General features: G+C 44.9%; 1 protein-coding gene and 4 long non-coding RNA genes across 8 annotated transcripts in view; 2 read left to right on the top strand and 3 right to left on the bottom strand.

Annotated features, from left to right (window-relative positions):
- LOC132653156 (uncharacterized) overlaps nt 1-378 on the bottom strand; it is a 22,374-nt gene extending 21,996 nt beyond the window's left edge. Inside the window, exon 1 of the long non-coding RNA XR_009590892.1 lies at nt 1-378. This exon is cut by the window's left edge and continues 771 nt beyond it. This is a non-coding gene — a long non-coding RNA (uncharacterized LOC132653156).
- Nucleotides 379-3,290: 2,912 nt separating this feature from the next.
- Nucleotides 3,291-13,270, top strand: LOC132653155 (uncharacterized). Its single transcript, XR_009590891.1, has 2 exons — nt 3,291-3,475; nt 9,374-13,270. It is a non-coding gene; the product is annotated as an uncharacterized LOC132653155 (long non-coding RNA).
- Nucleotides 13,271-59,673: 46,403 nt separating this feature from the next.
- Nucleotides 59,674-185,218, bottom strand: Znf438 (zinc finger protein 438). Of its 4 annotated transcripts, XM_060380642.1 has the most exons (8): nt 184,782-185,218; nt 150,307-150,384; nt 147,246-147,335; nt 118,792-119,017; nt 109,106-109,225; nt 90,738-90,805; nt 61,887-63,663; nt 59,674-60,467 (listed from the first exon to the last, which is right to left on the bottom strand). In XM_060380642.1, exons 6-8 carry the CDS (start codon nt 90,772-90,774, stop codon nt 59,909-59,911), a joined length of 2,373 nt encoding a protein of 790 aa, XP_060236625.1. In that variant the 5' UTR covers nt 90,775-90,805; nt 109,106-109,225; nt 118,792-119,017; nt 147,246-147,335; nt 150,307-150,384; nt 184,782-185,218; the 3' UTR covers nt 59,674-59,908. The 4 variants fall into 4 exon arrangements, with proteins under 4 accessions (XP_060236625.1, XP_060236624.1, XP_060236622.1 ...); XM_060380641.1 differs by lacking the exon at nt 109,106-109,225 and having other exon boundaries at nt 184,782-185,217; XM_060380639.1 differs by lacking the exons at nt 109,106-109,225; nt 118,792-119,017.
- Nucleotides 113,153-117,921, top strand: LOC132653154 (uncharacterized). The gene is made up of 2 exons (XR_009590890.1): nt 113,153-113,288; nt 117,054-117,921. It is a non-coding gene; the product is annotated as an uncharacterized LOC132653154 (long non-coding RNA).
- A 49,785-nt stretch (nt 185,219-235,003) lies between the features above and the next one.
- On the bottom strand, nt 235,004-240,901 carry LOC132653153 (uncharacterized). Its single transcript, XR_009590889.1, has 5 exons — nt 240,370-240,901; nt 239,391-239,487; nt 237,381-237,525; nt 236,495-236,629; nt 235,004-236,354 (listed from the first exon to the last, which is right to left on the bottom strand). It is a non-coding gene; the product is annotated as an uncharacterized LOC132653153 (long non-coding RNA).
- Between the last annotated feature and the right edge of the window lie 47,457 nt (nt 240,902-288,358).

Here is a 288,358-nt window from a genome sequence, read left to right as displayed (position 1 = left end):
GTACCGGGAACTTGGACGCCACAGTGCCCAGGCAAGCAGCTGAGGGCCCAGCAGCTGGGACTGCTTCTTGCTTTCAATGGCGAGGCTGCAGATCCCAGCAGTGAGCCCTGAGCCCCTCCAGCTGCCTGTTACAGCTTGCGTTCCTGAGCAGTTGCATACAGCCTCTTTTCTGTGGGTCTTTTCCCTCCATTCTCAGGAGAGATGCAGCCTGGAGGGAGACTGCTAATGAGCCTCTGCCTAGTGCAAACAGGGCACCAGGGGACCTGCAAGGGCCCTGACTCTCAGGTCCTTTCATTTCCACCCCAAAGAGAAAAAGGAACCCTCCAGGCACCACAGCCCTGGGAAGGGGCGCAAAACAAAACAACAACAACTTTTCTCCCTGAAGGAGAGGCCAGGCGAACTGGGCCCGGAAGCCTCTGGATGCTGGCCTGGAAAAGCTGCAGCATTTTGGCGTCCTCCTCCCCGGAAGAAAGCTCCCTTGTTCCTGGTGCACAAAGGATGGACTCTGGGCAGATGGGTCCTGAATGCTAATGGCCGAGGGTGCTTGAAAGGGGGAGGCCAGCCTGCTGCCTGCCCTATCTGCCCAGGGCTGGCCTTATCACACACCCCGATGTGCTGGGGGGGGGGCTGCATCCCTTTTTAGACACCCGGTCCCCTAGCAGCAACAGCCTGCTGAGACCGACCCGCTGGTACCCATCATTTGGAGGCCCTGGAACTGGGGAGGGCATCTGTTGCAGGCAGCGTAAACTGCTAAATATCCCTGCAAACCTGGACCAACAGGCCCTGCAGGAAGGTACTAACCATCTGCTTTTCCTTAGCTTTTTTTTTTTTTTGAGCAAATTATGTTTATTATGCTAATTTATTTTACTGTCAACAACACCAAAAGACACAGTTGCCGCTACAGTTGCCGCTAAACAACGTCATTATATATCTCGTTCTGGCTCGTTTCCAATAGGCTTTTTTTTTCCTACTGTGAATGCAACAGGAATAAATTCATATGGAAAGGTGGATTTATGCACAGTTGTGCACGGAATATAAAACCCCAGGTTCGGAAGCTCAGGACCGCCTAATCCTCCAGGAAGCACATTCTGGCAGAAGGAGTGGCCATCCGGGTGAGGCCCAGGCAGCTGCCAGCTCAGGCCCTTGAGGGAACTCCTGGCCAGGGACCTTCATGTCAGTGTGGTCCAAGGGAGAGGCCCCCAGGCCTTTGCTTTTCTTCATCAACGTCCTCCTCCCTCAGAACGTCCTCCTCCCTCAGAACGTCCTCCTCCCATCCTCCAAATGGGTCCGGAAGAGGACTGAGGGGGCTCTGCGGTGACTCATTAGGAACTGCCCTAGCACTGTCAAAATCACTGGCCCTGTACCCCACCCTACTCCACGGAGACCCATGCCGTTCGTATTTCCAGAGCGTGGGCAGGAGAGGAGAGCTGCCAGCTAGGGCTCTTCAAGACAAGCCAACCCCACTGCGGTGGGCACACCGGGAGCCGGCAACTCCCCACGAGCTCTCACGCCTGATGCAAATAGTTTATCAGTTAGGTAATAAGACACGTGCAGCTTCCTGGGAGGAAAACTGGGTCTCTGGAGACTGGGAACAGTGAACGGAGTCCACCTGCAGGAAGGAATAGGCCGCCTCACGGTTTCCTGTGGCTACAGGAGCAGCTGCAGGCGCCTTGTGCATGGAGGGGACTGTCGCCTGCTACCCTCGGGAAACCCACAGCAGATGACTGGCCGCCTACACGGAGAGTCCCGGTAGCCAGGGCCTGCTGGGCACCCTTGCTAATATTTCGTTTCCAAGAATGGGTCACGTTACCACAGTTAAGGAGCGCAGGAGTGAGCCTTTGTCCTTCGCTTGTCAGCAGGCCTGAAACAGAGCCCACCACGTCCCCGCAGAGGGCTGTTGGACCCTATGGGCTGGGGGAGAGGGTAAAAGATGGGTTAGAGCGGCCCGTCTGAGGCAGGAAAATGGATCGCGGCTGCTGGGTCCACGGTGACCGTCACTATCCATCCACACGGGTCCTGAGGACCCAGTGAAAACTCGGTGTTTTTCTCCAACCCTGAAGTGTGTGCAGGACCCATCCCCCACCCCACCATCTTTCTTGGTTCCAGGAGCGAGCCTCGCACTGCCCTCCCAAGACGGAAACTCTCGTCTTGTGTCCCCTTCCACCTCTGTTATTTCCCCTCTCTGGAATCCTGCTCACGCTCGGAGACGCTAATTAACCAGTTCACCATAAAAATAGGCGCCTGAATCATTTAATCGGGAGCCAAGCCTTAACTGAAAGGGACGGGTACGTAATTGTGGAGTGTGTTAGGAAAGGAAATGAAGGGAGAGAGAGCCACAGTTCGCGGTATTTCCAGACCGTTCCGGGAAGAAGAAAAGAGCTGGGCCGGGTCCAGCTCCCGGGCAGGGACCGCGAGGGCACGGTGCATTCAGACGCGAACTCGGGGAAGTTGGAAGGCGAATCCTCCAGCGCCCCAGCCAGCGGGCTGAGGAGCGGCCCGGCGCGGGGAGACCGGCCGCGAGGTGGCGCTGCCGCACAGGGAGCGTCGAGCGTCCTCGGACCCGTGGGCGGAGGGGGCGCGGCCGGAACCGCCCGGCCACAGCGGGGAAGGGACAGTGCTGGCTGGGGGCGGGCTGGGGGTGGGCGTGGGGGCGCTTCCAGGCCGTGGCAGCCCCGAGGCAGGTCGGAAACCGTCTCGTAATTCCTTCCACGTCGTCCCCAATCTTTATTAGACCCCGGCGGTTCTCTGATGGCGAAGGCGTGGCGTCCCGGGGCTGGGCTGAGGACCGATCTGGGGGGGGGTGCTGAGCGCCGGGGACTTTTGCCGTTGTCGGGGCCCGGCCCTGGCAGTGCCCGAGGTGGACTCTGAACCCCACGGCTGCCTGCTTCGCGCCGGGGCTGGCAGGACAGCTCTGCCCTGCACGCCCGGGACAACAGTTCCCACCCCAGAGGGACGCCGCAGGCTGCTGCGCGCCCGCGCCCCGCCCGTCGAGGCGGCCGGGTCCCGGAGGAAAGATGAAGTCTCCGTGGGCGCTGGGCTGGCTTCTCCTAGGGAGAGCACCACGTGTCAGAAAGAAACCACGTTCCCCGTGTAATCACAGCCCACTTGAAGAACAGTGACTTGGGACCAAAAAAAAAAAAAAAAAAAGAAAGCCGTTTCCAAAGCAGATGCCGAAAGCTGGTCTTTTCTCTCTTTTTTTCCTCTTTTTTTTTGGGGGGGGGGCGGGGTGGCTGGGAGGAGGGAAGGCTTTTCGAAAAAACAAACAAAAATAAGTGAGTCAGTATCTTCTCACAAGTGCGGCCGGTTTCCTGTGTGAACCACGACCATGTGATGTTCCATAAACGCTCCCAGCTCCAAATTACAGGAAATGAAAGCCATCGTGGACCAGGGAAGGGGCCAGAGCCCATTTCCACTGCACCAGCGTCGCGGCGACGTTAGTGGGAGGCCGGGCGGGCCGCCCCGCCAGTACCTGGAGGTAACTGGGCCCTGCTCCGGTTGGCCCGGCGGTCACCCCCCGGCCACCGTCCCTGGGCGTGCCCACACCCACCGCGGGCACCCCACAGCTCAGCCTTTCAATCAGGAGGCGAGCCGAGAAAAGCCCCCTTTTCTTCCCGCACGCCGCGCCGAGGTCAGGTGACGACCCCTCGACCGTTTTAAATCGGCGGTGGCATCCATATTCATGAGGGCTAATTAACTCTGAAAGGCGCGGCGGGCGGGGACCCCGAGCCCGGGCCCCGCAGGGTCTTCCCGGGCGGCCTCGGCCTCGGCAGCTGCTGCTGCTGGGGCGCGGTCCCGCGGCTGCCCCAGGGCGCAGGGACCAGCGGGGCGAGGAGAATTAGCCGGGTTATTTGTCCCCAGCCTAGCAACACGTGCTCGCTTAGCCGGATCGCCGCGCCCGGCTCCCGAGCTCGGCGGACAGAGCGAAAGGGGCTTGGGGTTTTTTTTTTGCTCAGCCTTGCAGCTGGGAGGCGGAGATCAGGGTTCTAGACCCCAGCCCCGCAGGCGGTGGGAAGCTGTCCCAAGTGTCTGCTCTCACAGCCCTGATGCGACATGAGCTGTTGGGTCCGGAGACCCTTCCACTTTTAGACACTATGGGGTGTGTGCTCTCCAGCCTCCATCTTCTCCCAAGCTTTGAATTGTTTTTAGGCTTCCAATTCCAGACAGGCCACCGCTGCCGAAATCCCCAGGGGTGCCAAAGTATAAATTCGTGTTCCCTACTTCTTCCTGTAGTCAGTTAAGGTCCTAAGACCCTAGACGGATGCCGCTTTCTCTTTCTTCCCCGGCTGGGCTGGCTGGCTTCTCCCTAGGCCCGTTTCCCAACGGGTGTGATCCACTATGACTCTGTGCTACAGGACTGCCCTTCCCACCTCCTATCAGCGACTAAAAACGTCCCTCAGAAACCAGAGGTCTGATCGCAGGGTGCGGACTGGCTGTCCTGAGCCTGCCTTTGTGCTTACTGACAGCCGAAGGACCGCCTTAACTCCTGACCTGGAGCTGGCTTCACATTGTCATGAAGGGCGGGATTGGTCCCCTGACACAGGGTTCAGGTGCCCCGGGGAGGACAGGTCTGTCCTCTGTGGATTCCAGCAGGAACCAACAGGGAAAACAGGGGCCTGCTTGGGTGAACCAAGAACCAAGACGCAGCAGAGCTGACTGTTCCTCAGGCTTCGGTGATGCAGGGCGAGTCTGGCTTGCCTGTGTGGAGGGGAGAGAGGGAACTTGTCACCTATGAGTGACAAGTCATGGAGGACAATAAAGCACCCATTTCGGAGTCCCCAAAGGTACAGTCATCTTTCATCAGAGATCAGAAGGGTCAGCCATCGTGTGCCAGTCAGCACACACCAAGGCTATCACCAAGGCAGTGCTCCTGTTCCTGTCCCCCCACCCCCACCCCCACCCCCACCCCGTGCTTTCCTTACAAGTATCTGGTTGTCTTCCTGCTGCATCTTCTGTGCCCTGCTGGGACTCAGAACCCAGAGGAGGCTCCAGAGTTAAAGAGGGAGCACGGGTGTCGGCCTGTCTGTTTGTCACCTCTCACTACCAATTCTAAGAACACCTAAGAACAAAGTCTGGCACAGGCCTTCTTGCTGTGGGGGTACCCAAGGCGGAAAAGAAAGAGTGGGTCTGGGCCGCGTGTTTTGGGGAGCTCAGAAGGTCACAGCAAGTGGGGCTGACCTTAAGGAGTGTTCCTTAAACCCCGCCAGGGAACCCGGTCCATAGGCTGGACCAGCCTTTGCTACTGTAGGTACTAGGTGCCCCAAACCCATTCTGCATCAGTGCTGGAATCCACGAAACCTCTAGTGCCCGTTCTTAACTTTGCAATGTCTGAGAAGCAGAAACATGACTTCTGAAATCCAGCGTGTCTGAAGTCACCACAAAGAGGGATGTTAACATACAAGAAGGGCTCCCTCCTCAAACACGCCAAAATCTAGATGCGTCCTCAGCCTCCCTACCAGGGAAGCCGGGAGTCTGAGGTCCAGGTTTTACCATGTGAGCGCTCAAACTCTAAGCCTTTCCCACAAGAATGGGCCAGAAGGCAGCTAGAAGCATGGCCGGTGTCTTCTTTTGGGGGTGAGCCACTCTGCCAGGGCCTGTATAAGCTGTCATAAGGAAGAATCACAAATTATGTTCAGATTGACCCAAAGGTGAAAGGTTCTTAGTCCAATCTCCAGTTTAGCCCAAGGACCTTCCGTCCAAGCTGCCCAGTGGGCTGGGGTGTGACTTGTCTGGCGCGCGCAAGTCCCCGGGTTCCAGTCCAGCACCGCAGAAACAACAATGCCCAGCACAGCTGCCAGCTGCCAGCCACCGTGCATTTCTCACGAAGACAAGCCCGTTTAAAAACCAGCTTTCTGTTGGCTGACATTTTTGTCTTTAGCTATGGTATACACACACACACACGCACACACACACACACACATAAGTATATAAGAGTCTGGCTGTCTCCTGCCATCAACTCAAGGTTTGAGTTCCGAGCTAGGACAGACCTGTCCTTCATGCATAAGACAATATAAACATTCACTCTGTCCTTATTGTTGCTTCTCTGCTTCTAACTATGAATGCCCAGCGTGGAGAAGGATACACCCCATATTAGCCAGCTTTCTGTTACTGTAACAAAGTAACCCAAGATAATCACTTTGAAAATGGAAATGGTTTGTTTTAGTTCACTTTTCTGAGGCTCCATCCATGATCTTGTTGCTTTGAGCTGATTGGCAGGCAGTATATAGCAGAAGGGGAAAACGGGTGGCTCATGGAAAAGACAGGAGGAGAACAGGGGTCTCAACATTCTTGTGAAAGGCACATTCTACATGACCTCCCTCCCTTTCTCCCTCCCTCCCTCCCACTGCATCCCTCCTTCCACGCTTCCTCAGAGCCTCAAGTGAGGCACCAAGATGTGAGCGTCATAAGACATCATATCCCTGATGGTAGAGCTGTATGTTTCCCTGCCCTGAAAAATGCCTGGTTGGGCCTGGCAGCATTCCACCAGGACAGATGGTGAAACTCTGGTACTGAGAAACAGGCACTGGAAGGATCCCAGAGCCCAGGTTGACTGACGTCTGTGGGTGCTGTGTCCGTGAGGTCCCCTCCCCAGGCTCATTTGAGGGCCCCTCTCTGAGCGCAAGCTTCAGGCTAACACAGATCTCCAGTGCAGGAAGTCCCGGCTGGGTGACAGTCTCATTGGTCACCCCCAACTGTCACTACAAGTGGTAAAAGATGCTCAGAGAGGACAAAGAAACAAACCTCCTACAAAGAGCTTCCAAGACGGTACCCGGACATGGGGGCGGGGTGGGAAAACATTTGTTCTCAGTTTTTCTGTTAAGGAAAAGATAGATTGGCTCTCCCAGAAGCCACTCTCTGCCATTTCAGCTACACTCTAATGGTCCCTAAAAGGAAGGAAGGAGCGAGTTAGGCCGCCCGTGATTGTACAGAGATGGTCTGGAAGCAATGGTCGTCATAGACAGGCTCCATGGCCAGGTTCAAATGTGGCTGTTTCTCAGGCTGCTTCAATCGGTTGGCCAGACCTTTGCTTCACATTACAGCTCATTCCATAAGGCCCGGATCCCTCGCTGTCTCCATCTATCTTACTCACTTTCCGCAATTACAAAGGAAATGGGTGGTTATTTTTAAATATCTGGAAAATATATTCATACACGGAGAAAAAAAGTAAAAGCGGCCATGACTAAGCCTGCTAGCAATTTAGTGCCTCTCTTCGGGGCTCTTCCACGTGCGCTGATGGAGAAGAAAGCTGCCGTCATGCTGTGCCTATAGCTTTGCAGACTCTTTTCTCATTTGAGACTGTGCTGTGAGCATTCCACCATCTGGGTTCTTGGATAGCTGAAGACTGAATCCTGGGCTGTAGAGATGGCTCGGGGGTGAAGAGCACTCTGTGTTCTTCCAGAGAGCTGGGCTTGGTTCCCAGCACCCACACTGCATAGCTCACAACCCCCTGTAACCCCAGCGATAGCTCCTGGGGCTGTGACACACTCTCACGGGCCCTCGGTCACCTGAGTGTGGTACACAGAAACCTACAGATAAACTCCTTTCCCGTGCTCAGTCCCCTTCAGGGGAACCTCGAGTGTGCCAGGCACTGACGTGGCTGTGACGACATAACAGCAGACAAGGCAGCTGCCTCACTGGAGAGAGCGGCCTGGTCCTGAGCAAGGCGGAACCGCAGGACCTGCCCATTAACTGGGTAGTCAGAGAAGAGCCTCGGAATGCTTCGAGCCTTGAGTGGCCAGGCCGACCGCCTGAAGCCAAGTCTCTGGGGTAGAACATCCGGTGCTCCCCATGTCCCTCTTTGAGCTACTCGGAATGCTGTGCTGAGCATTGACCCAGGACTGCTTCTTCCCTACTCCCCCCCCCCCCCCCCCCGGCAGTGTGCTCAGGGAAGAGGACTCTTGGATCCTGGAAAGACCAAAGGATTTTCAGCATAAATGCCTTGAGTTTCCCCTCCCGAGAAGCGCCCATCTGTAGAGTATGAGCCGGCTCCTGGGACACTTCAATGACAGGAGGGAAGTAACCGTGGTGGGAAGAGAGCCTGGATGAGCTTGAAGCGAGCGTCACTTGAAGCTCACCAGAGTGCCACAGCCACCTCTACCTGGCAGCCAGCCTGTCATCTCACTTCCGTGAGCATGCGTGTGTCCGTGTGAAGGTGTGCAGATGGGTGTGTGTGCTCCTGCGAACGAGGAGGATGGAGCGAATCCCCAGGTGTCCTCGTCATGAATGTCACCGACTAAGAAATGGAGACACGGTCTTTTGTTGGCCCGGAGCTCACCAGTTTGGCTAGCCGGGCTGGTCAGGGTGGCCCAGGGGTCCTCCTGGCTCTGCCTCTCCAGCACTGGGATTACAGATGTGTGCCATTGCCTATGCCCACTGTTTGTATACACACATGCACATGTATGTATGTTACATATGTGTAAGAAGTATATATTTGTACATGTATATAATTCATATGTGTGAGTGAATGTATGTAGGTGTATGATATGAATTGTATGAGTGTGCATGTGTGATGAATTTGTACATGCCTGAAGAAAGACTGTGTGTATATGTAATATAAACATCTATGCTATGGGCTGTGTGTGTGTGTGTGTGTGTGTGTGTGTGTGTCCACGTGAAGGAACTTAGTGGGAGGTGGGAAAGTTGCTCTATGTCTCAGGAAGTTTCCCCCTCCACGAACTGGGGCAACTGGAATCCCTTTGAGCTCTAGAAGCCTGTAGGGGCCAAAAGACATCTTCCCAGCTCCTGCTTCCCGGGGAGCCTGCAGCCTCTGTGTGCTGGGTCCTGGGCGCTCTGGCCGGCTGCAGTTCCATTCCCTGCTGGGGTCTGGCTTCCCTCTGCTTTATGTGGGAAGCTCTTTAGGGGGCAAGGGGACAAATGCATCCCCTCACAGTTAGAGAACTTCCCAGAGACAGACTCCCTCTCTCCTTGCTCCGAGCTGTGATCACAGTGGCCCTGGGTCCTTGCATCTCTCTACCCATGGATGTGTCCAAGGGGCGTGTGCAGCTAGCCTTTCCCATGAGCTCCCTGTCTGCCTGAGCACCAGCCAGGCTGGAGACGGCCAAAGAACCCCCAGCAGGAGCCACACATGTCTTCAGGAAGATGCCCCGGCACCACAGATGCTGCCTGCAACCCTCCTGAGGCTGAAGAGGAGTCCCTGCAGCCTAGGCACCTAAACTGTCCTCTCTCGGATGGGGACCCCTGGAAGGCCTACTGGCCCAGACTCAAGGATGACCTTCTGCACATGATGAGGGATGAGGCACCATCCTGTGTGGGTGTGTCCCTTCCACCTCAGCTGCAGAGGGCAGGGCCGGGAAAGGGGGACGGGGCTGGACAAGAAGTACTGCTATAAACTCACTGCCTCTTTTTGCTTTACCAGAACCAGATGTACACACGTACCAGAGAAGACAGAAGCCAAAGGTTATGAAAACAGACCGCTGCCATCAGGAACAATGACATTTTATTGGCCTGCTTGTCAATACTGTAGAGTTCACAAGTTAAAAAAGCCCAGGAGACATAACGCAGGACATAGGAAAGTGTGCTAGGAACAGCGTGAGCCACTGAGGGGGTGACAGGCTGCGTGTGTGAGCCTAGCACTGAGGGTTTCCGGGCTCTCCCCACAGCCATTCTCTGCAGCGTGGAGACTCACCTGTACCATGAATTCCCCACGGTCACCCCATCTCGCTGTGACCGAAGTTGCCTCACTCTCTCTGCTTCCCCGTCTCCGAGGCTTAGTTGCTGTATTCACTGAACCCAGGAGCATTCACACTGGTGTGGGAGTGTGGACACGGTTCAGACCCAGCCAAGCGTCACCTTCAGCTCTGCTGGCTGCCTACCTCCACCTCCCCAGTGCTGCCATTAAAAGCACAGACACCCAGATTTTCACACAGGGGTTGGGAGGAACTCTGGGCTTCATGCTTGCAGAATGCGGTGGTTTGGATAAAAGGGCTCCCACAGGCCGTAAGGAGGACTATACGTCCCCGCTGGAGGGAGTGGGGCTTTGTTGGAGGATGTGTGACTGCTGCGGGTAGCCTTGGAGGTCATGTGTCTCGTCTCCTGCCTCCTGCCTCCCCACGCCCAGCAGAGATAGTCCTGAGCCTCTTGGGTGATCCATAGTGTGGCCCCTTTCGGCCCTTGGTCCACTGTCCTGCTCCTTACAAGCTGGTGTCCACGCTACCAGGCAGCTGCACTTTCCCTCAGGACTCCACGCTGTCCAGACAATGGATCTAGACATGTGCGTGCCTCTCAGTCTCTCCTTGACACCTCCTTCCCAGGAGGCCCTCCTTGCGGTCAGGCACAAAACACACCCCTTCCCTTTCAGACTTCCACACAGTACCTCTCAGGCTCTTGTTTTCCTCTTAAAGCCATTGTTCCATCATCTTTAAAACCTTCTTCTCCTTCTTCTTCTTCTTCTTCTTCTTCTTCTTCTTCTTCTTCTTCTTCTTCTTCTTCTTCTTCCTCCTCCTCCTCCTCCTCCTCCTCCTCCTCCTCCTCCTCCTCCTCCTCCTCTTCTTCTTCTTCTTCTTCTTCGATCACTGCTTGTCCTGGTTAGTTTTTGCCAACTTGACATAAACCGAGATATACCTGGGAAGAGGGAACTTCAGCTGAGAACATGCCTCCGTCAGATTTGCTTGTAAGCAAGAATGTGAAACATTTTCCTGATGAATGATTGTGTGAGGGGGACCTTGCGCAGGTGACCCTGGGTTGTAGAAAAAGGCACTGAAAAGAAAGCTCATAAACAATGTCTCTTCATGGACAGTGCTCCAGTTCCTGCTTCAACCCCCTCCTCTGATGGACTGTAACCAGCAAATTGCGACAGAAGAAAAAAAGACAATGCTGCAATCTTGCTGTAGACCAGCTCTTACCTGCTTAATGGATGAATTATATATGAACGTTCCATACTTGGCATTGAAGTAGGTTGGTCACAGGTCAGGGGAGGTAGCTCAGAAAGCGTTTACTGTGGGTTTTAGTCAGTGTCCTGTTGCCGTGAAGAGACGCTATGACCATGGCAACCGTTATGAAGAAGAGCATTTAATTTGACCTGGCTTACAGTGTCAGAGGTTTAGCTGGAAAGCAGGGTGCAGGCAGACATGGTGCTGGAGAAGGAGCTGAGAGTTCCACATCTTGATCTGCAGACAGCAGGAAGGACACCAGGACACACTGGCCAGGCCTGAGTTTCCGAGACCTCAGAGCCCATCTGCAGCGGTCACACATCCTCCAACGAAGCCACACTTGCTCCAGCAGCGACACACGTCCCGTGGGCCTCCGGGATTCATTTTATTCAAACCATCAGCACATTATGCAAGCATGAAGATCAGAGTTCAAGTCCCAGCCCCTGTGTAAAACACTAGGTGGCTGTTGTGGAACTCTGTGGGATAAGGCTGAAGTCTGACATTTCCAGATGGACTCTGGGTAGGGTCTGTGATGGTGGACTCTCTTTTCTCGGTGGGATTCTCTCTCTCCGCTGGATCTGGTAACCCCAGATCTTGTAAGGAGCATCACACAGGAGTAATCACACAGATTACAGACACAACCGTTTCCTAATAAGGAAACCTGTTTAGTAAGCACTTGGGGGTTCCTGGAGATACCAACCCTACGGTAATAGGATGTCTTGGTGTCTTGGCTTTCCACCAGTGACCTTCAGTCGTACCTGGAGATTCCCCCCCCCCATAGGATGATTAAGTACTGTGTTCTTGTGATTGGACCGTATGAGGTACTGCTGCCCTGAACGTAAATCAACTATCCCCAGCTCCTCTATCCCCAGAGAATCAAACACATTGATCCTCGAAACCCCTCCCACTGCCCAACGTTGGCATGTCCCTGATTTCACGTGACATAAAGGTGCAATGTGATGCATGCCAGCATCAGCTTTCCATCATGGCTGCCGGAGATTCGTCACTTATTCTGAAGGAAGGAGGGTGCCCCTCCTTCCTGGAGATTCACCGCTGAACTCTTTGGGTTTGGCTGCCAGCCTGGATCCTGCCCAATTGCTTTGAGCCTCTGGGGCTTGACTGTCAGTCAGTTGGCTATGTGCTGCTGGCCACAGGGAGCCCCTACCATTCACCAGCATGCCTAAGAGCCTCAGCAGCCACTGACCTGCCTTATGCCAGGCCTGCATCTTACCAGACCTGCCTTTTGGCCCACTGGGCCTGGGCTTCATCAGGCCTGTGTTTCAGCTGCAAGCCAACCAGGCATGGTTTTTTGCCCACATACTCTGCCATGCTTAGCATGACAGTTTGACAAAGGGCTGTAACACTTTGGCATTGTCATAGACTTTGGAATCACTCAGTTTCCTCTGCCACTTGCAAATTCATTTAAAAGAGCTAAATTGTAACACTCCATGGAAAACTCTTTCTGTACCCAGCCTAGCACACTGGCATTGCCTTAAAGCACTCTATCTGTTCCTGAGAGAAACAGAACCCCATCCCGGGGTTGCTATGTTCTTTGTCCAGAAGCCAACAGCTGCATCCCAGACTCCTGGAAGAAAGACAGGCTATGCTTTTAATCCCTGCACTGGAGAGGTGGAGGTAGTTAGCCAAACCCTATCTCATCACTGAGCCCAAGATCATAGAGACCATGTTTCAAAAGGTGTTTGGTCCCTAAAAAATGTTGCCCAACATGGACCTCTGACCTACACACACACACACACACACACACACACACACACACACACACGTTCAACTTTCCTTACATCCCAGTTTGGTTTGATGGTTGTACTTAGAAACTGACTTTCACTTAACGTAATTCTTTTTAGAATTTTTAATTGTTATTTTATGTGTATATGTGTGCGGAGTTCTTTGCCCACATGCATACATGTATCTACAGAGGTCAGAAGGGAACATCCGGTTCCTTGGACTGGAGGTATAGATGACTGTGAGCCTCCATGTGGGTGCTAGAACCAAACCCAGGGCCTCTGCAAAAGCAATAAGTGTTCTTACCTGTTGAACTATCTTTTTCTCCAGCCTCCATTTAGTGTTATTCTGTACCAAAAAGAATTTTAAAAGGCAGAAGTTATAAAAGAGAAATGCCAAAGTAGCCCCAAGTCCAAACACAATCTGTTGTTTGTAATGTCTGCTTACCTATCTCTACACCAGCATCTTGGCCATTTTTTTTTTTTGTATGTCACTTCTCATTCTCTCAACCACACACACACCTAAACTGCCTTGGGTTTGTTGCAGTGGCCAGTTCATTGTAAGTTTATACGGCTTCTAACTGTCAGAGCTTATTTTCTATGGGTCTAATTGCAATAAATATGGGCAGAAATTAATGAATAAAAGCCTTTCTCTGTTGTCTCTTGACAGACAAATCTGAGACCCATCTCATAAATTCCTGGGGGTGGGGAGAGTGTCAGTTGTTTCTAGTGTCAGGTAGTAAGTGATTAATGATCTGTATGAGGTCAGGATAAGGTGCTGGTGGAAGGCAAAACAGTGGGTCACATGGCAGCTGTGGCGCATGGTGTGTTATTACCAGATAGTCGCTGGACAGCCAGTTATAAACTCAAGACGATGGAAGTCTAAAGGTCTCTGTGGAAAACATCTGAGGAGACCTTTGCATCTGCAGTGCAAAGAGCAGAATGTGTTGAAAGTTAGACCTATGATCTAATTGTGAGATTGGCCAAACCACACAGAACGTTGAATGCACAGGTTATACAGGTATCCCTCACCAAATTCAGAGTACTGATAAGGAAATCCTAGGACCTAAGTCTAAAGCCCCTACTACCGACCCTGACTCTTTTAAGCTCCCATTTACTAGAGTGTAACAGCCTCTTGATGCCTGACCTTGCAAAGACCTTACCTAGGGCAAGTGACTGGCAAAGGGACACTTTCATTTCCTTTTTAAGATTAACCTCAAAACCTTTCTGTTCCCTCTGGATGCTATTTATGGCTAGATCTCAGCCTTACTCAAACATGGAATGCAGTCTATGCAGCATGAGAAAATAGCTTATTCAACCAAATTTTTGAAAAATATGGAAACTGGAGAAACGGGGCTGAGGGCACTTGTGATGAAGTTGGACTTAGTTAGTAGAACCTTAGGAGAGGCAATTTTATTGGAATAAAGGCATTTATGTCTGACATTCAGTTGCTGGTAATACATAGAGCCAGCCCTCACAGTACCAGGACAGGATTTGAAGTTTTCGATGGCAAACTTTAGTAATTGAGGTAGAGATGCCAAAACGGCCTTTCAATGGCACTAAGAAAGAAGCTGGAGATGTGAATCCCTGTGGATCTGGAATTTCTGTTGATAAAGGGCTTGCTAGGATTCTAAGTGTGGAGCCATGTGAATGCAGACACAATGGTGGTCAGTGGGGCCACATCTGCAGGCAGGTAAATCTTGGTGTTCTGGAAGTCAGCTATGTGGATAGCTGAGCAGGGGTGACATGGATTGTGTGATAAGAAACTGCAATGGAATTTCACAGTCTTTCACAATGTCTCTGCTCTGAGTTGGTTCACATACTGTGATGCCTCTTCTTGGCTATCAAGTTGACTACAGCTGAAATTACCTAAACCTAAGCATCTGGGTACACCTGTGAGGGATTTTTTTTCTTAATTGGATCATTTGATCCAATAAGACCCACCTCAAATCTAGAACACACATTCTTGTGTCATCGTATATAAAAGACATGGAAGAAGGAAACTTTCTCTCTTTGCCTGCTTGGCCTCACTCTCACGGGCAAGTCCATTCCTTCACTGGTGCTAAAGCCCACTTCTTCATAATTCTGACATACACTGAAGACCAGCTGAGACATGCAGCCGCATGGTCTGAACAACTACTGGCTTCTCGGAGTTTCTGTCTGGAGACTAGCACTGTTAGAATATTTGGACCACAGCCTACAAGCCACTCTAATAAATCCCATATGTGTTCATTATATGTTATTATATGTTCATGTTATTGAATACATATCTAGTGCATGAGTGCACTGTGCACACACAAACACACTCATATTCATTCTGCCAGTCATGCTTTAGACAATCTTGACTAATATGAGACTCAAGCATCAATAATTGAAGATAGAACAAACATTGTTGTGCTAAGTCATTGCACCATCACCACAAGTGCGTTCTATTGATGGTCCCCTACTCACACCCCAGAGAAATCTTTACCAGTGTAACATGCACTGAGGAGAGGGAATTGCTCAGTCTCTTCAGTGACTGCTGGGTATAAGAACGAGGTTGATACTGACACCAGAGATGTAGAGGGCCCCTCTGTTCTCCAGCTGAGAGGGTGAGTGAGTTCCCGGATCAGGCTGACCTGTCACATGTACAGTACACATGGATCTACTTTCATGAGCCTTCAAGTGTGGTTGGGATGGCTACTCTCGGCAGCTGGCAGACACCTCACATTGGTGGGAGGACAACGTGACATCTCTCACCCTAAAATCATCTCAGGAGGAATTCCAATGGCTGCAGCTACCACTGAAGACTTAAAGAGAACCAATGTGTAGCAAGCCTGAGGGTTCATCCCTAGCACTTCAAAATGATATATACATATATATAATTATATCTATATAATATATATTATATGTATATAATATATACATACATATAATGTATATAATATATGTTATATGTATATATATTATATGTATATAATATACATAAGTACATTGATAAATGTAGTAAAATAAATGCACAGCCACACAAAAAATTGTTACATTTATAGTTAGTGGCCCCCATCATTTTCCATTGCACCCATCTCTTTGAACCATGTAAAAATGGATGGACCATTGTGGATGACAGTTAGCTCTTACAAGCGCTGTCCAAGGACCAGAGCACTACCATAAGCAACTATATGGTGGAGAGATGGGAGAGAAAGAGAAGCAGAGAGGTTTATGCACTATGAAGAGAGGCGGAACTGGTGATGTGACAAGGAGGAAGAGATGTGACTAACCTGTGCTGCCCCCTTAGGTCCTGCTGGTGTTCAGGTTGTGCTGCCAATGAAAGCCATGCCTGAGTCCATGGCCCTGCTGCAGCAGGGGTCTGGCAACGTCGGTGGCCCCTGCTACTCTCAAAAGCCAGGCAGTCAGCTGTGGTCTGGCCTGCCACTTGGGGCCACGTTGATGTCAGAGGGCTGATCTGAGCTGGTCCCACTCCTTACTGGCTGTGGCCAGGGAGCTGTCCCTGTCCCTCTCCTGAGCAGTCAGGAGAGCCAGCCCCAAGGGCAGGAGAGCAGGAGCTGGCTCCACCTCTCACCTGGGCAGTGTGTGAGAGCCGGCCCCAGTGGCTTGATTGCAGGAGAGCTGGCAGGCCGACCAATTCAGCCCGGCCCAGATCCAGGGCTTTGAGTTGGCCCATCCCAACATCACCCCATCGATGAACTGCTGGAGTGTGGGAATGGGCCAGTCCTACAGATCCAAAGCTGCAGGGTCTCCATGACACAGGGCAACAACAGGACGTACAAGGGGAGTCCCGGTGAGGACGCAGTGCTGATGGTGCAGCAGAAGCCAGAGGCCTCGAACCAGGCCAATGACTCATCGCCAGGAACATCTGCAAGGGAAGATGTGGGGACAAAAGCGTGTGCTGTGGGACACACTGTGACACACTATAGCTCCCAGGATGAGATTGCTTCTTGTTTTTGTTTTTTGTTTTTCTTTTGGGGGAAAGTTGTAAGGGTGGAGGGTGGATGTGGAGGAACAGGGAGATGAGAGGGATTGGGGTGTATGGTGTGAAATTCACAAAGAATCAATAAAAATATTTTTTTAAATGCCCAAGTTGAACTTATGTGTTCACTCTAGGTTTAAAACATCCTCAATCCCTTGGTGTATAGGTCTTTCACTGGAAAAGTTGTGACCTTTTTCATCATCTCCAGTAAGGGAGATCAGAACCAAAGAAAGAAACAAGAAAGAAAAAGGAAAAAGGAGAGAGAGAAAGAGAAGAGAGAGAGAAGGAATAGAGAAAGGAGGCTGGCTAGCTAGCTAGACAGTAGATGGACTAGAACCAGAGCCATGTTAACTCGGGCTGTGTGACACAGCTTGACAGCCCATGGCATAGATCCCACAGACGACCCCACAATGGGCTCCTCCTGCCGGACTCAGGGAGCAGTGACACTGTTCTAAATGCTTGCTGTGGTGTTTCGTGTAAGATGATGGGCAGGCTGAAGTGCTTTGGTGTGAGGAAGGGATACTGGTGGACCAGTGAGAAAGCTACTTCCCATGCTCCAGCAGTAGTCTCTGCTCTGGGGTGCCCCATTCCTCCAGTCACTGAAGGTCTTGGAAGGCAGCGAGTCTCAGCAGCAGCTCCACATTGTATTGCAAGTGACCTTCAACCTTTGAGGACTTGGAGCTCGCAAACTGGAGGCTACTGAAGATTCTGGGGTACAGTGGGGAGGAGCTGTTTACAGCATGCCTAGAACACAGCATCTCACCTCACCAGAGCTAATCATCCCACATCCCTGCCTCTCTGCCCCTACCAGGCCCCACCATTGTAGCCCTGCCTCCAAGTATTGATACTGAGATCTTTCTTCTTTCTTTCTTTCTTTCTTTCTTTCTTTCTTTCTTTCTTTCTTTCTTTCTTTCTTTCTTTCTCTTTCTTTCTTTCTCTATTTCTTTTTTTCTTTCTCTATTTCTTTCTTTTCTTGTCTAACTATATGTCTGGCATAGACCTATATCACTCTGTAACCTACAGTGGTCTTATACTCATGATTCCCCTGCCTCAGCTTCCCAGGGGCTGGGATCACCGGCTTGGTCACCATATCCACCATTGGTCTGTCTTCTGAGTAGAGCCATCAATGGACTATGAACTTAGTCCCTGTCTACAGGATAAACCTGGTGGGGACCCAGTTGACCTGGTGCCTCTGATCTGGTTCTGAAGACTGTTTGGTCTCCAACCCCCAAAACTCCAGTGCCACTGACAATGATCTAGATGACAATCTGGAAGCAGGTTTCTGTTTGCCAAAAAACAAAAACAAAAACATTACTTCCCTTATCTGCCTCGGCTCTAACTGCTGGGAAGGACAGACAAACCTCCAGCAGATTGATGTAGTAGGGTCTGCAGCACAAGGCACGGAGGGTTCCAAAGACATCCAAAATGACATTACTTAGAGGGAGTCCTCATGTCCTTGGATGCTTCAGGCAGGAGCATAGCCAAACCTCTCGCACCCAGGAGGTTCAAGAAGAACTTTCTGAACAGATTATGAGCTGCCTCAAACCTGAGCTATCCTGGCACAGCTGCCCCTTGTGGAATTGATGGTCATACAGTAAAAGCAGGTGCCGATCTCACAGAAGGAAGCTGAGCAAAAGCTGCTACCGGGTGAGTTCTGTGCCAAAGATGGGGGAGGGGGTAATCCATCGGACCCAGCGTCCGGGCAGCTCCATCTAACCTTGTTGAGAGTGGGTCTCAAGTCAAAGGATGGTGAGCTTAGAGAGAGCAACCATGACTTCCTGTTCTCCCACGGAGAACCGGCTCTTGACTTAGTGTTCGTTTCTACTTTGGATGATTAGCGTTTTTGTCAGAGTTCTGGGTAAGCACATCAGGCCAGGCAGGCTGAAGGAAGGGAAGGTGGACTGAAGTTTGGAAAGTGCTTTCTCACTCCTTGCTCTCCTGGGCATTAGCCCAACTGGAGAGGCGACACATAGGGCCTCAGTCAAAGCCTGGGACAGGTGGAGGTGCGTGGCATTTCTTTAATGTATTGGTGGGGCAGCTGCCAAATGTCCTGATAGTGCGGACGGGAAAGTCTATACTGCACACCATCTTTCTTACTGTGTCGTTCCAAGAACTATTTATCCCATGAGAACCACAGTGAGCTTGGCATCTTCATCCCCAACACTGTGACAGCATGCAGATGTTCCGGGAATTCCTCCTCCTAGCTAGAAGAGGATGGTAGGGGAGACGGAGACTCTAGGATCTCACTGAAGTCAGTCTGTGCTTATGGGTGCCAGGTCAGGATGCTTTGCACACTCAGCGGTACTGGGAAGTCATGCCCTTCCCTGGAGCAGGAGAGGAAACAGAGCTGTGGCTTGCCTGGCAGTTCTCTGTATAGCTCCAGAGTCTCAAGTTTTTGCTAGTGGCTGAGAGCATGAAGTCAGGATGGGGATGGGTGTCTGCCCTTAGGGTCCACAGCGTTGCTTGTATAAGTGTCCTGTCCCTAGAAACTGGGATCGCAAAGTGGCTAATTATCAGTCCACCAGAAATAAACGTGACTTCCCCACTGGTCAAACATGCTTTAATAAGGACACCTTCTTCTTCTCATCCTCCTCCTTCTTCTCCTCCTTCTTCCTCCTCCTTCTCCTCCTCCTCTTCCTCCTTCTCCTCCTCCTTCGTCCTGTTCCTTCTTCCTCTTCTTCTTCCTCCTGTTCCTTCTTCCTCTTCGTCGTCGTCGTCGTCCTCCTCCTGCCCCTCCTGCCCCTCCTTCCTCTTTCTCTTCTTATTTTGTCCCTGAGGCCTCTAGAAGATCAACAAGAGGCAGCAGTTTGAGCAGGATTTCATGGCTGAAGAACCACTGACTCAAAGGCAGTTCTTGGCTCCTGATTTCCTTCCTGTTCCTGATCCATGCTGCTGCTGCTGCTGCTGCTGCTGTGGACATCGGGGAGGAGATGGGTACTTGTAACAGAGACTGAGCATGCAAAAGATGTAGGGAGAAACATAGGCTCTGGCGGCAAGGGACCTAAGACACCACAGTGAAGGAGTTCCTTTCAGCAAGGCATGAAGACTCCATGAACAAGCCAGCTCAGGGTGGCCACTAATCAAACTCACTCATATGACATCCTGATTATATCCCTCAGCCCCTTTGGGGAAGGGGCCAGCCTGAGGGCCACTGGGGCCTGGAGGGAAAAGTGACTAAAGACCTTTAAATAATTCTATAAACGCACTTTTTTTTTTTTCCTCTGAACCTGAGAATATTTTAGAAGTGTTCAACAGAGGTCAATGTACCCTTGTTTAAAATGTCTAATTCACAACTAACTCACTGTAATCACTTGTCCAAAAAGAGGGTTTTATTTGAAGCCTGAACATAAAAAGCTCTTCATTAAACATTTGATTATGCTCCAAAGCAGTCTGTTTCAGAGTTCTGAGTTCTCAAGAGGAGCATAGCCCATCCTCACGCTACAGCATGCCAAGCCATTCTACAGGCAGTCGGAGAAAGCTGCGACACCCATTCGTCTAATGCAGTGCTTTTTGTGTGCCAGGGGGCAAGCATTTTGGTTTAAATAACTATCTCTTTTTCTGAAATGTGGAGCAATCAAATGGAAACTTTCAACAAGGCTCACTCTAATTTCGTAAGTACAGACATTTAAACAATCTCAAGGGGAAACTTTTTGTTTTGTTTTGCTTTTACATTGCATTTAGAAATGATTACATTTTAACTTTGCTGTATGTGTTGGGGGGCACGTGCACACCATGGCATGAGTGTGGGGGTCAGAGGGTAACTTGCAGGTTGTGTTTCCAGCAAGTGGGTTCTAGGAAAGGAACTCAGGTCATCAAGCACCTTTATCTGTTGGGTCATCTCACTGGCTCCAAATTGCTTTTTAAGTAAGAAGAGTGTGCTGTTTAGACGGGTTGGGCAATGGGCTTGGTGGCAAGTGAACAGCAGGCTTCCTGGCTCTTTTCTTAGGTGTGCAGCTCTAAGGCTGGAGGGAGGGGCTGGGCTCTCATGCCTTGCAAAGCAGGCTGTGAATACAGAGGCTGGAATGTGCTGCCACAATGAAGCTCCTGTAGTCAGAGGCTTTGCTTGGTTGGTTGGTTGGGTCTGGTTTTTTTGAGACAGGGTTTTCCTGTGTATCCTCGGCTATCCTGGACTCACTTTGTAGACCAGGCTGGCCTCGAATTCACAGAGACCTGCCTGCCTCTGCCTCCCCGAATGCTGGGATTACAGGCGTTCGCCACTGAGCCCGGCTACTTCAGAAGCAAGTGAACAATAGCTCTCTTCCTCCTTTGCACAACTTCCTGTGCTGTCCTCCCCAAAGTATGAGCTAAACGAGGGTGCCCTCTGCCTGCCCCCTTGGTCTGTTGGGAGCCCTGCAATCTCTCGGGAACCATGTAGCCTCCAAAGCCCTCTCAGGACAAAGTGGCAATGGCTGTCCCCATTTCTAAGCCAGGTGATGTGCCGATTTTCTGCTTAGGGACCAGAAAGCCTTCTCTGGTTAAAGAACAACCCCATCTGAAGCCTAGTGAAACCGACCCCTCATGACGGTGACTTTAGTGAACCTGTGAGAGCACCTAGTTATACTCTCCTCCTTCATCCACCATTTATTTGGCACCTGTATGATGTATGGTCCTCTTTCTTCCCTCTATCCTTGCCTTTTCTTTCCTCTATACTACAACACTATCCCTGAGGAGATTCAAAGAAACATCTGTTCACCCCAGAAAGAGAACTTACAATAGACCAAGGTAATGATACCACTGAAGTCTAACCTGGTAAACCAATGAGTCTATTTGGCATTACTTACATGAGTAAAGGAGGAAGGTTACTTATAAAAACAGGAATGACCCCAAGGAAGCTGAATCACCAGAAGCCAGCATGGGTGATGGCTCAGCAGAGCTGCAACTCCAGAGCTCTTCACAAGACTTGCAGGTAGCTCAGCTGGTTTTAGTCTCCTCAGTTGTCCTTATTTCTTTTGGGGAAAGGGGCCTTGGGTATCTGGTCACTTTCAGGAATTTCCTGGGTCTTATGAATTGTTTATTTCCCAAGTGTTAACAAACCTCTCGGTTTAACAGTTCCCGAGTCTATGAGCTTCCCTTCAGGATGGAATGCTTCAGCTCAGAGGAAACCTCCACAACACCCATTCTTCGTCCTGCCCTCCCTCCATCCTTTCCTTTCTTCCTCATTCTCTTTTTCCTTTTCTTCTTTCCTTCCTTCCCCTATTTCTTTCTCCCCCTTCCCTCCTTTTCTCCCTCTCCTTCTCCTCCCCCCTCCCTTCCTTTCTTCTTCTTTTATCCTTCCCTTCCTCCTTCCTTTTTGTCCTTTGTTGGTATTTGCTCATATTCTTTTGAATAAATGCGCAGCTCCTAATTGTGGAAGTCGTTCTTCTGCATCCTCTGGATACTGGTTGGATTTTCTTCTCAGAATCCACAGAACTTGCTGTCCTGAGAGACACATTAACCAGGCACTGCTCTTACCTTAGAAAGTTTGAAGTCTCTTTTTTCAAGACCAGAGTTAAAAAGAGATTTATCTCCACAGCCTATCAAGAGCAGTTTCCAGCCTCCCTTAGAGAGCACAAGGAATTCTGATGTGACTGATGAAGGTTCATGCCCAGCTTCTGGGCGAAGACTTAATAGAACACATTACAAGTGTGCTACAGATGATCACTCAACAACTCCACACACGGAAGCATCACATCAGACAGGAACCAGAAACGTGCTCAGAGGTCAAGGGCAATGACATTGGCGGTGGAGTTGGTAATATTAAAATGAACTAACAGACTGGCAGACAGGCAGACAGAAATGGCACATTCTTAGACCAACTTCCTCTGCACAAATAAAATCATGTTTTTACCATGTTCTTCCTGACATAGAAGCCTGGCTAGAAGAATGCAGAGACCCAAGGAACAGGGGCAACCTGCTTCTCTTCCCGCACCCAGAGGTGATTTCGGGCCATTCACACCTTTTCCTTTCATCCTCCAACGATGGTGGCTTGTTTATTTATTTGTGCACTGTTGGAGCTTAAACCTGGAGCCTCAGTACATGCATGGCAACTGCTCTGTGGCTGAGCCACTTTCCCAGGCCTGAGCACATTTTAAAATTTTTAATTACTTTTTTTCAGGGCAACACACGGAGCCATAGATTTCACTGTGGCATTGTGCTTTGCTTTGACTTGTCCTCCTACAGATTTCCTTTAAATACTGAAGAAAAAACAAAACAAAACAAACAACAACAACAAAACCAAAGCTGCTGGGGGCAGTTCTGAGATGAAGCACATGATTTGAGCTCAGTGTGGACAAGGCCCTGAACTTGATCCCCAGCACTATATGGAAATAAATATATCTAGAGAAATCACTTCTTCACAAAGAAAATTTACCTCACTCAGGATGATCTTTTCTAGTTCCACCTATTTGCCTGAAAATTTTGTGATTTCCTTGTTTTTAATTGCTGAGTAGTATTCCATTGTGTAGATGTACCACAATTTCTGTATTCATTCTTCCCTTGAGGGGCATCTGAGTTGTTTCCAGTTTCTGGCTATTACAAATAAAGCTGCTATGAAAATAGTTGAGCAAGTGTCCTTGTTATATACTTGAGCATCTTTTGGGTATATGCCCAGGAGTGGTATAGCTAGGTCTTGAGGTAGCACTATTCCCAGTTTTCTGAAAAAGCATCAGATTGATTTCCAAAGTGGTTGTACAAGTTTGTGCTCTCATCAGCAATGGAGGAGGGTTCCCCTTTCTCCACATCCTCTCCAGCATGTGTTGTCAATTGAGTTTTTGATCTTAGCAATTCTGACAGGTTTAAGATGGAATCTCAGAATTGGTTTGATTTGCATTTCCCTGATGACTAAGGATGTTGAGCATTTCTTTAAGTGTTTCTCTGCCATTCGATATTCCTCTGTTGAGAATGCTCTGTTTAGCTCTACCCCGCTTTTAAAATTGAATTATTTGGTTTGTTGGTGTTTTAGTTCTTGATTTCTTTACATATATTTGAATATTAGCTCTCTATCAGATGTAGTACTGATGAAGATCTTTTCCCAATCTATAGACTGCTGTTTCATTCTGTTGATAGTGACCCTTGCTTTACAGAAACGTCTTCAGTTTCAAGAAGTCCCATTTATCAATTGTAAATCTTAGAGCCTGAGATGTTGGTGTCAGGAAGTTGTCTCCTGTGCCAATGAGTTCATGGTATGTGCTCACTTATAAGATGATTTTAGTCATATAGCACAGGCTAAACATATTACAGTGCACAGACTCCAAGAAGATAAGTAACAAGGAGGACCCAAGGGAGGACACATAAATCTCACTCAGAAGGAGAAATAGAATAGAGGTAGTGGCTGAAGAGGAGAAACAAGGCAGAAGAGGGAGCTCAGAGAGAAGTAAGGGTGGAGACCAGACCTGGGAGAGCAGGGGTGGGAGGGCAGAAGGCCTGCTGAGAAAAGAGAGATGGTGGCTGGGGCATCGCTGCGACAAGCTACAGACCTAAGTCAGAATAGGCCTCTGGGAGGATATGAGGGGGACTCCAGCTAAGACTCTTAGTAGCAGGGTCACAGAGACGGAAGAGGACAGCCTTTATCTACAAAAGACTCCTAGTGGACAGAGGAGGTCACCAACCTACCCACAAACCCCTCAATTCAAACCCCACCTACCAGAGCTGCAGGGACAAAGGCAGAACAGGTAGAGTGGAGACGGAGAGAATGCCCAACCAATGCGGGGCCCGACCTTAAGGCCCACCCGTGAAAGAAAGCCAGCCTCTATCACTATTAATAATGCTCTGCTAAACTTGGAGACAGGCGCCTGCCAGAGCTGTTCTCCTAGAGCCTCCACCCAGCAACGGTTCAAAGCAGACCCTGAGACTCGCAGCCAAACATTGGAAGGAGTCCACTGGAAAAGGCGGTGGAGGATAAATGGACCTAGAGGTGACAAAACTCCACAAGCAGACCATCAGTGCCAACTAACCAGGGCCCAGCGAGGCCTGTGGCGACTGAAGCTCCCACCAAGGACAATGCATGGACTGGACCTAGGTCCTCTACTTATAAGTAGCTGCTGGGCATCTTAGGCTTCACGTGGGTCTCCTAGTTAGTGGAGTGGGGATATCTCTGACATGGACTATGTTGCCTGCTTTTTGATCACTTCTCCCTGATGGGACTGCCCTACCAGGCCACAGGGGAGGAAGGTGAACTCAGTCCTCATGTGAATAGTTGAGCTGGGGTGTCTGGGTGTGGGGCTCCCCTATTCTGAGGAATAGAGGAGGGGGGATGCAGGAGGAGGGTGGGACTGGGGGAAGAGAAGGGAGGGACCCATCACTGAGATCTAAAGTGAATTAATTAATTAAAAAATAAAGAAGAAACTCCAAAAGTAATTAGAAAGAAAGAAAGAAAGAAAGAAAGAAAGAAAGAAGGAAGGAAGGAAGGAAGGAAGGAAGGAAGGAAGGAAGGAAAATTCACTCTTTTAGAGTGAATGTGCCAGGGCAAACACAGAAAGGGACCAGGGTGAGAGTGGGCAGAGCCTTCCTATGCACTCCAGTGCTCCTAGTGTGGACAGCAGAGACATTTTACAAGTCACAGTCTGGATGTACTGACCAGAGAGAATGCAAGTAAGTAACTACCTGTCCCTAGAGGCTGGATGGCATGGGTTTAAGATGGCATCTGTTGAATACTGAGTGTTCCCTGAGATGTTTAGGGGCTGTTCACGAAGGAAATAGACCAGCCTACTTCAAAGACTTCAAACCACGTCCTCCAGACCGGACAGGTGACGATCTGAGATGTCTCGGAGACCCAAGGCTCAGAGGTGCCCTCTCACTTACCCGAGGCCCACAAACGGGCCAGGGTCATAGGTTGGCCATGGCTCACTTGTACTGGAGTCCTAGCCTTCAGGTCCTCAAAACATGACCTTATTTGGAAACTGTCCTTACAGACATATGAGCTAAGTTGAGGTCATCGGGATGGACCTAATCCAAAAGACTGGCTGGATGTAAGTGAGTTGTGTCAGACGCGGGGACTGCAGGGAGGGGCTTGCTTCTCCTGGTTACACAGCGCTGGAGGCGGGTCCTGAGACCCTTCTGACTGAGCATGGGCCTGCTGACTGCAGAACTGCTGGGGGGGCTGCACACCGTGAGATTAAAGGACCTGTGATGGTCAGGAGAGGTGAGACAGCCTGTGATGCCAGCATTCAGGAGAGCGAGACAAGAAGGCTGTGAATTCAAGCCAGCCCTTGCCATATCCTGAGCTTTTATCTCAAAAAGTCAAAATGATCCATCTCACCCCGGTGTCCTACATGGACAGTTTTTATTGACGGGCAGATGGTGAGTTTGGGGCCAGCACCTTTACCCCAAACAGTTGGCCTGTCTTCCTGCATTCCTCCTCCTGGCCCAGAGGTATGAGAAAGGAACTTGGGTCCTGAACTCTTAACTCACTCCAGATGCTGTACGGAGTCCTCTGAGAACTTAGGACAAAACACAGAGCAAGAAGGTACCGTGGGACTTGGGAAAGCTGCCCTTCCCTGTGTGAGTCAGGACGTATCTCCAGGAGAAGATGCAGCAGTCACACAGCAAGAGAGGGGACTTTCCCCTTTCACAGAGAGGAAGAAAAGTCCAAACGAGCAAGAGGTGGGCACCATCAATAAAAGTCTCCCATCCCCGGCCGGCCTGTGATACAGGCTGTTCCGTGTTTACAGCTACCCTCTAAGCAACTGCGGACTTAGAAGGTCCAGATTGTTTGTCCAGATGCTAATTGTTATGGTTTATGTACGCACACCTGCACACCAGAAGAGGGCATCAGGTTCTATTATAAGTACTTGTGAGTCACCACGTGGTTGCTGGGAATTGAACTCAGGTCCTCTGGAAGAGCAGCCAGGGCTCCTAACCGCTGAGCCACCTCTCCAGCCCCGAGTCCAGAGGGGTGTGTATAGGACTAGCAATGCTGTGGGCTGTCCCAATGTGATCTGGCTCCCACCCACCAGCCATCTCTCACAGATGGGACCCCCTACCCTCCACGAGCTTGGGGTAACCTGGAAAACTGCCTCTCGAGGCTCGGTAGGCCTCCCCATGCTTCAGAAGCCCCTGGGCCTTTGAAAGGGAGCATTTCCACAGAACAGCTTTAAACGCAAACAAAAGAGTCTCCTGGAAGTCAGTGCCTGCAGCTGCGTGGGGGGAAAAAAGAAAAACCTTAAAGCCCTAAGTACATTTTGTACATACTTTGTGGTTTTATAGTCACTTTAATCTATTTCTTTCCCCCAAAGATCCAGGCAATGTCTGGGCCAACACACAGTTGTACTTCTAAGCAAGACACTTGTAAACCTGGCTCTGGACCTCATCCATCGCAGCTCTGTGACACGTCCGAGGCCAAAGGGTGACATGACAGATTGAACCGGATCCAAGGAAGCACCGCTGTGCTTTGTGTCAAAGGGCTGCTTTGTTGAAGTCCTGCGACTCTAGAAGTCTGGCCAGCTGGAGTTGGGCACTCCCCAGTCTCCGCATTCCAGCTGACACAGCTCCTTCTGAAGGGCCTGGAGACTGGCGTCCTGCCGTCCAGCTTTTTGCCTGCAGGGGCTGCGTGGTCCCAGGCTCAGGCGGGGCTGCTGAGAGCAGTGTTGATGCGGCTGGGAAAGGACAGGACAATCAGACAATTCCGGGACCCGCGAGCCCATTCCTAAGTGCCCCCTGCTCCTAATGAACTGTTTCTAGTTCCCAGTCAGCCCTCATCCCCCGTCCAGTTCTTCCCTTTAGTACAGAAGAACCTGGGAATCTCAGGAGGCGCCCTCTGGACTCTGACGCACTCCACCGGCCATCAGCACTAGAACGCGACCTTCTTAGGCCTTGGAGCTGCAAGGGGGCAGAAGTACAAACCAGGAAGTACTGGTAGGTGAGGGTGGAAACCACACCACAGCGGCTGGGAAACGAGGGAGGGCCAAGGTGGCAGGACAGCCTGGGTTCCTGAAGTTATACATCCCTCAACGAATCCCGAGTCCCTGGTGAGAAGGCACCTTCTCTCCAGTTCTCTCCCAGCCCCCTGGTGACATCAGGGCTCCATGTCAGGATCGTGTGTCCCTAACACACTTTCCCCGTCTGTGTGACCAGCCGAGCACAGGGCCCCCGGGGCAAATTTCACCAGACAACATGGTGTTGGGACGGTGCAAGGCTGTGCAGGGACACAGGCTTGTGTCACGCTTGTTCGGTTTTTCAGTGCTAACGATGGACCCGAGGGCCTCCCGCATGCAAGGCTCACGCACCAGTGTTGCGGGCCCTTCCCTGCTTTTTATTGAAATCGAATCGACACGCACAAAACCATGTCTGTGCTGCACGTAGCCTTTGACAACCTGGGACCCACTCGAGCCCGGAACCTGCACAGCCAAGGCGACATGCACCCACCGTGCCCTGTAGACTCCCCTGCCTTTCCTTAGTTTTATGAAATTCTGTGAGAATTTCACATATTCTTGAAGCATATGTGAAATGATTTCTATCGCCCATGATTTCTATCTATAAGCCCACGGACAGAGCAGTCACCTCACACAGCTCCTGTGGTATGAGCCTTGGAAATCCACTCTTAAAAGTTTCTAATATGCAATTTGGTAACTGACTGTAAGCCTACGGCCTCCGTGCTTGCCTGGGCTCCTGTTTATTGTTCAGGATTTTAAAGGTTTTGGTAACAAGAGCCTTTAACACGAGAGTTAACGTGATGAGTCACGTACACAGCATACTGAGTGGAGGAATATGGCTGCGCAGCGGCCCACTGGCACTGACCCAACCGGCACCTTCACTGCATGTGTGCGCACTGCGTAGCTATGTCCACATGCGTGTCGAGGCACATGTGTGCATGAACGCAGAGGCCGGAAGCTGCCACCAGGTATCTTCTGGTGTCTTCCTGATTGGCCACCAGGTTCACCTCACTTGAACCCAGGTCACTAATTCAGCTGACCCAGCTCTCCAGCTCACTTCAGGGATCTCCTGTCTCTGCCTCCCGGCGTTCTGGGATTCCTGTGGGCTGCCGCACATACCGAATAATTACACAGGTGCTGGGACCCAAACTCGTGTTCTCAGGCTCACGCAGCAAGCATTTTACCCAGCCCCAATCTTGCACTTTTTGTAGTCTGACAATTGGATGACTTTTCCCATTTCGTGTATTAATAGGACATTTCCTTATAAACCAGCAGACCTAAGTAAAATTCAAGTCAATTTAAAGACAAAAGCTTGCATGTTTAATAAGATGCTGGTGACCACGACTCTGAGCAATCATTACAGTTATGCATGTTGTCAGGAGGAACAGTACAAGGACAGTGGCAGGACGAGGTGTCTGGTCAAAGTCCTCCAGCAGGAGGGGGCTGGGGCTGGGGTGACTGGGCTGAGGCCTCTCTAACTTTCCTGGCCCTCACAGCTTGTCATGAGAACGGCAGACTTCCCAGGCCAAGCGGCCAGCTGTCTTGAACCCTCATTCAAAGCCACTGACGTGACTCATACCAGTTGTTGGGGTGTGGGCAGCTGGTATTGACCGTTGGACAGCATCAGCCAAAATGAGGTAACACAATGCTGGCCCCGGCCCCTTGGTGCCAGTCAGCGTGGCAAGCTTGTGGCTGGGCCCCTGTCGACTGTGGCTTCGCGTGGATGTCCTGTGTTGTGTGCAACAGATGAAGCTGCTGTGTCAGTGCGTACTCAGAAGCCCCCGGCTCTGACTTAGGAGACTTTCACATCACAACAGCAGAAGAATTGAGACAGTGACATGCAGACACGGGGTGAGGTATGGCAGTCTTCTGGGACTTTCTGCTCCTCTGCAGAAAATACAATGAGCCCAGGAGACTTACACTCTTTTGCACTCAGCCTCTGGATCAGAGCAGCTGCAGTGTCTGATGCTCCCAGGACAAGCTGTGAGCCCTTCATTCTTTCCAGGTCTTCAGCCAGAAAACTCAGAGCAATGGTGGCCTCGGCAAAGCTGCTGTGCTCCACCCGAGATCTCTGCAGGACGCATCAGGCTCACGGAGCTCACTTGGGTTAGGCCTTCGACGTGGCAAGAGTTACCTACGGCCACCAAGGCTATGCCCTTGCTGGACTGTGCCCTGTTCCTCTTTCCCACTGTCCTCAGGGTTCTGCTTTCTTCCCTTTCTACTTTTGGCCTGAGGTCTGAGAGCAGGTCTCCCAGGGACCTGTGGAATGTGAACCCTGGCCAGCATTCACTGCCTGTGGAGTGTTTTCCAAGCATGCTCCCAGGGAGTCCTGACCGGGGCCCAATCCCCTGCGGTCCCCTTCAGCACTGCCAGCTCTGAGAGGGCCAGGGCCCCACAACACCCACACTGACCGCCTCAGAGGACACGTGGATGCTATGCAGTCAGAACTTCTGAGAACTTTCCTTGTGTGCAGATAATTGTGTGTGACCTACACTGCATGGAGTAAAGCCAAGGAGTGGGGAAGAAGGCCCGGGCAGGACATGAGGCACCTCAGGGCCCCTGGCTTGACCTGCCTTGGTCCCCACAACACTTGTTAAACAGACAGATTACACTGCCCCAAGGAGCCCATGTCACAGAAAGGCTTGGGCTTCTAGCGTAGGCTTGCCCTGATTTCTATCTAATTTATGCATCAGGGAAGCAATCCCCCTTCCTCAATAAATCCAAAGTCACCTTGCACTGCGCCCATCTCTGGAACACCAGTAGCCCATTGCCAACAAAGATCAAGTGAAGGACAAACGGTTGACATGGAAAGATGTCATGTGGACACAGTGCGGTCGTGCCGGGGAAGCAAAGAGGTATGTTCTGAGAAATGCGTTGTCGGTGGATTTCATCACACAAACACCCTGGAGCTGCTCCACTGACCCGGATGCTCTGGCTCCCTCACTTCACCTAGTCTCCCCATTCAAGAAAGAAATGAGGCAGTCCTGCCGTGTGTGTTTCCTGGGGAGGTGTGAACAAACACCAGTTCACCCCAGACTGGTCATTGATGAGACTGAAACAACAACTTGTTTTACTGATCTAACACCAGCTCATTTTACTGGAGTTACTTACGGTAGCAGGGGAAACCTTTACTTACAGAAGCATGGGCGACATCATAGAAAATCTGACCCTAGTATGAGTGACAAATCAAAATGTGTCACTGGCATTCCCTGCTCATGCTGCCAGAAGCTCCACCGAAGAACACCCCCTGTCCCCCAGTGATCGCTTACTGTCTATGTAACTTTGGGGAGGGGCCTGGTGAATCCTGTAATTTCCTGTAAGTTTCATGGGCTTCCTCAACCTTGGAAGTTTCCTTAGCGTCTTGAGCTGTCTCCTCTCCTTTCTCCAGGAGGGAGTGCTTTGATTTGGAAACAGCGACAGGACAGTAGGTGTAAGAGGTCACTGATGGTGCGTCCTGGCCTACCAACAAATGTGTAAGAACTGAGCACTCTCAAACGATGGTAAACCAGGCCTGGTGGAGCATAGTCACCATGCTAGCACCTGGAGGACTGGGACAAAAGGATTACAAGTTTATGGCTAGCCTGGCCTATATAGTAAAACCCTGTTCCAAACCACCACACACTAAGATAATAAAAGCTATTGCATATACACTTCTATTCACTGCCATTAAATACCATAGACTTCACACAACTAGTATACTAGTATAATAGGACAGGCAAGGGTCAGATCTGTCTGCACCAGTGCCTCTAGGCTATATCCCTGGGCAGAGGGAATGCCTCTGCTCCTCATTGTCCTACTGGGCCTCTGGCATACGGCCTAAAGTGCTACATGGTACGACTGTGGTGCTTGTATCTAAAACATACTCACCTTATTATCATCGTGCTTGCAGATGAATGTCCTCACACCCATTTTACAGGTGAGGAAGTAGGTTACATGGATAGCCTCAAGCTAATCTCAGAACAATGCTGATTTCACAGCCTCAGGTTTTCTTCCCTTTGTTTCTCTTTCAGTTACATCCAGTCTCACCCGGAAGGCCCGGCACTCCCAGGTGCTTGGAATCTTCTGCTGCCTCCGGGATGCTTCCTTCACCTGCCACCCTCTGGCCTCATGGCCCACGGGACAAGTAGCCAAGGACAGTACGGAGCAGGCCTTTTCCCCTTCTTCTTTTCCCGACTCTCACTGAGGCTGTAAAATGTCTCATTGCCCCAAGGTGCTCAAAGAACCAGAAACAGTGATGCTCACGGAGGTGAGCTGGCGTGTTGCCGTGCAAACACCTAGTGTCCACAGTCCTGTAGAGAATTGTGAATGGACCAGTTAACAACAAGAACCTTTCTGACCCCCAAAAGAACATTTAGCACACCCCCAGCTGCACTGTGGTGAAAGGCATGTGAGGGACAGAGCAGTAAGGATGGGAACACTGAAGAGGTGACCACGAGGCCCGTCAGCTGCATGTGAGAGAGACAAGTGAGAGCAAGTCAGGCCTCTCTGGGCAAACACAGAGCCAGGCTCCACAGGCTTCGCTGGCTCCAGCACCACCGCAGCCCGCAGCCCCCTGAGGTATAAGCAGGAAACAGCACCCTTTCATTTATTCTCCATCTATTGCAGCAGAGGAATAGAACCTGGAGTGCGACAGTTCCGGAAGGACTCCACCTACTTCCGCACGACAGCTGATGGGCCCCCTAGACAAGGAGCTAGATTTGGGGTGACTGGGAAAGCAGCGGCAACCTCTTGGATATCTGGGTGGGAGTTCCCTGGCAGCAGTAAGAGGGATCTGCGGTGAACTGGCTAGCCACGTAAAAGTGAAAACAAGTAAGAGTGTGGCTGAGTTGATGGTTATCATATCCAGCCAAGGTGTGGAGCTGGTGGTCAAGGTCAAGTGCTAACAGATAGAGCCAAGGAGGCCAGGAGTGGATATTCCAAGACAAGCTCAAGAAGGAGTGGATGGGGGTAGCTGGAACAGGGGAGCAGCATGTGGGCACATGCCATCATCTCTCTGACTGGGCCCAAGGAGCACGCACTGAGTGTGAGGCATCCCATCAGCTAGGTCTACAGTGCACGAGGGGACAAGCCAATTCTAACGACATTGACCTCAGGCTTTGACCAGTTTCTGCCATAAGCAGTAAAAAACAAAAAAACTACAAAACACCCGGACAAGCTGCTGGATAGCACCCCTTCAGATTTGCTCTCACAGGGACCTCTCAGTGGTTACTCCTTCCTCACAGGACTGTGAACCTGAGAGTCAGTGTCTCAGGCTGACTTTTGAGGATCAGTACCTTAGCCTTTAGGTCAAGCCATCTGGGCTGAGAGAGGCCTTGTCATTCTCAAAGATCCGAATCACCATTCCCCTAGGCGTGCCCATGTTTCAGAGGACAGCCAGTAGGCGAAGCTTCTTGGCTTTGCACCCCTTGATATTCGTATCGCCCAGCTACACCCCTGGGATCACCTTGCTCTTTTTCGCCTGCCCCGTCCAGTCTTGGTTTGCACTCTGCCTCCAACTCAAGTCTGGGTTGTGGTCAGAGGTCACCGAATTAATCACGAGCTCTGAGATTCGCTGAGGGACTGGAGTGTCTGCTGACCTAACTCCCACTATCTGTTTTTTAAACTTTTCTATCTTCCCCCCTCTTTCTAAGAGTAAACTGATGGTCTGAGATCAAGCAATTCATAGTGCCAAGAGTGCAGGGAGGCTGTGGAAGGTCAGAGCACTGCAGAGAAAAGCTTGCCTGAGGCCAGGATCATTCATAGCCTCCGGGTCTATGCTGTGCCCTTGTTGGACAGGACACTGCCCCAGGAAGGGGAACCCTGTGTGTTCTCACTGTCTGGTTCTTGAGCCAGAGCTTAGTTGCCCAGGCACAAGCCCTGTGGTGTGACTGCATTGTGCCTGCTTCAACCACATGGCACCCCTGCGTCCTTCCTCCTTCCCAGCATCCCTTGCTCCTCCGCTGTAGGATCTGTTAGAGGCCAGACAGGAGAGCCCAAGCCAACAGCACCTCTGGCCGAATTACTCTGTTTAGAGCCACAGCTGGGCCGGAGCCTGAAACGTCCAGAATGATTTTCAAGATGTGGCCTCCAGGGATTTAGGATGAGCCAAGAGAGAAAAACAGACCCAGGAGCAAGCTCGGCTCCTAACCCTGCCTCCTTGAAGTTAACGTGCTTACAAATCCCTGGGGGTGGGCTGCAAGTGCTGCCTGGGCTCGGGGAGGCCACCCTTGACAGCGGCTGCAGTGGCCCACTCAGCAGTAGGCCCCGTGCCACAGGCTTAGAAAGACCGTTAGGGTTTTCCAAAGATGCCGTGGGGCAGGCCTGGGAACTGTGAGAAAGGGTTTGACCAGGATTTCCCTTGGAGAAAAGGAGTTTTTTTCCCCCGTCTGTTTCGAGAAAACCAAGCCCTAAATAAAATGGAGAGATTTACTTGTGTGGCAAAAGGTTTCTGTCCCCAAAGAGAAATTCCTTCATGTACTCTGCTGACTCTACAGAACTGACAGCCATATCTGTCAGCTGGCCTCGGGCTGACCTCCCTGCTACCTAGTGGAAAAACTTGAAGGAACTCAGAGTAATTATATTTACACAGCCTCTGTTCCGTCCTGGTCTCTCTCTCTCTCTCTCTCTCTCTCTCTCTCTCTCTCTCTCTCTCTCTCTCTCCCTCTCCCTCTCTCCCTCTCTCCCTTCCTTTCCCTTCCTCTCCTTCTCTCTCTCTTTCCTCCCTCTCTCTCCCTTCCTCTCTTTCCTTCCCTGGCCCTCCCCTCCATCCTCTCCTCCCTCCGAGGACACAGGATGCTTGCTTCTGGAATTCATCATTACCAGCTGTTTACTTGAAGCCAGAAACACATTTTTCCTCACTGTGTTTTAGTTTGGGTGGTGAGAGGCTTACAAGATGGCAATCACAACATTGTTGCCATTACAGAAAAATCAGCCCATTTGTCTCAGTATTGAATGAGAGCTCACCGCAAACCAGAGAAAGAAAGTAGTGAGGCATTGGATGGGAAGGATAGGAATCTAGTGATTTTCTTTTTAAGTTTTAATTTTTATTTATTTATTGGCTTTACTTCCTGGTCATAGACCCCTCCCTCCTTTCCTCTTGGTTCCACCTTCCCTCCCTGTTCCCCTAGCCTCCCTCCCTTACTCTTCAATGAAGGGGAGCCCCTACCCCAGCATATCAAGTTCCTCTGTGGCCAGGTGAGGCAGTCCCTCCAGGGGAAAGTGATCGAAAAGCAGGCAACAGAGTCAAGACCCATTTGAGGACCAAGGTGCCCATCGGCTACATCTGTGTAGGGGGCCTAGGTCCAGTCCATGGACTGTCCTTGACTGGTGCTTCAGTCTCCACAGCCCACCCTCCCGGGCCAGTTAGTTGGCTCTGTTGGTCTTCTTGTGGAGCTCCTGTCCCCTCTGGGTCCTTCTATCCTTCTCCCACTCTTCCATAAAACTCCCTGCAGTCCACCCAATGTTTGGCTGTGGGTCCCTGCATCTGTTCCCATCAGTTGAGCCTCTCAGAGGACAGCTATGCTAGGCTCCTGTCTGCAAACATAGCAGAGTATCTTTAATAGTGTCAGGGGTTGGCTGTTTCCCATGGGTTGGGTCTCAAGCATCGGTTAGACAAATAATTCCATTTAAAAATGGGGTACAGAGCTAAATGGAGAAATATTGAATGGCCAAGAAGAACTTGAAGAAATGCTCAACATCCTTAGTTATCAGGGAAATGGAAATCAAAACAATTTCGAGATTCCATCTTACACCTGTCAGAATGGCTAAGATCAAAAACTCAAGTGACAACACATGCTGGCAAGGATGTGGGGAAAGGGGAACCCTCCTCCATTGCTGATGGGAAGGGAAACTTTACAACCACTTTGGAATTCAATCTGGTGCTTTCTCAGAAAATTGGGAATAGTGCTACCTTAAGACGCAGCGATACCACTCCTGGGCATGTACCCAAAATATGCTCCACCATATAAGGACACTTGCTCAAACATGTTCATAGCAACTTTATTCATAATAGCCAGAAACTGGAAACAACCCAGATGTCCCTCACTGAAGAATGGATACAGAAAGTGTGGTACATTTACACAATGGAATACTACTCAGCTATTAAAAACAAGGAAATCATGAAATTTGCAGGCAAATGGAAGGAACTAGAAAAGATCATCGTGAGTGAGGTAACCCAGACCCAGAAAGACACACTGGTATAGACTCACTTATAAGTGGATATTAGTCTTTTAATAAAGGAAAACCATCCATACTACAATTCACAGACTCAAAGAAGGTAAGTAGCAAGGAGGACCCAAAGAAGGATGCTTTATTTTCACTCAGAAGGGGAAATAGAATAGGCAGCAGGAGTGGTTGAAGAGAGGGAACAGGGTAAGAGGAAGCATGGAGTGAAATGAGGGTTGATATCAGTCCTGAGGAGAGGGGGGACAGGACAGAGGGCTTGGACATGGGGGATCTCTGTGACAAGCTGGAGGCCCAAGACTGAGCAGGCTCCTGGGAGGATAGGGAGGTGACTCAGCTGAGACTCCTGGGAGCAGAGGAGACTGAAGATGACACCCTCTAACTAGACAGGCCTCCTAGTGGAGGGAGGAAAACACCAACCCACACCTACCCACCCACAAAAACTTCAACCCAAAATTTACCCGGCCTACAAGATGTGTAGAAATAAACAAACATACAAAAACCAACAAAACAAAACAAAAAAACCAACCAACAAAAATCTGGTGATCTTGAAGAAGGAATTCTTGGCCAAATGTATTAGGGGATTGCTGAGCTCAAAATCAGCTTGTTCTGCAGGATCCCCTCCTCCTGCTCCTGTTCCTCCTCCTCCTCCCTTTCTTCTTCTTCCTCCTCCTCTGCATCCTCCTCCTTCTAGATACTTTATATAGGTTACTTTATTGATTGACTGATTGGTTATTTATTCATTTATTTATTTGTCCTTCAATCTTTTTATTAATTAATTAATTAATTAATTTTACATCCTGATGGACGTTTCTCCTCCCTCCTCTCCTCCCTGACCTCCTCCAGTCTTCCCTTTCTCCCCAGAAGAGGCTCAGAAAAAGGCCTTCCATGGATATCAACCCGCCTTGGCATATCAAGTTGTAAAGGACTAGATACATCTTCGCCTATTGTGGCTAGACAAGGCAACCCGGGTAATGGAAGAGGATACCAGGGCAGACAACAGAGTCAGAGACAGCTCCTGTCTGGCTTTTAAAAGCCCCACATGAGGATCAAGCTGCACCACTGCTACACATGGGCCAAGGGCCCAGGGCTGCCCCAGGCACGCTCTCTGGTTGGTGGTTCAGTCTCTGTAGGCCCCTATAGGCCAAGGTTAGTTAGTTCTGTATATTTTCTTGTGGCGTCCTTGACATCTGTGGATTATAGCATGGTTATCCTGTACTTTTTTGCTACTATCTACTTGTAAGTAAATCCATACTATGCTATCTTTCTGAGTCTGGGTTACTTAACTCAGGATGATCTTTTCTAGTTCCACCCATTTGTCTGAAAATTTCAAGATTTCCTTGTTTTTAATAGCTCAGTAATATGTGGTACATTGGTACATTATGGAAATGTACCACATTTTCTTTATCCATTTTTCAGTTGAGGGACATCTAGGTCGTTTCCAGTTTCTGACTATTATGAGAAAAGCTGCTATGAGCGTAGTTGATCAAGTCCTTGTGGTATGGTGGAGCATATTTTGGGTATATGCCCAGGAGTGGTATAGCTTAGTCTTGAGGTAGAACTAATCTTAAGTTTCTGAAAAAGTGTCAGAATGTTTTCCAGAGTGGTTGTTCAAGTTTGCACTATCACCAGCAATGGAGGAGGGTTCCCCTTTCTCCACAGCCTCCCCAGTATGCGCTATCACTTGAGTTTTTTATCTTAGCTATTCTGACTGTGTAAGATGGAATCTCAGGGTTGTTCTGATTTGCATTTCTCTGATGAATAAGGATGTTGAACATTTCTTTAAGTACTCAGCCAATAGAGAGTCCTCTGCTGAGAAGTTTCTGTTTAGCTCTGTACCCCAGTTGTTAATTAGGTTATTTGGTTTGTTGTTTAGTTTCTTGAGTTCTTTATTTAATTCAGATAGTAGCCCTATGTCAGATATAGTTGGTGACAATCTTTTCCCATCCTGTAGGCTGCTATTTTGCTCTTTTGGCGGTGTCCTTTGCCTTATAGAAGCTTTTCAGTTTTATGAGGTTCCATTTATTAATTGTTGATCATGGAGCCTGTGTTCTGTTCAAGAAGTTGTCTCCTGTATCAATGCTTTCAAGGCTCTTCTCCACTTTCTCTTCTATCAGATTTAGTGTATCTGGATTTCTGTTGAGTTCTTTGATCCACTTCGACTTGAGCTTTGAGCAAGATGATAAATATCAATCTATTTGCATTCTTCTATATTCAGATACCCAGTTAGACCAGCACCATTTGCTGAAGATGCTTTCTTTTTTCCATTATATAGTTTTGGCTTCTTTGTCAAAACTCAGGTGTCTGTAGGTGTGTGGGTTTATTTCTGGGTCTTCAATTCAATTCCACTGATCAACCTGTCTATTTTTATGCCACTATCATGCAGTTTTTATTACTATTGCTCTATACAGCTTAAAGTCAGAGATGGAGATACCTCCAGAAGTTCTTTTATTGTACAGGATTGTTTCAACTATCCTGCTGTTTTTTTTTTTTTTTTTCATATGAAGTTGAGTTTTGTTCTTTCAAGATCCGGTAAATAATTGTGTTGGAATTTTGATGGGAATTGCTTTGAATCTGTAGATTGCTTTTGGTAAGATGACCATTGTTACTATTTTAATTCTACCGAGCCATGAACATGGGAGATCTTTCCAGCTTCTGATATCTTCTTCAGTTTCTTTCTTCAGAGACCTGAAGTTCTTGTCATATAGGTCTTTCACTTGTTTGGTTAGAGTTACACCAAAATATTTTATATTATTTGTGGCTATTGTAAAGAGTGTTGTTTCTCTAATTTCTTTCTCAGCCTATTTGTCATTTGTATACAGGAGGTACTGATTTTTTTTTTCTTAGTTAATTTTGTATCCAGATGCTTTGCTGTAGGAGTTCCTTGGTAGAATCTTGGGGGTCACTTGTGTACACTATCATATCTGCAAATAGCGATACTTTGACTTCTTTCTTTCCAATTTGTAGCTCATTGATCTCCTTGCCTTATTGCTTTAACTAGAACTTCAAGTACTATATTGAACAGATACAGAGAGAGTGGGCAACCTTGTCTTTTTCCTGGTTTTAGTGGGAAGGCTTTAAGTTTCTCTTCATTTAACTTGATATTGGAAAGTGGATTGCTGTGTATTGCCATTATCTTTCTTTGTGAGTTTGGGTATGGGCCTTGTATCTCTGATCTTCTCCAAGACTTTTATCATGAAGGGGTGTTATATTTTGTCAAAGGCGTTTTGAGCATTTAATGAGATGATCATGTGTTTTTCTTTCTGTTTATTTATATGGTGGATTACGTTGATTTTTTTTTTTATGTTAAACCACCCCTACACCCCTGAAATTATCATGGTGGATGATATTTTTGGCATGTTCCTGGATTCGGTTTGTATTTTACTGAGTATTTTTGCATCAATATTCATAAGGTAGATTGATCTGAAATTCTCTTTCTTTGTTGGGTCTTTGTGAGGTTTAGGTGTCAGGGTGTCTGTGGCCTCATAAAATGAGCTTGGCAATGTTCCTGCTGTTTCTGTTTTGTGGAGTAGTTTGGGAAGTGTTGGTGTTAGTTCTTTTTTTTTTTTTTTTTTTTAAAATTCTGGTAGAATTCTGCACTAAAACCAGATCTGGCCCTGGGCTTTTTTTGGTTGGGAGACTTTTAATGATGGCTTCTCTTTCTCTTTCTTTCTTTCTTTCTTTCTTTCTTTCTTTCTTTCTTTCTTTCTTTCTTTCTCTTTCTCTCTCTTTCCTTTCCTTTTCTTTCTCTCTTTCTCTTTCTTTCTTTCTTTCTTTCTTTCTTTCTTTCTTTCTTTCTTTCTTTCTCTTTCTCTCTCTTTCCTTTCCTTTTCTTTCTCTCTTTCTCTCTCTTTCTTTCTTTCTTTCTTTCTTTCTTTCCTTCTTTCTTTTCAAGACAGGGTTCCTCTGTGTATCCTTGGCTGTCCTAAACTTGTTTTGTAGCCCAGGCTGGCCTCAAACTCACATAGATCCGCCTGCCTCTGTCTCCCTAAGTGCTGGGATCACAGGCATGTGCCACTGCATCCTGCTGACAGCTTCTATTTCCTTAGGGCTTAAAAGTCTATTTAAATTGTTTACCTGATATTGATTTAGCTTTGGTATCTGTGGTATCTGTCAAGAAAATAATCCATTTCATTTAGATTTTCCAATTTCGTGAAGTACGGATTTTTGAAGTAGGACCTAAAGATTCTCTGGATTTCCTCAGTATCTATTGTTATGTCTCCCTTTTTGTTTCTGATTTTGTTAATTTGGATACTGTCTCACTGCCTTTTTGTTAGTTTGAAGGGTTTTCTACCTTGTTGATTTTTCTTAAAGAACCAACTCTTGGTTTCAATTGAGTTTTTGTATTGTTTCTAATTTATTAATTTCAGCCCTAACTTATTATTTCCTGCTCTCTATTCCTCCTGGGTGTGCTTGCTTTTTACTTATTTATTTATTTTTGGTTCTAGAGCTTTCAGGTGTGCTGTTAAGTCACTAGCACAAGAGCTCCCCAATTTCTTTCTGAAGGCACTTAGTGCTGTGAACTTTTCTCTAAGCACTGCTTTCATTGTGTTCCATAAGTTTGGCTAAGTTGTGCCTTCATTTTCATTGAATTCTAGGGAGTCTTCAATTTTTTTATTTCCTCCCGGACCCAGTGGTCATTGAGTAGACAGTTGTTCACTTTCCATGAGTTTGTAGGTTTTCTGTTGTTTCTGTTGTTGTTGAAGTCCAGCTTTAATCCACGGTGATAAGATGCAGGGGTTATTTCAATCTTCTTGTATCTGTTGAGGCTTGCTTTGTGACCGAGAATAGAGAAAGTTTTGGAGAAGGTTCTGTGAGGTGCTGAGAAGAACGTATATTCTTTTGTGTTTGGGTGAAATGTTCTGTAGGTATCTATTAGGTCCATTTGATTCATAATGTCCGTTATTTTCATTATTTCTCTGTTTAGTTTCTGTCTGGATAAGCTGTTCATTGGTGAGAGTGGGGTGTTGAAGTTTCCCACTATTAATGTGTGGGGATCGATATGATTTAAACTTTAGTAATGTTTCCTTTACCAATGTGGGTACCCTTGCATTTGGGGCATAGATGTTCAGGACTGGTATGTCATCTTGGCAGATTTTTCCTTCGATGAAAATGAAATAGTCTTCCTCATCTCTTTTGACTGATTTTCGTTGAAATTCTATTCTTCTTCCTCTTACTCCTCTTCTTCATTTTTATCATCATTATTATTACAGTTAGTATTACTAATATCCTTGGTGCTGAAGAGGGGACTGGAGCCTTGCACATGGCAGACAAATGCTCGACCCCTGAGCCATATCCCCAGCCTCCTTGAATACATCCTCGAGTTTGTTATTTTTTGGGGGTTACCTCCAACAAGGCAATGAGAGTTGACAATGTTTTCCAGACTTCTCAAGGTCACACAGAACCTGATGGGCAGGTACTGAGGATCTTCCCTATATTTCCGTGTGTGTGTGTGTCAGGGGTGGGAGGCGAGGCTGTGTCTTTCTGGTTCACAGAGCGCCATCTGCAAGCGTGAAGAGCTGAGCAGGAGGAAGTGAAAAATTGTCAGGCCAGGGAGGGGCAGAGCAAGTCTTGTGTTTCTGGGAGAGACAGTGGAAGGAAGTTTGCAGGAGAGGCCCAGGGAAGCTGTTCCCTGCTGCAAGGCCTAGCTGGCCTTTCTCTTCCAGCTTCTTGAGGGTCAGTCTACTGAGTTCCCAGACACAGGCGCTTTTTTCTTCCTTTGCATCTGGCAGTCAAAGACTACAGCGGCTAGTCCTAAATGTTACTTTAGGGGAAGCTGCGGCTTGAGGTGCTTGGAGAAACACTTTTGTTTGTTTATTATTTTTAACTGCACCTCCCCCCATCCTGTTTTCCAGGAAGCCTGGGGTCTGATGGAGGGTGATCCAGGGAAAGGCAGCTGTTTCCTCACACACCGGCTCCCAACCATCCATAGGTTAGGGCCAAATTGGTAAGCGTGGTTGTAGACACAGGAGGGCAGTGGGCCTCTTGCTGGACACAGAAAGGGAACAGGGCACGTGTGGCTGACCATCCTCATGCAGTGACAGACACAAGGACACAGGAGAAAGCCCGGTGTGAGGAGTTAACAGCAGAACACGCGGACGCTGCTCACCCGTATTTTTCCTGTCCGTTTGGATTTCAAGCATTGGACTTAATTCGATAGACGGGATTATCTGAATTCTTCCAGCTCTCAAGGACACTTTTAAACTAAAATGCAGGTGACAGCCACTTTCTTAGCTCAAAATAGGACCCTGTTCCACTGTGCAGGTGACTGACAGGGAATCTGCATAGCAAAGTAGCCAGGCTTAAATAATATATCACTTTCTATTTCCTGACCACCGTTCCCAGCCTGCTTCCAGCGAGAGGTCTGTCCGTTCATCACTCTTCTCTAAGGAACGTAACGGTCCCTGGAAGCTAGTGAGGGCTTGTGATATGTCAAGCACTGTTCTAAGGACTTAGAGCTTGTTAACTCACTGAACCCCGGGAGTCAAGTCTGCTATTCATGCCCATTTTATAGGTGAAGAAGGTGAGGCACATAGCCGTTGAGTTATACCCACGGTCTTAGAGTCACTGATTCACAGAGATGGTCCTTGCATGCTTAGCCATTGTGCCCCTCCCCAGTGTTAAGGTTCAGGGCCTCCATTCGTGCTGACCCTATGTTCAAAAAGAAAACACTAGGTAAGATCTGGGGGTCTCTGCTGGGATGGTTGGGATGGTTCTGGGTAACAACCACAAAGACTAGAAACCTGGGGTGGAGGGCAGACGCTGGGGTGGAGGAGGGTAAGAAGTTCTCCCAGAACTTTGCTCCTGGGGTTAGAGGCAAGAAGGAGGGTCAGCTCAGGGTGCTTCAGGGACCCTGAGGATGGGTGTTGCAGATGGCGGGAAGCTGCTGACTTGCTGCTGTCTGGCCTCCCTCCCTGTCGCTGGCTAGCCCTGACCACTCTCATGGGCTCTGTCTCTTGCTGTGAGGCTCAGTCTAAAAGGCTTTGCCTGCCCCGCTACTCAATTCAGCTTTATAGGGACTCCACACAGACTGGGCCCTGCAAGCTCCTACTGCAGAGACCCTGTGCCTTCGCCTCCCAAGGTCATCTGCTCCCTCTCCTCCAAATTCTGCTCTAATTACCTTCAGCTCTAGTCAAGGCCTTCTATGTCCACTGTGCAAATGACATCCCTACACTGTGCACCACCCCTCCCTTTCCGAGAATATTTTTTTCCAAAAATCTTCACTCGGGACCTTCACAGACCTGCCACCCAACCCCATGTTCTACCCTCTTCAGCAGGTGACCCTGTGTGAGGTCATCACTGAGCACTGCTGCATGGCATCATCACTGAGCATTGCTGAGTGACATCATCACTGAGCATTGCTGACATCATTGTCAGAACCCCAGACTGCAGCTGGCTTGGGAAGAAGTGGTGAGTCTCCTGAATCTTGGCTCCTTGGCGTCTGCCAGCTCCATCAGAGGGAAGGCAGTTGCCACAGGGCTACTCTGCCTGGTTGCTGTTGCCCTGGGTGGCCCATGGGGCTCACAGATATAAGAAAAGCTGTGGGGTCTTGCCTGTTCCTGGAAGAAAAGCTGGGATTGGGTGGGGAGGTGGCTCAGAGGGTACAGGTAGCCTCTCTGGGACTCACATGGCTGAAGGAGTGAATGGACTGGATGCTGGGATCCTCCAACAAGCCAGCTCTCCTCGTCAGCCTGCTGCAGGGTGGCTTAGCATGCAGCTCCATGCTTTCTCCATGCTCGCCCTTGCATGGGAACCCGACACCTCTCCCTTACAGGGGAACTCATACTTTGGGTCTTGTCTCCTTTTCCCAGCTAGCCTGAGGCTCTCTCTCTCTCTCTCTTCCTCTCTCCTCTCTCCTCTCTTCTCTCTCCTCTCTCCTCTCTCTCTCTCTCCGTGTGTGTGTGTGTGTGTGTGTATGTGTGTGTGTGTTGGGGGCTTTAATGCTGAGGCCTGAAGCCAATGCTTGGCTTGAGCCTTTGCTGGTAACTAAAATGGTGTCACCCAAGGCTCTGCTCAGCCCTAAACATGCTTCCTGGCTCATCAGATCTCCTCTCCTCCAGTTCACAGCCCTGGCACACAGAGGATGGTGGCCAGCTTGGCATCTCAGAGACTCCCAGTGGATCCCAGATCTGCTTGGCCTGACAGCTAGCCTATAGATCTCTAGAAAATTGCCTTGCTGTGAAGAGGCTGGCAGGATTTGGTTTCCATTGCTATTTAAAATGACAGGCTCTGGCTCTGTGAACTTTGGTAAAATTAACTCCTCATTCTTGAGGAAAGGAGGAAAAAAAAAACAAAACCCCAGCTCTCTGAAATAACAGGTTAGTGGGCAAGTGACACTTTCAAAGCAGAGCCTGCTCCAGTTTGCACATTCCCTCTTCCGGGGCTGTGTCTGTTCTGCATTTGATAATATGCTTGTTACAAACACAGTACATTGCCATTTCAGACCATGTAATCTCACAGCCACAGCGCTGTAACATCTGCTGGCCAGTTGTGGCCTGGCTAGATCATTCATGCAGCTTCTAATTTTCCTCTTTGAGTTTAACATGAAGAGTTCTACTGAGCATGTGAAATTCATACTCTCCAGCATCAGAGGGTCTAAGGAGCCGCCTAGCCTTTATAACCTGCCAACCAAGTGGTTCTATTTTTGCACGCCATGCCCTCCCCACACCCCTCCACGACAAACTGAAATAAGGCCACTGCACACTTCCCTTCCCCTGGTGTTGGGGTACACCCCATAAGCTTCATGCTCACCCCTCATTCTGAGATTAGCCTGGTGGTATGAGCCCACCCTCCCATCTATAAAAACAAACTGGAGACTGGCAGGAGAAAGTCAGGAGCCACGTTGGGAGAATTCCATTTTAAAGCCTGCTTGCACTCCCTCTCCTTCCTGCTTTTCCTGAAATGAGATGGGGTTAGTGATGGCCTATTCTTGCCAATGTAGTCTGTAGATGCCCCTGTCTCCGACAGGCCTTCGCCTCCTGATCAGGAGATAACAGCATCTGGCTAAAAGGAATTTTTGGGGTCAACCCTTTGATTCGGGGACTTGCCTCTGAATATACCGAAGGGTAATTTTGCAAAGCAAGCTCCCATGGGCCGCAGAAGAAATGCCCAACCGAATAAACATGTGAGTGATGCAGCACCCCAGTCCCCGAACCCTGCAGGTGTCTTAGCGTCTCTAGGTCCTGGGACCTCTCAGAGAGAATGTTCATACTGCTTTGGTCTCTTTTTGGAAGCTTCCACAGTTTGGAAGCTAAAAGCCTAGATGTAATTTGGTTTGGTTCCCTGACTCCTGTGGAAAGTTCTGCCCGTGTTTTGTTGGCACCTGTCTCTCTGAAGGTGCCTCTCACCAATTTCTCCCCGAGAACTGGACCAGCGATGTCCACAGTGATAGGTGACCAGCCAAGAAGACAGCGACCATTTGAGTCTCTCTAGTTCAAGTAAACACAGAAGCAGGATTACAGTCCAGCATTCTCTGTGAAAAGCCATGCTTCAGGAGATAAGGTGAGGCAGATGAACCAGGCCCCTGCTAAAGTCCTTCCACAGTATGGACCAGCTTTCTGAGACTCTAACAAAGTTGATGAGGAAAATCAATTTATAAAGATTTGTTTGGGCTCACAGCTTTGGAGGTACCCGAAGTCCACACATGGGAACTTTGGGGCCACTGAGCATCACATCCTGTTGGCAAGTGGGAACCACAGCAAAAGCCATTCGCTTCATGACTAGAATGGGAGGAAGACAGAGAAAGCTGAAGTTCCATAATCCCCTTTGAAAGCATACCAGTGACCTAGGACTCCCCCACTGCCAAGAGCCTCACCTGCTATGCAAGTCCTCTGCTTCTGAGCTGCACACACCAGCAGCCCTGAGTTTTGACACTGCTGTGCTTGGCTTGCTCTCATCTGTTGGCCACTTCTCAAGGGGGCAACCGACTCTACCCGAGCTCATTTGGGTGCTAGGCGGGAGGCCCCTGCCACTCACTGGCATTCTTGGAATCGGTGCAGGGTGGAGAGTGGGGTCTCGGAGCAAGGGAGCCATTCAGTGCTCCACCTGGTCAGGCGGGAGCTGCTGCTGCAGGATAGCTCTGCAAGGCTTGTGGCTCTGCAAGGCTACCCTCTTCCACTCTGACGGAGTGAAGTGACCATCCACCAAGAGTGCAGAGGCCGTCTGCTGGCTGTGACAGCCACTGGCCGAAGTGGGTGATTCCCTTCGCTGTCACAGGAAAGCATGGATGTGCTGCTTTCAAGTGGCTAGCCAGACCCAGGGGTTTGGGTGGAGAAATGGCTTGTTCCCTCCCATGTACCCCAGCTTCACGCCAGCATTACTTACTTAGGTAAGAGCTGCCCTTCCACGCTGACCCAGTGAGAAGGACCAGGCTGAGACTAGGGACAGCAGGGACCCACGTCCAAAGGCCTCGGTGCTGTTCTGCATGGTCCTCGGCCCATGCCTCATGAAGGCAGGGTGAGCCTGCCTAAACTCCCACGTCACTTGGATGCCAACGCAGAGCTGCCAGGATCCTGGCCAATGACATCACTAGTTGGAGTTTGAAAACGATAAGTGCTTTAAACATGCTGTTGGGGTTAGGGGCCTCAGGTGGCACGCTTGCTGTGAAAGATGAGGACCTACACTTGCATCCCACATAAAGCTGGGCATGATGATGGGTGCCTAGAACCCCAGGTGTGAGCTGGTGGACACAGGTGAATCTCGTGGGCTTCTATCCAATTAACCTGTCCTCACCAGCAAGGTCCAGATTGAGAGACCCTGTCTCAAAAACTAACATGGAGAGCAATACAGAAAGATATTCCATGTTGACCTTTGGTCCCCAGCAGCGTATGTATAGATGAGCACACCTGGACACACACACACACACACACACACACACACACACACTGGCTGCTCTTCCAGAGGACTGAGCTCAGTTCTCCATACCTAGGAGCAAGGATGAACATACAGTCTTCACCAAGAACCTTCAGGCACCCATGGGAGAACGCAGGATTAAGGCCGAGAGCATCCTACACAAGAGACCACCAAATGCCACCCAGGGGCGTAAGCGGCGGCTCCATCTGGGCAGCTCATGGGGGTGAGGGTGGTGACAGCACTGGTCCAACACGGAGAACAGGCCTCGGGCAGCGGCTCCATCTCTCTCCAATGGTGAGGGAGAACGACAGTACTAAAAATAATAAAATAAAAATAAGCCCTTGAGCATCTACCAGCACAGAGTGCTGCTAGGTATGACTCATCCCCAGAATGTAAGCACCAACGTCCTGGAGCTTGTCTCATTTAAAGACTCCAGAGAAATCCAGAGAGCCCATGAGCCTTCTGATCAGATGGTCCGGGAGGAGGAGAGAAGGTCACCCCGGAACCCACACTCAGAACTTTAGGAGGGAGGGTCCTCGCCAAGGGTCCTCCGTGTGGCCAGTGCTCTACTCCCATCAGCTTTTGCCGTCAGTATTAATAACAGCACCACTCCTTCCTATCTGAAACGTCTTTTATAATTGTGTAATTACACACCTCATTTATCCAATTGTTAAGGCAAGAGACTGATTAACTATTAACCACTGCTTGGTTCTTGTGGTATCATTAGTCGGAACACAACCCTGTAATCTCAGGTAACACATGATGGTAATTATCCCTTGCATTCACACTCAGCTGAAAAAATGGAGCAGTCAATCTAGATAAGGGCCGGCTGGGAACCGCACTGCCTCTAAATCCCGTTTATCTCCTACTCTGGAGCAAGGTATATTTCGGGCTAGCTCAGGGGTTTTTAGAGTAAACCTGCCATTGGTTGCTGGGTGATGGGTGGGGGAGCGAGGCAGGGCTGGCAGACCAAAGAGCTCAGCTTCCAAGTACACAGTCCTCCCTGGCCATAAATCCTACTGGGCTTCACAGGCTGTAATGGGAAATTTCTCTGAAGCCCCAACAAGGAGGATCTGGGCCAGGTCAAGCATCATTCATTGTGGACGCCTGTGTGCTCAGGCAGGAGAATTGCTGTTGTGATTCTTCCTGGACAGAGGAGGAGTGGGACCCAGGTTCTGGGGCCTGGTGGACCACCCCCCAAGGGAGGGGAGAGCATACACCCTCTCCTGACCTATGCACTTTTTATACTTTCCTTCCTTCCTTTCATGAACTTGGTCCTCTTCACTTCTGTCGACTTCTGCAGGGCACATACTACCAGTGTCTGGCTTAGAGCAAGCTTTGGGTGATAGGTCAGCCTGGACTCTCTAGCAGCAGTGGGGTAGAGATAGCCCATGTTTCAAGATGCTGCAGTTGGAAGCCAGAGCAAGGCCAAGAGGCCCAGTTGCCCTGTATCACCTGGCAGTCATGGTCTTTAAGGACCTTCTTGCCCTGAACACCTGTCTTCTTGCTAGAATGGGAACTAGCCATGCCTCCTGCCTCAGGACTTAGGTGCTCCAGCAGGATCTGTTCAGCTATCTCTCTATGTGGGGACCACATTGCTGGGCTCACTAGATCTCTAAAAAGTTGTTGCATCCCAGCAATAACTTGACCCAAGGCTGGCCAGTAGCTGGAGGAGCTCTGCATCTCACAGAAGGGCTCTCTCCGTGGTGCAAACACACTGCTGGCAAACATCTGGAAGACCGTCGTCACCCTGAGATGGAGGGCAGCATCCTTTGTAGGAACAGAGGATGTGCTATGCACTCTTCCTGGCTACCGATGAGATGGATTCCTGGGGTGGGGGTGGGGGTGGGTCTAACTAATCATTACTCAGAGAACATTTTAAAAATTCTGTTGGTTGGGCTTCAAGGGAACATTTAGAAAGGTTTAGGCTCAAAGATTTATTCATTTGTGGCTGAACCATGTGAGGAAGAAAGAGGAGCAGAAGCTGTGGAATAAACTCCCAGCAGGGTGGGGCCTGGATGTCTGAGAACCGTGGGCTGGACAGCATGCTCCTTAGGACCACGACGGCTTCAGTCACCACAGGCCCTTGTTTGATTGCTGCGTAGATTGGAAATGATGAAAGACCCTGGCTCCTGGATTACATGGCAACGATCTATTTTAGGTTGAGGAAGAAAATGAAACAAAAAGTCTCCTCAGTAAAGACCACATCTGTGTAGCAAATTTGGGGTTTGCATTTATTGTTCAGCAGGGGAGAGCCATTTAAATTCTCTAAAACAAACAGACTGGCACCAAGCCTCCTGGGAGACACAGGCAATGCTCTTTGACAACTCATTTGCTAGATCCTAATTATACTGTAGGCTTGGGCTGTCGTGGTGGTTGTTTGTTTATTTAATAGCAAAGATGGGGGAAAGTAGAGCACGTTACCCATCATCCCCCTCTCTGGAGGCTGCAAACTCGGGGCCCTCCAGCAGTTTGTGTGAAGTGTCTGGGGAACTGTTAAAACTGCTTTCAAAATAAGAAGCCTCCATCACTGGCCCCTGTTTGCTAATTTCTGGCTTGACAGCTTACGTTAAGGACTTGCTTCTGGACTTATTCAGCTCAAAGGCAGATTCTATTGAGCGGTTTCCTTGACCTTCCAATGTTGAACACATTTTATTTCTCTCGGTATCCATGCTTAGCCAGTTATCATCCTGGTCATCCCAGAGGGAAAGCCATGTAGCAGGCAGGGTTTTCCTCAGTGCTGCATCCTGGAAGCATGCGCCCTGGTGTGTGCCCAGGCTGATGCATTAGCTAGCTGCTTCCCTTTCCTCTCCAGAACACCCTCCACAGCTCAGAGGCGCTGGGTCTCCGCAAGCCTGCTGGAGCCTCCCCTGAAAAATGGGCCTGGTCCTTCTGCAGCGGTACAGCAGTTTAATTGGCTCTGACTTCAGTGTTCCGTGGTCGTCTACCCTGGAGGTGAGTGTCGCAGGAAACAAACAGCAGAAATTAATCAAGTTCCCCGATTATTTGTAATGGGGAAGGGAAGGGAGCGTTCAGACATTTAATTACAATATTTTGTAATTGTTAAGCCACCAGTGACATACAAAATGCTCTTGGTGAGCAGACACAGATGTGTTTTGTGAAGAGGCTGACGAGCTCAGCTAAAAGGCAGTGACTGTAGCCGACTCTTCTTTATCTTCCTGGAAAGGGACCAATTCAAACAGATAATGCGACTAGATTGTTTTAATTACATTGTACATTTCATCAAAAAAAAAATTTTTTTTTTCTGGGATAAGGGTGAGCCCAAGTCAGCTGTTAATAAAAAGGCCACTTCCAATTCTTGGATGACAGATGAAATGAGTTCAATGTATTCTCGCTCTGTGGACAGAAGGATGCTCAAGATGACAACCCAATTCAATTAGCTGGCTTGGAGAAGAGCAGGACTCGGGAAGCCGGGTCACCTACCGGCAGAGCTCAGGAGCGCATGTGCCGTGGAGGAGCCTGAGGCTGGCAAGCCGTTCCTCCGAGAGAGAGTCGGCTGCTAACGTTCTCACTGCTTCACATTCCATAAGCACTTAATTCATCAGGAAGGTATGCGAGTGGGGAAATTCAGTCAGGTGGTGAAAGATGGCCCGCTAACTGCATTGCCTTCAGGTGCAAGGGGACGCGAATGCAGTTCAGTTCCAAGCGTTGGGGGAGGGGCGGGGTTTTGTATGTGGCTCCCCATCTGGACAGTGACCCGTGGAGCACAGACGGCCCATTGAGGGCCTGTGCTGACGTGTTTGGGTGGAGCTTCTCTACCCTCAGCTGTGACTTTCACAGCCCTGGAGATGCGTCCATAGTGAGGTTCACACATCTAATTGCTTTGACGTTTGGAGACAACTGACCTGAGCCAGGCTCACAGCAGCCCTCCCTTTGTTCCAGGAGTGAGCAGCTTGGGTGTCAGTGCCATGGTGGCCATCCTTGGCCCTGGAGGGTGCATTCCTCCATCACTGGGCCCTCCTCAGGCCTTACTCTGTAGCAGGATCAGGTTCGGACCCGAGGCCCAGGCACTTGGATTCCAGGGCAAAGAACTGGAGCAGGGATAGAGTCTGATCCTACGTGTGTGCAGAAGGAGGGTAAAGAGTGAGGAACAGGTCATTGCAAGAGCTTGGGGCCACCTGCAAGCTTGGGGAGAGCTACGCCACTGGGGGGAGGGAGGGCTTGCCATATGGCTGAGGCGAGCAGCAGGGCTTCGGCAGGCCTGGCATCCTAGAGAACCCTTTACCTTTCACGAGGGTAGGAGAGTGGGGTTTCTTTCCAGAGGAGGAAATAGAGGGATCATCGAAGGCCAGGAAGGAAAGGGGGTTGCTGAAGTGTGCCCTCGGCATGGGCGATGACTACCATTTTCACTCAAGCTTCCTGAGGACCTGCTGCCTGGATAGGGTGGTGTGGCCTGGAAAACTGTCCCCCGGGAATGCCTGGCCTGGACTGAGATGGGCTGTGCCGCACGAGGGCTGAACAGAGTGCTCCGGACTCCGCGTTCTTCAGTTCCTGTCCTTTCTGTCTCATTCTGTCTCCTTAAGCCATTCTCCCAAGGGTGTCAGTGAATTCGAGCAGGCAAGGGGAGGACTTACGAGATTGCCGTGGGCTGTGCTGGCACCAACTGGGGAAGGGCCTTAGGAAATTGGCAAGTGCCAGACAATGTCATCCAGACTGCAGAGTTCTGAGTGAAAAGGGCTGGGGTGAAATCTTGCAGGGTGCTGCCTGAGCATTGCGTGGGGTTGAGAGGGGCTGGCAAGCCAGCCCTCCTCAGCCCTCTGTGCCCATAGCAAGCTGGCCTGTTCAGATGAGCGAGGAAGCATCCTCACCTCAGCCGTGGCTCTTCCACTGCCCCTCTGTCAGCTCCGCCACCAGCTGTGGTCCACGGTTGAGGTTGGTAAGAGGTATTAATGGTGGACTGTGTGGAGGGTCTTTCTGGATACTCTGGAAGTTCCTTAGAAGACCTCTGCAAATGTAGAAGACCTCCGCTCTTTCTGAGAGTTTCCTGTGATCCCAAAGGTCACAGCACAGTATGCCCTCCCCCTCTCCTAAGATAGAGGAATGGCTCTGGCCATGCAGCGTCACCATTTCCTACCTTCTGTCTCAGTGCTGGCAAACAGCTCCATCCGGCCCCGAATTCCTCTTCTGGAACTGTCAATAGTCGGCTATCAGTGTCTCTTAGAGCAGTGGACTTTACGGAGTGGAAATTTCCCCAATTGTCCCTGGAAAAAGTCTCCAGTGAATCTACAGGGCCCAGAAAACCATCTGAATGCTCACTGATACTTACGTAAGCACCAACCTCCCTGTAGTTAGAGCAATCACTGTGCGCGCATACAGAGGCCAGAGGCTGTTACCTAATTTCTTCCTCAATCATGCTCCACCTTATTTTTTTTTGAGCCAGGCTCTCTCCCTGGACCTGGGGTTTGCTGATTTGCTTGGGTGGGCTGGCCAACAGGCCCCAGAGCCTCCTGTCCTTGCCTCGGCAGTGCTAGGGTTTACAGATGCATTCTGCTGCACTCAGCCTTTATGTGGGTGCTGGGGACCGAACTCATGCTCGTGCAGCCAGCACTCACTAACGGAGCCGTCTCCCGGGCCACACCCTGCTTATGACTGCAAGTCTCTTCTCATTCGAGATGACATGTTTGAGGTGGTATTTTAGCACAGAGAGGGAAAGTAAGGTAAAACCATGCAACTGGGTTCACTCCTTCTCCCTCATGCCTTTTATCCTTATTGCAGGAGTCAAACTCTCTGCCCAGGTCTGTGTACCGATGACAGCTGCCATCCCTAGGTGACTGCTTGGCACTCACTGAAGGCCTCTTCTGGCCAGGCTACTTGATCCTTGCCAGCCCGGCTCTTTGAGCCAGTGTCCCGACAGAGGCACACTGGGGCTGGGGTTCCCCACAGAACAGTGCGCTGATGGCAGGAGAGGGTCTTAGGGGACCAGTGGGGTTGGTCACTCCATAGGTTTTTGGCATCTGGGCATAGCCTTAAGCTCCTATGAAAAGAGAAACCACAGCTGTTTTCTTTAAGCCAACACGCCAACCCTGAAAGAGGGAACACGTGGACTAACAGGGCGGCACCCTGGAGTGCCAGGGCCGAGCAACAGTGCAGCACAAAGGGGGCTTCCCGCCACAGGGACCCCCAGCGCCTCACAGGCGGAGACAGCGGCACCGCCGTGTCTGAGTCCGGAATCTCCTCTTAGGGAGAAAACAGGAAGACGGAGATCACTTTGCAATGCAAGAGACCTCTTCTTCAGACACGTCCTCTTCTGTCTCTGTGACCCGCAGGCCTGGCGGCAGGACACTCAGCCAGACCGAAAGCATGGAGGGAGTGGGGTGGCCCCATCTGCTCAGAACTCGGGGGTGTGGTGGGGGTGAAGGCTTCTTTGTGGAGGAGAGGAGAGAGGCTGTGAACCCAGCTGCCAGAATCTCTGTATTCTTTGGACTCGGTTTTGGCCATGTCATTTTGAGTTAGGATAAGAGACAATTTCAAACCCCACCCAGCAACTGTTATCAGGTAGACCAGTGAAGGGCTCAGCACTCTCTCTTGGTCCCCAAGTGATGCATCACAGATGCACAACTGGGCAAAACAGGGCTGCCCAGGGCATCATGAAACGGGGGTGCCAAAGGCTTGCTTGCGAGCCCCAGGCACCCGCAATCCTGTTGAGCCTAACATGCGAGTCTGTAGGGAGACAAAACAGCAGGCCTAACAGCAGGAGCACGGGGACTGGGACCAGAAAGGGTGCCCAGGAAGAGGTCGGAAAACCACACGTCTCCAGCTGTCTGTTCAGAGTGTGGATGCTCACTAACGGAGCGTAACATCTGTCTGGAGCAATTCAGCCATCCCGACCGGGGACACAGAGTAGAAAGCGTCAGCAGTGTGCGCTACTTCTATGAAGTAAAAAGTGTGTGCGCGTGGGCTGGGTTGAAGACGTGTGTCCCTGTGGGTTGTCCTCTGCGGGGTAGGTGAGCGGTGACCTCAGGCGGGAAGCTGTGTGGCAGGTGCACCCCGGTGTCCTCCTCAATTGAAACCCACCTTAGCATTTGAGAAAGGGCGTCTCGCTTAACCTGGAGCTCACTGATAAGGCTGGAGGAGTCAGCCAGTGAGCCCCAAGGATCTGTCTGTCTGTCTGTCTGCTTCTTTTCTTCAGGGGTACGGGAACATGTCACTCGGCCTCACTTTTTGCGGGTGTTGGGGATGCAAACTCAGCCCTCATGCTTCCATAGCAAGCACCTGCCCGCCCACTCAGCTATCTCCCTGGCACCCAAAGCTATTTTTTCAATTGAAAAAAAAAAGTAGCAAAAACATTCCAAAGGAGTAAAAGAACACATGGGCCCCTCCACCTCCCAGAAGCCCCTTCCTGAAGTCACCCTCCATAAATTTTCTGTGAAAATTAAACACATATGTATTTCTTCCTCTTAAAAATACAAACACGTCCTGGCACAGGACATGAAAAACCCAAGCTGGCATTGCCAAGGAAGCTTCCCGCTAGCAAGCTTTCGGAGGGCTGAAGCTGCCATCCACCTGCCCCAGCAGGCTGCTGGGGAAGAAAAGCTCATGTTCCTACCCAGCTGTGGACATTCCGAGTGAGCAATGACTTCCACAGGCAGGCGTGCCCGTGGGTGCAATGGCCACGTGAACGCCACGGGAGAACCATATGCCTTCTGGCAGAGAACCATATGCCTTCTGGCTGGACTCAAGCTCTGCTCTACAGCAGGAGGCACACACCTGGTACTGTGAATGTGGTCAAGAACTCACGTTTTGGGGAGCTCACTGGCCTGGGCGGTGAACCGACTATTGTTTTATTAAGTGAACTCACTGGGTATCTACTGCAAACCCCTCTCCACAAAGTTCTGGGGTCATCTTGGTGGATGAGGCAGACAAGACTGGAAAAGGCAGAAGCTGGGGAGGGACAAACCGAAACAGTGTCACCGGGACACAGCAGAACCACTGCGCTCAAACTCCAGCAGCTGTGGACAGGCCAGCACGGACGCGTCCACGCCAGCTGCAGAGCTATGGGCTGCTGATGGCTTGTATGGAGAGAGGTCATTTTCTTTCAGGGTGTGGCCCCTGGTAGACCGACCACGCCCCAGTGAGGACCACACAGGTATACACATGCAGCACAAATGGGACTTGGCGGGCTATCAGAGAGAGGGGTCAGGAGGCGGGGAGTGGTGCGGAGGAGAGGAGGGAGGCGACTGATACATGCTTTTATGCATGTATACTATTTTCGGAAATTAAAATATTACATTAAAAAACACAGGCACACCTTGGGCATTGCTTCTTTCCCACGCTCCATGTTTTAACACACGATATGCTACTTCAAACTTTTGCACCAAAGCATAGTGTGATGGCTATTCTTGGTTGTCAACTTGACCAAATCTGAAGTTTAACCAAAACCCAAATGGCTGGGCACACCTGTGAGGGATTTTTTTCTTAAGTTATTTAAGTGGATCTTGGAGGTGGGAGGATCCATCTTTAAGGTGGGCTACACCTTCCACCGGCCCTCTATCGAGGAAATGAAGGAAGCCTGCTCTCTTTGCCTGCTTGCTCTTGCTGGCAAGTCCATTCCTTCACTGGTGTTGGAGGCCACTTCTTCGGGATTCCTGAGTACACTGGAGGCCAGCTGAGCCATCCAGGCTTGTGGGCTGAACACCTACAGGATTCTTGGACTCTTCTATTGGTAGACAGCCATTGCTGGACTAGTGGGACCAGGCCCTGTAAGCCAGTGGATCTCCACCATCTTAACGCCGCAACCCTTCAGTCCAGATCCTCATGTTGTGGTGACCCAACCCTAAAATTATTTCATTGCTACTTCATGGCTGTAATGTTGCTACTGTTATGAATCCTAGTGTAAATAACTGATAAGCAGGAGATCTGATCTGTGGCCCTGTGAAAGGGCCGTTCAAGTGGTTGTGACTCACAGGTTGAAAAGCCATTCCAATAAGTCCCTTCTGTCTGTCTGTCTATATATATTCACTCATTCTCTAAGTTCTGTTCCTCTAGAGAGCCCTGACTGAAGCACAAAGTGTTCCGTTATATAGAATACTGTAATAATTTTTAGCTCATTCTGATGAGTTGTATTTAGTCTTCTATTTACAAACAAAAAATCAGGGACACATTGCTCACCTATCTGTGTCCTCATGCACCTACTCTCACAAATAGAATCTATGGGCCAAAGGTCTTTTAAATTTTGATGCTGTTCAATTTCTTTCTATCCATTGGAGATCAAAACATTCATGCTATGTTGCTGTTTTGCTGACACTGGCCTGGGTTCACCGCAATCTCTCTCTCTCGGTGACAGACTGGACCCACTATTATCTACAAGACTCTTGGTCACAGTGTCACATTACAGTGTTGCCTGTTCTTTCTTCAAACACTGTTTGGATTGGGCTGCTTGTGTGTCAGGGTGGAACACTTGCCTTGCGCGTGCTGGGCCTTGGCTTGATCCCTGGCACTGCAACTAACAAGCCAAACAGCTAGGAAAGACACATTTTGTGACACGATAGAGTGACTTCCTGGGTACAGTCACTGTCACAGCAGAAGCATGGCTCCATGAACGCCATGGTGGATGTCACCAAGGGGCTTCACCGGGGACAGGTGGGAGGGGATGCATGCACCATAACATCTACCCACAGGAGCCTCAGGGTGGTTGGCAACACCTGTGCTCCGGTCCTCTTTCTGCAAAACCGACCCCGACACTTGGATGGCAAGGGGTTAGGCTGCCCTCGTTGCCTGCCTCTGCTGAGGCTCGCAGAACACTGAGTTGTTCTGCCAGCCTTTCAGTGTGGAGTCAATTCTTGTTTAATGAAAAAAAAAGCATCTGAATTTTTTTTTTTTTTTGAGTACTGAGTAAGTATTTGGTTTCTCAAAATTAATATTATTATTGGTGTTTGGAGCATACTGAGAAGGACAACTATTATCATCTCCATTTTAAACGAGTTCTTGACTGCTATGCAACAGCAAGGCGGGCATCCTGAGGACGGAACCTGCTTCGTTTCACATGACACCTGGAACAAAGGTTGTGACATGGCTTTTAGCTGCCACCTTTGGTTCTGCTCAAAGCACTTCCTAAGCTTAAACAACATACTGAGGCATTTCCACAAGTCAGTGTGGCCACTGTGACGCTCTCCCAAAACAGCGCCTGCACCCTGGCCCCAAGTCCACAATACACCCGAGGAAGAGGGCTTGTGGTTTTATGATGGAACCCCCAGGTCTAGGGCAGGCAGGAGACACAACAGTCTGCCCCGGAGTCACACTCCTTGAGACGGTTCAGGCACTCGGGGCCGCCCGAAGCCTGGATCAGCGGGACTTGAAGCTGAAACTCTACGCTGCTAAACCTGGCAAATCCTGACCACGGCTTGTTCTCAGGAGCCCAGTAAAAAGACAAAGACTATAAAACACGCACGTAACAAAGTATGTCAGCAGCCTGAATGGACCAGGCCCGTCTAGATTGGAGAACCCTAGTAAGTAAGCGAAGCGCAACATTTATTGCCAACAATCATGCCACCACAGAAAGCTGGAGCCGGGTAGCCGGAGAGGAGGGGTCTGCAGCCAGGGAGGCTGTGGAACGCGCCTGGGCTCAATTATTCACGGTGTGCAGATGAAGAGACATACTTCCATGTGAGGGACAGTTCAGCAGGGGGTGGGCTACACCAGGAGAAGAGCCAGAGAGCCAGCAAGCGCAATGAGAGGCACATGAATAAAAACGACAAGTAATAAAAAAGTACAAATCAAAAGTGCTCTCTCAGAGAAAATTTAGAGCCAAAAGAACAGGGGGGAAATCTGGCTGTGGGACAATTTTCAAAGAAGCAAAGACATTAAGGAAAATTAAAGAGATGAAGACCCAATTTGCCTCAATGCTGTCCTAGTCATGGGCTTGGCGCTTTATTAAAAACAAAAAAAAGTGAAGCAGCACATTTGCATTCAGCTGATGCACACATTCCTCCCATCCCCCCAGCAATGATCTGTGTGCTTGCTAGTCCCTGTAGAGTATGGCATTTGTAGGACTCCAGGCTGACAACGGGCTATGCCCGCGCTCAAGAGGCTAGTGGTCTCAAGCCAGCTTTAGCAGGGGAGGGCAGCAGACAGAGGAGAAAGGTGCAGCTCTGAAGAGCACCAACCTCCACAAATGCACTTGTTATACAGAGCTGCGGCTCCCTCTGCCTCTCTGCAGCTCTGACCCTGTAACCTGTATTTCAGGGCTATCTGGGCTATTTCCAATGATTTTTATATGCTATAATGTACCGTCCTCAGATCTGATCCAAAGCATAAAAAAATACCAACCACCTGTTGCTATGTTGTCAAGAAGTCTTCCTAGCTACTTCTTGAGGGGGGACTGTCACTGTTATTTTACAGAGTGGCCCTGCAAAAAGACTTCTCTCTAGGTTACAAGCTGAAAGGTAGAGTACTTTATCCCACCGCACACGGGCTCTGAGGGCGTTCAGGCTAGACTGTGCCAGTGTCCACTAGCTCAGGGACACCGTCCCAACACAGGCCCCTTTCTTCCCGCTCTCAGACAAAGCGCTGAGAGCCAGGACAGTGTGCCCTGCGGCACAGCTGCACTGGTGAAGGGGTCCTCACGCACAGTTGCTTCAAGCTTGCTCTCTTCCAAGGCAATGGGACTTGAGGCCTGGAGACTGCACTCTACGGGTGAGCTGTGTCTCCAGGACAAAGACTCTCCTTACGATGCTTGCTGAGTGGCCCAGGCCCTCTATGCCACGAATCAGTACCCCGAGGACTTGCTTTTAAATTTAGTCAGCAACTTCAGCCACCACCCTGAGATACATTGGTAAGGAAAGCTGGAGGTAAGCATACTTCTGCTCACCTCTGTTCTCTTCTCTACCCCAGAGACTGTCTATCTCGTTACCCTAAACACTTGTGGCTGTGTTGGGGTCTCAACAAAGTGTCATCCCCCTTTGCTCTGCCTACAAGGTGTGCATCCACCACAATGGCCACTTTGCCCTTGGCCAACTGGCCAGCTTTTCTGAAATCCTGCTTGTACCTGAGGACTGGTTGGTCTATGAATCATTTCAGAGTTTGGGTTCAAATAGTATTCTTGATAGATTACAGGTTTTAAAATGAATCTTTTTAAAAACTAGCAGAGTCATTGAGTGGTCTAGGCACACTGTTTTATCACTAATGGAGGGGGTCTGAAATCATCAAATGCTGTGGGCTGTTGTGAGCTCCTTGAAGCCAAGTGGAGGGTGATCATGGGTAGACCATGGCAAAAGCTCATGGGAATCCAAACCAAATCTTTCTCAGAATTGTAAAACTATTAGCAAAGAAAGTCTCCTTCCTGGACTTCTCCTTCCTGCACCACAGAAAGCTGGAGCCCGGGAGCTGGAGGGGAGGGGTCTGCAGCAGGGCACCTATAAACAGCTAGACATTTAAAAAGATGACGCGAGACCCAGCAGCGTAGCATCAGAATTTCCTTCTTCCTTCTGGGGAACCTTCTCAAGCCTGTCCCTGGCAAACAGAAAGGACGGGCCTCACGCACAGAGCTTTCTTTTGAAGGCAGTGAGTTTAGGGCGATGAGTGCTGAGACCTCACTTCTCAGAACATGACTCACAGGCAGGATGGCCAGAAACTTCAATTGTGGCTTCTGTGAGTCAAGATAATTTCCAGGACTTTAGGAGCCTATCACTTACTCTTGACTTTCAAAGAGACCCTGGGCTTTAAGGCACAGTTGTATCTAAAATTGATCAGCTAGCGACAGCCCTTGGAAGCTCCTGGGAGGGAGAGTGAGCAGGCAGCACGGCCGCATCTGGACTGCACCTTCTAGTTCACTTTCCAGGCTGTAAATTTTCTGGTCACAAAGACTTCCTGAAAATAACTTTCTACCAAGCAAGTGGATTTTTTTTTTTTTAATCAGCTGAAGTATGCAATTTTTTCAATTATTTTGAGAAGGGACACCAGAAGACTTGCTGGCTACTCTTCAAAGCACTGCACATTTAAGAAGACAGCAAAACATTTAAAAATGTATCTTAAAAACACAGATTTCAAGTTATGGTAGATAAAGCACTATTAAAAAGACTATTCTAGAGTGTATGCAAATAAGCCAGAGACTAACAAATATATATATTGATCATATAACTATATACTATGGTTGGGACTACATTCCACAGCTGTAGAATTATATATATAATCAAAAAGGACACACACACACACACACCTCTCTCTCTCTCAAAGACCTGCAATTGAGAATAACAATCTTCTCTACGTTTCAATTTCCCAATTTTGATATTTTTGTTTATTATAAATAAGTCTATGATGTTAGAGAATGCACAGCATTTTAAAGTGAGACTATATACGTTAGAAAACTGCATCAGGGCACATACTTTATTTCTTAAGAAAATAAAACTATGCACAAAAATTCCCTCTGTCCACTAGCGTTGGCCCTGGAGCGCTGGATCCTTACGGTTAAACACCAACAGAAAGAGAGGGATGGAGAGGTGGTCACTGCCTTGCCTCACTGGGGAGCTCGGGAGCGCCCTGGTTGGAGAATGTCCCCAGGAGAGCCCAGAGTCTGGTGGGGTCCTCGCAGTTGTGCTGGTGTACCCAGTGAAGAAGCAGGTCCTCCTTCCGCCCCAGCATCTGGGCACAGAGCAGGCAGTTGAAGCCGGAGTGGGACCAGAAGAGCGTGGTGGAGTGCTGCGGGCCACCCCTTCCCCACCAGGCACCCTCGCTCTCTGCCAGGACCTCCTCTCTGTGCTGATGAGGGGCTGGCAGTCTTCGCACTTTGGGAAATGCTGGGAAGTCCTCCACAGAGGCGCAGGGCATCACCTGCTTCCTTCTGTCCGGGTGCAGCTTCTGGTGGGCAGTGCTAGGCCTGCTGCCCGGTAAGATCACCTCTTGAAGCCGGCCTTGAATCTCCTCCCCATGAACATGAAGTAAATGAAACTTGATTTCAGCAAAGGACTGAGCAGTGATCTGACAACGGCCACATCTAATTTGCAATTTGACTTCATCTGCCTGGTTTAGAAGGAAATCTTCTTCCAAACTTGACTTGGTTTCCCTGGAAAGGGGAAAACAGTCTAGGTAAGATTTCCCAGGAAAATGCAACTGGATCTCTTTGCCATCAGGGATATGAGCGCCCTGCTAGGAAAGCAGGGGACTGGACAGAGAGCTCAGCAGAGAACACGCTGCCACCCCCAGAGCCACCGGGACCACTTCAGAAGAGTCCTGTGTCTCCCCCGAGGGAAGCGCCTCCTTGGGTACCACAGGTGTTCACAACAGGAAGATGAGGTAATATGACTATGATGGGTGCCTGCCCCACAGCATCCACACCGTTATGACATCCCATTTTAAGACGACCTAGGTACAGGAAAGCAAGTGCAAAGGGAGGTTCCACAGCACGTTAGCAAAAGACATGTTAGTGGAAGGGGGAAGAGCGAGTGGAGAAGAGGAAATGTAAAAAGACAGGAAAAGCTATGGCAGGCATCTTGTTTTTATCCATTATGATACTAAACAGAAAACACTTAGAGCAACCAGGACAACAGAAGAACAAGGGGCAGAGAACTTAAGGTGTTGGCGGCGGGGTTTCCTTCTCATGCCTCAGTCGCCTGAGCTGTGGGCCTGTGGACACACTGCAGGCACTCCCCCGGTCATTACTGCTCAAGTGCCTGCCTTGTCAGCTTCCTGGCTGCAGCTGGAGGAGGGCTCTGTGCTCATCACAGCTCTAGGCACCTGCTTCAGACTGCGGGAATAGACTGGGACATGACCAAATACTTCTGCACAAAACTCACATGACTACATCTCTCTCTCTCCATCCATCCATAGTCAAGGAGCAGTGCTTACAAAATAGAAGGACACAGAAAAAGTTAATGTGGCCTGTCGGTAACAAGGGCACATGTAGAGATGCCGAGGGTGAGGTGGAATAGCTCAGGGTCTGGAAAAGGGGCGGCCTACTGCATCACTGTGGGCTAGATAACGCTGTTTAGATAAGAATTCCAGGAACAATAATTCAGGGAAAACTACTTTATAAACACTACTAAAAACTATATATAATAATCTACTATTTTAAATTTTAGATGCAAAAAAAAAAAAAAATCTGTTACTAACTGTCCTCAACATATCCCAAGCTGGCACTCAATCTTTGACTTACGCAAGTCTGAGTAACTAAACACTGTGACTGACCAGAAATAAACAGGGGATGGATTACTCTTCACAGAGCTGAGGGGTAGGAGAGGTGGCTCATCTCACCCTCCGGCATCTTTGGTTGTTGCTGTTGAGAAGGGTTCTCACACAGCCTAGGCTGATATCAAATTCCGGGTTTTCCTGTCAAGTGCCGGAATTCCAGGTGGGCACCGCCACTCCTCACCACTTCCTGAAAGAATTCCAGGTGGGCACCGCCACTCCTCACCACTTCCTGAAATCTCACCTTCTCAATCCACAGCAGGCTTTCCCGCCAGGCTTCCCTTCTGTGGGCACTCACCTCTCCAGTGCGCCGTCTGGTCCTTGCACACCGGCATCTCGGTCCTTGTTCTTTGGTGTGTCTCCTGGCTGCAGTTCACTGGAGGAGGGCTCTGTGCTGATCACAACCCTGTGCACCTCCTTCAGATGGCCGAAATAGACTGGGACATGACCAAATACTTTGGCACAAAACTCACAGCACACTAGCTTCTTGGGGCGGTTCTCGGCATGGTGGAGTTTCATGTGTGCGCTTAGGCTGCCGGGACGGACATAGGTCTTGCGACAGATCCCACAACTATAAGGCCGTCTGTTGGTGTGTATGTTCATGTGGTCCAGAAGGTGATGCTTGAACTGGAAGTGGTGGTTGCAGACAGGACACATGTGCCAGGGCTTCTTAATGGCAGAGAAGCCGCTTCTAAGCGCAGAGCTAGGCTTAGGTGCAGGGCTCTGCCTGGGGTCGAGGCCATTCAGAGGCAGGGCGTTGGCCAGCACATCCTGACCTAGGCTGCTGGGAGCCTGGGCCTGCAGCACAGCTGAGGGAGATGCCAGGGGCGCCAGGGTGGACAGGACGAGGACAGGCTTGGGCATGATGTGACGATACTTTCTTGAAGCGGCCTTGGGCTTCTGGTCTCTGGGTTCCTGGGGACTGGTTCTCGCCCTTTCTACACTGTCTTCACACATACTAATCATGCATTTCCTCCTCTTACCCTGCAGTGCTAAAATCTCATCTGGCACTTTCCATTTCCTTCCTCTTCTCTTTGCTAACCCACTGCTGGCTTTTGCTTTGCGGCCCAGATCTACTTTGGTGACAGGGCAGAAGGCACTCTCACTCTCACTCGGCTGTGACCCGTGCAGTGTAGGTATCATGCTGGCTACCTTGGTGGCTGCATCGAACCTCTCTGTGACAGACAGTCTCTCCTCACAGTGTGCCCCACACCCGGAGGTAGAGACGTCTGTAGTGTCCGCATCTGACTCCACTTTGCCTACCTCCACGGTTCTTACCCTTGAGAAGGGCAGGATGGGCAGTTTGCCCTTGGGGGTCAGCGGCACTGTACTGCTGCAGCCAGTGTGTGCCGAGGCCGTCTGCTCTCTGCGTTCTTCGCCAGCGGTGGCAGGCTTGGCGGGCACCGCCTTCCTGGCCTTCTGCATAACCGCTGGCAGGCTCTGCCGGTCAGAGGACTCCTCTGGAGTCGATGATGGGGTGGCAGGAAGCTCCTGATCTCCACAGCTATCCGTCACTAGAGGATTGGAATCTCCTCGGCCAAAACCCCTTGTCAGTGTAGCTGTGTTGATATGGGTGGGGGAAGGGTCAAAAGTGAGCAATTGCTTCAACAGGCTGGGTTTGTGAGGCAGTGCAGGATGGGCGTGTGGGGACATCTGGAACATCTGGGCTGGGCCAGGAGGTCTGCTGCAGCCACTCTGGGGGGAGCCCAGATCCTGTTTCTTCCTGAATTCTTTGCTACTTAGTGGCTGGTAACGAGGAATCGGCAGTTTAAGGTTTTCATGTAGGGACATCCTGGGCTTCTGAACTGGCTGAGCTGAGGCAACATTTGGCAAAGCAACAAGAGAAAATGTGCCCTCCTGGCCGGCCACCTGCATCAGAGCATAGTTCTGAGTGGGCACACCCAGAGGCTTGGTGGTTAGAGCCAGACTCTCTTGGTCAGGAAGTGAGGAAGGACAGGCTAGCACGCTGGACGTTAGGACGTTAGGCACAATTTTGGGTGCGATGGTCCTAAACTGACTCTTGTTCTGTAAACTTTTCCCACTCTGTGTTGTTCCAGAAGGGATGCTTGATTCACCTGCAATGACAAAGCACGGATAACTGCAGCAGAGCCGTCCCGGATCACACCCAACCTGGCTGGAGGCCTGGCTCCGCAGTTAAGAAGACACACTGCTCTCCCAAAGGACCCGAGCTCATTTCCCCACACCCACACTGGGCGGCTCATGCCTGAACTTCAGCTGCAGGAGATCTGGTGTCCTCTTCTGACCTGAACAGACACCAGCACTCATATGCACAGCCCCTCCACACACAGACACAGACATACATACACACAGACACAGACAAACACAGACACACACAGACACACATATAGACCCATACACTTAGACACACAGATACACATACACACACACACACACACACACATAGACCCATACACTTAGACACACAGATACACACACACACACACACACACACACACACACACACACACACACAAATAAAAAAAAATCTAATTATCTGTCCAGAACAGATTCCTTGGCCTGTCTCTGTCTTCCTACATGTCTGTCAGGATGAGGTATGATGGCTCCCCCCTGCCCTGCCTTCCCGAGCGCTATGATTCTCATGTACTACTCCAACACAGTTCTCATGTTAGAATGACAGCCATTAAACAGAGCTTCCAGAGAGTTGGACTGCCCTCCTGGTGCTTGTGCCCTGGCAGCCTTTCATATAGCCTCTGCCTTGGTCTAATCTGACCCATCGTCACAAGGCAAAGCAAGCCCGCTTTTCTGTCTGCCCTTCAGAGCCGCAGTGCACCTCCTGGAACACTGCCCCGTGACGTGAGTGGCTTACACATGTTGCTCCCCCAGCACACCCCCGCTCCTGGAGGCCGAGGCACATCTCCGCCACCACTGCACCTTTGCCCCGAGACAAATGCGTTCTTCATCAACTGGCTCTTCACGCTGGCTGAGGCCGCACCATTTGGTGCTGGCACTGCAGTTTGCTTTGCAAAGTGATGAATTCCAGACTGAAGGTGGCTTTGGTGCTGTTCCCTGTGTGACTTGTGAAATTTCTTTTCACACCTTTCAGACTGTTTATATATGCTTTTGCAATTAAATCATCAGTATTAAAAAAGCTGACGCGACACTTTTTAAAAAATGTTAAACACAACCAAAGAGACACAGGATGATAAAAGGAAAACAAAACATGAATCGCACAGAAAGCACTTCTAGGGCACTGACAGGAGCAGTTTCACCTGACAGAATAATGCTCCATTCATCCCGATTTATTGGCTGAGCACAGAACACTTACTATGACCATAAGAGAACAATGAAGGAAACATTTTGGCTCCCCCTTTCTAAGGACTGAATCATCATTTTTACTCTCCAAGGCCCAAGGCCACAAGGCCTGGCTGGGGAGAAGTTTCTTATTTTGAAGTGCCTCGTATTAATCAAACTTCACTAAGGCTCACAGGTACTAGCTGCACACTGGTGCACTAGGGTACACACACTGGTCTGGGAACTGGATCCTGCAAGGCCATAAGCCCCTCTCTGAAAATTGTGGGGCTCCCTGAGTGTTGGAATTTACACTTTCAAATTTTAGAAAAGTTGTAAGACAGAAACACTGCGACACAGCAAACGTTACAGAGGAGCCAGCGGGGGCTGCAGGGCACCACAATGAACCCACTGACTTGCCTGAAGCACTGTGCATTAGCGTTCACAGCACAGCAGGCGAACGAAGGTTCGCAACGGTTTTATTTCAGCCTGGAGTTTTGCCTCTTAATGACTCAGGGACTCAATTTTTGGTCTTGGATATTGAAGCTTTGTGTAAAGGATTTTAGAAACATTTGTTTGAGGGAGACTGGGGACAGGAATGTGGGGAGCTAACAACCCACTGAAATAGCTAAAGTTTTAAAACCAGCCCCTATTGACTGCCCACGGCCAGTGAACCAACAATTCGCCCAGGAAGCTGCCTGTGAAGACTATGGTAATGAGCAATGCAGGAGGAATAATTTGAAAAGCAGGGCAACTACTTTAGAAAGTTCTTTAATGTCTGGTTAGGAAATGCTTCTGTGCTACCTGCATTAGAGAGAGGAGGTCAGTGCTGTGGCAGAGGATGCTGGGAAATATTTCCCACCCTTTAAGACAGGAGGAGACCAGGGAATGGCTGACTGGCTGTTAGAGGGAATGACAAGGAGAGGAGTAAATTATGCTGCTGGGGTTAAACTGATGTAGTCACAGCAGCACAGAAGGCACTGTGAGAAACAGACACACACAGAGGAAGGCACATGGGAGTGGGAGGGGGCGGACAGAGGGATGGGAAGAGACAGACTCAGAAGAGCTGACTTAGAGGCAGGACCCAAAGAACAGCAACCAAAAGCCAGTGTTAAGGCTTCCCGAAGGCTTCCAGAGGCTGAAGGAGTCTTACTTTTATGACTAGGTATTAGAAAGCAAGCTTGAGTGAGGCTGGGTTTTCAGAGACGAAACTCAACACACTTTACAAAGCAGGAGTGAGCTGATGTGGACACACTTAAGGTGCTCCACTGTGCTGCACGCACTATGAAGAGGGTGAACTGAGGAGGTAGGACCATGCTGAATGGTGCTGGCTAGCTGAAGAGTGAAGGAGTGAGCAGGCTGGGCATCAGCGTGCCTGGTGCTCTGCTTCCCACTGTGGCTGCGATGTGAGCTGATGCCATCTCCCTCCCTCCCCACCGTTCCTCCCTGACACTAGTATCCTTAAGCCTCGAAGCAGAGTAAACCCCGGCCCCCCAGCCCTGCCCTGCCTTGGAGCTGCCTTTGCTAGGTATTCTGTTGCAGCAGTAACAAGGGCAACTAACCAGAAGCCAACTGTAGGTGAGAAAAAAGGCCCCTCCTGGAGATGCCCAGCCCTGCCCCAGTAAGGGTGAGCAGCATGGGCAGCCTGCAGGGACAGGCCAGCGCAACCAGTGGAGTCAGGCGCTGGGGCTGGAGAGTGTCAGCTGGCTCATGATCCCTAACCACAGCTCCTCACAGCTGTGGGTGAAGAACAAGCCTTGCCGGGAACAGCAAAGTGAAGCATGAGTCTAACATGGAGTGCACAGACGAGGTTTCCCATTGGCTCTATTGCTCAGAATCAGTAAAGATAGGATACAAAACTGGTGCATTAGTGGGAAAGTGAGGCAAAGAGTACACAACCCCAAAAATGCAACCAAACCCCAGGAACTACTCAAATCCCCCACAGGAAGCTAATGACACATAACACAGTACTTGGTAGTTGTAAAGGAAATGACAAACGAATACTCTTCAAAACATGAGTTTTTATGGACACTACATCCCTTAGATCATGAGGCCTTGGAGTGCATACGCAAACACATCCCCGCTTCACTCAGGAGAGTTCCTGGAGGGGCCTCTGTGGATGGGGACAGCTGTGGGAACCGAGAAACAGAGAACCAGACAGCAGCTTGGTGCTCACTTGCCTCCCTCTGCCTCGCTCCAGTGAGGTGCCTGGTGAGCAAAGCACTCTGCCTGCACTTATTTATTCTGTGTGTGTGGGCATGTGCATGCCCAGGTTGGGTGTTGGTCCTAGGGCAGCCTGCAGCGGTGCTTCCCTCCATCCCTGACATGGCCTGAGGGCTGACCAGGCTGTCAGGCGAGGCAACAGCTGCCTTTCCCCACCCGCCCACCTGGCTGCTCCCGCTGCCCTGAGCTGGTTTCTGAAAAGGAGGTCTTCCGGGTTGCTGTGACTGTGCGCTTCTGCATAGATGGCTGCATCTGGGCACAGAGTGGCTCAGGCCCTTTGCTTTCTTTGACAAGAACCAGTGACCAGAGACATAATTTAGTAGCCCGGAAGGCAGCACACCACTGCCTCTTGAAGCGAGACATGGAGCACAGCTCATCTCTCCTAAAAGCACAACCAGGAACCCGGGGCTTGTTTCTCCACACATGGGCAGCAGAAGTTCTGTTAGGATAACTCCAATTTTAAGGTTATTTTTGGGCAGCAGGCGTCCTCAGAGGAGACGAAGTGCCACTGCACGTTTAAAACTCTCCAGCACTGAGAAAGCAGGACTGTGGCGAGTTTCTCTTGGCAGCTCAGGGCACTACCCTTACAGGCTCTCAGACGGCACCGTCTACAGCCCTCACTGCACCGCTAAACTTCAGATCGTTGAGAGCTGTGCGCTCAACAACAAAGGAACTTCCACTGGCATTTGTAATTTCTGGAAATTCTGCAAAATTAGCCATAACGGAGTTAAAGAGTCTCACAGGACCCCCAGGTATTAAACAAGGGCTTTTATTAACTAACAGCATAAAAGGCTCACTCAGTAAAAATTAACTTGCACCATTATTCAACGAGAATACTTAATGTTAGAACTTGAAGTGTAAGCCGTTGTTAGTATTTTAAGTATATTAAAGTAACCATTTTGAAAAGTGACATGCACAGCTGGTGAGGGTCAAGCGGGCTGTGGAATAAAGGGAAACAAGGAGGTGCCAAGTACTTCTCATGGCCTGAAATCTAAGCAGGTATTTGGATTGAACTTTCATACAACTCCAAGAAAATGTCATTGCTCCCCTTTTATAGACAAGGAAAAGTGAGGCCAACGAGAAAGCAAACAGAATCCATACAGCCAATAGGTTATGTGGTGTGGCCTGACCTATTTCTTTTGGAAGAACAACTTTCCTTCCTTTCTCTTTCCTATATCCTAATCAATTCTAAACTAGATTGCCAATCCAGAATTTTGAGGAAAAAAAAAAAAAAAAAAGGAAGGAAACTGAAACTGGAATAGCGTGTCAAATCTGTGCCCCAGTAAATGGTACTTTTAGGAAATTCATTTTTAGATAGAGCTAATTTTTATAAAATTAAGGTGTGTGGAAGAAGAGAAAGCTGACTTTTGGCGCTGAGTTTGCCACTTGCTACCAGGGATTCTGACAAGTCCAGAAAGGCTAGAGACATCTGTCTGGAGAATGAGCAGCATGTCCTATAGAAATGGCCAAAGGCTGAAGGTGCCGGGCACTGTTCCAAGGCAGTGGTGAGAGCGAGCCATTGCCTGGGGCTCAGGAGCTCTGGGTGCCTGTGCCTGTCATGATCATCAAAGCCCTGCTTCAAATACTGACTGTTGCCGACCAGACAAGCCTGTGGGGTGGTTCTCCAGGTTTCCATGAGGGGCCTGCTTTGTTGATGCCAAACAAGACGCTCCCCTCACTAAACTCTCGTTTGGAGTAAGTTCCATCATTCCTCCTGTAGAGGTGAGGGTACAGGCAGAAAGAGACAAATGGCCCTGCCCTGGATTCAGGCTCCTTGGACATAGGCTAAGAATGAACGTGCTATAAAATCAACTGGCAGAGACAAAATTTTAGAAACTGTTCAAGGTTTAATGTTACTACAGTGAAACAACAAACAACAACAAAAAACAAACAAGCATCAGTTTCAATTCGTTGGGATCTAGATTCTCCTCCCTCTTTTATTTGGTTTCGTCTTTTATTTCAGTTGGGGTTTAAGTTATCTTTCAAGATGGTCTCTGCTTAAAAACAAATAATGTTAAAACTGGGAGGAAATATAGGATAAATGAAATGACTCTAAATACAAATGATCACAACTTCACTTTATTGAAAAAAAATATAATAAACACACCAGTGCTGAACGACTCAGGATGGCAAATATATTTTGAGTCCCTACACTTTCACACCATGACTACTGGAATCATCACTACTTGAACCAAATTTCAGGAAATTGCAAGTAAGACAAGAAAGCACATTTCCAGGTGGAAACCTGAGTCTGCTTTTGCCTAGTCTCTCTAGCACACCTGCCCTGCCCTCTGGAGCTGAGTTTTCAGGTAACAAGCCTTCTTTTCCTGTCAACACCCATACCCAGCATGCTTTCCCACTTGGCATGGGTCAAACAGGTTGACTCACTGCCTCTTTTAGCAAGAGAGAGAATTCTCATTTTTTGAGCAGCTGCATTTCTTTATCAAACTGCTTTTTAAGCATTATCCCAACACTAAATAGTATTTTATGTGCAGGTACCATGTAAAACACATGCTTTATCTTATTTGATCCCCAAAGTAGGTGGGTGAGAAACTGTTATGAGCTTTCACAGTTGAGGACGTCCGAGCTAGTAAATAACAATGCTGGCATTCAAGTTCTGGCTTCACTGTCCATTCCCCAGCGGTGGCTATGGCGTCCTTCACAATCTCTGGGAGAAGAGTGGAGAGGCTCAGGTTCTGTTAGACTTGGTGCCACCTCTCTCTGCAATGATCTCGAGGTTTGGCATAAATGCCATTACCTGTAAAATGGGCACAACAACGCACAGCTACAAGGGGGTGTCCTGGTTAAATAAGGGACACATCTCCTGTAGGGGCCAGGGTGATTCTCTCCAGTCACTGGCTCAGCAGACCTTTCTCCGGCCAGTAAGTAGCCATGAAGTGCTGATACTTATTTTCAGCAGAAGAAAAAGACACAGACCTTAAACTCTGATGATATGGAATGATTCTGACATTTTAAAGCAGTGTTTCTTTTATGAGAAGCAACGGAGGACAGAGAGGAAACATGACGCTTCTTAGTAAGAATCTACTCAATCCTTGCCTCTTCTTGTGTCTGTGGCAGCTCAGCCTTGCCCAACATCTGATCCATCCTGTCAGACTTTATTCCCAGTGGTCCCCATCTCAGTTGTCAATTGACTAAGTGTTAATTGGATTTACAATTCAGTGTGAACAGGAGTTAGCACATGCATTTTAAGGAGCTCTATTGTGGGGACACCTCTCCCAGCTTCTGTTTATAGACAGCAGGGAAGAAAGCTTCTGGTGTTCACAGTGAAGTTAAGGCCAGATTCCAGTCCGCCAGGGAGGAAGGTCACAGAGGGTTGAGGATGCTCCCTGGCCCCATTTCTATTGGACAGTAGAAGTGAACACTGGCCAGGGGCAGGGGAACAGTTTTGATAGTGCTTCTTTGTAAATTTAGTATTTTCCTAATTAAATAATTAAGAACTTAGTTCAAAGGGACAGAAGAGATGGCCCACTGGGTAGGTAGAGGCACTTGCTACATGAGCCTGACCTGAGTTCAATTCTTGGAACCTATATAATGATGAAAAGAGAAAACTAACTCCACAAAACTTCCTCTGACTGCATGCACTGGCATGAGTGCCAACACACGTTTGATGTGTGCTTGTGAAAACACACGTAAGAAACAGCTTTAAGAAAGCTTGACTATACAAAGAAAAGTTGGCATCAAAAGGCCATCTACAAAACTGAGTAGACTACAAAACTGAGTAGGGTAGATAAGCACTAAGGCCCTGAAGGGAAAACAAATGTTCTTTGTGGAAGAATTTAAAAGTTAATTACTTCAAATATTAATGGTAATAAAAGAAAATATTTATACAATGTGGCGTCTGAGACTCAAATTACTTTACTTTGGTGGAGCTACAGCTCATGTTCCAAATAAAATGTAAATTTAAAAGGCTTTTTTTTGTTGTTGTTGTTAAAATACCTCTTAGAAATTTTCAATTTCAACAAGTTTCAAGTTTCTCCATGTTAGTTAAAACTCTTTTATAGTTCTTATTTCTGGGAGGATTTTTTTTTATTTAAGAACTTCAGAGAAGAAAACATTGAAAACCATAAAAGAACACATTTTTTTTTTTAAACTTATCTTGGCAGAAATAATCGCGGCACACACAGAAGCTTACTACTGCCACACAACAGTCAAGCCAAGTGTTTTCCCAACCTTCAAAGGGCTGGACAGGGCAGGGATTTAATGAAGTGCTGGTAATTTGCCACAGACTCTATGCAAGACAATAGGAGAGTTCTCATCCTTTCCAGAACTGCTAACATTGAGGCACGTATGAAATTCAGACCCTCATAACTAACTGAGCTTCCACAATGGAGGAGCAGCAGGCCTGTTCCTGGCATCCGGTTACCGGTAACAAGTTCCTGCGCAGTGTCTTCCCAGGGCATGCTGACATGTGCTAAAGAAACAAGAAGCACCCCTGAAAGGGTTTAGTGCCCAGCACAAATGTCTGCGCATGAAACCTTCCATCAGACAATGAAAACAGCCATTTATTTTAAAATCATATATATATATGATTTTATTTTATTTTCTCTGTTTAGCCTTGGCTGTCCTGGAACTCTCTTTGTAGATCAGGCTGGCCTTGAACTCACAGAGATCTACTACCTCTGCCTCCCCAAATGCTGGGATTATAGGTGTGCGTCATCATGGCTGGCTGGCTTGCTTGCTTTAAAGGCAGGCTTTTATGCAGCCTGAGCTGTCCTCAAACTCACCATGTAGTGAAAGATGATTGTAAATTCTATTTGTTTATTTTTTAAATTTACTACAATTTATTCACTTTGTATCACAGCTGTAGTCCTCTCCCTCATCCCCTCCCAATTCCAACCTCCGTCCCTATTCCCCTTCCCCAGTCCACTGATAGGGGAGGTCCTCCTCCTCTTCCATCTGACTCTAGTCTACCAGGTCTCATCAGGATTGGCTGCATTGTCCTCCTCTGTGGTCTGGTAAGGCTGCTCCCGCTTCAGGGAGAGGTGATCAAAGAGCCAGTCACTGAGTTCATGTCAGAGACAGTCTCTGGTTCCCTTACTAGGAAACCCTCTTGGGCACCACACTCCCATGGGCTACATCTGTACAGGGTTTCTAGGTTATCTCCATGTATCATCTAAGAAAAAAGAGTCCTGGGTGCAGACTTTTTGGTTCTGTTGCTTTCCTTGTGGAACTCCTGTCTTCTCCAGGTCTTTCATCTCCTACTTTCATTAAGATCCCTGCACTCAAGTTTGGTTGAGCTCAGCATCTGCTGAGTAGTCTTTCAGAGGCTTCTGTGGTAGACTCCTGTCCTGTTCCCTGTTTTCTCTCTCTTCCGATGTCCTCCCCATTTGCCTTTCTTAATGAGGATTGATCATCTTAACCAGGGTCAGCTTTAGGTGTACAGATTTTAGTATGTTTATCCTATTTACATGTCTAATATCCGGTTATAAGTGAGTATATACCATGTGTGTCTTTCTGCTTCTGGGATACTTCACTCAGGATGATCTTTTCTATTTCCATCCATTTACCTGCAAATTTCATGATTTCCTTGTTTTTAATTGCTGAGTAGTATTCCATTGTGTAAATGTATCACAATTTCTGTATCCATTCCTTAACTGAGGGACATCTGGGTTGTGTCCAGGTTCTGGCTATTACGAATAAACCTGCTACGAACATGGTTGAGCAAATGTCCTTATTGTGTACTTGAGCATCTTTTGGATATATACCTAGGAGTGGTATAGCTGGATCTTGAGGTAGCACTATTCCTAAAGTGTCTGAGAAAGCACCAGATTGATTTCCAAAGTGGTTGTACAAGTTTACATTGCCACCAGCAGTGGAGGAGGGTTCCCCTTTCTCCACAATCTCTCCAGCATGTGTTGTCACTTGAGTGTTTGATCTTAGCTAGTCTGATGGGTGTAAGGTGAAATCTCAGAGTCCTTTTGATTTGAATTTCCCTGATGACTGAGGACATTGAACATGTCTTTAAGTGTTTCTCTGCCATTTGATGTTCCTCTACAGAGAATTCTGTTTATCTCTATACCCCATTTTTTAACTGGATTACTTGATTTGTTGCTTTTTAACTTCTTTAGTTCTTTATATATTCTAGATATTAGCCCTCTGTCAGATATAGGGTTGGTGAAGATCCTTTCCCAGTCTGTAGGCTGTTGTTTTGTTTTGATGACAGTGATCTTTGCTTTACAGAAGCTTTTCAGTTTCATGAGGTCCCATTTCTTAACTGTTGATCTTAGAGGCTGTGCTGTTGGTGTTCTGTTCAGGACGTTGTCTCCTGTGCCAATGAGTTCAAGGCTCTTCCCCACTTTTTCTTCTAACAGGTTTAGTGTGTCTGGTTTTATGTTGAGGTATTTGATCCACATGGACTTTAGTTTGGTGCAGGGTGATAAGTATGGATCTATTTATATTGTTCTACATGTAGACATCTAGTTAGACCAACTGTAAACTGTTGATCCCAAAAGCCCTACAGCTGTCTTCTTTGGGCTCCCAACCCAACTGGGCCCCAACTGTACTCCTTTCAAGGGCTAGGATTACATCATCTTAGTACATTTTGTATTTCAGTAGTAGTTACAGTAGTTAAGTATCTGTAACGATGAATAAGATTACATTTGATGAGGAAAACTTTTTTTTTTTAGTGGATTAAACCTAAAGTTAAGGTTTCACCATCAGAAAGCACACTTAGCTGGGACCCATACAGAAGGCCAATAAGCGTTTCTTATTGTTGATCAAAACAACATCATATAACTTAAATGGTTAAGATCACAACTTTTTAACAATGATACTGTTAAAATTAAGACACTGGTACCACAAAGATACTATTTTTATTCTGTAATTTCAAAAGTAAGTTTATACAGACTGGATGTTTTGGGGGGCACACAAGCTGCATTTGAGAAGTAAGGGCTGGAGTTATGTGGCTTAGTGGTGTTATTACCTACTTGTTCAATAGGCCTCAGAGCCTGGACCCAACCCACAGCAGCCCAGTACCAAAGAGAGAGGGAGGAGGGAGGGAAGAAAGAAGGAAGGAAAGAGGGAGGGAGAGGAGTTATGCTTTATAGTGTAGTCTTACAGGCCTTTATCTTTGCTTCTGATTCATCTTCAACTCACAGTGGTTTATAACATTTTTTGTTGCACCTTTCCCCACACCTCAGCTTTTATGCCAACAGTTTATGATTTATATGTAGATACACATGGCTGGGCATCTGTGGATCTGTCACAGGAAAAACAATCCCTTGAGACTACTTCACTGTTTTCCAACACTGGTTGTCAAGTCTTGCCTGTAGCTCTTTAGTCAGGGCACATGTTTCTTTAGCATGGGTACTTACACAGGCAATGAAGACGACAATGAAGTGCCAGCCAGTGACTAACAGAACTGGATGTCCTTTGGTGGCTGGCTGCGAACAGACATCTATCTAGAGGCTCTGAGCTACCACTGATCACGTCCTGCCTGCATCTGTGGCCACACTAACCTGAACACGCCTAAGATCCGGTTCTGCAAGAGCTGTTACAGGAACAAAGTCACCCCGATTTGAAACCTCGGGCCACTTTGGATTCCTTTTCCTTTCAATCCTTTCTGGCCTTTCCGCCATCAATATCTTTATTCTTCTTTGATGGCAACTTTTAAGCATGGCTGGAGTGAGTGTGCGTCATCTACTGGTTGGGAATCCGTGAGAGCCTCTTTCTATAAGTCAGAATGATTGCGAGGTCTCTCTGCATTCTTGCCTGTGGGCTTGTCTGTGTGTGTGTGTGCACAGGCAGGCACTCTGGTTCTACATCTGGCTTCAAGGCTGGATATCCACGGGCACTACCAGCATGTCACAGATTAGCCCAGTCTCTGTCTTCTTATGACACCTGCTGCAAGTAGCCTGCCCTGTGCTCTCAGTCATACTGCCAACTGGAACTGCAGAAATGAAAAGCTGACCACAATCCACGCCACTGTCTGTTCACCACAGCTGCTCCATCACGATCCTGTGGTCCTCCAAGGCATTTCCCCACGCTTCCCTTACACGCAGGGACACTGTCTCTCCTGCCAATGATCACATAAGACACTGCTGTCAGATGGGAGATCATTCACTCCCCTCCTCCTTTTTTTTTGTTTCTGTAGACAGGGTTTCTCTGTGTAGCTTTGGCTGTCCTGGACTTGCTTTGTACACCGGTTGGTCTTGAACTCAAAAATCCGCCTGCTTCTGCCTCCCTGAGTGCTGGGATCACAAGCATGCACCACCACAACCCAGCAATTTCATGATATTTTAAAGTACTGTGCTAGCTAGCTCTTTGTTGCCATTCTAAAAATACCCAACAGAAAAACATGAGAGGAGGAAGATTATTTGGCTCATAATTCCAGGGGGTTCATGTGCTTGGGATGAGCCTCATGGCGATGTCAGCATGTGGCGGCTCTATACCTCAGTGCAGTCGGGATGCAGGGGGAAGGAGGAATACGAGACATTTCAGGGCAAGGCACAGCCACAAGCACCTACCACACACTTACTCCTCCAGTTAGGACCTACTTCCTACCTCTCCATCACTGTTCAATAGTGCCAAAAGATGAAGCCATCAAGGGATTAATCCATGCATTAACTCAGAGCCCTCACTAGCAGTCTCTGGAAATATCTGCACAGACACACCCAAACTTAATAACCCCCAATTTTAAACTTTTTAAAAATTGATATTAGTCTCTTATAACTTAAAGGAAGAATATAAATTACCCAGACATTTTCTAATTCCGCAACACTTGTGAACACCGAGGCCAGTGAAGAAGTCTAGTGCAGGACGGGAGGTCAAGGAAGGCTGCTCCTGCATCCTGTGGTGCAGCGCCTGCATGGTAACCCACGCGAGCTTGTCAGGGGAGAAGGAGCTCCTCAGAGACACGGAAACAAAGTGTATGTGATACAGAGGGCTTACTCTGGTTCTGTTTACTTCCACCATGAATCTGGGCGGTACAACAATCCTCAATCTTTATTTTAGCCTCCCTGTAGCCAGAGGGGATTAGATCAGTAGACACTGGGGCGGGTCTAACACAGACCCACAGGCAAAGGGCCAAACATCTGAATCCATCTCCACATCTCCACCGGAAGGCAGGCAGTGCCAGCACGCTGACCAGGCAGAGCTGTCCTTATGGCTGTGCTCTCAAGCACTGGATTCGCCTCGGCTAACCAGCAAACCTTCATCCTGAGTACACGCCCCTGCTCCTCTGTGTGACAGAAAGCTGCGCTCTAAGGACACACTTTGCCCCAGGGGTTCATGTGAGCAAAAGCAAAGCTGAGCTGGCTGCTTTCAGCTCTATGTGGTACACATAGAGCTTAATTTACAAAAAGAAAACAATGAAACTAGTGAGAGACCTTGTCTCAAAAAATGCAAGTTGGAAAGCCACAGAGGAGCAAGCCCAACACTGATCCCTGGACACACACACACCCATACACACACATATGCACACATACTCCCTACATATTCACATATACCCACACACATACATACACATCCACACATGCTATATACACTCATACACATACACACACATGTACACACCTGTATACCACACACCTATACCCACATATGCACTCATACACACTCACAATACAAACAGATATAGACATACATACCCAGACACATACACACAAATACACCACAAACACACTGACACATACAAACACAGAAACACACACATATACTCACACAATATGCACATACACACATACACCACACACTCAAACACACATACATACATGTACACATATACACACAATACACGCAGGCAGAATTTTCAGTAAACACAGATTTCAAAGATATTGCAAAGTAAAACACCGATTCCTGAAGGGCTTTCTTTTGGGAAATAAAATAAAAAATTTCATTAAACTCGCTCATTTGCGTTAAGATGTAATGAAGCATTTTAAACATGGAAGTACGTATTTTCCGACTTCTAACCCTGAGTGTGCAATGCACAAAGAAACATGCCTGTATAAGCAGATGCTCTGCGAGGCCTTCACTAACTTGTCGGAGTGCAAAGAGGCCTGAAGCCTGAGAAGGGCTGAAGGAGGGATGCCCACTTCTGAGGCCCTGCAAACGTGCAGAGGGCTGGCTACAGCTTTTTTAAGCATTCACCTCTTCAGCCAAGTTTTCATCCCCGCCATTCTTTTCTCCTTAAGAATACAATATACAGAATAACAGAAAAAGTCCTGACACTAACAAATTCATCTGGATGAAATATTACTAAAATATCAGTAACTGGCAATGTTAGAACAGATTACACAAAATGTTAGGCAAAAATCATAATTAAAATGTGATTCTTCAGAAACTTATTACCTAATTTGAATGGATATTCAAGGATTACCTCATAACTTGTTTTCAGTTTCATGACATTTAAATTTTTCCTAATTAAAAAAAAATCACAAGATTCTTTGACAGTATATAATATTTTTTAAAAGAGCATTGCTTTTAAAGCATTAAAAATGGAAACGTATTAAAATTATTTTAAATTTGTTTGTCAAAACCTAATCCCTCAGCTGCTCCTGTCTGTGTAGCAACCCGACAAAGCTCAGGCCTTTGAGCACAGCAGTGAGTACAGAATCTTGCCAGGGAGAGGGACCTCAGCCTGATCAGTGCTCTCTGACACAAGCTGGACACTGGGATGGCTGTAGATGGCTTTCGATCTGATGTCCGCTAATCTGAAGACAAGAAACAGCGCCAGACTTCTGAGTCTCTAGCACTATCAGCATCACGCTTTTCAAACACGGGCGCCGAGCTTCCATTCCTGGCTTGCGTAAGAGCCTACACCCCTGTCAGATTACTTGGCTTTTATCCCTGCTCAACTCACACACCAGCCATCTGCATAAATAAAGATGCAAGCATCTGCTGTGTGGCAAGCGGTCTCAAGGGCAGATGTTTGCACCCTCGTGTTCATGTCACCAGGGCTGGATACATTATCTGAACAGATGTACACAATCTCAAAGTGTTGTGTCCCACAGTGTAATGTCTCCAACTGCTTCCTATCAGAATACATAACTGCTATTTACACCTGCACTTATGATAATGATAGAAAGCAGCAGGGGTTCTGCAAAGTGAGGTGTGCTGCTATGAAATATATTTACATGGTTAATTGGAATTCCTGGAGACTACACTGCCACGTGGCCACACTGACGCTAACACACACCCGAGTAAACTGTCTGCTTACCACCCTGACTTTTAATATGAGTACATGAATGGAAGTTCAATCTGAGTTTACTCGTAAGAATGCTTTATTCCAAAATAAAATAAGTTTTCAGCTATGGGCTACTCCAAGTTTTGGCCACCCAGGTCATTTCCATTTGGCTGTATAAGGACATTAAACTAGGTGTGTGTGTTTCCCATTTGTCCTTCTGTCAACAGAATAACGTACTGATAATGTAAAACAGTGTTTTTCAGAAGCTAGCGCACTGAAAGTCTTGATTTCCAGCATTAAACAGTTAACTAAAACCAGCTTGAGAATGTCATTTATATTTGGTTGGCAGCATCAAGTGGCAGAAAGGTCCACGAGCAACTCGTAGACCATTCATTACGATCAAATGTTTCCATATGAATGTCACATCTTTAGAAGCAAAATATTGGTAATGCATAAGGATCCCCTCCCCCACCACTGAGGAGGTCAGGTCATAGAGCAGTGCTAGCTTGCCACACTGGAGGCACACAATATGTGGTTCTCCTCGCTAGCACTGATGGACGGAAGACTGGCAAGCCGAAGCACACACAACGTGCCTTAAAGTGCTCCCTAAGCTACCGAGCTCTGGTTCCTGTTACAGATGCATGAGCTACTTCACTAACTTGAAATTTACATGTCGCAATCTTCAGTCATTATACTCGACTTGTTATCCAAAATAGCCTGTGCTTGGACAACGTGTACACGTGTGTAGGCAGGGACATCATCCACCTTTTTTTTAGTACAATTTTCTTCCCATCCATCTTTTTTGAAATAGGGTCTCTCTGGCCGGAAGCTGGCGAGGTAGGAAACATTGGCTGCTGGTGAGCCTGAGCCCCGGGGACCTGCCACCCTCCAGTGCTAGGCTCTCGAGTGCACACCACCACTGCCCTGCCCCCTTTCATAAACAGGTTCTAAGGATTCAACTCAGGCTCTCAAGCCATCACCGAGCCATCTCCCCTTGACTAAATAAGCTTTATTCTGTAAATTATCCTAAGACTTCCGTTGTGTTTTAAAGGAATTCACAAGGACCAATTATAAACAGTTGACTTTACAAAAGATTCTGTATTCACAAGTTTGCACACATGGTAAATTTTATTTGTAACCCCAAGTCCAATGCTCACGGCATTTTCCTGCTTATTCACACACACATGCAGAGAAAGCATGGAAAACCTAAGCTACCTGACTAGCTGAGGTCAGGCAAGGTTACGCGCTCTGCCTTGTGTTTCAGCTTTCATGCTATAAATAAGAGTTCTTTTCATGGTCTGTTAGGCACCAGGGCTTTTGTATTTTGTGTTTTTCTTGATGAGTCACTGTTCAGAGTGGCTGAGCACAGTGCTGGGGTTCGGTCTCGTGTTCCTAATACAAGAAAGCTGTAGTGTGTTTTAAAAAGAGACTATGAATGACGCACACCATGCTGCTGGGCTTGTGAGTTTGCTGTTAATGAACCAACTACACTGAACTAGGTATCTTTAATCGGACACATGAAACAAGATGCTGCTTGAGCGCTGTGACCGAGGTCCACACACACTCAGCTCTGGGTATGTCCAAAGGCCGCTGGTTCCATGCTGGCTGGTGTAGTGTTCCAGACACTCCAGAGTGCTTGACTGCAAACGCCAGCCGGTTGCTCGCATCTCCCCTCACATACACAGCCCCAGTCATGCAGAGAGGACAGAGCACAGAAAAGTGAGCTTTGTTTTTCTTTCACTAAAATGAAGATAAATCTTATTTACCAAGAAAGTATGCAAGAAAGAGAGGAGAGGGAGAGAAGAGGGAGGAGGAGAAAATTCTAAAGAGGAGGCACGAAAACATGTGCTGTAGACGTTAAAAGCTATATGGTGCTGACAGGATGATCGCTGGCCTGCAGGTAAAGCCTCCCGGGTGAACCGTCCTGCTCCGGCAGCTTGAGAACACACGGGGAGCCAGACCCACACTGGTGCTGCTCCTTACTCCTGGCTTGTCTCCCTGCCCCTCTGAAGCAGCAATCATCTGTTAGCAGTATTTGTTCCCATCGACCTTTGAATTCTATCCAGTTTGGTATTTCATTAAGAAGCAAAGACAGACATTTTCACAGAATCTGCTATGATTTCTATGTTGGGACTTGAGCACCACAACACAGTTCAGAATTCATCTGAGAGCCTACTTCCTGCCAGTGGACTTGTAACTTCGCTGAGGACAGAGAACTCACCATGAATTTTATAAACAGTTCAAGATGAGTAAGAGCTTCAAATTTTAAAAGCAAATATTGATGAATTACCCCAAGTATTTCTTGAGTTCTCAAATGCCATATTCACCAGTACAAATTGTTTGTCTGTAAGACGTGCACAACCATTTCTATTTATGAGACATGAGGACATTTTTATGATGTAGCACAGTACTTACTAACTTATCTCTTTATTAATGTAGCACCACTTACTTTGAAGCTTACTTTGTAGCCCAGGCAGCCCTGGAGTTCACATCTAGCTAACTGACCTTAAACTCATGCAATCCTCCTTTCTCATCTTCCCAAGGGCTAAGATTCCAAGCGTGAGTCACCATACCTGCCTAGTAGTTTCAAATACTTTATTATTATTATTAGTGTGTGCACACTTGTGTGTGTGTGTATGTTTGTATGTGTGTGTCAGAGGCTGATATTAGGTTTCTTTCTCAATCATGTTCCACTTTATTTTCTTTTAAAGCATGTTTTATGTGTATGGGTGTTTTGCACACATATATGTCTCTGTACCACATGCAGGACTGCGTTCAGGTGGTGGAAGAGGTGTCATGGCTCCCGGAATTAGAGCTACATATGGCAGTGAGTCTGCATGTGGGTGATGGGAACAGAACTAGTGCCCTGGAAGAGCAGCAAGTGATTGTAAGCACTAAGCATCTCACCAGCCTTTCAGCCAGCTTCTTTCACGTGGGTCCTGGGGCTGGAGCTCAGGTCAACATGCATGTGCAGTGAAAGTCTGCCACGGAACCAGAAAATCCGGCCTCTAAGAAAGAATTCACTACTGAGTCACAAGAGGGACAGTAACAGCAGTGGCACTGCAGCCCACAGCACAGAAATGGTAGCTTGGCTACCCCAGTGGACCTGAAGGACCATTCAGACACACAGCTCCCTGCCTCAGGGCGCCTGTACTTTCTCCACATCCACGTCCTGTTCTCATTACTTAGAAACAGCACTCTTAATGTGAACACAGTTCTTAGGTCAATCAAGTGTTAGAGCAGAGCTCAGAGGCGGCTTTAGCTCTTTCTACTTGCAGCCAGCTTGCCGAGAACAGCACAGGAGTCGTGAACGTGGCAAACAGGTGAATTCTTAGAGGTTCCCATAAACCAGAGTCCCCACGGATGTCAAGGAAGGCAGAACTTCAAATCTCTCCTGCCCTATCTGAAGTGTAGACTTCAATCCTTAGTAGGCATGACCTCAGTGAACTTTTCCAGTTCACAGAGACTAGCAGAGAGCTATTAGTCAGTGTGTGTATGTGTGTGTTGGTTAAATAAAACTAAATAAATGCACTTGTATTTTCTCTTTTCTCTCCTCCTTTCCCTCATGCTCCCTTCTTCCTGTACTGCCCACGCCACGTCTAACTCACTCTGTAATCATCAGAGCATGTGACAGAGTTCCTGGTCATCACTGAACCAGTTTTCAGCAGCACAGAAACTCCTCAGATGACAGTATGCTAATAGGATACTGTTCTTAAGTGCTACAACTCTACTAATGACATCCCATATGAATTATGTATTGAAATGTGTGTATGTTTATAAACATAAAATCCAAAAATCCCCTATTTATAATCAACGATCACTGGTTTGTTAACTCCAGCAATTAGTATTTACTTAATAAATGGCGCATGTGCCCAAAAACTCACATCACACAAACTGTTTCCAGAGTCAGGAATAAAAACAGGATCATAACAAATGAATCTAGTATTTTCTTTGCTAAAACAGTATTGATCAGGAAACATCTGAACGAGTGAATAAGTTAATGAGAAACTGGGCAAGTTTAGGCTCTGGTTACTCATGCAAAATCATTTTTCTTTACTTGAGTAATTTCCATAATATATTTATATTGATTTAAAATTACTTTAGGAATTCAAATACATAATTTTTCATTGAAAAGAAAAAGGGGATGATCAAACAATTACCAGCAGTATCCTTTTTAAGTTTACATGATGACAACGGAGACAAATAGAGACCTTAGAGTTGTGACTGATCTGTATTCAAACCAATGTCTTACCAACTGGCCCCAAATTTTCCATTTCCTTGAGCCTTTAAAATAAAGATGACATTCCAACGACTGTGAGGTCTACATAAACAAACAATGGAAAGCTATAGTAGAGTGACCATCCTACCACACACATGACTAATTTTTTTTTTAGAAGTTATCTCTCCTTCTTTATCAAATTCCAGGTTTGGATCTTCAGCAAAGACTAAGGAGGAAGTTACTAGGGATACTAAGTCTCGAAGAGACTCAAGGGGCTACACCCAGAGGCCAAGTCAAAGCTGGCAACCAAACTTATACAGAGGCTGCTCTGAAATGAAACCTCAAGGCCAGGCCAGGTGGGCAAGCAGTGAGAGGACTGGCATGCTATAATTCTCACACACTCATCGACTAGAGACACCTCACAAAGGCTTAACATCTTAAAGAATGTTTGAGAATTCTCGACCAAAGTTTAGGGATAAAAATAGTTGTCTGAGGTATCACAGCTCGAGCGTGGTGAAAGAAGTCCACTTTCTTGAGAGCTGACCCATTAGTTTCTCTTCTCTGCAGCTCTGCCTCTTGGTGCAGATGAGAAGTGGCAGAGTTAGAATGCTGACTGTCTACCCCATACAACTGCTACTGGCCACTTTAAAGGATATGCACCAGAGAAATAAGAAAACTCATGCTCTTCATTTCTACTTATGACTTGCTCCCCTCTCTCAGTCTTGCTTCCTTTCCTTCCTTTCCTAACTTAGTGTTTAGAGCTTAAACTCTGTGTGAGTCTCAAGAGAAGTGATTTCCTGTTGGCCTACTGTGTGGATGACATCTACAGCAATGAAGTCTGTCTCGCTTACATGACAATGGGCCCCTACCATTGTGCTTGGCTTTCTAAGGGGACTAGACATCCCACGCAAAAGGCAGCTTCTTGCATATCTCCCTGAGAAAGCAGACTCTACCCTAGTCAGAGTGATGCTTCTAAGTGCCCATTCTGTGTTCAGTAATATGCTGGGTGACGTACCTAAATTGGCTTTCACTAATCTCCATTATTCTACACTGCAGAATCTACTATCTTATTTTACAGGGTTCTAGAAAAGGATGCTGTTGTCACTTGATGTACTTAAGACTATAACATTAAGAGGAAGCACTGAGTTAAAAACCCAGCTTCCATGCTTTGTAAGATTTAAGACACTACCTTCTTATAGGGAGAGATCAGCGTGCTTGTCCCATTTATCTTAAGGATCTTTATAGCAACTTCTTTTTGTTTATGCCTTATACTAAGACTATTCAGCTTTTCAGTATGAATGATAACATCTTTTCTTATGCTCAGAATTTTTCTTATGTCAGAATTTCTTTTCTGTATAGAAGGTACTAATCAAGGGAAAGGGAAGATATGTATTCCTCCTATATGTCAGTTTATTCTTATAAAAGGACAATGTAATTATTCTTTATTAAGGAGTCCCTTTCTACCTATAATCTTTTTCTCTGAACACTCTGTTAAAGAATTAATCATGGTATAATCTGTGTATGGTATTGACACTTGCAATCATATCTAGTAAAGACACTGAGGTGGGTCAATCTTGAGTTTAAGAACAGGGTAGGCAACATGATCTCAAAAAAAAAATATATATATATGTATATATATGGACCCTTTCTAAGTGGCACCATCATCAGGTTCTTCTTTTACAACACCCAGACTTTCCACCACCCAGATTTCTCACCTCCTTCTCCACCCCGACCTGCCACATCTAGCGTGTATCCCACTTTGTCTGGCTATCATAGCCTGTCACGTGACCAGCCCACGGCCCCTCCCATACCATGTCCAGCCTTCTTCCCAGCCATTTAGAGCACAATCTCCTCCAAGCTAGCCTGGTGGGTCTGTGTGACCTTTCCTTCTACAACCTATCAGTTCTAGCACATCCAGTGCTCAGGCCTAATCTGGCCACAGCTGCCTGTGCCACAGTCAATCTCCCTGCCTCCCCTTCAGCCCACAGCTACCTTGCATGACAAATACATTTCCACCCAGCAAGATCTACCCCCCAAACTACAGGCTTGAACTAGCAAGCATGTCCTGCATAACACCCCAGTCCCCTCTGTCCACCTGACTTCATTCCTCCCAGGGCATTTCCAACCTCTAGCCTGACTTGCTTGTACATCCCCTCTTTGCTCTGTTCATATCAGACTTAGACCAAAGAAATCTACATGCCTGAATCTTACTGCAAAAATACCAACAATATAAAAGATCAAGCTAGTATCTTTTCTCTAGAATGTACCAGTCCTATAGAAACGTTTGCTAAATAGAATTACCTAGATGAACACGAGGGCACCAAATTTAAAATTATGATAAAAACTTCATTAAAGAATTCAAAGAAATTATGACACAAACAGCTCAATGAAATTAGAGATCTAGACCTTGGGGAAAATAAATGTCTGAGTGATGGCCAAAAAACCACAAATATAAGGCTGATGGAAATAACAAAGGTAATGCAAGGCTTGTAAACAGAATTCAATAAAGAAATAAAAACACTGAAGGAGAACCAAGCTGAAATGAAGATGGAATTGAAAAGCCCAATTACTCAACTAGAAGACTCAAATAGAATAAATCAAGCAGAAGATAGATAAGACTCAATAATGAAGTAGAGGGTCTAGACCAAATAAGAAAGGAATATGTAATACACACATACAAACAAACAAACAAACACACAAACACACACACACACACACAAAGACGAACATACAGAAGATGTGGGAAAGCAGGGGGAAAAAACTTTCAAATTATACGCACAGATGAGGTAAAAGAATCTCAAGTCAATGGTATGGACCAGATCATCAACAAGATCACAAAAGAAAACGTCCCCAAACTAAGGAAAACATAACTAAACACATAGAGGAAGCACAGAACACCAAAATAAACAAGAGAAGAAAATCCCATGGTGTATCATAGCTAAAACACTAAGTATATATGAAAGTGTATTGAAAGCTCCAACAAACAAACAAACAAACAAACAAACAATCAACAACAAAAGTATGTCACCTATAAAGGAAAGCCCACCAGACAAACAGCAGATTCTTAATGGAAACTTGGGAAGCCAGAAGACCCTGAGGCAATGCATTACAAGTCCTAAAAGACCAGGACTACCAGCCTAACTAATACACCCACCAAAACTATCTGCGATAATTGAAGGAGAAAGAAAAACTTTGGACAACATAAAATTTTGGATAATATAAATAAATTTATAAATAATAAATAATAAAATAAATAAATGAAATTTTTTTTATTCAATAAACTGAACCTAAAGAAAATACAAAAGAAATATTTTGAACTAAGGAGAATGTCAAGGGACAGTGGAAAGAAATATAAAGCCATAACTAGTAAAACACAAAATACCAATGAGAATACAAACAAGACTACCAAAAATCAACAACATGAAGAAGGCAATTAACACACATCTTTCAACAACTTCAATATCAATGACATGAATTTTCCACTCAAAAGTCACAGGCTGATTGAAGGGATCAAGAAAATCCATCTATCTGTTATCTACAAGAAACATAGCTTTAAAGATAGTTACAGCTTTACAGTAAAAAAATGGACACAAGTACTCCAATCTCACATGGACAGGATGGAAGCAGGCACCACTATCCCAATATCTGAAAAATAGTCTTCAAACTAAAACTTTTCAGAGAAGATAAAGCAGGTCAATTCATTCTAATCAATGGAGGAGTTAACCAATGAGATGTTATTATCTTAAATATATATACACCAAACTGTGGTACTAATTTCATTTAAAATGTACTACTAGCCAGTTGTGGTGGCACATCCCAGCACTCAAGGAATCAGAGGCAGCTGGAGCTCTGTGAGTTCAAGGCCAGCCTGTTCTATAAGTGAGTCTAAGACAGCCAGGGCAACATGGACAAACTGTCTCAAAAAAACTAAAAAAAAAAAAAAAAAAAATACTACTGAATTTAAAGACACAGAATAACATCAGCTCATTAACACTAGGTGATTTCAATTTTCTAACAGTTAGGTTATCTGGACCAAAAATAGAGAAACTGAGAATTACTAGACATCATGTATGAAATGGACCTAACAGATATCTATGAAATATTCCACCCAAAATCCAAAGAATCCACATTTTGCTCAGTAGTACACAAAATCTTTTCTAAAACAGACTACATCCTAGAGCACAAAATACAGTTTTACAAACTCGAAAAGACTGAAACAACTGGGCTCTACCCACCTGAAGACACTGTAAGAACACTTGAACTGTTGGCGCTACAGCTCTGGGGGGGGGGGGGGGCGGTCTCCTAGGAGTCCCAAGTCAAGCAACACCACAGAGCCACACTGCACAGCAAGCCTCACACAAGGTTTATCAGGGAAGACACCAGAGCCTCTGGTTGGTAGGAAAGCAGCAAAGAACTGAGCTAGAGGTAGGCTCGTATAGGGTTTCCTGGGTGGCCTGGAATTGGTGAGATTTTGTGGCCTTCTCTTGGGGCAAGCACAGGGATTGGTGGAATTTTGTGACTCAATTTTGGACTTTTTACTTTGTAGGACAGAGCTTGGCCACCTGCATTTCAAGGGGCTGGGTCTGGCCCTTAAGGCCACTAGTGTTCAGAATCATGTGCCTTGGGAAGAGCGAACTGGAGAGCAAAAACATCTCTAGTAAATACACAAACTCTTAGAGATTAAACAGTTCATTACTGAATGATGAATGGGTCAAGGAAATCAAGAAAGAAATAAAAATTTTCCTGGAACTAAGCGAAAATGAAAACACAACACAACAAAACCATTGAAAACAGTCCGATAAGGGAATTTATAGCTCTAAGTGCCTACATTAAAACAAAACAAAACAACAAACAAAATGAAAAAGCACAAAAAAATGGCTTGATGATACAAGTCAAAATTTTGAAAAAATCCAAACCCAGTGGATAGCATGAAACAATAAGAAGCAGAGCAGAAATTAATAAAATGGAAACAAGAAAACAATACAAAGAATCAATAAATGAATTTCAGATCTGGTTCTTTGCAAAGATAAACAAGATTAGCAGACATCTGGCCCAACTAACCAAAATAAAGACATAGAACCAGAAGGGAACAGAAAAGCCTTACAGCAGACACCAAGGAAATTCAGAATATTATAAGAGAATACTTTAAAAACCTGTACTCCAGTAAGATGAAAAATCTAAAAGAAATACATTTCTATATCCAGCCAAACCAAGAAGTCACAGTCTAAGCAGACACATGAGGAGATTAAAATAATATTTAAAAGCCTCCAGCTACGTAAGTCAAGGCTAGACAGATTCCCAGCAGAATTGACCAGATCAGATTTTCAAGGAGGACCTACAGCCAGTCCCTCCATCACACCCCCCTCCCTTCTTCCTTTTTTTTTTTTTTTTTTTTTTTACTTTTTGAGACAGGGTTTCTCTGTGTAGCCCTGGCTGTCCTGGAACTCACTCTGTAGACCAGGCTGGCATCAAACTCACAGACATCTACCTGCTTTTGCCTCCTTACTGGCATGGTGGCATTAAAGGTGTGTGCTGCCACTACCCACCCAGTACTTCTTAAAATATTAAAAAAAAAGAAGCAAATCAACAAGCAAAACAAAACAAACATACAAAAATACAGAATCAAGAGTAGTCCCAATCTCTTTCTACAGAGCCAGTATCATGCTAATTCTTAAACCAGGTAAAGATACAACAAGAAATGAAAATGACAATGGCAATGGTAAACAGTCTCAAAAATGTTCGATAAATACAAACAAAATACAAGCATATATTAAAAAAAATCATATACCATGACTAAGGTGGCTTTATCCATAAAATGCAGATATGCTAGTTCATAAATGAAATAAACTAAATAAGGAAATGTACTTAAAGACAAAAATCACATGTTCATCTTAATACTCAGAAAAACACTAAGTATGTTTGAGGAGGTCACAAGGAATCGTACTATTAACTATTTCTTTAAAAACCCTGTAAAACATGCAATTCTTTGTATAAATATGCATACGAAGTTTCAATGAACCTTACTCGTCAGGCTGATAATGTTTCCTCCAAGAACCAAACGCCACTCAACAAAAACCCTAATACCATATATGAGATGCACTTCTTTTGAGTTAGCTAGGGCTGTCCAAGAGACTTCTCAAACATACAGCCATTTCTATTGCTCTTGGTTTGCTACCCCCAGAGGTGGAAGAAAATTCCACCATGCAGTTCAGATGCCCAGAGACATCTGAGCTGGAACTGGCCTGAATGCCTCTTCCTGAAGATGAGCTTTCAAGCTACCAGAAAGCCCCATGCAAGTGTCCAAAGGAGGGAGGCCACCAACAGTCCTACATGGCCATGACACTTATGAACACAGCAATGTCCAGCATCACGACAACTTCATGGTTATCGTGGCACACATAGGCTGGCAGTAACCAGCAGCTCTCAAATTAGACAAGAGCTGCTCAGCAAGAGGGAAACTAGTGAACTACTCAGTACTAGTGAAGTCAGAGATATTAGAAGAGAACCTACACTATTACTTTATAAGCCGGTATAATCCCTAGCAACAATCTAACCAGTTGTCTTAATACCCACAGATGAGTGTAGTCTTCATTCCTCACCAAAAAAACTTCAGACAGACAAAACCCACTCCAGAAAACTACAACCAATCAAAATGCAAGAATTGTGGAGACCGGTTTCAATGGATACATCTACAAAACATTCCTGCACCTAAGGGTAAGAGAACATTATAAAAGAATTGTAGCCTAGCATAGCTGTCCTGTGAGAGGCTACGACCAACAGTGAACCCAAATAGATGCAGAGACTCACAGCCAAGCATTGGGTGAAGTGTAGGGAGTCTTATGGAAAAGGGGACAGAGATTGGAAGGACCAGGAGGTGACAGGTGCTCCACAAGAAGAGCAACAGAGCCAGCCAAACAGAGTCCAGAGAGGCTTGCTGAGGCGGAAGCACCAACCAAGGACCATGCATGGACCGGATCAAGGTCCCCTACACAGATGTAGCAGATGGGCAGCTCAGGCTTCATGTGGGTTCCCTAGTAAGGGGAGGCAGGGCTGACTCTGACATGAACTCTGTTGTCTATTTTCTAATCATTCCCCCCTGGTGGAGCTGCCTTGCCAGGCCATAGGGGAGGAGGATGTGCTCACTCCGGATGAGACTTGATGAGCTGGACTCCCCTTTTCTGAGGAACAGGGGAGGGAGGATGAGGGAAGATGGGTCTGGGAGGATAGAAGGGAAGGGGGTAAGATGAGGGTATAAAGTCAATGAATGAATGAATGAACAAATAAACTGTATTAGAATTGTAAAGCATTGTACAAGAGGAGTAGAAAGATCACAACTACCGGAGGAGGAGGAAGTCTGCTATGAGATTGTATCCTAGTGACTGGCAGAAGTTACACCATAACATCTCACCACCATGACTGCCTAAACATGAGATAAAAAGGGACAAAAGACATGGCAAAGTGGGTGAGGGAAAAACCACAGGTGTCAACTGTAGATAAAGAACTGCAGTCAACTAAGGAATGCTGGAAGTGGGAGAAAGTCTTCCCCAAGGAAGAGCAGACCAATCATCCAATACTAAATGGTCAGCCCTCAGCTCATACATACAAACAAAATACAGACTGAGAAGGTTATATTTAGGAATGTCATGACAATTAACGAAAAGAGGCCATGAACTTCAAAGAGATCAAGAAGGAGTATATTGGAGAGTTTGGCGGGAAGGAAAAATGATGTAATTATTTTATAATATCAAAGATAAAAAATAAATTTAAAAATTATGGTATATTTTTATAGGTTTCATGAAAGAAAATTAAATTTTTTTATAGATTTCATTTTAAATGTCGTAAGAAAAAACAGGTAAAATATACACGCAAACATTATTGCTCTCCTTATGTGTGTATGATTATAAACACGAATGAGGCATGAATGTAAACTTATTAAGATACTTGGGTCACTATGCCCGTGAAGGCACGTCCATAATCCCACTGACACCTCTCACCTCCAGCTAACTGGCAGTGCCAACCTGGCCTCGCAGTTCTGCATGGAATGAGCTGGCCTGCTCTTGGAGCCTTCCAGCCTAGGAGACAGATCCTTACAATGTCCTGACAACCTGGGAATCCATAACCACTACATTCATTTATCAAAGGCAATAAACTTTTAGATGTAACTGGAGGTTTAGCTTTTAATTCTAGGAAACAGGTCACATTATGACTGGCGGGTGGAGGCATTCCATTTATTAAGGAAAACTGCTTTATTTCAATGTGTACAGTACCATCTTCTGCAGCATGGGTAGTCTTACCTTGATCTTTTGCTGGTACCAATGAAGAATTCTGCATTATGATGTAGATGACTTCAACAGTAACTTTCCTAAAATATTCAAGCACAAAGAACAATTATAAAGTAGTTGAGATATTTTGTTAATACACAGTAAAATACGGATTATAAGGGCTTCTTAAAAATGTTTCCCTGTTTGTAACTAAATGAATGGTAAAAAGTAGTTAAGCTATTAATAATTGTTGCATTACTTTCTGTTTATATTTCTATGGATAAGATTTTGCCAAATGGCTGGGTGTGGTGGTGCATGCTTAATCCCAAGCACTCACGGAGGCAGAGGCAGTCAGATCTCTTTGAGTTCAAGGCCAGACTGGTCTACAAAGCAAGTCCAGGACAGCCAAGGCTACACAGAGAAAGTGTCTCAACCCCCCTCCACATCCTCCCCCCCCAAAAAAAAGATTTTGCCAAATGTACTGGACTGGACACTGTTAGGGCCTACTTAGAGCTTTGCCTTCCCAGTCATACAGAAGTAAGCAAAGCGAAGAGTCTCTAAAAATGTCCTGCCTGATAACTGTATTTAATGTATCTTGTTTAAAAATAATTACCAAAATAAATTATAAATACTGAAATTACAATACTAGAATAAACATTAAAATATAAATCATAAGCTCGAAGGGTAACACAACTCTAAAACAGTCACTTGGTAGAATACAGTCTTAATAGTTACATCTTGTAACCTGAGTAGGAAGCCTGTGAAGGAGCTTAAGAAATGCAGGCACAATCACACTAAAAGGCAGATGCCAATATGCTCATCATAGAGAAAAGCTCAAGGTGGAAATACCCACATGTGTGTGCACTGTGCTTGGTCATGGAATTACAAGAGTGTCCTTTTAGGTTAGCAAGTTTCCAACTTCTCCATTAACCAGTAACAGCTGGTCCTCAGTATTCGTGGGACTTGGTACTGGGAACCCTGAGATCAGAAATGAAGGCCCTCTAGTGTGCTAGCTGCATATAAGCCATACACATTCTCCTGTATATTTTAAATCACTTCTAGATTACTCCAATACTTCAGTTCAATATAAATGCTATACAAATAAAATGTGTATGTATAACTACACCCTGGATGTGGGAGTATCCAACTCGAGGCCCAGGGGCTACATGTCTCCCAAAGAGTCATAAATGTAGTCAGGCACATTTGTAGATGAAAGAGTCCTGTCACATATCAAAAGGTTGGTCACTCTGCCTGCTTAGGAAATAATTAAAAATTTAAAAAGTCACTACATGTTCTGTATAGATACAGCTTTAATTCATTACAGTAAATTAATTAATTTATTTGAGTCAGTTTCTTACTCTGTAGCCCAGCCTGGCCTGGAACTCACAGTAATACTCCTTCCTCAGTCTCCAAAGTATGAGCAACAAGTTCAGCTATACATGCATCTTAAACATTACTTTCAAAGCAAGGCATGATAGTTCATGCCTTCAAATCCTGAGGACTGAGGACTGGAAGCAGGGGATAAAGAACTCAAAGCCAGCCTGGCCTACATGACAGCTTGTATGGAAAAACAGTTGAAATGTAAAAAATTATGTTACTTTGAGACAGGGTCTTACTATGTAGCGATGGCTGGTCTGGAACTTACCATGTAGACAGAGTAGCCTTGAACTCACAGAGAAATGTGTTTCTGTCTTCTGAGTGCTTGAATTAAAGGCATGTACTACCACATGGGCCAAAAACTTATTTTGATGATGTGGAATACAGACATGGAATATGTGTTTAAACAACAACAACAACAAAAGACAATTAAGATCCTTGAAAAAGAAAAAACAATATTTTTACAAGCTTTTAAGCGTAGGTATTTTTCTAAGTAATATCAACAACAAAAACAATTAAGGTCAAGACTGATGAAACTTTCCACATTTAAAAAAAAAAAGAAAATTGGGTACAATTTAAATGAACAATTTTCACTTTTTATTAAGACAGAGTAGCAGAGACCAAATTTACCCTTTTATATAAACAACAAAAAATAAGGACAAAATAGATAATGGAATCTTTCTAAGTCAATAGAAATCAGTTCATAAAAATTATCCCAACAGGGCTGGGGAGATGGCTCAGAGGGTTAGAGCACTGTCTAGCCTCCCAGAAGATTTGGCTGGATTCCCATTCCCCATGTAGCTGCTCAGCTGATGGTCATTCCAGTTCCAGAGGATCAATTTCCTCATTTGCTTGTACCAATGGACCTGGCAAAACTGTATGAGCCTGAATATGAGTAATATATAATGGATAGTTTCGACTTCTGATGGCCTATTGCAATCACATAAATAACAAAGTCATTTGTGAGTTATCAGAAATAAACAGCAGTTTATTAAATGCAAAACAACTCTTTCTGCATATTGACAGTTGGTAATTATATTAGGAGATTCAGGAAATCCAAAAATAACATAAGGATAGCATACAATTCTGATTTTTGAACTGAAGAATATAGGCTTTTGATCACCTTGCTTATTTTGTTTGGTTTATAACCTGCCATTTCCATCTTCCTTGCATGGGTACAGAATGCAGGCTCCTCAGTATTGGTATTCCCTTTACAATACGTGGAAGAATCCAATTAGTTCTTTTTACAAACTGTGTATGTTTGCTTTTAGGATATTTGTTATTAATGTCTTCCAAGTAGTTAATACAAGCTCTGTGGCAATCTTCATTTTACCCACAATGACACAATCTCAGCATTAGTAAGAGGCACTACAATTTCAGCCGGGTCCATTCCTGACAACTGACATAGTCTTATTCTACCTTTTATAACTGATTCAGAAATCTTTTCTATGTATGTCTTTAATTTTTTAGTTTGTTATGTGCAAAGAAAATCTGCTGCATAGTACTATCTTTCCTTTGCATAATGAGCCCAGGAGGAGAGTAAGTTGAAGGTAAAATGACCAAACTACAAACAAGTTTAGGATCAATTTGATTCACATATACATCTTGAAATCTTTTTTCTACCAGAGTTAACTCTTTTTCTGCTTCAGCTGTTAGACTTCCTGGCCTTTTTAAATCGAAATCTCCTTGTAAGGTTTGAAATAAATTACTTAACTCATAAGTACTTAATCCAATCATAGCCCTAAGTCAGTTAATATCTCCCATTAATTTTTGAAAAGAATTTGCAATTGGTCTCTATGGATCTGTACCTTTTGTGGTCGAATTTTTTGTTCACTAATTTTACAACCCAAATAGCTAATTGAGTCTTCCTCTTTGCATTTTTTTCTGGAACAATCTGTAACTCCGAGCCTGGCATAATTCTTTGTGTCTCCTTAAACATTTTTTCTAAAGTATCTGCATTAGAATGAGCCAACAAATTATCATCCATGTAATGATAAATGATAGATTGAAGAAATTGCTTGTGAATTGTTTCTAATGGTTATAAAACAAAATACTGAAAGTTGGACTATTTAACACGCCCTGCGGCAACCCCCTCCAGTGTTATCTCTTTATTGGAACACTGCTGATCAGAGCAGGTACTGAGAAAGCAAACCTTTCACTATCCTGCTCATGCAAGGGTGCTGGGAAAAAGCAACCCTTTAAATTAATTATTATTCTAGGCCAAGATCTAGGTGACAAAGGAGGAAAAGGAATTACAGGCTGTAAAGGAACCATTGGTTCAATGACTCTATTCACTGCTCTTAAATTCATTACCATCCTCCAATTTCCTGATTTCTTTTTTACAACAAACACAGGGAAATTCCATCTATCTGTACAGAATCTATACAGATCTATACACATCTATCAGATAGAATTCCATTCTATCTGTTGAGCCTCCAGCTGCTCTTGTACCAGTTGTTCAGGGGCCTGAAATTTTTCTTCTGTTATGGGCCACTGCTCTTGCCACCCAGGTCTATTTGACAGCCACTTTATGAGCAAGGCTGTTGGTATTTCAGAAGAAGACCCTCTTATAAATTTGGAAACTCAATATCATTGATGTTCTGTGCATGGACAGTGATTTTAGTTTCTTCCTTGAAACCCCTATCTACAATATCTGGATGTACAATAAATCCTTGAGAAGTTAATCCACTTCTTCTCAAGATCATCCCTACTGTCCCTAAAGCAAAGTACCATAAACACTAGTGGTTTGTAACATTCAACTCTTGGAAATAGGGTAAAAGACCTGGAGGGGACAGGAACTCCACAAAAGGAGCAACAGAACCAAAAATTCTGGGCCCAGGAGTCTTTTCTGAGACCGATACTCCAACCAAGGGCCGTGCATGGAGATACCCTAGAAACCTGTACAGATGTAGCCCATGGCAGCTCAGTCTCCTAGTGGTTTCCCTAGTAAGGGGAACAGGGACTGTCTCTAATATGAACTCAGTGGCTGGCTCTTTGATCACTAACCCCCTGAGTGGGTAGCAGCCTTACCAGGCCACAGAGAAAGACAGTGCAGCCAGTCCTGATGAGACCTGATAGACTAGAATCAGATGGAAGAGGAGGAGGACCTATCAGTGGATTGGGGGAGGGCTTGGGAAGAGAAAAGGGAGGGAGGATGGGATTGGGAGGAGAGTGGGGAGAGGGCTACAGCTGTGATACAAAGTGAACAAATTGTAATAAATTAAAAAAAAAAAGAGGTTCATCTGTAGCCAGATTCAAAGCTGCATTTCCTTCAGTAGTGTGTATCAACTCTGAAATCCTTAGTTTTGGTTTTCCTGCCTGCCTGTTACCCCCTGGCTGTACAAAGGAAGACTGCTTGCTGCTCATATTGTTTACTGAGGGACCTTGAGCTGACAGGCCCCTCTGTTTATTTCCTGATGGCAATAGGTTACCGTGTATGTCCCTCTTGGACCTGCAATCCCTAGACCAATGCTTTCCCTTGCCACAGTGGCTACAAAACCCTGGGAGCCTTTGCATTCTGTTGTAGCCAGAATCTGTTTATTCCCCTCTATGAGTAAATGTACCGTATTCCTCATAGTTAATGCACTTCCTACTTTGTGCTCTAAGGGATTTAACCTTACAGTTTCTTTGTAAATGGCCAAATTCACCACAATTAAAGCACCGGGTATTTGGATAACTAAGACCTCTGGCTGTAGCTTGTCCTATGATATTGGCATGATGCTCCTGAGAGTCAATATCAGTTGTCTCTCATATCCATTCATCTATTGGTGCTCCTCCTGCTTTTAATGGCCAAAGGGCTCTCTTAACATTCAGTATTTGCATTCTCATACACAAGATCAATATCAATGCTTGTCTGGTATCATTCTGGTACAGCACTATTTACTGCTGAACTCAATCTCTGTAATGAATTGGTAAAGGCTTCTCCAGGGCCTTGAATTACCTTAGTGAATGAGGTGGTTGTTTTACCTGGCTCCTAAACCATATCACACGCTCTTAAGGCTGGAACACGACATTGTCCAATTACTATATTCTCAGATTGGATTTGTTCTCGTAAGCCAGCGTAATGCCTTCCCCAAGCAGTTGATCTTTAACAATATTTATACCCCGTGTTATATTTTGTTGTTCTATTTTTGTGGCTTCCTTTCTCTACCCCAATAACCATTATAACTGCTAACCAGCTTCTACCACTGCTGTCACCAAACCTTCCAATCCTGGAGGATAAATCTATTTTGGGAGGCCCAGTTGCTTAACATTTGCTTAATGAAACATGAATGGATTCTAGACTTTACAATGGACTCTTTAAAATGCTTTAGATCTAGCATTTCTACTGGACACTATGTCTTCTCTTCGTAAGTCTCACCATCATCAGTAGCAGGCATATGTTGCACAGACTGGGAAAGCTGATGGTGCTTGCATACCCCACAAAGGACTCCTCTGGGAATGTACTTGGTTCAGAGTATCCCATTTTCCTGTGCTGCCTCATGTTCTTCCAGGCCTCCTGCCTCATGCAGGTGCTCTGGGGACCTGGCAGCAAAAGTGCGTGGAGCGGGGCGGGGCAGCAATCTGCCTTCCAGCCTCATTTGCTTTCCTCTTTTCATCCTTCAGGAAATTTCTGCTCTCAGACCCCAGGCCTGAACCCTTCTATTCTCCTTCCACTGGGACTTTTTGCTTCCCAAGCACTTCAACCTCTAGTCACAACTCTCTAGGTGAATAGCCAGCTTTGCAATCCTTTCTAACACAGGAGTATTGAGTGAACCTTCCAAGTTTTCCACTTTCTTCCCAACCTTTTCCACATGGAATATATAAAAACTCCGAAGAAAACCCCCTCCGGGAGCAAGACAGGAGACCACCAGCGGCTCTAGCCTCTATTTTGCCAAGCTCCTTAAACAACATTGCCAATCCATCAAAATCTGACAATTCTTTCACTACATTAGGAGCAAAGTTACCCATTGTGCCTAAGCCACGTTGGGTGCCACCTGTTGACCTTAATTTTTTTTTTTAACAAACCTACTTTATTTAGTGTTCTTCTACCTTACCTAAATGGTTCTCCCTCCCTTCCAAACCCTCAACACCGGGTAGGAGGGAAGGGTTAGTGGGGACAGGGGATGAAGTTTTCTACTACTTCCTGCTGGGTAAGGTCACAGGATTCTTTTGGGAGCAATATCAGTATCAGTTGTCCAGAAATACAGAAGTCCAGGCATCCAGCAAATCAGCAAACAGCAAATGCAGCAGCAAGCAGTCCTCCTCCAAGTAGCCACTTCTTCTTCCTCTGAGCTATCATTTTTATACCCCTCAAAGTCCTCAGAATCAATTGGAAAAGACCACGCTCTGCATGAGACACTTAACAGGTGTGGACAAACTAAAATCCCCTACTTGGACTTTTAACAAAAACATGTTTACGTATCATAAACCAATACGTTCACAACATTATTACATAAAGAGGAACAGTGTGTTAAGGATGGCAGGAGATGCCTTGCCAGAAACAATACAAGTAAGAAAACAGCAAGCATGAAGGAGGGAGAAAAAAAAAATCAACCCTGCAATCTTATGTCCCTCAAAGAAATGCTAGGCCCAGAGAGCTTCTCTAGAGAGTTTGGGTCCTAAGGAAGACACGACTCCAACCATATACAAAAGTCTTGGAAAATGAAAAGGTGAGTTTGAGCTCAATTGGTAGAGTGCTTATTGTGCAAGCCTGAAGACTTGGGCTAGGATCCTAGCGCCCATGTAAAAACTTGGCATGACTGTGCATGCCTGCAATCATAGCAGTCGTGACAGACAGGAGCTTGCTGGCCAGCTCTCATACCAGAATCCATGGAGCTCCAATTCAAATGAGAGACTGTCTCAAAAACTATGGTAGAGAAGCAATGAGAAGGCCATCTGATGTCAACTCTGGCCTCCACATGTACACACACATGCATGCGTACCTGCACACACAAACAACACACATACATATACACAAAGGAAACTGAAAAGAAGGACTTTCTGTTTAAGAAGTAAGCCATAGCTAAACACCAAAGCTAGACAAAGCCTTTATGAGAGAAGAAACTAAATTATCATCCTGCATAAGCACACATGCAGAAGTTACGAACAAGATTTCAGTTAATTAAATCCAACAATATGATACCATACTGTAACCAGGCAGAGTAGTCTCACCAATACACACTTGGTTTACATTCAAAATCCATGTCATTCGCATATTAAAAATCAACTAACAAAGAAAACGTTGCAATCATCTCAATAGGTGTAGAACATACATTTGATATGAGCTCAATCCATGCCTAGTAAGAACTTTCAGGAAAATAAAGAACAGAAAGGACAGTCACCTTGGTAAAGAACACCTATGAGAATTTTTTAATTAAATTTTTATGTTTTTAATATTAGTTACAGTTTATTTACTTTGTATCTCAGCTGTATCCCGCTCCCTATTCCCTCCCAATCCCAACCTCCCTCCCTCATCTTCTCCCTATGCCTTTCCAAGTCCACTGATAATCATCTGACCCTGTTTGATCAGGTATCTTCAGGCCTGGCTGTAAAGTCCTCCTCTGTGGCCCAGGAGGGCTGCTCCTCCCTCAGGTGGCAGGGGGAGGTCAAAGAGCCAGCCATTGAGTTCATGTCAGAATTAGTCCCTGTTCCCCTTACTAGGGAACCCACTTGGATATTGAGCTACCATGGGCTATATCTGAGCAGGGGTTCTAGGTTATATCCAAACATGGTCCTTGGTTGGAGATACAGTCTCATATAAGACCCCTGTGCCCAGATATATTTGGTCCTTGTGGAGCTCCTGTCCTCTCCAGGTCATACTAATTCCCCCTTCTTTCATATGATTCTCTGTACTCTATGGAAGGTTTGGTTATGAGTCTCAGTATCTGCTTCGATACACTGCTAGGTAGAGACTTTCAGAGGCCCTCTGTGGTAGGCTCCTGTCCTGTTACTTGTTTTCTCCTACATGCAATGTCCATCCCATTTGTCTTTCTAAGTGAGGGTTTGATAGTCTTATGCTAATGTTATTCTAAATCCTGAAGAGCTGACTGCTTTCACTTTAAGTTCACAACTGAGAAAAGGATACCCCTCCTTACCACCATGACCCAGAACTGCTGGGGACAGTTACTTCAGCAATGATGGACCAGGGCACACCCATTTGCAAAAGTACAAAGAAAGATTCAATTATCTAACAAGATTAAGTATGCACCATATACTCAAGTCTAAAACTTAAAAACTACAAATTCCTAAATGAAACGGTTATTTTATTTATTTACTTATTTATGTATTTGATCATTATTTTCCTAACTCCAACTCCAAAGCTCTGACTTTAGAAAACTCTGTTAACTTTGGTTAGGCAAATTTATAAGAATAAGTATGTCAACTGAAGCATATTCCATTGAATAGCAAACTAAAAGAATAGAGTTCCTGCACACGGTATATACTCACTCATATAATATAATATAGGATAAACCTACTAAAATCTGTACATCTAAAGAAACTAATCAAGAGGGAGGACTCTTGCTAAAATGCTCAATCCCTATCCAGAAAGGCAAAGAGGCTGTACATCAGAAGAAGGAGAAAAGAGGGAACAAGTCAGGAGCCTGACACAGAAGACTTCTGAAAGGCTCTGCCCTGCAGACTATCAATGCAGATGCTGAGACTTATGGGCAACCTTTGGGCAGAGTGCAGGGAATCTTATGAAAGAAGTGGGAAACAGTAAGGTCTGGAGAGGACAGGAACTCCACAAAGAGAGCAACAGAACCAAAAAATCTGAGCACAGGGGTCTTTCCTGAGACTCATACTCCAACCAAGGACTATGCATGGAGATGACCTAAGACCCCTGCACAGATATAGCCCATGGCAGTTTAGTATCCAAGTGGGATCCATTGTAATAGGAACAGGGACTGTCTCTGACATGAGCTGATTGGCCTGCTCTTTAATTACCTCCCCCTGAGGGGGAAGCAGCATTTCCAGGCCACAGAAGAAGACAATGCAGCCACTCCTGATGAGACCTAATTGACTAGGATCAGAAGGAAGGAAAAGAAGACCTCCCCTATCAGTGGACTTGGGGAGGGGCATGCATGTAGAGGGTGGAGGAAGGGAGGGATTGGGACGGAAGGGGGGAGGGAACCACAGGGGGGATACAAAGTGAATAAAGTGTAATTAATAAAGAATTTTAAAAAAAGGCAGAAAAAAGAATAGAGTTCTTTCAAATTGAAAAGACACAAAGAATATAAAAAGATAAGCCACACAACACAGGCATTATTTATAAATAATACAAATGTATCCAAAAATAAAAATGGCTCTTAACTCAGCAATGAGCAACCATCAACCCAATATATAAAATCTGAATACATACTTGACTAGAGAAGATACACAGCTTATAAATAAGGACAGGAAAGCTGCTGCTGCTGCACATCATTAGCCACAAGCCAAAACCATAATGCAAGGACACCATACATCTATCAGAAAGGGTGCAAGTTAAAATGAAACACTCATTTTCGATAAGCATGGACAAGGATGTGGAAAAAAGGGAGAGAAAGAGCAAGAGCAGGCACGATCCAACAGACAAAAAATCAGAATACATACCATATGATTCTACTTATGCAATATTTTAGAAAATGCAAACTGATGGCTGCCTGAACCTGGGAAGACAAGGAGCTTGGGGTGTGGGAGGGAGCAAAGTCTAAGCGCGCATGAGGAAAATACATGGATCTAGGGATGAGAGAGGCGTTCAGTATCTTAAAGCACGCAAAGCTTCAGGGCTGTACCTACTTCAGAGCTGACCATACTGCACTCTGCGCATGTGCACCTTACTGTGAGTCCACTGCAGCTTCTAAGTATGTTTAAAGTCCTTAAAAATGATGCCCACACATGGACATCACTCACTTATCTCACATCTCACACCCTGCATAAAGAAAGCTGATGAGAGCATAACTCATGTATAAAATATACATTTCTTATTAATAAATAAAAGAAATGAAACATGAACACAATCCTTGTCTGCAGAGGAGTTGTGAAAAAAGCAGAAACAGCTGGAGCGTGATGGGGAGGTACGAGGGAAGGCAGGTGTGGGGCGCTTGCTAGGTGCTGTGACAGTACTTCTGGAGGCCTAGAGGCTCACTCCTCAGGGTGACACTTGCCTTCTGCTTCAGGAATTCATCTCAGAATCATCACGCCTTCCACATCACTGCTGCACAAACATCACTCTCTCCAAACCCACACAATCCTGTACGATGAGACTGGACATTAAAAGCAATCATGCTCTTTTAAAGCCCATTTCTTACAAATTTTAAACATAAAAAGTGATTAAGATATTTTTGTTTAAAAGTGTTGGGTATGGAGCACTGTGGTTCCATTTTTTATATGTATATACAAGAAAAACACTCAACTGATAATTTATTTTATGTGTATACATACTTGTTGCACTAATGAACAGCTGCTACCTTTGCAATCAGAAGAAAGCATAAGTTACTGTGTGTTTTAGAACAATCGAATTAGAAAAGAAGGGCCATTTTCAGCAGTGCTCAGCTGCTCATGCTTTTATTCTGTATGTAAAACACTGGCATAGTAGTGGGGTAGCATGTGGCATTCCCATACACACACATGTTGCAAAATCTCTCAGTTAAGCACGCCTCCTCAGCACTGCCTTGTTGGTGTGGAAATGAGTCGCCATCCTTCCATTAGGCACCGTGGGGTGGACGGTACACATGTACTTGCAGCCGCCCACTCAGTGATCTCACTCTAACCAGTACTCACACTCTTCTCCCCTCCTCTCCCTGAGGCCTAGTAACCACCATTCTTCTTTCAACTTCTGAGACCAACAAGTTATGCTCCACACGAGTGAGAGTGTTAGTATTACTCTTCCCTTCGTGTAGTATCAGGATCCATCCATATAGCTACAACTGTCAGGATGGCATTGTCTTTGATGGCTCAGTAATTTCACAGGTGCATGTACACTTTATGAACTGAGCACTGATGGGCACTGAGGCTGCTTTCTTAGTCCTGCCTGTTATGACGTGGCTCAATAAACGCAGCAATATAGATGTTTCTTCAACATACTGGCATTATTTTTTTTTTTTTTTTTTTTACTAAATGCCCAGGAATGGGCTACTGGATTCCTTAACAGTTCTCTTTTTAAGTTTCTAGGTCCTTCACAGTGTTTTCCACAATGGTCATATTAATTTACATACCCACTAACGGCAAAATTTCCTTGTCTTTCATGCTTTTGTCTCTTATAGACAGAAGCCATTTGTACTGGGATATGGTGATATCTGACCATGGTTTCCTTTACATTCCCTGGGTGGTTTGATTATGCTAAACATATTTTCTTAATCTGTTCACCATTTTATTATTATTTTCTTTTTAAGAAAATGTCTCCATAGGTATAATGGCTTGAATGAGAAACGTTCCCCATAGGCTCACATACTTCAACACTTGGTCCCTGGTTGGCGGCACAGTTTAGAAGGTTTTGGAACTTCTGAAACATGGAGATTTGCTGGAGGAAGTAGACTCTTGGGATGGGCTTTGAAGGTTTACAGCCCCACACCAACTCCATTTTACTTTCTCTGCTTTGTGTTTATGGTTGGAGATGTAATCTCTCAGCTTCCTGCTCTAGATGGCTGCTGCCATGCTCTCTTCCTCCTATTATGGACTATCCCTTTGGAATTGTAAGCCAAGAGAATCTTCTTCCATAAGCTGATTCTGGTCAGGGTGTTTTCTTGGAGTAACATGGAGGAACAAACGCAGTAGGTATACTGCATTTTAAATCAGGTTGTCTACTTGCTAGCTCTCATAGTTCATTTTGGATATGAACTAACTGCTGGATGCACAGTTTGAAGATATTAATCCATTTTACAGATTGTCTTTTCACTCTGACATTTTCTTTGCTGGCAGAAGCTTTTTTTTTATTTGATGCAATTCAATTAATTGATTTTGATTGTTTCCTATACTTTGGGGTCTGATTCAAAAAGCTACTATTCACTCCAAAGTCCTGAAACATTTACCCTGTGTTTTCTTCTAGTATTTCTGTATTTTAAATTTTCAATCAGTTTTGAGAGTTTTTGTTTTTTTTTTTTTTTAAACTGGTGAGAACAAGGAGTCTCTTTTCATTCTTCTGCTTATGGATGCCCAATGGTTCCAACACTGTTTATTGCATGAACTCTCCTTTCTCCACTGTGTGTAGTTAGCACTCTGTGGATGGGCAAGGTTGCTTCTTGGCAGTCCTCAGGCCTGTACAAATCTTTATTTGTAGAGAGAATATCTCATATATGTAACACCTGTCCAAAACAACAACAAAAAAACCCATTGCCTATAGGAAAGGGTAGAAGGTGGGACATCTGGGATTCAGGCAAAAGGGGTTCTGGGATAGGGCCAGGTGTGGGAGATTCGCCCATGAAAATGGGACAACAGACGTGTGGTACTTCAGCAGAGGTAACCATCCACATGGCAGAATGTAGATTAGTATTAATGTGTTATTTTAAGTTACGAGCTAGTCAGAGAAGAGCCTAGCTATATGGCCTAGGTACTGGTAAATACATTTTAAGCCTCATGAGTCAATTATTCTGGAAGTTTGGAGCTGGGAGGAAAAACACGTACCTATACTGCATTTGTTCTTTTCACTCAAGACTGTTTGGCTTTTCAGGATCTTCAGAATAATTTAACGATCCTCCCAATGTGTTGGTATCTACAGTGGAAAACTGGAGAGGCATAAACTGTGGCTAGATTTCATTCAATTTGATTAAAAAATAAATATATTGTGCAATTAGCATACTAACACTAAAGAAAACACTGGATAATCATAATGTATTATCTTATGATTTATGTAGGATGAGAGTCCATTACATAAAAGTATCAGAGGCAAAGAGGAATTAAACAATAACATAAAACCTGACTGTAACTTTCAAATCTCACAGAAGGGAGGTCCTATGCATTTGGGGTACCATGGCAAGGCACTAGCCTCCATGGCTTCCTTTAAGGCATAAAAGGATCTGTGAAAATCAGAATCTGGCTTTTTAAAAAAACTTGAAAAACTGAAAAGTACATTTACATAGAAAAATCTATCAAAAGAAACAAATCCAACAGTGAAACTATCAGTTAACAGCAAAAATTAACATAATAAACTTAATAAATCATATGTAAAACTGCTTTTAATGTTAGTTACTGTATAGCATTTAATGAGAGTTCAGAAATAAGATGATGAATCTACTTGGCACAAAATCAGCAAGCTGGTGACTTGAAGAAGTCACCAACCTGATGATGACAACCTGATGATGCTGGAAACAAAAAGTTTCCATTTCCTTCCTATTGACGGAGTCTACGGCAGGCGCTGCTTGTCTTCGTTACAATGCCATGCCAAGTGTCCTACAAGTAAGTTTAAAGGGCCTCAGAGGAGAAGACGCAATCTCCTGTGCATGCCTCAGAGTCTGCTGACATTAGCCCATGTTGAGAATTTGTGTAGCATGCTCCCCTCTGTTTGTATAGGCACTGACCAAGAGATTCAGTGTAACTGTCCATCTAGATTAGAATTTCCAGAAAACTATTTCCTAGGGAATAAACATGTCATACATCACGAGACAGACATGCTGTCATCAGGATAAATGTCATAATAAATTTGGCCAGTAGATCTTGAAATGTGAAAATATTAAACTGAAAATATAAAAACAGGCAATGAGACTTTTGGTGTCTTACAACTAGCAACTTGTGAGAGAGCTGTGTATCCTCATGCTGGAAATGGAACATGGGCCTTATGTACATTAGGTACATAGTCTACCTCTGAGCCTCCAGCTTGTTGATTGAGAAGGAGCTTGCTATGTAGTCTAGGCTGGTCTCAAACCTGGAATCCTTCTCCTCATGTATCAGAGATGGGGTCACAAGCATGTACCACTGTGCCCAGCTTTTCTTTACACGTTACAGACAGCCTGACTGTCTGAGAGACCTTGTTTCATGTTTGGTTCTGCTGTCATCCTGTGACTTGTGACTGTAAAATACAACAGCTTGACAGTCCTTCAAGACTTTGGAGTTGATGCTAGAACAACTGCTGAATCCACAGGTGACAGCCACAGCTGGACTGCACTCTTCACTAGAGATCTTTTGAGTTTGGTGACAGGATTCCATTTACTGGGCATTCACTCACTGGTGGGATTTGTCAGCTTTGGCTTATCAAAAATACATGTACTAAAATGTGGGTGTCCAATTTCTATGCAGATAAATGTTTTTTTTTCTGTTGAGTAAAACCTCTGAGTAGCATGCTATCTAACTTTATAAGCAACTGCCTATCTGAAATGAGTGTGCTCTATTTCACTGTTGAAAAGCACAAACTTCTAAGCAGTGATGGAATTCAGGCTTTCTCAAAATTAAGAGAATCTAAGTACCCTGAGGTTCAATTCTGTCACAATAATAATAAAATAATAGTATAGCAATCCCGACTAAGAAAGTACTTCCCATATACTCAACTGTAACAAATGTTTGCTCCTATCTCAAGCTGTCCTAGTTAAAGAGCAAACAGCTGGGGATGTTGCGCAGTGCTATAGTACTCATCTAACATGCCCCTGCTTCAAAGTCTGTTCCAGAAAAAAAGGAAAAAAAAAAAAAAAAAAAAGAAAAGAAAAGAAAAGAAAATTCAATTTGTAAATTATCTTCTTTGGGTCTGTGAATTGTAGTATGTTTATCATGTTCTATATGGCTAAAATCTGCATATAAGTGAGTACATACCATGTGTGTCTTTCTGCTTCTGGGTAACCTCACACAGGATGATCTTTTCTAGTTTTATCCCTTTGCCTGCAAATTTCATGATTTCCTTGTTTTAAATGGCCGAGTAGCATTCCATTGTGTGAATGTACCACAGTTTCTTTATTCATTTATTGGTTGAGGGACATCTTGGTTGTTTCCAGATTCTGGCTATTACAAATAAAGCTGCTACAAACATAGCTGAGCAAATTTCCTTGTATGGTGGAGCATCTTTTGGGTCTTGAGGTAGAGCTGTGCCCAATTTTCTGAGATAGCACCAGATTGATTTCCAGAGTGCTTGTATAAGTTTGCACTCTCACCAACAATGGAGGAGGGTTCCCTTTTCTCCACATCCTCACCAGGATGTGTTGTCACTTTGTTTTTGTTCTTAGACATTCTGACAGGTGTAAGATGGAATCTCAGGATCGTTTTGATTTGCATTTCCTTGATGACTAAGGATGTTGAGCATTTCTTTAAGTGGCTTTCAGCAATTCGAGATTCCTCTGTTGAGAATTCTCAGTTTAGCCCAATCTGAGACCCACTGCATGGGAGACAGCCAACCCTTGACATTATTAGAGATAGTTATGTTTGTAGACAGGAGCCAAACATAGCTGTCCTCTGAGAGACTCCACCTAGAAGCTGATGGAAACAGATGCAGAGATTCACAACCAAACACTGGGTGGAGTGCAGGGAGTCTTGTGGAAGAATGGGGGGAAGAATAGAAGGAACTAGAGGGGACAGGAGCTCCACAAGAACACTAAGAGAGCCAACAAACCAGAGAGCGGGAGGGTGGACTATGGAGAATGAAGCATCAATCAAGGATAATGCATAGCCTGAACCTAGGTATACAGATGTAGCGGATGGGCAGCTTGGTCCTCATATGGGTTACCTAGTAAGGGGGAACAGGGGCTGACTCTGACATCAACTCTGTTGGCTGCTTTTTGATCACTTTCTGCTGGTGCGGCTGTTTAGCCAGGTCACAGGGCTGGATGAGCTCAGTCCTGATGCAACTTGATAAGCTGGGGTGCATGAAGGGGGAGGGGCTCCTCTTATCTGATGGAATAGGGGAGGAGGATGGGGGAAGAGAGAGGGAAGGAACAGGAGGAGAAGAGGAAGGGGGTTGAAACTGGGATGTAAAGTGAATAAATAAATAAAATAAAAGAGCTGCCTATAAACATACAAGCTTTTAGAACATCAAATAAATTGGACCCGAAAAAGAAAATCTTCCCACCACATGATAATTAAAACACTAACTGTACAGAACAAAGAAAGAATATCAAAAGCTGCAAGGAAAAAAGATCAAGTCACATATAAAAGCAGGCCTATCAGAATTAAATGTAACTTCTCACCAGAAATGCTAAAAGCCAGAAGGGCCTAGGCAGATACGGACACTAAGAGATCACAGATGCCAGCCCCAACTACTATACCCAGCAAAACTTGTAATCACCATAGAGGGAGAAAACAATATATTCCATGACAAAAACAAATTTAAACATTCCCTAACCATAAATCTAGTCCTGCAGAATATACTAGAAGGAAAACTCCAACCCAAAAAGGATAATTATACCCAGGAAAACTGGGTAATAAATAACTCCACATCTACAAAAACATAAGAAAGGAAGCATACATACATTCTCCCTCTCCCCCTGCCTTTCTACCCTACCACCAAAATAAAAATAACAGGAATTAACATCCACTGGTCATTAATATCTCTCAACATCAATGGCCTCAACTCCTCAATAAAAAGACACAGGCTAACAGAATCAATATGAAAACAGGACCCATTGTTCAGCTGTATACAAGAGACACACCTCAGCAACAAAGATAGATATTAACTCAGAATAAAGGGCTGGAAAAAGGTTTTCCAAGCAAACATACCCAAGAAGCAAGCTGGAGTAGCCATTCTAGTGTCTAATAAAATAGGCTTTCAGTCACAATTAAAAGAGATGGGGAAGAACACTTTATACTCATTGAAGGAAAAATACACCAAGATGCCATCTCAATTCTGAACAACTATGCCCCAAAGGCAAGGGCACCCACATTTGTAAAAGAAATAACATTACTAAAACTTAAATCTCACATCAAAGGTCACATATTCATAGTAGGAGACTTCCACACTCTCACCAATAGACAGATCATCGAGACAGAAACTAAACTGAGAAATAATGAAACTAACAAACGTCATGAATCAAATGAACATAACAGATATCTACAGAACATTTCTTGCAAACACAAAAGAATATACCTTCTTCTCAGCACTTCACAGAACTTTCTCCAAAACTGACCATATACTCGGTAACCAAGTAAGTCTCAACCTATACCAAAAGATTGAAATAATCCTTTGTATCTTATCAAGACTACCATAGATTAAAGCTGCAACTCAGGATTGACAGAAACAAAAGAAAGCCTATTAACACATGGAAACTAAACAACTTCCTACTCAATGACTACAGAGTCAGGGAAGAAATAAAGAAATTAAAGACTTTTTAGAATTCAATGAAAATGAAGGTGCAACATACCCAAACTTGTGGGACACAATGAAAGCAGTAGTAAGAGAAAAGTTCACAGCACTAAGTGCCTTCATAAAGAAATCAAAGAGTTTACATTGTAGCAATTTAAAAGCACACCTAAAAGCTCTACAACAAAAAGAAGCAAATACACCCAAGAGTAGTAGATGGCAGGAAATAATCCAATCAAGGCTGAAATCAATATCCTAAAAACAAAGATAATAATATAAAGAATTAATAAAACCAGGAACTGGTTCTTTGACAAAATCAATTAAGACAGACAAACCCCTAGCCAAACTAACTAAAATGCAGAGAGGCAATATCCAAATTAACAAAATCAGAAATGAAAAGGGGGACATAACAATAGACCCTGAGGAATTCCAAAGAATCATTAGGTCTAACTTCAAAAGTCTGTACTCCACACAACTGGAAAACCTAAAGAAAATGGAAAATTTTCTTGATAGATTCACTTAACAGAGCTACATCAGGGTCAGGTAAACTGTTTAAACAGTCTTATAACCTCTTAGGGAATAGAAGCAATCATCAAAAGTCTCCTAACTGAAAAAAAAAAAAAGCAAGCCCAGGGCCAGATGGTTTTAGCTCAGAATTCTACCAGACTTTCAAAGAAGAGCCAATGCCAATACTCCTCAAACTGTTCCCCAAATTAGAAGGAATGAATTTCCAAACTTATTCCATGAATCCATAGTTACTCTGATACCTAAACCACACAGACTCAACAAAGAAAGAGAATTTCAGACCAATCTCCCTCATGAATAGTGATGCAAAAATACTCAATAAAATACTCACAAAACGAATCCAAGGACACATCAAACACATCATCCACCAAGGTCAAGTAGGCTTCATCCCAGGGATGCAAGGATGGTTCAATATACAAAATCCATCAATGCAATCCGCCATATAAACAAACTGAAAAAAAGTGTGGATATTAGCCGTATAATGCAGGACAACCATACTACAATCCACATACCTGAAGAAGCACCCTAGGGAGGATGTTTAATTCTCATTCAGAAGGGCAAACAGAATAGCCACTGGAAGTGTTTGAAGACAGGGAACAGGAGAGCCTACCATACATGTACTGTGAAAAATCCCACCCACCAGAGGATAGTAGCAGATGCTGAGACTTACAGCCAAACTTTGGGCAGAGCACAGGGAATCTTATGGAAGAGTAGGGAGATAAAAGGACCCAAAGAGGAAAGGAGCCCCACAAGAAGACCAACAGAGCCAACAAATCTGAGCCCAGGGTCCTGTAGACTTGATACGCTAGGGTCAGTTGGTAGGGGAGGAAGGTTCCCCCTTTCTGAGGATTAGGGAAGAGAGATGGGGAGGATGAGGGAGGGAGAGTGGAACCAGGATGAGATGAGAGGGAGCTATGATGGAAATATAAAGTGAATAAATTTAAAAAAATATTAATTTAAATTTAAAACAAGAAAATGGCTTACAAACCACTATTTGGGGAAATTGCTGGCATCATTTTTGGTCAGCTACAAAAACTTTACAGACTTTAACATTTGTATTTTCATGTTTCTCTGGATTTTTAGCTGGATGTGTGAATAGTTCATTTTGTTGATACACAAACCCTGAAGAAAAAATGAAAAGCAGGGCTCAGAGCCTGGGGGCTTAGGATTGTGAACACAGAACACAGTTGAAGGGCAGTGTGTTGTCCACTTCTCTGAAAGAAAGTGGTATTAGTTCTTAAGAATCCTGCCCTGATATCACAACAGTCCTGCTATGAATAGAAGAAGATCACCATCTCCTAAAAACAAATTAGAGTAAAACAATAAATGAAAAAAAAAATCATAAGTATTTTATTTGAAGAAAGCATTCTTTGAGTCTTTTTTGTGTAGTTCTGAGATAACTTTCTAATTATAAAAATCACACTTCCTTGACTAATAAGCAATGCTATGTTGACTGAGGAGGCCTAGCAGAGGATCAGGTGAACCCAATTAACCCAGTTTTATCTTTTACACCCTAAGTGGTTTATTTTAGATGTACAATGCTCCCTAAGCCCGTAGGGCCCAACAAGGAAAACCCATAAACAGGATCTAAAGGCCATGACATTATTTTTGCCCTCTTTCTTGTGCCTTAAGTGTGCATCCAACACTACAAACATTCTTGTCCTTTGGGAAAGAAGGCAAATCTGAAATTAATTATGGCAGCTATTATCATAATACTATTAAATTAAACACCATGACTTTAGTGAATTTTATTTTGGTACAATTTTGCTAATGAATACATCTCCAACGATTAACTCATGCATGCCTAGAGAAACAGTTTGACAGAGGCCTAGTAGAACAAAACCGGCACACAAAACTTGGAACTTCCATTTTCCTAAGGCTCAACTGGTAAGTCTGATGTATTGAACTTCACTACCCTGGATTTGTTTTGTAGAAAATGTATCTGTTTCAAACTTAAGTGCCATTAGGTGAAATACTGAACCAAGAGTCTCATCTGTCTTAGTTACAGCTTCTAATGGACACTTGCTACTACTTCCTTCTGTCATCTGCTTGCTGAGGATTTGCTTGCAGTCATTATTAAAGTTTATTTAAATACAATAGGAAGTTAAGAGAGAAAAGAAACACTAGTATTCTAAAAGCTTCTTTCTGTGATTGAGTTTTTAAAAATCCTTTTTGTGGTGTATATGTCTGTGTGTGTTTGTGTGTGTGTGTGTGTGTGTGTATGTACACATGATACAGTGGGTGTGTGGATCAATGAGCAACTCTGCATGCCAAGCCTCACCCTCATTTTGCTGGCGGAGATAAGGTCCTTTCTCTGTCACTGTCTATGGCAGACTAGTCAGCTCACAATCTTCTGGGCATTCTCCTGTTTCTACCCCTCATCCTGCCACCAGAGTGCAGGATGACTTATATCACTGAGCCTGGCTTTCTATGGGCTGTAGGGAGCCAAACATAATCCTCAAGTGCTCTGTCCCACTGAGCCATCTCCCCAGCTCCTATACCTGAGCTTTTAAGAAGCAAGCTGTTTCAGGTATTGGAAAGACAAGATGGACCGGTGGCTATACCAAAGCTCAATGATGTCCTGATAGATGAGGTTCCTAGCATCTCATAAACAATGGGACTGAGCTCCAGGTAGGAAGAGAAGCCACCTGGCCCAGTATGAGGACACATTTACTATAAGAGTTCTCCAGTACTGTAGATAATCCGACCACAGTGGGCTTGCTTTATTTCTTATTAGTGCTCAAAGACAGAGAGTAGAGCTGAGGCCAGTAAAAGATGGCTCTGATGGGCAGTGAAAGAAAACTAGTCACATAATACTATCAACTTCTGGCTAAAATTAAGGAGCAGGGAAAATGATGAAGCGCCAATCACAGAAGAAAAGATGCCAGCCGAAAAAAGAACACTGACAACATTATTTGAAAAGGAGAAATGGCATGTGCAGATATAAATTCCTTAAATTCTATTGAAACACTAAGACACAGGAAACTTTTCAAAAGCTGGTTCTCAAGTGTACCTTCCTGAACTCGGCAGAAATGCTTCTAGCCAGCTTACTCACTGCCTACAGTCTTGAAAACCACTAAGACGATTTTGAAAAACACTAATTGGCAACCAGTGTAAACGATCCTGTGGCTGATCACATGCAATCATAAGTTGAGACATAACACCATGTACTTTAAAAACACTTTTTACTTGTCTATATTTAAAAGTTAACTTCAGAATAAGATTTCAAATGTCTTTGTTGGAAATTTTAACTGAATATGAGACACAAGGTCACAGAAAGGTGAGAAGAGTGTGGGAGCAGCAAGGGACCACTTCCTTGTAAGGATTTCCATAACAGTTTACTGTGAACACTCAAAAGATACTAATTCAAAGAACACTGTGAGGAGAGCTTTCCTTAGCTTCCATTTTCATTTCTTCATTTCTTTACTATATTTCCGCCATCTATTCCATCAATTTCTCTTTCAAAATATAGTTTGTACTTCAAACTGTAATATTTTACAAACTTTCAATCTAATGAATAAAATTTTTTAAAATTATTTTTTAAATGTTCCATTATATTTTGTTTTCAGTATCTTAGAAAAATAGTGAAGATAAAATGATTAAAACCAAATGTAGCAGTTATGACAACAAACACTCAGGTAATGAAAATAAAAATACATAATGTATAAAATTAAGTACCTCTGTGTATCAAAGGCAATTATAAAAGGCAGCTGATTGAAACAGTTATTTTCAAATCATAAATAACTTTACAAGATACTTATATACAGAATTTATAAAGATATGATTTAAACCAAGAAAAAACAACCAGGTTTAAAAATGAGAAAAAGCCACTATGACCACTGTTAAAGACATCACACATCTCAGTTGTTAGAAATATAGACACCACATTGCACCTAACCTGAAACTGCATCCTTCCTAGATGTCCTTACTAGCAGGTATGATGCAGGCTGCTAGCAGATCAAGGTCAGCAGCAGTCTTAACCACAGCAGACCTATGTGTTACAAGGACGACATGAGAGACAAGATGTAACCACGTGTGCAATACTGGTATGACAGTCACATGGGGACCAACTGCCCTCTGTCCAGATTGACGGCCTGCTTCACAGGAGGAAATTCACACCTGGAACTGTCTGCTGGTCAACGGCCCAAGACTAGCCATAGGCCCTAGTGAGGAGCCTACTGCTATTGCATGATAAAAGTTCGTGCTGTTACCCTGTCTTCTAAATATTTATACTTATACCCAAAGATCAGCATTCCTCCAAATCTTGACCAGAGGTTAATACAAACACTCTGAGCTGGTCAAATTGCTGAGATTAAGCAATCAGGAAATGTGAAGCCCTAAATGGGACAACCACACTTCCCCTCCTCAGTCTCAGGGAACATTGCAGAAGATAGGGTACAAAGAATATAAAAGCTGCCTAGAACATGGCCTTTGGACATGACTCGGACACCGTACTCCTGAGCTCACAGTGGCTGTACCTGCACAAGATCAAGGCAGTTGACACTCCAGTACAGGTAGGATGAGGTCCTCCCTCTGTCTGAAGAGTTACTGGCATCAGAGGCTACTTGGGAAAGGAAAGCAATTTTTCTTTGGGGCTGGTATATTGCTCATGCTCAGGTGGACAGCCCACAAATGTGCATGCAGGCAGTGCTAACTTGACTCCATGGGTTACAAATTAGAAAGGTTCTGAAGGTGGGACGGGGACATGTTGAGAAGGTTGCTGAGGGAGTAGTAGGGAAATTCTGAAGTGAGTATGACCAAGACATATTGCATATACACATGAAATTATTAAAAAACAAAACCTCAAAAATTTAAAATTTATAACCAAAGAATTTAAAATAAACATTTCTCCAAAAAAATATTTAAATGGCCAGCAAACATATTAGAAAAGATCTTCATCATCACTGATCATTAGGAAAATAGAAATCAAAGGTACAATTAATCCACACCCATTAAAATAGTTATTACTTACTTAGAACAAGAACCACAAAATAAGTCCTGGCAAGAATATGGAGAAATTAAAAGTCCTGGTGGAAGACAGGAATGATACATGTTCATTCACTACTCACAACAGCCAAGAAGTGAAATAACCTTGTTTCTGACAATAGAAAAAAAATGGATAAACAAAGTGTGGGAATATTATTCAGCCCTATAAAGGAAGCAAAGTCTAATATAGACTAAAGTACTACAACATGTGTAAACACTGAGGCCAGACACAAAAAAGACAAATGTTGCAAGAATGGATTTACATAGTAGGATAGTTAATAGAAACAGAAGATGATGGTGGTTTCTGGAGAAAACTGTTTGATGGGTTAGAAGTTCAGACAAAGAAGACAAAGAAGTTGTAGAGCTGGTTGTATATGCTTGGCAATGTTCAACTATACAGTTAAAATGGTTAAGATAGTAAGTTCCATTAAACGTTTTTTTAAATTGGGAAAATCAAAGGTACTAGTAGTTAAGATTCACAGGTCTTAAATGAAGCACACAACTAAGCAAAATGGAAACCATTTAGCATGCTAATTTCTGGAAGCACACTAGACAAGTCAGACATGAGATTAAAAACAGATTAAAGAATATTTATAAAACATGCAATAATTATACTAAACATGTATATTTCATTTTCATCTATATGAAAATGAATATAAATAAATAAATAAATATAATAAAGTTTATTTGGAAATAGGACATATTTTTATGAGCATGAATTAATGGAAGAAAATAATAGGGTTTTTTGTTTTGTTATTTTTCTTTGTGTGTGTGTGGGGGGATGTTGGAGAAACAGGGTCTCTTATAGCCCAGGGTGACCTTAAACTCACTATGTAGCACAAAATACCCTTGAACTTTCTGAATGCTGATAATTCAGGCACTGTCACACTGGTTTTATGTGGGTTGGGGATTCAAACCCAAGGCTTCATGTATGCCATGCAAGCATTCTACCGAAGCTCTATCGCTAGTCCCCAGTTTCACTATGACATTTTCATATACATATACAATGTACTTGACCTTACTCATCAACGACACTGGGCTGTCTCTTGATACAGCATGTGCTAATTTTTTGTTTATTGCTGTGTTTGTACATTATTTGAGGAAAATACTTGATATGGGAGCAGTAACTATAAACAGGAAGTACTAACCAGGAGCTCCTTAGGTCCCGCTTACCAACAGTGACTCTCCACTCACTGTGCTGGATCTGGTTTCTTTATTTCTGAGACACACATCACTGCACTTCTCTGGAGAGTGTACCAGAAAAGCTGGCATCATCAAGGTAGTAACAGCAGTGGACAGAGGAGTTGAGTCACAGAAAAAGTACTTTAGTGACTAAGATCAGCTACAGGCTGTAGAAGAAATCACTCAGTACTACCGTCACCTTGAAAAACACTCACACTAGCTTCTGGCCAATATCAGAACCAGGCTGAAGGAATCAAGTTAACCAAAGTAGCTTCAGATTCAACCAATCAATTAAAACACACCATGACAAAAATTAGACAGAAATATTTAAATTCTCTTTGAGATTAAGGCAACAAGGCCACTGATTCCTGTCCTCCTGGAAGCCAGGTATGTATGCATGAACGCCATCACAGGGAGAGAGCAAAAAGGAGGGAAAAGTGGAGAAAGTGCTCTGGGAAGCCCATGAAATATTCGGGTTCTTGTGAAACACTTGAGTTAAGTTACAGCTTAAGGATCTAAAATATGGAAAGAGATGGTTCACCTATAGATGGTGCTTTCTAAAGCTGAAACTAAAATACATTTGAAATTTTTTATTTCAGTATTCAATCTTAAATGGCAATATTACAAAAATCAACCATCTGCCACATGCACTGAGTAAACATTGGTTTTCTATAAATTGGTAGGATGCGGAAGTTAATTTTAGTTTGACAAAAGGCTTATTAAAATAGGAAGCTAACTTCAAAGGTAAAAACAGCAAAGTGGGAGCCTGGGAACTAGGAGGTACGCTGGTGCGGTTTCCACCCAGTACTCGTGCTAGAAACTGGCCAAACGCCAATCTTACAGACATACAACCCACCACTACCAAGAATAAAAACAACAGGAATGATGAGGACCTACAGAAACAGTGTTCAGTAAGGACCGGTAGGGAAAGACATCATGAAATAACCTTAATTAAGTTTGTGGGGCACAGGGAAAATTCTAATCCAACTAGGTTTTAGGGAGAAAAAAAAAGTCACATTCCTAGAAATGTCAAATCAGCAAGACATGATTCGTAGGGCTTGGCTCACTGTACTTCCTCTTCTTCTGTGTCCAACATACAGAAATATGTGTGTGCACTCTCTGTGTGTTCATTACTAGCTCACAAAATCCTGTGCTGGATAGTAGCATTTGGTTAACAACAGACCGTACACAATAGTGGTTCTTTGTCAGTAAGCTTCTGTGATGTTGTTACAGACAGAAACAAGGTAAAGGTGGAAGACTCTGATTGGCTCTGCTTTCAAAGGTTTCACTACTTCATTGTGGGGAGGACATGGAGAGCAGAATTCACAATATCGTGCCCAGGAAAAGAGGAAAATATAACAGGAAGGTCCAGGGTAAGACACTTGTACTCAGGAACAAGTCCCAGTGATCTACTTCCACGTGGCCCTCCTATCAGAAGTGTCGCAGCATGATGAATAAGGGAATTATCATGACACAGTGGTCTCTGGAAACAACCCCACAGACACCCAGAAGTGTTGTGTCTTACTAATATCTAAGGTACCCTTGATCCAATCAGGTTGATACTCAAGAGGAACCACCACAGGCTCCATGCCTATCAGGAGCTCCAACTTCCTCTACCTAGAAAAATCACAGCATAAAGTCTGCAGTGTGCTGCTGTTAGGAAAACGCTCAGGTCATGTACACACACATACAGTCAGGCAATGTCTAGGACTGGGTCACTGGTTCAGGCAGTTACTGCATTACATTTATCATGACTACTTCAGAATGCATTCTTACTACTTATTAAAAAAAGTTCCTGTCACAGAATCCTTGGGCAATTCTTCGTGGAAGGATTCCAAAAGATATTGTTATCACAGGAGTGACAGCTATGTGCGTTACCATTGTCCCTGAAGCCCTTCCAGTGGAAGACAGCTTACAAGTAGAAGACTACTGTGGAAGAGATTGACCCTACATAGGTCTAGGCTAAGGCGCGTGTGTGTTTGTCTTAGCTTTTTCAACAAAAATATTAGTAAAAAAAAAGATTTTTAAAAATTAAAGGGAAGGGCTTATGGAATACTATTAAGATACTTTTGTATAGATGCATTATTAATGAATATCCTTCTATTTCACAGTTATTATGAATGACTGACTGTTTAAAAGCTCAGTGAGATGGCTCAGCAAGTCAAAATGCCTGTGTCTAAGCCTCATGACTAGAGTCCACTTCAGGGGATCCACATGGTGTATGAAGAACCAACTCTTGAGGTAGCACTGTTCCCAGTTGTCTGAGAAAACGCCAGGTTGAGTTCGAGGCTCTTCACCTTTTTCTTCCAACAGATTTAGTGTGTCTGGTTTTATGCTGGGCTCTTTGAATGGCAAACAGGATAGACGCCAGAAGTGGTAAAAAAGAGGAAACCAGATGGGAGCCTACTATAGAGAGTCCTCTGAAATGATTCACCCAACAGCGGATCAAAGAAGATGCTGAGACTCACGGCCACTCTTTTGGGCAGAGCATAGGGAGTCTTATGGAGGAAGAGAGGGGTGGGAATGGCGGGAATGGAGGGGACAGGAGCCTCACAAGGAGACTAACAAAACTAAAAGATCTGTGCCCAGGGGGTCCTATAGAGACTGACTCACCAACAGAGAACCATGCATGGAGAAGACCTAGACCCCCTGCTCAGATATGGCTGCTTGGCAGCTCAGCCTCCATGTGGATCTCTGAGGGAAGGGAGCAGAGGCTGCTTCTATCATGAACTCAGTTGACTGCTCTCTGATGATGCAGCCTTGCCAGGCCACCGAGGAAAAGGATCCAAGCAGTCCTGATGAGACTTAACAGGCTATGGGTAGATGACAATAGTGGAAAACTCCCCCTTTCACTGGACTAAGAAGAGGATGGGGGGAAAAGGGAGGGAGGGTGGTCCTGGGGGAGTTGAGGGAGAGACCTTCAATTGGGATATATAACGAAAACTTTGTGAAAAAAAAAATAAAAATAAGAAGAACCAACTCCTATTAGTGATTCTTTGACTTTCATATCTATGCCATGACATGTGAGTGCCATCTCTGTCCACAGAAAATAACGTAAACATTCTGAAAATTTTACCAAGTAAAAAAAAAAATCATAGTAAATAATAAATTACTTAGAATAAAGAAATAAAGTAAATACAAATTTAGCAGTAAATCGGGTTTCCCTTGGACAGGCGAGGTCTTCGTATGCTCCGCTCCCTTGCTGACTAGGAACACCTTCAGGAGATGCTGGGAGTTCCACTCAGGTGGCCGCTGTACACAAGCTCACTTCTGTGTTGTTTCCAAATGGAGATGTGCACATAGCCCTGTGTTCAAGGCCTACCATATCCAGTTAGGCAACGTGCTGCCTGGGATTGTAGCTTAGGGCCAGCAGACTACGCCATATGCCGCATTGTGCAGTGGGCTACACTGTCCAGGTTCACGCAAGAACACTCTCCCTACACTCAACAACCATCTGCTTTACACTAAAGGCAGTCAGTAACTACTTTAAGAGCAAGGATGGCTGTTAGCTAGAATCTACTTTAAGATAGTTTTCTGTTCCTAGGCAAATACTTATTTTGATTTTCAAGTAAGACAAACTGAAAGTATTTAAAAAATTCTTTGTGCTTTCCTCATTCTAATTTTACAGTGACATTATACTCAATACTCTTCTAGAAAAATCAACTATGTAAAATCTATCCATTAGCCATCTAACACAAAATTTAGTAGATTGTTTTATTAAAACAACATTACATGTAAGTTCATCAACTTTTGTCTTTCTTTTTCCACACTGAAAATAATTTCAGTTTACTAACAGATTAATAAAAATGTCAGTATTAAACGTCAAAAGAGACAAGCATTCTGACTTACCCAGATGAGCTGAAGTCCTGAGATGCTATGTTGCCCTCGTACAATTTGGTTCTCTTTTCCTGATGCAGATCATCCTTACATTGATGTAACTGAATATCTGTCTTCTCCAACAGACTCAAAACTCTATAAAGGCAGGGCTCGCTTCTATCTTGATTGCATTACTCCAAGGGCCTTGGTGAATCATCTTTCAAATACATTTGATAAACTGACTCTAAAGAATATAAACCTAAACAAAAGGAGATTCAAGATTTTACAGATATTCTAGGACAAAATATTTCCATTTATAAAGGTTACATAATCAACGAAAGAAATAAAAGTCCACATAGTTAAACAAAGGATAAGGACAGAAACAACGATTATTTGCCCAAATGACTGACTGCTGTGACAAAAATTAAAGTGTATGTTCTTTAAGCATAATGCCCAAAGCCTCCAGCACTGGCTTCCTAAAACTAAACTGTGACTCATAAAGGCAAAGCCTTTAACAAAATAACAACTCTTGAAATAGGATTATACTACTACTATAATAGTATGTTACTATACTACTGTGGTCTAAAAGCAAATTATTCTGGAAAAAAATAATAGATTGCTTCAAAACCCATCTTCAGTATAAAAAAACTTAGCTTCTTTAACAGACACAGGTACAGATATACACACCCATATACTCCAACATCAGCTTTCGCTCTTGATAACTAATGAGAAGAAGCCACATTTTAACATTCACTGATGAAAATGTAAGGTTTGGGGCACTGTCAGTATTTGCACAACTGAATTAAGCTATTCATGAACTTGTATTGTAGCTTTAAGATAATCTTCAGCAAGGAAAAAGTTATACTTTTTCTAAATCACATCAAAAGACAAAGGTTTCTGGGACTAGAGAGCTGGCTCAGTGTTTAAGAGCACTGTCTGCTCTTACAGAGGACCCAAGTTCAATTTCTAGCATTTTCATTTGGCAGCTCACAACTGCCTATGTAACTCTAACTCTAGCTCTCGGGGATCTAATGTCTTTGGTTTCCCATGGTACATACATTCATGCACATATACTCATACACAGAAATATACTTGAAAAGATACTTTTAATTTTTAAATTTCTATTTATTATTATTATTATTTTAAAGGCATGTTTTTCTGTGTAGCTCCATAGACCAGGCACCACTGCCCTGGCTAGAATAGACTGTTTTAAATTTAAATTTTATTTATATATTTATTTATTACAATTTATTCACTTTGTATCTCTACTGTAGCCCCCTTCTTCATCTCTTCCCAGTCCCACCCTCCTCCTTTTCCCCCTATGCCCTTTCCCTAGTCCCCTGATGGGGAGGACCTCCTTCCCTTCTATCTGACCCTAGCCTATCAGGTCTCAACAAAGTTGGCTGCATCATCTTCCTCTGTGGCCTGGCAAGGCTGTACCCACCCAGGGGGAGGTGATCAAAGAGCCAGACACTGAGTTCATGTCGGAGACAGTCCCTGTTCCCCTTACTAGGGAACTCACTTGGAAACTGAGCAGCCAAGGGTTCAGATAGAGTGGACTTCAGTATTCTCATCCAAAGACTGGGCACCAAGCTCCTATTCCTTCCTGTGTGTTATGCACTGCAGAAAACGTTGGTGACAGTGTCTCAGGAAAAGGGTGGCAGAATGAAGTCACTGCTGCTGTCTCTAAGTGGTCTCTGAGCTTTCTTACTTAAATTTCTCTCTGGCTGTGCTGTGTGCTCTCCCTTGCTGGAAGGCTGGCAGTGGCGCTGTCCAACAGCCACAGTGCAGTGACCCTGGCCTGTGCACACCTGCTCAATGTTCTCCTTCCTACTGCTCTTGGCTCTGAGGACTGCTGTTCCACATCCAACAATGTGCGAAATGATGGACTCTTTAGTGGGCATTTGAAAAAAAAAATGGGGTTGTTAAAATTATTTTACTACATACTTAAAATTTATTTCGGCATAGTGTTAAATTGCTAAGGTGGCTTTTAGAAGTTATAATGAAAGACTGTAACTTCCAAATAACTTCAGAATAAAAACACTGAAGAATTTGATATTTGAGGACTGTGGTTGGCCACGGAAATAAGAATTGGCTAAAGTGAACTTATTCCAAAAAGCTGTCTCTGGAAAGTAGCTAGTACTGACAACCAGCTCGGAGTCTGTTTCCATTACCTACAGAAACATGAGGAAACTGACATGACAGATGATCCCCACAGCACTGGGCCAAGACACAAGGCACTAAGGTTCTTACCAGGACACGACTCAGAGAAAAATTAATCTGGCCAAATAATCTTAAATTTGTACTATCCCAAAAATACTTGATATCAGTAAAGTACACAATTCTATAATATGTGCAAGTAGCATACTAAGAAAATGGTATTTGCAGCATAAAGCAAGCAGCCATGTTTCCTGAGGTAGCTCGAAACAGTAAGTGTTCCAAGGGAAATTTTATGACTTTCACTTTCAAAACCCCACATCTCAGAGCTGTGGCTTACACTCTCCTTCTCAGCTTCCCTGCCCCGAAGCTCATCAGACTGTTGGTTCTAACTCCTACGAGCCTTTTTGATTCCCAAGATTCCTCTTCTCCGTTGCCGACGATGGCACGGGCTGCACCATCCCCTGCCTAGAAACCTGGCTGCTCTTACCAGCCTCTTGTGCAGTTTCATCGTCTACTCTTGACTCACATCACCCTACACTACTTGCCTCAGTGCTGCATCCCCGGAGTATGAGCACAGCTTCCTCTCAATACAGTTTAGATATCCATAACTTATTTATGTAAAACACACACACACACACACACACACACACTCCCTATAAAGACAACATGCCCAAGACAATCATCTTAACAGAGGACTTCTTTACTCAGTCTCTAAGGTTTCAGATGACGTTTAGGTCATTTTGGGGGCTGTGGGAGGGAGTACATTTGTGACAAGAGGAATGGCAGAGAAGGCTGCTCTCCTAATGGTGGCTAGGGAGTGACAGGAGAGACAGACAAGAAGGGTTGGGGGCACAATATTCCATTCAAGAGAATGTCCGCACAGTGACAACTTCTGTCCACTAGGCTCTACCTCTAAACGGTTCTTCCAACACTCAAGAGTGCTACAGACTGGCCAGCAAAGCTCAATACAAGAGCCCTTAGGCAGCACTAAGACTCAAACCATAAACCGGTCTCAAGGTAAAATCATCCCCTCACAGCTGCCCAGACCCAGACTGGTTCAGACATCCCTTTTCAAACAGCCAGGGAACTCTATCTTTCTCTCACATTACTGTGATTTTACTTCAATACTGCCTCGGGCCACCAACAGGAAAGCTTTAGGAGAATGGCTCACATGCCTTTGTGGTCCATGTCTAACATAACAGAAAGCCCAAGAGGAGCTTGGTCAGTAACTGGACCAAGAGTCTTTTTAAAGTGTTCCATCTACATCCAGCATGGCTGTACTCCATGAAGCTACAGGCTGGGTTTTAGGGTACCCCTCTACACATCACAAATCCTCCTTGAAACTGTTTGACAATCAGAATGGGTGTATTCCACACGGCACCTGGCTAGGCACAGGGTGCTTCATGCTCATCCTTCTGAGGAACTGCCCAGATTTTCTGTTGACGCCTCTCATAGAATCCTTACTAGCAGTGAAGGTTGTAGGCGCTGCACATTCCCACAAACACCTGTCTCTGTCCAGCCCTTTCTCACACAGTACCTCACGGTGGCTATTGTTAACTGACTAGTGACACTGAGTGTCTTTTCATGTGCTCACTGGCAAATTGTGAATCTAAATCAAAACAAAACATAACATATGTACATATATTTAATTAGGTTATTTTCTTTTTATTGTTGAGTTGTAAAAGCCCTTCAGCAATTCTGGATATAGGCCTCTTAGAGACATAAGATTTGTAAGATTTCCATATTCGTTTTTATTATTCTAGCTCTAAAACTTTTTAATCTTGGTGAAACCCAACCTAATACTTTTAGTTTGTTGCTTGTGCTTTCAGTGTCAATCTGATAAATTATTTTGCATAACTCAAAATTATAAAGATGTCAATCCCCAGTTTTCTCTGAGAGTTTTTCATATTGTTTACCTCTTATTTTCGTGTTTTTTGGCAATTTCTATATACATTACAGGAGTGGCTTTTGTTTTGCTTTTTTGTTCTAGGACCACTGGCTGAAAAGCTACCTATCTCTATTGATTTGTCTGGGCATCCTTAATGAAGAACAGTACAGCAGAAATGTCAGGGCTCATTTGTACTCTTCCCTCTGCTCTATGTATCTGCTTATCCTTGTTGCAGGACCACGCTGCCTTCTTTATTATAGCCTGTAATTTAAGTCACCACACTAAGAAGGATGACCTAATATTTTTCCCCTAAGACAATTTTGGTGATGATAAGTTCCTTGGATTTCCATTCCAATTGAAAAGCTCAGCTTGCCAGCACATGTAGTATGAGGAAGCTCTGGCTGCACAGAGCTTGCGCTAGATATGTAGTTAATATGTGCAGGACTGTCAGGCTAACAGTGCTAAGTTTCCTGCCTTAAGAACCTGCAATTCTTTCCTAATTTAAGTCGTTAACTCTCAAATTCCTTTAGCATCTGGTGTTACAATTCTTGAGCTGCTTTTGTTAATTCTGTTTTTGACGCTACTGTGAATGTTGCTTTGCTAATGTTATTTTGAGATTACTCAAGGCTAGTGCATGACAATGCAACTGGTATTTATACTGATTTTATACCCTTCAGCTTTGATAATTTTACTTTTTAGTATAACCTTTTTTTTTTTTTCTTAATGAGTTTCTTCTGAGATTTTATAAACAAAATCTTGGGACAACACAAATTGAGACTTCTTTCCTTGTCTACTTGTCCTGGTTAGAACCTTCAGAACAACACTGAATAGAGGTAGATGCAGAACAAAAACTTGTCCTTTTCCTAATTTTGATGGGATAGTCTCCCAGTACAGATATAATTTTGATAGTCTCCCAGTACAGATTATACTAGCTGACAGGTTTTCAGCAACACTCTTCATCAGAGTAAGACATTTTCTTCTACTCTTTCTTCTTCTTTTCACAGGAGGAACTTAATTGTTATTAAATGCATTCGCTGTGTCTATTAAGATGATATATAGCTTAAAAACATATTAATATATTATGTTCCCTGGGTTCTTTAAGTCAACTTCTGAGTCAATTTTGCATTCCTGAGTTTAACCCACTTGGTACTGATTTACAATTCTTCTAGGTACTTCATCTAGTATCCTAGTATTTTGTTGAATATTTTTGCTTCTACATCCATAAGGATATTTGTCTAGTTTTCCTGTATGGTTTTATTGTTAAAGTGATACTGAGCCACACAGAATAATCTGGGAAACATGTCCTTTTCTTCCATGAATTTGAGAAATCATTAATTACAGTCCATTATTCTTTAAATTTTTGATAAAACACATCAGTGCAGCCATCTGAGCCTGAGAGAGAAAAAGGGGAGGAAAGAGGAGAGTGAGCATTCTATAGGGAGAATCAACTGTTTTATGTATTAAAGGTTCATTTTCTATTTCTTCTTGAGTCAGTTTTGGCATATATTGTCTTTTAGGAATTATTTTATCTAAGTAACCATCAGAATATATTTGTTCTTACTATTCCTTTATAAGCCTTTTCAACTCTATAACAAAAGCAGTGATATTCTGCTTTCACTATTGACTTTAGTATTTGGATTGTTCATTTTCATCTCTGTTGGTTTATTAATTTTTGTTTATTAATAAACCTTAGACAAAGGTTTATTAATAAACAAAGGTTTAAAGGTTTATAAGGTTAATTAATTTTTGTGAATTGTTTTTTAAAGAATCAACTTTTCCATTCATTGATTTTGCTCAGTAATTTTCATTATCTACTTTATTTATGTTGTTATTTAAGATGTCTCATTATGTAGCATTATTATTATTATTATTATTAAAGACAAAGTCTCCTTATGTAGCTTTGGTCGAGTTGGAATTTGTTCTGTAGATCAGGTTGGCCATGAACAGAGATCTGCCTGCCTCTGGCTTTTTAGTGCTGGGATTAAAAGTATACACCAGCATACACCTCATTTGTATTTTAATTATATCATTATTATTTTCTTCTCATTGTTGTATAGGTGGTATTCTTTCTTAAGTTGTTACAGTGGAGGGTAATTTTAATTTCCTGTCATTATTTTAAAAACATACATTTAGGGACCTTAAGGAGACAGCTTACACTTGCTTCCCCAGAACTCAAGTAAAAGTCAGATGAAGTAGTGTGTGTGTCTGTAATGCTAGTGGTGAACAGTGACATAGAAGGAGAAATAATCAAAGGCCCAGAAGCTTGTGAGCCAGTGAAGCTGAAACATCCAGAGGTGAACAGACACACCCTATTTCAAACAAGAGAGAAGGTGAAAATCAACACCCGAAGTTGTCTTCTGACATCCACACACGCTCAGTGGCATGTCTATATGCACATACATGTACATGTATGTACATAAACACGCATACAGCACTTGTAGCTAGCTATACATTTTGAAGAATAGAGAAACAGGAAAAATGATGGATATAAGAAAGAGAAGAAGCCTCTTACTTGGGAGTCTGATTAAAGCTTCTCACCAGCTAAAAAGAAAGCGTAATTAGGATTTTCAATTAAAGCTGACAACATAGACATACTATTCCTTTCATATACAGATACTTTATTTTAAAATAACAGTAAACAAGTCTTCAGTCCTAAATACACACTCCCTTGGGTAGGTCTCTCTCCTTTCCCTAGACATTTTCTGAGAACCTCAGGGAGACTTACTCAGTATGTTTGCAATGAAGATCCCCTACCCTCCTGTACACCTGTGATCATACTGATTGCGCCTGTCAGGTTCTCCTTAGCAACCACCCCATGATCTCATTTATATTCCTTAGCAACCTCTGAAGATAGTACCTCAAAACCCATTAGGTTGGCAGGTATGAGCTGCCAGGATGGTGACAGGCAGGTCTTTGAGAAGCCCACAACCATGCTCTGGAGCATCTTCCTTCCCAAGCCTCATTGCTCCTAACACTTGTTCTTTGATCTATATTGAAGCATCATTATTAACTCCCAGCTCTGCTTTCTACAGGCTAGTCTTCAAATGTTTATCTGGTTGAAGCCACAAATCCCACTTTGGTCTGAGTCAGGCCCCTAAAGTTTAGGGAACTCCTCAGGTGTGTGGCAACAAGAGTGAAGCTATGCGTCTCATCTCTGCCCATCATTGCTAACAGCCTTCTCTATGAAAATTGCCTTTTCCTAATTGTATCCTGTAAGCTCTGTTATATCATGTCTAAGTTAATTAACCTTATGATAGTTTCTAATTTATCTTGTCATTTCTCTTTTGACCCACCAATTGTTTGGGAGTTATTTTTTACATATTTGTTTGATTTCCAGATTTCTTTCTGTTACTTACTGCTAGTTATATTGCACAGGGGTCAGATTGTGTACTGTGACACTGAGCTCCCTTTTTACACTTGTTGTATGAACTAATAGTTTGTCCTGAAGATGATCCACACATGCTTCAAAAGAATGTTCTTTTTAAGTGTTCTACAGGTGACTGTTAGCTCTTACTAGTTTAGTGTTGGGTCTGGGAAGGGAGCCCAACTTATTCTGGTGTATTAAGAATAAATACTTATACCATCCCCAATGGTAAGATGTACATATAACAAAATCTGGTTTGGAGTTACTTTTTTAACACATTTATTTTTAATAAGTCTAAGGGGTACAAACTAGGAAATAAATTAACTTGTCTTATCTGCTATGATTAATTTCAAACCCTATAATAGAAAAGATTATCACTATTTTTAAAAAGTATATGGTTTCTCTAACAACATGTACATAGCTGTAACTTGAAGACTAACCACTAAACTACATGAAGTTAGAGTTCAAAGAAATGTCCATGTTTTGTTTCTAGACTATCTTGCAGTCAATACATGATCGCCAGCTGCTGCTTACCAAAGCATGGCTCTCTTAGTTAGTAACAGGGAGATCCTATCATTTTGCAAATATAACATTTTCTTATTTCACACACACACACACACACACACACACACACACACACACACACACACACAGAGACAGGCATGCACACATGCACCCCTGAAGCTGGAAAGAAGGCTCAGTGGTTAACAGTGCTTGCTCTTCTTCAGAGGACCCAAGTTTAGTTATCAGGACATGCAAGATAGTTTACAAGCACCTGCCACTGCAGTTTTGGGAAATATATCGGCATCTTCTGGTCTTCATGGGCACACACATGTGGCATACATTCACACATACATACATGTATATAAACAAGACAAAAATAAATGTTGGTATTGAACTGCTGTTTTGCCATGTGTCCCGTGTTGAAAGCAGTGAAGATATTTTGCTTTTAAATACCTCATGGTGAACTGCTGTCAAATCTGTCACAGATTTAATGAAAGGAAGTTAACAGCGCCAACTGCACGGTCTAAGTCATAAGGAGGTAAGTGTGGCAAAGGGGTTTTAGAAGCAGCTGTGGCTTATGCACACATGCCGCCACCAAGAAGAATGGCCCTGAGTCTAAAACACGCTTTTACACTCAAATGCTACACTTTCTTCCAATTTTGAGGAGCATATTGCAATCTCCAAACCAGAAGGGTGTGTACAGAGATTCAATGAAATGTTTAACTCTCGTCATCACCAACATACAGGTCTTTGGTAAATTATCAGTTAGTTCCTGAGGCCTGCAGTGCACTCCCTTCCACCATACAGTCCTCAGGAAAGAAGGTCAAGGTTTGCGCTGCTCCATCCATGTTTGTGACACTGCGTGAAGAACAACAGCATGTCTTCCCACAGTGACCATTGCAGAAGTGAGGATAGAAGACAGACCCAAGAACAGTGGAAGAGTATATCTAAACAGGTCAAGGATTGGAGGAAGCAAGATCTGCTGAAAGAAAAATGGAACCTGTGAGGAGTAATGGAGGAAGCAGAGCTGGCTGGTACTTAGGAGACAGGGTACCACACTCTGACAAATGCTGAAGGGCTGGTAGTCCTTGAGTGAACAGCCAATGATATGTTCCTGAAGCCACAGCTGGACGAAGACAGAGTAGAAGGATAACACTGTCAAATCTCAGGCAGAGCAAGAAACGGGGCTGCATGGTGGATGAAGACAACATCTTACAAAGAGCAGAAAGGGGCTTGATCTTAAGAACTGAAACCCCACTCCCCTTTGAGAACTACAGGTTTACACAATCTTTCTTTTTATGTTGGCAAAGGATACATCTTCCAGAAATATATCATCCTTTCCCCTACAGTGTTATTCATTAAACTAGCAAAAACAAAATGTTTTCATCTTTTTGTCTTTTATGTAGTAATTCTGTTGTTTCTAAGGCATTTTCTTTACTCTAAGTCAATTTTGAGTTAATAATTAAATTTTAAGCTATTATAATAAACATGTTTTCTTTCAAAAATCAAAACTAAAATGATATATTTTAGATCAGAAAATATTCAAGAGAATCACTACAAAAAGTGATTTGGGATATCATAGTATAATATAATTTAATAAAAGTTTCATAAATTAAAACAAACATGAGCTGGCAGTCAAAGAGGAGCCTGCTACACACTCACAGGAACCTGAGTCCAATCCCCAACATGACATAAAAAGCTGGCTGTGGTGGCAGAGGCTTTTAGTAGCAGGGCTTGAGGGATGTGGACATGGCAGATTCATGGGGCTTGCCCCAGGTCCCAATGAGAAAGACTCAAAAATCAAGCTAACCTGGATATGGTGGCACACAGCTTTAGTTCCAGCACTTGGGAGGCAGAGGCAAGTGGATCTCTCCAAGTTCAGGGCTAGCCTGGTTTATACAGCAAGTTTCAGGGCAGTCATGGATACTGTCTCCCCGACGACCCCTCAAAAAGAGAGGGGCCAAGGAGAGAGGAGAAAGGGAGAGGGAAGAAAAGGGAAAAGGAAAACAGAAAAAAAGAAATTCTATTTGGGTTTACAAGAGGGCTTAGTGGGCAAAGATACCAGTTGCCCAATCCAATAACTCAAATTTAGCCCTTAGAACACACATGGTAGAAGGAGAAAGCCAATTCTTGAACGGTTTCTCTTATCTCCACATTTACACTGTAGAACACGCATGTGCTTGCATGCGATAATTTGCACCTACATTAATCAGTCAATAAATGTGATAAAAAATTAGAAAACAAGATAGATGGTTGACTTCCATCCTCCACTGACACAGCACATGGAGAACTACACCACACACATGCACATACACAATTAGCCAGGTGTAATCACCTTGTCATCACCTGCCTGTATCCCAGCACTCCCCAAGTAGAGGCGGGGAGATCTGCTGCAGGCTCCAGGCTAGTCTTGGCTATACATCAAGACTGTGTCAAGAAAGCAACACAAATACACATGTATACTCACAACATTTCAATTATGACAGGTACTCTCCGTTATCTTAAATAAAACATTTAATTGGCCAACATAAAGTAATTCTCTTGGCAAGTTAAAGAAAAGTTCATCATTAAATTATGTTTTAGTAAAAAAATAAAACTGTGACGAAATGGAATGGGCCAGAAGTATCTTGCACTTTCCACACCATTTATCTAGTGAGTAGCATGCACACAGAAGCATGTTTAGCAATGGAAAGCTCTGGTCTTGTAAAAGTTGTTGAAGGAGCTCTGCTGTTTAAAACAAAGCTTCTAAAACAAACACACTTGAGGGACACACAAAAGTTTTTTAAAAAATCCAAACGTTGTGTATACGTGTGTGTGCGTACCTAGGAGTGTGTACATGCTAGAAGCTAGAAGATCTCCTAGAGAGGCAGGCCACCGAGAGTTACCCAGTGCAGACACCGGGCCCCGAACCAGAGACTATGCAAGTGCAGCAAACACTCTAACACACTGCACCTTCTCTCTAGGTACCAAGAAGACTCTAAGACCAAAGGAACGTTAAAACAAAGCATTGCAAGTATCTGTTTCAGAATATGATAACAGGGCAGTGAGAAGGCTCAGTAGGTGAAAGTATTTGCAACCCTACGCCTTGCCTTAATTTCTTTATCTCCTCTGGCACAAGCCTTGGCTCCAAGCGTGAATTTCCTAGTGTTTCTTTTCTCTTCATACTGTACATTTTGTGTTTTGTTTTGCCCCACTTGCTCTTTTATACTGTAGACCTGTATAACAGTAATCATTAATAACCATGAAAGAGAACAATATAAGACTGCCTTGAAATTTCCTCCAAAGAAATTAGTCCATTAGCTTTAAATTCAGCCTCAGACAAGTTCTTAGTATGAGAACAGAAGCAGCCACATTCTTTCCAGACTCCTATAAGAATGATCTCTACTCAGTTGTTGAAATTGTTCCTTTCTGAAATCTCTTGACCTGGGCCTTCCTGGTCTTGTTCTCAGCTATCTTCCAAGCTTGCTAGGATGGTGCATTAAGTTCTGCTCACAGTGTTCAATTACTTTTCAAGTCCAAAGCCTTTTACATTCTTAAAAAAATAGCCCCACAAACAAACAATTGCACATGGTTAAGAACGTCACAGCAATACCTCATTCCTGTGCCAGCTTCTCTCTTAGCTACTTTTCTATTGTTCTGATAAGACACCATGGCCGAGGCAATGTACTGAAGAAAGGACTCGTATGTGGCTTAAGGTTCCTGAGGGATAAGAGTCCATTGTCGGACAGTGTGGCAGCAGCCTCATAAGCTGAAACAGAAGCTACGAACTCACATCTCAAAACACACAGAGAAAGCAGAAAGGGAGGAAGGGAGAGAAGAAGGAAAGGAAGGAGAGATAGAGACAGTGACAGCGGATATCTCAAAGTGGCATGAATATTTTGAAACCTCAAAGCCAGCCTCCAGTGCCATACCTCTTCCAACCAGACTACAACTCAGCATCCTTCCCAAACAGCTATAGTAATTCCGGGCCCATGACTTAAACAAATGAGCCCATGGAGACCACTGTCATTTAAACTGCCACACACGGCATTGCCATGCCCACTGTCACATGCACATACAGCTTTTAAAAATGTATTTCCAGTTTTCCACAGAACACTGTTTTACTCCTTTCTGTGTGCATGCCCTGAAATGGTAATATGTGTACACTGCGAGGGTGCCACTTGTGCCTCTGGAACATGCGCACCACCATGAGCAACATGTCTGGCCTCAACGTCTCTGTTCCCTAAGCTTGAGATGCTTACCTGGCAAAACGGAGGCCTATGGCACAGTGTGAAGTCCACTGCTCTGCTTGTTCTGGACATCAATCAGGCTTCTAAGCGACGAGCCTGGACATTCTCCTCCTCACTCCTCAGATCTCCCGTACTACACACTTCCCCATCTGAGCCATTTCTCCTTTTCTTTCCAGAGAAACACGAATTGCTCAAAGGGAGTAAGTGCCTTCCCAGCATTACCCACAGCCAATGAAGGCCCTTAGCCCAGACACAACAGGGACTGCCCTTCCTCCTTCTTGAGACCGGGCCTTGAGCTCAGGCAGAAGCAGCATTCCTCTTGCTAAGTCTCTGCCTTAAGCAGACCCTCTTGTACTTGCTTTAAATGAGCCCAAGTCTCTTCTGTAGCAACAGCAGCAATATCACTGGCCTTACACCTCCCTGCAGCTAGAGCCCACAGGCCTGTTTAAATGCTCCCTATAAACTTTTGTGCAACACTGCCTAAGTGCTCTTATTCATTCTTTCTCCTGTTCAGTCCCTGTCTTGACCGACATCCTGCCCCCATTCTCCAAGATGGCTTCTGCCAACACCATCTGCAGGGCCTGCTCGGTCTTGATCTTACTGACCTCTTAGCACCAAATGCCTACTGCTCTCAGCCTTTCCAGTACCACTTGTTTCTCAGTATATACGGGGAAGAATGTTGAGGTTCCTCCAAGTAATCATCAGACCTCGTTGTATACCTCTTCCTAGGGAATCCTACCCAGATACCTATTTAGTTACCACACTGACAGCTTAAAAGCCAGGCACTTGGTATTATTAAGCTCCAGTTCAGACACCTCCTTCCTCTAAGCCTGTAGGCTCCTGTCTGTCTGTGGCCCAGTCTGGGCCTTGTAGGCAGGATCCTTGGATTCAAAAGCTATCTCTCGGTTTACTGTCTGCCATCAGGGAGCTTTTTAAACACTGCAGTTTCTCTCTCACTCTAAACAGTAAAGTAACAAACTGGACTCATCCAGTTCTGTGGCTTACCTTACCCTCCTTATCACTGCATCTTCCCTCACCCCTTCCTGTGTTCACACTGGTCACTTACTAGTCAATTCTTACACAGCTTCAGGCTCCTGATTAAATCCCCCTCCCTAGGGAGGCAGAGAAAAGGAAAGGGAATTTAGGAGGAGAGAGGGGAGAATATTTCCCTTAGAAAGAACTTAAAGCAAATACTTAATAATCCAGGTGAGGCGGCAAGCACAGGCCTATGGGTATAATAGTCACACAGGGAACGCTGAGTTGTATGAAGCTAGCTGAGTGACCAGAGGCCACACACATGGGAAATGCAAATAACAAATTTCTGGAAATCAGAGGGAAGCTACCTGGTGCTCCCATCCTACAGGTTGCTTTTTTAAAATAAATTTTTATATTTTAATATTAATTACAGTTTATTTACTTTGTATCCCAGTTATAGCCCCCTCCTTCATTTCCTCCCAATTCCTCCCTCCCTCATCTCCTCCCTGCCTCTAACTTTCTTTTAATTAAAAAAATTACAGTTTATTCACTTTGTATCCCCCCTGTACTTCTCTCCCTTCTCCCCTCCCAATCCCACCCTCCTTCTTCCTTACCCATGTCCATCCCCCAGTCCACTGATAAGGGAGTTCCTCCTCCCCTTCCCTCTGATCCTAGGCTATCAGGTCTCACCAGGAGTGGCTGCATTGTCTTCTTCTGTGGCCTGGTAAGGCTGCTCCCCCCTCAGGGGGAGGTGATCAAAGAGCAGGCCAATCAGTTCATGTCAGCGATAGTGTCTGTCCCCATTACTATGGAGGCCACTTGGATACTGAACTGCCATAGGCTACGTCTGTGCAGAGGTTCCAGGCCATCTCCATGAATGGTCCTTGGCTGGAGTATCAGTTTCAGAAAAGACCCCTGTGTCCAGACTTTTTGGATCTGTTGCTCTCCTTGTGGAGCTCCTGTCCTCTGCAGGTCTTACTATCTCCTACTTCTTTCATAAGATCCCCTGTACTCTGCCCAAAGTTTGGCTATGAATCTCAGCATCTGCCTTGATAACCTGCAGGGAAGAGCCTTTCAAAGGCCCTCTATGGTAGGCTCCTGTCCTGTCCCCTGTTTTCTCCTTCCTCCAATGTCCATCCTTTTTGCCTTTCTGAATGGGGATTGAGCATCTTAGCCAGAGTCCTACTCTGTACTCGTAATTAACAAGTCAGATTCAACAAGGTAATGCCTTTGGTACTTAAAAGTGACATTTTACAAATACTGGCAAACAGAATCCAAGAACACATAAAAGATATCATCCACCATGACCAAGTAGACTTCATCCCAGGAATGCAAGGGTGGTTCAATATACGGAAATCCATCAATGTAATCTACCACATAAACAAACTGAAGGAGAAAAACCACATGATCATCTCCTTAGATGCTGAAAAAGCATTTGACAAAATCTAACACCCATTCATATTTAAAGTCGTGGAGAGATCAGGGATATAAGGCACATACCTAAACATAGTAAAGGCAATATACAGCAAACCTGTAACGAATATCAAACTCAATGGAGAGAAACTAAAATCAATCCCACTGAAATCAGGGACAAGGCAAGCCTTTCCACTCTCTCCATATTCTTCAGTTTAGTACTTAAAGTCCTTGCTAGAGCAATAAGACAACTAAAGGAGACCAAGGGGATACAAATCGGAATGGAAGAAGTCAAAGTATCACTATTCGCAGATGATATGATAGTATACATGAGCGACCCCAAAAATTCAACCAGAGAACTTCTTCAGCTAATAAACACCTTCAGCAAAGTGGCTGGATACAAAATTAACTCAAAAAAATCAGAAGCCCTCCTGTATACCAAAGACAAAAGGGCTGAGAAAGAAATTAGGGAAACAACACCCTTCACAATAGCCACTAATAAAGGTAAGTACCTTGGTGTTGACTCTAACCAAGCAAGTGAAAGACCTGTTTGAAAAAACTTCAAGTCTCTGAAGAAAGAAATTGCGAAGATATCAGAAGATGGAAAGATCTCCCATGCTCATAGATCTGTAGGCTTAACATAATGAAAATGGCCATTCTACCAAAAGCAATCTACAGACTCAATGCAATTCCCATAAAACACACACACACACACACACACACACACACACACACACACAATTCTTTACTGACCTTCAAAGAAAAATTCTCAACTTCATATGGAGAGACAAAAAACCCAGAATTTCCAAAACGATACAGTACAAAAACAGATCTTCTGGAGGTATCTCCATCCCTGATCTCAAGCTGTTCTAAAAAGCAATAGTAATAAAATCTGCATGGTATTGGGATAGAAACAGAATGGTGGTTCAACAGACTGAAGAGAAGACCCAGAAATAAACCCACACACTTATGAATAACTTGATTTTTTACAAAAAAGCCAAAACCATTCAGTGGAAAAAGGAAAGCATCTTCAACAAATTGTGCTGGTCCAACTCAATGTCTACATGCAAAAAAAAAAAAAAAAAAAAAAAGAAAATAGATCCATATTTATCACCCTACACAAAACTAAAGTCCAAATGGATCAAAGACCTCAACATAAAACCAGACACACTAAATTAGAAGAAAAAGTTGGGAAGAGCCTAGAACTCATTGGCACAGGAGACAACGTCCTGAACAGAACACTGTTTTAGAGATTACCACTGAGGGCAAACTAAGGAGGGTTTATGTCATGTATATTACTTACTGGAAGTTCATGTACACTTACAATAACCTCAAATCTAAATCTATGAGTGAAAAACAGCTTTAGGGGTGAGGCTAAAAACTTATTTAGCATTATGAGGCCCTGGGTTTCACAGTACCACTTCAAAATTAAAAAATAAATAAATGGCAGACAAACTGACAGATAAATCCTTTAAACTTTGAAGCTTAATGCATTTCAGCACTATGACAGCATTTTAACTGTCATTCTGACACAGTTTAGAATAGCTTGGGGTGAGAGTCTCAAGGCGGCTTGTCTAGATCAGGTTGGCTTATAGCCATGCCTGTGGAGGACTATCTTGCTACGTTAACTGAGCTGAGGTGGGTAGGAAGATGCACTAGGAATACAGATGGTACCATTTCACAGGGTGGGTTCTGGGCTAAAGAAGAAGAGAATAAGCTGCTCACTTGTAAACACACACACACTCCTCTCTCTGCTCTTGACTGCAGATGAGACCAGCTAACTTCCTTACAATAATAGATTGGAAGCTGGAATTGTGAGCTAAAATAAACCCTTCTCCTTTACGTTGTTCATTTAATCACAAAACCAGAAACAAAAATAACAGAAGCACATTCTCAGAAGTATTTTAGTCCTCAGGCCTGGCTATAGACTTGAACCTCTTGAGAGGTCGTCTCCAGTTTCCCCACCTTCCACCCATACTGGTATCAGCTCATGAGGAGAGGACACAGGGTAGACACAATATGTTGAGGTTGTACTCAATACAATAAAGAAGTATTAGTGTTCTAGAGAGGAGGTCTTGACATGAGCTTCAAGTCTGAGATCATAATGATTCAGACAACTACTTATGACCTAAGAAAAACTGCCTTCTTTGGCACTTGGAGGTGTTAAAAAAAATGGAGAATTAAATTACAAAGTTTGCACACTTGTTTATGCAGCTGGTCTTTTTAAAAATTATGGTGCCTTAAGCCTACAATTCTAATGGGCTCACTGGTGACATTCCAATCCTTTGAAAAATAAATGAAATATCATAAATCATGTGACAGTTCTTAAGCTTAGATTTTTATCATCACTCTGACTCTAAAAATAAAAAGCAGTATGTAAGGATAGGATCTTGTTTTGTGCCCTATAAAGCTCAAGACAGATAATAAATCATACTATTACATGTCATTTAGAATCCCCACTTTAATACTTGGGATTAAATTGGCATAATGCCTGTGGCCAGTCTCATGAGGGTACATGGAAGTACAACAGCTTTTCTTCAAGTATTGCAGAGGTCGGCTACTTCCTGTGATAAATGGAACAATGAGGCTTGGTGACTACACTTGTTTCTACTCCCATATGGCCATCCTGCTAGACATCTGCAAGGGTGGACTTACTCCTCAGCACACAGACGGATGCTGGATTATGGATAAAAAGTAAATACTGGTGTACTTCTTTGAATTAAAAAAAGTTTTGCATATGTTTATCTACACGTACGTATGTGTTCTCAAGAATTTAGGGTACTCTTGTTCTTTCACACTTCCACATAACTTTTAGAATTGATTTGGTACTTTACAAAACACAAAACAAAAAAACAACTGTGAAGATAATAGAAATTAGGAAGAATTAATGGATTCATTTTGGAAGAAAATGTCATGAAACTGAGTCTTCCGTTCCTTTAGGAAAAGGTCTCTTCACTTAGTTCAAAAGTATGTCTCTCAGGACTGCTGTATCATCATCTCTCTGGAAATGTCTAATGCATCAAACTCATAAGCACTTTAATAGCACATTTCAAAATTGGGACGCAGACTCTAAACTTGGCAGTAAAAAGAAATGAACAGATAATACCTAACAAGCCCATGCTGTTAATGTAATCAGCTGGCTTGGGTAAGCTGCTCTCACTTTCATTGTACACTATAGAACAGACACTGGTCAGACAGGGTCATTGAGAAGCTGCAGTGTCACCCATCCCTGAGGCAAGGGACTCAACTGCCTGCTGCTCTGAAGCCAAGTCTTGCAGTTAAATTTCTGCTCAGTAATGATCAGGGTATTTCAAAGAGAAAATCAAAGTGGGAAGCAGTCAGTGTTGACCAAAAGGCAATCACAAAGCTCTGCTTTTGGCCAGTATCCAGAGTCAGCGCTTTCTGATTTGGCTTTCCTGATTTCCCATCTTCTACTCAAAGCTGCTAGTCCCTTCTTTCCCCTTCCCTTTGCTCATCCCTTTTCTCCTTACCCCTTTTCTCCCTCTCCTCTGCCCTATTTTCCCTCTGTTTAACTTGTCAAGACAGGTCCTACTGTGTGCAGCCTACTGTGGCCTCAAACGATCTTGCTTAGCTCCCCTTGTCTCCTAGCCTTTGTTTGCCTTTTGCTGGCTTCACTTCCGGCTTCTGTGCTGCAATGTCTTCTCTGCAGGCTTTATTTTGACCTTGATCAGATCTGTTCTCTTCCTGAAGCCCTTCTGTTTCATCAAGAATGTTTCTGCTACTGTCCTTTTCCTTTGTCTACTGTCCTCTTCCTTCATCTCCTTTACAAGGAACTTCTACAATGGAAGCCATTACTATACCTGCTTCCCTCCATCATTAAGCATCATTTTCCTGTTCATGTCAATATCCCTTTTCAAAAGATCTTTTTAAAGATGAGTGTGTGTATGTGTGTGTACATATGCAAAGGTACCCATAGAGGTCAGAAAAGTGGACAGGAGTTACAGATGCCTCTGAGTTGCCTGATATGGGGAAGAGCAACCAAATCTAGGTCTTTTGCAGGAGCAGCAAGCACTCAAGTGCTGAGCCATCTTTTCTATGCTTTGTGATTTTGATCACCTTTTTCCTGTCAAGAGATTAAGGCAATTCTTTATAATGTACTCAGTCTAAGGTCCAACTTATACATATTATGCCACTTCTTAAAGAAATGAGCATTAGAGCCAGAGAGACGGCTCAGCACTTAGGAGGACCAGTTGTTCTTCTATAGGACCTGGGTTTAAGTCCCTGCACCCACGTGACAACTGTAACTGTCTGTAACTCCAGTCCCAGTCCCAGGTATATAATGACCTCTTCTGGCCTCCATGGATGTCAGTCAAACATGGGCTACACAGACATACGTGCAAGCAAAACATCCATGCACATAAAATAAACAAAAACTCTATGTAATTAAAAAAGGCGCATAACAACCAGCTCTTCTGTCCTCACATATGTCATAAGAAACACATTGATTTTCTGTGCCTCAGCCGAGTCAGGTGCTGACTGAGCTCAGACTATTTCTGCCACTGGCTAAGTTGGGTTATTTCTCTCCTGCTTCCACATTTCCACCTTAAAGAACAAATAATTCAAAAATTTCAAGTTCCTATTTCTCCCACACCGATAAGAGATGGGCTTGCTCACGTATAATTCTTTGGTCAGTTGTTTCTACGTTTTATGAAGACATTTCATCTAAGGCATTAGAGCGAAACACAGACACACAGCAAACAGGTAGAGGGTGTGCTATACTCTACTCTTCTTACAAACCCAAAGGTGTTCAGGATTTTTCAATCTCAAGTACATAATAAGATCTTTAACAAAGTTATTTTGTTCTATACAGAAAAATACAAAGTTAGTGTTTCTTGAGCAAAATGATGACAACAACCTTTATGGTCTCAAGCAAAGCCTTTACTCAAGCCCCTGTCAATTTCCTCAGAATTGGTATGGAAACCATCATGCTGAGATACAGCCTGTGTACGAACTACTGCACCTACAGGTTTGTTCCTCAAGCTACTTGCTTAGGCCCTCACCATCAATAGTGTGACTGCTAAGCAGCAGTGACCTTCCTTCTTTGTGAGAATGACCAAGGCCCCAAAAACAGAACAGTTCTATCCTGAGAAGCATTCATCAAAGAAGCCACTGTCATCCACCAGTGCTCCATGCAAATGATAAAAAGCTGTCATCACTGAGACCAGGGCTCCTGGCTACATCAAATCTTTATGCTGAAATCTGTTTAGAAAAGTGTTTTATAGTATTGGCTCAATAAGGGCTTATGAATTTCTTTAAATTCAAGACAACTAGCTGATTTACACTTGAGAAACTGCTTGGATGGGCATAGTGAACTTTTCTTTAAAATCTTATAATTATGCATCATTTCTGTGCATTAAATGAAATCTGTGGCCAACACACTGGTCTCATTTTCTGATGTCTCAGAGTACCTGCCTATTTCCACTGAGTAATTTCCTTTCCTGCCGAGGTACAGCAACGTCACCAGGTTCTTTCAATATTTAGATTCACTCTATCTTTTTATCTGAAAAAAGTTGATATCTAAAGGTTGGCTTAACTCATCAGTTTGGGGGTTTCGTTGTGTCATTAGTTTCATATGCAACGGATCTATTCTATTTACTTCTTGAGATGCAGAAACTTCTAAGGTGATATAAAAAGGAATTGTACAAATCTACCTTTCATGGGGCACTGCAGCAGGCCCTGGGCGTCACCAGCCTCATACATATTCTGTTGAGAAATAGAGTATTTGGGCACGCAGAATTTTATTCTATCATGAAACAAAGCAGCAAGTGAGGACGCTTTACTTACATAGCTTATCCCTCTCACAGTTGTACTAGTTAGTGTTACACAGCATCTACACAGGAGACTTTCCTGAGCACAGAGGAAGAAAGCCTGCCGTGACCTTGCTGTATCTAGGCAACGCATGGTGTGGCTCTGTGCCCTGTTTATTTCTATTAGAATTAGAATTCAGCCACGTGATGGTTGTCATGGTGGCATACATTAACACATGTGAGTTATAAAGTCAAGTTAACTTTTACTGAAAGATGTCTGATTTGTAAGAGAAATTTTAAAATGAAGGCTAACCTTGTTAGTTAGAATAAGCAGTAGACATTTTCCATGAACCTAGTAATCTACATTTAGGTACAAGTGTTTGATTATATATATATCTTATGTATATATATATATATATACATAAGATATATATATTTATGTAATACATACTTTAAAACTCCTCTAAAAACGATTAGAAAATGTATATTAAAATCAATAATATTCCTCACCAGCCTTCTTATGCTTATACTGGGTTTTAAATATAGGATGCCTCTTATACAGAACATAGTACGTTGACCTGTCATTTGATCAGTCTAGCTAAGCCTTTCTGACTCTTGGGGTGACGAACACCTTGGTGAGGTGAGTGACTTCTAGCCCAGGGCCTTCTGCAGGCAATCGAGCTGTCAGTAAGGGATATGGACAGCTTTACCTCTCTCCACACAGGGCAGCAACAAGAGCAGTGCTTAAAGCACAGCGCACCTCCCACCATGCTCGGGCCACAGGCCATGAGTCACTCTGCAGTCTGTGCTCAGCTCACTCCTCTCAGCTTGCCTCTGCTCCGTGCCCCTTCCGTTCTTTTTTCATTTCCTTTGGCAGCTGTGTTTCTGATTCTCTGTCATTCCTGAGTTGTGCTTCTAGATTTATAATTCCTTGTTTTCTAGTTAAATTTAATTGTGTCTAAATTAAATTATAATTTTAACAGTTTCACTAGCTGTGTATTGAAAATCCCCCCTCACCCTCTCTCATATGGACAATGTAGTGCCCCCAGCACTGAAAACTAACCATCTATCCTCACACTGGTTTACAATATACTGCTCTGTTAGAAATAAAGTTTCCACATAGAAATGGGTCTATTTATCAATTCTCTATCTCTTCCGCTGGTAATTTTGTATATTCTTACACCATAAATGGTTTCAATTACTATGGTTTTATATTACGTCATGACACAAACGAAAAACAGGTCCTTGACATAGGATACAAAGCCCTATGGGTGTACATTTGTAATTTTTGGAGGATTTCTCTTTCCTAAGTTCAAAATTATGTCAAAATTAAATTAAGTCATCAAAATAAAAATATAATAGTTTTTTATTCAACTAAGATGTTAATAAAAAGAACAAAATTGCCCCAAATCTGGAGATTTAATTTTAAGAGCACCAAAACACTTTTTCCAATGGTAAGTCTTTCTTTTCTAAATTTTATTTTTTGAGGTCACACGTAAGCCAGGCTGATTTTGAATTTGCTGTGTAACTGAGAATGACCCTGAACTCCCGATTCTTCTGCCTACACCTCCCAGCTACTGGGATCACAGGCCTGGGCAACCTAGCTTGCTTTACATAGTATGGAGATTGATGCCAGGGCTTTGGGCATGCAAAGCAAGCACTCTGTCCACTGAGCTATGTTCATCCCCCTTCTAATCCATTTACGCAAGGGTTTCCCTACATTTAATTTATATTTAAAGCCATTCAATGAAAGTAGTAACTTCTCCAATTGTTTCTTATTCAAGTCAATTATACTGTATTGCTATGTAAATTGTATCCTTTAAAATTACACCTTTTAGCATCTTCCTTGCACCCAATCTGTGGTTTTAGCTTCTATAGTTTTAATTACCCAAAGTTGACTATGAAATAAAAATATTAAATGGTATTTCCCAAAAATTCCACAGCCCTTAAGTTTTCGATTGTATTCTCTGGTGCTATGCTTCATGACGAATTCTTTCTCCACAAAGTGTATGCCGCAAATCCTGCCTGCGTGCTAGCTGGACACACCCCTCTCATCAGATCCACTGCTTAGGATCACCAAATGCAAGTAGCCCTGTTTTCCACAACCCTGGCCCCCAAAACTTAGGAATACAGTGATGTTAGGATTTGAATATCTCAAAGTTATAGAATGCTTTTGAGTGAAAAAGTAAAAGTTCCTCACTTAGAAAAAAACAACAACTGTATGCTAAGAACAATGACAAATAAGGCAAAGACAGATGCTCAAAAGAAAATCATGCCAGCTTTGCAGCTGCACCTAAGAACTGCAAGCTGTAGAAGGTAAGATACAGTACATGAGTGCTCAGCAAGGAAAAGACACCAACTGTGTGGGAAGAAGACAAACAAAATGTATTCTGGTGAGATGTCCTGAAAGCACTGAGCCTAATGAAGATGCAAGCAAGGACCCCATCAAAGGAATGACAGCACAACACTTACTGAAAGTCAAGGGTGGTTTCTAGACTCCAGGCCAGGTCTGCATTAAAACTGTGTAAAGTACTGAGGGAGGCCACAGAAGTTGTGACACATTCGAGGCAGTTAAGAGGCTGATTGTACATGAACAGAGCAGGAGCCAAAGCAAGCACTCAACTGGGACCCATGCAGGCTCCTCAGGAAAGACGGTGGTTGTGAGATGGAGTCACAGGGAATAGGCCAGAAGCACAGGGGCACAGGGCACAAGGCACGGAGGGACAGATGAACCCTGGAGCCACCCCAGTGCTTGGCACAGAGCAAGGCCAGGTACCTGTGCAGAGCAAGGAATCCATAATGCAAAGGCAAAATCACATGATAGTTTGAGACAAGGAGGAACCATTCACATCACTTTTGTTATTTTAAATTTTTACCATTAATTTAAAAATATTTTACTGTACCTCATTTATAATTAAACTCTTTCATAGGTACATAAAAATAAAAAACATGGTTATCAAGGGTTCAGTACTATCTGTAGCTTCAGACTGACATCTACTGGGAGATGACACATACTCCCCAACAAAGGCATCTATTGCCATTCCTTCACTGTGGAGAAACCTGGCAGAGGTTAACCAAGAGACCATATTTAACTCCACGAATAATAAGTAATGTTGATATAATTTACCTCTGCTCTACTGTGATAATCCAGAGAGGACATCAGACAAATCCCAATTGTTGCCCACAATCTACAGAACACATGATCACCACTCTTCAAAAATCTCAAGTTGCCAAAGACAAGGGAAAAACAAGCAAAAACAAATGAAAGAAAAGGAATTGCACAGAACAGACTTAAGTGATGAACACTGGACCAAATGTTAGACTATGAAGCAGATCCTGACTGGAAGGGCGCTGTAGAAAAACTGAAGCTATCAGAGTGAAGTCTCAGGAACACAATTTGATTCATAGTTTTGGCAAAGGGCGTGGCTTTGTGGGTGCCGAGCACCACCAGTCCTACTGGTCTGTAGAAGATCAGCTGGTGCTCTTCCACTGGCTTTCTATCAAAAGCCCTGCCAACTTCACCAATTCATGCTACGAATGTACTTGAGAAATTCTGAAAGGTTTTTAAAAATTGTTTATTTTATCATAGACAATTTTTATCATATGCTCATAATACATTTTATTTTCTTCTCATTTCTACATCTTTTCTCTTAGTCTCTTCCCTTCACCATGACTTGCTTTTCTGGGTAGACCCTTTGTTACAAATAAATAAAAATGTTAACTTCAGACATACTTTGTCTTTATCTATTTATGCCCACAATTTATCAAGATTATGGACAAATAAGGGCCCTTTGGTTTGACTACTTCTACCATACAGATAGTAATATAATTTTGTTTTAGTTTTAAATTCTGAATATTAATTTACAAAGCACAGAAGAATATATAGCACAACAGGAAGCAAATACTTAAGAAGTACAACATGGTACTACTGATATGCCATTCTCCCCTGGCATGGTGAAAAGCTGTCACTGCAAGTGGCTGTCCAACCAGACTTCACATTACAAGCCCTCCCCTCAGCACAAGATGTAGCCTTACGAATGGTTCTCTCAAAAAGTATTTCAGTGAAGTGACTGGGTGTCAGTGCCCAAGCAGGGGCTTTTCAGAAGCAGGGGAGGTATTTCTAGGTTTTCCCTTGCGTTCTGGAAAGCTCAAAGTACCATTGCTGAAAGTCACCCATTAACCAGGAATGCTTCTAATATAGTTTTACTAGCAGTAAATGAATGCAGTAAATCTGAATTGGATTTAAGCTCTTGTGCATTTTGGAGGCTATTTATCACAGCAGTTAATGATATCAAAACCCCAAAATGAAACCACAATATCTCTTGAGTTGCTGATATAAATAAAGGAATGGCAAATGCTCACATAGCCAGAGATGAAGTGAAGGCAGAAAGAAAGGCAGCTGTACTGTATAGTCACAGAACATGCTATAAAATACTGCTTGCCAAGTTAATTCATGGTGACGTTGTGAAAAAGTGCTGTCAAGCTTCTCTGAAAGCAAACCTCAAGCCCAACAAAGTACACATCCCCTAATGTCCACATAAGCATGGACTTAGAAAACGATGGGCAGGAAGAACCGTCTAGAAGGCAGAACTGAGTCCCAAAGAAGAGCAAACAAAAGAGTTCCTTAGAGGATAGAAGTGGAGTCTGATAAAGAATATTTCATCATGCTTCCTGCCATCTATGCACTGTGTCTTGGCTGGTTCTAATTCCACAAGCCCCTCAGCTTCAAGAAATTAAACACAAACTTGCAATTTGACAACTGGCTCTAATGCACTGAATTAGGGCCCTGCATACAAGACAATGCTGGAGAAAAGAACCCTGGAGAGTTTCCTGTAGAGATCATCAACCACAGCCAGGAGGCCTGCTTCTCTCCTGACCCTCAGCACTGGCTGTGAAACACAGGTAAGGAAGGCTTCTTCAGACTTCAGCGCCTTCATTTGTAAGATGAGCAAGGAAGACACTTAGTGCTAGAATTCTAACTTAAAACATTGATACTTCTAAAACAAGAGCAGTGACAGCCTCTGACTACATTGCCTGCCTTTGAATCTCTTTCCTCTAACTCGGCAGCCTTGTCTAGCCTCAACAGAAGATGTGATGTGCTTAATCTTACTGCAATTTGATGTGCCAAAGCTGTTTGATATAGATGGAAGGCCTCTCCTTTTCTGAAGAAAAGGAAAGAAGGGGAGAATGGAGAACAAGGGGAGGTGAGAGGGAGGGCCAGGGAGGAGAGAAAGGAGGGGAATTGCAATTAGGATGAAAAGTAAATAAATAATTTAATCAATAAAAATCAACACAATGAAAAAAAATCATTGATATGACAGAGCCAAAAGAAAATTACAAAAATAACCTGTACAACGTCTGAACCTGGGAACCCACATTACAGCAACTGGTTGGTTTGGACTCTCAGAAAATCCAATTCAGCACAATTTTTAAAAAAACGTTGAGAAAATAATTGCCAAGAAAACATCCTGGCAGTCTGTCGTTACTCTTCTCTATTGTTTCTGCTTACCGTATTACAGTAAGAAATGCGCCTCTTTTCCATGGGTGAGAGCTGTCTCGCCTTATATCTCATAAAGCTGGGACAGGGCTCCTAAAAGGGACCTGCTGAATACTCCTGCAGCAGTTACAGAACTTACAGCATTTATAACATCCTAAAGCCACATATTCTATTCGAATTTTTAAACCTGAAAGGATCACATGAATGTACTTTATTAGTTACATGGTCAAAAATTATATTACTTGAACCCTAATAGTAAAAAATGTCTCTTAATTTCAACCTTCTTTAAGCTTTGGAAGAAAGTAACTTTGGGAACTCATAGCGTCACCAGTAAAATTTAATACAAAAGCCAGTATTTGATGAAGACACGGTGTTAGAATAATTATGCAGCTTTTACACATATTATGAATCAAAACCTATTTTCAGTTTTGTTTTGTTTTGTGTTGTGCCGTGGGTGGACTCAGGGCCTTACAGACCTCACTTATGAGGTAAGAACCCAGGCTTTCATACTTCAAAGAAAGGTAAACCCTTTGCCAAGCTTGTCGTCTCATTTGGATGTTTCCATCTGGACAGTGATGTTGAGGACCTCTTACTTGTTTTTACTCAGAATCGTGAAGAGTTTGTGTGTGTGTGTGTGTGTGTGTGTGTGTGGAGTCCTTACATTTCCAACAGAGAGCATCACTCGGGCCGACTGTCTCCACACCCCTCTAGTTTTCCGTGGTTCAGACTTCTCCAGGAAAGAAACTCTCTTCCGTGCTGTGAGACCCAGCATGGTTCGCAGTCACTGGAAAGCCCGCAATAGCACTGAGCAAACCCAAGACACACTGTCCTGCAGTATATGTCCTTCTCAGTCACGCTGAGTGTTCACAGAGGCACACAGAGGGCACAGACAGAAGGCGCAATACATGGCCTGGCATGCTATCTTTCAGTTTGTTACTAAATTCAAAGAATGACAGACGAGCAGTTAGTGGCAACCTAACATATACATATGCCTGTCTGAAAAATGATAAAGGAACCAACAGAGCTAAAAGAGTCCAGATGAGATCATTTGAGTTCCTAGCTCCAACCACATCTAAAGCCAGATGTGGAAGCCAAAGTTATATGAACAACTGAGTTCCCCTACTTTCACAGCAGCTTAAACAAGCCAGTATCCAATGGAGCCTGGATCTTAGTCATGTGAAAGGTTTTGTGTAAGTCTCTGGCATGACCTCGGCATGTCTTGGCATTACCGCTACTTCCTTCCTAACACTGTTCTTATACTTTACTAGGCGCCCAGATTTCTCACCTCTTCCATGTGTACCTGAAGGGAGTAGAAATAGATTAGAACAGCTGTAACTACCCTCAGTGTCTTTTATCCTGTAAACCATTAAAGTTTCCCGGAAATCTGAAATCATTTTTGAGAGCAATTTTGTAAAAACATTTACAAAAGGTGACTTTGTTCTAAACCTTCAAATTACGGCAACAATAGTTGAGCTACGGATGACGTCACCTCTAGTCCAGTACAACATACTGCTACTTGGTACCTCATCTCCCCACTGCAGTGAGCACAAACCAGAGGTCAGATCTATTAAATGTGGCCTGGGTGCTAATGGCCACTTCTGACAAATGGCAGGAAATACTCAGTGAAAGGCCAGGATACACTCTGACCAGGGAGGTGGTAAGAGCATACCAATGCACTCTGGTTCACTAGCGTTTGGTCCGAGCAATATTAACAAACACCAATTTTGAAAAGTTTGTAGCACTAATAAAAATAAAATCCTATAAAAGCTACACAAATTACCTATAATATTGCAGTGACTCTCATTAGTTCATTATTCTCACAGCCATCGGAGGTATGAGGATAATGAACTAAGAAGATTTCATGAGAATGATAGGAGATGAAGAAATCTGATACATGTGTTCCAGCTTGTCAGTGATGGAGGTAAAGCCTGTACTCAACTCCCTGGATCTAAGTTCACTGATAGCCTAACAAATAAAATCATAAAGATCTAAGAATAGGCTTTTCCGATGGACCAAGCTGCAACCAAAACTAGTTTCCATTATTGCACTGACTTCGTGCTTCAGAGAGAAACAATCCCATTTCCTTGTTTGTGAAACTGAGTTCTAAGACAAAACCCACATGAAGACTGCTCAGAGTGGGCTGGGTAAACACTAGGTACCTTCTCCTCCCTCTCTTCTATCAGATCCCTCACAGTCAGCCAACCTTAATGGTAAATGAAAACTTAAATATCTATTTCAGAAGTAACTTAAAAGTATGGTAATACTGATGGAACGATAAACTCATTGTCACCAGTCAAAAAGCTCATATTCTAAGTCTTGCACAGGACTGGTGACATAGCAGGTGATGAGCTAATGGGAAGCATGGGGCTGCACCAAACACCTGTGGGGAGGGGGAAGCATATGCACAGGGAAGAGAGGGGCTAGGGTTGTAATCTGTCACCAGGAAAGTGATTCCCCCACTTAGCTAACTGAAAAGCGTCGACATGCATGGCATGACTTAGAACACTGCTTCAAGTTTCCGCTTAATCCTGGAGAAAAGCCTGCTGATGACTAACCACCTTACACACATGACTCTGAGTCCTGGAGTGATCATGCAGGACTAAGGCTGTGCTACTGCACATGTGCAAGGTCATTAAATGCTTTACAATGACTACGTTAAAGGGCGTATTCCTCATACACATAACCTCACCTACTATTGTGAGTTAGACATGTAATGAGCAGGTGACGGTCTTCTTCCATTAAATGCAGAGTGGCTGAAATTACTGCTGAAGACGCCAGGCTGTAAGAGAAAAGAGAGCAAATTAATGAGAGGAGGATGTATAATTAGTTTATGGAGTCGACTGTGATAGGCAAGGCTGGTATCACCAACTCCCACATACCAAGTACACTTTAAAACATGATGCCTCTCCTCTTCTCATACTATCACAAACTCTAAGTCAAGCTGTTTCCCACTTCTCTTCCATTCAGATGTCCTTGAAGAACATATTTATTTTGGCAAACTCCAACTTGACCGTGCTATCTACTGCAGAAACCTCTGAGAGCAACTACCCATTGGCAGAGGGTCAGAAACCCAGCTCCTTGGCAGAGCATTCTTGGCTATCCTAGGTTTGGCCAGTACTTGAAATCTAGACATTTTCAACATCAGCTGAATATCAAAACCAGCAGGGAGCTTTAAAGGATAAATACGTTGCTAGCCCATGTCCCAGAAACTATTTAACATTTAGAGCTAAGATTCTGAGACCTGGAGCTTTAAGAAAGGTGGTGACACTTCTGAACTGCCAAGACTGAAACACTTATTTTCCCAGCCGACGTGACCTAACTCCTCTGCTCCAGATAGCAGTGGCAGCTTGCTTATCTCGAGCCCTCGGCTGTGGCAGACTACCCCTGAGACTATCAAGTCTTCCAAACTTGAGTCACAGCTCGTCTATTCTTCTGAGACCAGTGAGCCTCCACTGCCTTCAGAAATATGGAATCACAATGGGATTGTCATCTGAGCATCCTAAACTCACTGGTTTCCTCTGGAGAGTATTTTATGGGAACAACACTTTTTCACTGAGGGTGCTTCTTTAAGCCCTTGAGCCCTGTATTTCAGGCCCTAGAGGAAGGTACACTTTCTCCAGCATCTTTTGTTCACACCCCCTAGACTCTAGCTTTGACAACAGTATTAAGCGTAAATCAGGAACTCGTGTGCAACACTTAATGATCACTGAATAAATTAAATTCTCTTAAATTTATGAAGTCATTTTTCTTACAGTCTGACAACCTAACCTGTCAACCTCAAGGGTTGTTTATGCACATAGTGACATGTTTTTCACTAGAAGCATCATTATACCCATGTAGAAATGATAATCACTTGTTCACAAAAACTGACGTGATGTCAAATATAGGGGTGATAGCTATTAATGTGTTTTCCCTATAGACAGAATGATTTCCATGTTTATGTATTTTTCATGCATATGTATTATGCTGCAGATGGACAGAAAGGGAAAGTGAAACAGTTCTTCATCTCTCTACACCTGTTTAAAAAGGCCCTCCCAAGCAAAGGGACTGCCAAACCCACCCTAATCCACCATGGGGAGGACTAGAGAGCCAGAGTGCTTCTCCCTAGATTGGAGCAGTGGTTCTCAACCTTCCTAATGCTGCGAGCCTTTAACACAGGTTATGGTGACCCCCAAAAATAAAGTTATGTCATTGCTACTTCCTAACTGTGATTTTGCTACTGTTATGAATCGTAATGTAAATACCTGATATGCAGGATAGATGTTATGTAACCTCTGGAAAAGGGTTGCTCAACACCCCCAAAAGAATCTCAGCCCACAGGTTGAGAACACCAGTTTAGAGTATCAGGAGCCTGCAGGTCAGTGTCTGTGACACAGTCCCCAAGCTGCGCTAGAGGAAGAGTGGCTGGCACGACTCCCAGAGCTCCAGCTCAGCCCATCAAGTTCCTGACCCAGCTCTACAGCCTTCGAGACACAGAGGTATAGCTTCTCCACAAGACAGCACAATAAATGGCAGTTGCCTAGCATTGAAGTAGCACTGGTACATCTGAGCTAAACAGTCCTGGGAGTGCTGGCTAAGAAACTAACCACTAGTTTTAACATTGTTTTGTGGGAAAAATGCCTTCTGCTTTCCAAACAACAGGTTAGACATGAACTTCTGTGATAAAGATTATTTCTGAGGCTGGGACTAACCATTTTTTGTTAATTGTACTATGTTCAGTATTTTCCTAGGCTAAGCTAGCAGCCAGGAGGGAATAACAAGAATAACTAGCTGCCATGAACATGGATCAGAAGTATCCATGAGAATGAACACCAGAGGGAAAGATGGGGGAAAAGCCAAGTGCATCCTTAGTTTGCTAAGCGAGTATTCCTGAACACTATTAAATGTGGCCATGCTAAATGTTGTGGGAGACAAAAATTAGGCAAGATCTTTGATTTATAACCAGATAACCTAAAACAGCAGATATAAACCACAAAAAAAGCTACATGGCAAAACACGGGGGAAACATAGGAATAAAAACAAACACTAGATACAGGCAGCAGAGAGAGAAAGAAGAACGCCTCAGTGCTTCCAGCTGGAAGCTGAAACTTCATGGTTTCATATGGAATGGTAGTTGGAATAAGGATGGCCCGTCCCCAAGGCTCAAGTGTTTGAGCACCCAGTCCCTAGTTAGCAACACTGTTTGGGGAGGTCTAGATGTGGTCTTGTAGAGAAAGTGGGGGGAGGGCTCTGCTTCAAACCATTTCAGTGTATTCTCACTCTCCCTCCCTTGCTCTCTCGTCCTCTCTCCCTCATCTTCTCCCTCTCTTTCACACTCTGCTTCATGCTTATGGTTCAAGGTGTGAACTCTCAGCTTCCTCATGCTTGCCTGCTGCTTCTGCTTTTCTGTTATGGACTCTAACCCTCTGGAACCATAAGCCAAAACAAACTGTTTCTTGCATAAGTAGTCTTCACTATGATTTTTACCACCACAACAGAGAACTAAGCCACATGGGATTTAAGACAGAGGAAAGAGCAAGCTTGGTTTAGCAGAATCCACCACGGATGTCAGAAGAGCATAGGCATCATGTATTAAAAACAGCACAATGGATTTAAGAACTTACTGACCTACCACTTCCCAACATGGACTTCATATACAACAGAACTACAAGGTACTCTGGCAGTTTGAGAAATTTGACAGTAACAAAGTGGCAAAGGTGTCACTTTATTGTTTGCTCTAAAGTCAGATTTGAGCTGGGGCTCAGACTTACTTTAAGTAACTTCACTTAGCAAATGTCTTCGAACTTCTGAAACTTCCATACTGGATGATGTATGACACTCATCTTTATCTGAAAGCAAATGTAATGGAACTGTTAAAATGGAAAGGATTGATAGGTAGCTTACAGAAACTAATTAGATGATTGCACCTGAAAAGCAATAAAAATTATATGAAGTACTATAAAATTGACATCCTTTATACTATGTGCCAAAAGAATCTAAAATAAAACCCTAAACCATGCTCAGAGACTTTTAAAGGTGAGATATATAATATTCTTCTTCATTTATTTCCCTTCAGGATAATAAAACTTTGAGAAAATGTCATTTAACATTTAAGCCTGGTTTTTAAAAGTATTTTAGGTGTACATGACTTGTGAACTCTAGTCACTATCCTGGTGAACATGGAAATACCAAGCTGACTAAGATGCAGTTCCTGTTTTTAAGAAATTCACAAACCTCCAGATGAAACAAGCACGGGAAAATCACACTGTGGTAGTTCCACCACGTGCTACAAGGCTCTCTGGGACATTAGAGTTAATTACCTCGAGACAATGTGGGAAGGCTTTGCATTCTGGGAAGATGATAGAGATGGACAATGGGAGGCTGACAGGCAGCTAAGGGGAAGAATTTGGGGTTGAGTTCACAGTTTAAGGAGTTAAATACTAGATTTAGCGCATGAGGCTTCAATTTATACCTATAATAAGCCACAAAAGTTTTCTGTAAAAATCATATGCAACTTCGTATTTTGGGCGACTGAGCTGGAGAATAGCTCAGAGGGTAAGAAAATGCATGTCTGGATCCCAGCAGTCATGTAAAAAGAGAGAGACACGCACACCTGACCAGAGCTGCTGCATGATGGAGTACACAGACAGCTCTGCGGCTTGAGTCAGGAGCCTCACCTGGGCTTGCTGGCTGCCACATAGCTCCAGATTCAGTAAGAGACCCTGTCCCAAAAAAACAAGGTGGAGAGTGAGAGAGCAGAATGCTGGCTGTCTTCCCCTGGCCTCCATACAGGCACTCACATACACACCCTACATTAGGTATATACATAAGCACACACTCTCTAAGTGCATTTGATTATTTATATACTGGAGTACAGATAAGAGACTGTGAGAGACTCCATAGGCAGGGACTCTCTTTTGTTACTGCAGTAGCCAAGAAGAGAAGAAATTGGCACAACTGCAATAGAAGTAAAATGTTAAAAACAAAACAAAACCTTACTTGAAGCTGTTCTTCAGTGTGGGGACTAGACTAGTGACCCACCAATCAGCCCAGACTAACAACTAGAACCACCACCAACCTTTTCACACAAGTAATCTGGGCTGTAACAGACTGACTTTCTAATCTGAGGTATTAACTGTAACTTCTAGAACACCAGAGCCCGCGCTAACCAACAAATACACTGCAACCACCTATCTGAAAGGTCACCTTCAGAATGGGCTTTGTGACTGCTCTCACTGCTCTGAGCTAGTGTCTGTTTGTCTTAGAAATACTTTGAAGATGGGAGCCCACAAAATATTGCTATCCATAATGAAAGAAAAGTAAAAGAAAGGGGTGAACTGCCCTGTTCTGTCTCCTCTGGGATGAACTCAATGGTTACTTGTGATCTTAGAAAAAAAAATTTTTTTGGAAGGCATGAAAGAAAATAAGAACTTCTATAAATTGGGAAATTTAGAAGAAAGAAGTAGAATTAGTAAACTATATCATTTGTACTTATAATTATCACTTAAAACATTTTCTTAGGACAGATATAAATTTAAAATTATAAGCTATATTTTAAAGTTATTTTTGGTTTTCTATACCAAATGGTCAACCCTGAAAACATACATAGGAGTAACAGGTTACTGAGCAGTTTTAGAAATATACATGCATGCATGTATGTCTGTATACATATAAGTATGTATATGTTATTTATATATGTGTATTTATAGGTAATAACAATTAATTTAAAGGAGGCTGTGACTTTGAAAAAGAGCAAGAAGCAAATGTTGAAAACGAGCTGAGACAGCTATGCTTGTGGACTGAACAACTACTGGATTCTTGGACCTTCCATTGGTAGAGAGCCACTGTTGGACTGATAACCTGAAAACATACACAGGAGTAAAGGTTACTGAGCAGGCTTAGAAATTACATATGTATGCATGTATATATACTATGTATACGTTACATATTGCATATATTTGCAGCTAGTAACAATTAATTTAAAAGAGGTTATGACTTTGAAAAAATAACAAGGAGGGGTAGGTGTAAGGGTTTGGAGAAAGGAAAGGTAAGGAAGAAATGATGTAATTATATTATAATCTCAAAGAATAAAATAATTTAAAAAGAAAGGAACATAGTTCTCTTAAGAGTTAATACTAGCTCTGGCAGCTGCTCATGGCCCAGCAAATGCTCCTCTTAGCCTGACACAGCAAAGCTTCTCTTTGCAATGAATGGCAGTGAATAAAGACATGTATGGCTGATCAATGTGTTGAGGAACATGATTGTTGATATTCAGCCCCTAACAGGATGCCAACATTCAGGGACTACCTAGGAAGAAGTGGCAGAAGGAATGTGAGAGCTGAATGTTGGTGAGAAGGACTGTGGGGTGCTTCTTGTGGACACAGCACAGTTGATGTAATCATGACGTCACAGCAGCATCAGCTGACTGCAACGGGCCTGCACAAGACTGGGCTGTCATAGTGAATAGGACAGAGGTTCATGAAGTCCCAACAGCCAGGTTGAATTAGTGGTTACTGATGGATTTTGGAAGAAGGGTAGCAGTTGTCTTCAGCTGTCTACACACTGGGGGGCCTACCAAGTTCCAACGGATAGCTCAGTTCCATAACCATTGTGATGGCTGTCCTTGGTTGTCAGCTCAACTACATCTGAAATTAACTAAGACCCAAATGGCTGAGCACACTTGTGAGAGATTTTTCTTTTATTAATATCATTTTAAGTGGGAAGACCCATTTCGCATCTGGATCTCTGAGGTAGGAAGATCACCTTTAATCGGGCCACACCTTCAGCTGGCAGTCTACACAAAGAACACAGAATAAAGAAGCCTGCGCTCTTTGCCTGCTAGCTCTTGCTGCCAAGTGCACTCCTTCACTGGTGTTAGAGCCTACTTCTTTGGGATTCTGACAAACACTGAAGACCAACTGAGACATCCAGGCTAGTAGACTAAACTACTGGATTCTTGGACCTTCCATTGGTAGAGAGCCATTGTTGGACTAGCTGGACCACGCCCTATAAACAATTCTAATAAATCCCATCTCTGTCTCTGTCTCTTGTCTGTTTGCCTGTCTGCCTGTCTCTCTCTTTTTTTTTTCTCTCTCTCTCTCTGTATACATTCTAAGTTCTGTTCCTCTAAAGAACCCTAACTAACACTAACCCATGATAACATAACTGACCCCAGTTAAACTGGGTGAGTCACAAAACAAAACAAAAGGCATTAATGGCAGAAAGGAACTTGAAGAGAGGGGCAAAGGACTTAAGGGGATTCAGAGAGGCTGAAGAATGACAGTAATCATAATATACTATATATAATGTATGTATGAACTTTGTTCAAGAACAAATTTAGTAAGTTATCTAAGAACAAACGAGCAAAAATCCCCAAATGATCTGACAGTGACCAGTGTTAACATATGCCCTTAGGAATGGCTGTGAATGTGTCTCTCCTTTGTGTCTACACTGAAGGAGTGCCTGCTGGAAGGTGGAAAGACACAGATGGAGTAAGACACAATCCCCCCCCCATACCCCTTGAGGAACATTCAGGTAGGGAAGAGCACAAGGGCTAACAGAAGCCACAAAGGACAACAGGGTAGCATAATGTGACACTGTAATTTTCTCTACTACATTTCCTCTACTGCATATGGCAAACTGACTTCTGTAACAGTCCTTTGCAATCTTGGCGTTTCTAAACAAAGTTAGTTCACAGATGACAGAAAGGAGGCTAGCACTCACAAAAGTTTTAAATAATATTTTACAAGTAAGTAAGGCTTTACTTTTGCCTTTTATTCTTAATGTTACAAAAAAAGGTTCAGGCTAATATCTTTATATATATCTATCTATCTTCTGTGAGAGAGACTAATTAATAGTAAAAAGAACGAAACAAACTAAAACCTATCTTCTACCACTTCAACCTGCCCCTCGGTTGCCCATGAGACAACTTTTAACATGTTTTGCTTCCTATGGATCATTGGGAACAACATGGCAACATGCTTTAGTGACATTGTGTGTGTGCACACACATGCGCAGTGTGTGTGAGACACATCAAAACCTGCCCTGCAGGAGATTTTAATAAGCATTTTTAAAGAAGAAAGGAAAGGAATTAGGAGACAGTGGGTGTGTCCAAACTCAACTGCAGGAAATACTGAGCTATAAAAAATAAAAATATGCACTGTGATTACTCAAATTCCCTAAAATTAGCTAACAAACTCCTTAGGTGTAGAATACCAACTAATATCTTAAGAGATTCCAGATCACTACAAAACAGTGTGGGAAGTTAGATATTTCACATCTCCCTGGTAGCAAGACATGGAGTTGGACAATGGCATATCCAGAAACAGGCACAGGCCATGTGACCTGGCCCCTGGCAGCAGACCTAGTAACCAAAGCTGCAGATGGCTGAGTGAATCTTCAATGCTGAGAGCCCAGTGTGGGTTTTGTGCTGTTTTTCCTGTGACCATGTAACAAAAACATCCATCTGCAGACTTAAACATTTAAGTCTGACACTAAACTTAAATGTATGTTTGGTTTTTTCAAGTAAATAAAATCAATTGTCTCAAGAGAAAAATTAAATTTGTTTAAAAAAAACAAAACATAGGGTTAAATATTTTGTGAGGCTAATACAATAATTGCTTTATTATAAAAGAAGCTTTTAGAAGTGAATAAAATTCCTAGGGAATGTATAATTTTTTTCTCTCTAAATTCAAATCAATATTTCAGTCGGCTGTGTGCAGTTGATCTTGCCAGTGAGGTTAGGTGCACTTTTCTATAGTCATAAATGGTAACTTTACATTATTTCCTCCTAGCCTCCTGTTGTAAGGCTTAAGTGGGAAGGAGAATGTGAAACGGATTTTCTCCTGAGCTGATTCTAGCTAAAGGAGCTGCTGTAGGTCTCCACTGCAGGAGAACAAAAGGCAAGCAAGTCGAGATGGAGAATAGTCTCCACTGGACAGCTGAGCAGGGAGCAGGGCATGTGTGACTTTAAAAGCAGGGGTGCTTTTAAAGGCCTCCCCACATCTTGACATCCAGACCACAACTGTTTGTGTAATGTTGTATCCACACTGCCTCTACAAATCTTTCACCACTCTACTCTCAGCCCAAACGACTTCCCCTCTCCTCAACCTCTCACTTTGCACATAATCATGCCTAATTTACTTTAGGTTAGTTACCTTTGGGCTGGATCGGTTACCGAAAGGTCTCAGGCACCTTAGATGGAGGAGTAAGAGGTCTCACATCCTTGGGGAGGCCACCCTGGGGAGGTGCAATGCTCACATGAGCATTCAGCCAATTCCTGCTGATTTGTTGGTAGTGTTAGTCAATGTTGTTCCTAGAAACAGTTCATCCTTGGGAGAAATTTATGCTTTCTGTTATGAAAACGCTGAATTTGCTCAAAGCTTGGGCAACGTTCCTATGTTGTATCTGAAGTAACTGTTCACTACATTCTTGCTTCTTTTCTGTGACACACAGTACCTTGACTAAGCCAGTGAGGAACAGACTGCCTAACGATTTGGGGTGGAGAATGTCGGGACAGAATAGGAAGGATGGAAAAGCCTATTTCTTGGCGAAAAGATTCTAAGCAGTGTCTACCATGTGAGGCGAAGAGAAAGGCTGAACTTATATAAACATGCGCTACGGATCAAGAATCTACAAAAAGCTATTTACAGACCATTCAAAAAAGTTTGTTACCGACACCTATTACGTAACAGGCTTCATGTTACACCAAAGAACTACAGACAAATGAGAACCATCAAGCATTCTGTTGACTCCCCAAGGATGCAAACATAACAAATCTAAGGACCCCTCCACCCCGTCATGTAAAGCTGCGTCACTTGGGAGTAAAGTGCACTACATTACACTGTTTACAACATTGGAAAGTTAATGCTGCCAGAGTGGCAAAATATCATCCTAGAAACTCCTTTAACTTCTGTCCCCAAGTCTCTGAAAGAGAACAGGACCTGCTATGAGCTGTGGGAGCCAATATGACAAGAGAGCTGTGTCCTAGTGGAAGCTGAGAAGGGGCAGAATGGTTGCAGGTACTTGCTGTCCTGTGGGCACATTTAGACTTCCTGGTGTTATATTTCTTTTAAAGCAAAAAGTAGAAAGGCAAAAAGATAGAAAACATTTTGTCACCCATAAAAATACATGTATTTAAAATATGGAATCAAAATGGCCTCCTGAATACTTTTAAACTAGAGAAAAGGTAGGGAGTACACACTCTTTTGAACTGTCAAAAACACAGGAGTGTTGCCACTTTGCATCTGCCGTACCTTCAAGTGACTGTCTGGATAACTGGTTAAAAGTGTGATGGGAAGGTGGAAAAGCATGCCTTCAGGGTGGAAGCTCAATTCTCCAGAGTGGCTTTAAGAGGAAGAATTTCAAATCTAGGAGATGTGTTTGTTTTCAGACATAAAGTCACTGAGTCAGAATCAGCAGAAAGAACTGCCTACAGAATTAGACAACAAACATAGCTGTTAGATACCCGTTTTAAAACTAGTATGTTACTGTTCTGTTGTTTAACTCACAGGTCCTTCTGGGACCGCAAAGCAAAGATCATGGCCCATCTCACAGAGAAACGAGTGCTCCTCTAGAAACAGTAGGTTGTTCGCCTACACAATCACCTGGGACAAACTTGGCCAGCGCGTGCAGGCCAGAAGGTTAAGGGAGCCTGGGAACGTTTAGCATCTAGCATCGTGAAGGAATTACAGCTCAGGAAGATCAGAGGGAGCTGCACAGGAAATATGAACAGTAACCCTTTCCTATCTGTGAGCCCTTCCTGCTGCCTGTGATAAATGGAGCCCTACTGCCTGCCCACACACAAGCCAGGAGACTGCCTACCCACACACAAGCCAGGAGACTGCCTACCCACACACAAGCCAGAAGCAGAGCGGACAGGAAAGAGGCAGCATTTTACCCACACACATCAGAGCAGAGTATAAGTCCACAGTGACATGGCGACACAGTGCTGCTCTAGAAGACACCACACTAGAAGACCGCCACTCGTGTGCTGTGTGTGCTGTATCACTGCCTCCCCCAAGGAAAACAGGGGGTGGGCAGGGAGCAAGGGAGGGGGAGCTGGCAGGCTCATCACAAATGCGGAAACCTGGAATCTGAAAGCTGACCGACAAATAGGTTCCCCCCTGGCTGACAGTTAAACACCTTGTTCCCACTTAGTCTTCTGAGAAAGCATTCTTTCCACCATAAACAATATGGGACTCAATCAGAATCTACTTATGTAAAAGTTTCTTCAATACTCTAAGCCAGCTTGACAATTGAACTGATTATGAAGTTTTAAAAAGTAGCTTAGCCAAGAAAGTTGAAACACTGTAGCTCATTTGGTAAAGCAGATGTGACCATGCAGGCCTCTTAGATGGCTATACAAGGCCCTGGTTGAGATCTCTTTTTGATATATCTGTTCTTGGCCAAAATGAAGTGCTCAGTTTACATGAATAGGTACAACAAAAAGATGCTAATTAAACATAACATGCACACACACACATTCTTCAGACAGCAGGGCAACAAAGAGAAAAGAGAGGCTAGTTCCAAGTGGATCTGCTTAAATGTCCAATGTAATTGCACAGATCCCCTCAAAGGGGCTTCATGGCAAGCTTCTCAGTTGCTTTAAACAGTTGTCAATATTTTCAATGTTGGTTCTCAGACATGTGATGTCAAGAACACAGCCAAGCCAATGGGGCTGGTCCTTTTCCAGGTTGCTGAACTGCTCCAACATTAGGGAAGGTCAGAAGAGCATGTGGAAGGACAGCAAACAGCAAATCAAACAGGTAGAGGAGATGTCAGACCCTGAGCTACACACATGCAAACCAAAAGAGCTCCATAATCACTGGGAACAGGCCTGTTCCTCAGATGCTGGCTCTCTACACTATTTTAGCCCAGATGCTGATCCACTATCGCAAAAACCTCCCGCCATCCTTAAATATTACTAGAGATTTCAAAACAAGACACTGGAGTCACAGTGTTCCATCACAACACATTTACCAACATGGACTTCAACAGATCGTACTTTTTCAATTTTGAAGACCAAGCGTCAAGAGGCTGTTAAATGGAACTTACAGCACACACTCTCTCCTCCCACTGAGTATTGCTGTGAATCCTCCTGTCTAACATTCAGCCATTAGGAACTCTGACTGATGCATAATTGATGTTGAGAATTAGTGAAAATTTTTTAAAAGACACAGCAATTGGGCTTCTTTTTCTATTGTGACAATAATAGAGTCATACAGTAATTTCTTTTGAGTAGTAAAGCATAACAGCCAGCAGGTTTCGTCCTCTGTGGAGAGGTACCAGAAGAGGCACTTGAGACAGCCCTAACTGGCTAGGGCCAGAGACAAGCAAGAATGCCACCAGCCACTGACACTTTTGGATAGCACTGAGCAATGCATCCATGTAATCTCAACGCAGTCACTCATGGAGTGATTACTATGATCACTGGTTAAAGCAGTTTAACGAGGCTTTTTTAAAGTCTGTTGTTGGTCAAACAGCAGTGGGGAGTTAGACATTTCTGACAACTAGCCCACTCACTAAAAATCCTTATAATGGGCTTACACAGTGATGGGAAGAGGGACTGCCTCTGACATAAACTGATTGGCCTGCTTTTTGATTACCTCCCCCTGAGGGGGGAGCAGCCTTACCAGGCCACAGAAGAAGACAATGCAGCCATTCAGATGTGATCTGATAGACTAAGATCAGAAGGAAGGAGAGGAGGACCTCCCCTATCAGTGGACTTGGGGAGGAGCATGAATGCAGAAAAGGGAGGTAGGGTGAGATTGGGAGGGGAGGAGGGAGGGGCTTATGGGGGGATACAAAATGAATAAAGTGTAATTAATAATAATAATAATAATAATAATAATAAAATGAAAAAAATCCTTATAATGGAATGATCAAATATCCTCAACCTCAACCAAGCTCCCCTAAACCAGTTACATATAAGTACCTTTCCTTCTCAGCCTCCCTAATATCACTCCCTCCCAACAGTTTCTGCAACTATGAGTTCCCACCTCAGCACTTCTCTGCTCACACCCGAGAGCTAAGCCCCACAATAAAAGTACCTTTCAGAAGCAAAGCTCCTGCAAATGGCCTTATATTTCCTACAACTTCTTCCAAATAAAGACATAATCCCAGGTACAGGTTTCTAAGCTATTACCAGCTGAGAAAATGTTCAGGCTGCACCCTACCTACAACAAGGCACGCTGCCACCTCATTCCTGAGTCCCAGCTTCCTATCTCCAACCTCTGGCCCAGCACACACTGGACTACATGGACCTAACAAAAGCCCACAGTACAGAAGTAACTAAATGCTGTTCTTACTAACTTCTAAAAGGTGTTCTTTTCTAAAGAAAACTTTAATTAACATATACAATGTTAGATTTCATTATAGCATTTCCAAACAAAATTCATTCCTCTCCCCTATCCCAGATCCCCACCCAACCTCTGCAGCTTCCCTTCTGCTTTCAAGTCACTTTACTAAAAAAAAATTCTAAATGTTTTAGTGTTAAGATGCAAGGCTTCTCGCATTAGTATCATAATGCAAAGGAAGATGATGATAGAATTTTATCACATCTAGAGGTTTTTATACAGATTATGAGGCTAAACTCTATGAAGAATGCTAAATGCCCTGCCCTAGCACAGAGGGCCCACACAATAGATGCCAGATGCTACTAGTACTATCAAGAATAGGAAAATCAAAACAAAGTACAAATGGTCACATTAAAATGAAGCATAACAGTCTGGTCTCCTATAACCATTTATGTAAAACCAAAGTTGTAACTCCATAGATGTATATGTGTGTGCATACAAATACTTATATGATTTAGAAGAATAAATGGCAAAATGGTCCCTGGGAAGATGGAAGGATCATAGTCAAATGGAATTTTGGTCTGATCTATAACACTTTAAGAAAAAGAAAACACTGTATCTTTCTAAAGGAAGTATTTTTTTAATCAACTTTTGATTTCATTATTAGTCTCAGTTTTATATTTTTAACAAAAGTACACTTGTGGTTGATTGAGCTCAGTTTCTAAAACCTCACTCTTTTTAGTCTGCCATTCACACCTGTACAGAATGCTTCAGTAATCTTTTTAGTGGCCTCCCGAATGATGTATTAACAATATACACTTGTAGGAAAAGGCCCATCCCCACAATTCTATAAAGTTTTAAAACCACTGAACACATTTAATCAAGGAGGAAGGAGAATTTCAAAGTCCAGGAAACCATGAATTCTACATTGAAAAGATTGCCCTTTCCCTTTAAATTGTGTACATGTTTACATTTAATAAGCCACATACAGAAAGTCAAATCCCTTGTTATCTTTTTAAAAAGGCCAAAGGGTGTCTACTTAAAACCACTGAAACAACTTCGCTGTCTTGAAAGTTGCTGCGGTGAAACCCTTTTTTCCTAGGCTCTTCCTAACTTTTCAACTTAGCTGTATCATATTGATATTGGTGTGATTTTTTTAGAATTCTAACTTTGGACATTGCATGGAGAGGACCTAAAACCCCTGCTCTGATGTAGCCCATAGACTCAGTCTCCACATGAATTCTCTAATAAGGGGAGCAGGGGCTGTCTCTGCCATGAACTCAGTGGCAGGCTCTCTGGTCACCTTCCCCTAGGGGAAGAGGGGTGCAGCCTTGCCAGGCCACAGAGGAAGATAGTGCAGCCAGTCCTGATGAGACCTGATAGGACAGGGTCAGATAGAAGGGGAGGAGGGTCCCCCTATCAGGTGACTAGGGAAGTGGCATGGGAGGAGATGAGGGACAGGGACACAGGATACAAATTGGATAAATTGTAATAAATAATAATTAAAATAAATAATTAAAATAATTTTTAAAAGCTCAAGTGACAACACATGCTAGCTAGGATGTAGAGAAAGGAGAATATTCCATTTTCTTATTTAACTAATGTCATCTGCTTTTCAAAATTTATCCATGTAAAGATTTAACAATGTAAGCATCCTATAGAAGACTACTGATAATGCTTTATATGTGTTTCATGTATGACAGTGATTGAATGATAAATGTTAAATGATTTGATTATAATAATAGATAAAATTCATCTATTTGATCATTGTAATATAATATAGCCACATAATAGGTTGAATTTGTTTAAATTTAATAAAAAATTCTACCTTTCTTCCTAGTTCCTGGCCACAACTGGCTTTTTCATCCCATTCCTTTTTTCCTTCAGGTCACTAGATTTGGGCTCATAACGGGGAACAAGGCAAACGCAAGCACTGCTAGAGAAAGTGATCCGCAAGGCAGAGTAATACTAGATGGACAGTGAGGGTCGTGGCTGTGAAATAGGTGTGGGAGTGGCTATGGGCACAGTTACTTTGGATAAGCCCAGTCAAGGCTGGAACAAGACACAGGAGGCAGACTGTCCTCAGGCTGGGCACCCAAGCCAGTCTGCTCTGGCTCGCTCACTGTGAGCCGCCACTTGCTTATGAGAGGATAAGTTGCTTGAAGTCTGCCATGTGTCAGCAGAGCCAGAACCTTCACCAAGCACGAATCAAACTGTGCTAATACACAGGCCCTTGCTCATACTACCTGAAGTCTCAAGGAGTGTTGAGGGTAGCCTGACACTTGTCACTCTTCCAGACTTACCTGTGAAGGGAGCTTCAATTTATCTCAGAGCTGTGGTGAGCTAAAATAAAATAATAAACATAAGCAGCCTGGTAACAGGAAACATGAAGCAGCCACTCTCCTTTACACTTGGATGGTCACAGCGGGCCCAGCCAGCTGAGCGGTGAGCAAGCACCAAAGCAACACTTTCATTCTCTTTAGACAACCCACTTGCATCACTCATAGACTCAGCAGGGGTTTTAGGTCCTCTCCATGCTCTTTGGTTAGTTGGGTTTTGTGAACTATGACATCACTGATGGAATTTAGGGTTGACCTGGAAAGAAAAAAAAACAAACAACTTTTCCCCCCCTGAACTTTCTTGCCAAAATTAAATCATGTTTTATAACTAGGAAATAAAGTTCTAAATTCTATTAACATTAGATTAGTAACACTAGTTATGAATACAGGTTATCAAGCAAAAATAGAAAACTCCAAAACCTGAAAATTACTCTGGGACTATTGTTTTAAATAACTATATCCTTTAAGCATAATGTATTTCCATTCCACTTTACCCAATTTCACTAAATTGTTACAACTGGCAGCAAAAGCAGAAGCCGCCTCCATGACCAGCATGGCTACTGTGCCTGACTGATGGTAACAGCTTTGGCAAACTGCACAGTGCTCCCCTTACAGACTTGGAAAAGTCACATGATACAGACAGTTTTGGAAATTGAGAATTTCTAATACCTGGCAGCAATCAATTCTGGATTGATTTTAGTTCAGCTTCAGAAATGGTCATGTAAGAGTTATTTTTCATCTGCAGTCATACTCATTAACAACAGATAAAGGTGTTTCTAGGTTTTGGACGGAGACGCTCAAGTGGGCATTATCGTAAAGAGATGCCACTGAGGACTCAATGGCAAATCACAAGTCCTAACATTGGCCTTTCTGTTTCCAGAGCAAACGCAAACAATGAAAAACAAACAAACAGTACTGCTAAGAGCCCCTTTCAAGGCCTGCTTGTAGTAAAAGGAAGTATAACAGAAAGCCCAAAACAACACAAAACCCATACAAGTGTCTCCCCTTTAAGGAATCAAACTGACTTCTAAATTGTTATTCTCAAAGAAATAAACTTTTGACATTGTTGCTTTAAATCAAATTACTTTTTAATAACTTTAGATTTAAAATACTTACAACGATAGTACAGTTAGTTTCTGTACATGTTTTATCCATTTCTCCTTAAAGGTAATCATGATACACTTCTCAAAACTCCAAAATTAAAAGCTAATGTATCACTACGAACTAAACTCTAAATTTTAGCTTTTACCTGTATTTCCCACTGGCATCTTTTTCTTGGTTTCTATTCACAGCCTAGAGTACCATGTCACATTTAATGATTTTTTTTTTCAAATGCTTTAAGTCTTGGCATATGGCTGGCTTTTGTCTATTAACAATATTATTATAGTTAGATAAAATTAAACCTAAATTTTCCTGGAGAATACAATTACTGAGTATTAGAGGAAAGTGCAAGAAAAGTCATGTAAACATGGCGTTTCTACTAATGCTTTCTTAGAGAGGAAAGCAGACAAGTCACTGGAGAAAGCTGTACCATACTGCCTATTTTGCCAGGGAGCTATAATACCTAATTAATGTCTCAAGAACATCTCTCCCAAATCATGCTGTCACTTACCTATTTTCTGAGGCTCTTATAAAATATATAATAAATCTTTAAATTAATTCTGTACTAGAATATGAAGTTAAATTATACTCATTCAAATAATCTACTTTTATCAAGTAAATATAAAACTTTTCATTTTCAATGCTCACTTTTAATTACTTATGATATTTATAGTAAGAAAACAAAAGAACTAATTTAAGAGAAAATGACTGTTTATTACTAATTCAATCTTTACTTAGAAAGGAATAGCATATAACGTTTAACGAACAAAAATGTCCCAGGAAAAAAAGAAATGTCACAATGAATGAAACTGGCAGAGGAAGGTGCTGCACATTCTTTCTCATGTAACACTGAGAGAATTACTAACAGTCACGAACAAGCACTTCACACTCAGAGCAGAGACTTTTCAGCAGGAACAGTAATCATAAGCTTGGTGTTGGTACTATTTGGTTTTACAGCGACAGGGTTCTGCTAAGTGTCCCAGTCTGGTCTCAAACTCTCAGTCCTCCTGCTTTAGCATCCCAGTGCTGGTACTGCATGTGTGCAACACACCACAACCAGACTCAGAAGGGTCCGAGGATACACATGCCCGACAATGGCTGGACTGAGACGGCCTAGCTTACACCCCACGGTTGCGGAGTTCCACCTAGTGTAGCACTTTCACTAAACTTTTTACTTCCCAACAACTTTTTTATATACGCACATTAAAATTAGCTGGGGCTGTTTAGATACACTCTGCGGGTCTGCCTTGCCTCCCTAGGGCCACTGAGACTCGGTTCTCAACACATTAGCAGTAGCCCATAATGACTGCACTCTCAGTGCGCGGTGCCCCTGCAGAAGCGGCTGACGGAATGCCCGGTGCTGCTGTCCTGCTGTATGACGAGGGTGAAGAAAATGTGCGTGTAATAAAAGCCGAAGTGTTTACACAATATCCCGATCGAGTAAGTTCTAAACCAACTATTCAGCTTTTATTCAAACTGTCTAACTCACACACACTGGAGTGATGCTACTTCGCTGGCTCCATACGTAGAAGAAATTCACAGTTCAGTGATGGGGGCTTTCTATCAGTGCCAGCAGATGTGTCAAACAGACAAATCAGTCAATTCCTACGATGGTCTGTCTGTTTCATTTAATTCATGAAATCAAAGTAAAGCTTCTAGAAGTTCACCCTGTAACCAGGAAATACCCCACTTCCTGTGCTTGCCTACTAACGTTCAGTTCAAAAGAGTTCCAACAACAAAGATAAACCACAGTCAGTTTGCACAGTCACAGGCGTCAAGCTTCAGAAGCTATCATGAACCCCAAAGCAGCGATCTGACTTTAGAGCAGCAGTTCTCAGTGTGGGCCCTGGCATCTTTGGGGTCACCTATCAGGTATTCTGCATACAGATATCGACATTACAGTTCAGAACAGTTATGAAGTGGCAATGAAATGATGCTGTGGTTGGGTCACTATGACATGAGGCACTGTAGTTAAGGGTTACAGCATGGGGGGGGCGACCACTGAGTACAGGATAGAGGGTTCGGTTCCTGGGAGGCTGCGTCACATTTTCAGCAGCTGATCAAACTGACCACCGCTGCCCATGAATTTTATTTCTATGCACTTTATTTAACACAATCAACAAAACTATAATTTAAGACTGAATGAAGCCTTCCTAGCACTTGTGCTTCCTCTGTTAAGGCACATCAGAGCCTTCTTCCACTAAGGAACACTATCCAACATTCTACTTCTAAGTCTGAGTCATTGTAACAGCAACACCACTAACATTCCTCAAACAGAAACACAGCACTGAGTAAAACACGAAACGGCACTAGTTTACAGGACAAGCAGAGGGGAGGCAGGTGTGTGCTCCAGAGGGAATGCACATAGCAAGCAATCTAAAATCCAAACTGCGCTTTCAAAAGGATCTCAAATAATTTTTAATATACAAAGGTTCATAAAGTGAAATCTGTGGCTAATAAAACCAGCTGCCTTCATTTTCATGGTAATAGCAAAATAAACACTGGTGGAGCACAGCATCATAATAAAATACTGTTCTGACTAAATTAAAACAATCACAGAGCAGAAACAAGCATGGACTTGGTTGCGGTTCACAAACAGCCCGAATTCTGTCCATATAAACTGCAATATCCCAGCACCAGTCAAAATGGAAGCAAATGTATGCTACAACTGCTTCCACAGAAGTGTGTGAACCCAATCGAAACTTACAGACTGATGCTGAAAAAATATTTTTGATGTTGAGTTAAACAAAAATACTCAGTTCATCAAAGCAGTACTTGTTTCATTTCACTACAACTGAGTGCAGGGAGTGTGTGTGTGAGTATGTATGTGAGCTTGTGAGCATTTTGAGACGGGGTTTTTTTTCACTGACCCTGAATCTCTGTTTTGGTTAGGCTGGCTGTTCAGTGGGCTCTCAACACCCCTGCAACAGTGGGACCACAGGCACGCGAGGCCATGTCCAGATTTTTATGGGAGTACTGGTGATTTGAACTCCGGTCCTCATTTTACAGCAAATGCTCTTATATACTGGGCCATTTCCCAAGCACTCTCTGAGTCTTTAAGAGCCGTTTTGTAAAATCAAGAACAAAAACAATTTCCAATAAGCACCCAATCTAAATCTGTTTCATTTTGGACATAAGTCAGCTGCAAACATGGGCTAATGTCTGTCTCCCTCCAGGCCTCCCCCGAAGCGCTAGCCCTGCGGTGATGGCCTGTGAAGACAGGTCTTTTGGGCGGGAAGTGGAATTAGATTAGGCCTCTTATATATGTGAGTCCATATTCAGATTTGCTTTCTCTCCCCCGCCCCCGTTCTTTTCCCCACTCCACAAGATCAAGCATCTGCACCCAGGGAAAGCCTTCCTCAGACCAACCATCTGTCCTCAGCACCTTGACCCCACACCCCACAGTAGGGTGGCACATGCTGCCGTGTGTTTGCTAGTCAATTCGGGTTTTTAGAGAGAATACCTTTTTTATTTAGATAACATTTTATTATGTAGCAGGATAAACAAACCTAAGAATATCCACAAAATAACAGCATGGAAATTTAGTAAGATTTTCAAGACTTCTAAAAGAGCTACAACTTATGTGACAAGCTTTTTTTTGTTTAAAAAAAAATTGTTGAATAAAAATATTCCACAAAATATAAAAAAAAAAACCTATTGAAGAAATATAGCCTGGAATATTTACATATCAAGTGTTTTTAAAAAATCTAAAATTATTATAATACCAGTTAATTAGAATCAGCCTTTAATCTGTTACCTTAGTACATAAAAATATGAAAAAAATTTAAATTTAAATATTTAAAATTCTAACTTACAGAAAAAAATAACTTGAAAAGCAGCAATTTCAAATTTAGTAATCATAAAATACAATTTGAAAACAAGTTTTATAAAATAATAAAAATACAACCATATTTTAATGCATTATTTTAATAGAAAAATATTCATATTTAAGGTTAAGAAATTGGCGTCCTGGGCATGGTGACACACACCTCTAATCCAGGTTGTAAGGCAGGAAGGTGGTAAATTTAAAGACGGCTTGAGATGCATATTGAGACTGTTTCAAAGAGAAACAGAATCTGAATTAGCCATGCCAACTTTTACTAAGAAATGCACTATTTTTTTTGACCATTAGGAAATTCAATGAAATAGTTTTTATTTGCTTTGATGAACATATTTATTAGTACCTAGAGAATAAATTTGTTAAGATAAGATCTTTTAAAACTTTAATATAAAAGAAAATCTTGCAAATAAGCAAAAAACATCACACACTAAAATTAACCAGATCCAAAGACCATATAACTTAATAAACTAATATATATAATGCTTGGAATTGGCACTCAAAAATGGAGATATTAAACAAGTTAATCATTTTTTTTGACTAAAAATTTTAGTGATGTAATAAAATATTATAATTTTATAATATAATTTATAACACTAAAACTAAAAATTAATTGCTCTTTATTCTCTATACAATCTCAATTTCAACAATAAATTAAGTGGGTAACCTTCCATTTAATTCATCTGAGATCTAATGCCCAGATGCTAGAGAAAGGTTTCCTGGGGACACGACGCATACTCACTGGCTAACTTTACGTCACAGGGTCACCCTCCACAGCACGCGGGCCTTCCCTAGCCAGGTGAGGGCCTTACTAGAAAGGACTGGTGTTTCTTGCTCTTCCTCGGCACTGAAGCACATAAACCCTGCCTGGGTTTCTAGGCCGCCAGCTCATTTTACAATCATAGGAGACTCCAGCTCCTGCACCCTGCCTTCCCATCTACCTGCCCACCTCTTTGCTACTTGCCCCAGCTCACACACTAGGGAACCGGTTAATTATCATCACATCAGTACAACAAATGGAGGAAAAGGTCAAGAATGTATCCTACTTCTGTGAGCTGTAGCACTGGATAACTGGACAGCAGACAAGGCAAAGTGCCTAGAAAAATATTCCAACTGCAAAATAAGAAAGTGAATAAACGAGTCAGAGCAGGTCTCTTTTTTGAATGAATGAATGTATATGGCAAGCATAAAACCAGCTGAGATCACAGAGTGCCAGACCACAAGCCTCCAGGCCATCTCGTTTCTTGTCGTGAGTTCTCGGGCCTTCCCTGCCTCAGACTTCATCTATCTATGTGGTCTGTGGTGTAACTGACTCAGATCTGCCATGCTTTGCTGACTTATTCAGTGCTGATAACAGCCAGGGCTTCGGTGTGCGCCCTTGTTGGACAGCTGCCAATCTGACCTACATAGGGCAAGGAAACATGTTCTACACCACAAACGTGGAAACACTCAAGCTCAGAATGGATCAAGGGTCAAGGTCAAACTTTCCAGGTTCTGCAAACTGTACGGACACTACAGACATAGGGCAGTAATATAACACTAGGAATCTGTGAGGTAACAGGCTGACTACACGAGACATAAAAATGTATCAATTCCTTTTAAATGAGCACAACTAAACTAAGAGTCTGGGGTTCTATAATGAGAAGCGTCATAGAATTTCCCAATAAACAGTTTAAGTGGAAAACTTTATTCAAAGCAATCATTCAAAGTCTCTGAACATTTTTCTTTATTTTTGGCGTTTTTTTTTTTCTGGTTTTTTCAAGACAGGGTATCTCTGTGTAGACTCACTTTTGAAGACCTGGCTGCCTCGAACTCACAGGAATCCAAATTGCCTCTTCCTCCCTGAGTTCTGGGATTACAGGCATGTGTCACCACGAATGCCCGGCTTCCAAACATTTTTCTAAGGACATACAACAAATATATAAACATTCACTAAAGAAAAACCACAAAGTCTCAGCAAGAGTTGGCTGGTGACCCCTGAAGCACAAGCGCCCATCCTCACTTTGCCCATTCTTCCGTCTGTGACCTATAAAGGAACTCCAGAAACTCCAGGCAGGCTTAGCCCTGTTCCTCCAGCACTGTGACTGCAGCTGCATCCAGGGAAGGCCAGACTGCTGGTGCTCTCTCCCAGCCTTTATTGCACACTCACCCTGCACAGGCACAGGAGACCGGCGCTCCTTCTCTCTGGTAGCGAAGCTATGCCCTAGGTGCAGCGGACAGAGAACCCAGGGCTTCAGCACTCCTGCCCCACCCCGATGCCACAGCAAAAGGGACAAGCCAAGAATTCTGCTGCTCTCAACAGCCCTGAAAACGCAGAACTGCCGCTCTGGGGAGAAGTGAGGCAGCACCTCTGCCCCAGTTCTTACACAACCACAACGGTACAAGCATGGCCTTCCCAGAAAGAGAGGCAACCGGAGCGGCAGTCCTCAAGGACGAAGAGCTCAAACACACTGATGCAAGGAGCAGCAAGCAGTAACACCACCACACAGAAGCCCAAACAAGACTACACAGTAGAATAGCTATTTATGCAGCACTTACATGGTATGAAGCCTGGAAATGGTGAAGCTGTGCAATATTTTCTACAACAAACTAGAGCACCCATAGGTTTTGGTATCTCCAAAGGGTCCCAGAACACATCCCCAATAGAAACTAAGCAACAATGGAACACACACACAAAATAAATAAATAATTTTTTGAGATAGTATCAATTACATAAACTATCACAGGAATCAAAATGCCATACTAAAGATATTAATTTCAAAAGAAAATGATGAAGTACAAAAAAAGGCATGAACCTTCAAGAAAACAAATGGTAAGACTATGGCCAACAGCACCCGTGAAACTTCAGTGCACATAAACACTACAGCAGACCCTATGCAGGGTCCAAAACAATCCTCACTAACTTAAACAGGTTACAATCATGCAAGGGTATGGCCCCAGTAGATTGACAATAAAAATTACTATGAGAAAGAATTTTCAGGAATATACAAATATTTTACAAATAGGCAAAAATAAAGCAGCAGATTTCCAAATAACCAATGGGTTAAAAAGAAATCATTACAGGTGGTACAAATCTGTAATCCCAGCACAAGGGGAGGCAAAGGCAGACTGATATCTGTTAGTTCAAAGCCAGCCTGGTCTATAAAAGGAGTCCAGGACAGCCAAGACTACACAGAGAAACCTTGTCTCCAAAAACCAAAAAATAATAAAAGAATAAAAAACAACATAAAATACCCTGAGAATAGTGAAAACTAAAGTGCAACATTTCAAAACAGACACAGGAGATACTACTAGAGAAAGTGGTGCAAAACGTTAATTTTAGCTATAATAAAAATCTGTCTTTTAAAAGAAGCGCCCAAGTCAATAACCTCATTTTGCACTACAAAATAATCTAGCGTGAATTAGTGCTAAACAGACAGAAGAGGGAAATAACAAAGTAAAGTATAAGCAAATTAAACAGAGACTACAACGAGGAAAACAAGTAGAGAGCTGTGCAGTTTGCATGAGTTGGTAGGCTCTCTGTTGTTGCCGAAGTCCAGCTTTAACCCACGGTGGTCTGATAAGGTACAAGGGTTTAGTTCAGTTTTCTTGTATCCGTTGAGACTTGCTTTGTGACTGACTATGTGGTGAATTTTGAAGACAATTCCCTGAGGTGCTAAGAGGAAGGTACATTATTTTGTGTTTGGGTGAAATGTTTGGTAGATATCTGTTAGGTCCCATTTGATTTATAACGTCCGTTAGTTTCATTATTTCTGTTTAGTTTGTCTGGATGATCTGTCCATTGGTGAGAGTGGAGCACTGAAGTCTCCTACTGTTAATGTATAGGGTTCGGTGTATGATTTAAGCTTTAGTAACGTTTCTTTTACGAATGTGTGTGCCCTTGCAGAACTCAGGGAGTCTTGTGGAATAGTAGGGAGAGCTAGAGAGGTCAAGGACATCATAAGAAGGCCTAAAGTCGACTAATCTGAACTCATGGGGGCTCACAGAAACTGAACCACAAACCAAAAAGCATGCCAGGGCTGGACCTAGACTCCCTACACACAAGTAGCAGATGTGCAGCCTGGCCATCATGTAAGTCCCCTAACAACTGGAGCAGGGGTGGGGGATGGGAGGGCTGTCCCTGACTCTGCTGTCGGCCTCTGGATGCCTTTCCCTAGCTGGGCTAGCCTCAAAGGGAGAGGATGAGCTTAGTCCTGCTGAGACTTGATGTGTCAGGGTGGGTCAGTACCCATGGGGAGCCTCCCCTTCTCTCAGGAGAAGTAGATAGGAGGATGGGGGAGGGATATAAGGATGGAACTGGGGGGGGGGGGGAAGGGGAGAAGAGGTCTGCTTCTCCCCTTTAGGATGTAAAGTGGATAAATTAATTAATGGGGGGAAAAGGAAAATCAAAAAGAAGAAAACACTGTCAAAGGATTAGCATTCTGGTGATTAGTAATCACAAAGAATATGACAGACAGGAAGATCAATGAAAAACAAATGTCAAGAGGGGCTGCACAGACAGCCCACTGTAAATAACATGGACTGCTACCATAGAGCCTCAGTTTGGTTTCCAGCATCCATATGAGGCAGCTCACAACCGCCTCCAGTTCCAGCTCCATGAAAATTTACATGTCTAGGCACCTACACTCACATGCATATAATTAAAACTAAAATATTTTTTTTAAAGAAAGAACAAAAGAATGAACAGAAAGACAAAGAAAACGGGGTCCTCAAGAGGCCAAAAGTAATTAAGAACTCATGGGAAAAATTTGTCCTTGCAAAAAGCATCAGAACAATAGACTCCTAAATCCTGATTAACCTGGGACAGGTGAGGAACCATGAATCTTTACTAGTCTAAGGCCAACACAGGACTTTATACTCCTTGCCATTCAAAGGGAAAATGAGATACAAATCTGGCCAGTGAAGCCAAGCCCTCCGGCCTTTCAAATTCCCCTCCTCCCTTAAGAGAAAGCAAGAGAAAGACATTCTCTTTTACTATACCCTTGAGAGCTTAAATACAAAGATAAAATACTTATAGCTGAAACTGTAGATCAGAAGGGGTTTAAGGTCACTCATCCAAGGTTGTGGAAAAGAGAACCAGTCATACCATAGCTACATAAGCCAGACACTTCAGTTAGATAATCAAATACACTTGCTCTAATTTCATTTCTGTTGCTGTGACAAAGACTCTGATAAAAGTATCTTAGAGAAAGAAAGGGTTTATCTGACTTAAAATTCCAGGGTATGGTCCATTATTTAGGGGAAATCAAGGCAGGAATTCAAGCAAGTAACCATATCACATCCACAGTCAAGAGCAAAGAAAGAATAAACATATTCTTGCTTCCTTTTCATGCTCAGTTGGCTTCTTACTCTTAGCAGTCAGGGCCCAGCCTATGGGATGGTGTTGCTGGGACTCAGCTGAGTACACTAACAATCAATAAACCCCAACTGCACACATACCCATGCCTATGGGCAAATCTATCTAAACAATTCCTCCTAGGTCGTGGGCAGTGGACATTTAAAATTAACCATTACAACACATCAACTGTCAACCTAACACACAAACATGTCACTTTTAAACCATAACCATGCATTCCTGGTCTCCAAAGTCTTATATTTATCTCATAATGGAAAAGATAGTATGATGTTAAAAGTCCACAGTCTTAAAAATTACTAACACTTTAAAAGTCCAAAGCCTCTCAACCATGAGTTCCTGTAAAATAAGATCATATATGTAAGCATTCTTATACCAAAAGTGAGGAAAAAAATCATTGGAAGAGGGTTTCATGAAGACCAGACTGGCCTGAAACTTTTTTGTAGCTGAGGACAATCTTGGACTTCTGACTCTCTTGCCTCCCCTTCTGAACGCTAAATGCCACCATGCCCCACTTAGGCTATGCTGGAGATCATTTGACCATGCTAGACAAACCCTCTATCAACTGAGCTATATCCCAGCCCCCAAATCAAGAATTTCTGATGCTGCCAGTACCTGCTGCTACAGCAGCCACTGAACTCAGTTACTCTTTCTAAAAACTCACGTTTTAAACTTTTATTGTTTACTTCCTACATTCCAATGACTTTAGCAGTGAGAGCACACCACTATTTTACTACTGAAAACAATTTCCATGCTGCTTTCATTTCTCAGGCGCACGACACACACTGCAATCTGCTGACAGGGTCTTTGACCCTGAAGAACATCTTGAAAGCCGTGTTTTTATTAAAACACTTCGCTGTTTTCTGAATCTGCTCAAGGAAAATAAATTTCAGTGACACCTGTGAAACAACATCCCTGATTCATATCAAATCAGAAATGTCAATACTACAGCCACATAAGCACCAGAAAAAGTTTAACACACAAAATCCCTAAAATGTGTGTTTATCCAAGCAGCCTCGGCAGTTTAAAGCTCATTAACCTGTAAGACAGCTTTTCAGATCTAAGGCATGCATCCTATAGAAATGTTAACCATGAGTCTCCCAACAGCAGCCAGCCATCAACTCCTTCTACACTGTAAGCCTAAGACTGCCTTTTGAGCTAGCCTCTGAGTTGCTTCAAGGCTCAGAAGGCAACTCCAAACAATGAGCTACAAAGAAAGTGCTGAAAACTGCAAAACATAAAAGGTAAGAAAACAGATCTGGAGGAAGATGTAGCAAGGAAAACCATATATATCGATCTAAATGACAAGCTGAAGAAAAAAAAAAAAAACGGGAGAACAAATAATGAAGCTGAGTGGAAACAGGAAAGGGGGAAGGATAAGCCAACAGTCTGGGTCAGGCCTCCATCCACAAAGAATGTCCACTATGGAAGGGCTGCCTCTACTTAAAGGAGCACCTCGCAGCAGGCATCTTCACCCCCAGGCACTCAATTGCATGAGTCAGAACTCCCAAGACCACCCATCTCCTGTCTTTCTAGCTCTCTTGGTTCCTTAATTCGCACTGCCAATCAATTTTCCAAATATCAGCAAGTGTAAGCCTTCAGAAAAGTATGACAGATCTTGTCACGCTTCTGATTCAAACCTTCCAATGGTTTCCCCAAGGCACAGTAAAATCTTAAACCTTTCAGTAGCTCTAATTGATTACCGTTCTCCTTTTTGCTCACACTTCCCAATGTCAGGGCAGCTCCAAGTCTTCCCAGGAGTCACACTGTCTCCTGACCTTGTGACGTTCATGTGGATGCCGGAGTACGATTATGTGCCTGGATACTGCCCAGGGTCTGTTCAGAGGTCATTTCTTACACCAGCCTTTTCTTTTCTGGTTACATTATTTAAAACAGCATTTGTATCACTCTATCCCTTCATTCTTCTTTGTAACATTTACCATTTGGAATTATATATACACGCATGCATACGTGTGTGTGTGTGTGTGTGTGTGTGTGTGTGGTGAGTATTTACATATATATATATAAATATATACTTGAAAGATGTCTCAACACACACTCACTACTCACTTTACCATGGAACTAATGTCTATCAAGACAGAGACTGCTTCCATCTCTTCTTTGACTTAGGTAGCAACAGTATCTACAACAGTGTCTGGAGAGATAAATGCTTAATGGATGAATGAATGAACGAACCTATTTAACCTTCCATTTTTTTCCTCCACTTCCCTGTCTGTTTCCTCCTGGGGATTAACCATGCCCCAAGCTTCATTCCTTGCCCAAAACAATCTAGGAACTGACCATGCAGCTTTGCCCACTTCCTGGCCTTAAACTCTCAACTTTGTATTGGCTTGTATCTCTACTACACACCTGTGCATCTACCTAGGGATCTCCAACACTCTCACATTCAATCTGGAAACCAATGTTATAAAAAGCCCCAAAGAGAAAGAATTTGGACCTAGCAAATGCACAGTTCCCCATCTGGGTAAGTCCTCTTCATTGCTGCCCATCAAGTCTTTCTTGGGTTCCAACGAGCTCCTCTCTTATTTCCACAGAATGAATTCCAAACTTCTACCACTTTTTTCACGCTTGCTACTCACCTCTCACTTAGAAAATTATATCCCCTCTACAGAAACAAAGGAAAGGTAATCAGGTTGGACTCCCTCAGTTTCCTTCTTCCCCAAACAACAATCATTTAAGAAGAAAGAAATAGAAGAAGATATCAGAAGATGGAAAGATCTCCCATGCTCATGGCTTGGCAGGATTAACATAGTAAAAATGACCATCTTACCAAAAGCAATCTACAGATTCAATGCAATTCCCATCAAATTACCAACACAATTCTTTACAGACCTTGAAAGAAAACTTCTCAACTTCATATGGAATAACAAGAAACCCAGAATTGCTAAAACCATCCTCTACAATAAAAAATCTTCTGGAGGTATCTCTATCCCTGCTCTCAAGCTGTACTGTAGAGCAACAGTAATAAAAACTTCATGGTATTGGCATAGAAACCAAATGGTGGATCAATGGAATCGAATAGAAGACCCTGAAATATACCCACACCCTTATGGACACCTGATTTTTGACAAAGATGCCAAAACCATATAATGGAAAAAATATAGCATCTTCAACAAATGGTGCTAGACTAACTGGATGTCTACATGTAGAAAAATGCAAATAGATTCATACTTATCACCCTGTACAAAACTAAAGTCAAGTGGATCAAAGACCTCAATATAAAACCAGACACACTAAACTGTTAGAAGAAAAAGTGGGGAAGAGCCTTGAATTCATTGGCACAGGAGACAACTTCCTGAACAGGATACGAACAGCACAGGCTCTAAGATCAACAATCAGTAAATGGGACCTCATGAAACTGAAAAGCTTCTGTAAGGCAAAGGACACTGTTGTCAGAACAAAATGACTGCCTACAGATTGGAAAAGGATCTTCACCAACCCTATATCTGACAGAGGGCTAATATCCAGAATATATAAAGAGCTAAAGAAGTTAAAAGGCAGCAAATCAAGCAATCTGATTAAAATATTGTGTACAGAGCTAAACAGAGAATTCTCAGTAGAGGAATACAGAATGGCAGAGAAACACTTAAAAGAAATGCTCAACATCTTTAGCCATCAGAGAGAGGCAAATCAAAACAACTCTGAGATTTCACCTTAAACCCATCAGAATGACTAAGATCAAAAACTCAAGTGACAACACATGCTGGAGAGATTATGGAGAAAGGGGAACTCTCTTACATTGCTGGTGGGAATGCAAACTTGTATAACCACTTTGGAAATCAATCTGGTGCTTTCTCAGTCAATTAGGAATAGTGCTACCTCAAGAGCTAGCTATACCATTACTAGGCATAATTCCAAAATATGCTCAAGTATACAACAAGGACATTTGCTCAACCATGTTTGTAGCAGCTTTATTCATAACAGCCAGAAGCTGGAAAAAACAAAAAACAAAACAGATGTCCCTCAGTTGAGGAATGGATACAGAAATTGTGGTACATTTACACAATGGAATACTACTCAGCAATTAAAAACAAGGAAATCATGAAATTTGCAGGTGGGAACTGGAAAAGATCATCCTGAATGAGGTATCCCAGAAACAGAAAGACACACATGGTATATATTCACTTATAAGTGGATATTAAGACATATAATATAGGATAAATATACTAAAATCTGTACACCTACAAAAACTAATCAAGAAGGACGACTCTGGGTAATATGTTCAATCCTCATTCAGAAAGGCAAAGAGGATGGACATCAGAAGAGGGAGAAAACAGGGAACAGGACAGGAGTCTACCACAGAGGGCCTCTGAAAAGTCTCTACACAATAGAGTATCAAAGAAGATGCTGAGACCTATAGCCAAACTTTGGGCAGAGTGAAAGGAATCTTATGAAGGAAGTGGGAAATAGTAAGACCTGGAAAGGACAGGAGCTCCACAAGGAGAGCAAGAGAACCAAAATATCTGGGCACAGGGGTCTTTTCTGTGACTGATACCCCAACCAAGGACCATTCATGGAGATAACCTAGAACCCCTGCACAGATGTAGCTCATGGCAGTTCAGTGTCCAAGTGGGTTCCATAGTAATAGGAACAGGGATTGCCTCTGACAAAAACTGATTGGCTGTTCTTTGATCACCTCCCCCTGAGGGTGGAACAGCCTTACCAGGACACAGAGGAAGACAATGCAGCCAGTCCTGATGAGACCTGATAGACTGGTATCAGAAGAAAGGAGAGGAAGACCTCCCCTATCAGTAGACTGGGGCAGGGGTATGGGTGGGGCAGAGAAAGAGAGGGTAAGTTTGGGAGGGGAAGTGGGAGGGAGTCACAGGTGGAATACAAAGTGAATAAACTGTAATTAATAACAGAAAAGAAAATTAAAAAAGCATTTAATTTGGGGAAAAAATTAAATGAATTTAATTAAATTAAAAGAATTCCCACCTCCTTCCTAGCAGCACTGAGGAAGCAATGGCAGCGCCTGTCAGCCAATGGAACTCAAGCCATCTACCCTTTTAGAAATCTGATGTCACATCTGATGTCACTGATGTCCACCCACCCTTCTACATCTTCTTTACAATGACCCTACCTCCCTAAGTGTTTGATGTACAAACACAGGACCTAAGTTAGATCAACAGAACCCCCATCCCGCCCTGCAAAGAAGCCAGACATGGTGGAGCTTGCCTATATTCCCAGAGGTGCAGAAACAGAGACAGGTGGATCCTTGGAACTCCTTAGCTGGCCAGCCTAGCAGATCAGCAAGCTCCAGACAATTACAGATTAAAACCCTATCTGGAAAAAAAAAACGCACACACAAACAAACAAAAACCCAAACAAACAACAAAAAACAAAGTGGGAGCCAGCAAGATGACTCCTTGGGCAAAGGCATTTGCCACCAGGCTTAAAAAACTTTGGTTTGATGGCCTAGGATTCATATGGTGGAAGGAGAGAATAAACTGCAAGCTGTCCTATTTCTGTGTGTGCAAGCAGGAAGAAAGAAAAGGAGTCAAGGAAAAGAAGAAAGGATGAAGAAAGGACGAAGAAAGGAAGTAAGGGCAAAGGAAGGAAGGAAGGACAAAGGAAGGAAGAAAGGAAAGAAAGAAAGAAGAAAGGAAAGCAGGAAGAAAGGAAGGAAGGAAGGAAGACAGGCAGGTAGGCAGGAGACAGTGCCTAAGGAACAATTAGGCACTGGGAGGTTGTTCTCTGACCTGTACACAGACATAAATATATATACATCAACACCTTATTTTTTCTTCTCTAATTTCTAAATAAATGTTCTGTAAGTTTATTTTAACATCTACACAGGGAAAAAAGTTCTATCTAAAATATGTTACTATGAGGAATCAATTTTTTAAAAACTTTAGTAGTAGCTCCATACTACAGTTTTATAGTGGCTCATTCTGAAGAAGAAACATTCTAAACACAGCTGAAATAATGTAAATAGTGTCACAACACAGTATTCATGGTAACATGATTCACAGAAATTAAAAATGAGCCAGTCTATCTTGTCATGAAAAAAAGCATACAAAGAAAAGTCTTTAAATTTCTAAACTGTTGATAACAATGAGAAGCTAAATTTCTGAAAGTACTCAGTTCTAGCTGTACCTCTAACAACAGCAAAACCAAGAAGCGCTTAGATCTGTATGTAACTGAGCAGCTATAGAGAGTGACTTTGAAGGGCACATGACTCAACACACTACCTCAAGAAAGAAAGGAGGTAAAAAGGAATGCAGTCTGCCCAGGATTTTTAAAGAATTAAAACATTTCTAAAAATAATACGTCGTCTTTAAATATTTCAACAGCCTCTCAAATATAAAACTAATCATGAGAATGGCAAAGAAAATATCTTAACATTTTTAAGTTTCAAGAGAAAAGCAAAATCACAAATATGTTGTATTAGCCCAATAGCTATCAGTAATATGCTAACATGTCAATAAAGAGTAAATATTCTTCAAGAAAGGAAGATTGTTCTTTGGCTGATAACAGGTAGTCACAAATCTGGTTTTTAATCCACCATAATCAATCAGCCTTTAAAGTCTATTCAACATTTCTGTGTAAGTACTCAGTTGAGAATTTCAGCCAGTCAGCAACTGCCTTGCTTTGGAAACCTCCTCAAAGCTAACCAGTCTCCAAATTCCAAGTTGAAAGTCAGCCAATCCTTCAATTGTGACACCTTCAAAAATTAGCCAATTTGAAAATGCCATGCTACCTTCAAAAGCCTGAAGGACTGTGTTCTCTCTTGCTTAAATAACAAGCAATCCCAGCTTTACTCTAGTTCTATTTGCATAGTGATCTCTTCATGCCATAACATAAAGTATTACAGCTATATGAATACTAATCTTTTTCTTCTTGGAGGTAAGAAAATGTTATAATAATCCAGTTTCATAAAATGGACAATTCCTTAAGACCTTTTAAATATCTAGTCAGCCTTGTCTACCACTCTCTCCACGTTAGGACTTACAATCTCCTACTATCAATGGTTCCAACTCCAGTCAACGGATGTATTATATGAAATATTAAAACATCTGACTAAAACTTACACCAAAGACTAAGTGATATCAAATAATCTTTAAATAAAATAACTGTTTACATATTTAAGTAGCTATCTTTTTCATCTAATGAAAATGATGGTCCAGCTTGGTATTTATAAAACATAAAAATCAAAAATCTTACACTGTATTTATTTAGGCAAGCTGATAAACTCTTGTTTACAATTTAGGATTTAAGTAACTCCACCAACTCCTATCACCTCACAAAAGTGAAATACCCATTTGAATAGAACAAGTCTGCTTCAGAAGGAAAATGCAATCACCTCCCTTCCATCATTGTCTGCCCTCAAATGTGGATTAGGTCAGCATAGGAAAAAAAAAAAAAGCAAAAAGCTAAAAATACCCTCATACTTGACATAAAAGTTGGCTAACTTTTCTATCTCTTTTACAAATTTGAATCCACACTGTTAAGGACACTAGAGACTGTGACTCAAAAGGGGCATAAATGGGAGTCCTCTCTCAAACATGAATCAGACTAGCAAAGGGACTGCTCTTACACACAAGACTTCTTCACACAGCTACAGGCAAACAGATCAGAACTTATTTGTGGACTGCTTCTGGATTTATGTCTTCTCAAAAACAAAATTCTTAATACCAAATCTTGTTCCTATATACTTCACCAAAATCGGGAAATCCCCACTCAGGTCAAATCGGGGCAGGGTCACAAACACTGACTTTACCAAGCGACTCAAGTGGTAACATCAATAGAAGTCCTATGTGCCAAGAGACCAGGGCAGACAAAGCATAGATTTGGTGGATTTAAGCAAAAGTCAAGTGCAGGTATCAGAAAGATGTGAAAAGGCAGTATAACTCAGTGGACACAATCCAAAGGTATGTGTACATTACAAGCTGGGGGACCTTGCTAGATACTTAATATTTTAAATCAGTTCTTTCTCTATATGACAAGAATAATAGCAACACAACACAGGACTCTTAGAAAGATAAACTGGGTAACAGTAATAGTAACTTTAAAGTAGTCCGAGGTATTAAGAGTTCAAGCTCACTTTGCTTTTGTCACTAACTTGTTCTAGCACATAGGACAAATCATTTGACCCGCACCACTTTCTTATATGTCAAATTATGAAAAAAAATATATATATATATTTTTTTTCATGTTACAGATGCACACATGCTGCCAAAAAATCATGTATGAAACCGATACAGAAAAGATTCTTGGAACATTAACAAACATGGTAGTTAATTTAGCATGTACAAATCATGAAGGAAATCTGGGGCTGAAGAGAGAGTTCAGAGGTTAATAGCGCTTGCTGCTCTTGCAGAGGACCTGGCTTTTTCCCCCTGCACCCACATGATGCTCTTAAGCATCTGCAACTCAGTTTTCCAGAATCCAACACCCTTGTCTAGCTTCCATGGACATGATATGCACATACATAACATACAGAGAAAATAACTTATTTTTTTTAATGTTTGCACTGTTAAAGCATTCATGGAAAAGACGGAAGAGAGAGAAATGAACAAATGAAAAGCAAGCATTAGAGTTTGGAGCTTAAATGTCTTCTAAAGGCTCAATGCAAAGGTTCTGGTGACCAGCCTCTGATGCTGGAACTTTTAGGAGGCGGGGCTTCCTCAGACCTCCTCCACTACAAGTTTCTCCCCCTGTGGGTTCAAGGCAGCTCTCACAGGCCTAAAGCAATGAGACCAAAAGTGTGTGTATTTCAATCGTAAGGAGCTGATTAACAGAGAATTCAAATACTATGTGTGGAACTTTGGCACACTTATAGACAGTATAAACAGGAAACCTGCCTATTTCATGGTCCCTCCATTACAGTCTGCTATGGAAGCAGCGACGCTTCAAGCCTGTTCCTTATTTTACTAGTAAGCCCTGTCAACACTGAGGTAACAGAACTGAAGAAAGTCATCACTCCACAGAGACAGTTAAATACCAGAATTTATTTCATTTGGTAAAAATTTTATCAAATAAAACTAATGCAAATTTAGTAAAATATGCAAGACTTTGAGTCGTAGACTCTGAGTAGTTCTTTTGTTCAAAAGGACTCTTGGGGAGCTTCCAATCCATCATGCAATTGCGTAGGCCTTCTTTTGCTCCTTTGCCCTTTTCACACCCCATCTCGCAAGTGTGGGACAGGGGAAAGGGGTGTGGGAAGCCAGAATGAAGTAATCAGCATGTATTATGCATTTATTCTACTCTAATTCTATTCCCACAGGTTTTCCTCATGCTATGCTCCTCCAGAAAGAGAAGTATGTTTATTCATCTCCCAATTCCCCAAACCTAACCAATACCCTTCCTATTAAGTTACTCTTGCCAGCCATGAATGACAGGCAATGGAAGGAGGTTAGAGACAGATGTGAACAAGACAGAAACCTCAGCTGCACTGAACCCACACTGTGGAGTCCAGACACAGAAGAGTGATGTCAGCTGTAGACATTCAATCTGATAAGGAAGAACCAGTTAGCATAGTCTTGCCATGTAAATTTCCTTCTCTTGCTTCTTATTATCAACCAAGGTTTATAAAGGAATAAAAGTAGTCTGTCTCTTCAAAAATATGTGTTTCCACCTGTGACCACAGTCACTTCATATATACTCAACATGTCCACATAACGTAGGTAGAGACTAATCTGCATGGACTCCAAAGCCAGAGCACTTAGATGTGAATCCCACTCTAACACTCACAGACCATGCCAATGGGTAGGGACCTGAGAGAAGTAGTCAGGGGCCCTGCCCTTCTACTTGACTTAAGCCAGCTCCCTTTGCTTCCATTTTCTCATCTGCAAAGTGGGAATAGTAAATTTCTAGGACATAACGTGTTTTAAGGATTAAATTGATACATGTAAAAAATTCTTAAAACATTGCCTGGAATAGAGTCATATATGTGTTATGCTAACTAACATTATTGTTACTAGCACTTGTTATTACTATATCTAACAAGCAACTAAAACTTGAAAATAAAATCTTTTTCTTTCCACACTTCTCACCTCAGAAAACAGGGCCACGATCCGCCTAGTTCTTCCATGCTAACCCTAAAAAGTGGTTTCTCCTCCTTGCCCTTAGCATCCCATCACTATGTCCTGTCCAGAGTCTAGGAGTTTCACCTCTTAACGTCATCTCCACCAGCCTAAGCACCATCTTCCCTCTCAAGGCCACAGCACTGCACAACCTCCTACCTCCTCATTGTCAGGGTCCCTCCACCTCTCTATGACTCTACAGTCAATTCTCCTGGAGTGAAGAAGAAAACAGATGCCATCCCATGGCGCAGACTGTCTATTACACTTAGGAGTGATGCGTCTACCTGACTCCAGGATCCCACCACAGCCTGCCAGATGGTTCAAGGTTACATACCAACACTTTTCCTTCTCTTTCCTTACTATGTTCTGAGACAGAAGAACAGTAATTTGGAAAGTGGCCTCTCAAAGCAGATGACCAAAATTCAAATGGTAAAAAAATACAGCAGTGCCAAAGAAACCTAATGCAAATTTAGTAAAATATGCAAGACTTTGAGTCTCTCGGGCTTTTTAGCTTGAGTACACGTCTAACATGCGCCAGTGTCCTAATCTACAAAACTGGAAGTATTTTTCTAAACTTCAAAGGTGGTGGTAAACATTAGTGTTTAGAACTGTACCATGCATATGGTAAGCTTAACAGGCCAGATACTATCTCTATCGACCACTCCCAACTAGAGACAGAACCCAGGGCCAGAGCTCTGCCACTGGCCTCTATATTCCTCAGCCCTGTTTCTTCCCCGTGGGCGTCCAGTCGATCCGCACCCAAAGCAGTCCTGGAACTTGTGCTTCTCCTGCCTCAGCCTCCCAAGGAGCTTGAATGCCACCCCCACCTCAGAACAACTCACTTGCCCCTCCTGTGAACAGCCTTCCCTCACAGACTATTTAAAACCACCTTCACTGTCCTTCACCATCCTTTTCCTTTACTCCACTGAACTCACCCTGTGTGAAATAACCTTATGGGACCATTCCTGTGTCTACTTCTCCACAGTACTGTGAACCCCACTAGGGTGCAGGCTTAGCTGTCTTCTTTGCCTTTGCCCCTCTATTTCTAGCTCTGACTCAGAACCTGATAGCTAATCTTGGGTGGGGTCTGATGCAGATGGCAATGCCATACTTAGAAAGTTGACTGTGGTCTCATTTAATCCTTGTAAAAGTAACAAGCTACACTATCATCTCCCATTTTAGAGACAGATTTTTTTAAAGTTCTAAGAGTTAGGTGACTTGTTTTTGGAAAGCTACTAACAGGAGAGCAACACTCAGAAGCCTTGATTCAAAGGGCCCTCTGTCAGGATATTACATCCTCCACTAAATTCACAGAAATGTGGCCTTCTAATCTACTGTATAAATCCATCCTAGGGTGTGTAAATTCCTTTCACAGTTCCTGACAAGTCCTTGACCCAGAGTTTGAGAAGGGTTACAATGCTGTGACCAACTCACTCATTCCTAATACAAGTTAGCTAAACCATGTAAGCAGATGGGCTGATCCTATGTACTTGTGTTGAATATAACGTACTAGTTCTGGGCTGCTAAAAACATTTTTCTATAAAAGCCAGACAGGGAGAACATGCATTGCGAAGATCTCTGTGATAGTGATACCGGTTATTTCTTGATCCCTGACCAGTCAATACAAAACAGCTAAGATAGCTTCAGGTTCCAAAGCCATGATCACATGGGTTGCGGTAGGAGGTGTGGAGACCAGCCAAAGCCCTTAGATCCTTACAAATGGATCACCACACTCCTCAGAATAATCAATGTTGTCCTACGTGTTGTGTAACATAGCTTGGCTTAGCTCACAGGGTCTCAAGGCATTGTGGCCCTATGGAGAGGAAAATAAAGAAGCTTGGGGCAACACAGCATGTCATGTCATCAGCGATCTGGGCATGTGTGTCCAAAGGGAAGGCGGGCACAGGGCAGCTAGTCTTTGAAGAGGCTCTCCACCCCAGACTGACCGAGCATGTCCTACTGCAGGGTGAGATTGGAGTCTCGGGACCTAATCTATCAACGAATTTTACGAAGGGCCTCGGCACTTCCCGGTTCCCAGGCCTTAACCGCCCGCTCTCAGCTGTCACAGACCAGCGGGAAAGGAGCCGGCCGGGCTCAGAAGGGGCCTCGCCTCCAGGAGCCGGCGCTGCCGGGAGGACGCGCTGCCACTTGGGGCGTCGCGCTCGGCGGCTCCCGGCGGCCGCGGCCCACACCGCAACCGCGGCAGAGAGCGGCCGGCAGGCCCCGCGAGCCCCGCAAGCCAGGCAGCCGCAGGATCCTCGCAAACTTACAGTTTTCCCACTGCGTACGCGTCACGGCGGGGTGACGTCACGGGCCGGCGTTCGACGACGTCAGGCCGCGAGCGCGGCGCTCCGGCCAGGCCCCGCCTCCAGCTTGTGGCGGGACACGCCCCCGCCCCGGTCGGCGCGCATGCGCACGGGGCCGGCCGCCTCGTGCCCGCGAGCTTCGCGGGCTGGCGCGCCGGGGCGGACGCTCTTCACCATCTTCACACAGGCCCTGAGGCGGGAATGTCGGGGGTCGGTGGAAGGGGTGGACCCACGGGAGCGGGTCAAACAAGTCCTCTCACGGGCGAGGGGCGGGACGAAAGGGTTCTCACACAGCTCTTCCGCAGACACTGCCTTCCTCCCCTCACCTGTTCACTACAACTTGGACACGTTTGTTAACAGACACTGTCCTCCGCCCGGGTCACAGGGCACTTCTCCCATGGGCCCTTGCGCTGTGCCACTTCCCGACCCAGCCAATCCTGCGCTCCCGCGCCCAGCTGACACGCCCACTAGGACCACGCCCACTCCGGCCCATCCAGAGCGAGACCCGCCCACGTCCGGTTCGGCCACGCCCCCGAGGCCTCCTTTCCGGCTCCGCGGTTTGCTTTCGTGGTCTGCTGTGGCGGAGTGGCCCCGCCCTCCCTGTTTGCTGTCTGCTGCGTTCCCCTGATGGGAGCGTCCTCTACTCTTCTGCAGTTCCCTTTCTGGCCCAAGGAAACCTTTTACAAGTCACCTGTTATGTTTGATAAGTAGCGGCCCGTGAAACTCTCCAGCCTCCCCACTGTGTGGCTGCCCAAGTCCAGCTCTGGCTAAGAAGAAAGGGAAGGTGGAGAGTGGACCACAGAACCTGAAAACGAATTTTGCTTCATGGAAGCCCCACGTTACTCTTTTAGACAGAATATAGTAAACCGTATTAAAAAAAAAAAAAAAAAGTTCAAATAGAGCAAACATAAAGTGCCTTGGGAAAAAGCTAGTACTTAGAAGAGGGTGTACAGGGAATAGTGAGGATCACTTTTATAATTTATAGACTAACAGCCAGGTCAAACAATGGTTTGTTTACACTTTTCTTTGGGAGTGATGATGGGAAAATGGTAGCTTTTAACCTGAGATGGGAGCTGAAGCAAGAGGAGAAAACTGAGTTCCATGCCAGCCTAGACAACAAAATTAGTTCCAGGACAGTCTGGACCAAAGAAATCATGCTTCACAAGTAAAATAAAACAGTACTGTATCCCAGGAAAATCTACGTAGATAGTTTTGATAGAACTTAGTCTGTTCATTTAAATACCATGCAATGTTTTGGTCCTTATCAAATGACATTAAGATAAATTTCTAGTCTAACCATAATCTTAACAAGACTTTTATGCAACACTATAGAACTATTATCATTTTAGACTTCCACATATTTTTAAATTGTGGTACTTATTTTTCATTAAAAACAATTTCAATGTACCATTATTTTGCTATTCACATACTTACAAGTCTTCTATATCATTTCTCCAAACAGGAATTTTTTTAAAGTGATCTTCTAACTAATACCTGGAATTCTCGCACAGGCAAATGTCATCTGTTGTTGTACCCAGTCCACGAGACCCCCAAAAGACCACCAACAACACCAGGAGTTAGAAAACGTATGCAAAAGCAAAGAGCCTTTATTCGGGCTTAAGCTCTGACTCCCAGCATGAACTGTAACAGCAGCCAGAGGCTAGGAGCCCCAAGCTTAGAAAGAAGCTAGGTTTTATAGGGTTTTTAGCAAGGGGAAGGGGCTTCCAGACTTGGCATTTACACGATTGGGTGACATTTAGCAAGAACAAGCTTGTTACGTAGTGATTGGCTAGAGGCAAGCTGGGAGCATCTGGAGTATAACTATTTTGGTAACCATGATGATAACATGTAATTGTTTTAGTAACCACAAGGACAACGGTCATTTTGACCTGTTTTCTGATTGGCTGGTTTCAGGACTGGCACATTGTTTGGTCATTCTCAGAAATGTTGTAGTTTTCTAAAAGTATAAACATGTTTTTCTGAAGCTGGGGGAAGTTTTAGGTCGCATATAAGATGAAGGCCAGGGACAAAATGGAGTCTGTTATGTTCAGGCTCTCCATTCCCTCTCTTCAATCATGGGGTCAAGTAGAGCTCTATTTCTTCCTGATTTAGATTTAGAGGTTGATACTGAAATCTAAGCACCAACATGTGTATGACACAAATTCGTTCTCTAATAAAAGTTATTAACCTATTGATCATACAAGGACCAAGTGTGAATAAAAGTAGTAATATAAGCAGAGGCCCTACTAATGCCGAAATTAGGATGGATAGTCAACCAGGGGGACCCACTGAACATTTACTCAAACCAAGACTGATTTTGTTCTCTCTGAAGCTTTCGTTTTCATGAGCCTTCCCTTACCAGGGCCATAGATTCTTTGACTACCCCTGAGTGGTCAACATAAAAGCAACATCCTTCTTCTAATACTGCCATAAACCCCCTTGTTTCATGAAAAGCAGATCTAGTCCTCTCCTGTTTTGCAATAGTACTTCAGGTAGGGAATCCTGCAAATGAGAAATGGATGTTTCTATTCATTCTATGTCCACATCTATAGCAGTCCTAGAAGCTTGATAGTTTTTATCTTGTAATATCAGTGCTGATATTCCTATTCTGTCTCCTGCCAGGCCTCCTAATCCTAGCACTACTGACAGCGTTATGGCCACCAAAGATTCTCTTTTAGCTCTGGAATGGATGGTTTCTAACTTTTGACAAATTTCATTTCCAGGATGATAAATTAATTTGGGAATTAATTGGACTAAGATAGAGAAGTCTTTAGCCTAAGTGACGACCTGGGTGTGTACACAAGGGGACAACCCAGTGTCACCGGCCCACCAGCCATTCTCAGGGAGTACAGGATAACTTTGTTCTTTAGGGGTCTGAGCAGCATTGCACAAGGGCTGGAGAAACATGTCCTGTACGTAGACCTGTGCCCAACATTGGCTGAAGGGTCTCACAGGGACCTCCTGATTGTTGCCATTAGCAAGCAGTTACTTCCATAGGTAGGGAATTGTTTCCTTCCGTAGCAATTCCCTCTAATAAGGGGGTTGAACATCTAGACGTAACCAAAGGAATTGTAAGATCTGGTCTAGAGGCATTTAAAACTTGATAAGTTCTGGCAAGTAGATTCCAGGTAGGGTTACTCTCTCCCTGGACAAAGCAGTGACTGTCTGCAGGAGCGCAGCCTGACTTAATCCTGGAGTTTCAACCATGTGAGTTGGCATGGGAAGGGGTTAATACTTTGTTGGGCCCAACTACCTTAGGTCCAAAATTTTTATTGTTAGGGAGTAATGATTTTAACTGGATGGTGAACAATCCTCCAGGGTCCTGTCATGGTCATGGTTTTTCTTATATGCGAATTCCCCAAGTTTTTCCTAATTCCCATCCTGTGGCTTTATTTTTCCCCCCCTTAGGAGTGAAGCTTATCTATACGGGATCACATTTTGTTCCCAATCTCAATCGACCACAATCACTGTAGCCGTTTCTAGCTACAGTGATTAGACCATCTATCTTTGGGGGCAACCCAACCGATATTTTCTGTAGACCACAGGACCAGGCGGCACAAAAATAAGACTCCCTTCCCCCCACAAGTTTTATCCAAGTATTTTGTATGGCCAGAGCAAACATAAAAGTGGTTTTGCACATGCCAAACATTCCCATTCCATGTGGTTGGAATAAGGTCTTTTAGATCTATTATCAGGTCAGGATACCAAGTATTTTGAGGGTGGACATGGGAGATCTGATCTAGAGCTGGAATATTAGATCTGTATTTCTAGCTGTGTGCGTGTGTGTATGTGTGTGTGTGTGTGTGTGTGTGTATCTATAATCTCCAGGTAAGGTTATAGGGAGTTTGTGGAGTGAGTAGTATCTCCCTCTTCTTGGACAAGTAAAAGAATTATTATGACCCCAAGCATTTAAACCTGAGTTTTAGTAGATTGTCGTTGTTGGGTGTTGCCTGCCATTCTGACAGAAATGGCAGTCTTCTCCAAAAGGGTCAGCTGGTCCCACTGGGGTGTTGTGGACCCAGGGGCAGTTCCATCAACCTTGAGTGCGGTGGGTGTTGTTAGAATCACAACGTAAGGTCCCTTCCAGCTAGGTTCAAAGTTCTCTTGTTGATGTCTTTGGACATAGACCCAATAGCCAGGCTGGCATTCGTGTGGGTCAGGTGATGGGCCAGGCTCATAGTGGGCCCTCAGTTTCAGCCACATGTGCTGTGGGCCCTTTTCAGGGCTTGGAGGGAATAAATGAGATTATGATCTTCAAACTCAGTTAACGTCTCAGACTGTAGGATAGATAGGAATAATGGGGGCAGCACCCCAAACATAATTTCAAAAGGAGTTATTCCAATTTTATAAGGGGTAGGTATTACGTGCCCTGTGCAGGGCATAGGGGAGAAGAGACACCCCCAGTCTCTAAGGTTAGTTTAGTTAAGGTCCCTTTTAATCTTCTATTCATTCTCCCCACTTGTCCTGAACTTTGGGAGCTATTAGCACAGTGCAACTTCCAATCTGCCCCGAGAACTTTTGCCAAGCCCTGACTTACCTTAGGTTCGAAAGCTGGTCCATTGTCTGATCCTATTAAAGCCACACCTGGGCAGGATATCCTCAAGTATTTTCTTTGCCATGATCTGTGCAGTCTCATGCTTGGTGGGGTAAGCTTCTGCCCAGCCTGAAAAAGTATCTATAAAAACTAACAAATATTTATATCCACACCTGCCAGGTTTTACCTCAGTGAAGTCAGTTTCCCAATAGGCTCCTGGCCTATGTCTGCATAGCCTGGAGTCAGGGTAAGCAGGATTCTGCTTTGCCCCAGTCAACCGACGTGCTTTACCGCCGGCAACAATGTTTGTGATCTTAGATGCGACGTCCTTGATTGTGATGGTTGCATGCCGTGTTCAATCCTGCATCTTTCTAGTTCCCATGTGAGTAGCTTGATGCATTTTGAACAGAAGTTTTTCTGGGAGGATGACACCACAATCTGTTGTGTGCCACCATCCATGTAAGTGTTAGGTCATGGGTAGACCTCCCTCCTATCCAGTTGAAGTCTTCTTTCCTATGCTTTGCATCTTCTCACAAGCTGGGACTCCCCGGATCAGGTAAAGAACTAGTCAACACCAGTTTGGTTGTTAGAGTGCTCTCCCTAGCAGTTTTACCTGCTAGGCTATTTCCCCGGGCCATTGGAGTGTTAGCTTTTAGGTGGCATGGGCAATGAATAATTGCCAGTTTTTGTGGTAGCCAGAGGGCTTTTAACAATGCTCATATTCTTCTTTGTTTTTAAAAGTCTTTCCCTCCACTATCAGCAAGCCCCACTCCTGGTATATTGTTCCATGGACACGGGCAGTGGCAAAAGCAAACTGGCTGTCCATATACACAATGAGCTTTTTGTCTTTTCCCAATATTAATGCTTTAGTCAAAGCAATGAGTTCGGCTCTCTGGGCCGAGGTGCCAGTAGGCAATGGTTCTGCACAAATGATCTCAATCAATGACACCACAGCTGCCCCTGCGTATCTCTGTCCATCCTGGATGAAACTGCTCCCATCAGTGAACCATGTCCCTGCCACACCCAGCAGTGGGGTCTCCAGCCAAGACGCAATAGTCCAGTCTGGGGTCAGGGCAGGTTCATATAGATGATCTTTGTCCACCAGGGCAGTAGTCAGAACCTGAATAGGCTTCCCTTCCTTATCCAATACTTCGGTGCCCTCTAATGCTAAGCAATGCTAAGCAATGCTAAGCTCCTAATTTGGTAAGCAAGTCCCACCCCAACAAAGGGTAGAGACTTTGAAAGAATAACCATGAAAGAATTGGATACCTGGCCCATTCCCAAGTCCACCATTCTTCCAGTAGTCCATAGATATTGTTTAATTCCAGTAGCCTCTTGAACCCATGTTATTTTGTCTGAAAAAGGGCCTTCCAGTTGGAGGAGCACTGAGTGTTGGGCTCCTGTGTCCACCAAGAAGCTGGTGGGTTTTCCCTCCACTTTTAGGGTTACCCTAGGTTCTGGGAGGGGGGTCCAAACCCCGTCTCCTCTAATCACTCAATTCATCAGCTGCCAGGATAGGCACCACAGGGTGGTGAGGCTCCCTCCTAGGGCATTCTTTAGCCCAGTGCCCCTCTTTCTTACAGTGGGCACATTGCTTCTTTCCCAATTTGGGTCAGTCTTTCAAGGTAAGCTCCTTACCTTGACCTTTGATGATCCTTCTCAGTTTCTTTCTTTTCCTCTGGCACCTCTCTTCATACTGGCAAGTTGAATCTTGGCTGGATTGAGGGTGTGTCTATCATTAGCCTTAGCCAACTTTTCTTCTGTTTATAATAACTTTTTATGAGTTTATAATACTTTTCCCCGTTATCACAAACCTTCTCCACTGCAGTTACCAGGTCCTGTATACTCGTGTTCACCTAGCCTCTCTACCCTCTGCAACTTACTGTTGCAACTTACTGGTGCTGCCTGGTTAAGAAAAGACATGGTGCCTGCTGCCCTCTTTTCTGGTGCCTCCGGATCCGTAGGAATATACTGCCGGGAAGCAGCCATAATTCTCTCCAAGAAGGCAGCCAGACCTTCATCCATACCTTCTTAAACATCTTCCATCTTAGCCACATTGGTCAGCTTCGGAGCAATCGGCCTTGAGACCTCCCAAAAGAGTCTGGCGGTAGATGGGGGGGCCTGTTCTTACCCTCTGCCCTGCTAAAAATCCCATTCAGGGTACGGGAGAGGGAAGACAGTACTGATGGTGTCCACGTTGTTTGTAGGCTGACCGGTTTCACCTGGAACCAGTTTCTGAGCCTCAGTTTGGATGCATTCTCTTTCTTCTGTGGTTAAACATATCTGAAGGAGCTGTCAGGAATCATGGGTGAATAAGACAGACTGTAAAAGAACCATTAAGTCCCTAGGATTATTGGAAAACTTTGCATTCTGTGATCTCCAATTGTATAAGTTGCTAGTAGTGAAAGGCCAGGAATGGTGGAAGTGGTCCCCTCTGTCATTAGAGGGCCCCATAGCTCAGGGTGGTAGAACAGTGGAATCAGCAGGCCCACTGAGGGTGCCTGGTGGTGTCAGCTTCCAATGAACAAGGAGGGCCCCCCTGCCCTGAAAGCTCGCTTGGTCTGGAGTCTGCTCCTCTCCTTGCCTCCCATTCTCCATTGGATCTGACCCACCCTGAGCTGGGGGTTGGTGGTCACAGTCTGCCGGGGCTTGGGGCTATGGTTTAGGAGTTGGGAAGGGTTGATAGGGAGAGGGAAAGGTAAGGTCTTCCATGCCCTCTGCAGGATTGGGTAAAGCGGTGCCAAAGGTTCAGTTTCATTTTGTCCTCTCCTGGTAGGAGGCTCCTTCTCTCATACTGCAAGAACAGTTTCTGTTTCTGAGGGTGTAAAAAGGTTTTGTCCAGGGTGAAAGGCGTTCTATCAAGTCCTCCCAAAGTACCACATACATAACCCAATCCAGGTGGCCAGTGTGAGGGGGCAAGATATCTGTTTAACTCTTCGGACAGTGTCAAAGCTAAAAGTCCCCTTGGCTGGCCAGCCATGTTAAATGTGGGCCAGTCAGAGCTGCTGTGAAGCTATGAGTTCTCCTTCCTTTACCTCCATGCTCAGACTATGAGTGCGTTCCCTGACTTCTTTGACATGGCCCATCATGAGAGAGAGAGAGGTGCAGTCATAGTCTGTACCATCTCATAACACACGAGTGTAACAAAAAAAAAACAAAACAAAAAAAAAACAACCAGACACAACATGCAATCACTTGTCCTCCCGGCGCTTGGAAGCAAAGCGCCAAAAGCAAGATGCCAGCCCCTCACGGAATGATGAGCACCAACCGCACAGTCTTCTCACAGGCTACAGGGTTATCCCGTCCCCTACAATCAGATCAAGGTCTGGAACCTATGACCTATCAGTGCCGGTCACCCCAGAAACAGGCCCTTCCCTTAAGAGCAATCGCCAAAGACAAGACAAACACTCATACAGGCACTTACTGGCCTAGAAACAGGCTTAACAATTCGGGAGCCTGGTTGGGGGGAGAGTCTTGCAGATCCCAGATGAGCCCCCAAGATGTTGTGCCTAGTCCACAAGACACCGAAAGACCACCGACCACACCCAAGAGCTTTTATTGGGGCTTAAGCTCAGACTCCCACCATGAACTGTCACAGCAGTCAGAGGCTGGGAGCCCCAAGCCTGGAAAGAAGCTAGGTTTTATAGGGTTTTTAGCAAGGGGAAGGGTTTCCAGACTTGACAGTTACACAATTGGGAAACATTTAGCAGAGCAAGCTTGTTACATAGTGATTGGTTAAAGGCAAGCTGCAACCATGTAGAGTAACTATTTTGGTAACCATAATGATAACGTGTAATTGTTTTAGTAAACACAAGGACAAAGGTCATTTTGACCTGTTTTCTGATTGGCAGGTTTCAGGGTTGGCGCATTTTGGGGTCATTGTCAGAAATGTTTTGGTTTTCTGCAAGTATAAGCATGTTTTTCTGAAGCTGGGGTAAGTTTTAGGTCGAATATAAAATGGAGGCCAGTGACAAAATGGAGTCTGTTAAGTTCAGGCTCTTCAGGAGCTTCTATAAAGAAATGGGATTGATCTAAATGAGTAATGAGAAGCTGGTACTGGAAGTATTTATTACAGAGAGAGGGGCTGCAAGCAGAGTTGCCTTTGAGAACATGGGTGCCTGTACCTTCCATGTTCAACCCTGGGAGCCTGATGCATGCTACCCTCTAGTCTTAGGGGTGTTTATCCTGAAAATCCTTCATTTTGATATCTGCTTCATGTCATGCTCTACTTTCCAGCCTTTTCTACTTCAACACACAGAATATTTCCCTTGGTTCCAATTGGCAAGCTGAGCAAAGTCCCACCCCATCTTTGCAAAAAAGGACCTGATACTAGAAATAAATAATTAAAAAAAAGCAAAGAAATATAATGGCAAATATTCCCTGGGTGTTATATGCCAAGTACCCTCTTACCTCCTTTAACCCTTGAAACTGGGTGTATACTGTAATTATTCTCAACTTACCTACTGGTTGAGCAGGACTGGAGAAGACAAAGTCTGGTGCCCATTACAGAGGCTGAGTAGCAGAAGACTTGAAACTTTACTCCCTAACTTAAACTCATATTAATCACTGATCTGAAGAATACTGTGTAAAAAAAATAAGAACAACAACAAAAAAAACCCTCAAATAACCTAAGAAAGAATAACACAGAAAGTCTAAAACACCTTATGTAAAATTTAACGCTAAAACACTAACCAATCCCCACCCCCACCCCCACCTCAGCCCTGGGATCCATAGCCCAGACCACAACTCCAGCAGGAGACTCCTGCTCTACTGGAGGCCAAGCCAATACTAGGAACCTCAGAGACCAGCCAGTACCTGGAACACCATAGGCCAATCAGGCCACCAAAACCCCAGTAGACACACCCTATGAAACCTGAAGACTCACTAGTCACCAGAATAACAGGCCACTCAGGCCAGAAGACCAGAGAGAAAACAGAAACCAAGGGGTAAAAAGACATCCATCCAACAAAGATGAACTCAGAAATTGGCACCTAAAACTATAATAACCTCAGACCTAGATGATGAAAGACCAGGGCAAAAACACAGTGACCAGCAGCCAGAGCAACAACAACACATCACCAGAGCTCAGGTAGCCTACAACAGCCCTGGATATTCCAACAAAGCTGGAGCACAAGAGAATAACCTTAAATCTAATCTTATGAAGAGGACAGAGGATCTTAATAGAAAATGAATAAATCCCTTAAATAAATACAGGAAAACACAAATAAACAGATGAAGGAAATTAACAACAACAAATACTACTCGAGGCCTGAAGATGGAAATAGAAGCAATAAAGAAAACACAAACTGAGAGAATCTGGGTATGGAAAGTCTAGGTAATGAACAGGAACTGTGGAGTCAAGCATCATCAACAGAATGCAGGAGATGGGAGAAAGAATCTCAGGTGTAGGAGATACAATAAAAGAAACTGATACATCAGCCAAAGAAATGTTAAATCTAAAAAGTTCCTGACACACAACATTGAGGAAATCTGGGGCACTATGGAAACGAATAATAGGAATAAAAGACTGAGAAGAATCCTAGCTCAAAAACCCAGAAAATATATTTAATAAAATCAAGGAAGAAAATTTTCCTAAACTAAAGAAATGGATGCCTATAAATGTATGAGAAGCTTGCAAAACAATAAATAGATTGGACCAGAAAAGAAAATCTTCCCTGCCACACAACAATCAAACTACTAAATGTACAGAACAACAAAAGAATATTAAAAGCTTCAAGGGTAAAGAGCCAAGTAAAATATAAAGGAAGCCCTATTAGAATTACATCTGACTTCTCAATGGAGACTCTAAAAGCCAGAATTGCCAGGACAAATATCTTAAGGGCTGTAAGAGACCACAAATGCCAGCCCATTCTATTATACCCAGCAAAACATTCAATCACCATAGATGGCAAAAACAAGATTTATCATAACAAAGTCAAATTTAAACAATATCTATCTGCAAACCCAGCCCTACAGAAGATAATATGAAAATGCCAATCCAAGGATGTTAACTACATGAAAAAAAAACCACAGAAAACAAATAATTTCACACCAGCAAACCAAAAGAAGAGAAGCACACACACACCACCACCACCACCACCACCACCACTACCACAAACAAAATATCAGAAATTAACAATCAATATCTCTCTATATCAATGGACTTAATTCACCAAAGTAAAGACACAGGCTAACAAAATGGATGTGAAAGCAGGATCTATCCTTGTGCTGCATACAAGAAACACACCTTAGCAACAAAAATAGAAACTACCTCAGAGTAAAAGGCTGGAAGATTTTCCAAGTAAATGTATCCAAGAAGCAAGATGGTGTAGCCACTCTAGTAACTAACAAAATACACTTCCAACCAAAATTAATCAAAAGAGATGGATAAGGACAACTCATACTCATCAAAGGAAAAATCCACCAAGATAACATCCCAATTCCGAATATCTATGTCCCAAATGCAAGGGCAACCTCATTTGTAAAAGAAACATTACTAAAGCTTAAATCACAAATCAACCTCCTCCCCCCCACCATATTAATAGTGGAAGACTTCAACATCCCACTCTCACCAATGGACAGGTCATGCAGACAGAAACTAAACAGAGAAACAATGAAATAACCAATATTATGAATCAAAAGGACCTAACAGATATTTACAGAACACTCCATCCAAACACAAAAGAATATACCTCCTTCTTAGCACCTCACAGAACTTTCTCCAAAATTGAACACATACTCAGTCACAAAGCAAGTTTCAATAGTTACTAGAAAAATGACATAACCCCTGTGTCTTATGAGAGCACCTTCGATTGAATTCCTAGAATTCAATGTAAATGAGTATACAACATGCCCAAACTTATGGGACACAATGAAATCTGTACTAAAAAAAAACTTCAGAGCACTAAGGGTCTTCATAAAGAAATTAGCAAAAGGGGAGGAGGACATGTTCAGTCCTGATGCAACTTGATGAGCTGAGGTGAATGGGAAAGAGAGCTCCCTTTTTCTGAGGAAAAGGGGAGGGTGAGAGGAAGGGGAAGAGAGAGAGGGTGGGATTGAGTGAGGTAGGGGCTACAAGGACATAAAGTGAATAAAATAAATAAATGAGGAAAAGAAACAGAGAAAATCTTTAAAAAAAGAAAAAGGAATTAGAGAGATCTCCTACTAGCAATTTAACAGCACACCTGAAAGCACTAGAACAAGTAGAAGCAGACATACCCAAGAGGAACAGATTGCAGATACAAAACCAAACTGGGGGATTAAATCAATAAAATAGAAACAAGAACAATATCAAGAATCAATGAAACAAATAGTTGATTCTTTAAGAAAATCAACCAGATAGCCAAACTAAAAGGCAAAGAGAGAGTATCTATATTAACAAAATCAGAAAAATTTAAATAGACCTATAACCTCCAAGGAAACAAAAGCATTCATTACAAGTCTCCCAGCTCCCCACCCCCCCAAAAAAAAGGCCCAGGGCCAGATGGTTGAGCAGATTTCTACTAGACTTTAAAAAAAAGAGGCAATAGCAACACTCTTCAAATTATTTCACAAAATAGAAACAGAAGGAACATTACCAAAGTCATTCTGTGAGGCCACAGTCACCCTGATACCTAAACCACATATAAGAGTCAACAAAGAAAGAGAATTACAGACCAAATTTATCTCATGAGCATTGGTGCATTGACACTCAAACCAAATCCAAGAAGACAATGAAAGATCATCTACCATAACCAAGTAGGCTTCATCCCTGAGATGCAGGGATGGTTCAGCATACAAAAATCCATCAATGTAATCCACCATATAAACAAGCTGAAAGAAAGAAAACACATGATCATCTCATTAGATGCTGAGTAAACCAATAGCCAACATCCAATTAAATGGAGAGAAGCTCAAAGCAATTCTACTAAGATCAAGGCTGTCTACTCTTTCTATATCTATTCAATATAGTACTTGAAGTTCTACCTAGAGCAATAAGACAACTAAAGGAGATCAAGGGGATCTTGAAAAGGAAGAAGTCAAAATATTGTTATTTGCAGATGATGTGGTAGTATACATAAGCAACACCCAAAATTCTACCAAGGAACTCCTACAACTGATAAACACCTTCAGTGAAGCAACTGGATACAAGATTAACTGAAAAAAAAATTAGTATTCCTCCTTTGTACAAACAATAAATGGACTGAGAAAGAAACCAGAGAAATAACATATTTTACAATAGCCACAAATAATATAAAATATCTTGGAGTAATTCTAGACAAACAAGTGAAAACCCTGTATGACAAGAACTTCAATCTTTAAAGAAAGAAATTGGAGATGCCAGAAGATGGAATGATGTCCCATGCCCATGGATCAATAGAATTAACACAGTAAAAAATAGCCACCTTACGAAAACCAATCTATAGATTCAATGCAACCCCCATCATAATTCCAAAGCAATTCTTTATAGACCTTGAAAGAATAATACTCGAATTCATATGGGAAAAAAAAAAGCAACAAAAACAAAATACCCAGGATAACTAAAACAGTCCTCTACAATAAAATAACTTCCAGGGGTATCACCATCCCTGATTTCAAGCTGTACTACAAAGCTATAGTAATAAATACCACATGTCATTGGCATAAAAACAAACAGGTAGATCAATGGAATTGAATCAAAGACTTAAACATAAATCCACACACTTATCAACACCTGATTTTTGAGAAAGAAGACAAAATTATACAATGTAAAAGAGAAAGTATCTTTAACAAATGGTGCTGGTCTAACTGGATGTCAGCATGCAGAAGAATGCAAATAGATCCATATTTATCACCCTGAACAAAACTCAAGTCTAAGTGGATCAAAGACCTCAACATAAAATCAAATACACTGAATCTTTTAGAGACAGTGGGGAATAGCCTTAAACACAGTGGCACAGGAGACAACTTCCTGAACAACACCAACAGCTCAGGTGCTCAGACTGACAATTAATAAATGGGACATCATGAAACTGAAAAGCTTCTGTAAGGCAAAGGAAAGTGTCAAAAGACAAATGGCAGCCTACAGAATGGAAAGAGATCTTCAACAACCAACCCCACATCTGTCAGAGAAATAACTTCCAAAATATATAAAGAACTCAAGAAACTAGACATCAACAAACCAAATAATTCAATTAAAAAATGGGGCACAGATATAAACATAGAGTTCTCAACAGAAGATTCTCAAATGGCCAAGAAGCACTTAAAGAAATGTTCAACATCCTTAACCATCAGGAAAACACAAATCAAAACTACTCTGAGGTTCCATCTTATACCTGTCAGAATGGCTCATCCATTGCTGATGGGAATGTAAACTTGTACAGTCACTTTTTAATCAATATGGCAGTTTCTCAGAAAATTGAGAATGGATCTGTCTCAAGATCCAGGAGTGGTATAACACCACTCCTTTGCATATAACCAAAGGATGCTCCATCACACCACAAAGACACTTACTATGCTCATAGCAGCTTTATTCGTAATAGCCAGAAACTGGAAACAACCTAGATGTTCCGCAACCAAAGAATGGGCAAAGAAAATGTGGTATATTTACACAATGGAATATTACTCAGCTGTTAAAAAAAACATCATGAAATGTGCAGGCAAATGGGTGCAACTAGACAAACAAATCATCCTGAGTGAGACCCAGGAAGACAAACATTCTATGTACTCACTTATAAATGGCTTTTAGCTGTAAAAGTGAAGGATAGCCTTGCTACAGTCCACAGAGCCAGAGCGGTTAAATAACAAGGAGGACTTAAGGGCAGATGCATGAATCTCCTTGAGGAGAAATAGAATACACACTGTGGGTTGACAGGAGAATGGAGGAGTGGGGAGGGGGTGCTGAGTGGGTAGAGAGTGAGAGGGACAGGAAAAGGGGGTTGAAGTTGGAGGAGAGACAACTTGAATTGGGGGGTACCTCAGGGACAAGCTAGAAACGTAGTGTAATGGAAACACCGAGGAATCCTCCCCTAGCTGAGGCTCCTAGCAATTGGGGACGAGGAGCCTGAACAGGCCATCTCCTGTAATCAGACAAGACTTCCTGTAGAGAGATACCAACACAACCCTAAATCCTTCGACCTACAGGTTGTTTGTTTGTTTGTTTGTTTGTTTCTGCCTACAAGATGCGCTATGATAAAAGTGGCGTAGAAATTATAGGAGTGGCCAACCAATGACTGGCCCAGCTTGACACCCATGCCATGAGAGAGCCCACCCGGCCAGGACCCAGAGGCTGGATGACCTAGAGACCTAGGGTGGAACCAAACACAGCTGGCTGGCAACAACAACAAAAGTCAGTGAAATGATCCGTAATGATATTCTGCCCTACTCAGAGATTGGTGCCTAGTCCAGTTGTCAGCAGAGAGTTTTCACCCAGCAGCTGATGGAACGGATGAAGAGACACACAGCCAAACATTAGGCAGAGCTTGGGGAATCCTTCAGAAGAGGGATTCCTGTAGGAATCAGAGGGGTCAGGGACACCACAAGAAAACCCACAGAATCGATTAACCTGGGCTCACAGGGGCTCACGGAGAATGAGCCAACAACCAGGGAGCCTGCGTGGGACTGACTGAGGCTTTCTGCATATATGTCATAGTTGTGTAGCTTGGTCTTTGTGTGGGACTCCTAGCAGGGGGTGCAGGGGCTAGTGCTGTTTTTGGACCCTTTTCCTCCTGCTGGGTTGCCTCATCCAGTCTTAATAAGAGAGGAGGTACCTCCTAATTCTATTGTGACCCATTAATTCATTTCCACCTTAAGAAATATAAAATATAAGTGCTCACCTTATCACATGTAATAAAAATAATCTTGTCCAGGTGTGGTGGCATATGTCTTTAATCCTTGTACTCAAGAGGCAATGGCAGGCATATCTCTGTGACTTCAAGGCCCACCTGGTTTGTATAGTAAATTGTAGGTCAGCCAGAGGCCCCGTGTCAGAACAAGAAAAATAAGCAGGAGAAGGAGGAGAATCTTTCTAAAAACACAACTTTGTGGTCACTATTTGATATCCCCTCCCAATAGGCTAAGCAAGCACTTGAGGAAGGTGGGGGAGACACAGACAAAAATTTTAAAAAGTCCTCCATTTGACAGAGATCTCACCAAGTTGCCTGGGCTGGTATTGAACTTGCTGTAATCTGTAGGCAGTCCCCACACTTGAACTTGCTATCCCCCTACCTTGGTATCCTGTGTATCAAGGATTTTAGATCTGGAACCAGACCATTTAACATTTGAATAATAGGTGTGTATTCTGGGGTGTGATGGTGTATTCTGGAGTGTGATGGTGTATTCTGGGGTGTGAGCACAGCCAGTAGGGGAGAATCAGATGCTGGCACAAACCAGCGCTTTCCCTTCCCACAGAGCTCACAGTTGATGAGGTAATTGTCTACATGGACTCAAACAGTGGGTGTGTGTTGCACATGGTCTATAAGTCTAATACTTAGGTGGCTGAGGCAGGAAGGTCACAAGTTTAAGGCTAATCTCAATATATATATATATATATATATATATATATATATATAAATCCAAAGACTGAGCAGGTGTTTACTCTGTGTGTGTGGCGGGAGGGGGGGGTTGGAGTCTCCTCACAAACTTCTCCAAACTTCAGAGGTAAGTAGACTCTTGTGTTGGTTAGCTTGACACAGCTGTATTCATCTGGGAGAAGGCAGCCTTAATTAAGAGTGCCTCTGTGAGGGAGAGCTGGCCCCAACACTCATCTGACATGAAGGGGTCGGGGGAGAGGATGATGCAACCCCTTGCCCCCTGCCCTTTACCACCTGCTGTATTCAGGAGAGATGGTCCAGGTCACAAGAGAGGGAGAGCTAGCCCTGCTCCTCACTGGCTGGTGCAGATCCAATAATGATGGTGTCACAGAGGCAAGAGTCCTCAGACCAACGATCCATTGCACTGAACAGCTGCAAGTGAAGATGTTGGACAGAGGGATGTGCTGCTTCCCTCTGTCTGCACAGCTTCTACGATGAGATGTTCAATTTTGCTTAGATTTTTTGTTTGTTTATTTGTTTGTTTTTATTGGGGGGGGGTTGCAAGGGCGGAGGGTGGATAAGAGGGGACAGGGAGATGAGCGGGACTGGGGTGCACGATGTGAAATTCACAAAGAATCAATAAAAAGTTGGAGAAAAAAAAAAGAGAAAGAAAAAATGCCTCTGTCAGATTGGCCTGACGGCAAGCCTGTGGTGCACTGACTGTCTTGATTAATAACTGGCGTGAGAGGGTTAAGTGCAGTGGGAGCCTGGCCCACCCCTGGGCTGGGGGTCCTGGGTGCTGGAAGACAGCAGGCTGAGCAAGTCATGGGAGCAAGGCAGCAAGCAGCGCCCCTCTGTGGCCTTTCTGCCCTGACTGCCTTTCATGTGGACTTTAACCTGGAAGGTGAAATAAACCACTTTCCTCCGCCCCCCCAAGTGTAATAAATATTACTTGGTTGTGATATTTATTACAGTAACAGAAAAACTCTCACACTCACTAAACATTATTCTTGATGGCTGTCTTAGTTGGGTGCTACTCCTCTAGGAATGCTGGGGAACCAAGGCAGCTCACCTGGAGCCCTGACAGCTCCTGACAGAGCTAAACTGACAGGGAGGGCTCCTAATGGTAACTCGTTCTAGTAAACAAAGGAATTAGGACAAAACGTGCCCAGGTATCAAAGAGAGCAGAAAGGAACGGAGAAAGAAGACTCTGCTCTTGTTCCCAGCAGCTCCCAGTGGCGTCCAGAGCCAGCTGCGTGGATTTGAGTTGCTAACTGAAAGAACCAAGCTGCTTCTATGAGGTGTGCTGTATTCACAGCCCAAGGACATACAAGAGGAGTTGCCAGAAATAGGTGAAATTCTGCAAGGAAGACGAACTTTGCCTAATACAGTCTATTCTGCACAGCCACTGTATCAGGTGGAACGTTTTGGCTTTACGGCCTTCATATAGTCATTTTCAGGACTGTGTCTTCCCTCTCCAACTGCAGAACTACTTACCTGCAAGTCCTGCTGGTGCCATTCATTATCTCTGCTGATTATAGCCACATTTCACTAAACACTTCCTAGGCAGAAGGCACTGTCTGCTTTCTGTGGACAGCTCAGGGGGATAGCGCACAATGTTGTCCCATTTTACAGCTGAAGAATAAAGTAAATGAGGGACTTTTCCTAGGTCACGGGTCCTGCCAACCCCACATTCTTGTGCTGAGGCCTTAGTCCTCACTTGGAATGTATTTGGAGTTAGGGTCCAGAAGGTAAGGTTAAACAAACGAGGGCATGAGATAGGATTTTGATCTAGCAAGGGTGGTGGTCATACAAACAGAGGGAGACTGTCCTTTCTATGAGGACCCTGGAAGAAGATGACCACACCTGCTTCTCTGGCCAGAGTGCCCTGTGGGTTCCCAGGGCGTGTCTCCTGGAGTTGGGGGCTGGAATATAACAACTAGTGTGAGTCAGTTAGGAGGGGAAGATCCACTGGGGATGGGGGTGAGGGAAGAAGGGAGGCTACAGAACTGGGGATGAGGCAGGGATATTGGATTTGAGGAGAAGAGTGAGAGATGAAGACCTTCTGTCAGCTTACCTGCTTTCGTGGCCACAGTGGCCCTTGGCGTCCCAGAAAGTGAGGGTGGGAGTCTTCAATAGTCACAAGGCGGTGCTGCCATTTACAAAATTAGTGCTTTTACTCAAGAGGCTCAGAGAGCTGCCTTATCTTTCATGGGAACACACAAAGAAGGCACCATGCACAAACCAGCCAGCAGGCCCTCCTCAGTCACCTAATGCACTTAAAACTTAATCTTGGGCTTCCCGGCCCCTCAAACCATGAGGAATAAATTCCCATTGTTTATACACCCTCTAGTTTATCGTGCTTTGTTAGAGCAGCCCAAATGGGATTAAGACATATGTTCTACCTACTCTGTGGTGAAGGAACCCGTTAAGTAGACACAAAGCAGAAAATAATGTCAGTAGAAATTTATGAGGGTCCCTAGAGGCTCCCAGACAAAGATGGTGAAATTCTTTCCACAGAAGCAAGCTTTATCAACAGAACACAAGGAGATAGAAAAGAGAATCTCAGACATTGGAGACATGACAGAAGAAATGTATATACTGGTCAACGAAGACATTAAATAAAAACAAAACAAAACAAAAAACCTCCCAGCACAAAACATCCAGAAAATCTGGGACACTAAGAAAATACCAAATCTAAAAATAATAAAAACGTAAGAATGACAAGAATCCTAGCTCAAAGGCACAGAAAATATTTTCAACAATGTCTGACTCTAAGGGCCAGGGAAGGGATAAAGAGGAAAAAAAATAGCATTCAATTTACAGGTAAGAAGATATGTGTGTGTGTGTGTGTGTGTGTGTGTGTGTGTGTGTGTGTGTGTGACTAAAAAGCTGTTTCCTACCTAGATATTTTCTTGGCCATGTTTTCTTGTTCTTCCTATTCTATCTAATCAATTGAGAAGGTATTTGCTATATTTTTATTACATGTACACACAAGGAATCCAGCTGAAAACATGCCTGCTGTATCCAAATAGCTTTTAAATTTTTGTTTAAAAGCGTGTAATCTTGTATTTTATTCTTTTCTAATTTAATTAATGAATTTATTTATTTATTACAATTTATTCACTTTGCAGCCCCCTCCCTCATTGCCTCGAAGTCCCTCCCACCTTCCCTTTTCTCCCCCTATGCGCTTTCCCTAGTCCCCTGATAGGGGAGGCCTTCCTCCCCTTCTATCTGATCCTAGCCTATTAGGTCTTATCAGGACTATCTGCATAGTCTTCCTCTGTAGCCTGCCAAGGCTACACACTGCCCCCCCAAGGGGGAGGTGATCAAAGAGTCAGCTACTGAGTTCATGTCAGAGACAGTCCCTGTTCCCTGTACTAGGGAACCCGTTGGAGACTGAGCTGCTATGGGCTACATCTGTGCAAAGGGTCCTCTCCATGCATGGCCCTTGGTTGGTGTATCAGTATCAGTCTCTGCAGGACCCCCTGGGCCCAGGTGTTTTGGCTCTGTTGCTCTCCTTGTGGAGCTCCTGTCTCCTCCAGGTCTTTCTATCTCCCTCTTCTTCCATAACGTTTCTGGCACTCTGCCCAAAGTTTGGCAATGAGTCTCAATATCTCCTTCGATACCCTGCTGGGTAGAGTCAGAGGGCCTCTGTGGAAGGCTCCTGTCTTGCTCCTTGTCTTCTCCTACTTCCGATGTCTATTCTGTTTGTCCTTCTGAATGAGGATTAATCAGCTTCCCTAGGGTCCTCCTTGTAGTTTAGCTTCTTTAGAACTAGAGTTTGTAGTATGTTTATCCTATATTATATTGTTAATGAAGCTGAAAAGCTTCTGTAAAGCAAAGGACACTGTCATCAGAACAAAGCAACAGCCTAAAGACTGGGAAAGGTTCTTCAACCCTACATCTAACAAAGGGCTAATATCCAGAATATATAAAGAACTCAAGAAGTTAAACACCAACAAACCAAGTAATCCAATTTAAAAATGGGGTACAGAACTAAACAGAGAATTCTCAATAGAAGAATACCGAATGGCAGAGAAACACTTAAAGAAATGCTCAACATCCTTAGTCATTTGGGAAATGAAAATCAAAACAACCCTGAGAGTTCACCTCACACCAATCAGAATGGCTAAAATAAAAAATTCAAGGGATGATGCATGCTGGAGAGGATGTGGAGAAAGGGGAACCCTCCCCCTTTGCTGGTGGGAATGTAAACTTGTACAACCACTTTGGAAATCAATCTGGAGCTTTCTCAGACAATTAGAAATAGTGCTACCTCAAGACCCAGCTATACCACTCCTGAGAATATACCCAAAATATGCCCCACCATTCAATGAGGACATTTGCTCAATTATGTTCATGGAAGTTTTACTGTAATAGCCAGAATCTGGAAACAACCTAGATGTCCCTCAACAGAGGAATGGATACAGAAAGTGTGATACTTTTACACAATGGAATACTATACTTAGCAATTAAAAACAAGGAAATCAAGAAACTTGCCAACAAATGGTAGGAACTCGAAAAGATCGCCCTGAGTGAGGTAACCCAGAAGCAGAAAGACAGATGGGGTGTATACTCAGTTGTGTTTTATTCTTATTGTTGAACTCACATCACATCAAGTAAACTGGCTTCTTAGAACGAACTTAGTTCTCAGTTCACTATAAGCTAAAGTGTTGAAATACAGCTAATTCCTTGACCACCCTTCTTAAATAAGACTATTTCTCCGAAGCACAGACGAATGCCCTGGTGGTGCTCAGTCACTGAAGGAACACTGAAGGCTGTACAGAGACCTTTAGCTGAAACTCACACCCGAAGGAGGTAAAGCCTGAGCTTGCTCATTGGTGAGCCACTCATTTCTTGTGTTTCATTTTGTACTTATCAACAATTTTTTGATATTGTTTGCTTGCTTGCTTGCTTGCTTGCCTTTATTTCTGAGACTGTGTAACCGGGCTGGCCTGGAAATGGCTCTGTAGATCAGGCTGGCCTCAAACTCAGAAAGATCCTCCTGCCTCTGCCTCCTGAGCTGAAGTTAAAGGTGTGTGCCACCATGCCTGGTATCCCAGGCCATTTTAAAATTCTGATTTTGAGACAGAGTTTGGCTGTGTGGAGCCTCACTGTGGAGCCCGCCTCTCCCCGCCGAGCTCATAATTCTCAGACCCTCAAATACCACTATGCCTGCCTAGCACACTTCAAAATGTTTCTATACATATACAGGTCCAGGAGTCAGCTCGGGCGCTAAAGTACTTGCCACACAATCACGAGGATCTGAATGTGATCCGCAAACAAAACCTGGGTACGTGACACCCACATACAACCTCGGGTGCAAGGCAGCACACCCCCATAATACCATCTCTAGGGAAGAACAGACGTGAGGATGTCAGTGGTTTTTTCCGTGGTTGAATGTCTCTCAGCAGCTGTTGTCTTTTGTTCATTAGCATTTAAAAAACTGAAGTTAATAAAGCATTATGAAATCGATCTCTGGGGCCTCTGTTGACCCTTTCTGTTTATTAAGCATCTCTTTTAAAGTGCAGTCGGATCTTTCTATAACTGCTTGTCCTGTAGGATTGTGTGGTATGCCTGGACTATGTAATATCTGTGCTGTATGTTATGTTGTAATATGCAAAATAAAACAGTTTCATTTTACTAGCGATATGTGCTGGAGCATTGTCACTCTTAACTTGTACAGGCATCCCCAAAATAGCCATAATTTCTAATAAAAGTGTCCTTAGAGAATCAGCCCTTTTGGGAACTAAAAGCAGTTGCCCACTGAAATCCTGAATATGTGTCTATAGTGTGGTGCACATATTTTATTTTTCCAAACTCTGCAAAATGAAACACATCCATTTGCCAATTTTCATTTCTTTGGGTTACTTCCTGTGAGTGATGGAATTTGGTTATACAAAGAACAAGTAGGACATTTCCTTATAATCTCCTTAGCTTGTTACCAAGTGATAGAAAACTCTTTCTTCAAGCCTTTGCTGTTAATATGGTGTTTCTCATGAAATGCTGAGGTTTCTAGCACATTTCTTGCTAATGGGCGATCAGTTTCAGCATTACCTTGTGCCAGGTGACCTGAGAGGCCCATATGAGATCTTCTATGTATGATATACAATGGATTTCCATTTCTGATTACTTGTTGTAGTTGAATAAATAGCAAAATTAATTCTGAATAATGTGGAATAGATTCAATAATTTTAATATGTAAAACAACTCACTCTGCATATTGTGAATCAGTAAGTAGATTAAGAGAGTCAGGAAAATCTAATAATACTATAAGAATGGCATACAGCTCTAATTATTGAACTCAACTATAAGGGCTCTGAGCCATTTTACTTATTTTTTCATGACTTACAACCATCCTTTCCTGATTTATTTGTATTAGTATAAAATGTAGGGGATCCAGAAATTTGTGTCCCTTTTACTAAAGCGGAGAAAATCCAATTAGTTCTTTTTATAAACTCAAGTCTCTTGCTTTTGGGATATTTGTTGTTAATCTCTCCCAAAATATTACTGCAAGCTCTTTGCCAATGTCCATCTACTGCCCACAATGAGGCAACCTCAGCCTCAGTGAAAGGCATTGCAATTTCTGCTGGGACTATTCCTGCCAACCGACAAAGTCTCATTTCTTCCCTCAGAATCTATTTTGAAACCTTTTCTACATAGGTCTTTAACTTTTTACTCTGTTTATGTGCTAAAAAAAAAATACATTCTAAGATATTATCTTCTCTCTGCATGAGAATTTCTATGGGTAAATAAGCAGAAGGCAAAATAACAATCTAACTTTGAATGCAAATGGTCCACATGTGTGTCCTGTACACACCAGATACAACTCTTTTTCAGCTTCAGCTGGTGATTTTATTGGATTATTTAAGTCCAAATCACCTTATAACATTTGAAATAAATTACTTAGCTCCTGAGTAATTAATCCAATTGTAGACCTTAGCCAATTAATATCTCCCAACAATTACTGAAAATCATGAAGAGTTTGTAATTGATCTTTCTTGATTTGTACCTTTTGTGGTAGAATTCTTTGTAGACCTATATTTTATACTAAATAATTAACAGAATTTCCTCTTTGTATTTTTTTTAGGAGCAATTTATAATTTCCATCAAGGCAGAATTCTCTTTACTTCATCAAACTTTTTTTCCTAAGGTATCTGCATCTGAATCAGTCAATAAAATATTATCCATATAATGATAAATTATAGATTGTGGAAACTATTTACAGATTATTTTTAATGGTTGTTATACAAAATATTAGCATAATATAAGACTGTTTAACATTCCTTATGACAAGACCCTCCAATGTCCTTATTGGACAACTGTTATTGTAAGTAGATATTTGGAAAGCAAACCTTTTCCTATCATGCTCATGCAAAAGGGATGGTGAAATAGTAATCTTTTAAATCAATCACTACAATAGCCCATGCTATTGTAACAAAGAAGCCAAAACTCCAAAAATATCTCAGATTGTAAGGAACCCATAGGCTGAATGACTGTATTGGTTGCTAGCAGATCTGTCAAGATCCTCCATTTTCTAGATTTCTTTTCAGTGAGAAGTACAGGAGAATTTTAAGGGTTGATGGACCCTTCCATATTTTGAGCCTCCAGTTGCTCTTCCTGTGCCTGTGATTTCTCTTTGTCATAAGCCATTGTTCTGGGTTGTTTCCAGTTTCTGGCTATTATGAATAAAGCTGCTATGAGCATAATTGATCGAATGTCCTTATGCTATGGTGGAGCATCTTTTAGGCAGTAAGCACTCTTACCCACTGAGTCATCTCTTCACAGTTTCATAGAAGTCTCATAGTTTTGCTGTAGGCCTGTTTTTGCTACCATACATTATGCCAATCCTGAAACAATACGTTTTTGAAACAATAAAGTTTTGAAGAACCAATGAGCTCACTTGAAAGATGTTGGGAGTGTGGAGGTAGGAAACTTAAATTTCAAGTCACTTCCCCAAGGAGTTTGATGCTGTAAATGAGGACAAGGCATCATGGGTTAAGGTGTGGTGGAGACCACTGGAGGAGAAGTAATGACATGCACAATCAAGTTCTATTGCTTCTCATGGGAGGCATGTTCAGAAAATGGCAGCACTCACATAGCCTGAAGGCGGAGATGTGGTGCTAACATCGAAAGGTACCCATACATTGCACTTCTGCATGGGCCCAAAAGTGGTCTTTAAGATGCTGAAAAGTGACCTAGGCAACTGTTATCATAACCCACATGTCAAAGGTGTTATTCACAGCAAAGCTAGTGAGAGTCTAATGTATTGCTTGGGTGCATGACTTTTTGAAACGTTAACTAACGGGTTCAAGTGTGACTAGAATGTCTGTTACAGTTGTCTCCTGATTTCAGTTTTAGCTTTTATGATGTATTAGATACTTTTCTGTTGCTATGATAAGATACCTTGTGAGAAGCAACTGAGCGGAAGAAGTCTTTATTTTGGTTACAGTTCCAGAGGAATACATTTCAGTAGGGTGGGGAGAGTGGGACACACACACACACACACACACACACAGCACAGGACTATAGAGGGAGAGAGGCAGAATGCAAAAGCCTATAGGGAGAGAAAATGGAGGGGGCAGAGGCAAGCTCTAACTCCTCAGAGCCCACCCCAAGGTCATATTTCCTCTAGCTAAGCTCCACCTCCTAAAGGTTCCCAACAGCACCACCAACTGGGGACCAAGTATTCAAATACATGAGCCTGGGGGGGGGAGGGCATTTCTCACCAAAACAACTGCATATACTACAATCCATTTCAAGTTTTCTCCCCATACCTGATGGCCACTTGTCAAGCTTTCTTTACCCTTTCCCTGTGGCTTAAGACTACCTTTCCTCCAGTGAATGACCATGAGTTATGCTGTCAGCTTCAGCGTCATCCATTTTCACAAAATCCCATTTGATCTTTTCTTACTCCAAACCATCCTCACAATGCTCAAATTTAAACAACAACAACAAGTTAAATTAGAAAGGCACAGTTTCCTGAAGTGAACTCTTCGGTGGCTGATGAGTTGCTGTTTAAGATGGAAATGGTCGTTTGGCTGCTAGAACTGTTGTGTGGTGATAGTTCATGGCTGGGTCCCTCTGCACACATCACCCACAATGTAAGACCCACCTTACATAGGATAACCCCTCCTTAGTAATTGTAGACATCCAGAAACCTCTCAGGGTCACAGGAAGCCTTGGCAGCTGACCTCAGCTGGTCACAAGTCTGGACGGTGAAGCCAGGTCCAGGACAGCCCATGGGAGTCAGTTGTGCTTCTGATGGGAACGCGTGGCATTTGGCTGATCTTCCTGCCCTCCCTGCCAAGTGAGGATAATTCCCCCTAAGGTCCGATGCAGGCAAATCTCTGAGTTCTAATGACTTTTTCTTAGGGGACCTTACCTGCCACCATCGCAAAGCTGATTATGTCATTTCTCTGCTCAAAATCCCTTGCCTGCAGACAGTATTAACTCCTATGCTTGGCACAGAAAGGTTGGCTCTGTTCCACATCTTTCTGCCTTTTCACCAGAGGCTGCCCTTCAGCAATGCCACAGGGCTGTAATGACACATCTCCCACAAGGCTCCTTTGCACATGACCGTCCTCTACACTCCCTCTTCTGCTCCATAACCATGAGGGGTTATTTCCTCTGAGGGGGTTTCTATTGCTCGCTCTTCCCCCCCCTTTTATTTCTTACTTTTATTTCTGGTGTGGTAGTGCCGTAGGTTGGCCTCAGGCCTCCTACATGCTAGGCGAGCATGCTACACAGTTACAAACCCAGGTTTCTTTTTGTCCAGTCATGGTTTTCCTATTGTGATGCCAGCAAGGCTTGAACTTGGCAATCCTCCAGTCTCTGTGACCTGAGTATTAGAATTATAGGTGCAGGCTGTCACACTCAGCTAGGACTGTGTAGGGATTTGCATAAGAATTTAACACTCAGCTGGGCATTTAATCCCAACACTCAGGGAGGCAGAGACAGGCAGATTATTGTGAATTTGAGGCTAGCCTGGTCTACAAAGCAAGTTCAGGACAGCGAAGGCTACACAGAGAAACCCTGTCTTGAAAAAAACAAAACAAAAAATTAACATCCAACATGGAAACTTCTAAGTATTTATCTGTCCTCCTGGTAGTTTGAGTGTCCAGACAGAGATGACCAATACCTAGTAGAGCCCCAATACAGTTTTAAAAAATGAATTAAGGAAAGAATGAATGAATAAACTCGAGATGAGCTGGCCATACTACAGGGGATAAGCATCTATAAATTTATGCTAGATGTGGTTCATGGGGTCATCTCTGAAATACTGTGTATTGATAGAGTCTACATTTTCATTTTGAATTATGAACTTCTAGGTTGACCAGTAACAAATCCAAGCACATACTTTGAGGCAAAATGAAATCCAAGTCTTAGATCTTTAAAACTGGTTCTGCTAAGAAAAAAAAAAAAAAAAGAGGAAAGGAGAAGATTGGAGTGCAGGAAACAGTAATAACTCCAGGGGAAAAGTGGAAAGTGATGAAGAGGGACCTGATTAAACAGGATTGCCTAGAATGTTCTTCTTTTTCCCAAGAGGCTTAGGTTTTATCTCACTTTTTCACACTGTAAAATGTCAAATTAAACTGCAAAGTTAATTCTCATCACTGAGGATGGGATTCTAAAGGTATTAATTAAGGATTACTGGGCATTTAATTTTATTCCTTACAGATAAAACTTTTTAATATTTAAATAATTATTTTTACTTCTGCTTATTTATATAATTATAGAATGTTACAATTCAACATCAGTACTTTAAACCCTGTCTTCAGATCTTTGGGAGACTATTTTAATATGAGACCTGTACTTACTGTTATATTCTATTTTGTAATTTATAATACTAGGATTATTTTAAATACTTCTCTTTTCAAAAACTAAATATATAGCAGGATGAGGGCCTATCTTGCGGGAGTTCACTGTAGAAATGGTGAAGGGCTTACTCTCAAAAACTGTGAAATATCCATTGCTTTCTCTTTCAGTGACTTACCTTAGCATGGCAATCACCTTTAGCTTTGTTAAAAAAAAAAAATGACTTTATCTTTACAGGAATTGGACAGGTTTTCTACAAGAAAAGTTTAAAAGAAAGAAGAATAAAGCTATCTTTTTCTTTAACAGTGATGTGGATACAAGAGAAAATTTAAAAAAAAATATTGCCTGTTTAGAAAAAAAACCTCAAAGGTCATAGAAAAAATATATATCTTCATATGTCTTAGACATTGAAATATTCATGAATAAAGTTGAAATCCTTGTCTTCCTGACAAATAAAGGATGAGGACATTATAAATTCTAAATTGCAAAAATATAAACTGATAAAATATAATACTATTTAAAATTAGGCAATTCTTTTTCTGAATTTGCTGCTTTTGGTATTTCCTTTGGACCACTCAGCTATTCTATCAGTAAACAAATTACTCTAATTCAGAAATAATATTTAAAATTACACATACACACACACACCCTTTCTTAGAAAGGAAACAGCAATGGAAAGTCATGGTGATAGAAATGGCACAAAAAAAATCATTAAATTTTTAAATTTAATGACGAGTTATTGTCAAAATAAAGTTTTAACTTTTCGTATAGAGACAGGGAAAGTCTTGCCCCGGAACACGTGTCCTCCTTGTCACTCTGATGGGCAGATTATTATTAACAGTAGTGTCATCTGGGAGCCCAGACAGCCTAGGATTCTGCTGGTGAGGATTCGGAGTCTACCACGGTAGCAGCTGCTTTACATTTAAGAGGGCAGGAGTTAGTTAGCAACATTCTGTAAGAAATTAATGAGCCCTCGGTACTCTGCAATTTCTGGTAACCTCTGAACACAACAAACATTTTTCAGTAAGAAATCAAGATAAGAAGACTACCTGCAATGACTTATTTTCAAGACAGGAAAGATGTCGCTGTAGAAGGCGGGAAGCAGCTGACATTCCTCCACTAGTCTGCTTGGGTTGTCTTCTCCCTCCATGGTTTTCTAATCTTGACTATCTCTAACACTCGGTAATCCTTACAAAGTCTGAGATGGTGATCAGATGAAACAAATCAAGATCTGCCCGAATCACAACTTCACTTTGACCCTGGAAAGCGTTTTAAGTGCTTGTCCCACTATTTGCTTGCTAGAATTTCTTTCTCCGATCTACGTGTGTTGTTTGATTTTTGTTTCTAAGAAACACTGTGCAGAAAGCAGCACAGTTCTACAGCCACAGGTGAAGGGGCCACTGCCACCACATTGGTGCAGTTTCCATCTCTTGATTGGCATCCCAGAAAACTGGTGAAACCCTTCATCAAGTCAACTGTGTAGGATTTTAAGCGCATAACTTTCCAGCATCTTTGTCTATCGTGTTCTGAATATGAATGAGCCATCTTATAAGTCTTCGACTTAGGGTCTTGCCGTATAGCCCAAGCTGGCCTCACATTTGTGTGCATTTTATCTTAGCTCCTCAAGTGTTGGGATTAAGGGAGCAGACCACCACATTTGGCTATTTATATGACTTAATAAGCCCAGTTCAAAGAGGTAACCTCTGCAAGTTGCCATTTCAGTTCTGTGAAACAGATTGTCTATCACCCACAGACTATTATAAACATACATCATACATACATAAACCTTACATACATTCTCTTTGTGTGTCTCCCTCTGTCTCTTTTTAGAATCACCAGGCAGTCTGTGATCTCGCTGTAACACCAGCACCCACAGATAAACTGGAAAACTAAATGCCAGAGCAAAAGTATGACTCCCAGAGCTTGAGTTAGGTATCATAGCACAGTGTCAAACACACTTGGAATGAAGATATAGCAACTTCAGTAATGGCATATTTACTCTCAGTCAAAATTAGTGTTAGATATTTTAGCCAATTAAAGAAGGCCAAAACTCAACAACAATATAAATACTGGAAAAAACAATAGGCAGTTCAGATTTTTTTTCAGATGATAACCCCCCCCCCAATATTAAAATACTTTTCATATAATACGATTGTGTGAAGTGTCCAAATGTAAGCTAAATGTACAAATGTCAGCGGATTTTTTTCTTTGTGACTGCAACTCTTGTGTATAACCAAATAAGTCTAATTTCACAGTGGCTCAGAAAAACAAGCATCCATTTCTTCCTAACAGCACATGAGAGCTGAGGCTGTTCAGGCCTCCGTCTGTCTGGGTGGGCTAAACACACGAGAGCCTAATCTTTTCTACCTGAAATGTACTGAGGTTACCAATTTTGAGAGAAGAGGTTATCTCTACCTCCGGATCAAAGAACAGTCTTGGTTGCAATTTGCTGTGAAACGATGGGATTTCAAGTCTGTTTGTCAAGATCTTTGTATGGGTCCATTCACATCACCACTGCGGAATTGGAGACCCAGGAAACTAACTCAAACCTGCCGACAATCTCGCTGTGGCTTTTGCTGTACTATAGCAGTTTGTCTCCAAAAGGACACCATAGTGTCTTCAGTTGGTATCTATAAATCTAGCAACTTTACATACCAGTTTGAATGTAAACTAAAATATGAGACCCTTCGTGGAACCTCATGGTTGTTCCAAGTCTGCTTCACAGTTACTGTCATTCTGGAAACTAGGCTGAGGGAGGGATCCTACTTGAACACTTAGATGCCAGAGAGCAGAAGCCTGGAGACTAAGTCTACCCATACTTTTGCTTTGCATTATTTTATGTCCACTTACAGTCATTGGCCCAAACAAGTCATGTGACCAGCCTAAAAGGAGAAAGGAAACACCCTTTCTTTCAAGAAAAACTGCAAAAGTCCCCCTCCCCCCGGCAGCAGTGGGCAAAGAGACACCTTGTTAGGGTGGTGTTCTTGTGGATCATCAACACCCAGAGCCCCGCCTACCTCCATGCAGCAACAGCGAGGGCAGAGGAAGACAGACAGAGACCTGTCGACTGCCATGCCATCCCCACACCTGCCCTCTGCGCATGACACAGGTGGGCTGTAAACACTCACTCACTGCCATGCAGCACAGATGAGGATGTCACCCAGGGTCCCACCAGCCTCGTGGCTAGCCTGCAGTGGGAGCCACCACACTGGACAGATAGGAGAGAAAGAGAAGTGGAGCAGCTTGAGCATTATGAACAGAGGTGGAACTAGAGACTCAAGGGTGGAGAAGAGTAGTCTGTTGTGAGTGGCCAGCCCCACCAACTGGGGCCATGGTGAGGTTCTAGCCCGAGCTACCTCTGAGAGCCATGTCTGGGCCCTTGGATACACAGTGGCAGGGGTTGGTGTCGATGTCCCTGGCTCATAGTGCCCCTAGATAACATGGAGACATCCCTGGGCAAGGAAGCCACTGAAGACTATGGGGATGTCCAGGGGCTGTGCAAAACTGGCCCCAACCCTCACTGGCTATGGCAGTCTGGAGAGCTGGCCCCATCTCTCACCAGCAAGCAGTTCTTGGAAAAACTGGCTCTGTGCTTCACCTAGGCATCACAGTGGAGCTGGCCCTGGCGACTTGAGTGTGGGAGAGCTGACTCCAGCAGTTGAGAAAGCTGCCCACAGGGTCGTAAGTGTGGTAGACCTAGCCCTGCCCCTCACCAGCTGCAGAACTCAGGAGAGCAGGCCCTGTGTCTCACCTGGGCAGCAGGGGAGTGTTGGCCCTGGTCGAAGGGGTGGAGGTGGGAGTGGGGGTGGGGGTGGAGGGTGAGGGTGAGCCAACCCCAAGGGTGAGAACATGAGAGAGCTGGCCTGAGGTGTCATGGGAACAGAGGTAATGTGCTCCCGTCCTAGCCCCTCAACACATTCAACAGTTGGGGATGCTGGCCTTGGGGTCTTGAGAGAAGGAGAGCAGGCCCTGTCCCTCACCAGTTGCAGCACTCGGGAGAGTGTGCCCTGTACCTTGTGTGGGCAGCACAGTAAAGCTGTGGAGTGGAGTAGAGTGAAGAGAATGCAGCTGAGCTGGCCCTGAGGGTAAGTGTGTGGGAGAGCTGGCCCACCATTCGTCTTCCATGCCAGGAGATGTCATTGCTGTGGGATGATGCCCTCCCTATTCCCACATTGCTACCTGCAGTAGTCAGGAGAGTCGTCTCCAGGGCATGAGAGCAGGAGAGCTGACCCTGCCTACTGCCAGTGGCAGCATTGGGTGGCCTGGCCGGAGCAGTGCTGGTGAACTCACCCTGTTGGAGCAGATAAGGAAGAGCCAGCGGGCTGACCAGCTCAGCTACCACCCAGGCCCAGATCCAGAGTTCTGAGTTGGCCCATCCCCAAAATCTACATAATCTGTGAACAGTTGGGATGAATGAAAGGGCTAATTTTGCTGATGGAAAGCTGCAGGATATCCAGGACACAGCAACGGCAGGACAGCTAGAGGAGTTCTCATGAGGATCCAATATTGATGGTGTCACAGAAGTCAGAGACCTCGATCCAGATCAATGACTCCTTGCAATGAGCACTTGCAAGTGAAGATGTGTGCACAGAGGGGCAGATGTACTGGGAGACACACTGTGACATACTACTGACGTGGAAGTTTCTGGTTTCTCTAAACACTCAGTTGAGTCATGTGATGTTTTGTTAGAAGTTGTCTTGTAAGAGGACACATGATGTTTTGCTGTGAGCACTTTCGAGCAAGGGGCATGACTTTGGCCAGCTGATAACATCCTGGCCAAAGGGTGGATTCTGAGGAGAGGAGATATATAGAAGCCCACAGACAGTGAGACATCGCTTTTTGAATCGGCATCGTTGCAATTATTTCATGCTTCGACACTTGACTTCGCAGAAAGAAACATTCCAGAGAACTTCTTTCGCTGACTTGTCCCAACCTTCTGAATCATGCTGATTTGGGTTTGTGCTTGGTGTTAGCCTTTGGACTGAACTGCTGGTATCCAGACAATATAGAGTGGACTCATCCCAAGGAACTACTGCTTTCTCCCCTACCTCTGGTCAGTGGGTGGAAGGGAGGTATAAGCATTTAAGAACCCTAGCTAAAGTAGGATAGGTAAAAAAAAAAAAATCTAAGCCTATGTACTATAGCTTCCACAAGGAGATATTTTTCTATATTTTGTTTGTGTGTATGTATATGTGTATGTTTTATTTTGAAAGGGAGGTTTGTAAGAGCAGAAGGGCAGATATGAGGAGGGGGGAGATAAGTGGAACTGGGGTGCATGATGTGAAACTCACAAAGAATCAATAAAAAAATTAAAAGAAAAAACCCTGCAAAATGTCATAGCTATTGTGAGTTGACCTCCAAGGTTTCTTGTGTTGGAAACTTATTCCCAGGGAGATGGTAGGGCCAATAAGAGGCAGGGTCTGGTGAGAGATTAGTAGATTGGTAAATTGGTAGGACATGGCACTGGCAGGGAGTAAGATAATTTTGTGTGGTCGCTAGGTTGTTCTTGAGATAGAGTTGCTGAAAAAGCTGAAGTCTGACCCCACCAAACCCCTCTGGTTTTCTCTTGGAGATATAACATTTCTCCAATTTCAAACCCCCTTCATTGTAATTCACCATGATGTGTAAGCCAAGGGACTTCACAAGAACTGGCTAATAGCAGCATCAGGACCTTGCAACTCTAAAACGAGAGCTGCAGAAACATCTTTTCTTCATATGTAGGCTGTCTCAAGTGTTTCATTACAATAATGAAAACCTAACACACAAATCATATTTAATAAGAACAAATTTATAATATTGACAAGTAAAAAATAGATAATAGCCAATAATAATCTACCATAGCAACAATTACTACTTAAATATAAAAGGAAAAGAAATTCCTATTCACGAATGCAAAATTATCAAGTGATACACTTGGAAAGATGTATTATCTATATGAAAATCTCTCTTTTGAAGTACACATACTTCAGTGTATTAAAACTTAATGCCATATTGATGGATGAAAAGATAGTATCACAAAGGTTCTTTCTCAGCTGGGTGTGGCGATGCTTACCCATAGTTCCATTCTTTGGTAGGCTGAGTGAAAAGGAATGTAACTTTGAGGGCAGCCTGGACTACACTACAAAACTGAGGTCATCCTAGGCTACACAGTGAGACCCTATCTCAATGACAAGAAATCCTAACCTATTTTAATATGTCCTAACGCAAGTTGAGTCATCATCTGTTTATGTTGCTATTTCAGATGAACATGAATGATACATCTGTATGTGGATCAGGAAATGAAGCAAACTGCAGGAAAATATACAACACTATTTTACAAAACACTACACCGTGTATATGACAATATAAATGCATCTGTGCATTGGCACACGAAGAATAGCTTGACTCGCATCCGAAAGGATAAGTTTATATACAGACTAGAAGAATCATTTATCTTGCTGGTGTTTAACAGTGGAGTTCAGTCAAACAGTGACTTAACAATAAAAGGGTCATAGCAGCATTTTAAATCTTGTGTAAGTTTTTATTCAAAGCCGGCATGCTTTAAACCTATCCATACAAACTGAACAAACAACTTTCACTGGGCTCTCCAGAATGAGGAAATAGGAATCATGAACCAGCTGCCATCGTCAGCATTGTGTATTACTCTTCGAAACCAGCAAGGCATGCTTTGAAAGACTGCATTGCATTGATTTCCATAAAGTCATTGTTATAATTGAAATGTCCCTCTATGAAATTGGTTCCTAGCTGTAGTCCTGTTGGGAGATAGGAGGTAGCAGAACTTTCAAGAGACAGGGCCCGACTGGAAGAAGTTGGACCACTGTGAGCATGCTCCGAAGGGGCTGCTGGACTCCAGCCCTCCCTTCTCTCGGTTGGCCTCGTGAACTCCACCAGATCCCCCGCCACATGCTTCCATCATGATGTAGTGCCCAGGAGCTCAGAGGCAGTGGAACCAAGTGATCACAGACAGAAATAGTGACCCTCAATAAACCTTCCCCGCTCTTCAGTTATTTCAGCGGTAGAACACTGACTGACAGACATGACAGCTGAGAGGAGGTGGCTGAAGCCAAATTTGCTGATAACTATGTCTTAAGTCCAGATATAAGCAAACAACATGGGTTCACCTTCTTCAGTGTAGGCTATGTGATAGATAGATAGATAGATAGATAGATAGATAGATAGATAGGGAGAGAGATAGAAAGACAGATAGAGATAGATAGATTAGATACATAGAGATACAGAAAGATAGAGAGGTAGAGATAGCTAGATGATAGATAAACCAAACACACACTTATAAAATGTTTTATGTAGGTAGACATCATCATCATCATCATCATCATCATCATCATGAAATAATTCTCTACAAAACATACAAAATAATAATATAGAAACAACTTAAGAAGAAACTTTAGGGCCAACAAGATGGCTCAGTGGTTGGTTTAGATCCCTGGCAGTTATTCCAGAGGAACTGGGTCCAATTCCCAGAACTCACTTGGTAGTTCACATCATCAGTAGTTCTAGTTCTGGAGAAGAACTCTAGAGAAGGCTCTTTTTCTCGCCTCCACGGGCACCAGGTATGTGTGTGAATGCATAGATATACATGCAAGCAAAATGGTCACACACATAAAATAAAATTAAAAAATTAAAGAAGCCATTTTAATGGCTGAAAAGATTTTGTATAGAGTAGCTCTTGTGTTTTCTTCATTTTGGTGGTACAGAGATTGAACATGCTAGGTGAGTACCCTACCCTGAGCTGCACTCTTTGGTCCATGCCCTTTTAATTACTGAAGAGCAACTCCTTACAACCCTAGGGAACTTCTGAGGAAGCTGTGCCCTCGGCGTGCTACCAAAGATTTATCTGAGAGGCCACTCAGAAGCTAATCCAGACTTGTTCTCTATGGCCATCCATGAGAATGTCTGACCCGATGTTATCATAGTAGGCTTTCCCAGAGATCAAAGCATTCTGCTCTTGTACCAGTAGTTCAGTGAGGTACGGTTGCCCCTGCCTTTGTGCATGCCTTGTGTCTAAAGGTGAAGCGAAAGAAACAGCTGTTTTCTCAAGTCTTCAGGGCTACAACCGAAACCAATATCTTTGAAGCTCTTTCAAAATTCTTCTGAACAAATCAGGAGGAAAAATCAAGAAGAATGTGCAGTTAATCGTGTTCCAGCAATGTGGAAATCACAGCAAGGAATTTGGCAGGACAAACGAGATCAGTTATTTTTCTGCTAAGCATCCAGAACCCTGCCCAGCTATCTGTGAGAACTGCTCAGCCTCCTGAAAATGCTGTCGAGGGGAGTCCTAGAAGCCATGCTTCACCCTGAGAGGAGGTGAGTGCTTCGACTCACATCAAAAGGAGAGCTGCTGGGGACTGTGTGGATAGTTCATTGGTTGAACACTTACCTAGCCCACACAGCCCTGGGTTCAAATGCCAGGACAGAAAACAAAACAAACAAAGCCAAACAAGCAAAAGGAAAGATATTTGACTGTAGAATTTGGGGACTTCAGTTTCAGAATGTCAAGGAAACCACCAATTATCTCGGATTTTTAAAATGCATATTTTTATCAGTGCCTTTATGCTTGGTTGATAATAGCTGGCATTTTAAAGATGAACAGTAGTGTCAGTGTGCATTACGTATATCTCAGCGGTTGAAACTGAAATCCAGTGACCAGCAAGACATGCTTGTGCTGAAATGGATCCCATCTCTTTCTGATTTAGTTTTTGAAAGTGTTTTCAGGGAGAAATGTAAAGTTATCATAGAGTCTGCTTGCAAAATTGATTCCAATAGTATTTCCCTAACATCATTGAAGAACATTTCGTTAGGGAGTTTGAAAAGAGATCTTTGTTCACATTTTGTACTTGTGGAACAGTTGCCAAAAAGAGATCTGGGGGAAATCAGATTTGACTGAGTTGCAACTTCCAGAAAACAACTCGCAAAAGTTTTGGATAACATAGTTCTTATTTTGTCAAAGGTGAGTGAACAAGCCTTGTCCTATCTTCCCTGATTGCTATGGGCTCTATTCGTAAACTCTTCCTCTTACTTTTACATTTCTGCCTAGAAAAGTAAAGAAGCAAGATGGAATGGTTGTTTGAGAAAAAACAAGCAAACATCTTATATTATTGATCCACAACCTCTTCTTGTTTCTGACTCCCAAAAGAAGTTCCATGACAGGCTGAGTACATGCACAATACCATACAAAACATCCAGATGACGTGTGGATTCAGGATTTTCATCACTGTGATAGATGTTGATGGTTTAAAAAGAGAAAAGATTTATTCTGGCTCATTGTTTTGAAGGCCTCAGTCCAGGGCCACTTGGTTCATTGATGTTGGCCCATAGGGGAGGCGGAACATTATGGTGGAGTATGTTTGGTGGTGCAAAGTACCTCATGGGGGACAGGAAGCAGAAAGACAGACAAGAGGGAATTGAGACAGATACATGCCGCCAGGGACTAACTTCCTCGAACCTCCTAAAGACCGTTCAACTTGAACTCATCAGTGGACTAGCCAACTGATGAAATTGGTACCCTCATTATTTAGTCATTTCTCAGTGATTGAATTCAGCAAATGTAGAGCAAACCTTTAATGCATAGGTGCTATGGGATGGAGGCAGCTCACATGCAACCAGAGCACACAGCTCAGGCTAATCGTCAGGCTGTACTTCTAAAATTGAATCGTTTGTGCTGACGTTAGCCACGATATTTAACTGGAAGCCAAGGAACAGTCTTAAGGGCGGGCTGTTCTTAGATTGTTTCTTTGCTTACTTATTGCTTTTCAGGACACACCGTTTTCTGTGCCAGCGCTGCCCTGCTTGCCACTTGCCCAGTGCTGCTGTGGCTCTCAGATAATACTTCCTCCCCGAAATAGTCTCCTCAGTTTATTAGCTGAGCTCATTTCCCCTTGTCTTTCCTATCTCAAACCAAGCAAGCCATTTCTTCCAGAGAAACTACTTATAATGGGATAAACTTTCTATGGACCCATGGCTCCTAAACTCAACCTCTTACTCCAACATTTCCCACAAACTATGCTATCCATGGTCATTTTTTATGGAAACCCACTCACAGAACACCCCAGCATTCTCTCAGAATGTGCCAGGCCTTTAACATTCAGATGTAAATACATGCAGCTATGCAAGTCAGAGGGGTGACAGTTTCACCTTCTTAGTGGTTGCTCTGCAGCCAAGAAGAAAAAAGACGTGACAGCGGAACAATGCTAAGCTGAAGAGGCCATTCTGTGTAGACGGATGAAGATGAAGGAAGCATGGAAGAAGAGAATCCCAGCCAAGGGAAGAGAACACCTAGGAAGGAAGAAAGGAAGGAAGGAAAGAAGGAAGGAAGGAAGGAAGGAAGGAAGGAAGGAAGGAAGGAAGGAAGGAAGGAAGGAAAGGGCATCAAGAAACCAAAAAGGTAAAGAAGTCGGCGTAGGGTGTTGAAGGCAACAGAACCTCAAGGACTGCAGCAAATTAAAGTGCCCATGAGCTCCTTTCTCTGTATCTTCAGCATCTTTTTAACAGTAGCCATCCATACGTGGATCAGACAATGCCTGCCTATAGTTTTGATTTGCGTTTTCCTAATGGCCAATGCTACTAAGATTTTTTTTTCTATGTACTTTTGGTTCTTTATAATTCTATTTTGACAAGTGTCTGCTCAAGTCCTTTGCCAATTTTTAAATTGTTGTTTGGTTTGGGTTGCTTGGTTTTTTATTTGAAAGTGTTTTTATATAGTCTGTGGAAGTGTCACATTGAATCCTGCATATTCTGGATATTAACTGTCAAGTGCATAGTTGACAATTCTCTTATTTCATTCTGTAGATTTTATCACAGTATACAATCAAAGAAAATGAAATCAGAGCAGCAAAGAGACATCTGAGGTCCTTGTTTATTATTGTACTATTCACAACAGCTGAGATATGGCATTACCCCAGGTGATCCCAAGAGATGAACATAAGCGAAAATATTGCCTCTATAGTACTTTTTGACCATAAAGAGATTGAAATCCCTAGAGCCAGAGAGATGGATCAGCAGTTAAGAGCATTGGCTGCTCTTCCGGAGGAACAAAGTTCAGTTTCCAGTGCCCACATGGCGGCTCACATGTCTGTAACTCAAGCTTCAGGGGATCCCATGTCTTCTGTTCTCCAAGGGAACCCATTGCATTTACACACATGTGCATACACAGGCACACACATACAGACACACCCGTGCACATCTTTTAAAAAGACGGACAGAAAAAAAAAAAAAGGAATTTGAACTCCTGTCATTTTCAGCAGAATGGATGATGGACCTGGAAGATGTGCTCTAAGTAGACTCAGCCATACCAAAGACCAAAACGAAATCACAGCGCACCCTTTCACACGGAGAAGCAAACTAGGCAAATAAATAGAAAAGTGATTAGGAAGTAGGCATGTGTGCAAATATAACATTGAATCCTATTCATATGCCCATTTAACATGCAGTAAAATTAAATAAAATGAATAATTTAGAGGTTTGGTATGAAATATTTCAGTTATAGATACTGGCAAGTAATTTAACATCTCCACAGAGGTTGGAGACACACACCTGGAGTCTGTCCAGCAGTCTTTCTAAACTTTTGAAGTCAAGATCTCTCACAAACAAGCTCTGATTCCAGGTTGTGGGAGAATCGGATGGTGACGCCTATTTGCACCCTTCTGAATGTTCTTCCTCAACACATCAGGGCCACCAGATTTGTGGGGAACCCTGAACGGTCTCCCTCCCAAATGAAATAAAAGAGCTAGAAAAACTAGCCCAAATCATAGGCTTTTGCTTACTGTTAATTCTAGACATTTCTCAGTCTGTATTTGCATCAAACCCTCCTGCCTCAGCTTTGCCAGCTACCCTGGATAGTCACCTTTTTTTTTTTTTTTTATTAAATGCACCGAGGGAAGAATAACCAAAGACACAAGCATAGCCCTCAAAGCACTGAGTGGGTAAGAAAGAGAACAAAGTTCCAAAAAGACAGCAAGGGAACTTTGCCATGAAGCAGGGGATTGTGGCCAAGGAGGTCATTTGTCACTCTTATTCTTAGTCCGTTCACCCAGGACATTTGTTTTTATTACTAAGAGCACATGAAAAGTAGGTTTACTGCTGTCCTGTGTGTGTGTGTGTGTGTGTGTGTGTGTGTGTGTGTGTGTGTTGCAGAGTTAACATTCCATGACAAATAATCCAGTCTGAAGAAAGAGACCCACATCTGCTTTACGTTAACCTTTCTGCACAGGAATACAGTCCCGACTCTGCCCAGTTTTCAAACTTGGAATTGTCTCGCGTGGAAACTAAAAAGCTCTCACACACACTGATATTAATCTTGCGGTGCTGAAACTCCTGGAAACCTGGCATGGAATGTCCTTCTCTGATCGGAAACCCACTGGAAATAAGAGAGTTGTGTACCTGGGAGGCAAGTAAGAAGACATACTCAACCAGTGTAGGAACTTGAGGCCCCCGGAAGGAGCAGCAGGGACAACACTTCCGAGGCTGGAGCAGGGATGGCCCCAGAGGCTGCTTGCTCTGTGTGCTGGGTCCTTCTCGTCATTGCTGGAAGCCGTGCAAGTGGAATGATCCCTAAAGAAAATCTGGCAGTGCATACCAACAGCCCTGAACGATGTGGCCCAGTACTTTTTGGAATCTAACTTGAAAACTTTAAAATAACAAGAAAGGCTATGTGCAGTAAGGCTTTGTGTTAACTTTTGCTTTGAGATATGCTTAGACTAGGCTTTAGTTCAGTATACTCTCTTAGGCTGGACTCCTGTAAAGCAACCAGAATTAGTTGGGGGTCTTTATTGAGACTCAGGGGACCTGGTGCTTATACCTCAAAGGATTAGGGATGTTGCACGCGATTGAGGAAGAAGCTAAATTCTCAGCTTGAGTTATGAAGTTGTCCAGTCCAGTCCCACACAGTGAGCTCTATCTACAGCGGTGTCCCAGCTTGAAGAAGAGACTTCCTGTGAGTGCTGGTGCTCACTGACTGAAGGTCACCCCTGCAGCGAGGGACACTTGCCCCTGATTTTTCATGCAGAGCGGTTTGTGTCCACTCCAGAGCTCATTCCATAGTGCTTGGGAGACGGAGGCCCTGGCCTGGGAAGGGGGCCGGGGTGGTGTCCTTCTATCCAGGAGGATAACTAAAACACTGGAGGGTTGTCTTTGGCCCCTTTTCCTTCTGCGACCAGGATGGCTCTACATTTGAGAAAGGTTCTTCCAGAGGAAGCTACTAAGTTGTTTCTCCAACAAGCTCCGCCCCTGCCCTCCATGCCACCCTCTGCCAGAGGCGAACAACAGAGGGGATTGTCAAAAACAAAACCAGACACTGCTGCCTGGGTGGAACTCAGAATCTGCCTTCTAGTTCAAGAGTTGGGAGCATGTCTGGTTCCCTGGTGTCACGATTACAGAGCGCTGAGTCCCAGGGAGGCCCTCCCTCGCTCAGGCACATCTGCCCTGGTCTAGGTAGAAGACTTAATTTTAAAAAAAACGTGTCCCCCGTTGAAGCCTTTGACTGGCACAGGTAGTGGTGATCAAGCCGGTCTTCCGCATTTGATCTTAGCTTTCGTTTCCATTTTTAATTGTTTGATCTTCCCTGGGGAATGTTAAAAGAGAAATTGTAAGGAATCTCAAAGCTGTCAAAAACCGTGAGTCTTCTGTCAAGTTCATTCAGCAGAGTTTTAAAATAGAAATTAAAAAAAAAAGTACTTACACATTTGAGGACTTTGAGAAGCCTTTTAAATTTGGGTTTTCAGAAGAGAGACTTCCTGTGTGAATCAGACGCGATTCAGAAATAAATGATAAACATTCAAACGCAATAGTAATAAATACAGACTACTGAGGTCTTTCTGGCTGAATCTTCAAAATATATTCCAGAGACAAAGGATGTAATAAGGATTTTGGAGCCTGGACAAAAAAAAAAAAAAAAAAAAAAAAAAGCAGAGTTGGGGAGGGCCCATCAGGCTGAGTGCCATCTCCAGTTTGAGCGGCTTCACTGCTTCACACCCACAATTTGGGACAAGGTTCTTAGTCCCGCTGAGCCCCAGTTCCAGATTATAAGATGGGGCTGCCCTTTCCTCCTAAGGACATGCTGAGTGAGCACCCTTGGGGGTCCGTGTGGACTCCATCTTCAGCAGCCGAGCTCCCCAGTGCCTCGGTTTCCTTCCCTGACACCTGAACGAACGGTGGGGTGATGGCCTAATGGGTAAAGTGCTCACCTGGCACCCGTGTGAGCGCAGCCACGAAGCCTGCCTCTGACCCCAGAGCTGAAGGGGCGGAGACAGACCATCCCTGAGGGACCCCTGGCTAGCTAGACAGCCAGCTTGGTGAGCCCTGGGTTCAGGCGAGAGAATCCGCCTGGGAAAACAGAATGGAGAAGGGCTGAGGGAGACAGCCAAGGTCAGCCACTGGCCTACGTGTGCACACACATGTATGTGTACCTACACACGTGTGGTCACGCATTCACACAGGCATACCATACACAGCGTCATGCAAAAAGGAAAGTCTAAAAAAAAGTGAAGCTGGCAAGATGGCTCGGTGAGTTTAGAGCTGTGGCCCCAGCCCAGCGCCCTGCATTTAGTCCCTGGTAAAGGAAAAAGCTCAACAGTGTTACCCTCTAACCCCACGCGTGTGGCCACATACGCACTAATAGTTAATAACACTGTTTTTTAAAAAAATGAGCAGAGTAAGTACACATCTTCCAGGGGATGGTTTGACAGTTAAGGACTAAATACTGCTGAAACACTCGGGGGGAAAAAATTGGCACGTAGCATTTTTGCAACATCAGCTAATCAGTTTTTACTCTTACTTGTAAAATATTATAAAATATGTTTGTAACATTTATTTGTAATATATATTTATGTGTGCATGAACACAGAGAACATGGAGAGAGCATAATGGATGCTGTGACAAGGATTTGCTCTATCTACATTTCATAATAAGGGTCATATTCTACGTGAATGCCAAGTAGGGTGCTTGTGTTGTTGTTGTTTATTTTGAGGTTGTTTTTTTTTTGTATGTTGCCATTTGCGTGAAATACACCCTAAGGTAAGGTATTTAATTATATGTGAATTCTCAAAGCAAGAGAACATCTGACTAAGTTCTCAAAAATCACGGTGTGGTCTCCTTTTATCGCTTCTTTCTCAAGGAATATGAATTATTCTTTCTCCCCCCGTATCATGATGTGTCATACCGACAAGAGCGGGAACAAAGCAGTCACTGAGAAGCAGGTGTGCAATAAAATAAGCCTGACAGATGCAGAGGCTCAGAAAGAGACTGTGAACATACAGGTCACAAAAATAAATGGCACAGTAGCAGCACCGCCGTTATTTGCATCTTAGTGAGTAAAGTGTGATTATGAGCGAGTTAGTCTTCAGTGGTGGATCCTATGACCGGGTGCTATCCGGAGGGGGTTGAGAGGCTCGGGCTGTTTTTTTCTCACCCATCCTTTTTCTGATCACTTGGTCTAACACACACACACACACACCTGCCTCCGCTGCCATGACGCCTCTCTGCCTTGCCACAGGCCCAGTCCATGAACTGAAATGTCCAAAACTGTGAGCCAAAACAGCCTTTTTGTCTTCATAGACTGAGAGCCTCAGGTGTAAGTTACAGTGACAGGAAGCCTGGTAACATGAATACGTAGCTGAGAAACTGAAGTCTACGTGGGGTCATCAGTTTTTCTTAAAAAAACAGGTAACCCTGGCTCAGTGCGGCCCATGGAACAAGGTTATGGGAGCCCTCATTCCCAAACAAATCAGTGTGTAGGTTTTCTTCGTAGTATTAAGACTAAAAATAACAAAGACAATATAGATACAGTAAAGTATGTCTTTGAATCTTAATAATGACTATGCAAATCTTTCTCTTAAAGACTTCTTTTAGAAAGTGGAGTATTTTGCGCTTACACACATTCATCCAGTCACTCTAGTAACTGGGTTTAGGAAAAATTAAGGTTGGAGCAGACCATGCAAAACTACAGAACTTATGCAACCAGAGCAGTGTAAAAACAAAATTGGTTCCGGGAACAATAACCCCAAGAGCCCAGTTTAGCCGTTGTGCTGGCCAAGGGCTATGGACGACAGAGCTAGAAGGGGAGGGGAGTGATGAAGGCAGGGGAAGGACGTGCCAGCAATAGCTCTGGCCTTCAAGTGAAAGCCGAGACAGAGCTCTGCACCCCAACCGGGCTTACTCTGCAGACAGAAAAGCTTTCTTTCTTAAAAATGCCGTTTACAATGGCAAGTGTGGTCTTCAACTTGTTTTTCCTAGCTAATGATGTTCATATTCTGATCCTACCATGACAAGGCCTCTTACTTAGAAAAAAGTCAGTTTTCTGACAGTACTAATCATATTCCCACCAATCACCCATGCACGGCTTGATTTACATTTTACTTTATCTAAAGAAATCAAAGTGGGTTGAAATTCTTTAGCGCAATCACAAATCCACTTACTGAAAAACACTGCTTTTGAGTGTCTGAAGGAGAATAAGAATTTGAATTAAACTTTCAAGGATCTGTAGGGAACTAAGGGGTGAATGAGGAAATCAGGTGGGTGGAAGCAAAATACACGGGAAGAGTGCTTTCCGTATGTATGGATTGGCATGATAATGCCATGATCATGATCATGTCCAGGTAGTCTTGCAGCACCCCCACGCCTAAGGTGGAGAAACGTAAGCACGGAAGGGTCACTTGCAGAGGTCATGTGCTGCAAGTCACAGATCCTAAGGCTGCGTCGGGGCCTGCTCCATTGACTTGCTCTGCCGCCTCTGAGGTTGCCTTGGTTCCTGGATCCATCAAGCTTACATTTGGGCTCCTAGTGAGCCCCACAATCAAGTAGACAGCCTCCTCATGCACAGGTAGAGGTACAAACTCAGAGTGCCAGCTGTGAGAGCATTACCATATCTTTTTTTCCTTTCCTTTCCTTTTTTTTTTTTGAACTCAGATGAATTGTTTTGAGACAGAGGAACTGAACTAACACCAATGATTTACATAAGATAAAATTTAAAAATTATTTCGGTTTATTTATTTTACATCCCAGGGTGCCCCCTCCTTCCTCTCTTCCCAGCCTCCCCCTTCCCATTCTTTCCTCCTCCCTTCCCCCCCCGAAAACGGGATGCCCCCATATCAACCCTCCCCAGCATATCAAGTCACATCAGGACTGAGCATATCTGTATCCCCTGAGGCCAGGCAAGGAAGGCCTGACAGGAGTAAGTTATCCAAAGGCAGGCAAGAGAGTCCATGTTAGAAACAGCCCCCGCCCCCGTTCCACTTGCCAGGCCACCCATATGAATACCAAACTGCCCAACAGCCACATGTGTGCAGGGCACCTAGGTCCAGAGCATGCATGCTCTGTAGTTAATGTCTCAGTCTCTGAAAGCCCCCATGGGACTGGGTTAGTTGTCCTGTTGATCTTCTTGTGAGGTTCCTGTCCCCTCCAGGTTCTTCCATCTTTTCCCCCAACACTTCCACAGGACCCAGAGCTCCACCCCATGCTTGGCTGCAAGTCCCAGCATCTGTCTCTATTGGCTGCTGGCTGGAGCCTCCCAGAGGACAGTCAAGTTGGGCTCCTGTCTGCAAGCAATGCAGAGCATCATTATTACTGTCAGGGTCTGGCTCTCTATCGTGGGCTGGGTCTCAGGTTGGGCCAATTATTGTTGGACTTTCCCAAAGAAATCATGAAATCTGTAGGCAGATGGGTGAAAGTAGAAAAGATCGTTCTAAGTGAGGTAAACCAGACCCAGAAAGACACACATAGTATGTACTCACTTATAAGCAGATATTAGATTTATAGTACATGATAACCATACTACAATCCACAGACCCCAAAGAACCTAACTAACAATGAGGGTCCAAGGGAGGGTGCTAGAATGACACTCAGAAGGGGAAGTAGAATTGACAGCAGAAGTAGATGAAGAGAGGGAACTGGGCAGGAGAAAGAATGGGGAGGAATTTAAGGGTGAAGATCCAGATGTGGGGAGAACTGGGGTGGAAGGTAAGAGGGCTGGGAAAAGGAAGGGGAACTGAGGGCGGGGGCATTTCTTTGCCAAGCTGGAGGCCTGCGACAGGGTAGGCTCCTGGGAGGATATGGGTGTGACTCTAGCTGAGACTCCTAACTGGGGGGACATGGAGACTGAAGTGACCAGCTCCTAGCCAGGCAGGACTAGTGGAGGGAGAGAACACCAACCCACCCACAAAACCTTTGATCCAAAAATCACCCAGCCTACAAGAAGTGCAGGGATAAAGAGCATTTCTTAAAGCCAAAGTGGGGAGGAAAGAAAAGCAATCTGAACAGCATGCAGTTTCCTGGTGGAGTTCTAAGGCAGGCTATCATCAGCCCTTCTCCCCTGCCCCAGACCCTGGCCCTGATATCCTGTTCTCTCTTCTGTTTGTTTAAAGCAAAAGGTTGGCTCTGGAAGGGGCAGTCTGTCTCTGCCGGAAGCTTTCTTAGGATACTTAGGAATCCATCGTTAATATCGCCCCATTTCCTTTTCTCCTCAGGAAGAGGCATGAAATGAAGTCAGTAGCAATATAACATAGGAGAAAGAAGGTCCTTTGTGGGAGACAGAGAAACCCAGGAGGATGAGCCCTGGGCTTCAGGAAGGTGGGCTCGAGAGGAGCTTCCCAGAAGGTACAGGACATCCAGGAAGCACCAGCCTCAATTACACGGACAAATGCCTGATGGAACAAAGTAGCCAGAGAGACTGGTCTCTGTTTGCTCTTTCTGCAGTCAGCCTGTTTCCAGCTGTTTCCAACTTCAAAAGGATTAAAGGATTGTGGCTTGCTTCAGGAGTCAGTGAGTGGGAGGGTATTTATGGCTGATCCCAAGGCTTAGGAGCTGGAGAAGTAAGGCAGCCTTGATCCCACAAAACAGGTGGAGACACTGAAAATCAAAGCAATGGGGCAAATCCAAGAATTTTTGAGAAAAAAAGGAATTAACTGATGTAAAGAAGCCCTCCCCCAATGAGGGGTTCAGGGAGGCCATCTGGAGGCTGAACCCTTCGACAATTCTGCCACACCCCAAGGAGACTTGCATCGTCTAAGCGGTCTAAGGAGGAAGAGCTAGGAGAGGCTTCTCCCAAGGACAGGTAGTTCTGGGTTTCTGTTTTAGAACTACCAGACAGTTTTCAGAAGAAACCGTGTGAGCATTCATCCTTTACATGGAAACATCTAGGGCACCAATTTTAGCTCCATGTGATGAAATGGAAAGACCAGTGGAGGAAATAAAGGAGAGATAGGGATTTGGGCTTGTGGGAGGGGATTCTTGAGCTACGAGGGATGAAGACAACTAGGAACCCATAGCTAGGGCTCAAGAGTTCACGTTCACTCAATTTGAAGATGGGGAAGAGGCAAAGTCTGGAAAAGCCTGGCCATTAACAATAGAGTCAACACTAATACAAATACAGGTACCTACTGCCTAACGACATAATAACTAGGGCATAAATGTTGGTCAAGTGGCCTAACCCATTGCATTCGTGAATTTTATACAAATCTGGGCTGAAATCTCTGCGGCCATGACAGAGAGGCAAGCACCAAGAGGGTATTATAAGGACACAGCTAAAGAATGCCAGCTCCTCCCAGGTCTAGGGTAGGGGGCTGGCAATGCTGTTTCCTGCAGCTGAGCCACTGGAGAAGGGAGATGTCACGGCTAGTGTCTTTCCAGCCCCAGTCTTCGATTTCCTGTTCTGTGTGGGTGTCCTTCTTCAAGCCTGACTTCCTAATTCCTTTCCAGATGTCCAAAGCACTCATCAGAGAATTTACCAGGCCCTTGCTTCTCTCTTTTCCTGACCTGCTTGGAGAGAGAGACACGAGTGGGTCAGCCATCATGAGTAGCACAGATGTCCAGGAAGACTCCATGCTAAGCACAAACAGCCGGTGATGGCCGGTGTGTTCCTCAAGCTTTGCTCTGAAAGTAAAGATGGCTGACCTGGGGTCACGGAGCTGTGACCCCAGGGGCATCGGCACTGTGAACGTTTCCTTGCTCAGACATGCTGCTCTTCTGGTTCATCAGCTGCCTGTGAAGAAAATGTGATCAGGTGACTTGGGCAAAACACCAGCAAGGCACCACAGGACCTGGGGGCAGCCTTCTGCCATCCCCTTTCCCGCCACCATGCATCCCCTGTGGGAACCAGACCATTCGTTGGCACATTTCAACAATAGTCATTTTGGGTCCGTTAAGGAAGCAGATCTTTTCTGTGTTGCTCTCTGTTTTGTTTTAATATTTATTTTTATTATTTTAAGTGTGTGTGTATCACACACGCTGGTTTACCTGCAGGCGCCCTTGAAGGCCAGAGGCATTAGGTCCCCGAGAGCTGGAGTTAGCAAACAGTCATGAGCTGCCAGACAGACATGGTACTCTGCAAGAGCAGAATGTGCCTTAACTGCTGAGCCCTCTCTCCAGGTCTTGTTTTGCGTTTTTGAGTCACTATGCAACCTAGGTGGTTTGGGATGTAAAGTCCTACTCGAATTCCAGGCATGTGCCACCACCTCTGGCCCACGTAGGTGATGAGGTTTTAAACATCTGTAAGAACCACATGGCTTCTCTCTTGCTCTGCCAATTTCACATAGTCACCAGACTATGATTGCTGGACACCACTTTTTTTATTCTCAGTAGTTTATAGCTAAATTCTTACCCCATATGCCTGAAGGACCCAAATTAAATCCCAACACAGCTTGTAGAAACAATGAAGGCTGAGGTAATGTGACTACAGAAATAAGGTAACATCACTGGGGACAGGCAGCTGTACTCGGGCCGGCTTGGTCTGTGTCCACTAGCTCAGGTAGTTGGCAAGGGCTGGAATCTTCATGCAAGGAACGGACTTGGCCTCCTCCGTCAGGACTGTATTCCCAGACAGGGTCAAGGATATGGACAACCCAACTTCTACACTTTAAAAAAAGGTACAGAAGTTCCCCTGTGTGGGAGTGGGTGGGGGGGAGGATAAGCAAGGTCTGGTTAGCTCTGTAGCCAGCTGCCACAGAGCACAGAAAACCACAGAGCTGCCAGCAAAGACTGCATCTTCTTGGAGATTGCCTTCACTTCAGCATGGCTGAGCGGCCATAAGGACAGCTTGCTGTCAGTTGTCACAGGTCCTTTATGAGGGCTCATCTTCTTCCTGAAAACCCCCGAGGACAGAGAGCAAGGGGCGGTCAGCTCTCCCGGAGCCAGCCTCAGTTACCCTGCAGAGGAGGGATGTGCCTCTGAAGAGCCCATGGGCTTTAGCCAAGTATGAACAATTTGGCAAGTTTATCAGAGCAGCCTGCTAGATCGTTCTTCTGGAAGTTGTTCCTGGAATGGTGAAAGACGCAGCTCTAACAACCTTATCTAAGAACCCCCCTCTGGCCCCACTCCACACCGAACTCTGTGCTTTTCATTTTGGAGCAGACAGATGAGCCTGTCAAGAACAGACCCTGTGGTTTGCAAGAAGAGAGTGAAATTTTTAGTAGGAATTCAGTCATCACTGCACTCCTTAGCGAGCAAGAAGGGAGAAAGGTGTTAGTGGCATATAACCAAATATAATAGGCCCGGCTACGTGAAACTCACTGTGCGTCTTGGAATTTTTGAATCTGGAGCTGTCAATGCCAAGATACACTTGGGCAACACAACCTGAGAAAACAAAGTTTTAAATGAGCGTCCTGGCGTCTCTTTCTAATGACACACACGGTTCTGTAATATACCGAGCTAGGTCGTTCCTTTCAACTTGAGGGGGCGCGACCCCATATATGTCTGGCCCCAACCCAGGGGAAAATATGAGCTGGCCTCCCCCAGAACCTCTGTGGCAGCTGCTCCAAGGGGCCTAGGAGCACACAGAAGATTAACATAGCACGCTCTTCCACTGAGGGGTTGAGGAGACCGTCTGCATCCTCTTGGGTTTAAAGTGTGTGTGACTTGGGCGGGGTGTGGGAAACAAAATTTTTCAGCCATTCTGGACCCAGGTGAAGGGTGGTTAAGTTCTCTTTCACGCTCTGAGATGTTACCCAGGAAAACCAAATTGTCTTTCTATGGGCTGACCTCACCAAGAGTGAACTACATTTCGGCCAGAAGAGCCAAAGTCACTGCTAATATGATGCTTCTATGGCTTGAATATTCTAATTACATATCTGAATTTGTTTTTGTGAGAAAGCAGGCAGAATGTTTATGTCGGTCATAGCAACAATCATATCTTTGGCTTGTGCTAAGGACTGTTGGTCTCCCAGGCTCGGCTAGAAATTCACAACATGGAAATTTACAGAATTTTCATAAAAGCAATTGGAATGACAGTGTTTTCATGAGTTCCCAGGGTGAACGTCTATTAACAAAAGATGCTTTGCTTTCCTCACAGCTGCTCGGTTCTCCACGGGGCCCCAAGCGATGCACGATCCAATAGAGCAGCGCCAACAAAATCAAATAAAAGCGAGGTTCCCAGGATGAGAATGGAGATTTACAATATTACTGCAGTCACTGCTCTGGAGAAGGGGTGGAGCTTTTAGAACTGGCTTTTAAAGCAGAAAATTATTACAAGAAATAGATTTGCAGCCATAAATCACACAATTTTGACTGTTGAACCCTCTGTGATACAATGTGCATCTGTGTATCTGTGGAGGGGGGAAGGTTCAGAGGTGGAAGAAGTTCAGAAGAGGTTGGGAGGGAGGAAAAAAAATCTAGCAAAATAGGAATTCCTTTACTTTGCACATTGCTGGAAAAACTTAGGGAATTTTGCAGTATCTGCCTAAATTGTGTTTATACTCAATAGATTAATGTCTTAAGAAAGGGAAACATCAAAACCCATTAAATCCCACTTCTTCCAAAAGGCCTCTGTCTATGGAAAAACAAGGTAACAACTTAATTCCCTTAATTACTAGCACATTCACATTTAAGCACAGTTCCAGTATTTTTAAGGATTTGTCATTGTTTGGAGAGTCACAAACATCTCTAGAATGCCATATTAACAGTTAGCCTCTTCCATCGTGTGAATATGGCATGTTTCCCGCTGAAACTTAATCCCCACTTATGGGACCCTAATGGGAGGGACGGAGCATGGATCTACGCCCTCGTGAATGGATTAATCTGTTCAGTTAATGACTTATCTCAGGAAAAGCCAGTTTGGCCATTTCTCCTATACACCCCCATCTCCCATGATGTGCAGCCTTATACCACCTCAAGACTGCCAGCAGGAATGCTTGCTCTGAAGTCCTTGACCTTGGACCAAATCCATAGGTCAAAATAAGCCTCTTTTCTTTCTAACATACGTGCATCATTTTGTTATAAGCAACGGAAATGGACTACAGATGCACACAGAGACCATACTTACTACAAATAAAAGGCAAGGTCCTTTGCATTTCTTCAAAGAGCTTACTCTTTATTTCGAACAGAAAAATGACAAATACCTAAGTGATGCAAAAATTTCATAACAGGAACATGTTCCTACTATAATCTTTGCTGGTGCAAGAGAAAGAAGTGTCTTGAAGAGCATCCACTGCAGGGTGAAATACGGGTAGGAAGATGGTAGATGGGAGACCAATGAGGACCAAGGCAATAGCTCCACACTGGAGAGGGATGTCTTGGCTGGAGGGACCAGTGAGGGAGGATCCTGGATCAGAACAGGCCAACGGAGAAGTTGTGAATGGGAAAGGACCGAGTGAGGTGAGGCTGTGGGCCTCAGAGAAGCTCAGGCTGGGAAACAGCGAGGACTTCTGTTGCTGTTCCTTAATCTCAGCATCAATCTCAGACACCTGCCAGGTGCGGAGGCTGGCTCAGCTGTGGTCATTACTTTTCATCTTTGAAACAGGCGCTCTAACAAAAGCCTCCTGCTGCAGGAAAAATGTGCTTTGCTCCAGAGGGCTTTCAGGTTCTGTGGTGAGGAAGGCGTGGTGGCAGAGCAGCTGGCTGCGGTGGCATTCGTTGTGGTGGGAGTCTATGGCATAGATACCTCATGTGGCAGTGGCCCAGGAAGAAAACTGAACCAGAACTGTGGCCATACTTGACGTATGAAGGTCCACCCCTAGTGACCTCTTCTACAGACTGGGCCCAGCTTTCTTATGGCTCCACAGCCTCCAAAATAAAGCCACAAACCCAGGACTGAGCTTTCAGAGCAGGAACAGGCATTTTACATTCAAACCATAACGGTGACCCGGACCCTGAGGGATCTTCAGCGAAGCGTCCTACCTCTCCGTGACTCCTCTCGGAAAGGGTAGGGATGTGTCTCAGCGGCAGCAAGGCCAGCAGAGGGTGAGGACAAGGGAGGCTGCCAGCCACAACAGCGCCGTGTGCCGCTCCCATTTCAGAAGGGCTGTGTGTGAAGGAAAAAGTCGGTATATTGGCTCCTACTTGTCATAATTGACTCCACGACAAGGAATTATAGGCATCTGAGAGTGGGAAGAACATGCCTAGCCGCTCAGGAATGTGGAGGCAAGGGAGTTATTTGCTTTGGATGGGGTTGGTCCCTTCCGAGGGTGCTATGGTGGTGCATGTTCAGTGAGCTTACTCAGCCCAGACTCATCTTTAGAGCCGGAGCCTACAGAGCAGTGGTCCTCGGAGGGGGCAGCTCAGCAGCCTTGTGTGTTGGGATGGCTTTTGAAGAGTGCAGCATTTCTTACTAATAATGAAGATTCAGCCAGGTGGGGTGGGGCACACCTTTAACCCCAGCACCCGGGGGTTAAAGAGGCAGGTGGATCAATGTGAGCTGGAGTCCAGCCTGGTCGACAGAGTGAGTCCAGGACAGCCAAGGCTGCACACAGAAAAACCCTGTCTCAAAAACAAAAACAAGACAAGACAAAACAAAACAAAACAAAAAACAAAGAATAAAAGAAGAGTCAAAAGTGTGCAAATGAATTCAGCATAGTCTTTTTTTTTTTTTATGAATGGTGAAAAAAATGGATGCTTACAAATGGAACTCTCCCTCCACACACTTGACTTTTCCCATGCTGCACTGCTGTGACATGTGACGGTTGGTATTTACGTGTTTACACACAAGATCAAGGGCTGTTCCCAGTTTGGTTTCTGTAACTCTCCTTCCAGGCCTATTAAAGAAAGAATGCAGGGTAAGCCAGAAGCTGATACCCATGGTGATCTGGGTCTGAGCAGCATTTTTGCGGAGAAAGCACAAGAGTATTTTCCTCATTATTTGTACTAATAAAATACGTAGTCTATTTGAATCAGTAGTAAGAGTGTTTTTGACCAAAGAGTTTCGAGAATATGTTGTCCTTGATTTTTCTTCCAGACCCAGTGTTCTGAGGCTTCGTCAGGATCACATATCTGTACTCCTCGTTTGGCCGGCAGAGCCCAGACCATACACCGGAAGCTGTGGGAGCAGCCAACTGTCCCCGCTCCAAGATACTTAGATGCGATGGGTCACAGCCGTGCTCGCTGCAAACTCAGACAGACAGAACCAGCAGAGACCAAGGCAGGCTCGCAGGGATTCTGTGTCAGTGGCATCTCTGTCAAGTTACGCAAAACGAAAACCCAGACTGAGGATTCTGGTAAAGCTCAGGACACATAATTCTAGGGCTGTCTAAGTTAGGTGTCCAAATATGGACAAACATGGACATTTGCTGGAACTTATGCTGCCTCTTGGCTCGCAGGTACTAAGCTTTGGTTAACTGATGAGAAAAATCTCGTTTCCTTGTGTTTCTGGCTTCCTGTTGCTTCGTTTTCAACATTTGAAAGCGGTTAGTAGTCACTTTGAAGTGGGATCTGCCCTTGTCCACTGCACTCACTCCCAGCTTGAAGGCTCTCATACAGTAAGCGAACATGTGGAAAACAAATATTTACCCTTGTAGCTCCCATCCTTCATTAAAGAAGCCTGTCTTTGCAGCAGGGGCACGGTCACAGCAAACCACAGCTGCTCAGAAGACAGAGAGCAGCTGATGGCGGGAATCTGGGCCCAGTGGATACATCCGCAACACAATTCTTGCACCTGAAACTCAAGGAACGTTTCGAGAAGAGGGAGCAGGAAGTTTATAAGAGCCAGAGGGTCAGGAATTCTGCCAAGAGGCTGTGTCTCCCGAGAGGACGGGAAAGTGACACCCTTGATACTGAGACAGTATTACTGCCTAAAGGGGACCAACAGACGGGCTAATTGCAGGGGGATTGCAGCAGCCTTCAGGAGACAAAGACCTACAGGGACGAGGACCCGCTCTCGAGGGATCTTCCTAAGGGAGAGCCTTCTGCCTGGCTGTCTGATACTGAACGGCCAGCCATGAAAACCGTGTACATACAAACAATACCACACGGAGCCAGGAGGTTGTATTCATGTGTCTGTGACAATAACGACCAAAGAAAGAGGCAGGAAGTTAGGGGGCGTGGGAGGGGCCGGGGAGAGGACATGGAAGGGGCTGAGGGGCAGAAAGGGAAGGGGAGAAATGATGTAGTTACATTTTAGTTTAAAAAAATGATTTTAAAAACCCACGACAATGGTTGGGGGTGTCGCCATGACATTTTTCTTTTGAGAAGCAGTATAACGTAGGGTTTCCTAGTCAGGCCTTCCGCCGCTGCAAGCAAACACCATGGCCAAGAGCAACGTGGGAAGGAGTTTATCCCATCTTAACGGCGCTCAGGCCCCCTCCATCGCCCAGGGAAGTCAGGGCAGGAACTCAAGGCAGGAAGCTGGGGGCAGGAGCTGACAGCCACGGAGGAGCAGGAATGCTGCTTGCCGGCTTGCTCCTTGGGGTTCCCTCAGTCTGTTTTCTGAGACACACAGGCCCACTTGCCCAGGATTGGCACCGCCTACCATGGGCTGGCCTCTCCCACATCAGCTGCTCATTAAGAAAGTGTCCCACAGGCTTTCCTACAGGCCCGAGTGATGGAGACATTTTTCTCAGTTATGGTAACTCCAGCTTGTATCAAGCTGACAAAACTAAACGGGACAAGAGATATGTGTTGAAAGCGTGGAGCCGGGCCTAGATTACCAAGACCCCCAACTCCCACTTTTACAGGCTACGCCCTCCCATGATTGCCAGTGCTCTAGCTCCCTCTCCTCACCTGCAGAGAAGAAAAAAGACAGGGTTCGTTTCCCTCAGCTGTACCAGTGGGTGGACACAGGTCGTGGGGAGTCATTCCAAGGCAGGGCTGGACAACCGTGTTACCACATTAAAATTGCTACAGTGCTGCTCTTCCCTAATCAACCGGTTACCACCGTTTCCCTTTGAGTACAGGCTGACCCCAAGCACGCCACGCTCTCCCTTGCGTTACTAATCTCTACTTGTGTGTGAGTGAGGCCCGCTTTCCAGCGCGCCAGGGCCTACAGAGGGTCAAGCCTCTGCGCGTGGTCTTCCGAGCTACTGTTAAGCAAACCCAAGTCCTAAAGACAGCCAGAGTTTTTACTTGTAAGGTGGCTCAGAATCCTACAGGATTAAAGTTCTGTGGGTCCTGGGTCTCTTCCTGGAGGTGGACCACTCTAGCTTGGGATCTGGCATGGGGGATGGCGGGGGGCCGGGGGAAGCCAGGCCCTGTTCAGTGCTGAGCTGCAGAAGGCAGCCAGGGGTCAGCCTGATGGAAACAGTGCTGCCCGCAGGGTCAGAGGGTCAGAGGGGCAGGAAGCCAGGCCAGGGCCGGGGCCTGGACAATCAGGAACAGGTGGAGGATGGAAGCAACCAACAAGATGGACTGGGGCAAATCTTTCAGGATACAGCCAGGGACTTTCAGCAGGAGGGGGGGGGGGGGCGGGGTAAGCCCTCCAGCTTAGATTTTTTTTTTTTTTTTTACAAGCGACCTTCTAAGATGTGGTGTTCATACCGCTTAATTATCTGAGGGTAAGCATTCCTTCAGGAACTTCTCACGCACCTTTTGAAGTCTGTGATAGAAAAGTCTGTAATTCGAACTCTGACCCCTTTCTGGGTTCGGTACCTCCGGCTGAAGATGCCTTTTGGGATAAAAGTTCCTGAAAATGAAGTTATGCACATAAGTTACGTGAGTTTCAGTGGTCAGCGCCACACAGCCGAGCGACTGCTGCCAGGCCCCAGCTTCACAGAGCTGAAGCCCCCATGGTGACTTCCTGCCTGACAGGAGTCTTTGCTCCATCCTTAGCTCTTCTCTATGGCTTAATCTCACCTACTAACCCACGCTCTGGCCTGTGAACAGTATCACCATGGGCATGTCTGAATCCCACTGTGTGTGAATACTTTTGTGTGTAAGAAATGGACTGATGTCCTGAAACCAGCCTGAGGACAGATATTATTATTGTCCCTATTTGGGGGCGGGGGTGGGGGGGGGAAGCTGACAAAGTTTATGTAACTTGCCCCAGGCCACTGTAAAAGGTCATAGTCTGTGACTTGGGAATTGAGTTCAGGCCTATCTGACTTTTCACCACGCTGCTAAGGCCCTGGTGAGAACCACAGCCACTTCCTGGCTCAGGGTATCGGTGGATGGCTCCTTTTAGGCCAGGTATGATTGCTTCTCGGACAGCACTGTTAAAATTTGGGCACATCTTCAGTCCTGGGACGGAAACAGAAGGTCGGGATGCAGTCGGAGGAAAGAGAGAGGGATGGAATGGGTGCATATGTGGATCATTCCTTGATCCAGAAAGGCCAGTGGGCTCGGCCTCCCGCTCCTCCACACGGATGTGTGGGCAAAAGCGCCTGGCAGCCGGGGCCTCCTGCCAAGCCTGTTTCAGAGCCTGAGCTTGTATCTGGCCACGTTCTTATCAACCTGCCCTGTGGCCTGCAACCCCAGGGACCCCCACAGCCGCACACCCCTCCACCATGCAGCCCGTGGTGTCCTGGACTGTCCCCTCCCTTCCCCCTACTTCCTAGGTCTGACTCACATGACACTGTGGAAGATGCCAGGTCCAAGCAGCCCACAAATTAACTGATGTATTCGATTCTCCGGTCCTTAGTGGCTGCTTCCCTGCCACAGCCTTCATTTTCTTACAGCATGTTACTGGATGTCTTACATTCTACCTCTGAGGACGTCACCAGCATGTGTCCTCTTTGTCAAGAGGCGGACCTTCAAGTTCTCTGGATTCTGTCACCCCGCTCCACCTCCCCGCTGCTTCCTGCCCATCTTCTCCGGCAGGTACCAGCTCAGGGCGGTGGCTGTGTTTTCGAGAACTTTCCAGGTGCCGTGAAGTTATACCTGCTTCTTCCCGGCGCTGCTTTTTCCTCTCAATCACGTATTTCTAGCAGTATGCTTGTTCCTCAAAATTGGCTCTGATGCTCTTGCTTTGATTTATTTACTTGAAGGAGTAAGGTTGCAGCCCTACCACTCAACACTGGCAGCAGAGGGGCCTCCCACCTCTCTGGGCTTTGCGGCTGACTGACTTGTCAGTTCAGAATGGCCATAAAATATGGCTCACGTCCCAGGCCCTCACTCTCCTCACACTGGGCAAGCTCTGCCGGCCATGTGGAGGCTGCAGAAGGCTGCTTCTGTCTGTCTTTCTTCCCCCTTCCCACCCTCTCCAAGACAACAAGAAAAGCATGCCACAGTTCACCAACCCAAAGGAGCCAAGGAAGGAGACAAAGAAACAACTTCACATCCACCCTGATTCTCAGGAAACAAAGACCCGATCGTTTTCTGTGGTTTTGATAAATATGAGGTGCACTGAAATTAGAGGCCATAAATTTAGAAAGAAAGAGGGGACAATTTAGATTTAATAGGACAAACTGCTACATGAAACCGGCCGTATTCAAGTTAATTAAAGGAAGTAGGAATGGTCATTTATTAGCAGAATTTAGCCCTGCAAGGACTACCTCGTGAATACAGATGTGTTTCTACATAGATCTATGTGTGGCTGTATGGAGCATGTGCCTGGATTTAAAGATAATAGCTTCTAATTCTGCTTCCTCTCCTTCTTCAAGTAGAGCTGCCCTTGACTGTTGATCCTCCTGCATCAGTCTCCAAGTGCTGGCATCATACATGTGCGCCCCTGTGTTTGGCTGTAAGGACAAGGTCTTTCTTTAATTTAATTATCTTTATTTATTTACTGTACACATGTTCCCAAGAGTGCCTCACGGTGTGTATGTGAAGGTCAGGGGACAGCTGTCCTTCCTTCTACCCTGTGGGTCCTGAAGGCAAGCTCAGGTCTTCTGGCTCGGTGGTCCTTTCCCAGTGAGCCATCACCACTGCCTAGCACAAAATCTCTTTATTCAAATGATAAGGCAATGCGATCTTTTTCTGATCTGTGGATTTGCTCACGCAGAGAACACTGCAAGGTGTAGACTCTAAAGATTTTTCGTGTTTGCTTATCTATTCTAAGTAACATTTTATAGCATTTTTCTGTGTCAAAATAGCTGATGAGCACACATGCCATTCCTTCTTTCCTGGACAGTGAACACAGAGCATTAGTTTAAAAAGTCACTATTCAAAGGCATCATTGGTGGGGTGAGGGATGGGCCTGCCGGCCTCCAATCTCAGTTACTTAGGAGTCTGAGGCAGGAGGATTGAAGTGCTACAACATGGGTTCAAGGTCAGCCTGGACAGCTTAGCAAGGCTATTCAACATACAAATACACACACACACACACACACACACACACACACACACGCTCCGACAGAAACAAACTCACACATACAAAGACTCTTACACATACATGAACTCTCCCACACTCAAGGACATGGAGAATCTCTTTATATAGACTTTTAATTTCCAGATTGCTAAAATCTCTAAAACTTAAAATATAATAAAGTTATAATTTTTAATATTTAAAACTAAAACGATAAGAATATAACTCAAGAGCAGATACTCATTCTATCTCAAGCACTTTTAGAAAAATTGACTCTGCTTTTAAATAGAGTCTGAAATGAATTTTATATTTGAACCATGCTTTTTCCCCTCCAAAGTCACCAGCTAATGGTTCCTAGCCTACACTAGCTATTCATACAGACTTAGAGAAATTGGGAATATTAATCCAAAACTGAATAGGATTTCTTTAAATAGTCTGATCTTATTGGGGGCTGAATTTGGGGGCTACATGAGCTGAAGGGGAAATTAAAGAGGAGAAAAAAAACCAAAACATATATTCAGCCAGGAATGGTGGTGCATACCTGTAATGTGTGAGTTCAGGAGGCTGAGACCGGCGAACCACTAGTTCAAAGCCAGCGTGGGCTACACAGTAAGCGCCTGCCTAGAAATAGAAGAGGTTCTGTAACCTGGTTGCCTGAACCAAAAGGATGGACATACCCCAAACTCGTAAATCGGAATCTCTATGTGCTAGATTAGAAGGTTAGCCAAGTTCGGCCACAGGTCCCAGCTGCTGTGAGGTGAACACAGAAGGGCGTGTCTGCTTGCCCACCAGATCAGAATGAGGAGCCTTGAGGAGTCAGGGCACTGTCTCAAATCTTGTACTCACAGAGGGCTGGGGGACATAGTGGATTTCAGCCAATTCATTTTCATTTCCGTGTGCTGTTGGTGACAGCACAAATTGAAACAATTGGTTTGAAAAGCAATTTGGCAATCTGAGGAGTCAGGACACTTTTCATGCCCTCTGACGCAGAGATTAACCTTCTGAGAATTCGCCCTGAGGTAGCTGGAGGAAAAACGTGGAACTTTTTCAATATGCTTTTATTTTTGAAAGCAAAACCCGGAGCATAGATGTGAGTGTCTAACAAGAGGAAATGGTTAAGCAAGCGAGGTTGAAAATCACTATACAAAATATACTCCATCATTTGAAGTGTGGGCATTGCAGTGATACAGAAATGGGCGTAAGATATAGGTCGGTTATTGAGTCATTTGCTTTCATCTTAAAAACTTTTCTTCCTCTTGGGAGCTGTGTTCTACAGAGCTAGAGCTGGGACCCTTCCCATCAGATTTCTTTGCTGGCCAGCTCCCAGCAAAGAATTAGATTCCATGCAGAGTGGGCCCACGGGGACTGAAGACAAGAGGGGAAGTAGGGGAACTGCCCTGTATGTGGGCTTCCAGCTTGTTGGTTTCCCAGCTGCCTTCACAGACGCACCACTATTGCCCGCCCCATTAGAAGCGCTTCTCTGTACCCTCCCAGAGGTTTAAGCTCCCATTCTGCCTCTCCTTCTCCACCCTGCTTCCTGGTCCTGCCTGCCTCAGCTCTCCCGTGCCTTTACCAGTTCCGAGGGGTGTGGTGTGACAACCACTTCCTTTTTGGTTTTATTTCAGGATCTTCTTTACATGTTTTTAGCTCCCCAGTATCTGCCTAACCGAGTTAGTCTCCTAGTTAGCTTCAGCTGTCAACTTGACAGCTCAGGGTTACCTGAGGGAGTATCAGTTGAGGATTTACCTGTGGTCATGTTTGAGGTCTCAATTGCTGATTCCTATAGGAGGGCCTAGCCGACTGCTGGCAATGCTATCCCCTGGGCAGGTGGTCCTGGGTCATAAGGAAGCTGGCTGAGTCCGAGCCAGTCTTTCCTTTTTCCTCTGTGGTGTCTGCTTCAAGCTCCTACCCAGAGTCTCTTCCTTGACGCCTCAAAGACAGATCACAGCCTGGAAGTGGAAGCCAGATCAGCCCTTTTATCCCTGAGTGTATCACAGCAACAGAAAAACAAGCTGGAACTCCAGTCCTTAAACAGCTTCTACAGAACTGATGTTTCTGTTTTCCTGAGTGATTAAAAACAGAAAAGAAACACTTAGGGGTTGAAGCCTCTGTGTACCGCATAGACTCCAGTGTAACCAGGCACAAGGACATCGGCTGGTGTTATAAAATCCTGAGAGAGGTTGTACCAGACATTGAGTCAGGCTTGGGAGTGTTTGTCTTTTCCTCCCCTCGTCCTTACGTCCTTACGTCCTTACGTCCTTACTTCTATTTCAAGGCTGGGGATGGAACCTAGTGCCTTGCTAAACAGAAAGTTCTGGCAGCCCCAGCCCCAGCTCCAATCCCTGTTTTCTTTACTGGTTGATAATGTATTTACATTAATTCATAGTAAAATACATATTATTTATTGATTCAGTTTCATTTGGGGGAGGATGATGTCTTATAAATCTTCAGCTGGCCTTGAACGCACTATGTAGCCAAGAATTACCGTAAACTCTGGATCCTCCCGGCTCCATCTCCCACCATCCTCATCTTAAAGATGTAAATTCATACATTAAAAGAGAGAGAGAGAGAGAGAGAGAATATTTGATTCCAAGTAGAAGAGTTTGCCCCAAGTAAAAGAGAAAGCATGGCCTCTCAGAGCAGGTAGATTCCGGCCTGGGAGATGGGAAGTGACGGCACAATTTCACCTGGCTAACTCTTGAGAAAGAGAAGCAGAACTAAGACCAAACTAACTCAGCTGATGTCTCGCTGTCCTCAAGGGAAGAGGGCGCTGTTCAGAAGTCGTAGGACCAAGGCTGAGGTGGGTCTTCAGCACATGCTGGTAGCCGCCCTGGGAAGAAGCCCAGCTTCCCCCAACCTTACTTTGTTCTTTTTCTTCTGGGATGTCATGTGAGTTGATCACGTTTTCACTTTTAAAATTCATTTCCTGCAGCAAGCATTTGCTGCATGGCTACTGGGTTCCAGGGAAGATAGAAAGATAGAAAGCCAGTAGGTGACACAGCTATTTGCATTCAAATGCTGTCAACATGTGTCCTGCGAGCCTGAGAGACAGCCACCAAGCCTGACAACCTGAATTCAGTGCTGGGAAGCACATGGTGAAAGGACAGAAGCAACTCTGGCCTCACACAAGTGGGTGGCCATGCATTAGCATGTGCGCGCGCGCGCACGCACGCACGCACGCACGCACGCACACACGCACGCACGCACGCACGCACGCACACACGCACGCACGCACGCACGCACGCACGCACACACGCACGCACGCACGCACACACGCACGCACGCACGCACGCACGCACGCACGCACGCACGCACACACGCACGCACACACGCACGCACACACACGCACACGAGTAAACAAAGTATGTCTTGGAAGACAAAGCTTTCGAATTCAAGCTTTTTGTTTTATTTGGTAATATGTAGAACACACCTGGGCCTCTTACATCACCGCCCAGCCCTGGCCAGAGAGGAGAGTGGATTACAAGGAGTGGAGAGGGATTGGGACAAGGAAGGGACTGACATGGGTGTGAGGGAGGGACAGCCCAGGGCTGGGTGGGGTGAGGCACCATCTGGCAGCCAAAACACAAAACCAGGTGGCATATGTTTTCCACACTTGCTCTTCTCAGCGGGGGCCATCAATCATTCTAAATAAGATGTCTGCTCATTCTAATTTCACATGGGTTCTGAGCGTCCGCACCTCAATTCTCTGAATTCCTCCTTAATGCCACAGTGGCCAAACACGCTTACACTTTAGTAATAAGCCAATCTGGTTGTTCAGCAGTGGAAACCATTCTATTTCTGATCTGTACATTCTTCCTTTTAACGCGTTTTTTTTTTCTTTTTTTTTTCTGATTTCATTTTCCCGATTGATTAAATGTATACAGAGTATCAGAGTGGGGAGAGATTTTTTTTTTGCCGTAATGGGATTTTCTATTCTCAGCTCTCTAGTAAAATAAATTCTAACTGTTCTTTGGTATTCTCTGTTGTGTACATTTATCTTAGTTCATATTTTCGATCTCCATTAAGGTGCTGGTTGGAGGGAAAAAACTGAGAAAAAAATCTCTTGGAGATTAATCCAGCTACAGACGTCCATATATCTTTATCCCCTTTCCCCTTGCTGATAAGAGGGCTGTATTTGTAAAATTACAAGCCGTTTAGGAATAAATGAAGTAGAAAATGGAAGTGGAGGGGGTTGGAGGTGCAGTAAGGAGGGCTCAGCGGAGCACCATATTTGGTAACGAACAGGCGCCTACATGAGAGAGCAACATTGAACGCTGGGCTAGGCCCCCAAGTGGGCCTTGGTCACTAAACGTCCTGAGGCCTCTGATGGACAATCAGAAGAAAACAAGGAACAGGGGTAGATGGGCTTAAAGTCTAAAGGCTGGGGCTAAATAATGACTATCACCATGCTTACATCCAAAAAAAATAAAATCACCAGTTGTTTTTTACCCAACTATATTTTAATATGTATGATTAAAATATGCCTTATTAAAATATATGTAGTGAAAGAAAAGTTAAACAAAAACAAGCATGACATAATTTGGGATAAGAGAATTAAGTATAGGAAATATAAGATCAAGGCATGAAAAAAATTAGTATACAATCAAGATGGACACAGTGGTGCACACGTGTAATCCCAGCACTTTGGGAGGCAGAGGCAAATGGAGCTCTGTGAGTTCGAGGCCAACCTAGTCTACAAAGTGAGTCCGAGACAGCCAGGGCTACACAGAAAAACAAACAAAACAAAATGAAAACAAACAAACAAACAGATTGATCTACAATGAAATAGCACACGAAAACATCTGCTGAAGTCACTTGGAAGTGAGGCACATGCTTGCTTCCAAATGTCTTGTACCTTTGTCTACACTGTCAGTTATGTAAATATCTGACCCGGTGTGCTAGAGTAGAGCGGCACTCTCCGTCATGCTGTGACTAAGGAGAATGATTTTCCCTTCATAGAGCAAGAACAGAACAACGCAATGCAAAGTATCCCGAGGTTTTCAAAACGGAAGGGGCACCTTGGTGAGAAATTTCTCAATGTCAGTGGTCAAAGGAATGAGTAAAACTCGTCTCACCGACTCCAGTAAGAGGAATTCATAAAGCTAATGTGGCACGGATGTATAACACCCTGGGAAATTTTTTAGATCAATAGTCCTTGGCATTTCTGAATCATGAGCTACTTTGGAAAACTTTCCAATCAATCATTTAAAATAAATATTTCAGGGCTAGAGAAGTGACTCAGCAGTTGAGAGCACTGGCTACCCTTCCATGGGATGCAGATTCGATTTCCAGCCCTGCCCCGGGGGCTCTGACACCTTCCTCTGGCTTCTCAACACCAAGCTAGCATATCATGCACAAACGTCCATGCAGACGAATGCCCGTAAAATAAACGCCTCCCCTCTGTGTGTGTGTGTGTGGGGGGGTGTCTTTGAAACCATTCTGTCAGCGGCTGTGGCAGACTGGAAATACACACTGCTCAGTTTTGTCTCCAGACCAGCCACCTCAGGAGCCACAGCCCATGTTTGCACTGAGGTCTTGACTCCAGGGAACCCAGAGAAAGACCTGTCGGGGAAATCCCAGAGCTGGCTTTGGCTTGAGGACCTCTCTTGGCTGGCCAACTCAGAAAGGTCCCGAAATCTTCTTCCTTGGTCCTTCCTGCTCGGTCCATTTCTTTTGGTCCAATCCTTTCTTTGGATTCAGACTTGCATTTTGGCTGTGTATTCTCCTTGCCTCTTCCTGCTCCCACCTTTTTGTTCTACACAGGTTTTCCTCCCAGGACATCGCTTTCACATTCAATCCTGTTTTGGCACTTGCTTTTCCAAGGAGGAAAACTTACTTCTGCACACTGACAGGGGTTACCATGACAGCCAAGAATCCTGTTCATGTGGAGAGATGGACCACAGAGGCATACATGCTTAACTGAGGCGAGTCTCTGAAGTCATTAGGACTCACCCCAAAGGAAGAAAAGTGGGTTATAATGCTGGAAAACAGGGAGAGGGCAAGGTGGCTTCATTCATTAATCTGACACCCAAATGTCAGGCACACACTAGGCAGAGGAGGATGAGTGGATTGCCAAGAGTTGCAAGGGTCCTAGAGAGAAGTTCAGGTCTTACACTTGATGTGATGGTGAAATGAAAAGTGTAAGTATACTTTCAGGAACTCACAAAACTCTTGGAATTTACCCATAGGTTGGAGACACAGATGCACGCACACACAGAGAGGGCAGAGGGAGAGAGAACTAGAATGCTTGTTTGGGCCAATTTTCCATAAATATTGTCTCTCGCATCTTTGATAACTATTTGTTGCATTTGGAAACGTGCTGTATCGTCCCGGAGAGACAGCTGCTAACTTTACAGAAAAGCACAAGGAAGGCGTCTTACAATGACAGTGTCCCAGGTCTGACAACATGAGAGTGTCTATTCTCACTTTCAGGCTGTCAAGCGTCACAGCGAACATTAAAACTCAGGATTTGTAGGAGCAGCCCTCCAGGAATGGACACCCCCAGACACTGCTGTTTGTACAGTGCACAGTACTGAGGCAAATGGTCCTGGGTGTGCTAGTATATGTGGTTTCCTCTTTCAGATAATGAATCAAAATTTAGGATCAAGTTACAGGGATTTGAAATTGTACACCTTGACATCTGACGGAGCCGACAGGCAATTGTTCTACCTGGATGCCAGTCATTCCTTCGAGTAGATTAAATGTAGAGATATGAGCAGGGAGAGACTAACCAACCACGTGCTTGGCCATTTATTTGCTCATCCATATATCTATTATCCCTTTAACCCATCCCTCTATCTCTTTTCCAAGACATCCATTCACCCCTTTACTCACCCATCTGTCAATTCATGTGGTCCCGAAGACTTTTAATATTCCGTTACTTAAAAGTTCAATATCTCTTTAAAATAGTCCAAAGTCTCATAACTGTGAGCCTATAAAAATTAAAAAAAAAAAACCAACAACAACAGTGAAATGCTCTTCTTTTTCTAAGAGAGAAGAACCAGAGCACAGTGATAATCAGACCGAAGGAAAATTGATATTCAACAGTGTAAAAAGCTCACTGTCCAACATTGGGGGCTCACTTCGGCTGTCCCACTTTCCTGTTCTGTTTGTCCCACACAGTGTTTGTCTCTTGGGCACAGGGTGGCCTCATCTTACACTGCCATCCTTGGTGGGCAGCTCACGTATAGCATCTTGAAGATGCTCAAGTCTCCGCTGAGGCTGCATCTTCACCAGGGGCCGCTCCAGGCTTCTTCCTGTATGCCAACCCTGCCACAATGGACTGAGCTGAGCTCTACACGACCTCTTCAGGCTACCCAGACCTGTACCAGAGGAGAGACTCTTGGACATGACCATGCTCAGCTGCCGGCTTCCGATGCAGCCTTGATCCCTGCAGGTCACAGCTGCTGTGTGCTGACCTGAGGAAATGCTCAGAATATTTCACCTCAGTGGCTCTGGTCTCTTATTAATTATGTCTTTCCAGTTCCAACTGACCAGCATTCATTTTCCCACTAAAGCAAGTGTTTCACTTCCACAGCACATAATCGGTCCTGGTCGATTCTTTGTTTTCCTCTGAGTCTTAGCAAGCTGGACCTCCATCATCTTGTATTCTAAGAACCCACAGAGAGCCTGCTAAGCTTTGAGCACCCGATGGCTTTTCCAGCCCCAAGACCCAAACACTTCAGTGACCTTCCCAAAAGTCAGCATGGTCAAGTCCATCACAGCAGCACCACGCACTCAATGCCAATTTCTGCCCCAGTTTGCGTCTCATTGTATGATAAACACCATGCCCTAAAGCAACTTGGGGTAGAAAGTTACTTCTTATACCCAGGTCACAATCTATCTGCAGGAAGTCAGGCAGGAACTCAGAACAGGAACTGAAGCAGAGATCGCAGAGGGCTGCTACTTCCTGGCTTTCTTCCTCTGGCTTTTTCAGCTTTTTACTCCCCCACCCCCCATCTCTGGCCTTCCACCTAGGGCTAGCACTGTCCTCAGTGGGCCAGGCTTTCCAACATTAACCATCAATCAAGACAAAGTCCCATGGCGAATCCAGTACAGGACTTCTTCAGTTGAGGTTCCTTTCGAATTGACAGCTGAAGCTAACGATAGTGTTTCCCAGCTGTCGGCCTCTCTCTTTATTGTGTTTGACTGAGAACCGTTCCCTAAAGGCTCTTGTATTTAAAAACTTGATCCCAAATTGGTGAGGCTGTGTGGGCAGGTTATTGAGCCCTTAGGATCTTTAGAAGATGGAACCTTGCTGGAGGAGGAATGCCCCTGGATTCAGGTTTTCTATTTTTTGTGGGAGGAGGGGAGATACAAGTTTTGAGGGTTTCTGGTTTGGGCCTACTTCCTGCTCCCTCTGTTTCCTGTGAATAGATGGAAAATGTGTTCTGCCAGCCCTCTGTGCTGCCCGCTAGCTGGCTTGCCTCCCACTCCATTATAGACTCTTCCAATAGAACTATGAGCCAAAATAAACTATTTTTAAGTTACTTTTGGTCTCGGGATTTTGATATAGCAACCAAGACGAGCTAATACACCACCCATTCCTTCCTTCACCTGCCCATTCATCATCCATCCATCCTTTTATCCACAAATTCATGTCTTTATCTATGTATACATACGTTCCCTCCATAACATTATTTCACTCTGTGTAAGCTGACTGTGCTCAGCGACAATACAGCATTAGCTGCTCCCTCTGGGAGATCATTGTACCTCATGAGTCATGTAAAAGAGTTACAACTTTATCTCAAAATGTATAGTTTGTTCTGTTCTTAAATCCCTTAAGCATTACATTAAAAAGCTTTAAATAGAGAAGTATCACAATGAGCTTGATTGTTGTCTGAATCAAAGTGTTCGACATTTGATCAGGTTGGACAGGTGGCAGGAAAGGGAGCCGACATTTGGAGCCATCTGTCTGAAGATGGAGATCTTCTCTGGGAATCACATTTACTCAGAGCTTTTGAATCAAATGCTCCAGACGAGCAGATGTCATGGGGCTACGTAGGGAGCAGCTTGAAGCCCATAAGCCTTGAACACAGCTGACCTCAGTGTATAAAGACAGGAGTCGGGGTGTCACAGGAGCCTCCAAGCTCCTTACACCCATGCCTTGCTCACCTTGGCTTCAGAACCCCCTCTCCATGGATGACTGTTCCTTTCTCTTGGCTAAACTGAGCTGACTTACTGTCAAGTTACGGCTGTAGTCATTTCCTTCGAGAAACTCCCCTTAGGCTGGGCCAGCTGGCATTGCTATGCGTTGCCACAGGTAGTCCATAAGTTGAGGAAAAAGAAAATGTGTCGAGGGCCAACACTGTGTGGTTGTGTAGGCCATGCTTGAAAGCGAGGCACCATTTACATCATAGCTAGGCTGAATGCTGTGCCCTGAAGGTGGCTAGTGCACGGCCAGCGCTACCGCCCATTCCCGCCCCAACACTTTACCTTACCGTGTGCCTTTCTCATTAGGTTGTCTCATCCGGCAGGACGGAGACCTGCCCCTTTCTCCACATATCCCAAGAGGCAAAAGGATGAGAGAGGGACAGAGGGAGGGAGGGGAAGGAGGCAGAATAGTAGTATGTGCGGAGGACAAGAGTCCTGCTACCTGTCCCAGGCTGGCCTGCTTCTGCATGTCAAATTGCCGGGATTGCAGGCCTGGGCCACCAAGATCAGCAAGGACCTCACATCTCTAGCTTAAGACACTCCCAACCCTCACCTTATTGCTGGTAACTATGAAACCCAAACAGTCTTTTACTCTTTTTTTTTTTTATTTTGTATACTGATGTGTCAATATGAAAAATGTTTGCTGTTGTTTTTATTTCCTGATAAGTTTTGCCAGGCTAGCCACCAGCAGGGCGAGGCATGTGTTCGCAGGGACATGAGCTGGGCTTGGTTTGAAGGACTCAGCCATATGTGGACAGAGAGTAAAGGAGGAAACTTTTCTTGAGGTGCCCCAGAAACAGTGAGTATCACACGTTCCATTCCATTCCATTCCGAGGCACAGGCTGATAACTCAACCTTTGTCCTTTTCATCTGTAGCAGTGCCTGGAAAGTGAAACTCTTTACGTGTTCCTTGTCGTAAAGGTGAATGGATACGACACAGGCCGGGAACATTTGCCGCAGGCTCTGGAAGTGCTGCAGGGAAGGTCATGGCTGTGGCCTACCCACCTCAGCAGAGCTGTCCCAGAGGTGTGAGGCCACTGTTCCGTTTCCTGAGCGGGAAGAAGCGCCAGCTCCCTTCCACGCCCACTCTCCCGCAGGTCCTGCAGCACGTGTGTGTGTTGAGAGTAATTTTCCACTAGGTGCTTACAACTAGCTAAATGATGACCCTGAGAGAGAAAGTGCTCGGCTCCCACATGGTCCCAGGCAGGGCGCCAGGGTTCTGCTCCCGAGATAAGCTAAGACAAACGGCACATGGAAGCAGGAGAGATAACACGTCCCTTCGCAAGGACAGCGTAAGAATCCGGAACAGTCACGTCCTGCTTCCTGCCTCTCCTCAGGCATGGTGCTTTCACAAGTTAAGGCAGAAGCAAAAAGCAAACAAAACCAGGCAAGGAACGGCAGCAAAACCAACTGTTGTGTGGTCTGTGTAGGAGAGGGAGGAGATGCCTGCTGTGAGGCTGCAGAGCCCACTGCCCATGGCCCTGCTCACCTATGGGCCCAGAAGACTGCAAATTCAAGGTCGGGCTGGGCTGCCCAGTAAAACCCTGCTTCAAAACAAACGTAAAATCTAAAAAGAGACTGCAGGCTGGCCTCATGTGGGTATGGGAGGAGGCAGGAAGACAGGAGAACCGTGCTCAGTCCACATCTAGGACTGTGGACTGCCTGAGGGGTCCCACAGAACAGGTTTGTGAGTTCGTAAAGGATGGATCAGAAGTGAGTAGCAAATTCTTAGAGGATCTCATTCACGACTATTCATGTCCTTCACTGTCAACAAACACCCAGAACCAGAACCAGAACCAGAGTCCTTCCTGTTTAAGCCGTGTCTCTAGGACATAATCAGCAGACAATTAAAGATGTCTGCCTGTTTAAAAACAAGAGGAACAAACAGTTTGGCTAAGAAACACAAGGACAACCATCCCCAGAGAAACTCCTCTGTAGTGTATCACATAAAAACCGTGTGTGTAAACGTCATTATTCTGCGGCCTGCCACAGCTGAGGAGGGGTTTGGTCTGCCTGAAATGACATCTTGCCTTCTGGTAGAATTCTCTCTGTGAACCAGTCAGAACGATGCCACATTCATCATCCAAACTCAAGGCTTCTCCAGAAGGGTGCCAGGAAGCAGAGGGCCTAGAGCTGCAGACACACTCTTCTCTCAGGTATGTCTGAGAGGAGAGAAGGGCGCCACAGTCACCTGCTGTGCATGAAGCTGTTGGCTACCAGCACTCCGGGAGCCCTGTGAGTGAGAGGCTGGCTGGCCTGTGCGGGATGCTGGTGGAACTCGAGGAAAACGCTTCGAGAACAGCTTAGGTGACTGGATGGTCCTGACGGGCACAGGCTACAATCACAGCGGCAGACCCAAGTCCAGAGTTTCAAACAACAGTACAAAATGACCAAATCTTTCTCCTTTAGAAACACCAACACATTTTGTAGTCCCCTTTCCTCCCACCTCCTCAAAGGAGGCCTTTGATGCTCCATGACAGGCATCACTAACCCACCACAGCACAGTCTGACCAGCTCTCTCAAGACAACACGTCCATGCCCTGCTGGTGGTGCTAAGGTAAATCCCATTGGCCCCTCTGCTCCCAGGACGGCCCTTCACCCCCGTTTCCTCCTCCATCCTGAACCTAGGCATCGTTTGCTCCCTGAGATGTGGGAGAGGCCTCAGGGAAGCACCCACACTGGCCACAGATCCAGGTCCGGGAAGCCACCTCTCCATTCTCTCCTTGCTCTCTTCTCTGTGTGGTCCCAGGAGGCAGCATCTAGACACGGGGACATGGAGTGGCAACATGGGAAAGGGAACAGAGCACCAACAGGTCCGCCAGGCATGCCCCGCAGCGTGCGGCAGCGGCAGCTCTCGGGGGCAACGAACATGGAAAGGGGTGAGCCCATCAATTCACATTTAGGCAGTTTGGGGGATGGAACACGCTTTCCTTCTCTCACTGAGCCTGGCCCTCTCTGGTGCAGTGAGGCCAGTTGGCCAGGGTGCTCCAGGGACCCACACGCATCTGCCTCTCCAGCACCACGCTTACAGCTCTTCTATTGGCCCTGAGATGCAAAGTCAGGTCCTCATGCTAGTGTGGGCTTTACTGATGGCGTCTCTCGTCCACTCCTCGTCATCCGTAAAATGTGGTGACGACACTCACCCCACCTGCCTCCTAGCCCTCGGAGAGGAAGCAGCCATCTCTCGGATGTGCTATTGCCTGTCAGTTATGGCCAGGTACCCTGAGAGAAGAGCACGGGAGAGCTGCAGCCAGTGGCAGGGACTGCAACCGAATGACTAGCCTTGCCATCTGTCTACCTGACCTTCAGAACAGGCAGCTCTTTCTACAGATTCAGGGGGCGTGCCTGAAAGATTCAAACAGAACCTTGCAGTTTCACCTCTCAGTTCATGTCCAACCACAACCTCTTCACTTTTCTCCCGGCTTAGGAGTCAATACCAACAGGAATTTCAGGGCTTTTTCTTCCGATTGTTCAAACTTGATCCCATGTTTGATGGGCTTGGTTTGGAGGTTTTAAAACAGACAGGTATTGTAGAGCCTGGTGGGGTCGGGGATTGCAGGCACAGAGGAAAGCAGGCAGCTGTGCCTGTCTGTCTCCTTCAGCTCTCGGGGGGCCTTGTCCCCTGCACAGGTCAAGGTCGAGGGGCACATTGCCAGGGGAAGCAGAAGACCTGGACTCTCCAAGCACCCTCTGCCTCCTCTTTCTCTGATCCACGGTGGTGGTGGGGTAGGATGGGAGGCAGCTGACATGAGCAGCCGGCTGCAGCTGTCTGCATCTCAGATCTGACACAGCCACACATATAGTGTGAGGACGAGTGAAACACAGAACTGAATTATGCTAAAAGATAGAAGCATGAGCTTAAATAAGTGCCCAGGATCTCATTTTGCTGAATTCTAATTTTAAAATTGGTATTTAATTTGTGCTTTCTTTTTGTTCCAGGTAATGGCTGCATTAACAAGGCACAGACACTTTGATACAAGTCATTTCTCTTGGGTGAAAATACCTTATTGTTCTTAACTGTTTCTTTCAAACTCACCTAGTCATTAGCATACATAATCTTAGCAGAGAGCACCCAATAAGCTTGATTCCACAGAGACAGGTCTTTTAGGCTTTCTAAGCGCCCCCTCCCATACTCCCAACCACCCCTCATTTTAAATTAAATGGATGTTTGTACACACGTGTTATTAAAACACTGTCAGGCTGGTTCTCGTAGGAACCTCGAAGCGATTGCTGCCGCCTAGAATGCTGTTCCTTTTGCTTCTCCTCAGATTTCCAGCACATTCATATGGTAATACTTCCCAGCTGGTAAGAAACCCAGCCCTGCTCTGCAGCTGCGTGTCATTACGCTATTCCCAGCACACAGGAAATGAACAATCATTTAGCCTTGACAGGTACATCCAGAATCTCACTGTCTTCCTTCCAACCTCCCAAAAAGTCAGGGTCTGCACAAGGTTACTTTTAAAGCATGCTTCGTTGTTTTTTTGTTTTGGTTTTGTTTTGTTTTGTTTTGTTTTCATAGATTATGAAACTATCTTGTGAAAGCTTTTGAAAGAAGCACTCTGGAAAAATGTTGCCAACAGGGTTAGAAACCTGGGAGAGAAAAAAAAAAAAACCCAAGCACCCAAAATATGTTCTGCTTATGAAGATATGAACTTCCCTTGTGACTGGTGAAGGTCAGACTTACTTAGTAGAAATTGGGGTGTGATTCAGTGGTCTTTTTAGTGGGCTCTCAGACTTCACTCACAAGCAAAAGCTGTCAGCAGCGTGCTGCTGTCTAGAAGAGATGCCATGCAAACTGAGCAGGAGTTTATCTTCATCATCGTAATTATTCCCTTTAGGCTAGTGATTTGTCCACTGACTGAAAGTATTTTCATTCTCTAAAGACGCTTTCCTAGAGCAGAAACTTAATACAAAACAATCCTCTTGTTCTATCTGTTGTGTAGCTAAGCTGGTGGCAGGGCTCCATGGACCCTCACCAGCCGGCAGGCCTCCGTGTGATGTGACAACATAGCAACAGGACCTGGGGAGGCTGTGGGCCTGCCCGCCACGTCCTCAGTGGGCTGCCTGGGGTGACAGCTGGTCTCCTGGCTCACAGGCAGGCAAAGCTGTTTAGTCTACAGAGCTGGGGATTTTCAAACATTTACATCAGCTTACCTCTCTCTGCCCCTCATTATGGTCCATTTGTGAGTGTCATTCTTTGTCACTGAACCCAAATCAAACTCTGCCCTTCTCCTGCTGCCTCCTGTCTCGGAAGAAGGGAGCCAAAGCTTGAAAGTGGAGCACAGGTGCTTCTCACAGGGCCGTTCAGAAGGCCAGAACATGAGGACCGGTGCTGGCCTTTCTCCTGATGCTTCAACACACCATCCAGGCCCTGGGTGCTACACTTGAGCCCTCTAGTTCAGTGCCGACACCCCAGATTCCTGTTTCTACCATCTCCCTGGTTCTATCAGTCAGTGAGAAACTTGCTTTTCTTTCCACCTGGGTAGATGCAGCCATGTGCAGTGACACCTTGGTGTGGAAACCTGGAATCGTCCAGTGTCTGGCCGGGCTCCGCGTTGGCAGCATGAGTCATGCTGAGGGCATGCATTCCTGGGCAGCATTCCTAGGTAGCCAGTGGCTGAGCTGTTCGCACGTGCCCCACATCTGAGCCTTCTCATCCAGACACACCTCCACCTTGCACTGGCGTCTTTTGAAGTTCACCTTCACAGGGTGAACAGGAAGACTACAGCGTTTTTACTCCAGCTGCCTTCCTTTGCTGAACTGGCATTTATATATTCCCAGTAGAAATCCCCAAATTGAAAATAGAGAGGTGCCAGCTAACACCTCTTTAGTTATGATTGTGTCAACATTTCCTATAAACCTTGTTTTTCTAGGGTTTATAACTAGACCGTAAAATTTTGCTCAGCTCTGAAACTTGGCATAGAGAGTAAACCTGGGAGTGACTTTTGCAGAATTTGAGAAGGGGGAAAAAAAATAAGTTCAGCTGTTGTTAACACGTGCCTGTGCCCGAGGCGATGAGCTTAAGATGCTCTTTTTATATATATAGAGAGAAATGTGCCCGTTGTCTCATTAATATGGGCTAATTCCTCTAGGCAATATTTAAGGAAAACGTTAATGACTGAGGTCTTGAACTTGAACCCATTGGTTGCATCGGCGGGTACCAGTTTGTGTAGAGGAGTTAGCTGTGTGGAGGAATGGGATCTGGCAAATCACACACATCATTCCAATAATGCTTCAAGGGGCTCTTGATAAGAGGCTAATGGGCCGTCTTGAGACACTCATTCACTGAGGACAGGCTTCCCCGGCTCACCTTTTCCTTGCCTGTAGCTCGGTGTTCTCTGATGACTCCTGAAGTAGTGATGGGATGTTTATAAGGAGACACTCTACATACTCCCCAGGCATCCTTCTCCAAGGAGGGCATTGTTCTCGGCCTCGCCGGCTGCTCACGCTCCCCTGTGGTAGGATATTGGATGGTGGGACACTGGCTGCGTTTGTTGACATTTTGGCTGACTCACTGGCTGGTACTGGGTCATAAGCTCTGGACTGACGGAAGGTCATCACAGAGCAAAATTAATCTCCTCCAGAGTCTGAGTCTGGATTCCTGCATATCCAAAGACTAGAAACAGAGTTCTGTCAACTGCTGGGCAGTCAGTGACCTGTCTGGGGAAAATGGTGCTGCTCAGCAACCTTCCAGGGTTACTGACAGGATGGACCCAAGTCATTAGTCACAGGAAAGCACTCTCAGAACTGTAAAGTACCATCTAACCCCAAAGCACCCACATCAGCTCAAGGTATCCATAGCTACCTCCCAAGCATCAACAGTAAAGCAACCACATGCCTCCTTTGCTGACTCATGGGGAAAGGCCTGGGGCCCCTCAGCACAACAGCCACAACCACAGGAGTCAACCTCAGCCTGTCCCCTGCACTTTCTGGAAACTTCCTCTGCTTTCTCCTCTCATCCTGCTGATCATTGGCCACTTTTCCGAACGAAGATGACATCAGCATTGGGCTGCTCATTGCATAGATTCTAACCCAGGGTGGCTACCGGCTTTGGTTCCTTGATGTCACCTGTTTTTGACCACGTCCATCCTGCAACATCCCATCCTTCATAGCGATGAGAATGTAGTCGGGGTGACGTAAGGTTTCTTTCGGTTTTTGTTGGAGACAGGGTGTCCTGTAGCCTAGGCCAGACTTGACCACCTGTTCCTTTGCCACAACACCTGCGTGCCGGGGTTACCGGTGGCATGTGGCATCACGCCCAGCAGCCTTCATGTTCTCCGTGGGCTCATTTCCCACTCTACCTGAGGGCCTCTTAGAACAAACCTGCCACCACCTTAACAGAAGCGATCTGTATCTGCTACCGGTGGCTTCCCGGTAGAACATCTGTGGGATGCCGTTTTCGTGGTCAGCTCTGACCGTGGCTAGCTTCTGGAGAGCGTAGCCTAAGCTTTCACACAGGCCCTGCGCTGGCTTTTCAGGTTCTGTTCTTGCGTTTTGAACTAACGGTTTGTGACGAGGGTCCCGTGTTTTCCCTCTGAACTAGATTAGGTTGCTGGGCCTGGGCTGACCTTTCCCTTCCTAGCCACGAAGACACAGCCTGAAATGATTTGCTGAGGTGCTAGATGATGAGGGCCGCTGAGTGGGAGGCCCCTGTCCTGAGGTGTGGCTTCTGCCGCAGGTTAGCAAACCAGAGTCCTCTCAGCTGGTGTGACTGGAGACAGACTCCCCATCTGTGCATCCCTCCCCTCTTCCAGAAGCTGAGCAGGAAAGGACACCTCAGAGCAGCCAAGCTCAGGGACTGAGGCCATTCCTCTGCCCCAGCCGACTGACACAAATGCCATCTGAACCTCCATTTTCTCAGGTGGTGGAACCTGGGCCAGGTCCACGTTCCAGACAACCCGGGTGTACATCAGTGAGTGAGACAGAGATGTCCTTGTCCCCAAGAGAAAGAAGACAATGAATGCAGTAAGTGAGAAAATATATGTACAGAGTTGTGTGAAGAAGGGGGATCTGATTTCTAGATCTCAAAATGCTCAGGACCCATGGATTTCCTGAAGAAGAGCATTCTCAGTAGAGGGCTAAGTGGACATCAGACCTGAAGGGCAGAGCGCAGGCTGGCTAGTGGAGGAGTGGCCATGGTGCTGTGTGGCAGGAGAAAGAAGAGAGTAGGGAGGGCCAGGAGGGAGAAATATTGTTGGACCTTAAGAGACATGGCTTGCGCTGGGTTACACGGGGCCTTCAGAGTGGAGAGGAAGCATGGCAGGATCTGTTTCCCAGGGATCTCTACACGCGAAGGCTGCAGACAGCAAAGGTGCAGGTTGGGGAGTTGGGGAGGCGTTCAGAACGCCGCTCAAAAGCCCAGAGGCAAAGTGTTAATGCCCGCCATCAAGGTGACCTCTGACCTCCCATGCTCCTCTCCACACTCCATTCTTTCTAGCTGTTTTCCAGGCCCCAGCAGAAGCACCAGAAATCCAGCAGGTCTCCTGGTCTGGCAGAGCATGATTTTAGAATCGTTCGCTAGATGTTTCCTCCCAAGCCTGCAGCTGGAGGCAGGGCCTGCTCACTCCTCCTAAGCTTCCACCCAGGCCTGTGGAGATGCTTTCTCCAGGCGGCACGTCCAGAAGCTGCACCTGTGCTGTTGGCTCACAGCGAGCTAGCGTTCCAACTGATCCCCAGAGACACCGACTCAAGTTAGTAAAACAACTTTGCAGGCAGTAAAACGTGTATCCCTCTGAGGTCAGAGAGCTCACTGGGTGAGAGAGTAAATAGATGTTTCCCACAGGGCACAGAGAACTTGAGTGAGGGGCAGAACCCCAGGGCAAGGGTTGTATCAGGCCCAGGCATAGCAGGTGAGCAGGGAAGAAGGTAATTAGTAAAAGAATGCCCGTCTGTGCTCCTCTCTAATCTCTGCCATTTCCACCCACCCCATTTCATTCCTCTTTTCTGCCAGGAACTCACGATGTAGCCCAGGCTGGCCTAAATTAATGATCCTCTTATCTCTGCCTCTTAAGTTCTAGGAATGACCATACCAACCATTTCACTGCCCTGTGAATAAAGACACAACCTTTCACTCCAGTCCCAGGTTGTCCAGGACCAAGCAAGAGAGTTGGGAAAGCAGCATCGCTAGCTGGGGGTTGGGGGGGGAGTGGGGGAGGTGCCTCCAGCACGGTCCTTCCTCTCAGCATCAAGGCCACTGCCCTGATGCTTGCAGTAGCTCCTCCAGGGCATCTGGGCCTATGGGCGGGTTCTGGACCCAAAGTCAGAAAGTGCACTGGGCTCTCTGAGCCCAGGCAAGTCACTAAATCACCCAGAGGAACACCTCCTACTTCACAGGGTTTGGTAAAATTGCACAGATAAGAAAATCCTGTGTCAGCTGTTCAGGGCATGCACCATGGCCCAGCTGCTCTTAGAGCAAGCAGAACCTTGAATACCTCAGTATTTCCCTCAGAAGTCCCAGGAGCCGAGGGCGGATGAAACATCACTGACATTTTAGGGGCCTCCCAGCCACATCCTCATGTTTTTATTTTGTTTGTTTAGGAACACAAGAAAGCCAGGTTCCTGGGTCATACTGCTCATCAATGTACTTCATAGCATTAGTGAGAATTTCCGAGTCACAGGGCACAGCAGCAGTGGACAGGAGGTAACGAAGCCCACAGATCAGAATCAAGTAAAAGAAAGGAAGGGAAGAGCTCTAGTTAAAACCAGAATAAACAGCACTATAAAGTGGCGTCTGTGAGGTTCTGCTGACAGAGTAGCTGGCTCACAGGTTAGTGCATTTGCAAATGTTTTATGGGGGGACCTGGGCAAAGGGATCAGTGAGGAGACTGCACGACCTGTAAGAATGGAGACCCGAGTTCAAATCCCCACAGCCACTGTAAAAGCAGACACAGCAGCATGGGTGTCCCCAATCCCAGAGCTACAGGGAGCTGGGAGGGAGACGCAGACCCCAAGAAGCTTGCTGGCCACATGGTATGCACAATGGAAAACAACAAATGAGGCCCTGTCTCAGACAAGAACTGACATGACAGCCAAGGTTGTCCTCTGACCCCAACATGTGTGACAGGCACACACACATGTGCGCAGGCACGCACACTCACAGTATAGAGGGACGTAGGCCTCCCTCTGGTCACAGGGAGTGCTGGCTGAGGGGGATGCCTGGAGGGCTGACACACTGTGGAATCTTGAAACAGCTCTTTCTCCTCAGGAGCTCCTACGGAAAAACCTTCCCCACGCTGCACTAAAGCAGATTGCCTGGGTGGGTGCTCGGAGTCTTACCAAGGGCACAAGTTCTGACACACTGTAAGATGGTCCTGAGGCCCCCATGCTCTCGGAACGCCAGGCTGAGAAGCGGAAAGCAGAGTGGCTTGCTGTGGAGGTCATGAGCCTGGTGTCCGGAGCCAGGGCCCAGGGTGAGCTCCAACGCACTCTGATGGTCCCTGTTTAACTGCTGCCGGTCATCCAGCTGTGAGAACGCGCTCGGTGAGGAGGCAGAATGAGCATGAGACAGGACACCGTGCGCGACAGCTCCCCAAACACTCGAGGCCAACACATTTGAGTGCTTAAGCCAAGTGCTAGGCAGGTCACTTGTACATGAGTCATTCTAATAAATTTTCCAGTGACGCCGAGCCAGGTTCTAGTCACACCTTTGTTCATCAGGCCAGCCTGAACCCCGACAGACTGAAGAGCTTGATGCTCTGCACCCCAGCCCAGCCCAGCCCAGCCCAGCCCTGCTTGTCTTGTTGTTGATGTCAAGGTGCTGGGGCCTGAGCTTCTGGGCTGTGCACAAGTCCAGGAAAGAGCTTTCCCACAGAGCCCCAACCCTAGCCTCTTGTTCTTGTCTCTTCAAAGTGTGTTCTTTGGATTACAAATGCCCAAGTGTGAGAATTCTACCCCAGCAGCCACACAGCCTTAAAAGGAGGTTTTATACCAGGAATTTAGCTGGGATTCTTCTCTTAGGTGTTTAAAGATGTATGTTTGCTCTGCAGATGGAGGAGGGGAGGTTACCTTGTCTAAAATTTAGTTTATTACAAGATGAGGGCTTCAAAGCTCTATATTTGTCCTCCGAAGCACTCAGTGGAAGTGCCTCTCCTTCTCCTCATTGTATGGAAAAGGAGACCAAGACGTAAGATACACACAACTGATAAATGAATGAGCTGGGATCCAGCTCTTTGCAGCTGTGGCTTTGCCTCCTTAACCGGCACTCAACAAACAGACAGACAGACAGACAGACAGACAGACAGAGGGAACTGTACTTCCTCTACCCCTCTAAATAGCCCAGGCTTCAGCAAGGCCTCAAAACATGTTCTGGCACATACACTAAAATTGTGAGCCAGCCGGGCATGGTGGCTCACACCTTTAACCCCAGCACTTAGGGAGGCAGAGGCAGGAGGATCAATGTGAGTCTGAGGCCAGCCTGGTCTACAAAGCAAGTCCAAGGACAGCAAAGGCCACATAGAGCAACTCTGTCTCAAAAAAAACCAAACCAAAACCAAAACCCCGGTGAGCCATACCCAAATGGTATCTGGTTTACTTTCTGGGGAACCACGAGGAGAAAACAGGTCAAACTTAGTCTTGCTATGACTTTCATGCCAAGAGCAAAAACCTGAAGCATTTTATTCCCATAATCCTTTGTGCCTTCAAAGGGAACAATCTTTAACCTTTAATTGTGGATTATAATAAAAAACGCCATGTTGACAAATTTGATCTCAGGATGTCATTTACTAAAGGTCTGTTCAGGTACCCAGAGTCAAGACTGCAGCTTCTGGTGGCAAAGTGGCTGCCCAGAATTCCCTAGCGAACCAGTGCTAATCTCTGAGCCTTCCACCAAGGGACCTTGTCATGGTTAGGAAGATCATCGCTGTGACTGTGGCCTGCCTGCTATGGAAAGCAAGGCTGCTTTAAGAGGCCTTGCGTTCAATGGCCGCAGTTGGATGGCACACGTCTTTTAAGGTAAGGAAGGTCCTTACTTTGTTCCATAACTGGCAGATCTACTCACTCATCTTTAGGTGGGGTACATGTGGACAAGCACGGAAGACAGAGGGTGTCTCAGCACCTCCTGGTGGCTGGAGCCTCTGAAGTCAAGTCATCCTATCTGTCAGGGTGCAGCCAGGCCATTTCAGTCAACAGCATCATTTCTCTTGGCCTTTAGTGTGCGTTGCCCGAATCTCTGCAGAGTTCTCAAAACTGCCTCTCTCTAGGCCCTTCAGAGTAAGAGGCTTGTGAAACCATTTCCTCATCATCATACACAGTTTTTCTAAGACCCCAATAGCAAGGAGGCTTGTCCCAATACTCACCTGCAGGTGACAGAGTCCTTAGACTGAACAGATCTTGAACTACAGTATCCAAGGAGACCATGGCGGTCAAGGGACCCCCCTCTGAGGAGATCCTGTGTGACTGTGAAAAGTTAGTTCTCAGGGCAAGGGCAAGTCAGGACTGGGAGAAGTGGAAAAGCAGATGTCATCTCAGGGGGACACCCAAGCCTGGGAGAAGCAGCAGAGAACTGTGCCTCAGTTTCTCCTTCCTACCTGCCTGGGCCATGCAGCAACTTTTCCTTAACACGTATGAGGACGGAGGTATTCAGACCCCTTCCCATGGCCCATAAGTGTTTGGGCTCTAGGCTGAGACCTCTCACTCCTCACTGTAGTGGGCTGGAGTCTGGGATTTTATCTGCACACGGGAGCTAAAAGTCCGGGTGTCTGCTTCCTGGGCCACTGTGGCAACGGTGCAAGCTGCCAATTCTCATTTGAGTTCACTCTTTCTTCTAGCACGGGGGAGGAGTTTCCATTCCTTCCTTGTGCGTTCAGCTTCGTATTCAGACGCAGCCGCCACAACCTCAGGCCTTTTGCCCACTTACTTTGTCTAAGCGCTTTTCTTTCTGCGATGGAGGCAATAGGTCACCGAGTTTCCAGATGCCAAACCCACACTCTCCCACTGGTGGCTGAATTTGACCTCTGCCTTTGCTCACTTGTAGCATGCCACTGCTGAGCTCACCCCAAGGGTTATGCTTGTTTGTGTCAGACGAGTCGTGAGTGCTTTTATTCTCCTCTCTGTGGCTGTTGGTGAGCAAATGCCTACCCTCTGGAGAGCGACCTCGGAAGAGCATGTGAGGAAGGGACTTCACCCCTGAAACTCTTCATTTTCCCCTCATCAGGCAGCCTGGATGAAAAGGAGATATCTCACAGTCATGAAAGGACCCTGCAGGCTTTGGCGAATCACAAATCCCTTTGGGGATTATGAGCTATGTGTTCTGTCTCGAGGAGAAAGGGACACAGCACTCTGCAGGAGTTTCGTGAAGATGCTCACTCCAGAGCCCCACTCTAAGAGTTGAGTTTGGAGGTGAACAGTTCTTTAGTGAATTCAGAACCCTTCTTTGTTTGCTTTCTCTAAATGGAGCTTACAATGAGACTGGTATAAAAACCTCAATCTTTGCTCCTTGAAAAGTGTAACAATGGTTAAGAGAGTAAACAAACAGTGATGATTTTATATAAAATTTCCTCTTCAAAATACTTTGTGTGAATGAGTTGACTAGCACACAAGCATAATCTCCCCCCGCATCTTTCTTCTTATCTTATTTTCCGACCCATTTATGATACAGACAAGGCAAAGGAATCATTATAAGATGGAGCCAGTGGGGCCTGGTGGGAAGAAAGCTGGATTTCAGTCCTGATTCTGTCAAGGGATCTGGCTTTGCCCGTGGCCAGTGAGCAGCTTTGGGGGATTCCAGTCTCTCCAGGCTTCTTTTTCCTTATCTATAAAATGAGGAAGCTAGACCAGATCAAACGCAGGCTGGCAGTCTGAAGCCTGGCGAGCCAAGCCCAGCTTACAGCCTGGTTCTGTACAGAAAGCTTTATTGGTGAACAGCACACTTGTTCATGTCTGCATTATCTACAGAGGCTTATGGGTCAAGTGGTCAGGCTGACTAACTGACAGAGACCATAGGGTCAGCAAAAGCTGCTGAAATATTCCCTCTTGACCCTTTATGGCAGAGTTTCACAAGCTGCTTTGGCTAAGGGGGCCTGAGCACTCCGCTACTTACTACTTTCTTCTGCTATTCTGCAATCCTCAGAGGCAAAGGGAATGCCTCATTGTTGAGGCTCCTGTGGAACAGAAGTAAATGAGAAGGATGTTCGCCCACTTCAGACACTGACTTGGAATTGAAATGAATGGAGGAACCTTATTGAGTCCACGGTGGAGACTCAAGAGGAATGGAAGTAATTAGGGGAACATTGCTTAGCCCACTTCATGGGCCGATGTGGAATGGAAGTTGATGGATAGTAGTCCAAGATATATTATTTGCACTGTATTGAAGTCATTCTGTTAATGGAGTCTAAACTCAATGCTAGTAAAACATCCAGGGAAACTTGTTATTTTTTTATCCTCGTATGTTATATCCTGACTATGATCTCTCCTTCCTCCACTCCTTCCAGACCCCCACTTCCCTTCTCCCCAAGATCCATTCCTCTTCCATTTCCTTCAAAAAAAAGAAAAAGAAATAAGGAAAGAAGGAAGGAAGGAAGGAAGGAAGGAAGGAAGGAAGGAAGGAAGGAAGGAAGGAAGGAAAAGGAACAGGCCTCCCAGGGATACCAACCAAACATGGCATAAAAAGTTACAATGAAATTAGGCACAAACCTTCAAACCATGGCTAGGAGAGGCAACCCAGTAGGAGGAAAAGTGTCCCAGATGCAGGCAGAAGAGTCACAGACACTCCGATTCCCCTGCTGAGAGTCAAGAGAAACTTCTTAGCCCAATCAAATGTCATCACACTCAAAACACTGTTGGAGCCAGACATGCAACAGTTCCGAATGGCTCAGAGAAATCTGCTGAGGCTTTATTGACAGTTACCATGGTCTATACATTAATAAAGACAGTGAAAGGTAACATGCACATTGCTTTCCCCTAACTCAAACCTTGTTTTGAAACAAACCAAGGCATTAAACAGCAAGAAAGACATGCAGGTCTGTGGTGGAGAAGGCCATGCGGTGTCCAGCTGAGCAGAATTTTCTGGCCTGAGCATTCCACAGACTGATACGTTTTTATGATCCCTATTGTTCACACTGTGCTTTGGGAAGTCGCTGTTGCTACCAGGGTGTGGCCAAAGTGGCAGGCGTCTCAGGGCGTAGGGTTTCCAAGTAAGGCCCCTTTCTACAGTCTCATCACCTTGGAATGCATCTTATTTTAACTTCGCCTTTCCTGTCCCTCTCCACTCATTCCATGCAAGAAGGGGCCGTTTGAACTAATCACCACGAAGCTTTTCTTTCTGAAAGGGATATGTTCAGAAGGGCAGAGCATCTGTATGGAATGCTGAAAAGTGAGATGGGGGAGAGTCTTGGAGGTGAACAGAAACCCAGGCCCAGGACGGTGACTCTTGCTGTCTTTCCCAACCATTAAGCTGCTGCCCCTCCTTGTCTTCCAATAGTGTCACTGTTTCCTGTCACTTTTGCACTTGGGTGCAGGAGGAAGTAACTGGTAATGACATGGTACTTTTTCTTAGCTGACACTTGAAAATGCTTCTATGCAGCTTAGGAAAAAAAAAAATCTCCCTTCTGCCATTTTGTTCGGTAATGACAAACTGCCCCGAGAAGGCGTGATGGTTAAAGAAAGAATATCTGAATGAACTAATCCAGCTGAGAACCTCCAGCTGGCAGTACGGTTCCTCAAAGACAGGGTTGTAGGCCCCATGTCTCTAAAGATACCCAAACTGGAAGGTGTGGAGAATGAGAAATTAAGCAACTCCTGCAAAGTCAGAGGGTGGTGGAGACGAGATCTCTCTGGGCCTGGGGTATCAGACCAATGCGACACAGGCTCCCAGTTACGACTGTCGGAGAGAGAGTCCTTGATCAGAGCCACAGCTGCTGTTCCTGCTTGGAAACTCAGTCTTTTCTAAAAACTGCTGAAGATTTGACTTTTCTTATGTACATTTTCACTTCCTGCTTTGTTTGTTTCTGAAAGAATCCAAGCTCCGTCTCATTCATTTTCTCTAGCATGGCTCCTCCTTCCTCATGGCCCCATGAGTTAATTCCTTTTGCCAGGTATTGTGGCTTCTACTGTTCCTCTTTGCCCAAAGGATCCCTGATCTAAAAACCCCTTGAAAAGTTCTACCTTTTCTCATGCTCAGCTCCTCCTACCTTATTCTACATCAGCTCTCATCTTGGCTGGAAACATTCTCTCCCTGTTGCCACTGGGGGCAAAATGACCTAGAGATTTGCCTATGTGGGCAGAGCCATTGCTGCCCACAGCTTGCTTTGGGTGGGGAAAAGGTGAGGAGAGAGGGGAGAGACAGAAGGGAAAGAGAGAGAAAAAAGGAGTAAGAGAGGGGAGGAGAAAGGAGGGGAGGAGAAGGGAGGGTGGAAAGAAAAGGGAATGGGAGGAGAGGGAGGACAGAAAGGGGGAGAGGAGGAAAGGGGAGGGGAAGTGAGGGGAGGGGACAGTTATTAAGTAGCTAGGCTGTGGCCCATACAGGCTAGAGCTGATGTCACAACGTCCTTCCCTGAAGATGAATTTCTTTACTTTTTCCATTCAAGAGACATTTTCACCACCTTGTCTGGGGCTGGACACCCTGGTGTTACTAACAGTGTTACTAAGCACTTAGCCCCAGGGTCTATCTCTGTGTACATCCGTTGTCTAATTTTGCTTCACTGTTTATGTTGTCTTAGTCAACTTCCTGATCTAAACTCCGCAGAGTTCACCTTTAGCCTGACTGAGTTGTCTCGCTTTCTAAATTAAGTGCTGGCAGTTCCCAGAGTACAAAGCCCAGATTTAGGAATGTCCTGTACACAGAGAAAGCTGGTCCTTTGTGCTTCTGGGAGGCATTATCAGAACTGTCAAGGGAACCTCTCCCATCATGCTTTAGCAACTGAGCAATTCTTCCCATGAGGAGCAAGGGCGACTGTCTTCCTTGGAGACCATTGCACGGGAGGTCCACAGAGGTGTGCACAGCCCGGATCATAGGCAGCTGGGCCGTGACGAAGAAGTACACCCAAAGAAAACGTCTGCCCACGCAGACTTTTGAGGTTAAAGTTGCATGGCTGCACTATGGTGTTTCTGTGGGAAAATGTTTGCTTTAGCGTTCAAAAACTGATTTACAAACAAATTCCCTCCTCCCTGGAAGGAGGAGCCAGTCTAAATTTAGAGCTTCCTAGATCAGCTCTAGTTTTCAGGACAGATTTTGTCTTTCATTCACACAAGTCATCTGGGGACAGGGTCACTGGGGCATCCAAGTGAAACCAGGAGGCAGGCACCTGCCTGGTATAAGCCATGCAGGTGTGTCAGAGCTGGGAAACACCCTTGACAGCCAGGGAAGCTGTTTCGTTGTCAACCCTGCTGAATTTTCTCAGTGGTTATTAATGCTAGCAGCACTGTGAGGATGCAGTGTTGGTATTTAGGAACTGAAACTGCTTCGGGGTTGCCTAGCAACCTATGATGTCATCATGTGTCCCAGGCCAGGTGGCCACACCTGGAAGGCAGGGTTACCTTGCTCCCTAAAAGTGAACAATCTGCCATGTGGTCCCCTTCTCTCTTGCTCCTGGCCTCTTGCCTTCTCTTGCCCTCTCCCCTTTCTCTGTCGGGGCACCCCCTCTTTCCCCCCATCATGTCCTGCTCTCCCTTCTCTCTCTTCATCTCCATCGAATAAACCTTTCATATAAAGTCTGTTGTGTGCCTAATCATTATTTAAATTGTCCCCATCACAGAGAGAACCTCAGCTGGATGTGTAAGCAATCTCTGACCCCGCCCCCCCCCCCCCTGCCCTGTGCACTCACAATCATCCAGTTTGTTGTCTTTCTTGGAAGAAAAATACTACACAAGCCCAGACTTCCGAATTGGTATATCAGAGGGCAAGCAGAGGTTCGCAACCTTCTGAACACAATGACCCTTTAGTGCAGTTCCTCATGCTGTGACTCACAGCCATAAAATTTTCTCATTGCCACTCCATGACTGTAATTCTGCTGCTGTTATGAGTTATAATGCAAATACCTGAGATGCAGGAGATAGGAGATGCTACCCAAAGGGGTTGTGACCTGCAGATTGAGACCTGCTGCCGTCTAGTAAGATGGACTTATCAGGTGCTAGGGTTACCCAGAACTCTCGCTCCTGTGACATTCTACAGAAGCCGGAGAACTCTTAGGAGGCCATGGTTTTGGGTCTTTCTTCTGGTCTGCTCACCTGAAGATCAGAGCTAGGTCTTGAGTCGAATTAACCACTAGTGAATGGGCCCTCCGGTGCCATGGCTCTCGGGACACAAGCCTGGCTTGTGGGTCAGGTGCTCCAGGGTCCTTGCTATCTGCACCCAGACCCTGGGTAGTCAAGGTATGCCTTCCTGCCCTCTATGGACACTGGAGCTCCTGTGTTCATAGGGCTTGTAAGCTGCATTTTATTAGTAATAATGACTGGTGGAGAGGGCATTTTCTGATTCTTAATGACCAACTGCAGGAACTATAGGCCCGAGGCGATGTACATACCACGCTATTAAACTCAGAAATTTGAAAATGTAAAGAAAAATAATTACCTTCTTATACACGTTTCTATGGATACGAAGTTTTGTTTATCACCTCAGCCTTTTCTTAGAGGTTGAAGTCCAGCTTAATAACCAATAGGAAGGAGCCCTTCCACCTCAATTTCCATTCACTGTCTAACGCTCGGCAGTATGTGGTGAGTGTGTTTCTCTAAAAAGCCACCCCTCACCCCCGAAATAGCATGCGGACTGCCACAGCAAGTATTCGTATTCCATCGAACAGTTTAGCAATCAGTCTTTAAAATCAGCTAAGCCCGTAGATGCTCATGCTCATTCCTCCGAAGTGGCAGGAACTTGCATATCATCTTCCGCCCTACAGAATGATCTATTTTTCAGCCCTCAGATTGCATGCACATATTTTATGCATTATGCATTAGTGCCAGAAATACTTTTTCAATCGGATCTATTATTACAGTGCATAGCTCAGAGATTAACTTTTAAGGACGAGAAAGAATATGCCCGGAGAATTACCTAATACTCCATAATTCACACAGCAACCATTTGCTCCACATGTTTCGGGGCCTGGGATACCCCTTCTTTTCAAATGCCATGGAAAGGCAGGAATCCATCAATTTCACATCACTGCAAACGTGCTGGCCCAGACTTACATGACTAACTTCTATTTGTTATCATCTATCCTAGGGATAAGAGACTTTTGAAGGAAAAAAAAAAAAATAGAAAACATCATCCAGAATTTTAAACTTTGATCCTTAAGTATTTTTTAGCTGTTGGCGTTTATGTTTCTTTATTGTAATAAAAGAGTAATACAACAGATTTCATCAAATGCTTAATAGAGAAACACCATTCATTTGTCTGAGTATCTTCGACGTGAATTGAGCTCTGTGATGAGGCGGACCATAGAAGCAGGCAAGCAGAGACGCCTCCTTGTGAGTCAGGGATGCAGGCTGGGCCACTGTGCCCCATGACATGTGTGTGAGGTGATGCTCTGAGCACAAAGCAAGGCCACAGAAGCTCTGCAGATGCAGGAAGGTGTCTCAAGAGAAGTGGCATCTATTTTCTGTGTGAATCCTAACGTGTAAGACACAAGTATAAGATTGGTATTATCTTCCTTACTTAACTGTTCCTTTCTTCAGTGTGAATATGTGTGTATGTGTGTGTGTGTGAGAGAGAGAGATCTAGGCAAGTGTATGTACATGGGTGTGCATTTGTGAGAGGCCAGAAAAAGGTGCTGTCTTTCCCTTTCTTTCCACTTCATTCCCCTGAGACAGGGGAATTCCTGACCCTGAACCCTGAACCTGACCCTGAAGCCTGCTGCTTTAGCTAGGCTGGCTGATCAGCCAGCTCCTGGCATCCCCAACCCCTCAACACTGGAGTTACAGACACTCCTGGCTTGTATGTGAGTGCTGGAGATTCGAACTCAGGTCCTTGTGTTTGCAGAGCAAGTACCCTTACCTACCAATCCACTTCCCCGGGGCCCCGGCCCCTTCTACTGAAACACAAAGTGGACACATTCTCACAGTATTAAAACAGAAAAACCTCACAGTAGTTTCTAAGCATTCCACAATCCTCCCATCCCAGCATATGTATCCCTCTAAGCGGCTAAGCTCACAGAAAGAACCAAGTCTCGGCATAGTTATGCCAAGCCTCACTGACACAAGGCAGTGGGGACAGGAAGAAGGCTGGTTAAAGCCCCAGACACTTCTGGGCTGCAGCCCCGTCGACATTCAGTGTGTGAGCATACCGTTTCCTGTCTTAAGGGAAGTGCATGGGAGAGTCCTGAGGCAGCTCTTTGTGTTATTTTTACCTATGGACAGCCAAATCCTGCTCCATGCCAGCGTGATTTATACAGGTCGTTAGTATAACCCTCTGAAAGCTTATGTTACGAGCAGGAGGAAATAAAGGGACCAAAAGGAAGCTGACTGGATTGTGTGGGTCTAAGCAAGAGCTTCGAACATGCACTGATCATATATATATATATATATATACATATATACATATATATGGACATAAAGATGAGCTGCTGTGGACTCAAAGGGCCTAGACAATATCTAATCTGTTCTTGGGGTTACAGAAAGCTTCCCTGGAACAGGCCAGAGTAGGGAGTCCAGTCCAGAGAACTTAGCTCAAAAGGATATGGGCGGGCTGGGTGGGAGTGATGCACACCTTTAATCCTAGCACTCAGCACTCGGGAGCCAGAGGCAGGGGAGGCCAGCCTGGTCTACAGAGTGAGTAACAGGAGAGCCAGGGCTACACAGAGAAACCCTGTCTTGAAAAACAAACAAACAAATAAACAGATATGGGCAAAAAGGAACAGATGGCAAACAACTTTGCCATTACAGTTGCGTTGATAAATTCCTACGTTCTTCAAAACCACACAGCCGCCATCTTCTGGTTGCTTTCTCTGATGCTGACACCCACCCAACATGGCTCTCACTCAACAACATAACCCTACAATGACACAGTTAGACAAAGTCCCACACCTGCCCTGCACCGTCGACTTTGGAGTTCTTGCACAGTATGCACTTTAGCCTAGCTCAGTGTTTGGAGTCTAGCTGGGAGCCCGAGGCAGCTGACCCTGCCAACAGCAGCAGAGGGTCAACCTCAGGCCACTGCTATCCTAGGGGCACAGGAGTAAAAAGAATGCTTATGGCCACACGGGTCTTGAACTAGAAGGATGTAAGATTCATTCTAGATTTTTGGGGGTTTGTTTGTTGGTTGGTTGGTTGGTTTTGTTTGTTTTGTTTTTTTCAAGACGGGGTTTCTCTGTGTAGCTTTGGCTATCCTGGACTCAGTTTGTAGACCAGGCTGGCCTTGAACCCATCCACCTGTCTCTGCCTCCCTGAGTGCAGGGATTAAAGGCGTGCTCCACCCTGCCCAGCTTTGTTCTACATCTTAAGGAGACCATACGTGAAGGACTGAAGAAGATTCTTGTGACTCTAATAAAGAGAAAAACCTCAAATTTGAATCAGAGCTTTCAGTGTAGGGCCTTCTTACTGCACCTACAAACACAGATGTAGCTAAATTTTGGTTTGTCAGGAGGGAAGCCCAAGGAAACAGCCATTGACCATTACATGGCCATTCAGAGCTGAAAACAATAAAGTAGCTACTGTGCTTTAGATGCCCCCTTACCCTCTCCCCAACTCTCAGGCTGAAATCTTAGCAGGACCTTCAATGGCTCCAGCTGTTAGGTTGCTTATCTCAGGACTGAACTTCTAATATGATCAAGAGATCAGCTCAGTGTTCCTCCCTGCCTTCCGTGCTTCTTCACCGTAACATCCTCTACCACACGTGACAATAAGGAAGGTCCTCCCACAGACAGTGCCAGGTTCCTAGACTCCTCAGCCACCAGAATGATGGGAAATAAATCTCTATTTCTCATCATTTACTCAGCAGCGGGCATTCTGTTACAGCAACAGAAAATGGACTAAGACAGTTGTCCAAGACTGGAAACAGTTTCTTACAGGTTTTTTATTTTTTATTTTTGAACAGTAGCTTTTTCAACAGAAAATCCAGGGGAAATCTAAATGTTTTTGAAGGGAAGAGGAAAAAATACTTCTGCAAACACTCTGACGTCCAGCTGCATGTTGATAAGACAAACAGAAAGGCGAAGCATCAGCCTCATGGACCATCCTCTGGCATGCGCTAAATCAATTGTGAAGGCAGCCTGCAGGAGACAACCTAACCTAATTGAGCAAGCACACAGCCCAGAGAACATGTGTTCTGACTCAGGCTGTCACAGGGCCTGGGCTGAGTCATTCCTCCATGCTGTCTGGTTTTCCACAGCTCCAGCCCCAAACGCCCATCCTCCTGCCTCTGTGGCCCTCCATGAGTAAGGCGTGAGCAGGGCTGGAAAGCAGGTGCTGTCTGGCTGGCCTTTGAAATCAGAGACTAATGAAATTGACAAGACATCCAGCTGGAAGTGAAAGGAAAAAGGGAGATGCCGTTAGCTGCATCTTAGGTGTGGCCTTCCTGGGGGAGGGGCCGCACACCCAATGCACCTCACAACTGGGGCATCCTTCCACCCATCCAGACCCATTGGAGAGGCCTCTTCAACGGCCGTCTCCCATCAGTAACTTTGCTCATCAAAACATACTCTTAAAATTTACGTGTGTGTGTGTGTGTGTGTGTGTGTGTGTGTGAAGAAATTTTGTCTGCTGAGCCTGCCCCCACCACCACCAACAAAGAGAACTCTTTTCCCAGCAGCTCAGGCTGAAGCCTCATACCTGGGAGAGCAGCAGACTGTACGCCCAGTTTCTTCAGGGACCCCTGCCCAATCACACAGACGTGTGACCAAGCAGATGGTGGCAGGGTATGCAGCAATTTCTTTTGCTTGCTTTTTAAAAATGATGTTTTTATTCATTATTTGAAAACTTCATACACTTATGCAACATGTTTTAATCGTATCTACCCTCTGGTGCCTCCCCCTAACTCTCCCCGTGTCCCCGCCTGGCTCCCTCTTTGCGTCGTGTCCTTTTCTGTTTGTTAGGTGCATTTTGTTTTTGCTGACTTCTATGTTTGTGCACGTGAGTTTTCGGGAGTGGATGTGGTGTGCCCTCCGAGGCCTGAGGAGAGAGGGCAGGTCCCCCAGAGCTGAAGTTACAGACAGCCGTGAGCTGCCTGAGGCAGGTGCTGGAAACAGAACGTAGGTCACCTGCAGAGGCAACAAGTGGGCTTCACCACTGAGACATCATGCCACTCGTGTGCGTGTGTGTGTGTGTGTGTATGTGTGTGTCCGAGTACAGTCAGTTCTGCCCATGTATGCATGGGTGTAGGACTGTCCACTGGGCTGGGGGACTGTCCTACTGCTGACCTCTACCCTAAAGAGGAGTGGCTCTCCCTTCTTCAACAGCCACCGACCGTCCATCACTCCCCCAGGGAGCTGGAACTCTGGCTGGCTTGATCTTATGTAGATCTTACGCAGGTAAACACATTTGCCGTGAGTGAGTGACGTATCATGTCAGGAAGTCGGCATCTCACAGCTCTCCTTCTCATCCCACATATGCTCGGCCCTCTCCTGCTCCGGAGCCTTGCGTGGTGCACGCTTGCTGCAGATGGCTCATCCGCAGGCGAGCACTCAATCTTTATACTCAGCCCTTGGACCAGGCATGGGCCTCTGCATTGAGCGTTACTCATCATGAGAAGAAACCGCTCTGTCCAAACCCTGAGACAAGCATAGATCTGTGGATATAAACACAAGTATTTAAAAGGCACTTGGACAGCTTGACTGTTTATCAAAACAATAGTAGGTTTCCCGCCCTGACTCCAGGGCCTGTGATCCCCTCAGTCATTGGCTTTTGGCCAGATTATAGTACTAGGCATGAAATCCCTCCTGTGGAGCCGGCCTCATATCCAATCAGAAAGAGGCTAGTAAATCCCATAATTCTCATGTCAGGCAGGCTGGCACTGCGGCGAAGTCCAGCACTATAATAGTGCTGATGTCCTTTCTTCCCCAGAAGCCTGATACCACTGCTACATAAGCTAACCAGCAGGAGAACTTCCTGGTTAGCCAAGAGCGATTTTCCTGTGTCCTGCGTCCAAAGTGAATGATGTCCTCATCAGCAGTCTCAACATCATTTACTGTGGAGAAGTACCGGCCATGGCAACGGCCTGTGTTTTCTGGGCGCCTCTGGGGCTTTGACGTCCCATTATTTCTCAGGGGGGGGGGCACCCCATGCTTAACGCTGAGATTTTCATTTACTCCACTGTCTTCTGGAGCACCATTGTCCACCTCTGCAGGACACTTCTGTTCAAACTCCTTTTTTTTACCTGTTATAATTTTAATAAGCTATCAGACTAGTGGTTTCCATAACATTTTTTAGATAAAAACGAAGTCCCAGTTTAGGAAAGACCCATCAAATTGGGTAAATTCAAATTATGATTGCAAGTTTTTAGAGTTGCCTGTGGAATGGGGAGCTCAGCTTATACCTCAATTATTAAATATCTGCTGTTTCAATGCAGTTCCATTTCAACAAGCCAGGCATACAAAGGAAGCACAAAACTTTAAGATTCTGGAAATAAAAAATATGAATCCACAAATCCTCATCAAAACTCTGACCATGAATCAAAACAGCGTGGAGTCTCAGTCTGTTGCAGCTGAGACAATGCCTTCTCTTGGATGAAATCAGGCTGGAAATCAGGCTCGGAAGTCTGGCATCGGACAAGGGGTGTGCCCGGAATGAAAGCACGCAGGAGCTCGAGAAGAATTCATTGAGCTTACTGTATGTGTACTGGATAGAAATCAGTGCACACGTAACCAGACTCTCATTAAGCATAACGTTTGGTTTTAATAAATTATTATTTTAAACCCAACACTTTTTCTGGAGTTTATCAGCCTAGAAACATAAACCATCTCATTTTATGGGCTGTCGTGGGTCACATTGCCAGGAAGTGCTCTGGGGAGATCAGTGAGATAGCTCAGTGAGTAAAAAAGCTAGCCACCAAGGTTGGCAGCCTGGTGGAAGGAGAAACTGACTCTTACGGGGGGACCTCTGGCCTCCATACCTACACCATGACACATGTCCTCACACAAAATCAGTAAATAAAAAAGGTCATTAAATGGAAAATAAAATGCTCTTTGGCCTGACGTCTGAAGGGCGTGGTAAGCAGAATGAAGCAGGGGGACATTAATGTGGACCCAGGGAAAAGCTCCCACCAATTCACAGGGAGCCCTTGAGGCTTGCTCCAGATCAGTTGTGGTGGGTCACGGCTCCCCCCTTTAGTATCAGCCATCTGAGGCTGGCTCTTCCTGGCAGATGCTATACTTCAGATGAGGCAAGGCCCACAGACTCACGGCCCAGGGCCACCTTCTGCCCGCACCCTCAGCAGCTGGGAAAGACCTTGGTTCCTCGGCAGGAATCCGCTGGAGCAGGAATCTGGGCAGTTCATCAAAGCACAGCTCCAGCCCACCCCGGCAGCACCGGGCTTGCCTCTGCTATGAGCTTTAATCAAAGCTTCTCAAGCCGAGAGCCTGTGCTCCCACTGGGAACAGAAGAGAAATTCTAACAGGGATGGTACAGATCCCAAGGTGCCAACAGATATGCACCTTCACCCTCCTCTGTTATCCGCTGCAGACTTCTTAGTGTCAACAAATACCACTTTTCATCTTGGTTTTCCCAGTGACAAGAGCAGGTCATTCCTGAGGGTGAGCCTTCCTGTCCTTCCCAGGCTGTAGCTTCTCTTCTTCCCAAATGGAGGGATGTGCCAAAGGTCCTAGCAGATGGCTTGGGTTTTATATCTATGCTTTCTCCCCATCTAGAACAGCATCTGCCTTCTCCCTGGTGATCTCTTCCAATATGGCCGCTCCTCTACCTTGCCAATTGGTCCCTTGAAACAAGGAGCACCCATAGAGTAACTACCACACAGAAATTTTGATTTAAGGTGATTTCTAACCTCACAAAGAATCACCTATGAGCTGCGCTATCAGCTAAAGCCTTCCTCAAGAGCATCTATGCCTTTGTCCTCTGACTGGAAGCTGATCGGGGACCTAACACATGACTGAAGCAGTGGACTCCGCTGGCGTGTGCCTCCCAACCACTCCTTTATTGAACAGTGGGTTCCTTACCCTTATGCAGTAGTATATGGAGCTTAAAAAATGTGTTTAAACATCGTGGGAGTCCTCATACAGGGGGTCCTGACCAAAGTGCTATGGTCAGGGTCTTTGTCACTCATTCTTCTATCACCGCAAAGAGACACCATGACCACTGCAACTCTTAGAAAAGAAAACATTTGATTGGGGGCTCGCTTAGGGTTTCAGATCCATTATCATCACAGCAGGGAGCAGCATGGCTCCGGAGCAGTGGCTGAGAGCTACATCCTGATCTTCAAGCAGAGAGGCAGAGAGAGAGACAGAGACAGAGACAGAGACAGAGACAGAGAGAGACAGAGAGAGATTGAACCTGGCATGGGCTTTTGAAACCCCACAGCCTGCCCTCAGTGACATACCTCCTCATACAAGGCCACACCTTCTCAAAGAGTGCCATTCCCTGGTGACTAAGGACTCAAATATATGAGCCTGTGGGAGCCATTCTCATTCAGACCGCCACAGTCAGGAAATATAAATCCACACGTAAGGTATTTTTTTTTCATTCAGATTAAAATTAACTGGAGGATTTCCAGAGTCCGCGTCTGTGTCCTTGAGGAATGGCGCTATGCGGCAACCAGCTTCATCCTGCTGTTGGAATATTAAACACCTGGCTGCAGCAGGAGCTGGAAAGGCTTTGGGAGGTGTGTGTGGGGGTGCTGGTGGGCTCATGCAAGGCCTCTGTGCGTCTATGATGGTGATGGGTGAGAACACTGAAGCAGTTCCTGGAGCATGGCTACCATTCATTGGTTGGCCATCATGGCCACTGCATGGCTAGTGCCTCTCACCCAATTAGCAACACGTGATTCAAAGATGTTCATACCCTGTGCTCATTTTCACATGTGCAGGCACATGACACCATAGAGTTTTTTCCATCTGCCAGTCCTCCTTCTTAGTGCCCATCCAGTCAGGATATCTGTTGTTTGCATTGGTTTGTGTATGCTGTAACCCCGAGGCTCTTCTGTTTATCACAGAATAGATTACCGGGGATCACCTGAAGCTCTCTCTATTGACTGTCTTTCAAGGCCACCCTTGGAGGGGGCTGGGAGCAGCTGCCATGCTTGTTTGCTTTGAATTCACATCCTTGAAGCAAGCTTGAAACATTTCCAGCAATCATCCGATCAGGAAAGAACTTCCACGAGGTCATAGGTACAAACCGCTAGAGACGTGCTGCTGGAGAGCTGGGCCAGGGGGAGCTTCTGTGCAGTCCGACGGCCCCAGCAATCCCAGCTGTTCCCAGGCTCGTCTCACAATGGGCTGGTTTAAGATCTATTGACACATCATTACGGCTCTGACAAAACCCAGCTCGTGAGTGGCTTCCCTGGCACCTGGCCGTTTGGCCTCCTAGACTCTGTATCTGCTTGGGCCCTTTAGTTTGTCAGAGGACTAGTTCAGAGTTGTGGAACTTCTGCTTCGGATAGCGTATCCAGCGGCCTACATTTTGATAATCCCAATGGGGCTTCACTGGCCACCTCTGGTACCACGAGCACAGGAAGGTCATAAGGTCCAGGCGGCAGCGATGCCTGCACTGGAGGCACGGTCCTTTCTTTCTCTGGCCCACCTTCAAAGCCGCTAATGAAGACGCTGTTGTAGTTTACATGTGAAATGCCCCCTTGGTGCTATTTAGGGAGGCGTTGAGGTCTTTGGAAGGTGGAGCCTGGCCGGCACAGGTGGGCACAGGAAGTAAGACGTTGACGGTCATGCAAGATGTGGGCAACCATCACTACAAACTCTGGCCTCTAGAGATGGAACTATTCCAGCTACCACGTCTTCCCTGCCACAGAGGACTGTAACACAGAAACCCACGAGCCGAGGCATGCTTCTCTTCCCTTGTTTCTGACGGGGGCTTTGTCATAGAAGCAATCCAGCTATGCGGACTGAGGCAGGATTCCTCAGTGAGGAATTCCTCACTGAGGCTCACTGTCCAGAGGCCTCCTCTCTGTGTGGCATGTAAGATGCCACCTTTTGCCTTTTCCTTTTTACGTGTTGTCCTGACATGGCCCTGCCTGTTGCACCCATCTAAGAAATACTGACATGGCTGGCTAAAGTAGGAAATTTTCCCTGGCTCTCTCCTCTGAAAATCTTCCTTTCTTCCTGTCAGTTTCCAGGTACCCGCTAGCTGGCATGGGTAGCTCCTGGCTCCTCTTCTCAGTTTTGCCCCGCACTCTCTTATTGGTGGCCTATGCTTGTTAGACCACCCAAGAAGAAGGCATGCTAACCTGATGGTTCCACTCAGTTACTAGCAGGCCCCAAGTATGACCCCGAGCAGTCCCCATTCCTGGCCTTGTGCCTGGAGGGTGCCCCTTCCTGCAGGGCACCCTCATCGGGAGGAGCCACTAACAGCCACAATGACACCCCACACACACACACACACATCATCTGCTCAGCAACCTGTTCTAGACAATTCCCCAGCTGAGGCTCTTCTTCTCAGGGGACTCTAGGCTACCTTACGTTAACCACCAAGCTGAGCAAGGCAGCTGCCAGTCATCAGGAAAGCCCGAGAAGCTGATCTGAAAAGGGCCCTAAGAGCAGAGGAAGAGAAACGAGCCATCGACCAAGTGTGCCTGGAGCTGGCTGGTCCCAAGGCACTGAGGGGAGACGATAAAACGTTAAGAAGCCAGGCCTGCTAGGAGATCTTTACAGCGTTGGGACAAGTTCTCAAAGAGGACTGTGGGCCCAACCTCACCCTTTCCCTCTTTTAGTTATCTCTGACTGTGTCAGGAGGTTCACCCTACCTGTGAATTATTTCACACATGTCACTGGACAGAGACTCAGACAACAAAGTGAAGGGTAAACTTTTATTTGATTTTTATTATTTTATTGGCATTTATTACACGGACTTACACGAGGAGATGTGAAGAAAGACAGTATGACTTGTTTTGGTTAAAGATAAAAATAACATGAGCTTCTCCTGGCCTCTTTCTAGATGGCAGATCCTGAGGCAAAAGCCCCAGTACAAACATTTACTGGGACACATGCTGCAGAGAGTAGGAGCAGGAGATAATGATGACGTGCAGAGGGCTGGAAAACCAATATTGAGGGCGATTTTGAAGTTGGACAAATCTGACGGCCAAAGGTTCCAGGGCGGCTCTTTAGGAGCTTCCGGGGGACTCCGTGAAAGGCGCATGGCCGACTGTCTGGGGGAACAGAGGACAGCATTCATCCAGGAGCGCTTGTGAGGCATCTGCCGAACGTTTGCCTCCAATGTTGCTCTGAGACGGACAATACGCTGGTAACAATATGTAGTTACCGTTAGGGTAACTACAGGGAAGATTCTGGAAGCCTCCAACACACTAGATATAGAGTGAAGTCCCAGGGAGGGGGCGTGCATGCAGGAAGCAGATGAGAGGGGGTAGGAGGTCCCCAAATACACCAAAGTGGTACCCAGGAGGTTCTCAGTGGTGCGCTCCCCGCTCCGGAAGCACCTTTAAGATCTTTAGAACCCTAGCCCATTACTACTCTCTTGGTCACAGTCTTCCTGAAAGAGTTAAATGATGTCCCAAAACTTGTGGCAAGCACTGTGTCCAAAGCTGAGTTTACTTACATCACAGCTGACATTTGACAAGTATGTTATTTGGTTCGTATGTTAAAGTCTGAGTCAGAGAATATTTCTGAAAAGAGATGAACTCCAAGCATCTAGTGCGGTCAGCTCACCCAGGCTAACCACTTACACAAGAAACAGAGTCCCGAAAATGAAGTCGAGAAAAGCTGGTCCCCAGACCAAGGGCCTGGGTGGGTTCCTCGCCACCACTGCCAGGGGTAAGGGGGTAAGTGAACCTGCTGGAAGATGAGCATTGAACTGGAATCGAGCTTAGCATTTCAATAGAAGTTCTGATTGTCAGAAGAATTCTAAACACAATCTTGACTTTCAGACCCCACTATCTCTCATCACTTTTTCTGTGCTGGGGATGGACCCCGCCCCCATGTTAGGCAGGCTCCCCAAACTCCAGCCTACTATTTACATTTCATACCCGAGGCCCAAAGATGTGAGGGAACCTCCAAGTTCATATCGCTAAGACGTGACACGGCTGGCTCAAACTCATCACAAAGCACACCCCAGTCGACCTGCTTCAGATGCCTTTCCTGACGTTTCCATCACCCAGACTGCACAGTGGTCTCAGCCTATTGAATGGAAGATTCTAGAAGCGAACAGTTCGTGAGTTCTTTCACGTGTGTCAATCTGCACGTACCTGTGCAGGGCAGAAGTCAGCCTTGGGGGTTGTTCCTCAGGGACCTCCCACCTTGCTCTTTGAGGCAGGATGTCCCCTGGGACTGGGACTCATAGATTGGAGTCTCAGGCATGGCGCTGCCTCTGCCTTCCTGTACTGGCCTCGTAAGGATGGCTGTTTTGAAAACATGGATTTTAGGCTCAAATTCATGCTTGCCTCGAGTATTTTACGGGCTGAGCCATCTCCCCAGACTAGTTTACGTGTTTCAAGAAATGTTTTTAATAAAGTATAACTTATACTTACTGTATTTTATTATGACTTATTGGCAATCTCTCACTTGTGCCCACTTGACGAACTGGCCCACAGAAGTATATTAGCTTGCCTTCCGTTGCTGTGTGGGACAGCTGGTTAGCAACACCTAGGAAGAGAGAACCTCAGCTGAAGAATTGCCTTCATCAGCTGGCCTGTGGCTGAATCTGCGGAACACGGTCTAGATTCTAGGGGTGCCCTGCCCACTGTGGGCACCCCCACCCCACCCCGTGGCATTGGTCTGGTGGTGTTTGAGAAAGCTGGGTACGCACAAGCAGAAGCAAGCCAGCAGCCACCACTCCTTCACGGTCTCTGCTTCCTTCCCTGCCTCCAGGCTCCGGCTGTGGGGTCCCTGATGAGGACCTATAAGGTGGAAACTAAAACATACCCTTTCCTGCCCGAGTTGCTTTTAGTCGCCATGCTTATCGTAGCAACAGAAAACAAATTAGAACATTGTGATAAGCACCGTGATGAAAAACAACCGGGAGGAAGGAAGTTTACGTGGCTGATGCTTCCTGATCACAGCCCATCGGTTCACGGAGTCGGGGCAGGAGCTCAGGTCGGAACAGTGGCAAGAACCATGAAGGACAGTTGCTTATAGGCTGGCTCAGGGACCTTCCTTACACGCCCCAGGGCCAGTTACTCGGGGCCAGGACCACTTGTAGTCAACTGGGACTCTTTATGAACTAGCAAGCAATAAACTGCCTCAGAGACTGGTACCAGGTCAAGATGATCTGAACAAATGGTCAGTTTCCACTTCCTCTTCTCAGGTGTGTGTGAGGCAGACAGCTGGAGCTAACTCTGACAACATGTATGGGGAAATCCTGGCACATGTAGGACTTGGTACTATCTAAAGCTCTGAGCACCCCCCCGGGGTTGGCATGTGTTCCATGTGGACTAAGGGGGACTGCGGTGCCAGCCATGCGTGTTTAATATGTATCCCCGATTTTCTCCTTACTGTCGAAAACAAGGGAAAGGAGCGGACCCTTCTGCTGGCAAGCTGACTCTGCCCAGCGCCCCTCGAAGCTTCTCCACCGTCCTGGGGCTGGAAGGGGTGGGGCAAAAGCGGTGTGCCACCCACATCCCCAGCTGCAGAATGTTGCCTGGGCCCGTTGGGCACAATCTGTGCACGACACTGCCTGGCCTGAGCACAGGCAGCGGAGAAGCTTGTTTGCCAGGGTGTCCCTTCACGAGGAGCTCCTGGCTTGTTCCCCTCCCCAGAAGGCAGCTCTCCAAACTGCAGGGTACTGCGGAATGAGGACATTCAGATTGTGTCCAGCTCCTTCTCTGCAGTCCCAGCTGGTACCTGGAGTAGAGCAAGCAAGCAGGCCAGGCACCTCTGGCCTCACAGCACAAACAATTCCCAACAGCTGAAGAAAAGCCTGGTTCTCCATCAACTCAACAAATATTAGGGACTATGGTGGGTAAGGCGCTGTGCCGGCCCGTGGTGACTTTCTATTAACAGAATGGCTGTTTGCAGCCTGAAAACTAAGAAATGAGGGAGGTAGGTGTGGCTGATGCTACATTGGAGCAGCACAGGGATGCTAAAGGGTCAGTTAACAGAACCTCACCTAGGCAGAGCAGCAAGGAACTTTGCCTTACCTGAGGCCTGGAAAGTGGGCAGGAGGGGAAGGGAGAGTGTGTAAGATACAGCAACGGGTAGGGTGGGGGTGCAGACAGAGAGACCTGCCTGCGAAGAGCCTCTCCTCACCCTGAAGCCCGCTCTTAGGTGCTCTTCCTGCTAGTGTCTAGTTTAACACCCTCTCATTGGCATCTGTAGCATGTAAGTATATCCCGGAGAGCTGCTATGTGCATAGCATCTCCTGAGGAGAGAGTGCAAAGGCAAGACTACCCCCCCCCCCCGCCTTCATACATTGCCAGATATCGGGCATGCAGCAATGCTGGAAGGAATACAGGGAGGAAAGGAGGGCATGAGGAGAGGTAGAGCCAGTGTGACCAGTGCCTAACTGCGGGCACCTCCCCCCTGTGTCTTGTTTGTCACCACACAGAAAAGGAGACCACAGCCATCAGGGGTGGCAGGCCTGTCTTCATTCACACGCTGATTCAGACGCAAATCAGATGCTGTACACCCGAGGGTAACTAGGGTGCCAGTCTGTCTTCAGTGAGCTTGCAGACGAGGGTGGATACCCAACAGGACAGATCTCCCGGCCTTTTGCTCATGTATGAAATGGGATGGACTCGCAGATTTTGTGTTTCGGTGCCGGGGATACAACTGGAAGGGGCCAGGCACATGCTAAGCACACATCCCTCCAGTGAGCCACACAGCCACCCAGGCCTGCTTACTTTCTACCTCACCCCTCCTCCCCTTTCCTCTCCTCTCCTCTCCTCCCCTCCCCTCTCCTCTCCTCTCCTCTCCCTCTCCTCTCCTCTCCTACCTCCCTTCCCTTCCCCTCCCCTCCCCCTCCCTTCCTCTCCCCTCCCTTCCCCTCTCTCTCTACCCGTCTTTCTCCTCTCTCTCCTTTCTCTCCCGCTCTCCCCCCCTCCTCTTTCCTCCTCTCATCTCTCTTTCCTTGCTCTCTCCCTCTTTCTTATCTCTCTCTCCCTCCTCTTCCTCCTTTCTCCCTCTCTTTCTTCTGTCTCTCCCTCCCTTCCTCCCTCTCCTCTCTCTATTCCCCTCTCTCCCCCTCTTCCTCCTCTCCCCTCCTCTCTCTCTCTCCCCCTCCTTCCTCTCCCCCCCCCGACTGCAGATGCACATGGCAGTGTGCACTTGTGGGGGACAGGGCAACTCCGGGCACTCATCTTCACCCCCCACCTTCTGTGAACGAGGCTCTCTACTGTCCTATGCTCTCCAGGCTAGCTGCTCCTCAGGTTGCCGGATCCTCCTTGCTTCTGCCTCCCAGCTCCTCAGAGAAGTGCCTGAATTACAGATGTAGCATCCAGACTCAGACCCTCCTACCATGCAGTAAGTGCTTTGCCTCACCCTGGCCCCGGAATGCTTTTATAGGTGAGGTTCAGCTCAGCGAGTTCTGCTGTGCCAGTTTTTGGCATGTGTGTAATATTCTTGATCTCATTCACCTGCTGGCTCTCCTTTCTGCCCCCATCCATTGCTCAACAGTCCCCTCTGCTTTCAAGCATTTTTTAAAAGAACATTTAAAAACCTTGTGTATATGTACGGTCCTGCTTGTCCACATGTGTGCCACGTGCATCCTGGCATGTATGCACACACCTGCGGGAGCAACTCAAGTCCTCTGGAACTGGAGTTACAGACAGCTGTGAGCTGCATCTGCCGAGACAGCACCACCTGTTCTTAGCTCCTGAGCCCCCCTCCACCTTGTCTCCTTCTCCTCCTCCCTGTCCGTCCGTCCTCCTCCCCCTCCTTCCCCTCCTCCCTCTCCTCCTCCTTTAGCCCTTTTCTTTTTCAAATCTATATTGCCCACAAGGGCAAAGATATTACAGCTGTCTAAGCGTGGCTTGTTGGGCCCAACATGCTGGTCTCCGGTTCTATCCATTTTCCTTAAAATGTAAAACCTGGGCAGTGGTGGCACACGCCTTTAATCCCGGCACAGGCAGGCGAATCTCTGTGAGTTCGAGGCCAGCCTGATCTACAGAGTGAGTTCCAGGATAGCCAGTTGTAGAAGAATTTTAATTCAGAACATGGCTGCTCTGGCAAGAGATCACACCCAAAGACCCTCTAGGTCTGTGTGATCTGGCTGGAATACAAACATACCTTTAATCTAGGAGATCTGAGTTCAAGGCCAGCCTGGTATAGAGCAGGTTTCAGATAAAGAAAAGCTTAGGTCCCAGCATTGTGGTACCTGCCTTTAATCCCAAACAGTGAAGGTAAATTTAGTTTGTAAAATGAACCACCCATATTTGAAGCAGAAACGGTGACGATTGGAAAAGATTTGACAGAGCGGGATACATCCAACTCTGAGGAGAAGAGAAAGGAAAATAAAACTACTTAAGGGACAATGAGAGAGAGAAGGGGGAGAAACAGTTTACTGGGACAGTAATAGAGAGACAGGTTGCAGAGAGAGAACTCAGGTGAGGATGACATGAGCCAGAGAATGAGAAGGAGCCAGAAGATGAGAAAAGACTGCTGCAGTGGAGGCCAAGCAGAGCAATCCAGGGCCTGAGATTAGAGCAGACTGAATAAGTCATCTTGGAGAGGAGTTTGAGTCAGGGCAGCTGAGCTGGACCAGCCAGCCCAGCTCAGAAAGAACGAGAAAGGGTAAGTCTCAGAGGCCTAGCTTAGATGGTCCAGAGACTAGAAACGTCCAAGACTGGGCCAAGGTTACAATAACTGAAGCAGGCAAATAAAAGTTCCTTTTACACCCTGTCTCAAAAAAATGAAATGAAACGAAAACGCTTCAGCCATCACACACATACAAGTGCACTCTGTCCGTCCTTCCGCTCTGGGACAGTCATCTGGGTCGATCCCACGTCTTTGTATCCTGACTAGCGCTGCAATGAACAGGCCTGCAATAAAGCCTGTGGTGTCCTGCGCTGAAGACCTTCTGCTAAGCACCTAAGTGTGGGATGCAGCTGGAGCGCAAGGCACGTGGGTAGTGGTTTTTTTGTGGGCTCTTCACGCTGATGTCCACTGTGACTAGCGTAGCTTACACTCCTACCAGCCGGCTCCCATCCTCACCGGTGCTTGTAATTTGCTGTCTTGATGATAGATAGATAGATAGACAGACAGACAGCCCTTCTGACTGGGGTGGGACAGATGTAAAGGCGCTTTGAAACTGCACTTCCCAGCTCTCCACTTTGAAGTCCATTGTCCAGACAGAAGTTCAGTGTTGACCACCAATGCTCTCTTTCCAGCTACCAGCCCAAGGACCCGGCTCCAGAGGGCAGAACTGGCTGTCTAGGCTCTAGTGTTCCATTCATCCATTTGTTCCTTTTCCTCAAAGGCAGAGAGCCACAATCCCTCTCCTAGAACAGAGGGGACTGTCCCCGAGGCCAGCAGGACAGGACTGTTTTCAGCCCATCATGCTTGTGAGGCAGCGAGCTTGCCCAGGGGTCTGGCGCCCACTCTGCCCCCACCCCACTTCATCATCCTGCTCAAGGGAGTGACCCGGCCCCGCCTTCTCAGCTGCTCTCCCCTGACTGGCATGCCAGGGGTGGGCAGCCTTCTGCTGCGGGTGGGGGCGGCCTGTGGAACCCCAGCGTTCAGCAAGGAGCTCTGGTGAAATTAGAACCGGTGCTCTAAATTAAGGGGAGCAGATGTCCCTGTTTTGCTCACCAGGCCTGGGTGGCCTGCTGTTCAGAGCAGAGTGGTGGAGGCGCTGACCTCGGCGGCTGCTGTCAATCTCTGCGTGCAGATGGCCAGCCCGGAGCCGGAGCCCCTCTGCATTGGAAATGCGATGGCAGGCAGATCCGGGCCTCTGGAGCGGGGGCGGCAGCAGGCCCGGAGCCGGAGGGCAGGAGAGAAAGGCCGCTGCGTGCACAATGGAGCCCCGCAGCGGCCCCTCGGAGGACAATGGGGTCCTCGGGGACCGAGGAAGGCTGTGCCGGCCCAGCCCGAGCTCCAGCTGCCTCTTCAAAACAAGGCAGTGCAAATAAGCACACTCAATTCTAAATCCTCTTAGGCACTCTCCGTGTGAACGAGAAGAGGGTGGCCTTACAATCCTGAACAATCTGAAGCCTGAAGAGGCCTAGAAACTGCAGCGCCAAGGACAGGGTCTGCAGCACGCATGCAAATGCAGTCTCTAGACCACCAGAAAGGCTTTCTGCCTCTCCGTGGCCGGCCGCTGCAGGAAACCCAGCGCCTGCAGTAAACACTGCTATCTGGCCCTGCAGTGCCCCATGGTGTCCCCAAACATTTAAGGATGTTTCCCCTGCAGAAAGGCCAGCTGAGCTGTGCGGCCATTAGTCACCCAGGTGTTTGTGCTGTTTTTCCTATTTCCTTTTGGTCTTGGCCTCGGTGGTCAGTGGTATAAAATCCCTGGGAACTCCCACCTAAATATCAGCTTCCTGTTTATGTGCCGAGCAGCTTTAACATCAGACTGTTAAAAGCAGTTGACCCAAACTGACGGGGAGGAGGAGAGAGAGAAGGAAGAGGAGGGAGGAAGAGGACGGAGGGGAGGAGGGAGGAGGAAGAGAAGGAGAACCAGAAAGGAAGAGGAGGAGGGAAGCCGAAAGAGAAGGGAATGGATCAGGGGTCCAAGTTCATTTTAAATTGCTTATGTCAAAATAAGAGGAGGAAGAAAGTAAAATTAAAATGTAACTTAATGCCTAAGATCTTGGCTCCGTTTCATCCCGGCCCCCACGCTTGCAGGCACCCATAAAACACGTTCAGTAAAGTATGAGCGCTCTCATTTGTGGTCCCCCCCCCCACAAATGTGGCGTGACTTTCAGTTGTTATCAAAGGTTAAAATTACTGCATTAGCACAACTCGTGTGTGCCTTGCTCCCCTTCACGGCTGTTTCCTGCCCGGCAAAACACTTCCCTTTAGTCACCTGCAAAGCAGCCTCCCTGGCCTGGGGGTGGGGGCAACCCAGCTCTTGCAGTCCCCTTCTGGCTGCAGTAGTGGATTTTCTGTATTGTTCTTAGGGAGGGGATGGCGGTGGTCTGATAGAATCCTTAGCGATAACACCCCACACCCAGTGCCTTGGAAATAGTATTATTCCGTGGCTGTCTTATATTTTGGTATAAGTTTTTAAAGCT

Source organism: Meriones unguiculatus, chromosome 3 (genome assembly GCF_030254825.1).
Source record: "Meriones unguiculatus strain TT.TT164.6M chromosome 3, Bangor_MerUng_6.1, whole genome shotgun sequence".
Taxonomy (NCBI): Eukaryota; Metazoa; Chordata; class Mammalia; order Rodentia; family Muridae; genus Meriones; species Meriones unguiculatus.
The sequence above is the reverse complement of the archived record's forward strand: the minus strand, read 5'-3'. Positions and strand labels throughout refer to the sequence as shown.

Excerpts from the sequence above, each read along its gene's own strand:
- Znf438 (XM_060380639.1), bottom strand. The coding sequence starts at position 147,295 with ATGGAAGAAGACCGTCACCTGCTCATTACATGTCTAACTCACAATAGT. Across the intron at positions 90,806-147,245 it reads TGTCTAACTCACAATAGTAG|GAAAGTTACTGTTGAAGTCA; the intron begins GTGAGGTTATGT and ends TGAATATTTTAG. Across the intron at positions 60,468-61,886 it reads CCAGACGGCGCACTGGAGAG|GGAAACCAAGTCAAGTTTGG; the intron begins GTGAGTGCCCAC and ends TCCCCTTTCCAG.